The 263,066-nt window shown below is 31.5% G+C and overlaps 9 protein-coding genes and 1 long non-coding RNA gene across 18 annotated transcripts; 6 read left to right on the forward strand and 4 right to left on the reverse strand.

Moving 5' to 3' along the window:
* Nucleotides 1-6,554: 6,554 nt before the first annotated feature.
* LOC143079448 (ankyrin and armadillo repeat-containing protein-like) lies at nt 6,555-40,877 on the reverse strand. Of its 2 annotated transcripts, none has more exons than XM_076254789.1 (7): nt 40,747-40,877; nt 31,695-33,313; nt 21,645-21,889; nt 18,472-18,628; nt 12,951-13,098; nt 12,000-12,119; nt 6,555-8,782 (listed from the first exon to the last, which is right to left on the reverse strand). In XM_076254789.1, the coding sequence occupies exons 2-7, from the start codon at nt 33,274-33,276 to the stop codon at nt 8,509-8,511; spliced, it is 2,526 nt and encodes an 841-aa protein (XP_076110904.1). In that variant the 5' UTR covers nt 33,277-33,313; nt 40,747-40,877; the 3' UTR covers nt 6,555-8,508. The 2 variants fall into 2 exon arrangements, with proteins under 2 accessions (XP_076110904.1, XP_076110906.1); XM_076254791.1 differs by lacking the exon at nt 40,747-40,877 and adding an exon at nt 38,044-38,066.
* A 44-nt stretch (nt 40,878-40,921) lies between these two features.
* Nucleotides 40,922-45,786, forward strand: LOC143079449 (magnesium-dependent phosphatase 1-like). Its single transcript, XM_076254792.1, has 6 exons — nt 40,922-41,001; nt 41,835-41,895; nt 42,950-43,060; nt 43,766-43,873; nt 44,398-44,483; nt 45,413-45,786. The coding sequence occupies exons 1-6, from the start codon at nt 40,965-40,967 to the stop codon at nt 45,496-45,498; spliced, it is 489 nt and encodes a 162-aa protein (XP_076110907.1). The 5' UTR covers nt 40,922-40,964; the 3' UTR covers nt 45,499-45,786.
* Nucleotides 45,787-60,055: 14,269 nt separating this feature from the next.
* Nucleotides 60,056-65,805, forward strand: LOC143079450 (uncharacterized). Of its 2 annotated transcripts, none has more exons than XM_076254794.1 (4): nt 60,056-60,087; nt 62,346-62,738; nt 63,381-63,495; nt 64,413-65,805. In XM_076254794.1, exons 2-3 carry the CDS (start codon nt 62,462-62,464, stop codon nt 63,476-63,478), a joined length of 375 nt encoding a protein of 124 aa, XP_076110909.1. In that variant the 5' UTR covers nt 60,056-60,087; nt 62,346-62,461; the 3' UTR covers nt 63,479-63,495; nt 64,413-65,805. The 2 variants fall into 2 exon arrangements, with proteins under 2 accessions (XP_076110909.1, XP_076110908.1); XM_076254793.1 differs by having other exon boundaries at nt 60,063-60,164.
* A 2,122-nt stretch (nt 65,806-67,927) lies between these two features.
* Nucleotides 67,928-98,760, reverse strand: LOC143079457 (mdm2-binding protein-like). The gene is made up of 20 exons (XM_076254802.1): nt 98,670-98,760; nt 95,104-95,207; nt 92,671-92,765; nt 92,131-92,192; nt 90,883-90,931; nt 89,609-89,819; nt 87,556-87,645; nt 86,519-86,619; nt 86,032-86,092; nt 84,405-84,528; nt 83,451-83,735; nt 82,588-82,746; nt 81,597-81,728; nt 77,123-77,214; nt 76,584-76,675; nt 74,102-74,524; nt 73,115-73,337; nt 72,500-72,613; nt 69,748-69,813; nt 67,928-68,088 (listed from the first exon to the last, which is right to left on the reverse strand). Exons 1-20 carry the CDS (start codon nt 98,707-98,709, stop codon nt 68,038-68,040), a joined length of 2,574 nt encoding a protein of 857 aa, XP_076110917.1. The 5' UTR covers nt 98,710-98,760; the 3' UTR covers nt 67,928-68,037.
* A 1,461-nt stretch (nt 98,761-100,221) lies between these two features.
* LOC143079458 (D-aspartate oxidase-like) lies at nt 100,222-108,350 on the forward strand. Its single transcript, XM_076254803.1, has 10 exons — nt 100,222-101,032; nt 101,870-101,990; nt 102,912-102,982; nt 103,649-103,714; nt 103,925-103,979; nt 104,815-104,916; nt 105,929-105,990; nt 106,653-106,770; nt 107,359-107,457; nt 108,145-108,350. The coding sequence occupies exons 1-10, from the start codon at nt 100,827-100,829 to the stop codon at nt 108,268-108,270; spliced, it is 1,026 nt and encodes a 341-aa protein (XP_076110918.1). The 5' UTR covers nt 100,222-100,826; the 3' UTR covers nt 108,271-108,350.
* Nucleotides 108,351-112,527: 4,177 nt separating this feature from the next.
* On the forward strand, nt 112,528-115,023 carry LOC143078103 (uncharacterized). The gene is made up of 2 exons (XR_012979053.1): nt 112,528-112,733; nt 114,050-115,023. It is a non-coding gene; the product is annotated as an uncharacterized LOC143078103 (long non-coding RNA).
* Nucleotides 115,024-118,434: 3,411 nt separating this feature from the next.
* Nucleotides 118,435-146,468, forward strand: LOC143079459 (neurochondrin-like). Of its 2 annotated transcripts, XM_076254804.1 has the most exons (20): nt 118,435-118,502; nt 122,513-122,629; nt 128,092-128,199; nt 128,963-129,062; nt 129,716-129,801; nt 130,361-130,425; nt 130,948-131,078; nt 133,219-133,346; nt 136,199-136,264; nt 137,297-137,372; nt 137,757-137,926; nt 138,582-138,767; nt 139,144-139,265; nt 139,871-140,456; nt 140,838-140,961; nt 143,076-143,159; nt 143,573-143,734; nt 145,111-145,209; nt 145,730-145,847; nt 146,377-146,468. In XM_076254804.1, exons 3-20 carry the CDS (start codon nt 128,107-128,109, stop codon nt 146,417-146,419), a joined length of 2,439 nt encoding a protein of 812 aa, XP_076110919.1. In that variant the 5' UTR covers nt 118,435-118,502; nt 122,513-122,629; nt 128,092-128,106; the 3' UTR covers nt 146,420-146,468. The 2 variants fall into 2 exon arrangements, with proteins under 2 accessions (XP_076110919.1, XP_076110920.1); XM_076254805.1 differs by lacking the exon at nt 122,513-122,629 and having other exon boundaries at nt 118,445-118,502.
* Nucleotides 146,469-147,176: 708 nt separating this feature from the next.
* Nucleotides 147,177-177,134, reverse strand: LOC143079469 (uncharacterized). 2 transcript variants are annotated; one of them, XM_076254817.1, is made up of 15 exons: nt 177,010-177,134; nt 173,905-174,065; nt 173,183-173,404; nt 164,548-164,640; nt 161,449-161,580; nt 159,341-159,859; nt 157,818-158,765; nt 156,427-156,978; nt 155,488-155,710; nt 154,151-154,266; nt 153,177-153,456; nt 152,594-152,921; nt 149,300-149,384; nt 148,827-148,906; nt 147,177-147,606 (listed from the first exon to the last, which is right to left on the reverse strand). In XM_076254817.1, the coding sequence occupies exons 2-15, from the start codon at nt 174,050-174,052 to the stop codon at nt 147,331-147,333; spliced, it is 4,002 nt and encodes a 1,333-aa protein (XP_076110932.1). In that variant the 5' UTR covers nt 174,053-174,065; nt 177,010-177,134; the 3' UTR covers nt 147,177-147,330. The 2 variants fall into 2 exon arrangements, with proteins under 2 accessions (XP_076110932.1, XP_076110933.1); XM_076254818.1 differs by lacking the exon at nt 177,010-177,134 and adding an exon at nt 176,825-176,956.
* A 3,324-nt stretch (nt 177,135-180,458) lies between these two features.
* Nucleotides 180,459-185,706, forward strand: LOC143079470 (acyl-coenzyme A diphosphatase FITM2-like). The gene has a single exon (XM_076254819.1). It carries the CDS (start codon nt 180,466-180,468, stop codon nt 181,402-181,404), a length of 939 nt encoding a protein of 312 aa, XP_076110934.1. The 5' UTR covers nt 180,459-180,465; the 3' UTR covers nt 181,405-185,706.
* A 9,141-nt stretch (nt 185,707-194,847) lies between these two features.
* On the reverse strand, nt 194,848-240,434 carry LOC143079471 (b(0,+)-type amino acid transporter 1-like). Of its 5 annotated transcripts, XM_076254820.1 has the most exons (15): nt 240,314-240,434; nt 238,443-238,517; nt 220,131-220,190; nt 208,585-208,797; nt 208,060-208,161; nt 201,806-202,066; nt 201,061-201,186; nt 200,179-200,278; nt 199,687-199,731; nt 198,972-199,095; nt 198,139-198,242; nt 197,622-197,718; nt 196,716-196,865; nt 195,761-195,929; nt 194,848-195,215 (listed from the first exon to the last, which is right to left on the reverse strand). In XM_076254820.1, the coding sequence occupies exons 3-15, from the start codon at nt 220,162-220,164 to the stop codon at nt 195,142-195,144; spliced, it is 1,599 nt and encodes a 532-aa protein (XP_076110935.1). In that variant the 5' UTR covers nt 220,165-220,190; nt 238,443-238,517; nt 240,314-240,434; the 3' UTR covers nt 194,848-195,141. The 5 variants fall into 5 exon arrangements, with proteins under 5 accessions (XP_076110935.1, XP_076110939.1, XP_076110938.1 ...); XM_076254824.1 differs by lacking the exons at nt 220,131-220,190; nt 238,443-238,517; nt 240,314-240,434 and adding an exon at nt 218,506-218,597; XM_076254823.1 differs by lacking the exons at nt 220,131-220,190; nt 238,443-238,517; nt 240,314-240,434 and adding an exon at nt 217,422-217,627.
* Between the last annotated feature and the right edge of the window lie 22,632 nt (nt 240,435-263,066).

Consider the following 263,066-nt stretch of genomic DNA (forward strand, 5'->3'; position numbering starts at 1 on the left):
TGACTGATATATACGTTTAGCTTAATTAATAGTACATATTGACAATCCTTCATTAAAAAAAATAAGCACCTAAACACTGATATTGCTATATAATAAAACTCCTTTTTGGCTAGATATCAACCATCTATCTTTTGATTCTTAAACCTTCACCCAAGCCACACAAACACATACACATATAGTCGATGCCTAATGTAAAAGTTCTGTCTGTTCATACTATCGTAACACAATTCAAGAAATTCCTATGTCTTTATATCCTCTACTGTAAAATCCCTACCTGCTAAGGAATTTGAATAATTGTGGTCATTACACGCAGAATTACTCTAAATTACTGGAAGCTAGTTGATTGATTGATTTTCAAACATCCAGTGTCAAATATTTTTGCAAGTTCAGGACAAAAAAAATAAAATAAATACAACAGGAGCTAGGTCCTGTAACAGGTGTCATACAGGACGAAGGTCTGGAAATTTTGAAAATGCCATACATAAGAAAATGATGGATTATTGGATAGGAGCAGAAATTTTGCCTTTCAGTAGACCAACAACGAACTCCTTAAAGAGTGGCATTCTCTCTACAGCTAGGCATCGGATTTAATGTCCCCATTCTGACCAGACGTGACTGTGTATTTATACATCCTGCACAGCCAAACGGACGACCAACATTGACAAGGGTTTTATTGTAGGTCGGGTGAAGACAAAGTGGAAAGCTAGTTGAAAACTAACAACAACTAATTAAAAAATATCACGTGTCCAAGTTGAGGTTCATTTAAGTTTTTGATGACAGAAGTGAAATGATCTGAACCAAAGTTCTAGTTTATAGTTTCTGACTATATAAGGTAATAAAATCATATAAAACATTCAATTCTATCCAATATTCCATTCACTAAGGACGAGAGACTAGTGTACACATGACATTCGATAATTAAAGAGTTTTGACAACTTCACTGGCGTTCATCTACAGATAACGTTGTTTATTATTTTTTTAACCAAAAAATATTTGTGAAAAAAATATGTGTAGGCACGTGCCTAAAGTGCCTAACGGCAGCTACGCCACTGTTTATATATAAGAAATAAACAAAAAAAGACAAATATGTAACACATAAACAAACGACAACCACTGAATTACAGGCTCCTGACTTGGGACAGGCACATACATAAAGAATGAGGCAGAGTTAAACATGTAAGCGGGATCCCAACCCTCCCCTAACTTGGGACAGTGGTTTGTATATTAAGCGTTGTGTGCATCACCCTAACTATCGAGATTGGGTAAATGGAAGAATCCACAAGTAACTTTGTAAGAATCTGTTTCTCTAATGATTAAAACATTTTTTTCTTATTTGCTAAACTAAAATACCCTTCGAGTGCCTTAAACTTCCACAAAGTAGCATAGTTTGATTCATACAGTGTGCTGATAAAGGTTATGACCCTTAAATTCATCCAATCATCTTCTGAGACCACTGGCAACCTCACGTTGATTATTTCTTTTATACAATGGGTTCGGAAAGAGATAAGTTCCATAGAATTGGAGAAAAGTGAACAAAGAATTGCTTTTCAGATAAAATAAAGGAGTAGGTCCGGTAAAGGCCGATTTTGGCCTCAAATTTCAGGTTCATCTGATGAAATATTTTGAACACTTCTAAAACACTTAAGTGTCTACTTAAGTCGAATCAATAAGTATGTGTGAAAGATTTTAACTGATGTAGTCACTATATATATGGCTAAAACGCTCCAATATGTGTGAAAAATTTTAACTGATTTAGTCACTAAAAACGCTCCAACTCAAGCCTTTTAAATATGAAAAATCTATCACATATGCCATAATATGTCACTTTCAGATGGTTTTCAGGGCCGTAAATTGCCTGCCCTGTAAGGGGAGGCAGTTTATTATCGCCGAGCGGAGCGAGGCAAAAAAAATTTGGACCCATTCCATGCAGAAAAGGATATTTTTCGGGCCTTTTCCTTGTATGCAATGTACCTCCCAAGAATACACGACTTGTTAATTTTTTGTTACATTTCAATAAATATGCGCCTGGAATATATTACAAATTATAGTTATAAACCAGAGTTAGATTACGTGTACCGGTAGAGTAAGATTGTTTTCGCTTTATCCTGCTTTATGACTCTTTACAAGATATTTTTACTTAAGTTTAGGGAAAATTTTTCAAAGACTTAAAATGAGAACCCCCTGAAGTTGGTCATTTTTGTGGTTTATCCGGCTTATTTGGCTGTCCAAATCGAATTAATATTGACTTCGTTTCAAAGATACAATTTCAAACCTTAAAATGAAAATGCATACTCAATAATTCATAATTTTATCTATCAAGTTCAAATTATTAAAACGTAACAATGTTTGTATACACCAAATTTTTTCTGACTGGACGAATGTCATCTTCTTAGCACTTCTATGCATTCAATATTGCCAACATTGTCACTTCTATGTATGCAGATGTAATAGTATTTGGTGGGAAAATTTTATGTGTGCAAAGGAGTTAAGTTGGGTACCGACCGTTCAGATTCAAATATTGAACACACCTGCATGAAATTATGATTAACCACCTTGTTGTTTTAACTAACAACCAGTGCTATAAAAAATATGCATGATCTTATAAAAAAGAAGATGGGGTATGATTGCCAATGAGACAACTATCCACAAAGACCAAAACGACACAGACATTAACAACTATAGGTCACCGTACGGCTTTCAACAATGAGCAATGCCCACACCGCATAGTCAGATATAAAAGGCCCCGATAAGACAATGTAAAACAATTCAAACGAGAACACTAACCGGGCCTTATTTATGTAAAAACAAGAGTGCACACACTGAAATGTCTCGCCTTCTTTACTAATCATTGATATTATGTTGATACTCCTAAATATAAAGCTTTATTACGACTGTCACATAAACTTAACATGAACCATGAAAATGAGGTCAAGGTCAGTTGAACCATATGCCAGGCAGACATGTACAGCTAACAATGCTTCCATACAACAAACATGACAAATATAGTTGACCTATTGTTTATAGTTTAAGAAAATAGACCAAAACACAAAAACTTAACACTGAGCAATGAACCGTGAAAACCAGGTCAAGGTCAAATAAAACCTGCACAACTGACATATAGATCATAAAATATTTCCATACACCAAATATAGTTGACCTATGACATACAGTATTAGATAAAAAGACCAAAACTCAAAAACTTAACTTTGACCACTGAACCATGAAAATGAGGTCAAGGTCAGATGAAATCTGCCCGCTAGACATGTACACCTTACAATCATTCCATACAACAAATATAGTAAACCTATTGCATAAAGTATGAGAAAAACAGACCAGAACACAAAAAACTTAACTATAACCACTGAACCATGAAAATGAGGTCAAGGTCAGATGACACCTGCCAGTTGGACATGTACACCTTACAGTCCTTCCATACACCGAATATACTAGACCTATTGCTTATAGTATCTGAGATATGGACTTGACCACCAAAACTTAACCTTGTTCACTGATCCATGAAATGAGGTCGAGATCAAGTGAAAACTGTCTGACGGGCATGAGGACCTTGCAAGGTACGCACATACTAAATATAGTTATCCTATTACTTACAGTAAAAGAGAATTTAACATTACAAAAAATCTGAACTTTTTTCAAGTGGTCACTGAACCATGAAAATGAGGTCAAGGACAATGGACATGTGACTGACGGAAACTTCGTAACATGAGGCATTTATATACAAAATATGAAGCATCCAGGTCTTCCACCTTCTAAAATATATAGCTTTTAAGAAGTGAGCTAACACCGCCGCCGCCGCCGGATCACTATCCCTATGTCGAGCTTTCTGCAACAAAAGTTGCAGGCTCGACAAAAACTTTAACCACAGTGTGAATGTAATATTTCCTGGCAGAAAAACTAAGTCCATTTATGAGTAAAATACGGGAAAAATGGAATTTTATTTTTACAAAATTTACTTCTGGATACTATCTTTTGATCATCAACAAACTTCTGTCCAAGTTTGGTAGAAATTCAGGATAGTTTGAGAAAGTTATTAAAATTTCAAAAACTTTAACCACAGAGTGAATATTTGTGGACGCCGCCACCGCCGACGGAATGTAGGATCGCTTAGTCTCGCTTTTTCGACTTAAGTCGAAGGCTCGACAATAAGTGAATGAATTTTATATTTTATATTTATTACAAACACCAGTCCTATACCTTCAATTTTAGTCCTTATAAATTAGATATTGCATGCTTTAGATATATAAAGAATTGACATATTAATTGTTTCAACAGTTTTAAATCCTGATATTATTGTCGAGCCTTCGACTTTAGTCGAAAAAGCGAGACTAAGCAATCCTACATTCCATCGGCGGTGGCGGTGTCCACAAATATTCACTCTGTGGTTAAAGTTTTTGAAATTTTAATAACTTTCTCAAACTATCCTGAATTTCTACCAAACTTGGACAGAAGCTTGTTTATGATCATAAGAAAGTATCCAGAAGTAAATTTTGTAAAAATAAAATTCCATTTTTTCCGTATTTTACTTATAAATGGACTTAGTTTTTCTGCGAGGAAACATTACATTCACAGTCTTCATGACGAACTTTTAAATCTACAGGCCCGGAGCTCAATTTTTGAAATTTTTTAGTTAGTTTCTGTTGGCCTGTAGATATGATTTTTACAGGCCCGAGAGCAATTTTACTAGCCTGGGCTGCCTGGGCTGCCACTCAGCGTGAAGACTGCATTCACTCTGTGGTTAAAGTTTTTAAAATTTTAATAACTTTCATAAACTATCCTTGATTTGTACCAAACTTGGACAGAAGCTTGTTTATGATCATAAGATAGTATCAAGAAGAAAATTTTGTAAAAATAAATTTCCACTTTTCCGTATTTTACTTATAAATGGACTTAGTTTTTCTGCGAGGAAACATTACATTCACTCTGTGGTTAAAATTTTTAAAATTTTAATAACTTTCATAAACTATCCTTGATTTGTACCAAACTTGGACAGAAGCTTGTTTATGATCATAAGATAGTATCAAGAAGAAAATTTTGTAAAAATAAATTTCCACTTTTCCGTATTTTACTTATAAATGGACTTAGTTTTTCTGCAAGGAAACATTACATTCACTCTGTGGTTAAAGTTTTTAAAATTTTAATAACTTTCATAAACTATCCTCGATTTGTACCAAACTTGGACAGAAGCTTGTTTATGATCACAAGATAGTATCAAGAAGAAAATTTTGTTAAAAAAAAATTCACTTTTTCCGTATTTTACTTATAAATGGACTTAGTTTTTCTTCCAGTTAACATTACATACAGTCTGCAGTTAAAGTTTATAAAACATTTATTAGATTCATAAACTATCCTGGATTTTTTACCAAACTTGGAAGCTTCTTTCAATCAAAAGACAGTATCGAGAGGGAAATTTTTATTGATGTTTTTCCTCATTTTTGTTGAGTCTGCAATTAACAGCAAAAGTAGGCGAGACACTGGGTTCCGTGGAACCCTTACGAATTATTTTTATTGAAAATAGTTTATAAACATATTTATTTATATTTATTTTAGTTAAAATGGTACAGATTTGTTGGTAAAATGTTGTCTTTTTTTGAGAAGAAAGTTAAATGAACACTCAGACAACACAACCTATACACAGCCTGACAACTTATTGTATTATTCTTTCCACGGTGCAAGTGGACAAACACATTTTGGCAGAATAATTTTAACAAACATTTTCACAACAAAAAAATTTAATTTTAATTTCTTTTTATAGTTTACTTGCATACTTACAATGAACTTTCACTTTCACTTTCAGTTGCTATTTATAACGTTACTTACCATAGTACCATTGTGACGTTTAAATTTTTACATCCCGATTTTGTACTTCAGCAAGATTTTATGTATTGTTTTTATCCTGATGACAGTGCCCTAGGCACTGAAACATGTAGATCAATAAATTTCTGCAGCAGTCCCTAAAGTGTTGTTGTTATAAGACTCTATATTTATCTATAGTGGATTGGGAAACAAGTTTTGCACCTTATATTAATCACTTTCCACTTTGCGGGTGAGAATGCTGCCTTGTAGCGGCATTAGCCTGCCCTTTTTCGAAATCATCGACTATCATCGTTTCCTCAAGACCATACTCGCAAATGATGTCAGTCCCTGAAATTTTCATCCCGGAACGAGAATCGAACCAGAAACCTTTGTGATAGTCCAATGCACTAACCACTACACCACGGCTTTTGAAAATGCATATATAACCAAAATTTGACCAACATTTTTGTCATTTTTATAGCTGCTGTGACCTTGATCTTTGACCTCAAAACCAATAGGGTCTCTGTAATTATATGTTCTTGTCCTTTTCTTCTATTTCATAAGTTTGTGGTTTAATATATTTAATTTAATATTGTGGTTTAATATATTTAATCTAATGTGATTGAAGGTCGGGGGTTTAGTATTTTTAATTTAATGATGTGATTTAATGTTGTGGTTATAATGTGATGTTCCTGTACAATTTGTCTTGTCTTCTTTTAATTTTGGCCTCAAAACACATAAGATTATAACGATTCTTTATTACACATTTCATCAACAATAACAAATAATTAAAATGCTTTTTAAGTTTGAAGTCTTACAAAGACTTAGGTTAGTATCCATATTAAAACATAAATGATATACATATACATAGATAATTCATATCTGACATAGAAATGGTAAAAAAGAATACAATTCAAATGGCAAAGTAACAATCTTGTTTAGTCTTCAATTGTACACATTGTTCCAAAGAAAAGTGTATATAAAGCTTAGCCGAATGTACAAATTGGATTTATCAAACACATCATAGATATATAAATAAACCAATATTTAAACTTTTTATTTCAAAACAAAATGAAAGCATCATAGTAAATCTGATTTGCAGAAATAAAGTCTGTCTCAGTTAAGTTATAACAACACTTTTACTGCATAGAAAATGTGAAAGGTCATGGTGATGTTATTTTATAATCAGAAATTATTACATTAACCCTATAGATAAATTTTGATGCAACATGATTTGAGATTGAATTTATTGTTATAACTAAATTCGCCGTTTCAGAATTTAATGCATTTTGTAATATTTTCTAAAGCGTACACCAAAGGTTGTGATTGGTGAAGAATGCCATTGGGAAGTTAACACAAAAATGAGGTAAGTAAATAAATTTGGCAAAACTGCTTAATTTTGCTTTCAGCAAACCTTTATGAATGATAGAATAATTCATAGGAAAAAAACATACAAATTTGTATAAAAATAAGTACCATCATATGTTATTTCATGTATCTTAAAAAGTTCTACTTTTTTTTTGCTTGCTTTAAAGTCATTTTTATATCCAAAATAAAAATGATGAATACTAACTTTGTAGAGAAAGAAAGTAGCTTTAAAAACAATGAAATGATACAAAAAATGCAAATATTGCATAACATCAACAAATACAAAAATATATATAAGTCCCATTAAGGTAAAAAAAAAATGTATAACAAGAATATATAAAATAATTAGAGGCATTTAGAAGAATAAAATATATATGAGCTACAATAGTTAGAAAATATAAAAAAAAATAAATGAAAACAAGCACTCTTTAGTTCAAAAATAAAACATTTCAGAAAAAGTCTGGAGTCCTAAGGTTAGTAAACAAAATTACTTACTGTAGATCATTTATTTCCATGGCAAATAATTTTATTGAATTAAGGAATATGGAATTTTCAATTTCTACTTGATTTTCAATGTGTGGTGTTTAAAAATTCTGCATATATATGCAAATATAGGAAATAATTCAGAAATTATTGTGTGTGTTTATTATTGCAATCTTTTTAAGAATGAAAAGAAAAAGAAATATTTTACTATTTCAGGTAAATCATCATACAGATATATGCATCAGATATCAGCATTACAGTTATTATCACAATAATCACCAAATCACATTATTCACATCAATAAAAACCTTGCAATAATTTCTAAATTAACACTATTCAAAAATATTATAATGTCATGTATAAAATTCCTATCACATTTTTTCAATAAATACTCATTAACTAATTAAATCACTACAAAATTAAATATCACAAAGAGAAATTATTAGGTTATCTCCCATTTTCATTTTATTAATTAGAAATGCACTATTTTGTGTTTGTTTGCTACTTCTTTAGATTTCAAATATTATGTAAATATATATGTATCCTACAAACACACTGTCATGGCAAATTTTCAGGCAAATGAAACTTATAAAACCTATTTTTGGGTGTAAGGATCCCACAGATAAGAGAAGGGTTCTAAAAGGTCCTGATGGTAAATAGCAGGCCTCTGGCCTACAGACTGAATAACATTTCGTAAACACAGTATGGAATGAAAATTGATAAGTTTAAATTAAATAAATATCTATGTTTTTTGTTCAATAGAGCAAATGAGTCATCCTTTTTATTCAAAGGACAAGTCCTCGCTACCTTAATAAACAATTTTAAATATTTTGTGCATAGTGAATTTCATTCAGCAGCAATTTCTTGAAGTTGTGGTGATTGGCTTGAATCTAGGGAAATCTGGCTGGCATTGATTGGAGTTTCTGCTTGGATTGGAGTTCCATCAGTCCTACTACCTGTGTCATGTCGAGATATTGTCCTAGATGTTGACCCCTGATCCCCTATTCGACCTTCATCAGCATTTGTGTTGGAAGATGATGATGGTGTATTAGAAATTGTGTCTATAGATATACCAGGACCATCAGGTGGCATAAATCCAACAAGATTTGGTCTACCATCCCTGAAAAAATATTTATTTATTAATTATACAAAACATCTCCAAAGTTACTAAGTTTCAAGATAATGAGACATCTACCGTAAATTCGGAAATTATTGCGTGCATTTATTATTGTGATTTTGAAATTTTAGACTAAAATGCGATATTGAGAAAAATCCTGTTTAATTCATATAAAACAAGAGCTGTCAAAATGACAGTAAACCAGATTCTTTAACATTTATTTGTGTTCTGGCATTTATCAATATTACAAGGACCAAAACTCCTAATAGGTAAAATTTATGATTATCAATATCAAACTTGACTTCCATGTTGTCAACAATAACAACATATAAACTAGATAGAAAATGACCCTCTAGCAGGACAAACTGTGTGTCCTTAATGCATAAAGTAAGAAAAAATTACTAAGTCCACCTACCTAGGATTTTGAAAATATCTAAAACAAGAGTGCACACGCTAAAATGTCTCGCCTTCTATACTAATTATTGATATTATGTTGATAGTCCTAAGTATAAAGCTAAGCTTTATTACAACTGTCACATAAACTTAAAATTAACCAAGTTAACTAAACAAAGACCAATGAACCTTGAAAATGAGGTCAAGGTCAGATGAACCATGCCAGGCAGACATGTACAGCTAACAATGCTTCTATACAACATATATATAGTTGACCTATTACTTATAGTTTAAGAAAAATAGACCAAACCACAAAAACTTAACACTGTGCAATGAACCGTGAAAATGAGGTCACGGTCAAATAAAACCTGCACGACTGACATAAAGATCATAAAATATTTCCATACACCAAATATAGTTGACCTATGGCATATAGTATTAGAAAAAAAGACCAAAACTCAAAAACTTAACTTTGAGCACTGAACCATGAAAATGAGGTCAAGGTCACATGACATCTGCCAGCTAGACATGTACACCTGACAATCATTCCATACAACAAATATAGTAGACCTATTGCATATAGTATGAGAAAAACAGACCAAAACACAAAAATTTAACTATAACCACTGAACCATGAAAATGAGGTCAAGGTCAGATGACACCTGCCAGTTGGACATGTACACCTTACAGTCCTTCCATACACCGAATATACTAGCCCTATTGCTTATAGTATCTGAGATATGGACTTGACCACCAAAACTTAACCTTGTTCACTGATCCATGAAATGAGGTTGAGGTCAAGTGAAAACTGTCTGACAGACATGAGGACCTTGCAAGGTACGCACATATCAAATATAGTTATCCTATTACTTATAATAAGAGAGAATTCAACATTACAAAAAATCTGAACTTTTTTTTCAAGTGGTCACTGAACCATGAAAATGAGGTCAAGGACATTGGACATTTGACTGACAGAAACTTCGTAACATGAGGCATCTATATACAAAGTATGAAGCATCCAAGTCTTCCACCTTCTAAAATATAAAGCTTTTAAGAAGTTAGCTAACACCGCCGCCGCCGGATCACTATCCCTATGTCCAGCTTTCTGCAACAAAAGTTGCAGGCTCGACAAAAATGAATGAATTGTATGGTTTTCAAATGGAAAGGCAAAAATCAAGCTTGACCTGTTTGACCATCTAGTTATTATAAGTGACATCATTTTGAAATATTAGAGAGCACACACGTTTGTTCAGCAGGGGTAGGTAGGCAGAAATCATGAAGTCAAACAAGGAAGAGATACGTTTATGAGACTTAAACCTTATAAAATATGAAACCATAGTATCTTGTGGTCACTCCAATAACTTTCTAGGCTCCCACTTTCAAATCGTTGTTGTCTTGTAATATAGGCATGGTCAATGGAAGAATGCACGGACACAACATTTTTTAAACTTTCAAGAACCGTAACTCCTGAACGGTAAAAGTCAAAATCGTCATTATTGAACTTGACCTCCATTTTGTTGTCAGTAACAACATATTAAAATTTTAAAAGGTTTGGTTGACTGGTTCATGAGTAAATGCACGGACACAACATTTTTTAAACTTTCAAGAACCGTAACTCCTGAACAGTAAAAGTAAAAATCGTCATTATTGAACTTGACCTCCGTTATGTTGTCAGTAACAACATATTAAAATTTTAAAAGGTTTGGTTGAACGGTTCATGAGTAAATGCACGAACACAACATTTTTTAAACTTTCAAGAACCGTAACTCCTGAACGGTAAAAGTCAAAATCGTCATTATTGAACTTGACCTCCATTTTGTTGTCAGTAACAACATATTAAAATTTTAAAAGGTTTGGTTGAACGCTTCATGAGTAAATGCACAGACAACATTTGGTTGCCACACGGCGGGCCCGTCGTACATCCCCAAATCAATAACCGACATTTTTGACACAAAAATCCGGTTCAAAATTTAAAATACAAGTGTAAATTATTACGATTATAACCCTGTGGCAATTTTCGCAATAATGAAAACATCGCAATAATTTCTGAATTTACGGTATTAAGTAAATCATTGTGAATAACTTTGACCAAAAGCTTTCACTTGATAGTGGACAGATAAACAGACCTGTAAACATATGTCTCTGGACTATTCTAGCCTAGGCATTAACACATTAACTAATTGGTGATCTAGTACTGACAAAAGTTTTAATTGCAGTTCTGCCTGTACTTTTGGCTCACATTGAACAGCAAGATATAAAGGGCCCAAAAAAATTACTAGTGTAAAACCATTCAAAGGGGAAAACCAACAGTCTAATCTATATAAAAAAGTGAGAAATGAAAAACACTTATGAACCACATCAACAAACGACAACTACTTAACATCTGACTGTTTCTCTTTGTGTCTCATTTTTTACTGTGCTTTACCGATCTTTAATATGTTTTCCACCTTAGCTGTATTTGGCAAAACTTTTAGGAATTTTGGTGTTCAATGCTCTTCAACTGCATACTTTATTTGGCCTTTTTAACTTTTTGGATTCGAGGGTCACTGACTGATGAGTCTTTTGTAGACGAAACGCGGGTCAGGCCTATATATAAAATTTAGTCCTGGTATCTATGATGAGTTTATTTGTACTCAAATATGATAATCTAGAAAATCAAAGGATTTGGGGTATATATCCACAACACAAAATCAATACATGCACAACAAGCAAGGGAACAGTGTTTTTATTGCTGTTCTTCATCTGAAATCTCAAAGTTAAATATGTAGGATTATTCATTTTCGTTATTTTTTTTATTAATTTATTGATATTTTCATAATTTACTTACTGTACAGGAGGAAGTCCAACTTTCTTGTAATGTTGCCATCCCTTGAGGAAATCAGGACTGATTTTACAATTCTTGGTATAATGCAGTAAAACTCTCATCAAATAGGGATCAGCTCTACATCTATAGAAAAATAATTGATAACATATGTAAAAGAACAACTACATTTGTACAATACTATTTCAATACCATATAAACCTAAAATTGACTGGTATGAAAGCTAAACAACAAGTGATGTATATAGACAATAGTTGAAGATAAAACTATCATAGCAATATAACATTTTATAGAAAAAACAGAGCAGACAATTTTATGCAGTGGCTCTTTTCACAAAATTCTTAAGACTTACTTGCTTACTATCAAGCCTCCTTTTCTTTACAAAATAATAATCATATACATGTATTACAATTCAAATTATCAAAGAATAAAGCTTTGTTTACTTCTCAGTTATAGAAGTTTTTTCTTCAGATTTGTCATTTTGCACATGATATTATGTGAGATACAGTTTTTTGGTGGGGTTCCTGTTGTTTATTCTTTAGTTTTCTATGTTGTGTCATGTGTGCTGTTGTTTGTTTGTCTTTTTCATTTTTAGCCATGGCGTTGTCAGTTTGTTTTAGATTTATGAGTTTGACTGTCGCTTTGGTATCTTTCGTCCCTCTTTTGTGTGTTTATCCAAAGCTAAGGCAAGTATCCTTCTTGTTCTGAATTAGTTTTCTCTGTTGTTTGATTGGATGAGAAATATCCTAAAAGCCGAGGCAGCTACCCTACATGTTCGGATTTTTCTTTTCATGCATGATGTATGGAAAGATATTCCAAAGGTTTTGAAAGTTTCCCTGCTACATTTTGTATGAAAGATATCTCCAAACGCCTTGGCAGCTTTCTAACCTGTTCAGATCTTTCTTTCATGGGCATAATTGAATGAGAGATAACTCAAAATAATGTAAGCTATCCTACCTATTCAAAATTTGTCTTTCTCCAGAATGGTTGAAAGAAAGGTATCCCAAAGCTATTGAAGCACATCCTCTGATTTGTTCAGCAGGAGACAGAAGCTGTTGACAGAGGAGATTTACAGCATCTATAGAAACAATGGCAGCAGGTACTCCTGAAAATACAATTATACATGTAAATACAAGTGACACAAAAAATAAGCCTTATCCATAAAATTGAGAATGGAAATGGGGAATAATGAGTCAAAGAGACAACAACTCGACCAAAGAGCAAAAAAGCAGCCAAAGGCCACCATTAGGTCTTCAACAGTCTTACAGAGCATGAAAATTCCGAGTCAGCATTAGAGGCTAGTAAACAAAAATGTATACAAGTTCAGTGAAAATGGATGTCCCTCTATATAGGAATAAATATTTGTCAAGATTATCCATTTAAAATGAAGAACTGTATGATAAAAACAAAAAGATATTTTATGAGTAAAATAAATAAATGTATTTTTTTTTTATCATAATTGTAAATACACTATGGAAGAGCAATAATATGTCATATCACTGAAGAATATACCTCTCTAAATGATGGAAGTTAAAGACTTACCCACACAAATTTATAAATTTTACTGAAATGAAAAGCTTGTTCCAAATATTATTAATTTTTGTTGGGACTACTTAGATAGACTGAAATGGGGAAATCTCCATGAATTTTAAGAAAATGAATGTATTTTAAAATAAGCATTCCAAGCATAAAATGGGAACCAGAACACAGTACTATTGTACTGAATACAGAAAAATAGATAGTTATATCAGTGATATATACATTGCAATGGTTTTATTTTCAAAAATGGACAAAGAAATAAAAAATTAAACTGATGGTTGTCAAAATATGCCAATTTCACAATGTAGACAGGTCTTTCAAAAGATTTTATCAGTAATTCAATGGTTTCAATGAGTAAATATTTACTTGGACAGGATCTCACGAAATCCTTGATAACCAACTCTTATTGAAAAAATCAAGGATTTTAAAGTAAAAATGGATACAAATGCTTTCAAAGTTATCAATACAATTCAATTAAGTAGTTGTAATTAGATAGATCAATTGGGACTTCAATTACAGAATTTCTTCCATTTTGAGTTAAAAATACTAATCAAGGTTTGGAATTTTAATTAAAATGGTACATTATTTGAAATAGATATGACTGCTGATGTTCAAATGTACAATGCAACCAATTATGTGAACTACGAGTACTGAGACTGAAAAGACAACAGGACAAAGTATATCAACTATGATTGTTGTGTGGATACTTCTATGTATGTATATGAAGGTTAAAGCAAACACAAATACTAGAACTACATGAAGACTAATGGTAAATACACAAACAAAAACAAAATTTAATTTAACCAGAATATCAGCCTTTAAGGTGGTACCAGATGTCTAGACTAAAATTAATTTGGCTTGTTTAATTTTCATAAAATTTTGACAAAATATTTCCTTTGAACCTTTGAAAAAAAACCAACTTGAACCACACACTTTATATCAGAAAAATTTCATTGGATATATAGCACTTTGACATTGAACACTAATTCTGATCATTGAGAAGCTGAATATTTCCTAAACAATAAAATGTGGTTAAAACATTTAGCTTATTTTTACTGAGTTATCTCCCTGTAGTGTTATGTTACATACCATCTTAATTTGGTCTGACCTCATGAATTTGCGTATAAACCCCTCTCCCCCTGTTTACATTGATACATTTATAATAGAGAAAAAAGGATTAAGTCTGAGAATGAGCCTCCAAAAAGCTGTTCTTTTGAAAATTTCTAAATGTATAAAAAGTTTTCGGATTTATCAGCAGTTGATGCACTGCCTAACCGTTAATTCTGTGAGGTGAAATTTAATCATTAATTCTTGACTGGCTGGATATCTCATAAAAACTTAATACAAAGCACCCAAGTTGATTAAATTTATGAATGGGTATATAATTGAATGTATTGTTAAATTTTAATGTATTCAGACAACAAAATGTTACACGCAAATACCAAATGTATAGTTAGTAATTAAGGAATAACTAAATCAATGAAGCCTTTAAAGTATAGTTACAATTCTGTTTAAATATTTGAATAGGCATTTGAATCTATAGCTAATCTTTAACAGTTGTATCTAAAGCTTTATTCATAGTTATAAAGCTATACAAGATAAGCATTGCTAGTACGATAAATAAAGCGTAATTTTGTAAAAAAATGAATAAATATTTGTTTTATCATACTGATGAATTATTTTTCATTTGGATGTAACTATTTCATGCTTTTAAATAAAAATAATGAAATGTTCATTAGCAATATTTAAGTAACTACCTAGGGCTGAGCAAGAAAATGTGGCAATGGAAGTATGGCTAAATTGTTTTGCTGATTTTACGCCATAAATGTTTTTTTTGACCACCATGCTTTTATCAATAATTATTAGGACTTTTATAAATAATCCCAATCTCTTAAATAGTGGAATTTTGCTTTCAAGTCTATGATACCACAAATAAAATTCCCTGTACATTTAACAGGACTACCTTTTCTTGGAAAATTTTATTGGAGGTCAAAATTCAAAAACAATTCCTGCAATCTGATTAATGAAAAACACAAGCTAAAGACTGTATGGTGTCCCCTGGTTGTGATTTCTTTTGAATTTTTGTGTCTTACTGTTGTTGTCCCATTGACATATACCACAAATCTTCCTTATTCTCTTATTCTTATAGATATCAGTGGCAGATCCCGGAGGGGGGGGGGGGGGGGTCGGGGTTGGAAACCCCCTTCTTTTGGCAGATAAATGTATTTGAATGGCGACATATAGTTGGAAACCCCTCCCACCCTTTTCAAAATGGCTGGATCCGCCCCTGTATATGCTATGAATATTTTGAGTATAATTTCCAGGAATATTACTGATATCCCAAACAGAAATGTAAAAATTTCAGAAATGATGCATGAAATATAAATCAATAATATATCCTTGATAATTCTTAACACTAAGATTATAATAAAATATTCAAGTTGTTATAGTGATTACATGTAATTTTTATATTTCAAAACATACCCCTCTCATACTCTATAAAAAAAAGACTATCTCTATAAATCTTGTAGGTAAAAAATGTGAAAAATTAAAATTATAACTAAATGTGCCATATATTTCTTATTTTTAGGACTAAATCTTGCAACTTGTGAAAAAGGGAAGGGGTCAATATGGGAAAAGGGGTTAAACAATTATTTGTACATGATTAACAAATTTAAGGAACCTAATCTGCAGTGGAACTATCAAGATTACAGAGTTATCTTATAAAATGACACCCTTTTTTACAATAAAAGTCTAATAACTGGCATAACTCTAAAATGAAAATTAAAAAAAAACCAATTGTCAAAAAAAAAAAAAAAAATCAATGCTTCATCAATATCCACATTGTGTCAAATTTTGTACAGCTGGTTGAAGCAACTTTAACTTTTTTAAAAGATTAGTATATAGACAAATCACTGAACAATTTGTTTCTGTGTTCCATCTTAGAAATGTGCATATAAACTCATGAGTTTACAGCATATATGTTTTCAATGGTCATAGAAGTGTACAATGTTAGAATAAGAGCTTTTTTAAAAATGTATCATAAATGGCCTTAAATTTTCTGACAATTTTTTTAACCCAGGATATCCCACAAATTGATCTGCATTAGATTGAAATTGATTTTGGAACATTCAAATAAGAAATTAAAGACTAATTTTGGTCTCTTTTGTAGGGATCTTATACCGATCCAATTATCAAACAATTATTACCGATGTTATTTTAACTGATCAGGCGGAGCTTACCTTTTCATTTGCATAAGGACAGTCTATTTGAAAATGTGTGTGATAAGGATGATTTCCGTTCTAATTATTACTAATTTCTAATCACCTATCAGTGTCATCAAAGGAATTTACAAACAATGACTGGACACTTCATTGATGAGTTTATTCTTAAACACCTACCTATAGATGGACAGGGTTATTGTGAGCGAATCGGTTAAACTCCGCCCAGTCAAGTGAAATAAATTGAGTAATACAGACTTTGTAGAGATTTTTTCAACCCAAAATGTGTTAACAGATGTATGGATATATATTTGCATAATGTTGATTTCCAATCGACACAGCTAAATTCATCATCATAAGCTTATAGGATTTGATGTTACACAGGACTATTAAAGGGGAATATAATTTCCAACTAAAATATTTTTAACAATTATAATGTTACCAACAAAACAGATTATAACAATTTAAAAAGATAATCTGTCTGCAACTATATAATTCTTAACAAACTAAGGATAATCCATTATATAAAATTGTAGTACAGATTATAAATGCTTTGAAAAAATGCCAAAATTTTCACCTTAGACATAGTAAAGAAAATTTGATCATGAACTTTTCATAATACTACAAGTTTGTTGTACTACTAACAGTAAATATTGGTCCAAGGACACAGTTATCGTCCTTTGGTTTTCGTTGTCTACGAATATAGTCCCTATTGTAAACAGTGTATAACTTGCATGTTTTATTTGATACACTTTCCCAATTTATTTCTTGATATTAAATGCATGAAATATTAAGTAGGGGGATGTAATTACATGTTAAAAAAATTTGGGTGCTGAATCTTTGTTAAGTAGTGATTTAGTCCAGTGTAAAAAGGTCAAATTTTATCACGTCTGAAGCTGTTAAACTGAATTTTACACCCCTTAACACAGAATTGTCAATATTTTGAGTTAGAGCTGGTAGAAGTTTCTATAATTTTGATATTATATGTCTCACTGGTAGTACACTACACTGTAAAAATCTTTTAAAGAAAGAGCAGGTGTGATTTTTTTAATTTGAATCTATTGTCTAAAAGAAATGCACTACGAAATAACTGTATTCTCGGGCCTATTGACTGCAAAATACTACAGGGAATCAAGTTCACTGAAATTCATGCAATAGAATGCAATGCATGGAAAAAGTTTTAAGAACAACAAATACATTTTTCCAAAAATTTATTATTTTTAACAAATTGCAATGAAAATCATGGAATTTTAGATTCATTAAACATTTTTTGCTACTGTAGATTCTTTAATTTTCGGGGGTACCAATTTTCGTGGATTAATGAAATTTCATGGTTCTGCTGAAGTTTGCATACTAGCCTTCAGAAAATTTGATATTCATTGAACATTTAAATTCAAGGTTTACCTTTACCCATGAAATCAACAAAAATTAGTATCCAACGAATAATACTGAATCCACAGTACTTTCTTTCTTGCAAGTAAATATTAAGATACTAAACTGTTACTTTATATCTATTCTCATTTGCATGCACATCCATTTATTTAATGCACTTATATAACTATATATTTCATGCATTTATTTTACACAAATTCACATGTTCAACTTCAACCCTTTATATCTAAAATTCAACCCCCATCCTCCAAACAAATTCATGATTACCTCAAAATTTTGTTTTTAAAAATAAAATTACCAGTCAATTAAGTTTATAATCAAAATACCTGCTCTTGTGTGTGCTAATCTAGCAATGCAATCACATGCTAGTGATATTGTCTCATTTGACATGGAATCTTGAAGTATATCCACTATAAGTTTGATTCCTGCAGCAGAAGACAGGGCCTGTTCTTCATCCGGTATAATTCTTGCTAATACTACAACCTGAAAATATATTTGCTTAATAATTACTATGATGATGGCTGTCCAATGGTAAATTAAATGCATATTCAACAAGCAGAGTTCACCTCAACTGCCTACAGGAAGACACCTTACCTAGACACATTATTGAGACTCTGGGCCTACCAGTCTTTATTTTGGGGCCTTTTATAGCTGACTATGCGGTATGGGCTTTGCTCATTGTCGAAGGCCGTACAGTGACCTATAATTGTTAATTTCTGTGTCATTTTGGTCTCTTGTGGCAATCATACCACATCTTCATTTTTATATTTGCTCTTATTCCTAAATTTGTGCATAGCAAGAAGCAGCAAAAACTTATTTTCAAGTGTTAACCCAATGGAACCATCAACAGTGTGTCAGATCCTGGGGGATGAAGTAAAGAGGGCGTACAGCCATACACCCTGCACTTCCTTTGCATAATTGTACAAGAATTGATTTTAGACGTAATCAATATTTTTTATGCATGTAATTTTCTAGAGATCAATCAACTTTTCACAGACATGATAATCACATGTATCCATTCTTCCAAGAAGTATTACCCTAGTAAATATCAGAATCAATGAAAACTGTTTTTGTTCTCCTTCTGATATCAAATCAAATTTCCTTATCTTTTTAAGCGATTTTTTTTATTTCATCAATATGGTCTTTCAATAACTTGCTTTCAGTTTTATCAATCTGATGTATTTCATTAATATCTTTTTTTTTATTTGTTTACTGAATTTAATTTAAATTTTATCAAAGAAGACCTAATATAACTTTGAAAATAACAGATTTAAGCCTTGTGAAAACTATAATGAAGATCTTAATAATATTGGAAAAGGTATAATGTATTGCCAATCAATAGAAACAATAAAACATTTCCTGTACTGAATCAATTATTGACATTTTTGTCAATAAGTAATTAGGATATCAAAGAAATAAAACTGTCATTATTTCTAAATGATAAAATTGGTGTTGAGGCATTCAAATTAATCTTTTTTTCAACAGATTCTGTACAGCTACAAATCTGTGACTAACTTCCTAGTAACAGACTTCTTGTAAAGAAGATACAGGTCAATATTAAATGATGTATCTATAATCATGGAAGTATTATATTGACAGGAACTCCAACAAGCGGACTTCAAACGTTTATAGCGCGATGCCGCAAAATCGTTAAATATCTGTTAATTAACTTGACATGTCTTATGGATGCATGGGTTCCGATCAAATTTTTGGAACCTCATGAATGATCGTAATTACGGAACATACCGAAATAACCGGATGTGTACTTAATTGTCAAGGAAAGAATTTACCGACCATGTGAATGACAAATATGTCAGTTTTTATGATTTGCTGCTTAAAAACAAATAAAAAGAAAAGAAACGAAATCCCAAAAAACTGAAGAGTAAAAATACTCACAAGCCATAAACATTTCAGTTTAAGTTGCAATCAATTTTAAAATAGTAAGATTTTTATTCATGAAAGAGCCGTTGGCTAGACACGCGTAACTGTTATATACATGTTTGGCTTGAAAATCATAAAATCGCATGTACTTTAGTAAACGGAAAAGTTTTTATCAGTAATTATAATTAGGTTTTACTGCTAACTTTGACAAGTATTTTAATGAAGTGTTTAAAGAAAGAATTATCAACAAAAATTTAATCCAAAAGTTGGTCGGGGGGGGGGGTTAAAGAGATCCGATAAAAATATCAAATATTTTGATTTATTGTTTACTGAAAGTACAATGGTAAATATTTCATGCAATTTATCAAGAAACAGAAACATAAATTGCTTAGCAAAAGGTGTAAGATGTTTCAGAACTGTTAAGCTTTTAAACACATAAATAAATTCTAAATTGGTTTCCATGATAAAAAAAATAATAAACTGCTTGGGGCCCATCATGGTGATCGTTCTTTAAGGTGGTACCCAACACTTTCACTAAAATTAATTTGGCTCGTTTAATTTTCACAAAATTTTGACAAAGTATTTACTTTGACACTTTAACAAAAATATAAAAATTTTAAAAATTTTGAACCAACCGTTTTGCCAGAAAAATTACACTGGTTATATAGCAATTTGACAAACACTAATTTTGATCATTGAGAAGCTTAATATTTCCTTAACAACACAATGTAATTAAAACGTTTAGCTGATTTTACAGAGTTATCTGCCTGTGCTGTTAGGTACAACCTTAAATGCATCCAGAAATATTAAAAGCCATCCGTAAAAATAAATCTGTCAGACGTCAGATCGAGTAATCTCGGACTAGGTTATGTTTAAGGTTGTTTACAACTTTGGAATTATCATAAAAGGTGTAACAATTCATCTGCATGTCTCGTAACCTGATATTGCTATGTAGAGGTCATCACATGCGTGTAATTATTAACCTCTTTTAGTCTTTTGAACATATTTGATAAATAAGTTAAAAACATTTTCCGATAGAGAAAACCATAAATATTTGTGTAACACTCGATAAAAGTTTACAATCTTTAACTTAAAATTTGAGTTATCTGGCACCATCTGGCACACTACAAGCGCATCACATTATTTTCTGCAAACACTCTGCTTCAGAATCATGTAATTTTCATAATCGGATATTTCCCGATTTCCAAGTTCCAATGATTAAAACATACTCAACAAAACTAAAAATAAGCTTGCCCTCTTTCCAAATGCAGTTAATTTTCTTATGTCATTCTGTTAAATATGGACCGATTTTTTCGATCTTTTCAGCGTTGTTCTTCATTTGTTGAATGGAAACCGGTGTTGTTATTCATGTGGCGATTCACAAATAACCACAGGAGTTTCCATGTTTATTTACATTGGCAGGTAGAAAAGACAATCGATATCAAATCACGTGATAAGACCAGCTTCATTTAAGAGAACAGGCGAAGGCGGCATCACAGATACCCACTCTAAAATTACAAATAGCATTGAAATAATTTTTTCTTGGAACATGTGAAAATTTGATAAAGGGAAATAACTCAAAGTGATGTGATATCAAAGTGGTTGTAAAGACCTTTACCTGAAATGCTGCTAGACATCTGTACATCTCATCATTTGACTGTAAAAAAGGAGCAAAACAGTTAAATCTAACACCTCCCTGATCTGCAATCTCCTTCTGTTCAGCAATGTTATTGTAAGCAAACGTGGCAAGAGCAAGCCCTGCTAACAGTCGTACCATTGGATCAGAGGAGTACATCAACTTGAGGATTCTAACATAACTAAACTCTGGGTACTTCTTTATTTCATCTAGCACTGGCTGATTACCTAAATAATAAAAATTTTCCAATCATTTAAAAAAGTACTAATACATGTACTTTAAATTACTAGTAAACTGACTGTGGTGTGGGATATACCATTTTTTTTGTATTTCATAGGTAAAAGTAAATTTCAACCTCATATTTGTTTGAATTCCTAGGCCAATTAAGTCACACCATGCAAAAATTAAAAAAAAATGGTGTTTGCTGCTTCTCTGCTTAGGTTCAAGATAAAAGACTATCAGTCAATATCCGAATAATGGGTGTTGGTAGTGTTAATAAGGTTTTCTTGTGGACTGTGAACTTGTTAAATTTCAGATTTATGGGAATATATCTATAATCAATACTGTCTGACAACATATTTAATCAGCCTCTATAAATTCTTAATAAAGTATATATGATTTTTAAACTGCATAAAATTGCATGCAATAAAAATTCTTTCCCCACAGCATGAGACCAATGGTGCACATCAAAATACAAATTTATATACTATCAATATTGACTTTCTCAAGATCAATATACTTTTGGATGTTGCTCAACTTACTGACAATCACTTTACAAACCTGGTTAACATTGTAATTGAAAAAGATTTACAAAATTTATTAAGGAAAGTGTTCAAGTGTTCAAGTCCTTTTAACCTTCTCTCAGTAAATGACTGTATAAAGAAAGATTTATTAAAGTTGAGATAAAAGCCAAATTTTTATAAATTATGCCTATGCATAAAAATATTGAATTTCTCATGCAGCTTTTAAATTGAGCTGAGTATAAAATGAATTAAATAATTTCTAAATAATTAGGCCTGTAGTATTGCAAATTTATTTTATAAAGAAATGGAAATTCTTATTCATATTTCGCCTTCGGTCTCAAGTAATGAATTAGCTTAACTTCTCTATGAGGGGTGAAGCTTACATATAATATCTCTGTTTAAAGAAACAAACTATACCCATAGCTGGCCAGTGACCTTGACCCTAGTATATAAGCACCTGTTCCATAATAACTTGTCATTATTTTTCTAGAGGGGTGAAGTGAACACTTCACTTGAATTCTTTTTAGTTATTTTATTTTTATCTTAAATTTGGGAGAGAGTTACTAAAGTTACATTAACTTGTCTACGATGTACGACAAGTTCTAATGTTATTTTGTTATTTAGAAATAATACTTCCTCAATTGTCTACGATGTATGACAAGTGTCGATGGAAATGAATTTAAAAATTTCTTGTCTACGATGTATGACAAGTGTTCATGGAAATTAATTAAATATTTTATTGTCTACGATGTATGACAATTTTATATATTCATTAAGTTTTTGCCTTAGTACACTACGATGTACGGCACATTTGTTACTTAATTCATACTCCTGTTTGTTAAACAGGTAGATATTTAAAAGTATTTCTATTCACCTGAAGGTCGTGAGTACTCTTCACAATTTACACGTGTTTTACCTGCACAGGTACACATTTTTGTATTACAATGGCTGAATTTGTTTATGCAAATGTATTGTTTTTGCAAGATGTTTAGAATGATGTTTTAGAAATTAAAGATGATAAATTTAATAGGAAAACAAGAGGTATTTTGAATAAATCCTCTTCTTAAACAGTTATAAAACCTAGTAGTTTTATAAAAGATCATAATGGCATGGCAATTGGAAATAATTGACAAAGCAACAGAACCTGTAAAAAGTAAGTTTTTAAATCTAGTGCTACTTGTATAGCTTCAAAATCTACTTGATTTGTGAATGTTTCTCACGAAAGTGCTGTTGAGTTTTAAGATAGGCATGTATATTGATACATTGACTCATTATTATTAATGTAGTAAAGAACCTGTATGAATCATGAGGTTTGAGACAGTTTTACTGCCTTCAACTCAAGCAGAGTTTGTAGAGAAACCTGCTGCTATATTTGATTTTTGCCATTAGAGGCTTACTTTAATGAAGATTTAGTTCTATATTTTGATCTGAACTACTGAAATGATACTGTGTATGTACCTCCTTTTGGAGTTTGTGCCATGGCTGATGATAGTCCAGTCGGAGTTGAATTTGATTCATCTTTTGATCCTGCATTAAGGTTTTCAGAAGCCTTTAAGGCTTCTATTAGTGAGATTAATGGTCCATTATCTCATCCTGTTTGTTGAACAGTTTAATCATGATTTTGCTTTGAAAATCCCAAAATTGTAAATATTACTACCATGTCAGCAAATATAAAATCAGGAAAATATAAAGTTCATAGAGGTAATACTATCACACTGAGAACTGTGACAATCCTAGTGTGTCGAGGATAAATAAAAAATCGAAATGGCACTGCCTAGACAGGCCCACTCTGTGGTTTCAAAGATGCAGGAAACCCAGAGATACTTTATTAAGGGGTTGATCATCACCCCTATTGTTGAGTTGGCTATTTCTTGTTGTAAGAATGGGCCATTGGATCTTGATAGTACAAGGATTTTATTGTAAAATTCTATTTGTTTGTTTGACCATGGGTTTCTGGTTAGACCCATAGGAGATGCTCAGAAATATTTAGATGATAAAACTTATTTGTAATTCTGTTGTGATAGTTGCTTTATCACGTTTCTAGTTATGATTGCATGAAGCAAACTTAGTGTTTATACAAAGATTCTGAAGCAAATTCTAGATTCCTTGGAAGAGGTTCCAGGTCTAGCAATTAATTTACTCCCAGCTGTTATGGGAAAGGCAATATCAGTTTTTTAACTGCAGAGGCTCTGTTGGTCAACAGGGCGACTATACTAGTAGGCAATTCCCTTCATTGAGAGGGAGAGGGTTTCAAAAAGGGAACAGGGAATCTCGAAGAGGTCACATTTCTCAACCAGTTGCTATATATACAGTATAGATAACTTAAATATTATGATTTGGAAAATGTTACTAATGATCTATTGATATTAGATTTAATAAGAAATGGTTATAAAATTATTTTTAATGATGTACCACAAGGTTCATCATTTTTGAATTAAATACATTTCACCTTTCATAAGGATGAATTAATTTCAGAAGTCCAAAAATTGATAGCTAAGGGAGCTATTTAAGAGGTTGATCGATCAATGGAAAATCAGTTTATTTCCTATATTTTCTTAGTTCCTAAGAAAGATTGGTCTTCAAGGCCTGTATCTATTTGATAAATTCAAACATACTTAGCTTGTTGCTAATCAGCATTTGGAGCAGGACCATTTATCTTTTGTTTAGAATTAAATTTTTAGGATAAATATCTATATATATATAGAGAGAGAGCTAACATCTATAGATCACACAGATGCATATTTAAGTTTCATTTATGATTATATCACATTTTCCTGATTCATGTGGAAAAGACATTGATATGATATTTATGTTTTTGTTTTGGATTGGCTTCTGTATCAAGAGTTTTTACTAAGGTTTTAAAACCTGTCTATGTATTTATGAAATAATGTCACTTGAAGTATATACATGCTATAGTTTATACATTGATGATTCTTTTATTATGGATCAGAGTTTAGATGATTGTATTGTGAATACAGAAGAAGTGGTGCAAATGCTTGATAAGCTGTGCTTCGGAAGAAATTTTGAGAAGTTGGTACTCATTTCTTGGAAGCACATTGTTTTCCTTTGTCTCATTATTGATACTGAGCTATTTAAGTTTTTTCTGACAGATGAGAAATGGTAATATTATCTCCCTTGGGAAATTCTTCTTAAATAGAATTGTGTAACTGTATTATAGATGATTTACATCATATATTCGTTTTGTGACGAATGCTTTTAATGCAGTATCTGTGGGAATGTTACATTGCAGAAACATGGCGAGAAATAATGTTGAAACACTGTAGAGTTGTTACAGTATTTATTTTCATCAATACATGTAGGTGAATTTTTTTTTTAACATTTTAAAATCAGAAATTAAAAATTTGATTTATAGACCCATCCAAATAAGTTTTTGGATTGGACCAGATTCCTCATAAGAAGGATTTGGGATCCAAATTTGAAGAAAATGTTTCTGTTGGTAGATGGAGCTTCTTTAAGAGTATGCGCTCATTTCATATAGATTTCATAGTATTGTTGGCTATATTTTTCTTTTGGAGAAAAAAGTTTTAGTCACAGAGAGTTATACAATCAGAAAATACATTTTCAGTAGCTTTTATTATGCAATAGGAGGTAAAACCTCGTTGTCACTTAACATGCTTACTACAAATATTTCATTATTTGGGCTTGGTGTTCAAGAAAGAACATTTTTATCACAGCTCTTTATATTCCTGGTAAGAAAATTTTGATGCTTATCATATGGTTAAAAAATTTACAGATTCAAAAGGATGGCAATTGAAAGAAGATATATTTGTTTTGTTGTTATCACGTTTTCATTTTCAAATCTGTAGAGAATTACTTCGTTGTCTTTTGACCAACAAGCTCCTTTCAGAGATGTTTGTATTTTTCATGGTCAGAATTAAGACCTTATATTTTCCCATCTTTTTCATTGTTGGGGATAATTATAAAGAAAATTATTAGTGATAAAGTTCAGAAGGCTCTTTTGATTATCCTTTTTGGCCTGCTCAGAGTTGGTTTTCTTTGCTAAGACCAATTTTAATTTATTTGCCAGTTAAACTGCTAAGCATAAAAATTAGTAACAATGTTGCATACTGAAGATAATGTCTTTCTGTCAGGAAGAGACTTAATTCAACTGTATATTGTAAAAAATATAAGTGAAACAACACCTGAAGGGTTGATTGTGCAGTAGGGTAAAAACGTGTGTATTATACTCAGAAATCACTTTAATATAAACAGGAGATTTCAGAATCATTTGTAAAATATAATTTACACTTCATCTTGGAGACCATGCATCTATAATCAAGCATTATCAATATTTTTTGAGAAATTTCATTATTTGGTGTGTTCAAAGAGAACCAATTCCTTATCACCATCTAAAAAGGATGTTATTGATTATTGAATTTTTTGTAAAACACAAGCTTTTCATATTCAGCATGTTTAATGTGAATTTTCCTTGTTCTATGTTGAAACAGACTTTATCCTTTAAGAAATAGATGTTACTTAATTTGTTTGTTTACTACATGTATTTGTGGAAGGTTGCTTAAACCTGAATCTGCAATTGAAGAGTTAGATACTCTTTCACTTGGGAGATGAATTTAGTGCTATCTTTTTTAAGTTCTTAATATTCATTGGAGAATTTAACATTGAAGACTGTCTTTTATACTTGTGTCTTTATTTGCCTTGACTACAGCTGCCTTAAAGTACTATCTTTATCAGCTGTAGATTTACATTCTATGTTTCTTCATTCAGAGACATGGCACTTTATTTTTTCATATACATGAGTTTTTGAAAAATACTAGATCTGTTAGTTAGTTTACCTAACGAGGTGATCAAAGGTTTTGATAAACCAAAACTTTGTGTTGTTAAGACAATGATTTATCATGTTTTGTGTACAAAATAGGTGAGAGAATTCATCTAAGTCTTTTTGTAAAGTTTAGATAGTTAGAGAGAGTTCTAATTTTATCCGAGGTTTTAAGGTTAACTCATTTAGAGGAACCTCTTCATAGGTGCATTTAGCTTCAGAATGTTCTATTAAGGACATTATGGCAACAGTTTTGTCTGGACATATGATCAAACCTTTTACAAGTTCTATAACAGGAAAGTGAATAATATCAGTACTAAAACGCTTTTCTTCAGTTGTAGTTACTGTGATTGTGATTTTTATCCTTTATTAAATGTTGGCATTTATATAAAAATTGTTTTTAGTTTGTGTCTACACTTTAAACAAGCTAATTCATTACTTGAGACCGAAGGCGAAATATGAATAAGAATGTTCCTTCATCCAAGCATATCTTGGATGTGCAGGATGAAGGTCATTCTTAGAATATGAGCCTGAGGCTCGAAAGTAATTAATTCCCACCCTAGGGATTATCAGTCAGACCCACCCTTTTCCACTGGGTTTTATATTTGGTCGACACAAACTTGCTTTAAATTATGACAAGTTATTATGGAACAGGTGCTTATATACTAGGGTCAAGGTCACTGGCCAGCTATGGGTATAGTTTGTTTCTTTAAACAGAGATATTATATGTAAGCTTCACCCCTCATAGAGAAGTTAAGCTAATTCATTACTTTCGAGCCTCAGGCTCATATTCTAAGAATGACCTTCATCCTGCACATCCAAGATATGCTTGGATGAAGGAACATGTTTATTGAAATCTTATTATGTCAATGTGCATTTATGTGTAAACTTTGTTTGCTCCAAGTAAACCAAGCATAGAATACAACCTACCATAGCAAATTACTTTCCATACATTACATGTAAGATAACAAAGTGGTATCACAGCAAAAACTGAAAGGAGCTTATTCTGCCTTATTCTTTATTAAGGGAGCTATATACTATTAGAGTAAAAAGAGGCAGGATGAGCAATTAAGCAAAAAAAAAGGCAGGATGACAATTTATTTTTAAAAGAAAAGCAGGACCGAATGGAGTGAAAAATAAAAAGGCAAGACAGAGATTTCAGCTAAAAATAATGCAGGACAAAATTTTCCATCCAAGCCCCCCCCCCCCCAAAAAAAAAATCAATAGTAGCTCTCTAAGAGGTATCAATTTATTTTGGTCTGTCTGCTTCTGCTAAATCTTATAACATTATAGTCCTTACACTAACGATATTCAATAAAGCCCTGTTGTGATTCAAAAGTTAACCAGCTGGCCAAAGATTTCTTTGAGCAGGTAAACTTGGTCCAATTTATCAGTTATGTAATCAGGGTTCTAACTTAGGATTAACGAAGGCCAGTCTAGGGACTCGTCAATTTTGAAAATGGCGAGTCCACACAGGACTTGTGTATTCACCTTAGTGAGAACCCTGACAATTAAAGTTTTAAAAAAATTGTAAAAGATTGTAAACTTGTTCCAGTTGTAAATATCAATTTTTTTTATCAAATACTGATACTTGGTCAAAGAAAAGAAAAAACTGCACTGTAATTGGATAATTCATTTCCAAGTCAATCCAAGTTTCAAGAAAAATAGGATGAGATTTTATTCCATCCAAGTCTAAAAAATTTTGATTAAAGTTTCCTTTGAGGATTGTCACTATAAAAAAAAATCCTCTAAAAAAATTTGACCAAGGAATCTTCAACAAGAAAATTTGATAGTGACGATATGACCTCCCAACACATCCTAAGTCAATGATTGATAGTTAAATGTTTCCAAAGAATTACCTTGAAAAGTCACTATTAAAAAATAAAAAGCATCTCATGCACAAATAAAAATCAATAAATATATCTTTGGTAGCAAAACATGATACATGTATTATATCTGATACCAAAAGAGACAAAATCTTTAGAAGAGAGTTGAACCAAGCTTACATTTTTATTTCTTATCAAGTTGAAATTAATGCATTTTCACTGTAGTTTTGGGTGAACCATTATTGTTAGAAATACAATTTTTTTCAGATACATGTATACCATATGCATCTGACTATCATTTCCCTGTATAAGTCTAGAAATATAAAAATTTACATGCAGTACTACATGTACATAAGTGCTTTCAAAAGTATATAAGGTATAACAGGTTGTAGATTGTCACCTGGTGCAGTATATACTGCTTTAACTATTTCCCTCATCTAAATAAAGATGGCCAAATGAATTTGTTATGGAAATTGTACTGTGACAGTCATGTCAATGTATATTTGTTCCACCTTACCGAAGTTCCAATGGAAACTTTGTTATAAACATTGTGATAATATCTATTCCTGTTGGAACAAATATTCTATACCATTTATTCCGTTAGGAACATATGCTGTAATATTTCTTCCTGTGGAAATAATATTCCAGAATAATTTTTCCTTTTGGAACTTGTATTATGAAGGAACTTCTATTCCGTGACAGTCATACTATAACAACTACGGTTAATTTTTAGTATTACATGTAAGAATAGACTTTTTTTTCTGAAATTTAATCAGAGTTGGGGGTCAGATGCCTGATGGTCAATCTAGAAATGCTATTATGTCATCGGAACAATACTGTTGTGATAATTTCAAGCATTTAAAGACTATTAAATCATAAATGGTAGGACAATGAGACCATAAATGTACAATTAATCTGAGGAGTAATGTTGGTTAATTTCTTAATTTGTCCATTAAAGGCAAAATCTGACATGTCTTTATAAATTGTGCAAGAATAACAAAATAATCCAACATGGCCTTAAGATTTCAGGTTGTAACAAAATACTAATGGCACCATAGAAATTGAGAAAAAGAGTCAAAGGTAAAAAGTTAAAGGGATAAGATGTGCAAAACTTTTATGGAATCAATTTGTCGAAAATTATTCAATATAAAAGCTTCTGATTAATATTTTCTACCCCACTTGATTGAAATATTTATCTGGATTAATAAGTTTGAATCCAAGATAAAGTTTGCTTTGAATTTAGGTTGACAGGTTGGACTTTAAAGAGAAAATATGATTACGAACATTATAAAATGTGGACTACAGTTCTGACACATCAACCTTTTACAATTTGTCAAATAAATATAAACGACATTTAACTTATGCTTTAAAAAATCTTTATGTTCCTGTATTGAATGCAACATCCCATTTAGAGTTATTATTTTAAAATATATTTGATAACAGTGTTCAAATTTGGATTTCATTAGTTTTCTATTCTAACACATGATTTATTTAAAGCATCTTTAATCTGAATGTACCAAATTTAACTCAACAAATTACTTCATGCATTATTTTACAAAAGTTTAAAATAAACTAAGTTCAAATTCAATGCAAAAGACGTACATTCCTTCCACCTTGGTGACAAGTCGGTAAAAGTGAGCTTATTTTTTGTGTGAAATTATCCATCTCCTTACTAAAAACATGCAGATATTCTCCACCCATGTGCAAAAAAAATGCATCCGTCATCAACCATGCTTTTAAGTTTTTACCTTTACTGGAAAATAACATTGTAGATTTTAATATGTCTTTGGTGCCCCTACAGCTAAAATATATATTTTGAGGTATGAATTAATTAGAAAAAAGGTCACATTATTGAAAGCAAAATATTTGATCGAATTTGTGTGTAACCATTATCATCGATCACTATTTTTCTAAAAAAAATTACCATTTCCTCAATGGAATTTTTTTTTGCATACTTGATTTGCATAGGATTTTTTTAATAAAATGCTAAAAATATGCTTTAAAATATCAATGCATTGCGAAAATCAAGTATTTAATCAAAGGAATTTAAGTCAGACATTCTTATGAATATCTGTTTCATATGGATTTCAAAATTTATTAAGTCTGATGCAGACATTTTGTAGTCAAAGCGTTTCAACTGAGGTACTACACAGGCATCATTATGGAGTAAAGGGTTACATGAATACATTTTGTATTTGTCATATCACCCTACTCAAGTGATATGAGTTTTTCTCAGTCATGAGAAAGAGAGTGTTTGACATTAAGACCCTTCTTCATTGATGTTGCCTAAGATAACTGATTATCAATGGTCTTTCAAACTCGAGGATATTTCCTTGGCTACATTATATCTCAAAACTGTCGCCCTTTGGTGAGATTGTAGTGGAGCAACACCCTCTCATTGATGTAAAATCATTCATTTTCTATAAGTAGATGTATGTTGCTATAATTCATGGTCTCCAGGTAATTTTCAATTGTGCAATACAATCCTGAAGTATTAGGTAAAAGATTTCCACTGCAGGACTTGAGAAGGACTGTCAGACCCATAAATTTGAAAAAAGGCTTATAGCATTTTGCTTTTAACATAAAAATTGTGACTGAATGTTCCTTAAAGATTGTTCTTACTGACTTTTTCCGATTATCATTTATAAAAACAAAGTATACTCACCTAATGATACTGCTGCTAGCGTTAAAGCTGACTCAATCTGAATTTCTTCAGATCTTGAATGAATCATTAAAGCTACTAAAGATTTGATTCCGGTCAGCTGTAATATCATGTTTTGATTTTTCTTGTGTGTCACATATCCTACTCCTAAACACAAGTAACGTATGGTCCTAATAACACTCAACACTATGTACTCCTTGTCAGATCCTAAATGCTTCCGTAATGGAGTAATACCATTTGAAGCAGATATTTCAGATTGGAAATTTAATGGTCCCTGAGCTAATATTCCAAGACATTCTGAACCCATGTAATGTAAATTGTCTGACAGTGTATTGCAAAACTGCACTAATAAATTAACTCCGATCTTTTCAGCAATATACCGCTTTACGTCAAACTCTGTTCCTGCCAGTGCCCACAAAGCAAGAGCAGTTTTTTCCTGAACCTGCTCTGCTCTACTGTCTTTTAAAAGTTTTAACAAAAGTTCTGGTATTTTCTCAGAAACAATGATTTTTTGAGTATCTGGGTTGTTATTTGCCAATTTATGAATAGCTTCCACGGCAGTTGTTTGAACATCTTTATTTTTTAGTCGTGTAAGAGTAACAATATGAACTGTCACTCCAAGACTAACAAACGTGTTTTGATTGTTTTGGTCATCATTTGCAATTTTTCCAACTGCTCTTGCTAGAGCGTGTAATAATTCTCTTTCTCGATTTTCTTCCAAAAGAGTGACGATCTGCTGCATACAACCTTGGGCATTACCGATCTGTGATTGGTATTTGCTATCAGCTTCTGCTAAATTTCCAAGACAGTCTGTAACTGGAATCAACACTTCAGGGTTGTGAATTGTTTGTAAAACTTTCACAAGACTTGGTATTCCATTGTTCTGTGTAATGGGTTCTGCAAAAGCGGGAATAGGGGCTAATTCTCTGAGAATTTCTGCTGCAAGCTGTACAACAAAATGGTTGTTTGACTTAAGTAATTTAATAAATACTGGAATTCCACCAGAACTGGCTATCTGTTCTTTGACTTCATTCCTTTCTATAATATTCAGCAAAGTTCTAAAAGCTGGTATCTTTGCTTCATCACTAATGGAGCTTTTGGCAACCTTGACAATAGTAGTTACACCACCATGATTATAAAATGGCTCCCATTTTGGATTAATACCATCAGCTTTGCTACCAAGGGTCAAAATTTCTAGACATTTCCCAGCAGACTCTGCTTCTTCCTCACTTTCAGAGCTCAAAAATCTTATGATATTCTTCCAAACTGGTATCTGAGTATGGTCCAGTTTGATCAGGAATTCTAGCATTTCTATGTACTGTTTGAGTGCACATAGTTCAACGGCTCCATGATTATGTGCATTGATGGTATCAACCTTAGCTCCTGCTTTCATCAGATGTTCAACAGCTTCAATCTTGTTACCATCTATGGAACATAAAAATGGGGTCATGTGAAGTTCATCTCTTGTTTCTAACTCTATGAACTCTTGATCCTCACTCAGGAAGAAATCTATCGACTTTAGAAAACCTCTGTGGGCAGCATTATGGATTGCTGCCCAACCATTGGATTCAAACTCGTCAGCCATTTTCTCTTCTTTGCTTCGCCAACAATGTCCTATAATTCTGAAATGAGAGATTATCTATTTAGTTAAGGTCGGCCAGTGTACAAATGTGCAAGATTTTCTGTGATGGTATGTAACACAAGGAATATCTTTGTGACAAAGAAATCATGTATGATCTAGTCTGTTCTAATGCTATGTCTATTACATGTATTAGCTTGCTGTTCGGTGTGAACCAATGCTCTGTGGTTAAGGCAGTACCTTGACCAATAATGGTTTACTTTTATAAATTGTTATTTGGATTGGATGGAGAGTTGTCTCATTGGCACTCATACCACATCTTCCTATATCTATATACATGTATCTATAAATTCATAAATATAAGCATTGGAGAATATCTCACTCTGATGCAGTGGCGGATCCAGAAATTTTCATAAGTGGGGGCCTACTGACTGGCGAAGAGGGGCCCGCTCCAGTCATGCTTCAGTGATTCCCTTTATAATCAACCAAATTTTTCCCAGAAAAAGGGGGGCCTGAAAAACCCTCTAAATCTGCCTCTGTGATGGCTATAGAAAATTTAATTTCAATACAAAACAACCTTATTTTTTTTTCATTCAATGATAAGCTTAAGGGAATTTAACTTTGGTTATCAAAATGTGTAATCTACATTGTGGCTAAAACTAATCTAATATGATTGACTTTCTTCAATTATAATACATACAACTTTTAAAAAATTGCCATATGGTGGAATACATTTGAATTTATTGAATTTCATTTTAACCAGTCTTAATGTTTACAATATAAATAAAATTTAGTTGAACTCAATATTTAAATCTGTTAAATCATATAAAAAATTATTATTTTGAGACATGTACTTTTTTTTACAGAATGAGAATTAACTGTTTGAAATAGACTTGACTTAAAATTTCAAATACCTTAGATCTGATTTATTTATTGATCTTTTCCAATAATGTGAATCAGTGTAAAATAAAACAAGAAAAAGTTCAAAGCTAACAAAATTAAGAATGGAAACAGGGAATGTGTCAAAGAGACAACAACTCGACCAAAGAGCAGAAAACAGTGCAACAATTTTTTTAAAAGAATTTTTAATATTCTCAATCAAAGTAATAGATTCTGATATTTTATTACAGATACAACCATGTATACAGATGTCAACTCAATAAAATATAAGAGTTGGTAATAAATGGCTATAAGTCCCTTCACAATAGAAGTTAAAATATAAATCAAATTATTGATAAACCATGTTGCCATATTTTAATTATTCCAGGAATTTGGGGTTCAAAATGGACATATTTTATGCAGGGGTCTTGAGGGGAGTCATTGTTAACTGGCAAAAACAAAATTCATTTAAAGAATATTACATGTATAACTATTTCCACAAAATAAGGTAATTTTGGGTGATTTGCAATAATATCAAATTTTATCAAATCAAATTTATTTGTTTCATCCTGGATGAACCATATTTATCCAAAAATTATCTCCCCTTGCAAAATTACAGATTCTCTGTTTCATTGATATGTCATGATTAACTCGAATAATTCAAGCCCTTTCCGTGTCCGATTTTCTCCCACACGAGGGCTTGAACTCCTTATGATCATTCTTCCCCAACCTTGTATTTTATCAAAGTCTCGAGAAACAAAATTTACAAATAACAGAGTATTGCATGTTCATGCACAATGACTACATAGTAGATGTCAAGTTATACATGTATTAAAAAAGTTTGGCTGAATACAATTCAGTAGCTTCTTTGATTTAGATAGGATGTAATATTATGGAACAATGGTGGAACAAATTGACCTTACTGAGAATGGGACTGGATGTACATGTATGTGAATATAATATATTAATGCATGGTTTCCACCATGTTTGAAATTAAACATCTCTTGAATATACTATTAAAGGGAAACTTCGCAAAAAAATCAAAAATTGATATTATGTCCATTCTGTATAAAAATGCTCAAATTTATAGATATTAAAGTTTTATTCCGCTAAATAAGAGATCACCATCGATTTTAAATTTTGAGTATCAGTTCTCTGCTCTCCGCCATCTTGTCACCTTCTCCGATGAAAAATCCCGATATGTCTATAAACCACAAAGGAACAAAACTACAGTAAACGATGTAGTCGTAATTGCGTGTCGATATCTTGTCAATCGTACGGTTGTTTTATCTGACTGACTAACTTGATACGGAAAATGGTCTTATATTTTTAAATAACCATATAGTCTGTTATTTTTAAACTGATAATATTGTAATTAGTTAAAAAGTCAAAGTTCAAATCATAAATAAGTGTTCCGTGGAAATTGTTTTCGAAAATCTAATTCGTTCATAATTCTTTCAAGTAATAAACTTTATTTAAATAAATTCGGATCTTCCCTCATCTGATCACCAGCATGGCTAAAGGTATTACTCCCAAAGGTATTGGAAGGGGTGTAAGGTGACACGTCCAGGTATTCAATCGATTTCCTGTCCGGCTGGCTTGCAAGTTCATGCATCGTTTCACTTCTGTAGGTATTGATCAGTGTACACGACCGTTACTTATAACTTTCCATTTTGAACTATCAGGTGCATGTTTAATATACATTTTTGTCTTGCGTGTCCGAAAGTGATATTTATACTAGTCATTACTGAACTCATACGCTTGTTTATAAATAACATTTCTGGTGTAAAGAATATTATCTATAAAAAAAAAATAATACAAAAAAAAAAAAATTGAAGAAATACAAATCTATTTACATATTTTTCCAAGGGTTAATTTGGGAAAATGTAATATATACTCATTGTCAATAGTTTAGGACAGATTGGAACATACCAGAATTATTGATTTAAAAAAATGTGCGCACTTGTCGACGATTCGTGTATACATACGCCTGGGTAGAAAGTTACGGAACTATAGTCAGTAGCGCAATTTAAAATATGTATACATGTATACATTGAACATAAGAAAGAAACATACATTTTGTGTAAATTGTGGTAAAAGTTTTGTAAATTATTATAGACTAGTCCACGTATGCCAACAGTATGTAATCAACGAATTCGATAGACTATTGTATACCAAAAGAAGAAGAAGAAAAAAAAGAAACAATTTGATTTAAATACAGGTCAATTTATAACTTGCTTTGGTTCATCGAAGTTAAGAATATAGTAAACTCACAGATTTATATATCAATTAGATTGTTCTCGAATAAAGGACGAAATTTGTCATCATCACAATTGTTCCAACATTCATGTAAAATATATGCAACTGGACGTACACTAATAATCCCCAAGGGATGTGAATATTTTCTAGGAAAACTATTGAGTATCAATTTCGGGGTTTATTTTCTTTCTTGATATTCAATGACAGCAATTTAAAGAATAAACTGCTTGTCGGATATTTGTCCGCTTTAGGGGTATTCTTGCAAGTTGAACAGACTTATAATAACATTCAAAAATAGGGATTGATAACATTAAATTCGTTGTCTTTTAATTTTAAACATCGTTGGTCAAATAGTTATTTAAGTATATATATACGTTGGGAGACGACGATTAATATAGTAGTCTCAGATTTTAATAAGGACGTTCCCGATTATGAATAAATTTGGTTGACGTTTTTCACACTTGAAAAGAATATCTATTCGTAATTTTTCGATTCCATTCCAATACAAAAGTATTTTTTCTTTATTCGTACATATTATATTCCGCTTCGGTAGAGTTATCTTCAGATAGTTTCATATATTAATTAATACATGGCTTTCAAAAGTCTAAATGTAAGTGTTCTCGTACATTTTTTCGCCCAATAAAGACAAATAAAAATGATTTAGTAAAGCTATTTCTAATTTCTAAGTCCCCCTTTTTTATGAGACATAAATCAAGGACAAGACTTGTATATCATTTCATTCTGACATATGAATTAAGTTTCCCGTCTTTAACCGAAAATTGTGTATTTTTTAGTAAATTAACTTATTTGAATTCAAATAAATAATAGCACCAAATATAATCAAATAATTCCACGGCGACCAATTTTTATTTGTCACCAACTTGAATATGTATTTGTAATGTGTGTATTAAATGCTCCCACTGATCCGAATAGACAGTCACACCTGGCAAGGTGTGCCCTAGAGGCGTGGTTAAATACCGAAGTGCAAATAACAATTTACCTTTCAACAAGCCATCTACGAGTATTGCCACAGAACCGTGAATACACACATCGTATAAACCTAGTCATAGCAGAGATAGTAAAAGGTCAATAATCATGAGTACACCAACATATTGTCTTTACAGATTATTGTACTTTAATTTGTTCACCTTATCAGTCCGAAAATGCATTTATTAAAAATAAATTTATAACTTTTTGTGTTGTCTACAAACATAATTCGAATATATACGTTTAACATAGATAATTTATCTCACGAATGAGTACAATTGAACGTCTGTGCGTTTTATCTTCTTATTATCGGATGGTTATTAGATAAAGCATAAGTCATCGGCGCGCTTACGATTACGTTAAAATATGATTAAAAACCAAGACTTTTAATGATTGTATTTTAAATCCCGGCATGCAAAAATCAGGAGAAAACGTCACGACCTACAGGAAGTAGTTGATATTTTTTCATTAATTATTGAATTTCTCCTTTATTACTGCACATATAGCGATAAAACTTTGTGAATATATATATTATGTCATAATGAACATATTTAAACCATAAGTAAAAAATCGTGAATTTTCCCTTTAATGGGTTTTGTCAAAACATTAACCATGGACCTTTTAAAATAATATTCTCATAATGTTTACCTTAAACTCGAGTGAACATTTTAAAATCCTTACTTTTTTCTTCTTCTTAATCCCACAATAATGATGAACAATTTGGACCTTTATTAAATCATATTTGACAAAAGACTTTATATATCTTCAATTCACCTTGTTATAAATCTTTCAAAGGGATATATACATATTATTTAAGAAGAAATTTAAACAAAGCTTTAAATAAGTATAATTCTGAACATGTACATATTCATTAGAACAATAATCAGCTGCTTTTTAAATACCATACAGTTTTACAATTGATTTTAAACCCTGTGTGATATAATCTTTGAAATTCAAAAGAATTATACTCGAAATGTCCTTTGTTCTTTAAAGTAATACATACATGCAAAGGCAGACAAATCAATGAGTTCACATATGTGTTTGTTCCAAAGACCTTATTAATTATTGATAATTTTTCATCTATCTTTTAAATTAATGCATGAAGAAAAGCTTGTGAGCTTGGTTTTTTTTTCTGAATTAAAATATATCACATGGGTTTAAAATAAATACAACACACTCTCAAATTAAATGGAAATGCCATTTGGTTTCAGTATAGTATATAGGTAAAAAACGTACATGTACAATGTATATAAACTCATATCAATTTTAATTTTAAAAAAAGACTTAAGAGTTGATAAGTTTAATTACTTAAATGGCTAAGTTTTACTATAAAACAAGTGTACAATGAATGTACGTGAACTTTCTTGTAAAAGAAAATCCTTTATATTCATATCAAAATCTTCATTAATGTCCTGCTTTAGAATTATTGTCTTCCAGTACACTAATTCAACAATTTATTTTCCAATATGCAGTGACCTTAATTATGAGACATCTTTTTAGAACTTATGCCATCACATAGCGTGTGAAACTGTGATGAAAGAAGGTAAACAAACTTTAATGTGCACTGAAAAGAAAATAGCAATCCTCCATTCTGTAAGTTAAACAAAAATGAAAAACACCAAATCATTTAATTGTTATGGGAAAGTTTAATTAAATTAACACATGGAAAGTATAAAAAACAAGAATGTGTCCATAGTACACGGATGCCCCATCCTCACTATCATTTTCTATGTTCAGTAGACCGTTAAAATGGGGTAAAAACTCTAATTTAACATTAAAACAAGAATGTGTCCATAGTACACGGATGCCCCACTCGCATTATCATTTTCTATGTTCAGTAGACCGTGAAATTGGGGTCAAAACTCTAATTTGGCAATTAAATTAGAAATATCATATCATAGGGAACATGTGTACTAAGTTTAAAGTTGATTGGACTTCAACTTCATCAAAAACTACCTTGACCAAAAACTTTAACCTGAACGAACACAAGGAAGGACGGACAGACGGACGCACAGACCAGAAAACATAATGCCCCTCTACCATCGTAGGTGGGGCTTAATTAAAAAAGATCATATCATAGGGAACATGTGTACTAAGTTTTAAGTTGATTGAACTTCAACTTCATCAAAAACTACCTTGACCAAAAACTTTAACCTGAAGCGGGACAGACAGATGGACGAACGAACCCACAGACCAGAAAACATAATGCCCATAAATGGGGCATAAAAATATCACAGCTCTATTCATTCACTTATTTTCGTGCTCTGCATGTTTACAGTCTATGTTGATTGTTTATCAATGTCAATTCCAGTAAAACTTCAGTAACACACTTTAAAGTTAATTAGCTTATGATCAACAATCACTGAATGAACAATAATTTGTAGATAATATGATATAGATTCATAATAAATGTATGCAAAGTACATGCAGGACCAAGTTCAGCAAATGTATCTATGAATTGTTTCAATAATTTCTCGTTTCAGTCAACTTTGAGCTTCAGATTTAAAATAAGACTCAATCAGAACTGAATGTCATGAATGTGAATTTGTTATTTATCCTGAAACTTGAATGTTCCAATTTTGTGCGGAATTACTGTAATGTTAGAAATTATTGAGATATTTTTGTTATTGCGAAAATGTGACAGGGTTTTTAATCGCAATGACAAAATCGCAATAATTTCTTAATTTACAGTAACTGACCGTTACCAAAATAAATAATCAACACAAATTTATGTCTCATGGAGTATATAAAAACTGAGACTACTATAACGTTCTCAGATAAAAAAAAAATAGGTGAGATAGTAATTAATGAGCAATATTTAATATTTTTTATATTGTCAATGACAATTACTGAAGTAGTATAATTCCATTTAATTCAAAGAACGTTTAGCAAACTTACAAAATGTAACATTTAAAAGGTTCACCCCTAGACCACAGGCACTTGTTTCTGTCAATATGGGATTTACTATCCATACCCAGTACAAAAAAAAACGTCTGTCCTTTCCATATTTCCCATTCATCCTTTCAGAACCTATCTATTGTGAAAATCCTAAATTTGTTCTTTTCCTGAATATGCATGAAATATTTGCCACTGGACATTGAATTAAATTGGAAGATATCCATTATTGTTAATATTTTTATTGTGACAAGGCTGAAAAACGTTCTCTTTGTGCTTCACTAGGGTTCTGAAAGAAGAGAGTTAACGAAAATTTGTTTATAGAAGATGCTTGGTGCAATGACAATGTCCCAACACACAGATGCATCTTGAGTTCGTATCCTTGTTTTAATTATTTCTAACAATCTTATTTGTTTGCAGTTTATTTACATTAAGTCACACTCTGTTTCTCCTTACCGTTAATTGAAAGTAATGTATCCATTCCAAAGTGTGACAAACACCACAATTTAAATGATAATTCACTGTAGGTGTGTAGTATTCATTTTACTTGCATGCTTCGTGTGCTAGAAAATACTGCAATACGATTGGTTGCTAAGCGCGCACTTGTTAATCGGAACTACTAATTGTACAAGGGTGATAACTCAAAAATAATTTATTGCCCGAAAGGCCAAAAAATGGGACATTCGCCGAAGTTGATAGTTTTTGATTTAGGTAATACAGTTAATTTAGTTGATGAATTCTTATAAGTCATCTTCGAAAAAACAGCAACACTGATATTGTGTGATACCTTTCCCAGAGAGCTGTCGATAAAATTAAGTGGAAAGGAACATTTCTAAAAAGGTTACAAGTTAAATTGAGGTCAATTCGACATCTAGTCGGTTCGACACCTGATCAAATCGGCAACAAATATTTTATTATCTTTAAAATTTATTTATTTTTATTGGAAAAAGGGAGGGGATAGTTTGATTTATTGTTTGTATGCAAAGAACTATATAGTGAAAGATGTCTGTTTTAGCTCTTCTACTTTTTGTTTTTAATTTTAAATTTCACTTTTAAACTTGTATTATAATATAGAATACATAAAATAGTTCTTCTTATGGTTTTCAGTTATCCATCAGTTTTTCTGATGATAAATAACTGCTATACACAAGTGGAATAAATATTTTCGAAAAGGAATAGTATCAAAAATAGAAACCTAAATGAAAGTTTGGTTAAAACTATTAACATATAACTTCTACAGTTAATTGTTCCTTATTGGAGAGAACAGTAGGTGTCAAATGTTCTCTTAAGATATTGAGTGCAGAGGAAAGCAATACATTTGATTTAAGTAAATTCTAATGTGTAATTGTAACAGGAATAATTAATATGTGGGTGCATGGCTAAGGTTAATTTAACTTTCACTGATATTTCATTATGAACTATATATAACTACCCCCACCCTTAGCCATGCACAAATGGCTATAACCCTTTTAAGTTGGGTTTGTTTTCATCTTTCATTTCTTATCAATTTTCCCCTTTGTTATATTATCTGACTTGTTTTTCAGATTATACACTATGGCCTTTTTGGGTAGATACACATGTAGATCCTCCTTTTAAAATGAACAGGTAATTATTTATACACACTTTTCCTTTGAAATAATAAATTGAATTTACATATTGCTTTGTTGATATATTGATTATGTATACGGCAAATGTAGAAAAATGTTTATTATTGTATGCTTGTACAGTGCAATAAAAGCTTTTAAGGCGTTACATAACACTACAGGGGGATAACTCTGTAAAAATCAGTTGAATTTTTTAATCACTTTCTATTAAGCTTCTCAATAAAAAGAAGTTAGTGTTGCTATATATCCGAGGTAATTTTTCCAAAAAAGTTTGTGGTTCTACACTTTGGATTTTTTTTTTTAATTTTGCGAAAAGGTAAAAGAAAATATTTTGTCAAAATTAATGAAAATTTTGAAAATGAAACCAAATTAATTGAAGTTGAGGTGTTTGGTACCACCATAAAAATAAGATTATTTTGAATTTTACATACATCATATTTGTTTTAGATAATGAAAGGAGATGTTTCAAAGTGTAAGTTTTCACTTCAAGATTAATTTAAGTGTTTGCCCACTAAGTTAAATCAAATAAACACAAAAAAAACCAAAGAAACTGATACATGTAACATGTGTATATACTATTCTTTAACAATTTAGTAGTCTCAGTGGCTGAGTGGTGTGACAAAGTAGTCTAACTTCTGTATTGCTAGCCTGTGCAGCACTCAGACTTATGTGTTTTTTGCTGGTATTTTAATTGATTCAATATAATGTATAGATACCACAGGCACTTGTCTTAGAAAAAAAAGTCCTACATACATATACCATAACATAACACTTACACTTAATATACCTTGCTGTATTAAGGTATATAGGGGGGATTCTGAGACAAGTGCATGTGATAGATACCATTTGAGCGATAGAGGTCCTTCAGAGCCTGTATATTATTTTACATTTGATCTGGTGATCAATGCATTTGAATGGGGACATATAGTTGGAATCCCCCCTTTGTCCTGGATTTGGAACCCCCTCTTTTTAAAATGTCTGGATCCGCCCTGACCAGTAAGAGACAATAAAAAAAGCTTTTGAAATTTATAGAAATTATATATTTATTTTTTTAGTGATGGAAAAGTGTATGACAGATCTGGAACACATGTAAAATATTTTGAAGATGTACCAAAAATTCTTCAGGACTTGAATCAACAGGGATTTCAGCTAGGTATTGCATCAAGGTATTTTAGGTTAAAATAATATGGGGGACTTTCATTAGATAAAACTGGCATTTGATAGAGCTCTAATTAATAATTAAATTGAAAAATCCTCTAAATTTTTAAAATTCTATTTGATTTTGTATGGCCTACAACAAAAGTGACCTTGACCTAATGTCATGGAACAGTGATCTAGATTTAGGTTTTTGGGGTCAAGTTCGAATTCCTATCTCAGATTCTTTAAGCACACTGAGGTTTCAGCTAACTTTGAATTTATTTTCTCGTTTCAATGATCAATGTTAAGTTTTTTTGTTTAGTCTGTTTAAAGTTACTTTAAATAGAAATTGGCCGCTAGGCAGATCTGTGAATTGTATATTGAATATATATCATAAACACCCATGTCTATGTTCTTTCCTAATAGCAAGAATGTCAAATTTGGGCATTCATATTACTGCAATTAACCCTATATCACTTGAAAATAAACAGAGTTTCACCAGTGGCTTAACAAATAATTCACGGGGTTAAACATGTTTTTTGAGATCTCAACCCTCCCTCTATACCTCTAGCCAATGTAGAAAAGTAAACGCATAACAATACGCATTATACATGATTAAGAAAAATACACAATCTTTTACAGGCGAATGAAATTAAGTTTGTTTTTTTTAGACATCTGAAAAGTAAGAAAGTTGTTTTAATAAATAATGTAGGTACATCTTGTTTTACTTGCAGGACATCATCCATTGAAGAAGCAAAAGAATTAGTCAAGTTATTTAAATGGGAAAAATATTTCAATTTTAGTGAAATATACCCAGGATGTAAACTCAATCATTTTAAGAAGTAAGTTATTGTATCTATATTTTTTAATATAAAAAAAGAAGATGTGGTATGATTGCCAATGAGACAACTCTCCACAGGAGACCAAAATGACACAGAAATTAACATCTATATGTCATCTTATGGCCTTCAACAATGAGCAAAGCCCATACCACATAGTCAGCTATAAAAGGCCCTGAAATGAAAGCCGTACTTTGACCTATAATGGTTTACTTTTACAAATTATGACTTGGATGAAGAGTTGTCTCATTGGCACTCATACCAAATTTTCTTATATCTATTTAGCTGGTCCCTACACAATAATGTGAAATATATAACCATCATTAACCTTGATCGTATTTCTATTTCAGAGAAAAAAAACATAGTTCTTTATTTATTTGAGAACAGATAATATATAGAGTGAAGCTTAAAAGTTTTGGTCACTGAATATGTTTTGGAAAAAAACTAATTATACTTTATTTTACAAGGACAAAAAAAGTATTTAAGATGGTCACAGTTTTATTATATTAGGGATGTTTTTTCCCCAGATTTCATGAACAGAGTGGTTTACCATATACTGAAATGTTATTTTTTGATGATGAATACAGAAACATAAAAGATGTGGGATCACTAGGTAAATACCGATTCAAATATATATTATTTGTTTCATAAGGTTTTGAAACACTTTTGTGTCCTAGTCAAAAGGACTTGAAAGTGAGTGTTCATAAAAAATGCAAATGGTCCCGTTAAATTGTTTGAAAGATTTAATTGATTGTTGGTGTTTAATGCAACTGTTAGTACTATTGGTGATATCATGGAAGTCAATTTTAATAAAGTACCTAGAAAGAACAACTGACCTTTGGCATGAAAACTAACAATCCTGGTCAATTAAGATAAAAAGATATGAAGGCACCTGCAACGAGCAGATGTTCTAACTCACAACCTCGGTGATGACAGGCTAATGATTGTTGAGTGGGTTATATGAATCTTTTGTCCAAGAGAAAAAGAGGGACGAAAGATACCAAAGGGACAGTCAAACTCATAAATCTAAAACAAACTGACAACGCCATGGCTAAAAATGAAAAAGACAAACAAACAACAGCACACACGACACAACATAGAAAACTAAAGAATAAACAACACGAACCCCACCAATAAACTAGGGGTGATCTCAGGTGCTCCGGAAGGGTAAGCAGATCCTGCTCCACATGCGGCACCCGTCGCAAATTAGAGCTGAATGGAATACTTTCATGAGAGAAATTTTTCAGAATGAAAATTCTTTTAAGATTTAATATTTACATCACTTAAGTAGTACTCAGTTAATTTAATCCTTTTTTTTTTTAGAGAGAAAACCCACATTTAACCTGTAAATAGACCCACAAAAAAGCTCTAATGGTGTCATTTTTACTGAAACTGACAAACAAATTTGCTGAAATGTAATTTTCTGTGAAAAAAACATCATTTAGACCATGGATCAATGTACGCCATAGTAAATATATTTAAGATTTTTAAAAAAAAAGGGTTATTTTAAGTAGCATTTGACTTCGGAATTGTTGTTTCTAGGTGTTACTTGTATCCATGCTGATAATGGAGTATCAAGATCTGTTGTGGATGAAGGACTTGCTGCCTTTGCCATGAAGAAATGTTGACATAGGCTAAATGGATTTAGTAATGATTAAAGTCTGCTGAATTAAGCATGTCGCTGTTTGCATCATTTTATATTGAGATTATCAAAAACCAAAATAAATTCCAAGGAATAATGGATTAAGTGATACTCAGGAAAAATGTGACAAGTTATGTGTAATAAGATAGTGATTACATGAAAAATTTCAATATATATCAATTTATAAGAATTGTAGTTTAAGACTACGATTTTAAAAACAATTAATAAAACAATCTACCTTTATTTATCTTCGAGCAGTTATTCAATCCCAGTGTTTTTTACAGAGGATGACCTTGAGGTCACTCCGATGTATTGTTATCGCTTAAATTTCCGTCATTCATAAATTCTAGTCAAATTAGTGTTGGGTTTTCAACACCAGTGAAAAAAGTGCATTTTCATACCTGCGATTTCTGTTCTCCGGTTGTACGATGTTTCAACAAAATATGGAATCATTTCAGTTGTTGATTTAGTGGTGAAAATTTGACTGAATTATATCTTAATAAATACGATTTTATATGTTTAATTGGTGTTTCAGAAAGAGGTCAGGTGCTCTTGTTCATTCATAAAATTATCGTTCATTCATAAATTTATCGTAAAATAAAAATCACTACACAGGTTATACGTGTAGTGTAAATGACCACCTGTAATCTAAAAATAGCGGTCTCACTAATAACGACAAGAAGAACTTTTAGCGACAAGAAGCGTCAAGAACGGACAAGAAGAATAAATTAAGCGACAAGAAGACTATTTAGAGACATGAAAACTTCTCGTACCGCATGAGGATGACACATATCAAATGAACAATTATGTGTGGGACTTAGTTTTAAGAAATGATGTCAAAGTAACACTATGAAAATATTTTTAGTAAGCTGAAATATATATTTATTTTTTACATGTTTATGTCTTGTAAGTTATTTTATTTCTGTCCCATTTTTCAACATTAGCGTCTCGAAAGGTGAAATGTTTTAAATGAATGGTTAATTTAAATTAATTATGAAAATTGTTAAAATTAAATAAATAAAAGTAATTATTGCCCAGTTACAAACACTACCAGGGGATAATGCATAATTACCCCCAACTAAAGCCTGGTAAACTTGTTGTCTCCTTGTGAAATATAAAACATATTAAAAATGATTTCCTGCTTAAGTTGAACCGACCTTGATAAGTTTGACCCAAACTTATCAAGTCAACTTCCGGTAGCTGGTGAAACTAAGACAATACTTCCAAAAGACGCAAATGCGATAAATCGATTATCAGGTTATCGGCGTATTAATATTGTAAAATATCAGCTGCTCGACAAAAAGCTTAATATTATGTCTCGCAGCTGATATTTTACGATATCAACATGCAGACAACCTGATAATCGGTACTTACATGCAATCGTAATATTAATAATATATATATATAACAACAAACCAGTGTATTCTCTACGACTATTAGTATACAAGTATAATAGTCCAAGGTATACTGATTTCTTGCACTACAATATAATAGTTATTACGGTGAGGTTGAATTTCCTGTCATTTATTCATCATCCAAGCACGAACTTGTATCAGAAAAAAATATCTCTGTAAATTTACCCAAGTTTCAGGTATAGAGATGTGATCTGTTTCTGTGGCATGTGCTTTTGACCATCCACAAGAACCTGCGGTCATCCGATGTTCAGTACTTCAGTACTTTGATTTTTGCTGTAGATGTTTTGTTTTCTTGTTATTAAATAATTATAAATGATTATTTTAAATTTTATTTGTACATCCAAACTTTATCTAAATTAAAGTGTTCTTTCCAAAAAATTATAATTAAAAAGAATCCTATATGATTCGAAGTTAGCAAATTTTCCCAAAATATAATTGTACCTTTATATTCCATTTGAAGCAAAACAATTTTTTTTTGTCATGAATAATGTTGTGTCAAAAAGTTTTCAGTTTCATTCCCCATTTCCATTCTCAATTTCATTTGTATAAAATTAAAAACAGTTTCTAACCATGCAATTTATTCTTTTTTGTTTTCTTGTGATACATCATACAAACCAAGAGGGTAGTAAAGCCCTTTAATGTCAGGCATCAAACAGTCATTTTCGGCTACCATTAGCGTCAAATTGGTTAAAATTTTACCGTGATTAGTCAGAGGTCTCAAATAATTATTGTTACCGTCATTTTTGGAAAAAATTTTACATGATTCCTCAAAATTAGTTGATGTTTTTATCATCTAAAAGAATGTGGTCATTTTATCGTCACACTCTAAAAATTACCGTTAGCATCATTTGGCAAGAATTTTTACTGTTATTCGTCATGAAGGTATCCCCATTACGACCCTCAACCAAGACTAGTGAAATCGAACATGACTGGAACTTGAATCATATCTAGTATTTCCAGTTTTAAATTTATCTATGATAATGCTGTGTTATAACCTGCATGATATGTTACTGTAAAAATGATACAAAACTAACAATTTAACCTTGTTATGATTAAGGTGGTACATAACACTAATGGGAGATAACTCTGTAAAAAGTAGTTGAATTTTTTAATCACATTATATCTTGAAGGTATTATTAAGCTTCTCAATTATCAAATTTTTTATGTTAAACTTCTTCTATATATCCAATGAAATTTATTGAAAAAGTATGTGTTTTTTTTGAATTTTAATATTTTTTGTCACAGTTAATAATTTGTCAAATTTTTATGAAAATTAAACAAGCTAAATTAACTTTAGTCAAAATGTTTGGTACCGCCTTAAAAGCCTTCACAGTTTTTTTTTGTTTTTTGGAAAGAATAAACTTGTCATTTGTATGGATTAAAATTTTACCCTGAGTATTGTAAAAATTGCATAAGAAATGATCATCATTTCAAAGAAATAATATTGAGATAGAAATGGTGAATGTGTCATAGTGATAACAACCAAAACAAAGCACAAAACAGCCTAAGGTCATCAATGGGTCTTCAACCAAGCGAGAAAATTCCTCACCAGGAGGAGAGCTTCAGCTGGCTCCTAAATAAAATTTAGTGAAAATGGACATCACACTAAACTCCAAACATATAAATGAACTTCAATTAAAACATACGAGATTAACACAGGCAAGAGGCTTCTGACTTTTTTCTGCTTAGATGGGCATATGATTGGTTTGGTTGTTCTCTATATAAAAAAAAATTTGCTGATGCAAGTTCTAAGATATGTGCCATGTTGATTCAGGTCTCAAGGGATGTGCATTAATTTAGTGCTTATACCTATGTATTGTCAGAGGGAATATGTTTTTTACAAGATTTTTATTGATGTATATGAAAAATATGACTCAGAATGACAATTATATTTTTAAAATTTGTTTTATGTATTTTACATTGTTATGACTGTAAATAGTACATAATTTATTACCATTTTTATATTGAATTCAGAATAAATAAACTAACAAATTTAAGTATTCTTTTTTTCGTTTTATTTTACTAGTATTTGTTTACTAGAAACATGTATCTGTAAACATTATGTCTAAGCTCAACTTTTAGCTCTCCATACCCTAAGGTTAATGTATTTTCAATTTACCATCCATAAGAACATACTTGATGATGTTACTAATACAAGCATCTCTGGTTAATAATTACATTGCTTCTCTTGATTCTATAGAAAAGCAATCAAGTATTAATGATGGAAGGAGAGCAAAAAATTAACAAAGAGAAAAATAATAAAATACAGGACCCCACAGGTTATATATGATCCTAGTATTGCGAAAGTTAAGCCTGTATGAAAATCTAATTCGTTCTACATTTTAATTTGTGGTTTGAATGTATCCAACAAAAATTGGTTTTCCCACAAAAAATAATGTCATGATCCACAGAAGGAGGTGAAATAGTGAAAAGAAAATTAATTTTAGATGGAGTAAAACAAAACTGAAATAGATAAGCCCATTTATGTACAGTCTTGCCAATACGAACTCAAATCGTGAGAGTATCCTGCATACATCATTGCAATATGATCAAATCTAGTCAAGTTTTCAAAACCAGGAGATGTCCTGGGAAAATATTTTGAATACATTGTATTTGAATAAACTTATTTTTAATGGTTACCAATTTAATATTGTAAAATCTTTGTTTATTGTCTTCATTGTTAAAATAACATTGATTTATCTATCGTAAACAACTACATGTATGTTGCAATACAGTTATGAATACTTATGGCTTTTATCAGACTTTTTATGAAGTTTTTACTGTTTGTTGTTATATTGTGCTATTACACTGCTGTTAGGTGAGGGTTGAGCACTCACCAACATTTTTAAACCATCTGTATTCTTTCTGTGTCTGTTTTAGTCAAGAGAATGATATTCATTGGTAATTGTTGTTTGACATCTATCATATTGTTTTTGTTGTTTATTGTTTTAACATAAATCAGTTGTTGGTTTTATTGTTTGAATTGATTTAAGTTTTGTATGCCTTCTATAGCTCACTACAGTATGAGTTTTGCTCATTACTGAAGGTTGTACATTGATTTTTATTTGACATAAAAATTGGTTTAATCTATACATTGGTCGCTTGTTGCTGTTTTCTGCTCTTTGGTCGGGTTGTTGTCTCTTTGACACATTCCCCATTTCCATTCTCAATTTTATGTAGTTCTTATTATTGTCTGTCTTCAAGACCTATTTTATCAATATAAGCTTCATTCTTTTACAACCACATTTTCTTCCCATTTCAACCAAAGAAGTGATATATAGGGTGATTGATTGGTTGTTCTTTAAAGCCACTTTCAGCACTACAGTGCCATTTTGTCGCGGGGGGGACCAGGGTGCCTAGAGAGAGCAACATACCTTGAGAAGGTAAACTGATAATCCTAGTTACTTAAGGAAACTGGTGGGTATAAATTTTCAGAAAAAAATTAAACTTTTTTTTTTCAGTACAAATTTCATTTATTACCTTCAGTAATTATTACTTTATCATATGGTACAAAAATCATTCCAAAAAATCAATGGGTGTTGGCCCCAGGTGACTTTTAAAATGTAGATATCATTGAAAAAGCTCCAAATTATCTCCCTTTGGTGCAAAAATGCCATTTTTTGGCATTAAAATTGAAAAATCTTTTTTAACTTATGGGGACATATATTTTTTATTGTTGTTTTCGAATAAGCTGTACATAAACTAAATAATTGTAAAATTTAAGCGATTTTGAATTGAGTTATTTTTTATTTCGATATTTTGTCTATTTCTCCTATTAGTTCAACAGAAAAAAGGGACATTAACAAAAATGTATGCTTCTTTCGAAGGCAGATAGTGAGCATAAATGAACGGTGACACCATTTTCTTATTTCATTTTTCTATTAAGTATTAGATAAAGTTTATTTATAGAAAAATACATGAATAGCAAAATCCTATATTGAATAAAAAAAATTATTTAGACCTGTGAGTCCCCTTAAGATTTGAGTTGAGCACACCTACCACATGCAAGTTTCGAACTTACAGCCTCACTGTTGATAGGCTAATGATACATTACATGTGGTCTAGATAAGTTAGATAGTCATTACAAAAGCCTGTCAGACATCTGTCAATGTCCAGTAATAAATGGTTTGGTCCAGTAAAATGTCATCAATTGACCAGTGTTTAGATAAAACCTTTGTAGTACTCATAATGTTAATGACTGCTAAAACACAGACTGGACCAGTAATGCTTGAACAAATTATACTGGATCAAAAGACCACTGAGGTAAAAAAAACAAAAAAAAAAAAAACAACAACCTTAGGAACCTCTACCTTAAAATATTGTAAACTCTAAACGGTAATAAACATTTTATTGTTTCATTTATTCAAAAAGTACGTTTTCTACTGTCTGTGTCTAATCATTGCCAGAGTCTTATTTAGGGGATGGGTGCATGCTTGGCCTCCCCTTTTTTGTGAGAAAAAATTGGTTGATTACACAAGTAATCACTAAAGCCTGACTGGAGCAGGCCCCTCTTAGGCACTTATAAAAACTACCAGATGACTCCTTCTAGGAGTTATATCCCTGAATGAACGATTTTATACTCATTTTCGAGATTTTGACTTTTATTTTGAAAACTATCTTAGATGGGTAGAAACAGTAAACAGCAAAAATGAACAATAGAAAATCTATAAAAATGTCAATTGGTAAAATTTACAATTTTTTTCAAGAAAAATAAAAAATTGATCTTTAAAACATTGTTAGAGAAGAAAGCAATGTTTGTGTTCAGTGGCAAATATTTCATGCATATTTAGAACAGAAAGAGAACAAGTTGATAATTATTCAAATAGATAAGATCTGCAATAAATAAAGGGAATAATATTCCACCTTCAGCATGATCAAAGAGTTCCTAATGATCAGATAGTGTGGTATTCACCTTACACAAGTCATCAGATTAAATAACTCCATCCAGAAAGAATTGAAATTTATACATCTTGCAGAATCATATGGAATCCCTTGTATAGCATTGGGTTCACTGTAATTTCGTGTTTGGTTGTGATGCCAAAATGATATATATTCATGTTCAGTGCTTAAGAAATTCCAAATTCTATTTAATGATCTATAATCTGTAGTTTACAGATGTTAAAATCGGGAAATGACAAATCAAAGTAACCAAAAACAACATTTACGGGAAACACATGAACTCCATACGAAATAAGTGTAGAAATCAGTGCTGGAAGAAAATTAAGTATCATTATTAAAACTCTGCAAGTATTAAAATTCAGTACTAATCAAAGATAAAACTGCTCTGCTTAATACATTCAATGGCTGAGTTTTTTGTGCACATTTTATACTATGAATAATTTCAGGCATTTTGTATTTGTGCATAAAAAAAATAAGCAATATATAAAACGTCTAAATTGTTCAGTCATTTTACAAAATGCATTGATCATCTCAAAACAAGAGGTTCTTCTTCAAGAACCTATGACATTGAGCCTCACCTTAGCCAATCGTGAATGTGCATATTCACTAAATGACAGTGATAAAAATCATCAGCAAGTGGCAAAAACTCTCATAAGTAATCTACCGCCGATTTCGACAATGTAGACTTGTTTGTAGAACTCGTCTTGCTGATCATAATTGCAATTTACAATTTAGAGTTTTGAAGATAAAAGGCAAACTAGAGCCTGTGTCGCTCACCTTGGTCTATGTGCATATTAAACAATGGACAAAGATAAATTCATGACATAATTGAGTTTTGGTAATGGTGATGTGTTTGTAGATCTTACTTTACTGACCATTCTTGTTGCTACAATTATCTCTATCTATAATGAACTTGACCCAGTAATTACAGTGGAAAATATTTTCAAAAAATTTACAAAAATTTATGAAAAATGCTAAAAATTAACTATAAAGGGCAATAACTTCTTAAGGGGTCAATTGACTATTTTGGTCATGAAACTTATTTGTAGATCTTGTTTTGCTGAACATTATTGCTGTTTACAGTTTATCTCTATCTATAATAATATTCAAGACAATAACAAACTAGAGGCTCAAAAGAGCCTGTGTCGCTCACCATGGTCAACAAAGAACACAGATGGATTCATGACAAAATTGTGTTTTGGTAATGGTGATGTGTTTTTAGATTTTACTTTACTTAACATTCTTGCTGCTTACAATTACCTCTATCTATAATGAACTTGGCTCAGTAGTTTCAGTGGAAAATGTTTGTACAAATTTTATGAAAATTGTTAAAAATTAACTATGAAGGGCAATAACTCCTTAGGGGGTCAATTGACCAGTTTGGTCGTGTTGACTTATTTTTAGGTCTTACTTTGCTGAACATTATTGCTGTTTACAGTTTATCTCAATCTATTATAGTATTCAAGGTAATAACCAAAAACAGCAAAATTTCCTTAAAATTACCAATTCAGGGGCAGCAACCTAACAATAGATTGTCCGATTCATCTGAAAATTTCAGGGCTGGTAGATCTTCACCTGATAAACAATTTACCCCGATCAGATTTGCTCTAAATGCTTTGGTTTTTCAGTTATAAGCCAAAAACTCCATTTTACCCCTATGTTCTATTTTTAGCCAGTGTGCCCATCTTTGTTGGTTGGCCGAGTTACCGGACACATTTTTAAAACTAGATACCCAATGATTATTATGGACAAGTTTGGTTTAATTTGGCCCAATAGTTTCAGAGGAGAAGATTTTTCTAAAAGATTATTAAGATTTACGAAAAATGGTTAAAAATTGACTATAAAGGGCAATAACTCCTAAAGGGGTCAACTGACCATTTCAGTCATGTTGACTTATTTGTAGATCTTACTTTGCTGAACATTTTTGCTGTTTACATACAGTTTATCTTTATCTGTAATAATATTCATGATAATAACCAAAAACAGCAAAATTTCCTTAAAATTTCCTATTCAGGGGCAGCAACCCTACAACGGGTTGCCTAATTCATCTGAAAATTTCAGGACAGATAGATCTTGACCTGATAAACAATTTTACACCTGTCAGATTTGCTCTAAATGCTTTTGTTTTTGAGTTATAAACCAAAAACTGCATTTTACCCCTATGTTCTATTTTTAGCCATGGCGGCTATCTTGGTTGGTTGTCCGGGTCACCGGACACATTTTTCAAACAAGATACCCCAATGATGATTGTGGCCAACTTTGGTTAAATTTGGCCCAATAGTTTCAGAGGAGAAGATTTTTTTAAAAGTTAACAACGACGACGGTCGACGAACGACGGACGCAAAGCGATGGGAAAAGCTCACTTGGCCCTTCGGACCAGGTGAGCTAAAAACGGCAAAATTTCCTTAAAATTACCAATTCAGGGCAGTAACCTAACAGCGGGTTGTCCGACCCATGTGAAAATATCAGGGCAAATAGATCTTGACCTGATAGACAAGTTAACTCTGTCAGATTTGCTCTAAATGCTTTGGTTTTTGAGTTATAAGCCAAAAACTCCATTTTACCCCTATGTTCTATTTTTAGCTGTGGCGGCCATCTTGGTTAAATGGCCGGGTCATCGGACACATTTTTCAAACTAGATACCCCAATGATGATTGTGGACAAGTTTGGATTAATTTGGCCCAGTAGTTTCAGAGGAGAAGATTTTTGTAAATGATTACTAGTACTAAGATTTACGAAAAAATGGTTAAAATTTGACTATAAAGGGCAATAACTCCTAAAGGGTTCAACTGACCATTTCGTTCGAGTTGACGTATTTGTAAATCTAACTTTGCTGAACATTATTGCTGTTTACAGTTTATCTCTATCCATAATAATATTCAAGATAATAACCAAAAACAGCAAAATTTCCTTAAAAATACCAATTCAGGGGCAGCAACCCAACAACAGGTTGTCCCATTCATCTGAAAATTTCAGGACAGATAGATCTTGACCTGATAAACAATTTTACACCTGTCAGATTTGCTCTAAATGCTTTTGTTTTTTAGTTATAAGCCAAAAACTGCATTTTATCCCTATGTTCTATTTTTAGCCATGGCGGCCATCTTGGTTGGTTGGCCGGGTCACCGGACACATTTTTCAAACAAGATATCCCAATGATGATTGTGGCCAACTTTGGTTAAATTTGGCCCAGTAGTTTCAGAGGAGAAGATTTTTGTAAAAGTTAACAACGACGACGGACGACGGACGCAAAGTTATGGGAAAAGCTCACTTGGCCCTTCGGGCCAGGTGAGCTAAAAACGGCAAAATTTCCTTAAAATTACCAATTCAGGGCAGTAACCTAACAGCGGGTTGTCCGATCCATGTGAAAATATCAGAGCAGATGGATCTTGACCTGATAGACAATTTAACCCTGTCAGATTTGCTCTAAATGCTTTTGTTTTTGAGTTATAAGCCAAAAACTCCATTTTACCCCTATGTTCTATTTTTAGCTGTGGCGGCCATCTTGGTTAAATGGCCGGGTCATCGGACACATATTTCAAACTAGATACCCCAATGATGATTGTGGACAAGTTTGGATTAATTTGGCCCAGTAGTTACAGAGGAGAAGATTTTTGTAAATGATTACTAAGATTTACGAAAAAATGGTTAAAATTTGACTATAAAGGGCAATAACTCCTAAAGGGGTCAACTGACCATTTCGTTCGAGTTGACGTATTTGTAAATCTAACTTTGCAAATTTCCTTAAAAATACCAATTCAGGGGCAGCAACCCAACAACAGGTTGTCCCATTCATCTGAAAATTTCAGGACAGATAGATCTTGACCTGATAAACAATTTTACACCTGTCAGATTTGCTCTAAATGCTTTTGTTTTTGAGTTATAAGCCAAAAACTGCATTTTACCCCTATGTTCTATTTTTAGCCATGGCGGCCATCTTGGTTGGTTGGCTGGGTCACGTCACACATTTTTCAAACTAGATACCCCAATGATGATTGTGGCCAAGTTTGGTTTAATTTGGCCCAGTAGTTTCAGAGGAGAAGATTTTTGTAAAAGTTAACGACGACGGACGACGACGACGGACGACGGACGCCAAGTGATGGGAAAAGCTCACTTGGCCCTTTTGGCCAGGTGAGCTAAAAATGAAGAAACAAAAATTTGGGTATAAGTCCTATAAAAAGTCGTCACGTTAAAAGACAGTTATGATGTATATGAACATTTCGTAGAACTCACTTTATTTATACTTTTACTCGTCAGATTTTAAAATTGAAAATGGAAACGGCGAATGTGTTAAAGACAACAACCTGACCAAAGAGCATAAAAAAGTCCAAAGCCACCAAATGGGTCTTGAGCACAGAGAGAAATTCTGCACCAGGAGGAATGCTTCAGCTGGCCCCCCCAAAAAAAGGTGTACTAGTTCAGTAAAAATGGACACACTTATCTTCGAAACATATAAATGAATTGAAATTTAAAAACATGAAAGACTAACAAAGGCCAGAGTCTCTTGACTTGGGACAGGCGCAAAAATGACGCGAGGTTAAACATGTTTTGCGAGATCTCATCCCTACCCCTTTATCTCTAGCCAATCGAGAATAAACAAACAATGCAGCAATTCGTACAGTTTGGAGTCCAAGTCCAATATCAGCCTAGGTAATATTTTTCAGAATAATAGACAAAACTTGCATTTTATTATTGTTAGCCATGTCAGCCATCTTGGTTAGCAGGTGGGGGTCATCATACACATTTTTAAGTCCCCTGGCCTTTGAGATCAAGTAAACTTTCGTTCTCATTACTTGGCGTCCGTCGTCTGTTAACTCAGTTTACAAAGATCTTTACCTCTGAAACTACTTGGCCAATCATCATTCTATTTTAAGAAAACATTGAACATTGTGGTTTATATTGTTAAATTCTTTTAAACAAATTGTATATTCTGTGTTTGAGCTGTATACATATTTTTTTAATTATCTCTATGGTAAATGTTGAATAAACTAATCATTGTACTAATTTTGCCAATAATGGGTCTTCTTTTGGAAAACTAGAGGCTCTAAAGAGCCTGTGTCGCTCACCTTGGTTTATGTGCATATTAAACAAAGGACACAGATGGATTGATGACAAAATTGTGTTTTGGTGTTGGTGATGTGTTTGTAGATCTTACTTTACTGAACAATCTTGCTGCTTACAATTATCTCTATCCATAATGAAATTGGCTCAGAATGTAACATTGGAAAATATTTTGTAAAAATTTACAAAAAATTAGAAAATTTATGAAAATTTAAAAAAAAAAATGACTATAAAGGGCAATTACTCCTTAAGAGGTCAATTGACCACTTTGGTCATGTTGACTTATTTGTAGCTCTTACTTTGCTGTACATTGTTGCTGTTTACAGTTTATCTCTAACTATAATAATATTCAAGATCATAATATTTTTACAAAAACGGTAAAATTTCCTTAAAATTACCAATTTAGGGACAGCATCGGACCACATTTGGACAAATTTTAAAAAACGGGGCCCAAATTCCCAAAACTTTATTCAGTTAGATTTAGCATATTAGCTAACCCAAAGAATTCAAGAATAGAACCCAACTGAATTTTTTCAAGAAATAAGCAATTTATAAAAGTATTAGAAAAGTATTGTTTTTTGCCCCTTTTTTGCCCCTTAATTCCTACACAATTTAGGCCATAACCCCCAAAATCAATCATGACCTTCTTTTTTGGTATGGAACCTTGTGGTACAATTCAGAAAGATCCATACACTTTCACACAAGTTATCGTCTGGAAACTAAGTGTCTTCAGATGACGCTGACGACAACGACGTGATACCAATATACAAATTTATGCAAATTTTTTTTGCAGTTGTATAAGGCAGCAACCATTTGATTTTCTGGGGGGGCTATGGTTTTTTTTTCTGTACAAACTATTTTTTTCGCCTGCGGCGAAAAACAATCTATTTTTTTTGCGACAAATCGAAAACAATTTTTTTCTTTCAATTTTAGCATTACATATAGTGGCAGCTGAGGGTGAAACAAACAATTTTTTTTTCTCAGAATCAAAAACAAATTATTTTTTTCTCCAAAAACTGGAAACAAACTTTTTTTTCCAAAAAAAACCATAGCCCCCCCCCCCCCCCCCCCCCAGAAAATCAAATGGTTACTGCCTAAAAAGTCCATAAAAGCTTACAAAATGGAACAATATACTATGTCAATCAATGGAATGAATGGAAAACAACTATCACTTCCTGACTTGGTACAAGCAGTTTATCTGTTCTTAAATGAAAACTGATTGCAAAGGAGGCTTGATTGAACCTGGATTATGAAAATTGCATTTACTTTAGTTTTGACAAGTATTATTTTGCTAATATATTTGCCAATTCCTGTAACTGACCCTGTAATTAGAGATCCCTTTTTCAGTTGTCTCCCTTGTGAGGGGCAGCAACCCAATAACGTGTTCTCCGATTCATCTGAAAATTTGAGTCAAATCGATCTTGACCTGATAAACACTTTTACCACTATCAGATTTGCTCTAAATGCCATGGTTTCAGAGATATAAGCCAAAATGTACATTTTACCCCTACGTTCTATTTTAAGCCATGGCGGTCATCTTGGTAGGTTGGCCGGGTCACCGGACACATTTTTTAAACTAGATATCCCAATGATGATTGTGGCAAAGTTTGGTTTAATCAGACCCAGTAGTTTCAGAGAGGAAAATTTTGTAAAAGTTAATGACGACGGACGACAGACGAACGCCAAGTGAAGAGAAAAGCTCACTTGGCCAAGGTGAGCTAAAAAAGATATAGCTCATAGCTCCTTCATAAAGACAAATCTTAAATGTACTATAAACTGTGGTTAATTCCAACAAATGAAACTAATTATTTTCAATTTTCTTCTTTAAAACTGTTTTTATCTAAAACTTGGTGAATGTGTTTTTGTGTTTTTAGGAACATAAGAAAATGATACGTCAAAATATAAGAATTTTACCTCAGAGTGAAGGAAATGGCAGAGCGCATCTTCGATAGCCAAAGGTACATTCCACTTACCTCCTCTTATTGGATCTTACCCTTGGCTAACGAAGATGGGCAGAACGAAAACTGGATGGTTTCTCATATTTTTTTTCCTTGTATTTATTAATGGAATTCAGTCTGCCACACAATTTTTAAAGATTCTAATACTGATGCAATTCAGTGTGTCACACAAGATATTGAGAACGAACTTTTTAAATATTTTATAAACTGAATCTCGTTATTGTATGCTGAGATAATAAAATACTTGAATCTTAACTATGACTGGAATTTTCAGAAAATTGTATAAACAATGCAAGTTGGAAATTAATATGAATAAAACGAAAATTGTGATATTTTCAAGAGGTAGAAAATTGCTTTTATTTCTAAATTGTGATCTTTCATATAAACAAGGATTTGTATAATATAAGTTAGACTTACTATGCAAATCCTTGATATAATTACATTTAGAACTTTGAAGTAATTTTCAAAGTAATTTTACTCAGTACAGTTGATTAGGAAAATAAGTTTAAACTTGTTCATGTTAACATTTTGTTCTGTGGAGGATTGAAGACTTTATGGTGCTCTCTCGACATCGTTACAATAGTGCTGTAGTTAGGTTATCATGGGCATATGACTCCCACATCACTATTTATTTATCATTAGACATAATCTGGTCTAAATAAAAACAAGAAATGTGTTGTTTGCTTTACATTTTTTTTGTTTTTTTTACTAGCTGCTACGATTTGCAACTCTAAGTACACGTCGGATACAATAATCCAACTACCAAACTGTTGTAACGATATCGAGAGGGGACCATAAAGACTAAAGGCACCGTCTAATAAACAGGACTAAATACCATCATATTTTTATGTAGATTTTTAAAGATTAAATCTAAATTTCTTAAAAAGGATATTATTTGTTTCAGAAGGGAAGCAAACAAAAAAGTGTCTTTCAATTGAAAATGTCTTTCCTAATTAGAAGCCGTTTTTTTTTCTTTGAAATAACACACATTTCATAAATGCTAGGGCTATTATACTGAGTAAAGTACTGTAATAGTCCCAGATAAATGTTCCAAAGATTTTTGTAAATTTTTTATGCTTAATCTAATCGTGATTTCAGATTTTAGATTTTAGACTCCGTTTTCAAATTGGTCCAATGATATATGATACAGTATTATTTAAACACCTTTTTGGTTTATGGACCAACCGTCAGAAAAAAAACCGGAAATTGGATTTACCTGAAAAGACAGGTACGAAAACACAGGTGTGTGTTGTTTTTTTTTTAAGGTGGAAAGAATATGTTGGCATACATCTTTGTTTGAAAATGACAACATGTTCAAGGTATTGCTTCACATAATCTTTATCAGTTTAAATAATTTCTGAAATATTTAAAAATCCAGAAAAAAAGGATACAAACAATTAAAAGCTTGATGACATCAGAGTCACGTACTACTCCTTTATAATTGAAAGTGAATCAAAATCAAGTGGAAAATTGAAAAAAAACCAATGTAATTCATTACTTTCAATTACACCATTTCACATGTAATTGAAAATATGTTCAGTTACACATCACCTTTAATCAATTTTAAAATTGGTAATTACAAGTAAGTACAATTACATTTTGAATTACCCCAGATAGATAAAAGATACATATGTAGGTAATTACATTTTTGAGTACCATAGGTCTGTATAAGATGTCTACAGATAATTACTTATTTTATATATTTTACCCCAGGTTTGTACAGGTCTGTTTAAGATTTATTTTATTTTTTAAAAGATATCTTGTATATTTTATGAAATTTAAAAACGTTTCTTCTTTTTTCTATATGATTTCTCATAAAATTTATAAAAAGTTTATAAATTATAAAGTTGATGAGAATTTTTTTTAACACAAAAATAGATATATTGCACTTTTATTTCATATCTTAACAAAAATCAAATGTCTCATATAAGATACTTCATAAGCTATATAAGATAACTTATGAATAATAAGTAAGATACCCCATAAGATACCTTATGGTTTATGAATAATAAGGAAGATATCTCATAAGATATAGAAGATACCTGATAAATAAAAAGTAAGATACCTAATACATAACATTTAAGTAATATTTTAAAATATATCTGATATAATTAATTAGATATCTCTTTAAAGTTTAGAGAATATTGTGTTAATGGCAGATTGATTGATAAATTGTTGATGGCTTTATGCTGTTAATGGCAGATATGTGTTGTTCTGTTAATCTGACCACAACTTTTTTAAGACCGATTTATATCTTGACTAATATGTCTATTGTTAAAGACCTGCAGATGGTGTATGTTTGGTTGCTGTCTGATTGAACGAATGCCTCATTTTCTTTAATTCAATTGTAATTCTTCAAAAAGAAGATCACTAATGATATCAATCAGTTATTGCTTGGTGAACTTTTTGTCATGACCTTACAAGGCTTAGGAAACAACTTTCCCAATAGTAATTTGAAATAGGGACATTGTACATGTTTTACAGAAAGATCATATGTATGAATAAAAGGATACATGGGGTGTATTTCACTGAGACAACAACCCAATAACAAAACTAAATAGACATCATTAGGTCAACATACAGTTTGTGTCTTTAGAAGTCAGGCTGGTTCGTTCCTTGTTGTGTGTATGTTCACATTAAAGCAAAGGAGTAGGTCCAGTAAGACCCCTTTTCGGCCCCAAAAAATAGCAGTTTTACAAAACTGTTAAAATGTAAACTTTTAGTTATTTATTGGATAGTAGAATGGTTCTGCTACATAAATATGGACTGTTTTTGACAATACAATGCACATATATTGGGTACTAGCACCAATAAGTCATGCTAAATTACTGAAATCTTCACAATTCCAGCATTTTAGTTAAATTTTAGACGGTTTCCGTGTAAAACGAAAGTGGCCGCATTCGTGTTCATCCAAAATATTGAAATGGAAGTTGTATTTGATGATAATACATAACATATATAAAGATTGAGGATGAACACGGATGCGGCCACTTTCGTTTTTGACAAAAACCATCTGAAAAGTGACATTTTTTCGCATATTTGGTAGATTTTTCATATTTGAGCTTAAATCGGAGCGGTTTTAATGACTAAATAAGTTAAAATCTTTCATATAAATTAATTGAATCATATGAAATAGACACTTAAGTGTTTAAAAAGTGGTCAAAATCTTTCGTCAGATGAAACTGAAATTTGAGGCCAAAATCGGTCCTTACCGACCCTACTCCTTTGTTTTTTAAAAGATCAGATATTTATTTGGGGCCAAGAGTTTGTATTAAATGCAAAAATCCTTGATTATAAAAAATTAGAATGGAAGATAAAAAAAAAAACCTTTGAGAATACTAAAGGATATACACAGATTAGGAGATTAAACATTGAATATAACCTCCAAAGTTTCCTGTTGTAAATTGTATAATTTTAACATTAAGAATCTTTTTATCCTTAGACTTAATGAGTTTAATAATAGATATTGTATTAACATATTATAAATCTTTATTTTTCAGAACAAAAATTTTAAATGAAGATGATTACTTTTGTTAAATTCAAATGTTACCTGAATATCAAGCTTCTTGACTATTATGAGTTATAAAACGAAGATAAAACATTGCTTCATTGAGTTATGGTAAATGAAATTGGTGGCATTGATCCTGGCAACGTACCACAGCCCACAACTACCTCAACAACCCAACCACCTCCTGGACCAAACCAACCATTAGACAACGAAAACCGACGATCGACAACCGATACCATTGCTGCCTTAACTGTTGCCATATTATCTGTTATTGTAATTATAACCATTTTGTTGCTTGTTAGAGCTATCAGAAAGAGACGACAGGCTAGACAAGGGAGGGAACTCAATCCTGTTGCAACTATATCTACAGGAGTTATGGGCACAGGTATAGTATAAACAATGTAGCTATTTTAATGTTTGAACACCACCTTGGCTTGAAAATCTACTGTTTTAAAATAGAAGATTTGATGATTTAATTTAAAGAAGAATTTAAGAACAGTTTTGCTTATTTTCTATGCTTTCAATGCAAATGTTCAATCATCTATTTTGAATGAATTCAATCAGTAATATTTCAAAAAATACAAGAGATAAATGCATTTTTTTAATTTCAGATATGGTTCAAAAAGTCAAATTTGTAATCAAAATTTTACCAAAATCTGTGAATTGCCATTTATACTGTTCCTTGACCTACAGATACATTTTCACAATTAAATGACATTAGGGCTTGTACTTAAAAGACGAGAGTATGTAACATATCTAGGCATTTGCAAAACTTTCTAACAAAAGAAATTATCTTTATCCGTTGTTGCTTTTTCATAAAAAAAAAATGAAAATGAATGCATTAATTAATTCAGGTCACAAAATCTCAACATTCATTTGACAAAACAAAACACAGACTCAGACATAAAACCATACAATCCCTTGAAGTTAAATGGTTGCTCCCTTCAAATACACAGAATCAACGATTCAGGAAAGTATAAATCAGTAAAGAGTTATAGAAATTGATTCAATGAATTTTCATTGACAGGTGTAGCAGCTTACAGTAATGCAGCCATGGATTGGGAACCAGTGAACCATGACCATGAAATGACAGTAAGACCTTCATCGTCTCATCACAGAAGCTAGCATAATGTTTCTTAAAAGTAAGTTTATTCATAAATAATACTAGGCAAAAATGCAAAACTCCAAGGTAAATTAAAAATAAAATGCTCCGCAGGGCACAGCTTGATAGGACTGCAGAGGTCAAACCCAGAACAGTTGGGGCAAGTATGGACACAACATTCAAGCTTGATACAGCTCTGAATTTGAATTGTGATTAAATATTTGAAACCAGCATAGGTTTCTGACACAGAATGAATGTGGTCTAATGAACTTACAAAAATTAAATTTACCTTCCGGTATCATGGTCCAATATCCAAAATTTAAATACATGGATTGATTCAGAATATCAAAGAATCCCAAGAACTCAATTTTTTGATGTAATCAAACAAATTTAAATTTTGGATCCCAATTTGGACCAACTTGAAAACTGGGCCCATAATCAAAAATCTAAATACATGTTTAGATTCAGCATATCAAAGAACCCCAAGAATTTTTGTTTAAATCAAGTGAAGTTAAATTTTGGACCCTTTGTACCTTGATGTAGACCTATAACAGGACTCCAAAAACTTAATTCCCAGTTAGTATCAGCATATTAGGGAACCAAAAGAGTTCAAGAATAAAGCCCCATTGAAATTGGTCAAGAAATAAGCAATTTATACAAAGTATTGTTTTTGGCCCCTAATATGTAAATCAATGGAACGAATGGAAAACAACTGTCACTTCTCTGACTTGGTACAAGCAGTTTATCTGTTCTTAAATGAAAAATTTAAAGGAGGCTTGATTGAACCTGGATTATAAAAATTGCATTTGCTTTAGTTTTGACAAATATTATTTTGCTAATTACAAGACTAAAAACTCCTGTTAGATTGCATTACTAGAGAAATACTTGATACTGGACAATTGTTTTTTTTTAGTCTGTAAAATAATTTTCTTATGTAAATTTATTTTCTGTTTTTAGATTTCTTTGATGGTGCATATAAATAGCTTAGTTAGAATGCAACAGAACCAGGCTAGGATCAAATATCTACACATTTATTTAATTGCATTTAAATGCTGATCTCAACCATATATCAGTACCGGTATTACAGCACACAAATGAGTTGGTTGAATATCAGACTTGGTGGTGTTATTAGAACCTCTGTAAAACAGGGTGATTGGGGTTGATAGTTCATTGATCTGGGACCCATTCTTACAATGTATATAACCTATTTTAAAAATAAACAGGGATATTTCAATGATATGCATGCATGAAATGTCATTTACTGGCAATCATTGAAACATCACTTTTCTAGAAGTGAGTATTAGTAATTTATCTTGTTTATATTGTACATATCACAGAATTGTTTTCAGTAACAATTCTCTAATTCATCTTCAATTAATCTTTGCATCATGTATATTTAAGGATAATGTAGGACTATAACTCAGTCTATCTTATAAAACAAACCCAGTATTTTTCTTTCTGAATTAAAAGCAAGGTATGAATATTATATACCTGCTAACCTTTTCATATCTCCATGGGTGATTTTGAGCTCAGGAGGGCACATAGAAGGATTCTCTTCTTATTGTGTGGATTCATTATTATTTGTTGGATATCAATTTTCGTGGCTTCCATAGATAAAAGGAAAACCACAAATTTAAAAGATCAACCAAATGTAAATTTACTCTGATTATATGCAGACTTTTGTAACCGAAAAATTAAATATCAACGAAAGTTTTTCTCAATCCACGAAAATTGGTACCCAATATAAATGAATCCATAGTCAAGTCATTGTCAAGTATTTTTAATCTACAACTGTATTGTATGAACGAGTATGCATGTGCTTAAAAACTGTTTTAACTCATTTGAATGCCTGTTTTAAGGTGTTTAGTAAATATAATAACAAATTTCAAAATTCAGGTCAACACTCAACACCTCTCATGGGAGAAATCCCTAATAAATCCTAAAGTTTGGCAGGTCTGTAAACGATATCCATTTCTAGAAGACAGTAATTTCAAAAAGTTTTCCGGAGGAAAGTTTTGTGCAATAATATAATTTTGTATAAAAAAGCAATCTGAAAGAGAGAGAATCATTTGGTAAAAAAAATTATCTAATCAAATTGTAAAAAGTAAATAATTTATAGAGTTGTTTCCCTTTTACAGCTCTAAAATTTGAATTGCTCATAAAGGTCTATCAGTACTTAAAGTCTTTGTATTATATATTTTTGCATAATGACCTCAAGTTACTATATGTTCTATTTTAATAATTTGTTATTTTTGTTGTTACAATTTGTACTATAAGATGATGCTATATATAACCAACCATGTTAATATTCCATGTCAGTCAGATGCTTGTTAATAAATTTATATTATTATTGATGTTCTTATTTGTAACTGTTAGAATGTGTTTATTTTCATATTCAAATTCAGCCTGAACATACATGAAATAATTTCCAGTGGACATTAAGCAGCCAACAACAACAATTTATTTTCAATTTCCACCTTGTGGTTGTGATTCCAACCTTTTTAATTCATAGGGTTGTATAGTGCAGCCCATAGGGGTGTCTGTCCTCTTCATGTATCCAAAAACTCCATGTCTACCTCTTACTGTAACATTTAAATTTTAAATTTTCTATTTCTATAGTTTTTGCCTAAAACACAAGGGTAAAACAAATCGTAATTTAAGAGCAATAACATCTCTTTATTAATTTCATCTATACCTACCAATCTTCTGATCATGTCTTGCTGATTAAAGTTGCTTTCTATTAATTATAGTTTTCAAGATAAAAAATGCCAAAAATTGGTAAAAATCTAAATTAAAGGGCAATTAGGATTTGACATCCAGTTTTGATGCAAATGGTCGGAAAGAAGATCTCAACATTCTGAACATTAATGCCCTGTCAGAATTTCTTTATCTGATGCTGTTTTCAAGACAAGACAAAATCTTGCATTTTACAGTGTTCTTGTTTAAGCCATTTTAAGCATGTTGATTTGCAGTAGGGTTTATTGTACAGTTTTTGAAATAGACAGCCCAATTAAGATAGTGGCCAAATTTGTTTAAATAGACAGCCCAATTAAGATAGTGGCCAAATTTGTTTATTAAATAGACAGCCCAATTAAGAGAGTGGCCAAATTTGTTTAAATAGACAGCCCAATTAAGATAGTGGCCAACTTTGTTTAAATAGACAGCCCAATTAAGATAGTGGCCAAATTTGTTTAGACAGCCCAGTTAAGATAGTGGCCAAATTTGTTTAAGTAGACAGCCCAATTAAGATAGTGGCCAAATTTGTTTAAATAGACAGCCCAATTAAGATAGTGGCCAAATTTGTTTAAATAGACAGCCCAAATAAGATAGTGGACAAATTTGTTTAAGTAGACAGCCCAATTAAGATAGTGGCCAAATTTGTTTAAATTTGGCAAAGTAGTTTCAGACAGATTTTTTCTTTGATTAATGGAAGACAGACGAAAGAAGCTAGTTATAGCAATAGCTCACACTGGCATTTTGTGTGCAAGAGATTTTATAAGATAACCAGGAAACATTAAATATCATAAATTAAAGGACAAACAAAACCATGACTAAAAGAAAAGAGAAAAACAACATTATACAGAAAACGTAAATTAACCAAAACAAACCTCATTGTAAATTAGTTGGTTCTCCAACAAATTTCAAAAGTGGTTACTGCTCCACAAGTAACACCTGTCATGTTGAAAATTTTAACAGAGTGCACATGCTGCAATTCTTGCCTGTTTTACTTATCATTTAATTTATGTTGAAAGTCTGTAATATGAAGGTTTTACTAAACCTAACATTGTCAATGTTCTATGATAATGAGGTCATGGTAAGATGAACCAGGCCGGACAGACATGTACACCTTACAATCATGCAATACACCAAATATAGAAAACCTGTTGATTATAGTATCTGGAAAACCGACCAAAACTTAATATTGACCAATAGACCATGAAAATGAGGTCAAGGTCAGATGATACAGACACCGTCCTGTCTAGACTAAAATGTTGCTTATTGTATTTGAAAAAAACGAACAAAACACAGAAACTGGACATTTGCCAATTAACCATGAAAATGAGGTCAAGGCAAGATAAACCTTGATCACTGACCCATGCAAAGAGGTCAGGTCAGGTAAATCCTGTCTGACAGACATTCAGAGGTTTTAAAGAAACCATATTCAAAATGTAGTTCTCCTATTACTCATATTTGGAGAACTCATATTAACAGAGAAATTCCACAAGCTTTTCCCAATTCTCAAACATTGCAACTTTGCCTGTTGTAAAATTGTATAATTGTATATGATGGGGCACTAAACCCATACACACACAACTTTGAGATGAAGAACAGCAATAAAAACATTTCCTTTGTTTTCATTCATTGTGTGCAAGAAAATTGTGTGTCATGAATAAATAAGCCACATCCTTTCTTTTCCATCATGTGTTTTTAAATCTGAGTTTATTTGTGTTATAAGAATAAGAATATTTTTTTGACAATTTAACATTTATTTTTTATGTAATAAATTAGTATATATATATTTGTCACTTAACAAATATGAATAGTCTCTTTCTTTTATTTTGCAGCTCAAATTTTTGGTCTTCTACTTTTTTGCAGCACCAATACTTTGTCGTCTACTTTCTAAATTAATAACCTGTCAACAAACAAACAAAAATATGATGACATATTTGAAATAATCTGTCCAATAGAATTGGTTACTGAGAGATAAAATTGGAAAAGGAAATGAGGAATGTGTCAAAGCGACAACAACCCGACCATAGAGCAGACAACAGCCGAAGGCCACCAATGGGTCTTCAATGTAGAGAGAAACTCCCGCACCCGGAGGTGTCCTTCAGCTGGCCCCTTAAAAAATATGTATACTAGTTCAGTGATAATGGACGTCATACTAAACTCTGAATTATACACAAGAAACTAAAATTAAAAATCATACAAGATTAACAAAGCCCAGAGGCTCCTGACTTGGAACAGGCGCAAAATTGCGGCGGGGTTAAACATGTTTATGAGATCTCAACCCTCCCCCTATACCTCTAGCCAATGTAGAAAAGTAAACACATAACAATACGCACATTAAAATTCAGTTCAAGAGAAGTTCGAGTCTGATGTCAGAAGATGTAACAAAAGAAAATAAACAAAATGACAATAATACATAAATAACAACAGACTACTAGCAGTTAACTGACATGCCAGCTCCAGACCTCAATTAAACTGATTGAAAGATTATGTCTTCATCATATGAATATCAGGCACAATCCCTCCCATTAGGGGTTTAGTATCATACTTTCATAAAATATATGAGAAGAAAATAACCTGTGTCATGCCAACAACTGTTTTTTAAATAAATGTGTTTAGTTCCGATGCAAAGACCCTATAAGTGAATCAATATTAAAGCCAAAATATGCAATCTTTAATGACCTGACAACAGTATCGTAACTATATCCCTTCTTAATAAGTCTGTTTAAAGGTTTTGTAAGCTTTGAGGTAAAATACTGACATTTTTGTACTTTATAAAGAATATTACCATAAAAGATTGGATGTGAAATACCTGAATGTATAAGATGTCTGCATGTTGAGTTATATTTACGAATTATTTCCTTATACTGATGATAAAATTTAGTAAATGTTTTGACTAGTTTGTGATATCGAAAACCCTGGTGTAATGATTTTTCAGTAATACATAAATTTCTCTCGCTTAAATCTAATACGTTATTACATACACGAGCGAATCGTACAAGTTGAGATATATAAACACCATAAGATGGTGACAAGGGAACGTCACCATCTAAAAATGGATAATTAAAGATAGGAAATGAAAAATCATCTCTTTTATCATCAGAGACCATCTACTGACTGCAAAACAGCATCATAAAGATTTAGAAGCTTCCATTATTAAATTTGTCATAGTCTTTTTTAATCTTTTATGCTTTTAAAAAAGATGATTCTAAATGGAACAGCAATCTAGAAAACACATTAAGCAAAAACTGATAACTTATACCAGCGGTCAATATGAGGTATCCTATAACAAACCAAATTTACACCTTATTGTCCTTGTATCAAGTTCTAAACTGATTGCCCAATTAGATTGAATTATCATGAATTGCATTGTACTCAAACATCAGCCAAAACAATTTTGTGTTTTAAAATAATTATAAAAAATAGTTGACTGTGACTTGACTGCAAGTGTCCCCTAAGACATAATACAGTGGGTTTTTTTTTTTAATTTTCTTTAATATTAAAATTGTAATGAAATTTTTTCCATACACATTCATCCAATATTTTTATGTAAGACCCATACCTGTTGCACCTGACTTTCAGCAATGTTCTTCATTTCTTCTTTTAAATTCTGAGATGTTGGAAGATCCTGAAAATATTTTTACATGTATTAGGTTGAAAATTTCCTTTAACAATAATTAAAAGTATCGTGTAAAAAAAAATTCCAATTTTCTGCTAAACACAAGTTTGCAAGAATGGCTTTCAAAATCTAATGTTATGTAAAAATTTAAAGCCTATACACATTATTTATTTAAAATAGCTACTTATACAATATGAAATACCAGATCAGTGTTCCAATGTCCCCTGTGTTGCGTATATTTCATATTTCCAAGGGGCATAACTGTTTTAAAAAAGTTGATCATCCACCATAATACAATATGTCTGAAATATTGCTGATATTAGCCTATAGTATAAGTTTATAAAATTTGGACAAGAATTGTACCTGTGAGAGTGCTAACAAGGTCATTTTCAATAAAAAAAAAAATTAAAAAATTGATCAGCCACTATTATAGAACTTGTCCAAGATATTGCTGATATTAACCTATAGTATAAGTTTTATAAAAATCTAACAAGAATTGTACCTGTGAGAGGGCTTACAAAGATTGATAATGACAAGACTAGACTGACGGACACACAGGCAGACAAAAAGACGTCCAGTATTTCCATGTCCCCTGCAATGTATTACACAGGGAACAAAAATATTTACTACAGGTTTTAAAGGCATAATTTTGGTAATGATAAGAATCTAAAATTCATGCAAAATTAACTAACCTTATCTAATCAATAACATGAATTTAAAAGCAGTTGCAATTTTTTGATTTTGAATTAAATTCAAAGGCAAATGAAGACTGTTTATATTTCTATCATCAATTAAGTTCAAATTAATGACAGCTATTCATATAAGGTTGCAATGTTATACAGAAATAGCAGCATAATGATGTTGCATTAGGAATATGATGTCACGTACTGTAGAGCCAAAAATGAATGGATCTCCAGCATTTAAAAGACTAGAATTTCTGTTTTTAGCCAACAAATAAGCACATGAACTTTTTTTAAAAATTAATTTCACAAAATTTAAATTTACCGTCTTTTGGTATGTATAACGCGCACATTTGTACCCAAGGTCATGTTTGTTGTAAGAGGGGTGCATGTTATACATGACTACAAACATTTTCTTAGTCTTTTTATTCAGGTTCAAACTCCGACAAAGAAATTTCCAAGTGAAGTGAAGAGTACCGAATATTTTTGCTAAAACCTCAATTGTTTTTATGTTTTACATGTTACAATTATAATATGAATCATACTGTTCTTGATTTGTCATGTTTTATTCAAATAAAATATATTTTATATCTTTGTTGTTACGTTAATTGTGTAAATTTGTCCATCTGTTTAGCAATCCGGAAATTTGCCAAGTCTTAATAAAGACACAATAAAGCTTTTGCTGTTGATTAAACTAGCCTTTGTGTTCCTTGTTGTCATAACTTACTGTTTTTGTATGAAGAAAAGTATATGAAAATTGAATAAACCACGCTTGTTTTGAAAAGATAAACCACCATTTTTTTTAATGTAATGATCAGGTGATCGCATGTTGGTCAGTCATGTGACTTAATATTGTAAAGTGATGAATTACTCTATGAAAAATTTATTAGGAAAAATACGTTTGTACTTTGTAACTTTTCAACTTTTAAACAACTGTTTAAAACCTTTCAAGAAATTATGATTGAAAACATGATAATCCCATAATTGTAACCTGAACAAATCTAATTAGGAACAAGGTCAACCTGTCACTGATTTGTTTTGACATCAATTAGACCCGTTGATTGAGGTGTGATAATCAGGATTAACAGCTTGAATCATCAAACAAAAAATAAAAACAATGATATTTTAACAATTTATTACAGCACAAATGACATTAATTATACTTATTAGACTGATTCATAATTATTTTATTGTTTGAATCAGAACAATAATTTGGACATTTAATCATGTCCTTCATACTCAAACCATTTATTAAATTGGGATTAAAATAAAATTCTTATTCATTTGTTAGAATACTTTCAATTTCATATTAATTACGTATTACGTACGGAATTCTCCAACATTGGTGTCCATTTAAAAAACTTCCTGTTTACCGATAAACTTCCTGTTTCCTGATTTTGGAGCTGTAACTTTTCCGAAAATGTCTAGGAGTATTATATGACCTATAAACTTTTTTTCTCTCGTTTCTTGGACCACAAAGGGGGTGCGCACTATACACAACAAAAGACGGTATTAACTAAGAGAGACTGCAAAATGCCAGGTTAAATTATCTCTCCCCATTTGAAAGGTGTGTTATTAGTAAGGAAAGTTATTAAAATATGTAAATTTGTGTTTTAAAATCACTGTTAATTCATTTATGTTTTGTTGGGTACCAGTTTTAGTAAATTATTGGAAAATTGTTTTGCCAAGGTCACTTAATATCATGGTTTTACTAAAGTCTGCATGCTTGCAAACCTATACATAATTCATTCTTTGTAGAACTTTTGAATTGGTGCTTAACTTATACTCAATAAATCCCCCACCCCCCAAAAAATAAGTATCTAACGAATAAGAAATCCACTGTACTTTAGATATGACATATTTCATCAGGCTTGCAGCCATACCAGTAAATCAGAATTTGCCTTTTGGAACTCATATTCAGCTTTCCATGTTCAAGTGTCTATTTAATAACATATCTAAAGAAGCTTTTCAGATATTCAAAAGTGTCACCTAACAAACCAGTCTATTCCACATACCATGACAAAAAGTTTAGTAACTTTGAAAAGTTTTGTAGCACACGCCTGGTAAATGCTGCTATCTTTATCCACACCTTGTTGTTTCAAAACACCATGCACTATTTCTTCTAGCCTCTGAAAAATAAAAATAAAATCTTTTATACAGACCAACAATCAGTAAATTCATAGTATTTATATTTTTGTACTAGTTTCAATATCGTATTTGAATTTAAATTTTAGAACCTCAGGAAATAATGAAATTCATAGCACTTTGTTTTTGGATGACTGCTGTTTATTGTTGAAACATCTAAAATAGGAAAAAAGCACAAAAGTGTAAAAAAAACAAAAAAAAACCATCTTGATACAGTTGAAAATCAACTAAAGCCAATTTTAGGCAAATGTTGCTCTGAGAGGAATATAAGAATATCAATTATCACTGTTTAAAGATATGTCAGTCAAAATAATATGTCTCAGGTTTTCTAAAAGAATTTTAAGGGTCTGTTTAAAGCAAAAAGTTCTGGCCTTAACACAATAACCTGATAAAAATCAAACTATGGACATAAGCAAATCTACCTTCACTGAAACATACATAAGCAAACAAAAACAGCAAAAGATAATTATTATATAAATGTATACCCTTTTATGCCTTTCTGATCTTGATTCTTTTTGCCTTTGTGAACTAATAGAATCATCCAGACTGGCTGACATGTTTAATGAATCGTTAGCAGACGACAGTGACATCCTGCCACTGTTCTCTTTTCCTTTCTTTATGTGTGCATCGCCTACAGAATGTCGTCTCTTGGACCCAGCAGCTTCTGACAGCTTCAGTTTATCTATAGCTGTTGATGGCTTTGCAAAACTGAAATAATAAAGTGTTATACTTTGCTGTAGAGTGACCTATAGTTGTAACTTGTTAATTTCTGTGTCATTTGGTCTCTTGTGAAGAGTTGTCTCATTGGCAATTATACCACATCTTCTTTTTTTTTTATATTATATGATATTCTACATATAATAATCAGAAAACTGATAAGTTGATTAAGTGTTTAACTTTTAGGTACTTAAAAGTATCTAAACCCATCAGAAGCCATATGTATAGTGACCTATAAATTTCATTCACTGAATCATCAACAGAAACTGAAACACTAATGTGTACATAGTATAGGGATGATCCACTTGCACTATCATTTTCTGTGTTCAGTAGACTGTGAAATCAGGGTCAAAACTCTAATTTTGCTAAAAAATTAGAAAGACCATATCATAAGGAACATGTGTACTAAGATTCAAGTTGATTAGACTTCAACTTCAACAAAAACTTCCATGACTAAAAACTTTAATCTGAAGCAGAACAAAGGGACGAATGGATGCACAGACAGAAAAACATAATGCCCCTAGGTGGGGAATAAAAAAAAATGCAGGGCAATAATCAAAACTGCATTGGAAGTAAATTAGACCTGAAATTAATTGAGTGTACAAATTTGTGCTGAACCAATGATTATACAACATCATTTTTCATAATCTGAAAAACAAACAAAAGTACTACAAAAAAGTACAAATATTTATGAAAATAAACTCATGTAAAACAACATGAACTTTAACATAAAAGAAACAGAAGAAGCAACTTACCTTGTGCTGGGTAAACTTGTATTAAGATCACCTTTGACCTTTTTCCTAGGTGACCTTCTAGTTGGAGACAGCATATGCTTTGCCTTAGAAACTCCTCGTCTTGGAGACAAGAGAACAGACTTCTTTAATGGTTTCCTTGGTGACAGCAAGCCTCTTCCTGCAGATTTACGAGGGGAAAACAAAGCTCCCTTTGCACATTTTCTTGGAGGTGTAACTTTGCTCACAAAAGATTTTCTAGGAGATTTCCTTGGTAACAGGTCAGCAGACACTTGTTCTAATCCAATCAAACTATCATTACTTTTCTTCTTTGGTAATTTAAACACTGTTGTTGGACCTGATGTCAAGGTTTCAGCTTTTACATGTTTTTCTCTCAATTTGTAGTTCTGAGTTTCCAGTTTTTCTGTCTTCTTACCTATATTATAACTGAAGTAAAATGATACCTTAGCAAACAAATGACTACTGAAATGTTATGATTTGCAGAAGTATTTACCAGGCAGATGAAATTCAAGTAATCAGGAATATGCTCTGCAATATTACAGTTAAAAAGCTCTAAATTTTGTTTAAGCTGAAATGAGAAAATTGTTTATAAAATTTAGCAAGCACAATTGCAGAAAACTAGATGTGTCAAAACGACATGAATGGCTGCGTCTTAAAAAGTTGAAAAATCTGCAATATCAACAACACGTTTGGACACAAACATGATGGTAGTCTCACATCAAAAAATAGCTCAAAATCTGAAGGCGAATAGAAAAAAAGTCCATATAACTGTGATTTTCAAAGTCTTAAACCCTTAGATTCGGCAAAAATCAGCAGAGTGGAACTTAACTTAAACTTGATCTGTAACTCATCAGGGTTAACTGACATACCAAAAATCAGCCCAATATCTAAAAGCGTTTAGAAAAAATGTCTGTATATAACTTATTTTCAACAATTTATCAAAATCCAAAGCCGGTAATTCTCTATAAAAATTCGTAAGGGTTCCACGGAACCCAGTGTCTCGCCTACTTTTGCTGTTAATCGCAGACTCAACAAAAATGAGGAAAAACATCAATAAAAATTTCCCTCTCGATACTGTCTTTTGATTGAAAGAAGCTTCCAAGTTTGGTAAAAAAATCCAGGATAGTTTATGAATCTAATAAATGTTTTATAAACTTTAACTGCAGACTGTATGTAATGTTAACTGGAAGAAAAGCTAAGTCCATTTATAAGTAAAATACGGAAAAAGTGATTTTTTTTTTTACAAAATTGACTTCTGAATAATATCTTATGATCAGAAACAAGCTTTTGTCTAAGTTTGGTAGAAATCCAGGATAGTTTATGAATCTAATAAATGTTTTATAAACTTAAACCACAGAGTGAATGTTTTGTTTCTGGCAAAAAAACTAAGTCCATTTATAAGTAGAATACGGAAAAGTGGAAATTTATTTTTACAAAATTTTCTTCTTGATACTATCTTATGATCATAAACAAGCTTCTGTCCAAGTTTGGTACAAATCAAGGATAGTTTATGAAAGTTATTAAAATTTTAAAAACTTTAACCACAGAGTGAATGTAATTTTTCCTCGCAGAAAAACCTAGTCCATTTATAAGTAAAATATGGAAAAGTGGAAATTTATTTTTACAAAATTTACTTCTGGATACTTTCTTATGATCATAAACAAGCTTCTGTCCAAGTTTGGTACAAATCAAGGATAGTTTATGAAAGTTATTAAAATTTTAAAAACTTTAACCACAGAGTGAATGTAATGTTTCCTCGCAGAAAAACTAAGTCCATTTATAAGTAAAATACGGAAAAAATGGAATTTTATTTTTACAAAATTTACTTCTGGATACTTTCTTATGATCATAAACAAGCTTCTGTCCAAGTTTGGTAGAAATTCAGTATAGTTTAAGAAAGTTATTAAAATTTCAAAAACTTTAACCACAGAGTGAATATTTGTGGACGCCGCCGACGACGACGACGCCGACGACGACGGAATGTAGGATCGCTTAGTCTCGCTTTTTCGACTAAAGTCGAAGGCTCGACAAAAATTAGTGGAGCAGAACAAAACTTTAACTTGATCTGCAACTCATCCTGGTTAACTGACATACCAAAAATCAGCCCAATATCTCAAGGCATTTAGAAAAATGTCTGTATAATGGTTTGTTGCGGAATGAAGGAATGACCGAATGATGGAATGACAGACAAGGGTAAAACTATATGGCACTGACAACTTTGTTGCGGGGCCATAAAAATCAATCACTAGTCTATGAAATGGAACTGAAGGCAAAACTGTGCTAATAATTGCAGACATGATGTGAATTATAGTAAAATATAGAGTTTAATGGTTTTTTATTAGTCACATTAGAATTCAGATAAACATAGTTGTATTTGAATAGTTGCAGGCGTAAATTTTCATTTTGATGGTCACCAATTCTATTAATTATTAAAATACCAGAAAATCATCCAATACTTGTATCCCCTAAATGCAAACATACTCACTATATGTCAAAATGTGGCATGTAATGACAATCTGGCCAGGATGATTTCTGTATATCAGAGGAATTTTGCAGTCTAAATGATCGACTTGGATGCTAAAAGAGATTGTAATTATGATTACATAGGTTAAATATTTGCCGGCATGAATCAGAGCATTCTTTTTTAAATCGTACCACTTCTTCTTATATCTAAGTAATTAGAATAAATCTCTACTACGGTAAAAACTGCTGTTTTCTTTTGCAAAACTATAAGACAATTTATCTAACCTACATACAGAATAAATTAACTATGTTAAATAGGATTTTTTGTGTATGCATATCTTTTGAGATTATTAAACAAGTGACAATAATTCAAGAACAGCTGTTGCAGTTTTTAGGAAATGATGCAACCAGACTGTGCTTTCAAAAATTCAAATTGTGCGTGTTCTTTTTTTAGAATCTATCTAGTCTCAATTTTTGCAAAAAAATCTGTATTTAAGAATAACTTAGACATTAAATGACCGCAAAACATACACCATGATTATCATATTGATAAATATTTACCCTTTTTCTAACAGGAGATAACTTTGTTGCTGCTGGATTTCCATCTTGTTGAAAAAGTTTTAGAAACCCAGTAATATCTATGGTAGATGGCACTGTAAATTAAAATCAAATCAGAGTAAAATTTAGATTTATTTATTAGAATAAGGACCACAATCTCATATTTGCCCAGGTCAGCTTATTTCACTTAAATATTTCTCAAAGAAGCAAATTCAACTATAATACAGCTTAAGGATGTTTGCTCTTGTTTTTTGAAGTTTTGTCAGATATTCAAAATCCTCTGGTTTTATCCATCTAGTGCCCATTAAACCCTATTTTTCTTTTCATAATTTTATTACACATAGATTTATAAGTCATATTTGAAAATCTTATAAAATCCTTTATTTTTTTTTTGTATTTGAAAGTCAAATGATGACAATGTCCCACCAAATTTTTAATGGCTTATATCTCGAAAAACAAGCATACGGACCCCTAATTTTTTTCTGCTTTTCTAGTTTCTGTTTTATATACTTTTATTTTTATTTTTTTTCCCAACATAACAATATCTTTATTGCATATTTGCTGTAACAATTTACTAAGTTTACAGCTTTAACTTAGTATCCCTCATGTTAGCTTACCTAACAGTTAAGGGAAGCACTATTTGGCAAGGTATTATTTATTCATAATATTAGTATTCATAACATAGAATATTTCACAAAATATATTTGATAAATTATTGTGATTATACACATACATTACATTTTGCTTCTTTTTCTCTTTTTCATAGTATTTTTTTTTCACGGAATCAACTCCGTTATTGGTATGATCCTTGTTTCCATTAGTATTGGGCACAGTGTTGTTTTTCGCATGTGCGTTATCGGGTATAGTTTTGATGTGTGTCGTCTAAATTATATAAATATTATCCACTGGATTTAACGATTATATATGGTGAGTTCACTATTCAAGTTTTCTTTAATTATTTACTGATCTTTTTTTGTCGAAGTGTATGTGTGTAATTCACAAATAGGTAATTTAAGTGTAACAAGTTGGAACACTCGACATCCGAAATGATACATGTTATTTTTCCACATTAATTAATAAACGTACGGATACATTTATACTATAACAATTCTTTTTTATCTTTTGTAAATACACATTTTAAAATATAAAAAATGCAGTATAATTTACATGTGGTGACTCATGCATGGCTGAACATGCTTACAAACATTGAACATGCATGGTTGAACTTGATTATAAATATTACCATATTTGTCTTGTGTACAATAATCAATTTTGTACACAATATTTTGTGCTTCGTAAAAAGATTAGTCCTGATTCAATTGAATCTTTGCAATGAATCTATTTGTTTTTAGAATTTTCTGATTAGTTTTTTTGTTATTAAAGTTGTTTATTTCAATAATTTCTGAAATTTCTTTCTGGAAAATTTTTAAAATGTTTATTTTTTTTGCCTTCTTTTCTGAGACAAAATGTGATTTGTATATTGAGAAGGATATAATAGTTAATATGTAATTAATATCAAAGTATGCTAAATCTTCAATTTTGTACCCTGTTACTAAATTTTCTAGGTTTATAATATCTTTTTCAATACCTAGGGATTTCATTAATGTCATTATTATTTTTAGAAAGTCATTATTATATGAGCAATTGACAAAAAAATGTTCATAGTCTTCCTTTTTTTTACAATGCTTACATAAGTTGTCTTCAGTAATTTTCCACTTGTTTAAAAGTTCATTACTTGGCAGTATGTAGTGAATAAGTTTCCATCTAAATATTTTCAATCTATTATCAGTTAGATATCGAAAAATGAAAACAAAAGTATTTTTCAATTTAGAATTTAAGTGCTTCTCAAATATTTTTTCCCACATAAGAAAACCATTTGGTTTATCACAACTATTTTTCAGTGTGAATATTTTATAGAGTTCTTTTGTACTCATCAAGGGAGTAATTGTCCTGTGCATAATTTTTAAGTCGTTTATAAATTTAACTTTAGTTTTGAATGAATCTTCAGTGCAAAGAATTGTTTTCCAATCAGTTGATATTGCTTTTTTTAACATAATATATTTGCCTTATCCAATTTTGTTTATATTTTAGTTTAGTTAAAATGATAGTTTCAGAGATATTGCCCTGTTCATCAATTACATCATTTATATTGATAATGTCACTTTTTATCCAATCTTCAAAGTTTAAACATTTTCCATTAAACCGGATATTATCATTTCCCCACAAAACTTGTTTTCTAATTTCAAGAAAATTTTTAGGATATTTTGTATTACCTCCCTTTACACTTATCCAATCTTTAATTAGTTGTTTATAGAAGTCCGGTAAATATTGTAACTTATTTTTATCAATATCGTTTATATTCTTTAAATTCATTTTAAATACAAGAAGATTTTTTCCTAATTTGTTGAAGTAGAATTTGGGAATAATTGTCCAGTTGTCATTTTTATTTTCATTTAATTTAAGAATCCAGTTGATATGTAGTGATTTTATATAAGCATCAATGTCTGTCATTTTAAGTCCACCTTCCAGAAAATCATTTGAAAGTGTTGATCTTTTTATTCTATCTCTTTTGCCTTTCCAAATAAAATTGTATATTAAAGTTTTAAAGTCTTGCAACATTTCCTTAGGAATAATAGTGTTTGATGCAACATATGTTAGGTTTGGTAAAACTTAAGATTTGATGACAACTATTTTTCCTATGATAGTAAGATTTCTTTTACTCCAATCAGATATTATTTTTTTACTTTTTAACAGTTGTTTTTCAAAGTTAAGTTTTTGACATTCTTGTTTATTATAACCAAAGTAAATTCCGAGGCTTTTGATTGGTGTAGTACACCAATTTATATTTTCAATTTTTTCCCGACTGTGTTTTAATCGACCAAGCCATATTCCTTCAGTTTTTGTTCTATTCAATTTCAAACCTGAGAGAGTACCAAATGTTTCTATTAAATTAATTGCTAGAGATACATCTTTTTTTGATTGAAGAAATAGAGTAGTGTCGTCAGCTAATTGGCAGATTTTCAGGGTGTTACTCTTACCGTCTAATTTTATTTCTAGTCCTTTTAAGTTTTTATTTTCCCTTATCTTTATCGCCATAACTTCTACAGCTAGAACAAATAGTAACGATGATAACGGACATCCTTGTCGGATCCCGCGAGATGCCCTAAAACGGGAGGAAACCCATCCATTATTAATAATGCATCCTTTAATATCAGAGTACATTGTCTGAACCCACCTTATAAAATTATCTTTAAATCCAAATTTTTTTAAAGTCTCAAACATGAAGTCCCATTCTAATGAGTCAAATGCTTTTGTAAAATCAAGAAATAAAATTGCCCCATCAATTTTGAAAGTTTCAGAATAGTCTATGACATCTTGTATTTGTCTTATGTTGAAACCAATATACCTATTTTTGACATATCCTTTTTGATCAGTATGTATAATCTTTGGTAGCAGGGGTTTTAATCTTTGTGCTAAGGCATAAGCAAGTAATTTAGCATCATAGTTTAAAAGAGTAATAGGTCTGTAATTGTCTAGAGAAAAGGGATCATTCTTTTTATAAATTAGAGATATTAAGCCAACTTTCTGAGTGTTAGATAGTTCTCTTTTTTCATAGCAGTAATTGAAAGTGGAGACTATAAAAGATTTAAGTTCATCCCAGAATGTTCTATAAAATTCCACATTTAGTCCGTCAAGCCCAGGTGCTTTATTAAGTTTCATTTTAAAAATCGCATCAGTACATTCATCAACAGTTATTTCCCCTTCGCAAGAATTACTTTCACAATCAGTTAATTTCTTATATTCCTTGAGAGAATCTAAATACTTTTTAGTTGCTTCTATTTCAGGGTTTTTTGTAGAATATAAATTTTTATAATAATTTGCTTTTAATTTTAATATTTTGTCTTGATCTCTTGTAATTTGACCTTTATCATCATATAATTGGGTTATTGTTTTTCTACTCAGTCTTGATTTTTCCATCCCTAGAAAATATGCAGAATTTTTCTCTCCTTCTTCAACCCATTTTACCCTTGCTCTTATTTGATTCCCTTTTATTTTTTCGTTTTATATACTATCAATTGATAACAGTCTTTTAAAAAGCTTGTTGTTTTGAAACAGAGTAGCGAACATCCTTAAGAACGAAGTTTATATTGTAGCCTTTCAAAAAGGTTTTTTTTTCTATTAAATTTTCAAGAGTACTGTTTATTCCCCCTGCTTGATGTCAATATCACAAGTAAATGAAGTTAAAATAAAAAGATGAATTTTTCAACATCTTTTTTTATAAAGAAGAGTTAAATTACATGTAATAAGGAATGACAGTCTTGTAGTTGAAGAGTTACCACTGTCAATTGGTAATTTGATGGACGCAAATGCAGTTTACCTGGCATTGCAAAGTGGCAATATTAAAACAGATTTTTGTAACCGTCAAATCAATTAGTAAAGGATTTTCTCTATTCTACTCTATCTTGTCTGTACTTACTATCCTCAGACTGAACAGGAGACGACAGGGCCATACTGTCTGTTGACTGTAGTCTGTTAAAGGATTTCCTCTGAGACTCCTGATATACCAATAAACATCTCTCTGACCAAGATGATGGAGATTTCTCTAGCTCTGAAGTAATCCATGTGCAGAATTGAAAAAAAGTGTTGTGTAACTTTTTTATTAGAATTTGAACTCACTTAATTCTTATGCTAAAATTTTTTATTTTTTTGTATGAATGGACAAAAACTTGATAGACATATCCCTTTATTTCTGAAAAATGGAAGTTATAATTGAATATTGTCATAAACTACTGCACCATTAGATTGATTACGTTGATTCTGGCCAATGGGCCAGGTGAGCTTTTCTCATCACTTGGCTTCAGTCATCCTTGAAATTAACTTTTACAAAAATCTTCTACTCTGATACTACTTGGCCAAATTTAACCAAACTTGACCAAAATCATCATTTGGGTATCTATTTAAAAATATAGTCCAATGATCAAAAGTGCCAACCAACATGGCCGACATGGCTAAAAATAGAATAAAGGGAGAAAAATGCAGCTTTTGGCACATATCTCTGAAACTAAAGCATTTAGAGCAAATCTGACAAGACATAATATTAATTAGGTTAACATCTGTCCACCCTGGAATTTTTAGACAAATATAACAACCCTTTGTTGGGTTGTTGCCCCTGAATTGGTATTTTCAAGAGAATTTTGCAGTTTTTAAAACACATTTTTTTCTTACGGTGTTTTTATGGTTTCGAAAAACATCTCCTTTAATTCTTACAATAATATTCAAGGTGATCTTCAAATGCCTAGTTTCATACCAATCCAGTTACGAAATCAAAATGATAACTTTCAGTTGTAGTAAGGAATATCAATTTTTTGTTATGCCATATATATTTTAAATACTAGATAACACTAAAATGCTTTGTGTTCTTTTATTTACAAATCATTATAGCTCTTGTAAGTTTTTGCTTAAATTACCTGAAAAAGCCTGAAGATCTGGGAGAGGTTGTCTTTGAATGCCAGTGACAGGTAAATTTTCTTTTACTTGGTTTAGGAATGTCTTTTGCACTTCATAAAGGAAAGCATGAAGATCATCTAATTTTACAACAGTAGGACTGTCTTTCCTCTCTTTATCACCTTAAAACAAGAAACAGTACAGTAAAGCACATACAAAGTGAACAGACTGACACTGACTGTCAGTATGTCCTTCTTAAAATACTGTGTCCCAACAATGAATAAAATGTTGACACAGAGATATGTCTTGCAGAAAATTTAGAGAGACAATCTGATGGACTGCAGCATTGCTAAATATTTGAAAGGTCTTGGACCTTGAACTAGGGGACATAGCTTGAAATAGTAAAACTGATATGTACTGATAGTATGGCACCTCTATAGAAACTATCTGTGATCTATCACAAGAAATTCCTATCAAACTAACTTAAAAAGAAAACTTAACAATTGTTGCCTTTGTAGAAGGCCAGGCGAAAAAATGATGATATAAAAATTAGCGATCAAGATGCTGCAATACATCATATTACATATTAAGTTAGAAGCAAGAAGTCCTACAAAGTAAATATTCTAAACATAACACCAAAGTAGGCAAAGTAAAAAATAAGTTTTGTCTTGATGCATTCATGCCCACTTACTAGATTTTGTATTTGATGTAAATTTAAAGATAAGTAAAACTAAACTTACTGTGTCCTGTTTTCCATAGTAAAATGAGAGCATATAAAACGTACAATTCTGAACTGAAATTACATCCTAAGGCAAAAGTAATAGTTCAGACAACTTATTTTTTTCAGAAAAAATCCAGAATGGAAGAAAATATGAAAAAAACTTACTGAGCCATTCCTTTAGCAGTTGTACTTGTATATCCTTTAACGAAACCATCATCTGATTCCAGTTTTCTTCAGAAAAAAATGGTAACTCTGATATAAAATCTAAATTGTCATCTACTCCATGCTCATCAGGTAGCAGCACTGAGTTATGGTAAATAAAATCAAACACTTGTCCATTCAGCTGATATGGTGATCTAAGTTGACACATGATAATGTCTTGACTGTCCTCTTTACAATACGCTATAAAATGTATGTATTCATGTCCAGGAAGTAGTTCCTCTTCTGGTTCTGTGATGGAAAATTAAGTTTATTATAAAACACATGCGGGGCATAATACGCACTTTTTTCAGACCCATAACACCCATAAAAATTATTTTTTTCCATTTTACTTCAAATTGCAAGTAATATGATACCACCTTTATTTATAATCAATTTCAGGGCCTGTCATCCCCCACTTGATAACTTTTGGAACAGTCCCAACATAAAGTAATTTTATGAAACATTTATTCTAAATGAGCTGAAAAGAAATTTTCAAATGAGCAGAAATGTTTTTTTAATGACTTTTTCAACATTAAAGCATAAAGGAACACACATTAACAAGATTGTTTTCTAGGGCTTTCAAGAGTAAATCTGACAGTTTGAATTAACTGTTATTGTTAAATTTATCCGCAATGTAAAGTTATATCCAAATCCAAGTACAGAAAGTAAACACAGAAAACTTTATAAGATTATTTATACATTGATTAGGCTCATTTTTTCACAAATTGCGAGGAGTATTTTGAGTGATTCTTATAAAATCACCTGTAACAATATAATGAAGGAATTTTTTGTGAGATTCAAAATATATATTGTATATATGATATCAGTAAAACGATCTAAAATATTTTGTCAATCATAATGTAATTTTTTATATTTTTCTTATACTTTACAAAGTTTCCATCAGCTTGGTATCTTTACCTTGTATAAATGTTATATCTGCAATTATACTCTCTTTCCATAATGTTGTATTCAGGTATTTCTCACCACATAATGTCTCTAATACATCACCATGGTAACATAAAAGTCTCATCAAAATTCCACTCTACAATTAAATAACATTTTTGCTACTTCAAGTTTTTATCCAAAATTACACAAATTGTACTATTTATGATGCTGTGTTTCTGTATAGTTCAAAATTCCACACGACAGTTTAAATTAAGTTTTATGCAACATTACATTGTACTTTTATTATGCTGTGTCTTTACTTTTCTTAAATGATTAGGGGACATAACTCTACTGTCTGATTATTCCAACCTTAATAAAGAACAGGATATGCCATTAAAATGGGTACTGTGGATTCATTTATTTTCATGGGTATCAAATTTTGTGGATTGCTAAAAATTTACGTATTAATGGAATTTAATTTCGTGGTTTTGCCACTCCTGTATACAAAGCCTATTGAAAATATGTTATTCGTCGAACATTGGAATTCATGGTTCACCTGTACCAATGAAACCCAAGAAAATTGTTATCCAACAAATAATAATGAATACACAGTATTTAAAATAAAAAAAGAATGGGGTCAAGGACATAAAATGCCCCCACTTAAACTTTGCAGTTTTTAAAGTTAAAAAGGGGCATAACTTTAGAACTGTTTACTGACAACCAAAATAAGAACTCTGTTTGTGTGTTGTGGTTCTTAGCATTGTGTATGACTTTCATAAAATTTGCATGCAGCAAACTTTAGTTAAGAGTGAGGAAACAAATATTGGAGGGATGGAAAGACGATCGATGCCCAAGACAAACACTTAATCCCTCAGTTGCCTATGGTAAGACATAAACAAAATTAAATTACTTTTTTAGGAATTTTGCATACATCATATTGACCTTAAACCATAAATAACCAATGATCTTCATCCCCTCCTAACCTCCCACTTTCTGATGACATAGTCCTTAAATGTGTATTTGAAGAAAGAACATGAATGTTCCAATATGAACAACATTGACTTGTGTTTTATTTTCTCATCCTCTGGCTGTTAGCTATGATATGTCTCACTGATGATCTTGCACCATCATTTCATTTTCTAAGTATGTCGGACATCTATTTACATTGCTACACACCTAATTGCAGCATTTCACATTCCAATGTATTATTTTGTATACTGTTCTTACTGTTTTGAGCATCTAATATTGCCATTTTAGTATGACCAACCAAAAGTCTAGATTATTGCTTTTCTAGGGAAAGCGTAATACAGATATATATGTTTCAGATACCAGAATATGAGTAATTATATTTAAGGAATGACTGTAATATTTTTTCTGTCTACCGGTATGAAGAAATAACATAAAAAAATGTGGTGCACACTGAATAACCCGTGTATGTTATTTTAAATAGACAGAAAAAATATTACAGTTATTTCTTATAATTTAATTCTAAATTCTATTTAAAACGGAGTAAATCATGAAAAAATGTTGATGACGTCACGATCACATGACAAAACTATATCTATGAGCTGAAAACAAAACAATGTCAGCCAATCAGAAGACGTATTACATCCAAAATTAAATTATATGTATATATATATATTATAGTATTAATACAAACCTGGGAAGTTCTGATGTGTTCCATGAATACCATGGCATGCGGATGTTGGTATCTCTGTGTTCTGGAGTGTTAAGGAAAATAGCCAAAATTAATCTTTACTGCTCTGACAATTGAAAATATACCCCAACACAGTTTTATAGTAAAAACTGTGATAACTAAACCCTTCAGGGACTGTTTTTTTCCAGATAAGATTGATTTTAACAAATCTTGAAATACTAAAAAAGACTGGAAATTTACCAATTTGTAATTGCTGTCTCTTTTTTTTTTTTTTTTTTTTTTATTTAATCATGAATTTTATCAATATTTACAGCTAAAACTTTGTTTGTATGAGCGTATCAAAAAGAAATTTAATATGACAAACTTTTTTCTTCAATTATCATGAGAAATTCTTAAATTCAAAGTTGGTTCTGACTATCTTTATAAAGGTGACGACACAAAACTTGCTGCAAATTTATCAACATCTAAATATAAATTGTATAAAGGATACAGACAAAATACATTGGATGTTAACATATAAGGTGGAATAGTCTCAATATCAACCTCATCTAAAACTTCCAACATTCTACCTAAAACAACGTCTTTATTTTCCTGCAGAGAAATTAGTCTTTTAATTAAATTCATAACTTATAAAAGACACAAATTTAAATAGCCTACAAATATCCATCAAACTGTTCATGCATGGTTATGTTCAATTTTCAAGCAGTTGTATGTTACTTTTCTACAGTTTGTTAATAATCTGCATGGAATTGTTTATTTTGTTTTCAATAAGCATATTTACACTTTTAGGTATTTAGTTGAATTTGCTTAAAAAAACCAAAGATCTGTTTCTAAATAACCCTATATTGCTATGCAACAATTCCTCTTTTATTATAACAAATTGTTTTAAATTGTGATACCAAATTATGTGGAAACTTTTTTAAAAAGTTTTTAAGTAATGGCAGACAAATTTGCCTATAAGTGGTAATTTGGCCCAAAGTTGGTCATCAGGTGCAAAAAGCGTCAATTTTGACGATTTTTCATCCTTTCTCTAGACCCAGAAGACCGAGGGATGCTGGTAAAGGTATCCAGCTGTAGCTTATCTTGGTTCAGCAGTCTACAGAAGGTCATTTGGACCAAAAATACGAAATTTCACGATTTTTGACTTCAAATAGACCCAAAACCAGAAGTAGACGTTTCATAAACGTGGACTTCTAAAAAAAAGTATGGAATGCCATTGGAGCCAAACAACAGTGGTCTTGGTACGCCCGTCATATGACGCATGGTAAGGGTCAATATTTATTCAATATACAAAGAGAAAAGGTGAGTTTTATGTTGTACGTTATCTAACTCAGTTTTAATGGAAAAAGTTGTTAAAGTCAGTATCTTTTTAAAGAAATATTATTTTTTCTATATTTAAGCTGACTGGTTTGAGATTTGAAAAAAGCTTCAAACTCCAACCAACAGACAAACTGCTTAAAATAGGAAGGTCTCGATATTCATCAAACAATGTAACACCAAATAGTCCTAAAACATAAGCTATCTCACTTGTGATCTTGGATGTGTAATTACTGATCTTTCTTTGTTTATGCTGCTTTGTCTTAATTCTAAACCAGGCAAAATAAATCCTTTATTCACCTGAAATAAATTTTCCATCAATAAATAAATAAAACTATCAGATTATGAAAGCAAAAAAAATCTTATACCTGTAGGTCAACTAAAGAACTTTTTCATTGTAGGGGTTCAAATTAACATTTGGTACTGGAAGGTCCAGGACCTTTGACACTCCAAACTGAAATGTCCACAACCTAAATTCCAGGTCCTACTTTTATTCAAAATATTTCAAAACTCCGTAAGATACAAAATTAATGTGCTTTTGGTGTTAGGTTAGCTTGTTTTGTTGTCATTGTCACTGTTGTATAACATGTTCAATAATAAATGTAATTGCCTTGTATATTATGAATTCAAATAATTTTTTTTTTTGGGGTATTGGGGAGGGTGTCACTGTGGGTGGGTGTGTTTTCTCAATGATTGGTAATACATTACTAATTATACCATTATCTCAATGCTCACACTTCTTCAGCTAGATTATAAAAGCTCACTAGAGCTTGTGTTACTTTGTTTACATTGTATCATATCTAGTTGCACTATTTGTGAAAATAAAGTAAGAAACTTTAAGCTATTTCCTGGTCCTACAAAATTGTGAGGAAATCACCCCTTAGAATTGTAGTAAGATGTTAACACTTTAAAAACATCTACATGTAATATCAACATTTATTAATGATAAAGGAAATTTCTGTCACATTGTTTTGAATTTTGGCATGAAAATTTGTGAACTAAAAGTAATTTTGAGTTTCTGTATACAAAATTTTCTGTTTTTTCTTTCTTTTCCATATCTGTTTTTCAATTCTAGTGTTTGTATATCATTATCATAGTTGCATTTTGTCACCTGCCTGGAATTATTATTTTTTATTGTATTTGATCAGCAAACCCAGAATTACCTTTATCCGACACCCGGAATCTGATCCGGTTTATGGCATCCACTGTTTTTCAGTGTTGTGTTTGTCAGTCTGATACAAATTTACTCAGATTTACACATAACTTGTCGGCGATTTTCTGTATAAAGCTAGCGGTTGAATAAAATGAACATCGCTGTCATGAATAATAAAGATGAAAATAAATTTTCAGATCCTTACTTGGGAATTTTGATAAAAAGGTTGGCAAAGTTAATTTTTATTTTCTTTCAAATATAAGGTCTGTCGGGCGTAGCTAGTAACCAAAACTAAAGTTTGATTGCAATAGTTAAAGGTCGCAGACATCGGACAACCGATAATTTGAACCCCTGCATTGTTTTGTCTATCCAGAGAATATATGGTTGCTGATCTCAACCTCACATTACTTACTTAAATCTTTCCTATTTAATTATCATAACTGACTGGCTTTGGATAGAAAGACCAGTGCATTTTTAATCTGAAATTGGTGACCAATTCTCAAAATCATCAGTTTATATTGTGGAAACCAACTTATTCAGATTTGTTTTTGATAAAAAAACAAGAATGTGTCCAAAGTACACGGATGCCCCACTTGCACTATCCTTTTCCATGTTCCATGGACTGTAAAAATTGGGTAATAATCTAATTTGGCATTAAAATTAGAAAGATTATACTATAGGGAACAACTGTACTAAGTTTCAAGTTGATTGGACTTCAATTTCATCGAAAACTACCGTGACCAAAAAGTTTAACCTGAAACTCCCACTTTCATTTTCTATGTTAAGTGGACCGTGAAATTGGGGTCAAAAGTCTAATTTGGCTTTAAAATTAGAAAGATCATATCATAAGCAACAAGTGTACTACTAAGTTTCAAGTTGATTGGACTTCAGCTTCATCAAAAACTACCTTGACCAAAAACTTTAACCTGAACGGACGAACGGACGCACAGACGGACGGAGGCACAGACCAGAAAACATAATGCCCCTCTACTATCGTAGGTGGGGCATAAAAATATGACAGTATTTGATTTGTTCCCAGTTAATGATACATTTTATTTGTCAATTTTATCTTAACAATTGGTTCATTTTAAAATAAATGTGAATACCTACTGTTTTATCAACAACTGATATTTTCCCTCTCCATATGACCTTGTCAGGAAAGTCAAGGTCATCCATCCTACATGTTTGTATACCAGGAATAATATCAGTAAATTCATTGTCAGTGGAGGTGTTGTCACCCTGGTAAATGGATGTTACAACAGTATTGTGCCAATCTTTGAATCTTCTTACTGCACCATACAAAGGAAGAAAGCCTTCACAACTGTAAAACACAATGATTTACTTTTACAAATTGTGACTTGGACTGAGAGTACCAGTAGTCTCATTGGCACTCATACCACATCATCTTATATCTATGTAATAACTCACTTGTTCAGGAGGAGGTAAAAAATTCCAACTTTCTTGCGTGACTTGCATATAGTATTAAAAAAAAAAGATCAAAACTCAAATACTTATCTCTGACCACTGAACCATGAAAATGAGGTCAGGGACAGATGACATCTGCCAGTTGTTGCTTATAGTATCCGAGATGTGGACTTGACCTCGAAAACTTAACCTTGTTCACTGATCCATGGAATGAGGTAGAGGTTAAGGTCAAGTAAAAACTGTGTGATGAGCATAAGGACCTTGCAAGGTATGCACATACCAAATATAGTAATCCTATTACAATATGTACTTATAAGAAGGGACAATTTAACATTATAAAAAATCTGAACTTTTTTTCAAGTAGTCACTGAACCATGAAAATGAGGTCAAGGACATTGGACAAATATAATCACTGTAAAAGATCAAGTAAAATAAAACCTTGCAAGATCTCAGGATAAAAACCAATTTCTATTAGCCTTTTAAGCTAGTAGTTTAGTGCATTTTCAACCTCTACTTCAAGAAAAATGTTTAAAGCATCTAGTGTTCAGGAAGCTTTGTAATTGTTGGACTCATCTTTGAATGAATGATTAACAATTTTTGTTCCATCCAGACACAGCTGGAGTTGCTGGTTTTATTTCTTGTACTGATTTTGTGTAATAAATGGATACCCCTGAGCCCATATCCTTTCTTTTCTATTACAGGGTCTCTAAATATCATTTAATGAGGGGGTAGGAGGGATCCTTATCCTGATATCCCTGGCTTAAACACACGAAATCCCCAGGTCCCAAATTTAAATAAATTTAAATCCCGACATCCCGAAATTCATGAAAAAAATTCCTGGATCCCAAAAGGGTCAATTCCGAAATCCGAACTTAAAAACACCAGATCCCCGAGTCCTGATACAGGTCCTAGCCCCTCTTTAATTATGCCAATAATAGTTTGTATGATAAGTATTTTACCTGCTGTCAAATTCTTCAGGTATGTCAACAAATATATCAATGATACAACCTAAAATGGAAAAGGTATAAAAACAAACATATAGAAAGTACAAGTAAAATTCAAAAAATCTAAATATTCCTTCGCAAAAAGTACTTATAAGAAAATACTTTTTGAATTAATAAAGTGTTGACCAAAACTTTGGTTTAGCATGCAAGTCTTTGACTACATCAATCATCTATTAACCACATTATGGGTAAATAAGAAAGATTTTAATACAAAAATACAACTGCAAGTAATATTATTCAACATTATCAATAACAAAGGAGTAAGTTCGGTAAGGGTCATATTTGGCCCCAATTATAAAGTTCAATACTACAAGATAAAAAATGTTTTTAGTTGACCAAAATACATGTGAGAAAGTGTTATAGAACAATTTCTGTCATAGTTTTATTCTAATGCCTTGAATTTTACATCCGAGTTAGGTCAAAATAAGGGATTTTGGTGAAATATGACAAAATTGGCAGGATTTCAGCCAAATTTATGATCAGGAAACATAAAGCGCAGCCGTCGACAACCTTAATATTCAAGCTAGACATGTAAAATGTCTTTACAAACATTCTTGTCAAAGATCTTTTTTGTCGACGTATGCGCTCTATGTTTCCTGTCCAAATATTCAATGGAAATTTACCCATTTTCCTTGTTTTTTCGTGGAAAATCAAAATGAGTACTATTTGTGACGTCATGAATAATACACAGGAACGTAATTTTGCAACAAAAAGACTTATTTTCTATGTTGTCACTATATAAGCTATTATTCATTGTGATATTGGTCAATAAATTCAAATTTGAAATTTAGCCTAAAAAAGGGGGCCAATTTAGGCCCTTATCGACCTACTCCTTTAGAAGCAGCCAATGCTCCATGATGAAGACCATACTTTGGCCTATACCGGTAATTGTTTACTTTTTATACATTGTGATTTGGATGGAAGTTTTTCATTGGCACTAATACCACATCTTCTTATTTCTAATTACACTTACAGTACACTTATCTTATAACTATAAACTCAATTCTAAATGATATAAAAAGCTATTTTTACATTTAAGAATTTCATATCTGTGGAATATTCAAGACATAAGTTAACACTACAATTCAGACCCAATGCACTTGACAATAAAAAGTAAGTTTTTCAGAAATTTAATTAAACAAATTAAAAATTGTTGCGACTTTGACATGTATGAAGTATGAGAAGTACTGATAATAACATTACCTGCAAATGGCATTAAATCAGCGAGTTCATGTAACAAATCACATGCTGTTCTTTGTGGTCTGCTGAAATATAAGAATATTGAAGATTTACTTATCGTAGGTAGCAATTTTCATGGATTTAGGAAAAACTTGCATGATAGTGGATATTTAATTTCATGAATTTGCTGAAGTCTGTGTACTATCTTATAGAAAATATGTCATTCAATGAACATTTAATTCAGAGGTTCTTACTCACCTGGACACAGTTATAAACAATTACTGTGGATTCATTTATTTTCGTGGGCACCGATTGTCATGGATGAGGGAAAACTTTATACAAGCCTTTAGAAAATGTGTCATTCTTTGAACATTTAATTTCGTGGTTTACCTATTCCCAGGAAATCCTAGAAAATTGGTATCCAACGAATTATAATGATTCCACAGTAGACAGAAACTGTTTGTCTGGATCATACAAGTGATTTAATTTTTTTAAATTTTAACAGTAGAATTTTTGTTACTGTTTCTAGTAAACATAAATTTTAATGCAAATTTCATCACAAACCTTTCAACATCATCCTCAGATTCAGTGCTTTTTGGAGGTTCATCATCATGTTCATCATTCCATTCCACTTTCTCTCTGTTTTCCTTGACATATAGCTTCATACAAACAAACAAAGTATAAATAGAACTGTTTGGGTTTTTTTTAGATTATTCTTGCCTGTAGAAATAAAGCAGTTTGGGTTGTCTTCCACCATCTTTGATTGTAAAAATGCAGACCATAACTGGTCTAGATCATTAAATAAACTGCAAATTTTATGAGAAGAATTTAATTCGTTTGATAGGCTTTTATCTTAATGAAGAAATATATGTGACCAGCCACGACATATCCAGGCTTATGGAGGTAGAACGTCATTGTGAGAAAAACGCCGTTAACTATATGTGACTAGCCATTTCCAGGCTTAGGAGGGTACATTGTCTAAAATTTGCTTTTTTATATATTTATCTAGAATATTCCGAAACAAAACTCTCCGTCATGTTATTACGGTATGACATATTTGTTGTAATAGCAATGAAACAAGTCATTTCGAATACCGGTATGAAAATGAGACTGTTCTATGACGACTTTTATTTATTAAAGGCACTTTATTTATAAAACACAAAATTATTGTATTTATTGGCTCATAGTGATGTTCAATAGCGTATTTGATTAAAATTTTAAAGACTTAAATTTACTGCAATGCAAACAATTCTTAGATCTATTTTAGAACATGTAATTTAAACTTGTTGAAATGAAGTTAGTTTAAAATTTGTCAAAGTGAGCCTTAAGAATTCCTTTTTTTTATTTAGATTTATTATGCATGTCTCTAAACATAGTATGAGGCGTGTAACAGTTTATAAGTAGGTGTTCTCTTATATGCATTTGATATGGTGCATTTATTATGGATATATTTAATTTATGAAAGAAAAACTTTAGAGCAGAGCATTATTTGTTTGTTTGTAGCTCTATTTTAGAACATGTAATTTAAACTTGTTGAAATGAAGTTAGTTTAAAATTCGTCAAGGTAAGCTTGAAGAATTCCTTTTTTTTACTTTAGATTTATTATGCATGTCTCTATACAAAGTATGCGACGCGTGATAGCTTATAAGTAGGTGTTCTCTTATATGCATTTGATGCCGATTTGATATGGTTCATTTATTATGAATATATTTCAGACTTCATTTATGAAAGGAAATCTATAGAGCAGAAATTTGATTTTTTTTTTGTATCAACTTAAAATGTAGATTCACATATTTTTCACTTCAAACGATAAAGTAAAACTTCTTCAAAACCTATATATGATGTAAAGTTCGGCGTCCGCAAAAAAAGAAGCCAAGGAAAGTGTTTATCTCTTCTTCACAAATACGTATTTCATTGAATCTCGATATTTATCATGTTTATAATTTTTCTAACAATGACGTTCTACCTCCATAAGCCTGCAAATGTCATGGCGGGTCACATATGTGTTTTCTTTTATTTTTGCAACTATTTTTTTTTTAAATGAAAGTTGTTTTTTTGTTGGTTCAATTTATTTCAATTTTGCAGAACTAGGTGAAAATAACCCAGTTAATGAAATTTTTATAAAGGAATGTTATGAGTTTACCCATTTTGTTGTGAAGCAAGAACATGAAAAAAACAAGTCATGTGGCCCAAATTTTTATTTGTTTTCTGAAAGCATGTTCTAAGAGCTATGTTTTCATACTTCATGTCATATTTCATTTTAAAATTTTCTTTTTATCACAAACAAATTGGCACAACTGACTGCCTAAGAGGGGGCCTGCTCCAGTCATGCTTCAGTGATTCACCTTTAATATAATCAACCAAAAAGGCCCCCTGGAAACCCTCTAAATCGCCTCTGTTGTATTTGATATACATCTACAGAGAGGGGCGAACGGGCCTTTTTTGGGGATGCCAGAATTAAGCCCTTTATTTATTTTTTTCGGGAATCAGGATTGGGTCTTTGTTTTCAGGATATTTGGGATTTACCCTTATTGGGTCTTAGCCTAGGAATTTATAAATAATTTTTCAGGATCAGGGAAAGAATTCTTCATTTTTTGTGGAATTTCAGGATGACTTCCCCTTCTACTGCCCCTCTACAAACTACTGTAATTTCAGAAATTATTGCGTGCATTACCAATTGTTTTCAGTAAAAAAGTTGCTTTTTGTTAGTTATTTTTGTTTAAGTATCAGACTGATGTGAAAAGCCCTTTTCAAACAATATTTAGTTTGGTCTTCTTTATATGTGCATGCTTTTTGTTACACCAATGTATATGGTTTAGGGGAGTGTTGAGCATTGATAAACATGTTTTAACCTGCTACATTCAGTCATGGTTGGGTCAAACTTTTGACATGGTGGATTGAAATGTGAATCCTATGCTGATGTAAAATAATTTCACTTAGGAAAAAATGTACTGTTCCCCACAAAGGCACAAGCATTGTAATAAACACTGCACTTACTTGCTGATTTGAATTTTCTACTTCAATGCAACAAATCTTACATCTATCTTTAAATATATCTTTTATCTTTGTTTTCACTTGAGGATATAATAATCTACATTCTTCTGCAATGAAAACAAATTGAATGATGATCTATCGCCAAAAACATAAAACTGTATTATGTTGATGTTCTTCAGTTACCAGCACTACATATGATATACCATATAGGGGGTTATTTTCACAGGGTGTAAATTTTCGCTTTTTTTTTTCGGGGAAAAAATCGCCATAATAATTTCAACCTATTTAAAAGGGCACATGCAAAGGTATTGATAAAAGTTTGAATCCACCAAAATGATAACAGATTTTTTTTTTCGTATACCTTATTCAAAGAAAATTTTATATTCGCTAAAATAACCCACTATACAGTCTGTGTCCGTTTGCCCTAAGTCCGTTCACCCTGATTTTTATTTTATTATGTTGCATTGTGTGTATATAATATATTTGAATATATGTTAAAGTGTCTATAATTTTGCTGAATATTGCTTATGGTGTATTATGTTGTCTTGCTGCTACCAGGAAATAAGTTTCTGCGAATTTCATGACTACCAGGTATTTAATATAAAACAGCTGAAGATTAAGTTTTCTATGTATTTATCTTAATTGATACATTATAACAATATAAAACCATTCATTAACAGTAACATGTATAAGGCCAAAATTAAAAATATATTTGTTTCCCCTCCCCCACCCGGGTCAAAAATAAGCCCCTGAGTCAAAAAATTATTTTCCACAAAAAAAATCGAAATTATTTTTTTCCTGAAAATAATTTGTTTCCATTTTTGGAAAGTGCTTGAAAGCAGAAGGATTGATAATCTAAATAAATACACTCAAATTGAGCACAAACAACTGATAAGTGGCCTGGACTGGACAAGTCAAACCATTCATGTAACCATGCTATGACAATCACATCCAGTTAAAAAAAAAAAAAAAAGAAAAAAAGAACCTGCCTTCCTGGTCTGTTTACAAAGGGTAGACCCGGGGGATGGGAAACAGACATCCTTTAAATGTGGCCTAACAAAATCAATCTCGAACTGCACATCACACACATTTATTTCCTAAAACGAATATTTAAAAGCACTAAAGTGAATTACTATTAATATGTTTAAAGGTCACTTGTATGTGATTTACATGTATTATTATTGCTGCCTTTAATTTTCCGCTTACAAAACATCTGGTTCATCAGTTTTATCTGGTACACCTGTGTTTTCCTATATAAAAATAGGGCGAACGGACTATCAGGGCAAATAGACCTATTTTTTTTTATAGGGCGAACATGTGATGTTTCAGGTATTATCTCAGAATTGAAATACAGTGTTCCAGCTAGGATTTCAAAAGGGCAGGGTGCCAATCCTGATGAGGGCATTTGGTGAGTGATATGATAATATGAAAAGGGCATGTTTTAATAAAGATATTTATCAAACATTGTGTTTATTGTTGAATCACTGGTTATACAAGAACAACATCATTAGCCCATATAGAACTCTATCTTTCTACTATTTAGGCTGAAAAACTTGTCAATCAGCTTTATCACACAAGTTTTTAGATCATTGCTTGGCACAGTTGAGCTTTATATGCAGTATGTTTTGAAAGGTGACCTGCTTCATTCTGTTTCTATGGTCTGACACACTTTACCAGTTTCGCCTTTCTACCTCTGCTGTGCTTAATGGCAATACAGCACAAAACAGCTGTGCTTAGTAAATGCACAATGTTAGGATATAGCAACAGTGAAAATTTGTATTAAAAATAAAGAATACAGAAAAAAATGACCAAGGCACCCTACCAATTCTGCTACTAAGACCCTCTTTAACTTTTCCCATAACTCAAAATACCTAAACATATATATTCTTAAGCAAGAAGTATATATGTAGGACTCTAAAGTGCGATGGTACTCTAAAGTGCGATGGTCACACTAAAGTGCGATGGTCTACGCCAAAGTACGATGGTGTCTCACGCTAAAGTGCGATGGTTGTTTGTTCGTTAAAGTGCGATGGACCAAAAGGGTCTTTCACTAATGGGAACATTGTAATTAGATTGCATTGTAAATTACAAAATAAGATTATTGTCGGAATATGTAACATTTCTTTTTTAAGCTTTAATCTAAACAAGAGGGAGAGAGAGGTGATGTTCGCTGCCTTTTCTTTTTTTTCATAGTGACCACACAAACATGTTATATTTTCCTTCAGTATACAAACGATTGTTTTAGCCGACTAAATCAAATTATAGTTTATGCATGAAAACAAGTACTTTTTTTTTACCGACGTTACTTTCCAATAAAATCGACAATATTTTCAAGGGAACTGCAAAGTAAACTGCAACCTAAACAATGATTCAAATGTATCTTTTCGCTTCCACCAAAACCAGGATACATGATATCCATGCGAATACCGACAAAGCACGGTCAGGTTTAAACCAATTCAGTCATTGACATTTGATTTTAAAGGTGTTAATAAAATATTTGTAATTTATCTTCCGGCGTGTTCAACTTTAAGTTTGTATAAACGACTGTTAACGTCATTATCCAACTATGTTTCATACGTAGATACTTTCGCGGACCATCACACTTTAGCATATGGAAGCATCGGACTTTAGCGTAGACCATCACACTTTAGCGTGACCATCGTACTTCAGCGTCCCCATTGCACTTTAGAGTCCTACATATATATGTAGACATATTTTAGAATATGAAGTGGGTTACTCAATGCTAGGAAAATATCAAATTGAGTTATCTTTCTTTATTTGGGTGTGCTCCTTCTTTGGAGAATTATAAACAGTACGTAGAAGATGTAAATTTTCGTATCAAAAATTAGGGCAGTCAATGACAAATACGTATGAATTATGGTTTTCAACTTTCTGTCATTACGTTTTCTCCATGATATGAAACTACAGTTAACATTGCAAATTGTGCCCAAGTTGTCGTAATGCACATTTCTTCAAAGATAATTGCTGACTCACCGATTCTATTTGAATGAATTAATGTTGATGATCATTAATGACCTATACGATAAACAGATTACCTATAACAACAGATTAGGACACCAGTTGAAATTAACCGTTGATTAGCTTGGGGTCGTAAACAAAGTCATAAACTTTCACCAGGTAAATTTAGTAATTAGAGGATCATATTAATATGAACAAAATAATATACGATCGATTTCAAATAAGGCAGGGCGCCCTGGAAACTATAAAAAGGGCACAGGGCGGCACTCGGGAAAGGGCGGGCGCCGCCTCTGAAAACGGCCTAGCTGGAACATATCATCATCAAGCTGAAATTAACCTTAAAAACAAAGTTAGCTGGTAATATAAATCACTTTAACGGCTGCACAGTGTTGTCTAGAGTTCTGTATTATCTGACAGAGTAAAGTGATTTCAATATTTGTTTATTTTGTTGTGTGGTCCATCTCAGCCTCTGTCGGTTTTGGGGCCTACTTTCAGCTTCTGATTACAATGCAACTACATCATTTCCTAGTCCCTTATGACGTATATCATGTGTTTGTTGTGTGTAAAATATTCCAAGCCAGTATACTAACCAGAAGAAATCAAGAAAAGGCAATAATAATTATAAGGCATCTTCACATTTATGAATTTGGCGGGTTAGACAGGGGAGATAACTGTACGTTGAACCGATAACGGAAAAGATCAGAATATATTCCGTCACGATAAAGGGATACAGAAATTTATAATTTTATTATGTATTAGGATGTACACCTCTGAGGAACCACAAATTTCTAGAATTAAACTTTTTTCTAACCCTGATTTTTGGGTTGATATGACTGTAAACAAAAATTGGTGAAGAAAAAATCATATGGTGGTGTGCTTCTTTTTTTGCTACGGCCCTTTGAAAGGGTATCGGGATCGTTCGCCCTGATTACATGTTACTTTGAAAGTACCTAATTTTGATGATTTTCCCATTTTCATTAACTTTTACCCATTTTGGGGCTATTATCGTGAAAAAAATCAGTTCTACAATTATACTCTTTTTCATACTCTCAATAAAGATGAAGTCAGTGGACCAATCTGTATAAATTCCACTAAAAAACTATGGGTATAGGTGTTAATATAAGAAAGTTTTATCATATTTTGATGCTTTTTCGTGTCAAATTTACCATGTTGTCAATTTTGGAAATTTGTGATTTTTCTCTGTTTAAAGAATAAAATGCATATTATTTCAACTTCCTTGTTATAAATGATTGACAAAATACATGTCTAGGAAATTTGAAAAGAAAAAGTTATATAGGATGTTTATGTTTCTGATAAAATCATTTTTGTTCCCCTCACTCATTTCTCTCAAAATTTCAGCTAAAAAAACTGACTTGGTTAGTAATAAAATTTGAAAATTTAATTTCTCAAAAACTACTTATTGGAATTACACAATTCTTTCACAGATATTATTATGATAATTATCAAATTCATTGCTATTTTCCACTTGTATCACATATTTTGGAAATAATTCCAGAACGAGATTTCAGTGAGAATGCATGAGACTGAAACATAGGAAGAATACACCCTTAAATCACAGTACGTTGTACAGTATATAAGTTCATTCTCTTTGATTTATCTTTCCATGTCTAAAAAATCTAAGGGTTTTAAGAGATCTTTTCATTTGCAAATGAAAATCAGAGACATATATGATATATACAGAGACATATTGTATTATAACATATTATGTCTCTGATATAAAAAAAAAAAACAAAAAAAAAAACGGTTTGCCCAGGACATTTCTGTATAGGGGCCAGACACTATAAAAAATCAATTGTTCTTTGGGCTATCATACTTATATAATAGTCCAAGATGGTTGAAATTCTAATATCATCTAATCTGTTTTTCTATCAAAGAGAGAAGTCCCATTTGTGGACAGTGACCTACTATGAAGTACTTAAGTTACTTCATCACTGACTAGCCTTTCAGAACTGAGAATGTGAGTTCTAATTCCGCTCAGGTGTGGATACAGGGGGTGGGGCTCCGGGGGTTGGAACCCCTCCTTTTTTGAACGATCAATGCAATTGAATGGGGACATGTAGTTGGCTGGATCCGTCCCTGTCGCCCTTGGCAGGTGTTTTCTTCTTCTATTTTAATTGATTAATATAGTCGGAGAGAAAGACACACCGAAGAGAGAAGAAAAAGACACACTAAAGAGAAAGAAAACTTGAAGACACACCGAAGAGAGAAAGAAAAAGACACACCAAAGAGAAAAAAAAAGACACACCGAAGAGAGAAAGAAAATGACACACCGATGAGAGGAAGAAAAATACACACAGAAGAGAGAAGAATAAGACACGCCGAAGAGAGAAAGAAAAAGACACATCGGCAAAGAGTGAAAGAAAAAGACACACCGAGGTGAACAAGAAAAAGACACGTCGAAGAGAGAGTCAGAATGACTGTAAAACAGCATAACGAACCTAGGATAAGATGATATACTTTGACTGTATTTTTTGAAACAGTTCGACATTACGATAATTGTATTGGAAATGAAAACCCATGACCCTGTTTCTGGACAATGCCCAGTCCAATCATGACAGCTGACCATAAGAGATTATTTAAATAGGATATATACGTTTTTTCACTTTCCATGTTTACACTGCTAAAAATATACGATACGGTGAACGTACTTTTGTATGCGATCGCCTTGTGAGTGAGATAAATCGGCTCTGTGTAAAAGATTAATGTTCTATCATTGAAAGGAAGACATGGATAACAATCAGAGAAAATCGATCGCTGTTTTAGGAGCCGGTGTCGTAGGTTTGTCTACGGCGATCAATATACAGAAACTCTACCCCCGGGCAGAGGTGACCATTATTGCTGACAAATTTAATTATGAAACGACAAGTGATGGGGCTGCAGGAATATTCAGACCAACCAGTATCAAAACTAACGGGGATTTGGCAATAATTAGGTAGGTTTATTAATTATTTTGACTTTGGCAGAGAATTTTCAAGGACAACATGACATTGCACTCGTTCTTGTCTAATTATATAACTAAAACAATATTATATATTTATAACCTGCACACGATTAATGCGTGGTCTAGGTGCAAGGTTGATTTCAGATGCTAATCTTCATAATTTTTTTCATTTTGAGTAAGACTACAATAATTGACAGAGCTGATGTGACACTATATAAAAAGGATAAGAAAAAAAAATGTTAGCATCATTCGAACCATCTTCCAATCGACCCCCCCCCCCCCACACACACACCCTTTTTTTTTTAAAGACCACAACCATAAATCCCAAATACAGACGAAAACTGAACTTATAGGGGTTTAGTAATCAGAACATCAATAATATAAATTTATATTTATTTTCAAGTCAGATTAACTTCTTTTTGCGATAAGCCTTCTTAATTTATGTTGTGCACTTAAATAACATATTAGAGTACACTGAATGTAGATGTGCAAACACAACGTAAATAGATTTTTTACAAATGTTAAACACATTTGAATAGCAGTCTGCTTACTACCCATTCAATGAAAAAGTCCGCCGTCAATCTCAGATGCGGATCCAGGATTTTCAACAAGGGGGAGGGGGATCATTGGCAAACTAGACAACATTTGGAGGGGGACATGTTTCTAGTCAATGCATTAACCAAATATGTAGTTTCATAATTGGAGACACGTCCCCTGCCCCCTTAATCCGCATCTGGAACTGAAATTCGTCCTGTGTTTTAACTGTGAAGTACACAATTCTGTAAACGTTTTCAAATATAATTGAGTTTCTGTCACTCTTTTAAAAAGGAAGTGGTGTAAAGATTCTTTCAAATGGTACCATAGTATCTGGAAATCCGAGGAAGCCCCTAAGGCAGGAGTACATCGTGTTGGAGGATATTTGTATGGAAGAGAAGAATGCGAGGCTCATGTGAGTAAAATTGCATCGCTTTTTATCAAATATTTACGGACGCAAAACAAATATCTTCCAATGGCAATATTAGAAATTGCTGACATAGGAGATGCTGCACTTTTACATTAAAATATGATTCAAAAACATAGGGATATATGCCATATAAATAAAAGGAGATGTGGCACTAACTCACGGTATACCGTACACCAATCGCATGTATTTCATTATTGCGTAACTAAACAGAGGGGTGTAAATGTTTGGTGTTTTTGTCCTTCTCTCACTCCTTAGAATGAAATTCAAAACAGTGTGGCTGTGGGTATTGATTGACACATTAAATTCATCCATTGACTGGGACAATTTAGGTGAACGTTTGTCTGTAACGACCATTGGTCACTGTGTACTTTTTAAAGACACTTAAACTATGGGGTCACCAAAGGTTCTCAACACCTTAATAAAGTAATTCGAAAAAAATAATCAGAAATAACACGATGTTTTGATTTATATAAATTATATAAATCAAAACATAAAGGTTATTCCTGATTAATTTTTCGAATTATTTTATAATTAAAGGCGTTAAGAAACCTTGGTGACCCCACAGTTTAAATGTCTATCATAGGTACTTCGTGGACAGTGGTCGTTACAGACAAACGTTCACGTAAATTGTCCCAGTCATTAGATGCATTTAATGTGTCAATCAATGGCCACAGCCACACTGTTTTGAATTTCATTCTATTTTATCTCTCTAAGTTATGATTGATATATTTCGTTGCAAATGGTTCATGAAAACAAATCACTATTTTGAGCGAAAACCAAAGACTACTATGGGATTACATATATATAGACACAAACAGGAAGGACAGAATAAAAATCACGGATATGTATATATATTGAATGTAACAATTATTATTAATTTTAAATCAGTTTTTAATACTTTAACAGACTCCCCTGTATTGTTATGAGACAAGGAAGTTGTCAAAAGATGAATTAAGCGGTCTTACAGGCGACCCAAGGTTTGTATTTGTGGATATTAATAATTAATTCTGGTTAAGAGACAAACGGAGACCAAATCGCCTGTAATTGTTGAGCACGATATATAACCAGAGGCTATATATTTTGTTGGCTGATTTCGATTAATAATTGCTGCAGGCTAACAGTGGCTGATCTAGTTGGGGGTCGGAGTTAGAACCCCATTCTTTTACGAACGAGGCATTTGAATTTGGACAATTTGTATACTTGGAACCCCCTTTAAACAAGGCTGGATCCGCCCTATCCGCCAATAGGCAAGTTGAAGTTGGCAACATCTAGACTACCAATTGTCAATTGGTAGTCTAGATGTTGCCAACTTGAATACTATAGTACAATATATATGTTAAAAAATAAGATTTAATGTTTTCAGTAGAAAGATATAAGAAGATGTGGAATTAGTACCAATGAGACAACTCTCCATCCAAGTCACAATTTGTAACAGTAAACCATTATAGGTCAAAGTACGGCCTTCAACACGGAGCCTTGACTCCGTGAATCTTATACTCTTGTCGCCCTGATTGTGTAAAGCCTTCAATAAACATTCTTTCAAGTTGCTTATTAAATTCATAGCTTATGTTATGGTTGTCTTACTATAAAAAAGTGATGATACTGAATTAAATTATAGTCAAGTTCCTGGTTTATTTTTTCAGATATGGATATTTTAGTGACACCTTGATGATTGAATGTCGACGGTATTTGCCATGGTTACTTCAATGGTATGTTTTCTTTCCTTTGCATTTTACATGCATTGAATAATTACTAAATTCGTTTTTTTAATTTCAGTTTATAATTTGAAATGAAATTCTTTACTTTAATCTCACTCTTTCTACTTTACACTTCTGATGTTATGTTATATTTAAAAAAATAAAAGTTCTAACCCAGTTTTCATGATATTGAGTATGTGCTAAATAAACATTGCATTTCAGGTTTCATAAAAATGGCGGAAAAACAAGAGTCGAGAAAATAGAGTCCCTTTCACAAGTAAGCTTCCCGTTTCATACTGTATGTCATGAATATTCATTAAAACGACAGATCAGAGCTCTGTAGAAGTATATATATTTGAAGACATTCAATATTTGTAGACATATGTAGCATAATAATATCAGAGTGTTGATTGATTATTGGTTGCTGTTGAAGTCCAGTGGCAAATGTTTCATGCATATGATTTGTAGTTAGCATCTGCTGACAACGCAATTGGTATTTTTCAAGACGGTCTAAACTAACAGTATCATTTGTATGCAATAAAGACAAGAGTGCGTAAAATTCTCCGTTTACGAAGTATCGAATTAAACGTCTCCATTACGACCAGATGTGCCTGGATGGGGCCAAGGATTTTAAACTTTCTGGTCAATCAGTTTACATTTTGTTATTCCTACAGCATCACACTGTGTCATGGTTATATATAGTAAATCTCAGATTCATGCATATCAATCCGGGTTCTGTATCGTTCAAAACAATTCTAAAATTTTCTTACAAGTGGTTTGCTCCTACTTCTCCCAGCCTCGTAGCAAACCCGTTAGTAGAATACATATCGGCTAATTTATACAACAAAATCCTGATATGAAAAAAATACTTAAGTCATGAATAATTGAACATAATTCAGTACAATTTTCAATATATTTTGGTCCATATGTATTCGTTGAAAAGAGTACAAATTACTTTTTTAGTAATCGTTTGGACATTTATGTAAACAAAGTAATTGTTTGAACATTTATGTTAACAAAGTAATTGTTTGAACATTTATGTTAACAAAGTAATTGTTTGGACATTTATGTTACTTAACAAAGTAATTGTTTGAACACCAACGTGATTTCAGATTGTAAACCAGTACGATATTTACGTCAACTGTCTTGGACTGGGAGCCAGAGAATTGTTTGAAGACAAAGAAATGTTTCCTGTCAGAGGACATCTCATAAGAGTAAATAATTATGATTTTCTTTAAGACATTGTTTCGATGCATATGAAGCTAAATATTAATGACTTTATAAAGTTATTCTAAGTTGATAACGAATACCATTCTACGTTATGATCCAGTGTTTTTATATACGGTCATATACGTGTCCGATCATCAGTTCAATCCCATCTTTTCAACAAAATTTGCAATTATCACAGGTTTTTTATATGTATATCCTGAAATGTTCATGTATCACCTTTCTACATGCAAGTTTTCAACCAATGTTTAAATTCAACTTTAATTAGAAAGAACTGCCATTCGGAAGCCAAGTACTACCGGTACTTAAAATAACCCCAGGTTTTCTGGAAATCTTAAATGAGTATATTCTTGAGCTTTTTCATCCTCAAGTTTTACTGAAAAAAGTAAAATCACAAAAAATACTGAACTCCGAGGAAAATTCAAAACGGACAGTCCCTAATCAAATGGCAAAATCAAATGATAAAACACATTAAACGAATGGACAACAACTGTCATATTCCTGACTTGGTACAGGCATTTTCAAATGTAGATTTTATAGCGCCAAACCTCTCACTTGTATGACACTTGCACCAAACCCACAGACAAGTAAATTTTGACTCGAAATGGTCTAAATATATTTTCTCTTTCACCAAAATTTCTTTTCTGTAAATTTGTTGATTAGTTTATGTAAACAATGATATCAAACGCGCATATTGTTTGTTCTAACTGGAGGGAGTGAATTGGTGGTCTGCAAATATCAATAGTTTGCAAACTGGTTGGAAGTACGACGTCACTGTTATTTCTACATAAAACATCAACAACTCCCTAAAACGTCAGTGAAGAATAACATCTATCCAGTAACATCAAACAAAAGAACCACATCTTCTCAATTTAATATTTCAGAGAACGAGTAAAGTATTGATGCGAGTTCTTAATTAAACAAATAAAGTGTTTGTTGTTTGTTGAGAAAGCTGATGTATTTTTGTAACGTATCAATCTTAATATTATGTTATACCAGGTACAGGCACCATGGGTGAAGAATGCCTATTTTGCGGACACTTCAACATACATATATCCTGGGTAAGAAAGAAAATACATACTTAAAAAAAGATTATTAAATTACGAGAATAGCGAGCGAGGTTTTTTTTTTTTTTTTTGTGGGGGGGGGGGGGGGGATAAAACGCTCTTCGCACACGTTGAAGTACCCGTACAATAATGAGTCATTTCTGCCGGCGATTTGTCTGTTGCTTACTGTATCCATTGCACCATTGTTTTTTTCTCGTATAAACAGAGACAATTATTTTACCTATTACAGACAGTCCTCCCATTGTTCAGTTCTTATGATTGTTATTTTGCAAACATGTTATCTTCCTGAATATGTACATGTATCGGTTGCATCTAGATTAATCACAACCAATTAATCGCAGTTATTTTGTAGTGATATCAATACAAGAAGAAATTAAATGTAAAACAGTAAAAGAAAAAAATTACCGAACTACAAGGAACATTCAAAACGGACAGTCCGTTATCAAATGACAAAATAAAAAGCTCAAACACTTCAAACGAATGAATATCTGTCACATTCCTGACTGGTAGAGGCATTTTCATATTCATAAAAAGGTGGATTAAACCTGGTTTTATAGCCAGCTTAACCTCTTACTTGTATGACAGTCGCATTAATTTCCATTATACTTATACATGTATAACGATTAAAACATCTTATATCCTTATTTTTCATGCAGACAAGACGATGTTGTGTTAGGAGGGACAAGACATGTCGGAGAGGAGTCTTTAGATTATAGTGAAGATACATTTAACGACGTCTTACACAGATGTTGTCAAATATTACCAGGTCTTAAGGTAAGTTCTGATCTTCGCGTTTCTTGGTGTTCTGCGATTTGGAACCCCTTTTCAAAATAGCTGGATCTGGTTTTGTTTTTCTCATTTATACATTTTATTCTTCATTATAGGCAGCCGCACTCAGTTAATGGATACAATTATATCTATATTGTTTGATAGTCGGTCAATTCATGTCTTTGTGTATTCTGTCTTTCTATACCTACCCTCAATGTTCATTCCTATCCGAACATTTTTGATTCGTTGGATCATCGTTTAGGTCGGAACATTATTTGACGTCCATGTCAGTTTGTGGACGGGAAAAAAGTCAAGACTAGTCAGAAAACTGAATTCAATGAATATTTCACAGAATCATCATTACATGTTGCCAATACACATCTCTTTCATTATTTTTTTTCTTATTTTTTTTTACCAGAGAATGATTTTAGAAAATCTTTTGCTGCTCTGGCGTAAGAAATTGAATGGGTGTTTTGAGTGATTGTAAACATTTGTTGTCTCTGTCTATTTGTACGGAGTGCGTTTTAATTTTAAAATATATATATATTTTTACTGACTGCGGTATAAATTTATAGTGTCAAACTTTTTTTACAGAGTGCTCCAATTGTAAGAAAATGGGTAGGAATAAGACCACACCGGACATCAATTCGAACAGAAATAGAACTTAAAAAGGTTGGAGGTCATATCATGAAGGTATGTTATAAAAAAGACAGAAAAATGTAATCGGATGTGTATTCAAAGTTTATAGTTCATAGGTTTGTTATGATTGTAGTTTACCAACATTTGGAATAGAATCGAAACGGGAAATCCTGCAATCCTACGATACAACTGACTCCTTGCAAGACATCATACCGGATAACTCTGGGTCGATATAATAGTTTTATCTTGACTTATTTTCGCGAGAGATTTATTTTCTCGACTTTCGCGAGTAGAAAAATCTTGGATCTTTCCTTATTAAACTACCTACATCAAGTATATTAGAAAATCGCTAAATTAGATAGCTGCAAAGTGGCCTAGAAATGATACAATGCGAAAATAAAGTATCTGCGAAAAAAGTAGCTTTACAGTAAAGCGCTGGTTCAAAACCTTATTACGTGCGCTTTTTTCGTCGTGGTCAGTCCACTTTGTTGTCATGGTAAATTATCCAATTCAATGACGGAGGTATTAAATTAAGTAAAGATATGACAAAATAGATAAAACTTAATTCTCCAACAGACGGATTTTCTTATTTGTTACAGTTAGTTACACTAATTACAGTTTATGTCAACAAAGATTTCTTCAAACTCACAGATTATTCTAACGAATATGTTTCTTGCACTTCTATTTCATCAACATCAACAGATATGCCTCTAAACTTATTTGATTTTTTTCTTGATACAGGTAGTTCACAATGTCGGACACGGAGGAGATGGTGTCGCCCTGAGCTGGGGGAGTGCGATATCTGCTGCCAAACTAGTTTCACAGATCATTTACTCAGATGTCACAATCGCAAGATCAAAATTATAAACCAAAGCAAATCAAATCTATGTTTTATACAAATAATCTGTTGGTAACTGTATTTTTGTTTCAATAAATAGTCCTGTAAAGTTATGTTTTCCAATGTAAGATAATGTATTATATTGTTATATACTATTATATAGACTCACATACGACATACTAACAAATACACCACAATAGAAAAAATACCTGATTAAATATGTCTATATACATGTACTACGTAGAATAACGAACGACAAAAAAGCTTACTAGTATACCGGCATGCTATGTTCAGTGGCGGATCCAGCAATTTTAAAAGGGGGTTCCCAACCCAGAGTAAAGGGGGTGTTCCAACTATATGCTCCCATTCAAATGCATTGATCGGCCAAAAAAAAGGGGGTGGGGTTCCAACCCCCGGACCCCCTCTCCAGTATCCGCCACTGATGTTCTACTTTCGATGCTGAGCATTTAATAGATGACCTATAAGTAGCAAAAACAACAGTTCTGTTCAAAATAAAACTGGAACCGTTGAAGAAGATTGTTCGATATTTCAACAGGTCTACCAGTTCTGTTCAAAATAAAACTGGAACCGTTGAAGAAGATTGTTCGATATTTCAACAGGTCTATAGATCAGTGACTCCCCTACTGATAAAGTACCCAGTAGATTTAGCGATGTGATATGTAGGATTGTAAATGCATTGTCTCCCTTCGACCAGAAGTTTTCATACTGATTTTGAAAAATAAATAAATTTGGGATAAAAGACAATTTCCCAATATAAGCATCATAATAAATACATTTTCATAAGTTCCGGTTAAAAAAAATAAGAAAAAGAATACATGTTTCGGCAACCATTGTAAAATTTAACATACACTAACACAAATGAGACTATTAAGGAATGAGTACATAACCTGAGTAAAACATAAAGTATGAGATCATCCTACGATTCTTGATTAGGTTCATATTGCTCATTATTTAGCTTTCTTTTTATTATTCTGCAGACTTTTTTTAAATTGCATCACACAGTGGCAAATATTAGAACACATGAGGACGAGAACATGATAATGGGATATAATATTGAACCCTGCTTTGTAATAAACTTAGACGTTGGGCCAGATTTTTAACTTGAAGGGATGGTTCACGGGAAGAAGTTAAGACATCGCCCATACAGCGGCTTGTGGTATTAAAAAATAATGCTAGCTTCTTTTTATTCTTCTTTCGAAGCTTGTATGAAGTCTGTCACATAATGAATGGCACACGTCTGTATTTTGAGGAGAATATATTTATTTTTTTAAAAGACCGTCTATTAAATAATTAAGCATGGAAGTGCGTTATTAAAGGTAATGAAATCACTGATTTTGTTTAGAAGTTATACTAATCACAGAGTGCACTCAGTGGGAACGGAATGGTACGGTTTTATAATGTTTTTGTCATTCGGGATACTGTCAAGCGGGGCTTCGACATTCGAAAAAATAACAAATTGCTTGATGGAAAGTTTGATGAACTCAAATGTTACTATAAACCGTTTCTGCTTCAAGTTTTGGTAATCAAAACATTGATTCTATATGTAAATATGAACAAATCAAATAAATTTGAAAAAAACTGCCATACAACAGCAATAAAAAATGTCAAATAAACATAGAAAAACCAATCATTTTCAAATGTACCTTTTGTTATGTAGTTTAACCTGTCTGATAAAGTGCTTCATAAAATATAACGTAAGAAACTGTATAAAATATAGTATCCATGGATCCATAATTTTTTATAAGCGTATTAGGTGCATAGTAATAATAAAATTGACATTGAACCTTTTTTTTAAAGTCAAAATTGTGACATTTCAATTTTTAAAATTTTGACTTGAACTCTTCATATATGTAGAGACTTTAATAGAGTCAATATTTCGAGATCATTTTTTTTTATTCATGAAATAATGATTTGAGAAAATTATGCAATATATTGTTGTAAAACATCAATGGTGTCATCAATATATAAGTACTTATAACCAAGGGCCGTGTCAATGAAAGTATCCTAGGATATGTCCTAAGACAGGTCTTAGGACATTATTTAGGATGGTCTTAGGATGTAAAACAAAGCTGTCTTAGGACAGTCCTAACTATGATGGTCCTAGGACCATCCTAACACATATACATTTAATTGAAAAACTATACAGAGATTTCTATGACATAGATTTTATTGTATTTTAATATTTATATATGTAAAGAGAGGGAGGGTGACTTGTATACGGAAAACAATTAACGCAAAATAAAAGTTAAAGATTTAACGTTATACTAATAAATACGTTAATTAAAAATACGATGGAAGATATTAAAGATTTTAATACGAAAACAAAAGTAAATATTCACAAAACTTTGTTAAACGCGATATTCGTGCTGCAATTTTAGTTGTTTTATAAATTTAATTTTTATAATAGTTTGATAGTTTAATATTCTATTAGTATTTTTAGTATTGAGTTTATGCCATATTTGCTGTTTTTATTACGTTTTAGGACATTGTAACCTTTAGGATTATCCTAAGACACCTATTTGTATGTCCTAACTTTAGGACCAAATTTAGGACATATCTTATTTTAGGAGACTTTCGTTAACCTGACTTAGGACTAAGACGTGTCCTAAGACCATCCTAAGACATGTCCTAGTCCTAGGACAGCTTCGTTGACACGGCCCCTGATATATATATCATTCAAAAATATGTTACCTTAGATAGTTTTGATCGAGGACAGTCATGCACGTGATGAATGCTAAATTATGAAATTATGACTTGAGGAAAATTATGCAATGAATACAACTATGTATTTACACTATATTTGGCACTTATTACAAAATGTAAAAAAGACTATAAAAAAAAAATATGACAACATCAACAATATACATACATAGGATAAAATCTTAAACAGAATGTTAAAAAAAATCAGTAAAACTACAGTACTATGTCCTTTTTAAAGAGAAAATATATTAAGCTCAATAAATCAATATATATTAACTTTGAACTATATAATATCAAACTTTGAAATGATATAAACAGAGACATGTAATATATGTCTCTGATATAAAGTATAAAATAAGGTACCTGAATTCTGTTTCTTACAAAAAGGTGTCTAGATAAAAGAAATAAATATAGACATGGTAGAGTTAACTGCTGTGGATGGTAGCGAAGACAAATTAGGTTGTTTTCCAAAGCTGGCAAAGTTGTTTACTCAATTGTGCTCATAGTAGTTCTTGTATGTTGTTCTGTGAGAGAAAAAAAATGAAATAAATACAGCAATATATCATACTAGGATAAATGATTCTAAGTGTTTAATGATATTCATAAAATCAATCAAAGTATACACATGGTCATATAAAATAACCTCAGAAGAGATATGACTTATTATATGAAAACAAATACCCCAATTTAGTTAATTTAAACAGAAATGATCTTTTTACATGGATCATGAGTAATGATGATGGCAGTTTTTTTTTTTAATCTATTTTATGTGCATATAAAAAAGAAGATGTGGTATGATTGCCAATGAGACAACTATCCGCAAAAGACCAAAATGACACAGACATTAACAACTATAGGTCACCATACGGCCTTCAACAATCAGCAAAGCCCATACCGCATAGTCAGCTATAAAAGGCCCCGATAAGATAATGTAAAACAATTCAAACGAGAAAACTAACGGCCTTATCTATGTAAAAAAAAAATGAACGAAAAACAAATATGTAACACATAAACAAACGACAACCAACCACTGAATTTACAGGCTCCTGACTTGGGACAGGCACATACATAAATAATTTTGCGGGGTTAAACATGTTAGCGGGATCCCAACCCTCCCCTAACCTGGGACAGTGGTATAACAGTACAACATAAGAACGAACTAAAAAAAATCAGTTGAAAAAGGCTTAACTCATCAGATAGACAAAAATACAAGTGGATAAAGGCTTGCAACTCAGAAAATCAAAAAATCACTCTGTTTTTATGTCATGTTGTTATTAATGTTATGCTCTTAATGGGCCCTTTAATTTGGAAAAATAAAATATTGTAGATTGTATTGTATTGTATAAAAAAGTCTGTTTAATGAAAAATTCTTGATATGAAAACGACAAAACATGAAAATGTAACAATATATAATATACTAAACTTGAATAAATTGGACCCTATGTAAAACGAGATCCATAGAGACTAATTAAAAACAGAAAATATGAATGTTTCTCTCTTAAATATCACACTAGAAGTATAACATGAATAGTTGTCCATAAACCCGTCAAGTGCAAGATCCAACAGCTATTTTCATAAACACCATCTATCATATTTATATACCCGACCATATAGCTAACTTATGTCAAAACTGAGTGTGTGACCTGTCACTGAACATTGATTGATGCAAAAACACGACACATACGTGGGCAAGGTTTCAATTAAAAGGAGAGTCTGCGAAAAGTTGTTTTTAGATTTCGAACGAATATTTGTGGAATAAAGACGCGAAATGGTAAGTCTTATTTGGCCATTCATTTGTATTGGATTACGTATACTATAAATATAGAAAATAATAGACATAAATAATTGTTTAAAGCTGGGAACTTTTAAAACTAAATCAGATTTTTAGCATGATTGAAACATCAAAGAAATTTCCAACAGAATCGATAAGATTGATAACATAAACTTGTAAGATTGCACTGTAGTTGTAGGTTGAAAAAAAAAGAATAAGCAAGCATTTACAAACTTTTTAATATATCATATTGTTAAAATAAGTCTTCCTACCAGTGGTGTCCGAATATGTTTAACATGGAAAATATTTGTTAAAGAAAATAAAAAGGGGGAGGTTGTTTTCAATGAAACATAATCTTTCTTTTTTTCATTTTTGTTTGTGGCTAAGTTGGTTTATTTATTTTGCTACTATATCATCTATATTAATAAGTATAGATTATAACATGCCCTTTTCCATATTGGCCCTGGTATCATCCCGAGACTCCAATATCGGCCTCGAGGCTTTATATCGCATGTATTATCAGCCCTAGGTTCAATATCAGCCCAAGAGCCGCATGGCTCGAGGGCTGATATTGACCGAGGGCTGATAATACATGCGATATGAAAAATGACATGTTATGATCTTTTTATCATATGCTTTAACAATGGAGAAAATAACAGATTCATATATTGATCCTTTTACCTTGTTCCCAAATAGAAGTTCAAAGAATTAAAAGTTCACGGACGTCGGACCCCAAATTTAGTACATTCGATATGAAATCTTTTTAGCATATATATGCCTCCATAGAGAAAAACATTTTAATAAGGAAGAATCGACAATAAAAAAAATAATCCAACAATATATATATATAATGATCACTATTTGGAAAAGTCAACCTTTTTTTAAAGTAACTTTCTAAATTATGTTTGAAACTTTTAAAAAAGGCATTTATTTAATAATTTGTTTTGTTACTTTTTTATGTTTTTTTTTTTATTTTTTTTTTTTTTATTTTACACAAAATACTTTCCAGTATCCATGTATCCAAATAATTGGTTTGTATACAATAATACTTTGTAATGTTTTTCACTGAAAACGTAGCATTGAAATGTATTTTCCGGAATTTGCCGAGTATCACCGGAAAGCCATGCGATAACGTTACGGAAAGGCATGTGATAACAATCGAAGCATGTGATAAACTTTTCAGGCATATCAGCCCGCTAAGCACCAATTCGAAAAATATGAAGTTTACGTAAATTTTAATGCTTTTATCATACAGTAAAATTTATATGTTATTTAGTCTAAGTATATGATAAGAATGAATACATTATTTATTATAGGAAAAGAACAGTGAAGGTATTAGAAGATACTCATATTCTCCCCAAAGATGATGCCTATATAGAGACTCACACAATGCTCATCTTTAACAAGTATAGCATTCGCTCCTTCAATGTGGTAGCGGCACCAACCATTCGAGCTCTTCCTTTTGTATGCGTACCGGAAGAATAGATCTATGTTTGGTTTTTCTACAAAAAAAAGTTGAAACGGCAAAATAGTTTTCACACCGATCCAGAAATGAAGAGAAATTGGCGATGCACGCGCGGTCGTCTACATCTTCGCTAGCCAAGCTCCCCTCGATGGATCATCTATTGGGAAATCGTGACTGACAATAGATCAAGTTTTTGTGAACAAATTTATTTTGGTTTTGAAGAGGCTGTGCAGTTCTGGAAACTATAAAGTCAGCATGAACTCGGCTCGAAACAGGAGTAATGTGGGTTTCTTAACCTCGTATACAAATACAAATATTGTCTATTTATTCGCCAATGGGACAAGATAAAAATGTGGCGTCAAAAAAAGTCAGTTATGTTAGGGTTGTTGTCATGGATTTAAAAGATACTTTTTATTATATGTGGAACTAGCACACCAAGCCGGAATCAAACAAGTGGCCCAAATTGAACCTTCTTCTACATACAACATACAAGAAACCTTGTGGATCTGCCACACCAAAGGAAGCAACACAATCTTCCACACCATGGGGACCAGTACGATCTGACCGCATGAAGGGGATCGGTACAATAAATAAATGCCACCACCACCTCCGTATACGGCTCACAAAAAAAGGAAATCTGAAGAAATGTATCACGTAGACTTGTAAAGGGTTGTTGAATGACATCAGCAAATAAAAGTATGTACTCTCCGTAAGACTGAAGATGTTTCAGGCATTCCATAAAAGTTTTTATGAAAATCATAAAACTTTACTTGAAATAGAATGGCATACTATATGATAAAATAAAACATTATTTATATATCAAAATTTGTTATTAATATTAATAATTAATGTAAAGTTTGTTAAATCATATTTTGAAATGTCCATAGGCATATTTAACTCTTAAAATAATCCAAAATATTTTCTCATCAAAATTAGATAATATAAAAAAGAAGATGTGGTATGATTGCTTTTTGAAAATATGGTTGACATTTTTTATGCTTTTTGAAATAAACATTGTTGATAATCGGCATGTTTCAATTGTTTTTGACGGCACATTTTTTTTCCCTTTTGCAGTTTAATTTTTCTGTTCCATGTGGTCATCATCATATGTCAATTGTACAGTTTTGGTCGTATTCCAATAAACTCTTTAATTTGAATGCCTGAAAAAAAACCGAAATTCATCAATTATTTGGTTAAAAATAAAAAAAGATTTCTGAAGAAAAAAAAAAATCAAAAACATTATATGTTTTTCTCTGAAATTTGTTTTCAGTTTAACATTTGTTATTTTAATGTTCATTTTATTGATTTATAATAAAAAAAAAAAAAAAAAAAAAATTACCATTTAGTTCATCTTTGAATTTCCAAGCATTTTCTTGTATTTGTTTGAGAATAGGTATTGAGTTTGAGGATATCCTAAAAAGTCGAAATGGTATTTGATGATTTCCATATCCTTGTATATATATCTTATAACATCTGCCTTGAGTAAACATTTCTTATATAACATTGGGATACTGTTAGCAATATTGATAATGTCTAACTTTACTATACTGTTTTGTTGTTCTGCTTTAATGTATTTGTAATTGTAACTCTATATTGTCATATTATGAAAATGCACTTTGCCCCTTGAGGGTACCTCTTTTGGAAATAAAAGATATTCTATTCTATTCTTTTCTATTCATTATCAAAAATACGGAGATATGGTATGATTGCCAATGAGACAACTATATATCAACTAAAGTTCAAATGAATTGGATGTAAGCAATTAAAGGCAACCAACCGTAAGGCCTTCAATAATAAGAAAACCAATACCTCAAGTTCGGCTATGAAAGGCCTCAACATGAAAATACGAAATAATTCAGTTGAGAAAACTAAAGGCCTAATTTATAACAAAACTTAAAGAGTTTACGAAAAACAAATATGACAAACATGAACGGTTCAACCAACGACAACCACTGAACTACAGACTCCTGACTTTGGACAGGCATATACAGAATGAGGTGGGGTGAAACATATTTGTGAGCGTTTTACCCTTCTCTTTTAACCTGGGACAGTGGCGTAACAGTACAACATGAGAAAAACTATAATAAAATGCTTCGCTGGCGCAGCCTGATACGACTACAGAGGTCCGGCGAAACCTGAACTAGGACACAATATATTCAACCTTGATACTGTCTGAATTTGGATTGTGATCAAATTTTTGACATAATATAGGTTTCTGAAACAAAATAACTGTGGTAAGAGATCATAAAAATCTATTAGGCAATACTGTGCAATTGAAGATTCCTTCTTGAAACTTTTCCAAAAAAAAATTAAGAAAAAAAATATTAAACCCTAAAACCAAATAGGGAAAAAAACCCGCCCAAACATTTTGACCCCTCCTCTATATTGAAGCAATTACCCCTTAACTCAGTTCCAGCTTTCTATTTGTAGTATGGAACCTTAAAGATCCTTGAAGTGCAATTTTAGAGAGCTCTATACACTTAAACACAAGTTATTGTCTGGACACTATAAAAATGCTTGTTTTTGGCCCCAAATTCCTGAACTGTTTACCATAACTCCCAAAATTTATTCCAACCTTATAGTAAAATCTCAGTGATCCATTCACTTAGACTAAAGTTATTGTCCGGAACCAAACGTGTCTTCGGACGATGACTACGATGACTACGATGACGCAGACGACGACGATTTCATAACACATATACGAACCCAAAAAACATTTTGCGGTCGTATAAAAATCAGTTAAAAAAATGATTTTACTCTTTAGACGGATACAAATAAAAATATATCTAACAAAAATACATTACTGTAGAGGTGGCTGAGTACTTGTACATCCCAAAAACACAATGACACTAAGTACTGATCTGAGAGTGAGTCGTAGTTACTCGGACAGCTAGTTCGAAGCCAATAACAACAAACGGAAAAATCATCTATCTCGGACTTAAATGTCGATCAGAACACATACAAATATACCAATGGATTAGTGTAATGCGTAATTTAGAAACACTTGACCGTGTGCAATGCCAAACTATACGTATCGACAGATTGAAGTATCGTGAAGGTGCATATGTAAAATATTTAGTATGGTTTTTTTTTTGATAAAAACGATATTCAAAGATTTAATTGCAGTGTTGTATATGTAACCATTTAGAATAAGTTTATCTAATGAATTAAAACGTTTATGCGGATCTTATCTAAATTTCTGGGCTTAGTTTACGACATCACCGTAAAATTTAGGATATGCTATTCTGTTTGAAATAAGTTTTTTACAGGTTCAGCCAAACTTGAAGACCAAATATTTGTATCTATGAAAAATTTAGTAAAGGTTTAAAGTAATTTGTGGTAACGAAATATTGGACTTAATAATTTACTTGTAATACATAGATTACGCTCATTAAAATCCAAAACGTCACTACAGACACGAGCATAGCGAACAAGTTGGGGTATATGAACACAGTAAGATTGGCCAAAGAAACATCGCCGTCCAAAAATGGAAAATTAACAACAGTTAAAGCCGAAAAATTACCCATTTTGTCGTGAATTTTGTAGTATAGTATCTGGTGTAATACAGACATGTCTTAATCCAGGAAAGGACAGTTATTGCTGTTGATATTATATTTGTCATAAACTAGGTTCCTTATGGTAAATTTCAGCCGTATAGTGTGAGAATTCTTGATTATTCTTGATTATTTAACGAAAAAATATCATCAAGATAACGGTAAGAATTGATGAATTTTTCAATTAAATGGAATATTTACTGAGCTTATCCATAAACTGTGATTCATAACATTAAAGGAACACTGGAGTCTGTTATTAAAGGGGAACACTTAGTGCCCATAGGAATACCTACAATCTTTGACAGTTCACTAAGTTTATCTTTTATATTAAGGAAACTCAATGATCGTTTGAGGTTAGTAGTGTTGTCATCACAGACACTTAACATATTTTAAATGTAAGAGTTAACGTTTTTATAAGCAAGTTTTTCTGCAGATTGTCGACTGAACGTCTTTTTTTATCTTCTTAACCTTTTTCAGTCCATTTCCCACTCTTTTTTTGCTTTATGATAATAATGATTTTTTGGTTTGGTAACTAGTTACATAAAAATAACTAGTATATAATAAATTCTGGGACAGAGAACAATAAGTATTCAGCCCTCTAAGACTAAACAAAATGTTCGGATATATATCTGGATCGTACCGTCCTCGTTTCAAAATTTGTCATACCGCATGCAACTTCCGTTTAAATTCGAACAGAAGACGACTTTTAAAAACTATATTTTTTCATCAGTTTATTACATTTCTCTGCAGGTAAAATACATTATCAGATTGATACCTTTTTTCGTGAATTTTGACAGTCTATAGCATGTGTAAAATCTTTTATTTATCGTGACCCTCCATAAAATAAATCAACCTTGTGTCCCAGAAATTGGGCAGAATTTCGGGAAGGTCTATTAACAGGACAGATAAAACCAGGACAGTTATTTTCGATACGTTTTTATCTGTAACTTTTGTTTTACTCAACATATTGTTAAAATTTAAATTGCATAATAAAGAACATGATATTTACTTATATTATTTGCAAAAAATATAAAAATAAATAATAACTTAGTTAAAAAAAATCTGCCAGGACAGTTTAATTTTATGAAAAAAATGGCTGAAATTGCCGAGAAAAGTTTACTTATAATTGAAATATTTTTCCCAAAACAACTGTCTGGCATAATATTTTTGTACGATTATAAAGATTATGAAATAATCATTCTAAAAATCTATAATTTAATATTTTTTTCAGCTTTTAAAGGTAAAAAAATCTGCCAGGACAGTAGCCTTTCACGTTGGAAATTTTGTTGAAATTATTTCAAAATACAAATACAAAGTTAAATATCTTCTTCAAAATAAATGTCTGGTAAACAAATGTTAGTTCATTGGAAAGTTTAGAATATAAGCTTTATGAAAATATAAAATTATATGAACTTTTATGTCATTAACACCAAAAAAATCTGCCAGGACAGTAGCCTACTCTGCTAAATTTTAAGAAACAAATGGCTGAAATTGTCGAGAAGAGTTTACCTATAATTGTTATATTTTCTTCAGTACAACTGTCTGGCATAATATTTTTGTATGATTATAAAGATTACAGAATAATCTTTCTAAAAACCTATGATTTAATATTTTTTTCGTCTTTTAAAGGTAAAAAAATATGCCAGGACAGAAGCCTTTTACGTTAGAAATTTGGTTGAAATTTGTTCAAAATCAAAGTATAAAGTTTAATATCTTCTTTAAAATAAAAGTCCGGTAAACAAATTTTAGTTCATTTAAAAGTTTGAAATATAAGCTTTATGAAAATATAAAATAATATGGACATTTATTTCCTTAAAGCCAAAAAAAATTGCCAGGACAGTAGCCTACTCCGTTAAATTTCTGAATCAATTGCAGAAATTAACAACGCAATTATTTTTTTATAAATATAATATTGGAATAGGTTTTTTTGCGATTGTCTAAAGTACAATTTTGATACTACCATTAAGTAAAAGCTAGACCCAATCATAAAATTAAGAAAAAAAAGTGAATAAAAAAAATTACCAGGACAGTTACTTATTATGTCTCAACTTATGGACAAATTTGTTTCAAATCAAAATCGAAAGTTGGATAGATTATTACTTTTTGTTATTATAATTCGTTGTTAAGTTTTAGCATTAAATTTTGGGAAAAGATAAAAATATTAATTCGATAATAGATGAATTTCATAAAAAGTGTCCCATGAGTCGTCGTATAGCTAAATATTTAGTTGGCACGTGCTAAACTTAACGATCTGTCATCGAATCTGTGTATTTGTATATTCTGTCATGTCAACCGTAAAGCGAGTGTGTGGTAATGAAGATATTTAGCTTTAATTTTAGGAAAAGCTTTTAAAGATAAAATTTAATGCAATAGATTGTGGGATATTCGCAATTGCAAATGCTCTATAATTTTGTTTTTACAAGTTTTTCAGGTTGGGTACATGTAGAACAACTAGAACTAGTATAGCTTATCTCGTGATTTTTTTTTTGAAAAAGGTTAACTAGTGTTGTGGAATGTACTGAATTGTGACTGTGCATGGCAAATTTGATTCATTAGAAAACATGTAAAGGTGTAAATTGCAAAAAGAAGTTAAAAAATGCAACATTTGGAAACTCTCCAGTTTTATGTAAGAGGATAAAAAAGTGACACTTTCCTGTGCGCTAAACACATTACTTATTTGTGAATAAACACCTTTTGAGTATTTGACACTGGTCAATCAGTGACTTTGAAGTTTTTATTACTGTCAAAACATAAATCCGATATATATCTTCTGTCTTTGATACAATGAATAGAAATCGAATTAAATCAACTAATAGTGTTTTAATAACCACACCAATATAATTATGTTATAAGATAAGATAAGAAAACTTTATTTTGATTCGGCATGAGTACAAATAAGCAACACAAGCTCTAAGGAGCTTTTGACCGAATATAAAAACATATAAATGTATATGTTTTCTAGAAATATTCACTTTAATGACTCTATCACGGATAAATTTCAAACTGAACACTTTGAATAGAATAAAAAAAATCTTTGAGAATTCTTCACTTCTTCCTATGTAATAGTACTGTCCTGGCAAATTTGTTTTTATTTTATAGTTTTATTTTTAATGATTTAGTCCTAATTATCATTTCAAAAAAGAGCCAGATAAGTTAATAAATATACCATTTTATTTATGATTAAAAATAATGTTTATTTCTGCCATTGATAAAACATGTAGCATATTAAGCTAATGTCCAGCTAGTCTCGATTATCCAGACGCTCCATATGCATATGTAGAGTCGTTATTGTTGGCTGTAAGAACGATAACTCTGGTGCATCGAGACTAATGTCCAGCTGATAATTCAAACGGAGTAGGCTACTGTCCTGGCAGATTTTTTGTCGTTAATGAATTAAATGCCCATATCATTTTATATTTTCTCAAAGCTTATGTTCTAAACTTTTTAATGAACTAACATTTGTTTACCAGAATTTTTTTTTGAAGAAGATATTAAACTTTATATTTTGATTTTGAACAAATTCAACAAAATTTCAAACATAAAATTCTTCTGTCCTGGCAGATTTTTTTACCTTTAAAAGACGAAAAAAATATTAATTCATAGGTTTTTAGAAAGATTATTCCATAATCTTTCTAATCATACAAAAATATTATGCCAGACAGTTGTACTGTCGAAAATATAATAATTATAGGTAAACTCTTCTCGACAATTTCAGCCATTTGTTTCTTAAAATTTAGCGGAGTAGGCTACTGTCCTGGCAGATTTTTTTGGTGTTAATGACATAAAAGTTCATATAATTTTATATTTTCATAAAGCTTATATTCTAAACTTTCCAATGAACTAACATTTGTTTACCAGACATTTATTTTGAAGAAGTTATTCAACTTTGTATTTGTATTTGGAATAATTTCAACAAAATTTCTAACGTGAAAGGCTACTGTCCTGGCAGATTTTTTTACCTTTAAAAGCTGAAAAAAATATTAAATTATAGATTTTTAGAATGATTATTTCATAATCTTTATAATCGTACAAAAATATTATGCCAGACAGTTGTTTTGGGAAAAATATTTCAATTATAAGTAAACTTTTCTTGGCAATTTCAGCCATTTTTTTCATAAAATTAAACTGTCCTGGCAGATTTTTTTTAACTTAGTTATTATTTATTTTTATATTTTTTGCAAATAATATAAGTAAATACCATGTTCTTTATTATGCAATTTAAATTTTAACAATATGTTGAGTAAAACAAAAGTTACAGATAAAAACGTATCGAAAATAACTGTCCTGGTTTTATCTGTCCTGTTAATAGACCTTCCCCAGAATTTCTGGGCTCTTCATTGTTTCAGAATGAAGAGCCCATTATTTTTTTAATGCATGTCCTAGAAAACGCATTATTGCTTTATCTCTTAAGAGCTCGGGCCCCTTAAATACCTAGAGAATATAATTTAGTCTTGAATATATTTTTATTTCTACCCACTTTCACTTTGGTAATGATTTCTACTTTCACTCTCAACAGTAACAGTAAAATTTTTCACAATTTATAAAAAAAGAAGATGTGGTATGATTGCCAATGAGACAACTGCTCACAAGAGACCAAAATGACACAGAAATTAACAACTATAGGTCACCATACGGCCTTCAACAATGAACAAAGCCCATACCGCATAGTCAGCTATAAAAGGCCCTGAAATGACAATGTAAAACAATTCATACTAGAAAACTTATGGCCTTATTTATGTAATGTTCACAATGTTCTTTAGTGGCCTCTGTGTCTGATTGGGCGAAGAAGTACAACTGCTGCATCACTAGCAAGTAAACACTGGAGTTGTGAGGTTTAGCCCTGTATGTTTCATGGGTGTTAGATATTAACCATAATTGTAAGTTTTCCTGCATTATCCTGCAAAGGACAGTTTTTTTTTTTGGTCACTTCAACTTTCTCCACAAATTAAAACTGGTGTTTATTAACAAATAGTTGTAAAATACTTCAGATGAGATTTTTTTATTCTATTCTCTCTATTCTACCATTTAGTGACGATAACCGCCTTCAACAAATTGAAGATTATGTCACTTGAGGAAACCTACAACAAGACAAGTCACATAGATTGAAAAATGTACAATTTTTAGGAAAAAAAAGGAAAAGTTAAAAAGAAATTAAATGTTTTGTATAATTGATAAAGGAAGATTTTATAATTGAGTTAATATGGATGCTTTGAAATTGAAGATTTGAAAGATTCTACTGAAGTGCAATTTACAATGTTATCCGGTAGTTTGTTCCAGTCGGTAATAGTTCTTGGAAAATAGGATTCTTTTCAGTCCCGAATATTTTCAGTTTCTTGATGGAGCACCCTCTGCACAATTTCTGTTTAAGTAAAAGTAAATAAAAGTAGAGTTAAACCTCAGTCCGGGGTGAAAAATGTTGTCACATTGAAAAATGTCTGTTTATTCTATAAAAAGAAATCTAATCAAGATGATACAACTGCCTCTTCTGGTCTAGAAGCACTAGACATTTCTTTAGATAATCAACAAGGGTATGAAGAGACAATTGTTTTAAGTCAAGACAACTATCTTTATGCTTCAAAGTTGACAGACATTCAGACAACATTGCCTCAGGCACATTTAAGTTCAATGGCACACCAAATAGCAAGGCCAACATTAAATATATCTGTGTTTCCCCTCCCCCGACTGAGGTTGTCAGGATATGGGTAGGTAGGTAGGCAAATTATTTTATTTTATTTTATTTCTTGGCATAATTTTCCTATATTGAATTTGTACAAAATTCAACATGTCAGTCAGGGGTACTACTTGTACAAGTTATTTTTAATTACTTGAAGAAGTAATATTAATATACTTACATTGTATATATTAAGTAAATTTGTAGGATACTTATACAAGTGAATTTTATTTACTTGTATAGGTAAACAAAAATATTGGCTGAGTTATGTCCCTTAGACATTCTGTGATTCAGATTTTTTTACTTGTAGAAGTAAAAATCATCCCATCTTCTTTTATTGAATTCTTATGATTTCTTTGCTCTAATAGAATTTTAAATTACCTGCCCCTTGCAGATGTCTTTACTAATCAATTAAAAGTAATTTCATGAACAATGAAAATCCCATTTGTCTGTTATCTTCAGAACACTGCTAATTTACAATCCCCAAGGAGCAATTTTTGAAGGCCTTGCGCAAATACTTAAGACCTTTGCGCAATCAGTTTCTTTGTTGAATTAATGAGATAAAAAAAATTGAGCAAACCGGGGAAAAATCATTAAAGACATGATTTTACATCTCAAAACTTGAGGACTTTTGTGGGATTTTAAGAAAAATTAACTTATACAAGTAAATTTTAAAGAAAATTAAGGGGAGATTATTCAAACATTATTTATTTACTTATATGTGTATATTTTTTTACTTCTTCAAGTAAATAAAAATAACTTGTACAAGTAGTACCCCTGACTGCATGTAAGGCTTAAGTCAAGAAAAGTGGGGTATTCCCTGTATTCAGTGTACACCCCAGTTTTCTGGTGTTAAAATCAGTATACAATGACCTCCTATTTTCCTATTCATTTGAAATCTACAAAAGTGCACATTCTACATGTGATAACAAGGTTTAATGATAGCAATTGTGTTATTAGTTAAATAAATAAATAAATAAATATATATTTTATTTGAGTGTCACACATCGATTGATACAGTACATATATACAAGTAAATTAAGTAACATCTTTAAAAATTCAATCAATGCCCAGCCAAACATTTGACTTATGAGACACTTTAAAAGCATACATGTACATATTTACAATAAACTGCATGTTAAATTTGTATAAAATATTTCTAGAGTTAAAAATCTAATAAATTACTTTTTCAAAATCGCTTTCAAAAAAAAAAAACTATTTGTAAAAATATAAAATGATAGTACTAATTATATGAAAAACACTATAGGAGTTCTTATTAAAAAATTATCAATTGTCTTCTAAAATAGAAATAAATATAATAAAAATATTAATCTCAATAAATAAAAATACCTTATTTTAAAGATTTGAGAAAAACAAATATGCTTAATGTTTAAAACTTAGACAAAAACTAGGCTATCAAAATAAAAATGTACTTCTTCAATCAAATGTAAATAATTTCCTTCTCATAAAACATTTCTGCAAAATTTTACATAGACATTTCTGAATTTGCTCGGATCTCATTATAAATATAAACTTATCGTCCATATGCATTGTTTCAAAATTCTCAATTAAATAATTACATTCACAAAATAAATCATATCGTATATCTGCATATAAAGGGCACACCATCAGAAAATGTTTCTCAGTCTCTACATGTCCGAGATCGCAATATATACAAAGTCTATCTTCAATTGGAACTTGCGGCCTGGAGTAGCGACCCGTCTCCAAGGCCAGAGGTAACGAGCCGGCTCGAAACATAGCCATATATCTCTTTTGACTAAGTGGAATGTTCATTTTTACATATGACTCAACGTTTACTGTTTGTTTGTATAGTCTGTATGTACGGAGTTTGTTTCCGTTTAATGTACCACGGTCGTTGAAAATGTCTTCACACCATTGATGATTGTCCAATTGTTCTAGCTTTTCATTAATTATCTTCATAACGTATTTTGTGGATAAAGATGTGTCCCTTATAAGACCACATACATCAAGTTTAGTCACAAGTTTGTTGACCTCGAATGTCCAACCTTTTCGTCGTCGTGCCGCCCAACGCCAAACTTTACTTGGGAGTCGATTGTTTTCAAGTCTGTGAAGTTTGCACAATAGCCGAAGACACGATTTCTGCAGTTTAATTTTACATGATGTCCAACCCATGTCACCTCTTGTAGATAGATTTGAAGTGTGTTTTCCAACATTCAGAAAGAATTTACATGCTCGAGTTTGAACGGATGAGATGCAACTATAGTCCTTATATCCCCAAACACCACTTCCGTATAGAAGAACTGGTTCTACCATTGTGTTGTATAATTTAGTAAATACAGAATGGGTCATACCTCCAGCTCTTATTACTTTTCCACATAATGCACCAAGAGCACGACTGGCGGCTTTAGATAGTTCTTTTGCATTTTTCTGGAATGTTAAGTGTTCATCAAACCATACACCAAGGTATTTGTATGAGTCGGTAAAAAGTAAAGTATGTCCACCACATGTAAACGTACTTTGCGAAATGTCTATTGAAGGTGGTCGGAAGTGAACTATCTTCGTCTTACTATCGTTTATCGACAATTTCCAGGCTTCACACCATTCCGTTACAATATCAAGCATTTTCTGTAAACAGGGTTCATTCGGCGCAAGTAATACGATGTCATCTGCGTACAGTAGTATACTCATCTGGCAGTCGTCTATTGGTACTCCACAATTTAAGGCGTTAATACGTTCCGCAAGGTCGTTAATGTATATCGAAAATAAAGATGGTGATAAAATACATCCCTGTTTTACGCCACTCGTGACATCAAACCATGGAGTCAGATCGTCATTCACACGGACGGTACATTCGACGTTATCATAGAGGGATTGTACAGCACTAAGAAACTTGCCTTGTATTCCAATTTTTCGCAACTTATACCATAATAATGTTCGATTGACTGTGTCGAATGCTTTTTTCATATCAATGAAGCATGCAAAAGTTGATTTCCGTGCAATTTTCCTGTCGTTCAAAGTCTGGTAGAGTGAATGAATGTGTTCTTCGCAACTTCGACCTTTCCGAAAACCGTTTTGCTCTTCACTTAAGTAGTTGTTGTCTTCTAACCATTTTGTGAGCCGTGCATTAAGAATGATGCAATAAATTTTACACGGAACCGATATCAACGTTATTCCTCTATAGTTCAATGGATTCCTGTCATCATTTGAATTTGGTTTTAATATAGGGTTAATGATGCTTCTATTCCACTCCGACGGTACTATTCCTAGATCGAAACATCCACTGATAATAGTATACAGCAATTCTGCTGCTGAATTGTTTTTAAGAACCTCGGCCGGAATATCGTCTATTCCCGTGGCTTTTCTATTTTTTTGCACTTATGATCGCAAATGTTACTTCCTCTCGAGTTATCGATTCGTTTAATGCAGAAATATCACGTTGTTCATGTACATTTTCCTGTTCATCGGGAATTGCGAAGTTAGAATCCTCGGTAAATAAGTTTTTGAAATCATCTCTCCAGCGGTTTAATACATTATTTTTATTTGTATCAATAGTTCCATCTTCGTTTACAACCGCTGATGGTATACACTTAGTTCTTTCGTTTTGAATGCCAATTTTACCGATAGAACGTTAAAACTCAAGCTTAATTCAAGTCTAATTTGATGCATAGCTCACAACAAAACAATTCCTTTGTTCACCAATGCATACCTTGATCATCAATTATGAGATGACAAAAAGATATGTTAATCAATTGGTAATTAAAATTCAATGAATACAAATTGTCAATAGAAGTGAACATAATTCAGTTATGTTCAGTTCCACCTGGATCATGCAGCTTGGTCAATTGATTCCTAAACAAAAGATTTGTATGTTTTTTTCGAGTTCTAGAAAAAACAAGGCTTCACTTATTCATGTTTTGTTGTTCCTAGAATACTTTAGTATTTACAAATTCAACTGATGCAGTTATAACGTTAAAACGTGCCCTTTTGTAAATTTCATGCCATAAATTGAAAAGTAAAAACACATTTAAACTGGTTTTTTTTTACACCAGAAATCAGGGAGGTGCCCTGAAAGCAGGGAATACACGTATTCCATATTTCCTGTCACTTGTCCCCAACATGTTCGAAAAACAAAGTAGATTGATTACAAAGCACGATTCAGACCATTTTTACTCAAAGATTTTATCCTTTCAACAGGAACAGAGGTTAAAGACAAAGTCTATCAAGGTGCACTCAGTGGGTTGAAAGATGCTTCAGATTTTTTATTTTCAAAGATCAACCTTGCACACAACACAAATCATGTGGCAATGCATTATGTTTGTTTTCCTTGATTCCGAATCATATAGATTCTTCAATGCAAAAATGCCCTGAATTAAAATGCTTGTTGACTACAGCATCGGAAAGGTATTACAAAAAACCAACGGTCGATGACTGCAGCATCGGAAAGATATCACCAAAAACCAACATAGAATTTTTTTTTTTGACAAGAATGGCCACAATAAATTTTTTCAAGTCACAGTGATTTTACGGGGTCGGTCAGGGGAGGGGAAAGAAACAATATTTTATTTTTGGCCCTATATGGGATTCCTCTGTAGTTGGCATTCTTGTGGCCCCTACCAAGTCTGAAAAAACAGTATTGTATGGAGGTGGATACAAATTATAAACTACTTATCACATCTTTTTTTACAGGATACTATTCATAGCATGGCAACATCTGAAGATAAAAACATAAGAAAAACATTTACTGTACTTGAAAATTCTAAGACAGATAATGAAAAATTTGCAGCCTTGCTTCTGGTAAGTTTTTTCATACATGTTATATACTATTATCTCACAATGCTTTATGTATTAAATTTATTAGCTACTCAGGTGCATTTGTACATGTATTGCCATTACTTTATATTAATCTTTTATCATTCATCTTTGAGCATTCAAAATGTATACTGTTAACCAACTTATTTCGTGACTTTTGCTAGTAGAAAAATAACATAAATACAAATCATTGCAAATATTTGAAACCTCGATCTTTCCTTATTGGATTACATCAAATGAATTAGAAAATCGCAAAACTAAATAGCTGAGAAGTTGTCATGAATTAAATCAAGTATCCGTGTAAATACGTTGGTTTACAGTATTCTTGTGTAAATTGTGCAGTATGTCTAGGATCTCTACAGAGGTTTGTCATTATAAGAATTCTTCTACCAGTAATTAAACTAAGACCTTTAAAGCTGATCAGTTGTCTTAGTTATTAGTTGATATCAGTTCTACTTTTAGACACTGTGCCTGCACTGCATGGATGTTTGTAGCTGGAGTTTCTAAATAAAATTCTTCTTATCAGAAATGACCAGGTTAATCTGACAGTTACGTGCAAGAGAGTAGCAGTTACTCTTCAATTGTCAAAAGTTTAACACGAACATACAAGTCCCCATCCTACCCAAATAAAACTTAATGACAGAATTTGTATTGAAAGCAGCGCCAATCACTAAACAATTTGTATTGAAAGCTTCGCCAATCACTAAACAAACTAATTATTTTCATATCATTCTTTTGATATTTGTAGTTTGCAAAGACAACCAATGCCAAAGAGTTGTCATTGGAAGACAGAAAAAGAGCACTTGATGCCATTGGAGTAACGTTCTTCAATAGATTATTGAAATCAAGTAAGATTGTAATTTTAAGATCAGCCTCACCAAGGATTTGTATAGTAAGACTATACAAATCCTTGGCCTCACAGACTGAGCTGACATAATTTTTTTTACCAATAAATGCTAATTTAATATCCAAATCTGAAAGGTACATTTTCATTTTGTTAAATGTATCGTTTAATCAAATGAGCATAAATTTGTCATTTCAGTGAACAACAGAAAAATCATATAAACAAAGGCAACAGTAGTATACCGCTGTTCGAAACTCATAAATCGATTGAAAAAAATACAAATCCAGTTACAAACTAAAATATTCACAAGAAATTTATTGTTTCATTTTTAATAAATGTATAAATAATGGCTGATTACAGCTAATTTCCTAACGCTTGTAGAGTAAAACTTTGGTATGCTTGCTTGCGCTGTTAATATAAATGCTAAATCAAGCTTTGTAATCAAGTTTGACATCTTCAAACAATATATATAGGCATTTTTAATCAGTAGATTTTATACTTAAATTTGATTGGACATTATCCTAATAAAATTGTACAATATACAAACTAAGCAAGCAAGGGATCTAAAGTCTTGCTCTGCATGCATAAGGAAACTAACTGTAATAGAAAAATTGATTGTTTATTGAATTTTCTGGTAAATGATTATTCTATTTGCAGAAAACATTCCAGAAGATTGTGAAGTAGATGTTTACAGAAGTTTAGCATTGAAAATTCTATCAGGATTATGTGGGGATAATCAGCTGGTTTGTATTACTAACACATTTACTAAGCTGGGAACATTTTAAATACAAATTTTCTTATCCCTAATGCTATACAAATTACGTAGTTATTAGTTTTTATTGGGGGGAATCTGTAGTACCCTTAGAACCGCCAACCTTGGTCAAGAAAATTGACAAGCCTCACAACCAGAAACTGTGATTTTTACCGTTCTTTTTAACTTTAAGTCTCTCCTTTGAAAAGCATTTTGGAAAATGTTATCTGTGATTTACTGTAAAAAAATGTTGTGAAGGCCTTTTTTGTTGTTGAATAAACATGTGAAAATGTAGTAGTAAAACAAAGATTAAATTCTTATTTCAAACATTTGAAAAAACCCAACTTTAAACTTGTTCTAAGATACTCAAAATCAAGCCAAATTTTTTAAAGATAATCCAATTATTTTTTTAATGTCATTGCTTTAACAGGTACTATTTTCTTTCTCTGTATGGGAAACATAAAAAAAGTAATCTATGGGAAAAAAATATGTATTAAAACAAAATACGTTATTTTTTTTCCTTTCAATTATCATATTTGATTTTGTTTCAGGTATTAGAATTTGAAGTTTATAAAAATCTTAGAAGTATAAATGACATCATAACAGACAGTGATAGGTAATATATAACTTTCAACATATACTGTAAATCAACTTATTTTCACATACACTTTATTTCCCGTTTAGCTCTTCTTACATGTACCCATTTCACAGTGATTTTATTTGCTATTTTCAAAAGATCAGTTTAGAATAATAAGGAAAATTCAAGTTTAACAAATTTCGCAGTATTTTTCTACTCACAAAAATCTTGAAAATTAGTTGGTTTATATTCATTTCTTCAGAAAAACATATTTTTTAAATGATTTATTTTCAGTTTACTTGATGGGACAATTTAACACCTCTTCCCAAAAATGGTTTGATAAGCAATAAACTATTATATGTTTTCAAGTGTTAAAAACCCTGCCTACAAAGAAACCAACAACTGACATGATTGGTGAAAAAAGACAACAATTACAAGTTGCATTTTATGAACTTTAAGGAAACATGGTGAATAAATGTTTTTTTTTTGCATAATTTGAAGTTTTATTTTAAAAATCTTGTATTTACAAAAAGAATTATAATCTTTCGTTGCTTTTTCCAGTCAGGAAGATATGATAATAGATTGTTATGATTTGCTGTCAGCTTTTGCACAAACAGAAGAAGGTTCTATAAAACTGGTGGATTATGGGACAGTTACTGCCTTGTCAGAAGTTATCACAAAACATCTACCTGGTAGGTCTTTATCAGATCATTCTAGAATAGAATCATTATTTAAACACATGAATCAATAATGCAATGAATAATTTGTAGTGAAAATTTTTGCTTGAATAACTTCAAATATTGATAGAGAGACTGATTAAAACATCTGAATTCCATATATTCTTGTATTTTAATACTGTAAACTGAGAAATTGTTGAATGTGATTGTCAAACAATGGACATTTATTATTGTGATTTAAAAAAAATACTGCTAACAAATTTCAAATGGGATTTTTATTTTTAAATTTTTGCAATACCTATCCCATAGCAATTTTTAGAATAATATAAACATTTACTACAAAAAAAATAATTGATGTAAACAGTTTCTTGATTGATTGATTGTTGGTTGCTTTATGTCTAGCAGAAAATAACAGTATCTTGAAAGTTTGATGAACAAGTAAAACATTTTACAAACTTACATCTTGAAAGTTGGGTGTACAAGTAAAACATTTTACAAAACTTACATCTTGAAAGTTGGGTGTACAAGTAAAACATTTTACAAAACTTACATCTTGAAAGTTGGGTGTACAAGTAAAACATTTTACAAAACTTACATCTTGAAAGTTGGTTGTACAAGTAAAACATTTAAAAAACTTACATCTTGAAAATTGGGTGTACAAATAAAACATTTTACTAAAATCACATCTTGAAAGTTTTGTGTGCAAGAAAACCATTTTACAAAACTTACATCTTGAAGTTGGGCGAAAAGTAAAACATTTTACAAACTTACATCTTGAAAACTTTGTGTTCAAGTAAAACATTTTACAAAACTTACATCTTGAAAGTTGGGTGTACAAGTAAAACATTTCACAAACTTACATCTTGAAAATTGGGTGTACAAATAAATCATTTTATAAAACTTACATCTTGAAAATTGGGTGTACAAGTAAAACATTTTAAAAACTTACATCTTGAAAATTGGTTATACAAGTAAAACATTTTACAAAACTTACATCTTGAAAGTTGGGTGTACAAGTAGAACATTTTACAAACTTACATCTTGAAAGTTGGGTGTACAAGTAGAACATTTTACAAACTTACATCTTGAAAATTGGGTGTACAAGTGAAACATTTTACAAAACTTGCATCTTGAAAGTTGGGTGTACAAATAAAACATTTTACTAAAATCACATCTTGAAAGTTTTGTGTGCAAGTAAACCATTTTACAAACTTACATCTTGAAAACTTTGTGTTCAAGTAAAACATTTTACAAAACTTACATCTTGAAAGTTGGGTGTACAAGTAGAACATTTTACAAAACTTACATCTTTATTGTTGGGTGTACAAGTAGAACATTTTACAAACTTACATCTTGAAAGTTGGGTGTACAAGTAAGACATTTTACAAAACTTACATCTTGAAGGTTGGGTGTATAGGTAAGTGTATAGGTAAAACATTTTACAAAACTGACATCTTGAAAGTGGGTGTACAAGTAAAACATTTTACAAAACTTGCATCTTGAAAGCTGGTGTACAAGTTAAACATTTTACAAAACTTACATCTTGAGAATTTGATGTACACGTTTACATCTTGTAAGTTTTGTGTGAAAGTAAAACATTTTAAAAACTTGCATCTTGAAATTTGGGTGAACAAGTGAAACATTTTACAAAATTACATCTTGAGAATTTGATGTACACGTATACATCTTGTAAGTTTTGTGTGAAAGTAAAACATTTTAAAAACTTGCATCTTGAAATTTGGGTGAACAAGTGAAACATTTTACAAACTTACATCTTGAAAGTTAGGTGTACAAGTAAAACCTCTTACAAACTTGCATTTTGAAAGCTTATGTTCAAGTAAAACATTTTACAAAACTTCCAAATTACAATTATCAAAACAATGACCAGAACTTGATTAAAGGGTAGAAGAGGGGCTGAGTGCTCTCTGAATTATGTGTGGAATCTATTCTGACACAACTTTTTTATGTGCACGGTGTTGTATAGGCACTTGTCTTCTTGAAGACCATTAGCTTGCCCTCCAAGTGTTTCTAGTTTTTCTGTGTCAATTGGTTGTTGTCTTTTTGATTGAATACCCTGCATTTCCTTTTATTCATGAACAAATTAACTCTATAAAAGCTTCAGCATGTCTTGCATTTAAAATTTTATTTAATACAGGGTGTGAAAAAGGACAAATTATCTTACAATCAGTTCTACAACTGTGTGGAGATTATGCTTGGAAGAAAGATACTCCCTCAATGCAGGTTGTATTAGAACATTTCTGTAAACAACTGGAAACTTTTCAGGTATGTATTAACTAGATAGATAACAACATGATATATGTGTATTGATTTTTTGCAACCTATCAGATTGCTACAGGATATGTTGAAAGTGAGAGCTAACATATTACTTCCTAAAAAAAATCTTTATGACCCACCTAGGGGCATTATGCTTTTCAGTCTGTGTGTTCGTCCTTTGGTCCATCTGTCCCGCTTCAGGTTAAAGTTTTTGGTGATAGTAGTATTTGATGAAGTTGTAGTTTGAAATTTAGAACACATGCATGAACACTCTGATATGATCTTTCTATTTTAAATGTCAAATTAGAGTTTTGACCCCAGTTTTAATTTTGAACATATAAAATGATAGTGTGAGTTGGGCATTCATGTACTATGCATGGTTCTCGTTAATACGCGTGAGTCCCTGGGACATGTCCTGGTTGTTTACCCTGAATTCCAAACACATTGTTTTGCCCAGAAGATTTGTTACTAGATATTGTTTTGACAAGAAACTAAACTGAAAGTCGATGTTGAAAAATCTATGTGATGCATGCATAGATCAATATTTTTGACAGCTGATTGATTCATTTTCATTGTCTGCATGGTTGAACAAGGTTACATCCAATGAATGATCATGACCCAGAAAAGTAAAAAAAAGAAATTTTGAATACAAATGCTTGACTGTACCTTATTAAAATGGAATGCATATAAATCCAAACTAAATTATTTAAAGCAGTATAATCCAGAAATTAAATGAATTTTTTAACCACATGTTTTCTTTTGTTGACAAACATGTCACATGTTCACTTTTGGCCGTAAAAACACTTGTGGGAATTAACTAAATAACAGACAACCCTGTCTGGATATTTATAGACATTCAAAATAAACAGCTGATATAGGATTGCCAGGAAAATTGTTAAACTTGGTATATTTAATTCAATCTACACAAATTTATTTGGAAAAATGGTGTAAAGGAGAAGGGTAAATTTAATAAGTTTTTTTTTTGTCATTTAAATTTTGATAACTGAAAATCACCAAAATTCTTTTACTAATTTTATTATTAGATAGTCCATTCATAATTTTCAAAAAGAAAAAATAACCTACTTATCGCCTTAATCTTTTTTATGGCACTCTGGCTTTATGGTAAACCTATTTTTTTTTTTTAAATGTAGCCCCACACCAAGAATTTATGGACCCAGAAAGAAGTCTGTTAAATTTATATATTTAGAAATGAACAATAACTAGATATAATAAAAACTACCGATCTAACACCCATCGTTTAAGTTTATTTTGTCATATTTCATTATATTACGACATAAAAAATTACATGCTGCATTGCATCCTGGACTCATCAAAATCTATTGGGACTCACCATTTTTAAAAGTGATGAGTCCCAGGAAATTCCTAGTGAGAACCCTGACTATGGACACATTCTTGTTAATGGCTGTTACAAAATTTATCAGGTGGCACTCAAATTAATAAAACGTCCATAGTTGCATTTTCTTAAGAATTATTTTAAGAACTATAAGTAAAAAAGTGGGAAAAATATGGGTGGTTGGGGTCTATAAAGTGCATACATGCCCCTCAGGGCCTGCTTTTAATTCTAGGACAGCCCTTAGGCAATTTGCAGATTCTTTAAAGCCTTTGTAACATTTACTATTCTGCGCAAATCAAGACTGTTGCACCCAATGCAATGTAACATTATTAGCAAGCTAAAAGTAAATCCATTTAGCTTCAAATGAATGTAGGTGTTTGTGAATATTACAACATTGTCCATTCATGACTGGTTAGCTTGAGAAAAAATGTATATAAAAATAGAAAAATCCTATAGTTGATGATTTCAATACTGCAAACCATCAATGTTATATAAAATTATAAAATTTGTGTAACCAATGCTGATTTTCTGATATACTTTACAATAATTTTTATATGATTTGCATATCTATAAATACTTGAATTGGATTGGTCAATTAGAATTTTTCTCTAAGTTTACACTTCGATAAACCATGTTTCAGAAACTACTTTTGTAATCTATTCATGCGCGATACACAAGCTTGCAGTGATCCCGGGATTTTCAGAAAATTGAGATTAAAAAACAATTGCATAACAGTTGTGACTATTCTAGTGCATATATAACACACAAAAAAAGAAATACATTTATTGCACTAAAGCTTCGAAAATGTACAAAAATTGAATTTAATAAAACTCCGCGAAATTTCATGAAGGATTTGCCGAATTTACGTCATGGCAAAACACGACGTCATACGAATGGAAATTTTCAAGGGAAAGATTATTTCGTTACGTGTACGCATCAAATTCGGAAAAAATTTAATTACAATGAAGTTTTTGAGGAAGGTGCTATTTCATTTATCGGACATTTATGGTTTTTAGAAAGTCAAGATGGCGACGTACTTCTTTGTTACGACTTGCCATTGTGCTTTTGATGGTAAATATGTATAGTAGCCATCAACCACAAAAAAATGTTTGGCTGAAGAATTATAAGGATTAAACACATTTTTTCTAGAGGTTATTGATGTGTAAACCGGGGCTCTTACTCACAAACCTAACATAAAAAACCTTCGGACTTTTATTCAGTTTGTGAGTTAATCGCCCCGGTTTACACATCAATAACCTCCAGAAAAAATGTGTTTAATCCTATAATGCATGATGAACATTTATAAGCATATTAAATGCCTTAGATTTTTTTATCTAATTTGAATTAAATCAAAAGACGTTTAGACTACAAATGCATTTGGTTATTTTTGATAACATTGAAAGAAGACCAGATTCTTGATCAGACCTGAAAAATCTGTTTTAAAAAATATGTTAAGCACTATAACACAGTATATATAGATGTTTTTCAAATAACCTTTATATTTTAGGATGAAAGAAAGTTTGATCTATGTGCTGTTGTGTCTGGCATAGTGTCATCTTTACCTAAAGATGTGGTTAGTACTCATTTGTTTATCATAAACCTATAGCATCTGCCACTTTGAGTCTATCAATTAAGTTCTAAAGAAATTGAAAATTTATTGCTTACATATTATGAAAAGAAAATGCTACACTCTGTATTCAGAGACGTTTGTTCAATTTGTAAATTATCAAGTAAATTAGTATTAAAGTTTAAACTTGAAAAAAATGTGAAATAGATTTTGGAAGATATTTCATTTCTGTGATTTCACTCAATGTAGCTGTGTAAAATATTGTTATTTAAAGTTTCTAAAAGCAATATTTTAAAATAAATGTTGATTACCAGTATATAGATTGCCTTATAATAAGAATTCACATATATATAGATTGCCTTATAATAAGAATTCACATATATATAGAATGTAGAAACATTGGGTAAAGAGTTGAAGTATAGGTTCTTTCTTATTCATAGAAGATAGCACTCTCACTACTCAGTACATAGGATTTAAGGTTTTTAATGAATTTGCTGATTATTTTAAAGATTTTAACATAATAAGATTCTGCACTTTGATCTGGCATTTGAACAACTTATCATTTATCAAATGTTCAGGTTTTGTTCTACAGAAATTTGATTTTCAAAAAATTCTAATCGTCTGACCTTAACATCAACAGTATTGATATCATTTGAACTCCATTCTATACTAATGTTGAAAAAAAAACCTCATGGATTTCACATATTAACCATATTTATACAATTCTATCAGCCATAGTTTATGCAAAAATTTCTTCTTATTTATGCTGTGAAAAAAACTGATGAGTTTTGGCTCATATTATTATAGATTTTGTCGATCCTCATATTTGGTGTTGTATAAAAAAAATATTCAAAAGAATACAATATAGTTTTTAATATTATTTAATCAATATAAATTCCATTTAAATCCTTTGATGTAAATGTTGTCAAATGTGTGGTATAAAACAATGACAGTTATGTGTAAGCATACCATATATATAAAAAAATATTCAAAGACAATATATTATATTATTAAATGCTTGAATTTATTTATTTACAGGCTAAGAAGTCCCTACAGAGAACATGGTTTAAATCTTTGGTGCATGCAATTGCAGATATGTTTACTAGTAAATTAGGTGAGTTTATGTCATTGTTTTTGTTTTCAATTTGGAAAGATAACAAACAATATGAAAACTGCATTTTATAACAGTTCTTTGGTTAATGCATTTTATATGTGCCATATAAAATGCAAAGCTATTTTTAAAAGCAAAACTGAAAAGAAAAAAATATTTTAAAAGATTTTAGGTGAGTTAAAATTTTAGTCTATTACAGCTGAGCACTCAGTAAAATGTTATTGCCCAATCCAAGGCTGTCATTAATTTCAGACTCATTAGTTTAGAAAGTCATTATTTCAAGAAAAATATATTCAAATATTTCATCATATAATATTATGAAGAGAAGTTCTTTTTAAAAGGTGCAGAGCAGAGGTGATAATAATCGCTTTGCTTTTTTCACCATAGGTCAGCCACAGAGAGACCCTGCCCTCAGACTGGCATCAAGTGTCCTTGACAAGCTAGGTGTAGATTGTATATTACCACCTAACAGCGATGATTGTAAGCTTTTACTGGTCATAATCCATCTCAGCTGTATAGAAGTTAGAATCTCATTAGAGAATCTTAATCCAGATCAGGTACAGTAAATCTCAAGTATCCTTTGATATCACTTATCTGCAACACTTCAACTATTCTTATCATAAAACAGTAACTTTAAGATTGGGGCGTCAGACATTTTTCGTTTTGCTTCAAAAGTGAAAGAGAACTTCTGTGATGTCCAGTTATGTTGGCTAGATCGCATTAAGGTGCATTATAGTCGAGAGCTAAAAATTATTATGCAACTTAGATGTGTGTTAGTTCAAATATTTTTGAATATCTTACTTTGGAATGGGTATTGTCAAACTAGTGACAAACTGAGTGATGAAGTTAAAACTACAAAAAATATATAAATTATTTCTTTTATTAATGGATAGTGTATAGCATGTTGATTCAGTGACATTTAAAATATATCATTGGGGCATTAAGTGCTACCCTTTATGTTTTCCGTTATTCTTTTTTTCCATTCTTTCCGTCTGTACACCGTGTTTTCAAACTTTATTCGAGGGCATTAATGTCCACATACACCTTATTATTCGCATAATATACTGGCTGAATTTGTGTACAGTTGTGTCCTTTGCCACTCAGAAAAAATATGATTTAGTGATATCTGTAATTTGATGCTTGGCTTAACTTGTTCTAGTTTTATTTGTTCAGAAATGTCATAATGACTAAAATGTTTATGTATCTTTACAGATTAGATCGAAAGCAGATACGTTGGTGTCCTGTTATAACCTGTTAGAATTAATAATTTGTCACATGACCTCTGCTCCATCACTAAAACTAGATGAAAACCAGGTTTTACAGCTTCACTCAGCCATGGAAGGAGCATTTAATTCAGTTATATTCTATCTAAGGGAGCAGTCAGAACTAGAAATACAGGTAAAGAACAAATCATATTGTATTTAGAATATATGTCAATTTTATCAGCGACCTTACAACATGAATAACCTCTATAGGACAATAGACAGGTATGTCTAAACATGGTATATATTCAATGTACTGATGCTGCATCAAGTTTTGAATTATCAAAAAGGTACAAGTGTGAAATTTGATTTAATTCTAAAAATGAAAAAGAAACACTATGCTTTTTGATATGTGAAATATAATTGAATGCTTTATGTAGTGGTTGATACCCTTGATTAAAATTGACACTTTTATTGCTGCTGTTGTGATGTCTTTGTGTTAAGATCTAGATATTAACTTGTGCCCATTTTTCAACACTGCTAGACAAATGTATAATTCTGTTTGTTTACAGAGAGTTGATCCCAGTCAAATAGTACTAGCTTCAGTTAGAGTATTAGGATCTTGGGTAGCAGAGGAGACTTCAGCTCTGAAAGCCAGAGTACAAGAAATTCTACCTTTTATTCTTAAATTATGGTAAGATGTTATTAATCCTGGATGCCCCATGCTTTTTTTGCCGGTGTCAAATATTTTAGTATATTCTTGAAAAGAACTGGTAATCAGTATAAAAGAAAACGATGGTCAGATCAGAAAAGTGAATAAAGGGGAGATAATTTTGACTGCAACTGGAAATAAATTTAGTTTTAAATACATAGTAGGTCACCCGCAAATTGTTTTGAAGATTCATTGCTCTGGTTACTACATTTGTAGTATTTAAATGTGAATAAAACATGGAATCCTACAAACACATGTCTTTGATTTAATATCACTAATAAGTCTGAACATGTATTCTGCCAAGCCAATCTGACTTCAAAAGTACATTTCACTTTTCCTTGATAGTTGACATTTTTAGTCAGAATTAACAAATCAGTACTGCACATGACATTTGAAGAGGTAAAATCATTTCATTTTACCTTTTTCTGAAGTAAAGCCATTAAAAATAGATATTTTCATGATTAATTTCAAAAGGCTCTGTGGATTAAAACATTGATAAAAAAAATAACAATCTGAAATTACTTATAAAAAGGTTGAGCCACTTTACCAAGATATATGCTAACATTTTCTATTTATTGTTTTTCTAGTACGTGTCAACTGAAATGCACAAAGACTAAAAGACCTTCTCTAAAGAAAAAATCTGTAAAATTCAAAAGTGACACAGAAGATCGTTCTGAATCAACTCTATCATCAGAACTGGAATCTTGTACTATTACTCAGGAAGAAACAGAAAATAATACCATTCCAGAAAATGTTGACCTCAGCAAGGATAGTAGTGAAAGCCATAGTGATATTACCTCTGAAGACGTCAAAGACTCATGTTCTTGTGATGCATCGGAATCTGACAATTCTAATCATAATCACTTAGTTAATCAAGATTCCACAAACAGTGACTCAACACGTACAAATAGTGAGGAATCGGAAAAGTTAGAAATAAACAAAAGTGATCAATCCGTGTGTTCTAACAATACCAGTAGTGGTACGTCAGTATCAGGAGACATTAATATCCGCAATGTAGATTTGATTGGATTTTTACTACCAGGATTTTGTCACATGACGGCAGAGGATTTGTCCAGAAAGATTTTATTAGACAATGATTTACAATCTGTTTTATCGCTTTACTTTAAAAATTGTGTTGATGGTTTAGAAGAAAAATTTGAAGAGGATATTTTGGTAAGTTTATAGTTTTGAAAGAATTTTTTTCAATGTGCATGAATTTAGATTTTTTTTAACATTGTTGAATGTATATATTTAAAAGTGAAACAATTCATTTGGAAAAAAAATGTATTTTAATTTATTGATTTTTGGTTGGTTAGTGTCTATTGGCAAGTACTTTTAAAATGCATCTTCAGAAGAAATATTTATGTAGTAATATATCATCAAGATAATTTATCAGCATTACAGTGCGAAAAAACATTCAAGAAACTTAACTATAAAGATTAAATTTAATAGAATACCTTGAAAATTGATATATCTACAGTCCAGCTAAACCACTTATGAATTAAAAAAATCATTACCATACCATTTTTTGTACTTGACTGAATCTTTTTACAGAGAAGTATGGAAACTCTATGCGGAGTTTTTCTAAACTTGGTTGTATTGGAACCAGAATTGATAGCAGAGAATGAAGAATTACATAAAGTTACACAAAGTATTTTCAAATGTGCAAAACTTATCTGTAAGTACTAACTAATGTTTTACATCAATTATGGATTCATTTATTTTTATGGATACTATTTTTTGTTGATTTAGTGATTTTTACAAAGTAACCATTGAAGATTATAAAAGGTAACATTTAAATTTGTTGTTAACCTTAATCCAAAAATTCCACTAAAATTGGAATCCAACTAAAATAAGGCACAAGATTTAAAAAAAAAAAAATCTGCAAAAATCAACAGAGCGGAACCGAACATCAACTCAATCTGTAACTCATCATAGTAGATTCACATACTAAAAATCAGCTCAATATGTGAAGGTGTTTAGAAACCAATGCCTGTATAGCAGTGTGTTAAAGAATGCTGGATAAGGGTAACACCACATTGACCCTAATTATATGGGGACGAAGTCCCCAATTACGTTAGAAAAAAGAATAAAAAATCGGGAAAATTTCCCGAATTTTTCATTCTACTAATGAACTCAAAATCCTTAACTTTTTTTTTTCAGATCTACTTCCGTTTCGGGTCTTCTTCCGTTTCCGGTCTTGTTTGCATGAGACTTTGAATAAAATGTATATATATCAACATATCAACAAATATAGGAAGGAATTCAACACCCAATCATTTTTAATAATTGTTTGATATGGAAAAAACATTACCTGGATAACAGCGTTTCTTTGTTTACATTGAATATGATGTCATAACTTAAATAACGTCACAACTAAATCCCTAACAACTGAACCAATATCGTAAACGTTACGGTATTTCCATTTCTTTTATCAACATGTTTGAATTAAAAAAATAAAAAAAATACAGACTTCGTCCCAATTCACAGGTTATGCCTGCTTCATATTAGTCTGCGGGGTCATAAAAAGATCAGACATAGTACAGAGATATATATAAAAACATTTGATACTGGTGTACTCAAGATCATACAGCAAATGTATTTATGTGTGAACTTGTATTTTTTATGTTTGTGTAATTGGATAAATAGAGATTAATACATGGCCTTTTCCATATCAGCCTGGGTATCATCCCACGACGGAGTCGAGGTGCTGATATGGGTTGAGGGATGATACCCAGGCTGATATGGAAAAGGCCATGTATTAATCGCTTTATGATATACTTCCGACAATAGTTTTATGTAAGGCAAATAAACAAAAGCAATAACTAAAACAGTCAAAAAATTTATAAAGAAGTTAAATTATGAATCAAATATACTATAATTGTCCAACAACAGCATCACTACCTCCATATATATTATGGTAACATTTCCTTTAGAGGCATTTTGAAACATTGAAAATTTGGAAGAGTTTTATGATCACTATTACAGTAGACTCCGGCCAATCGGATACCCAAAATGTCAGCTAAAAATATCCGATTACCCAATATATTCAATTAGACGATGAATGTATATTCATTGAATATTCTGAAATAATAAGTAGATCTAATCCAGAGATGTTACTTACCCTGTCAATTGCTTAATTTGTGAAAAATGTACTCCCATGTTTGTTGTACTATAAAATGATTCATAATTGTCAATGGCATTTGTTAGCAAGTACTAAACTATCCCCACAAAAGTTCCTGTAAATTTTGACGTCTACATAAAAAAATATCTGACGTCACAATGGAAAAGTAGACAACCGACACCGGAAACACCGGAAGTAACTTGCACGAGAGGCACTATTATGGGTTTTGTGTATGAAATGCACCTGATATGGTTTATCAGCCCGGGTGGGAAATTATGGCTTGTGTACTTCCGATCATTACACATATGCAAAAGCTATCATATTAATGCTAAGTTAAATATCGTATTACATGAGATTTGGTGGTGGAATCTGTTTCTCTAATGATTTTTAAACAATATGCAGACAAATTCAATACTTCCTTTCAAATGATCTGCTAAAAGATGTGTTCTTTCTATGTGACGTCATCAGGCATTGTCACCTTTTTTCGTGCCGTCACAATAGGTAATTCAGAGGAAAGCAAACGATCCACACGTTGATTAAATAGAAATAGTCAACATGTCAGGAAAGGGATAAATCATGTAAGAATTAGAGAAAAAAGCTTATACACACATTACAGTCTATTGTCATGATTGTTATATATATATATATTGTGATTTATTTATGAGCAGGTAATAAAGAAGATACCTTGACATTGTGGGCCAATATCATAACACTTGGTGTATTCTTCCTTAGACAGCAAGCACATGTGAAGTGTGAGTATTTTATGAAATGTTAGTTGTGAAAACTTTATCTATTTAGAAGTAAGAAGTGATATGACAATAACTCCCCATCAAACCAGAACAAGTAGGTCACCATACTCAGTATTTTTCTTGCTTTTGAACAGTTTTCATTGTAACAACAGTTTTAATTTCCGGACCATCGTTAAATAGAAATCAAGCAGAAAACCTGGTCTTCAAAGAGCAGATACCCTTCATACAGAAGTCCGTTTAATAAGTTTTGTTCATAAAAAGAATCTCAATACGGTAATACTATTATGTACTGGTATATTGGCATCTTAATGTACTTTATTGGCAATGAATGCATCACGGACATGCTCTTTAAAGTAGGTTTGACCCTTTATTTATTTATTGATTAATACAATTTAAAACTGCTTTTTCCTTTGTAGATGATAAAGATGATCTGACAAAATTTTTTTCCATGGTTGTAAGCTTTATCAAAGCACCATATACAAGTTTAACAGTAGATAGTGCAGAAGTTTTGTCTGTCGCCGAGTTGTATATACCTGTGTGGGATAGTATATACCAACTCTGGTATCTATGTATTCAAGGTAAGTTGTATATACCTGTGTGGGATAGTATATACCAACTCTGGTATCTATGTATTCAAGGTAAGTTGTATATACCTGTGTGGGATAGTATATACCAACTCTGGTATCTGTATTCAAGGTAAGTTGTATATACCTGTGTGGGATAGTATATACCAACTCTGGTATCTATGTATTCAAGGTAAGTTGTATATACCTGTGTGGGATAGTATATACCAACTCTGGTATCTATGTATTCAAGGTAAGTTGTATATACCTGTGTGGGATAGTATATACCAACTCTGGTATCAATGTATTCAAGGTAAGTTGTATATACCTGTGCTGGATAGTATATACCAACTCTGGTATCTATATTATATTTCAATATAATTATAAACTAGCCTTTTGTGAGTTTAATACTATTTAAATTAAATACTGAGAGTTGATATCAAGCGATATTCCATTCTCACAAGTGTTAAACCTATTTCTCATATGGTTAACACTCTCATTTGGTTAAATTAAAAATTCTGAGAATCTTTGATTGTCTTTTTGTACATTCTAGTATAACGCCATATGTCCTTCCCTGTGTCAAACTTTTAACATCTGACATTTTTTAAAGACTTCCTATGCTTCAGAATGTAATAAAATTTGACAAAAAGTAGATTGTCATGTGAAAAGTATGAGTGTTTTGTATAATATTGAAAATATATATCAAATATGTCTGTTGCCACAGATAAAATGTACATCATCGTAACCTTTGAAAGTCATCAATAACCCAGGCCTCTACAATAACTTTTTTTTCAACTTGTCCAGTAGGACAAGCATATACCAAAACTTACTCCTTCGATGCCAAACTGTCTATTAAACTTGGAGTTGAAACATTTCCGTTCTGGTTTCTGAAAATATTATGCCTTTTATCTGTTAAAAAGTACCTGACAAAAGAACCAGTTTTAAATTATCGATTGCAAGGAAAAATGTCAAATCAATACTTGTCTTTCGTTTATAATTACTTTGTTTATCAAAATTGGATTAAATTTATTTTCTTCAGAATAATTTTACTTGTCCCATCGGACAAGCTTTATATAGCTTTTACTTGTCCTACCCTTTTTCCTCTGGTACTGGACCATCAGACAAGCGTTATTGTCGAGCCCTGTAACCTAACCAATAGCCGCTAGAAATGCCATATATATATATATATCGTCTTATGATACTGGATAAGCCAATTAAATTAATTCAGATTTTCGTATCACACTATCTTAGTACAATCCTTCATATAAGTTTATTCTGTTTAATATGAAGTTTCTTCAAAATGTTGAAAGTCTTTATTTTAATTGAGGTAATAAAGTGTGTGCTCTTTCAACAGCAATCTTTATTCATTTGTTCATCATTTTCTGTTTCAGCCACAACATCATGTCTGCCTATGTATCCTACCTTAGTGTATGCCATGATGTCTACAGGATTCTTGCCACATATCATCAGACTATTAAATAAAGTACATGGTAAGGGCAGATAATTCAAGACAATCTTTATATTTTGAGTAACAAATGCATCTAGTTTCCACTCATGCTTATGTTGAACTTATACATTTGAATTGTTTCAGACATTATGATATATTTACTTGTTTGTTGAACACTTTCCTCCATTTTTCTAGAAATGACTGTTTTATTTTAGAATTTTAAACAATACCAATAATTTATTTAATAAGAATTACAATCAAAAATAATTTGTTACTTAGGGGATAGAATTGTAATAGAAAGGAATTGAGTTTTCCAGATAGAAATTATAAATTTATTGCATTTAAACTCACTTATTTTAGAATTAACAAACTTAAGGTATGGCAATATAAGGGGAGATAACTCACATGTAAATTAATTATTTATAACAAAATTTGTATAGAAACATAGTGATATAAAAACAATTCAGGGGTTGTATGACTTAGTTTTGGTATGCATTGTTCAATATCTGTTAAAATTGTCATCATGCTAATCCTCATTTATTCTACATATATTTTATTTTCAGGCAGAAATGTTGATGAAGACACACTCCTTTGTCTTATTGGTGTTATTACATCATTAGTTACCTCAGAGGTCAAGGCTGTCGATGTTCTCAGGAGTTGTGGAGGATTTGAATTTGCTAGGTATGCTTCAGTATTTCTGGCTGCTTTGACTGATATCCTTCTACTTAGTTTGAAGATTTTCGCTGATCTTGTTCTTGACCTTTTGTCAGATGTTACAAATCCTCTTGTTTTATCAATGTAATGCAGTTTAAAACTTGCCGCTAACCTCACTTATACCCAATTGGAAGGGCGTTTATACTCCCCATGTCCCTTTTTGTTCAAATGCTATAATTGTAATTATCACTCCTAAATACAAAGCTGTGTAATATGGCATGAAAAATTCAAAGCTCCATGCTTATTTTGAAAATTTAAAGTATAGGAAGCTTTATCTGTGTTAGATTTTGAAATGCTTGTCTATACTTATGACTTTACATGTCTTTTATTATTGTTGTTCTTGAGGATTTTTATAGCTTCCCAATCCACTTATATATTGAAATCAAAAACTTGTTTATATACCCATTTCATGAATTGGAAAAAAAAAGCATAACCATTGTAACAAAACTTGTTTCTATTTCTCAATACATTAATATTTTTTCATTTCTATTTGTAGGTTGTACAATTGTTCTGAATTGGAGAAGCTCATTGAAAAGTGAAAGAAGAGACTAAATTTAGTGCTGTGATATTATTAAATTTAGTAAAATGTGCTGGATTTATCTTTGAAGCATTTCTTTGTGTGTAAGGGCTTTCCAGATTGATCTTTGAATCAAATGTAATCTATGTTAGGGCTATCAAGATTTACCTTTGAAGCATATACCTTGTGGTTGATCTTTGAAGTATATGTCATGTGACATGTCAGATTTATCTTTCAATTATCAGAACACCCATCTCACTTTGATTCTTTGTATATAACAAAATAAGAAGATGTTTTTCTACCAGAGACCAAATGATGTAGAAGTAAACTATAGATATCTGTATGACCTTCAAAACTCATCCTGCATCTGTATGACCTTCATCAAAACTCATCCTGCATAGTAACACATAAAAGTTGTGTTCTGGTGAATTTCTTAGTCCATTGTGGTGTGTTAAAAATTTAGCTTAAAATAAATTCTACTTGAGGTTCTAATGTTATTATGTAATTCAAAAATTAAGATTTTCTTGAATTTAGTTCAGTTGCATACAATCTGGTAGGAGCCTCAGAGGCCTAGTAGTTGTCGTTGAAGAGATATATGAGATATATTAAGTCTCTAACAAAAAAAATTGCATTGACAGTATCCTTTCTTAATAAATTGCAAGAATAAATCACACAATAATTTCTGAATTAACAATGTTATTGGGTTCCTGTATCATTAACATAGACCTTACATCATTTGTATCAACATATACAAAAATAGCAGAAAAAAGAAGTATCTGTAAGTTTACAATTCCAAATCTGTATTAAGATTTATATTTATTTTCGTACTTAAAATAATTCAACAGAATAAATACTATACAAAGCTGAAAAGTTCAGAAAGAACCTGAGTACTCAGCAACATTATTTTTTATACAAATTCACAAAATAAGTTCATCAGAGAGCATTGACATCCACGTCCAAAGGTGAAGGTTCAATTTCTATTTCCTGTAATGGATGACTCTGTACCGTTTGTACTTCTACCATGTTTGTGTCATCTATGACACCGTCCTGAGGAGTGACATACTGAATAACGTACTGTTGGTTACCATCTGTGTTGCCATTGGATACCACAACTTCCTGTCCATCCTGGACTATAATGGAGCCAGGGTTAACAGACAGAATCTGACCATCATCTGACTGTACAGTAAACTGCTGGGGAGCTATAGCACCCTAAAAATAAGAAGTCACATTCATTTTCAAATAGAATATTTGGCAAATAAGTAAAGAACTATTTAAGTTAACAGCTGAAATGTTGAGTTCTGAAATGTCTAAATTTTCATAATGTACTGGTTATTACTATCTTTCTATGCATGCGCATAATTACCTAAAAAAACAGACTTAGTGATTTGGAGCAAGAGCGTATATTAAATGACCTAGATGGTTCTCCATTTCTTTAAGAGCGTACAATATCAAATATCAGTTTCATAATGGTGACATATAAAAGAAAATCTCCACTGTATGACAGAAATAGAGCAAGAACCATTACTGATGAATGGTGAAAGTGAAAATTGTCAATATCAAATTTGACCTCCATTTTGTTATCAGTATCAACATATTAAAATTTGAAAAGCTTAGATTGAATGGTTCATTAGTAAATGCAACAACGTGAATGGAAACGCCATTTTACAATCTTTCAGGAACCATAACGCCTTAACGGTAAAAGTCAAAATCGTCATTATTGAACTTGACCTCTATTTTGTCATCAGTAACAACATATAAAAATTTCAAAAGCTTTGGTTGAATGGTTCATGAGAAAATGCACGGACACAACTGGAAACACCATTTTTCAATCTTTCAAGAACCATAACTCCTGAACGGTAAAAGTCAAAATCGTCATTATTTAACTTGAACTCTATTTTGTCATCAGTAACAACATATCAAAATTTGGGAAGCTTTGGTAGAACAGTTCATGTGTAAATGCACGGACACAACTGGAAACTCCATTTTTCAATCTTTCAAGAACCATAACTCCTGAACGGTAAAAGTCAAAATCGCCATTATTGAACTTGACCTTCATTTAGTTGTAAGTAACAACATATTAAAATTTGAAAAGCTTTGGTTGAACGGTTCATGAGTTAATGCACGGACAACATTTGATTGCCGCCCGCCCGACTGCCCGCCGTACATCCCCAAATCAATAATCGACATTTTTGTCACAAAAATCCGGTTAAAAATGAATTCTACTGAATATACAGCCAATATTGAATCAGCAAAATTAAAGTGACTGGTTTTTTAAATTTCTAAAACCTGGATGTGTTTTGCAAAATTTGGACAAGGAAATATAATACATGTGAATACAATTGCAGCAGCCTGAATTGTGTTGAAACATCTATCTACTCCAATCAAACTAGACCAGTAATGTTGATATTATTCTGATTTTAATAACTTACTTGGTTTTGCATACTGATAATTTGTTGTAGGATATTTACTGCTGATGCTGTTTTCTCGTCTAACATATCTATTGGGGTATCTAAAAAATAAAACAAATACTAATTAGAAATATGCAAAAGAAGGTTGTTTTGGCCCATGATGGTATTCATACTTCCGGAATTAACCCCCCCCCCCCCCCCCCCCTTTTGAATTCCACAGTATATAAACATAAAGTGTAAGAATATATAAGTATTTGGTAATCAGGAAGTTGTGAATATCCATCAAACTGTTTAGCATTCTCATGTCAAGCTCAACAATCATATTTCAGAGAGTTATGATAAGTTGTTTCTAAGAATTCTTACATGGCAATTAAGTGCAAGATGAATATTCAGTAACCATGCAGTTAATGTGTAATCAGTATAAAAGTGCATCAAACAGTCATGTTTAATCCAATAGATGGATAAACTCTGAAGCTAAATACAGGGTAACTTACCAGTAGTCACTGTCTGTATAGGTTGTGTTATATCATTTGAAATAGCTTCCTCAACTTCAACATTAGAACCTTCACACTGTATCACCTGTAGAAAGAATACATGTATACAATTTATTTAAAAACCTGAAAAGAGGCAGATGTCAGAACACTAGACCTCATCTTAAAAAGTGGAAATTCTAGTAGTCAACACCGATTGATCAATTCAAACACAGTTTTAGAACTATTTCTGAACCTTAAAAAAACCTTTTGACTACTTTCAGACTTTGCCACTGATGCTGATTTAAAATACATTGTATAAGGCTTCTGCTATTGTATGCAACAACGTTTGAACCATTTTTGTTGTGTTTTTTTAAACATTAATGAAGGAGATGTTAACTAATATATATAGTTATATGTAGGACTCGGAGGTGTGATGGGGACGCTGAAGTGCGATGGTCACGCTGAAATGTGATGGTCCACGCCGAAGTACGATGGTCCGTACGCTGAGGTGCGATGGTTTTGCATGACGTTTGAATATTGTGACGTTTTCAAATACAGCATGGATTCAAAGGCAGGATGATAGGGTTGTAGATGAAGGTTGCATGCTAACTGAGGAAAGGGAGGGAAAAATAAAGTACGAACATTTCAAGTCCCGGAAAGTTTTTTGCATTACATGTGGAGGCAATTCATGGGGAGCAAAGGGCATGAAAGGTAAACTTGCTGAGTAAATGGGCAAACCAGTGTTCGGAATTATGCCGCAAACATTTTGCACTATAAATAAAGTATGTTTATCTTTGTATAATAATTTTGATTTATCTTTAAGTAAGCGTCACATGATTTCATAACGATGGACAACTTAATAAAAAAAAATGATAGTATAGCAATGTTTTGTTAAATCAAGTTGATATAATGTTGTTTTATTTCCGAGATAAATCCTGATTTATAATAACACCGTCACTCTAGTTTTATATTATGTTGCTACTATGATAATTGTCTACAACATGGTAGGCCAAAATTAACATGACTGGTCCTCACGTGTACTTACCAATTTACCATTCTCAACCAAGTTAGTGAACACCATATTTTCTGAACCCATACTAATGCGTGCTAATTGGAAAATTGGCATATTTGAAATTAGATTAAAAAACATCAGAAATATTGATTTCACCTGAATAGAAGTTAAAAGATTTACCAAATACGAGGCTAGCAAACTACTGTTGTCAAATCTAAAATATATATTTTGAAGCCAAGATTTTCACAGTACCTTATAGTGTTATTTCTTAATATCGTTATTTTAATTGAAAGCGTCGAAAAACTAAAAAAATTGTTAGCGTATTGCGTGAAAAAAAATTCTGGCAAATACCATACCCCCCTCTTTTAGAAGTTAAATGATTGCTCCTTTAATGATGCTGTTTCATTTAAACATCTCATGTCTATTTTGCTTGTATAGTCAATGTCACAGACAGACCATCGCACGTCAGCGTAACCACCATCGCACTTCAGCGTAGCTATTAACAAATCTAACGTCACAATACCACCATCGCATTTCAGCGTGTTCACCATCGCACTTAAGCGTGGCCATCGGGGTTTGGAGTACCATCGCGGTTCCGAGTCCTACATATATATATATATATATATGTAACACTCCCAAACGTGTCCTTCCCCCCAAACGTGTCCGATTCTCCCAAACTTGTCTTTTCTCCCTAAACGTGTCCGAAATGTACAATTTTTCCCAAACGTGTCCGATTTCATAACCCCCAAACGTGTCCGATAATTGTTATTCGCCAAATCGTGTCCAATATTTAACGCCAAAACGTTACACGTCTTTTAGCGCTTTTACATGTAACTCTTAAATAAAATCGCTGATAACGTTTACGGCAATTCTATGATGGGAGACACACATGATGAAGATGTCATTTATCAGATTAAGTTAGTTCGATGTAGGTTTTTAATGATTATAATAATTGCAAAATTCATCTGTTATTATTAAGTAACTTTGACTGCAGTTGTTTATTGTCCAGTTGCAAGTATTTCATATTCGTTTAGAGCAAACATATGTACATAGTTCTGGAGTTGAATTAATCGTTAACTTTGATAATTATTTTGTACTTATAAACTCCGATGATGCCTTTTATATTTATCCGAATATTGCATGGCGGGGTTTTAACAGTACTTTTTTTACTATGGTCAATAGTTTGTGTGTATTTCAAAAGCCCATCAAATTATAAACTTGTTATCCTGGTTTTTAATAAATTTTGGGTTTCCACCATCACTAAAGACTAACGTGCTTATGTATATTTTTAATGAAATGGTAAAATTAGTATACGTTAATGAAATAGAAATAACCAAATAACGCTTGATATGGACACGTTTTGGGGATTGGACACATTTGGGGGTTAGTTGAGAAATGGACACGTTTGGGCGTTTATACAAATGACACGCTTTGGCGCAGTTTTCAACTAGACATATTTGGGGGAATCGGACACGTTTGGGGGGAAGGACACGTTTCTGAGTGTTACATATATATGATCATTAAGTGTTTGTACAGCTTTTCTGTAATGATTATCAAACATTAAAAAAGGGGGAGATATCATACAGAGAAAACACAAGAGTGCACACACTGAAATGTCTCGCCTTCTTTACTAATCATTGATATTATGTTGATAGTCCTAAATATAAAGCTTTATTACAACTGTCACATAAACTTAACATAAACCAAGAAAACTAAACATTGACCAATGAACCATGAAATAACTGACAGCTTGAAGACCTTGAACTAATATTGGAAATTGATAACGTAACAATGGAAGCTCGCGCAAGTCACTATTGCGCCTTGTGTACTATTTATTTAATCATTGTCGCTGGAATTAAGGAACTTGTACCAATCCTGTATAGTTTGAAAAAGATTTCTTAAGATGTGGTACACATGATTTATTGCTTTTTGTTATAATATGAAAACAAATGAAGATCTTGACCTTTTACATTTTACAGTTTCCTAAATATTTCAGAGGCAGATACCTTTCAAAAAAGGGTGGAGCTTCAGCCATGGAATAACATGAAAATGAATATGTTGTATCATAGCTAAGCTCTGCCTTCTTTCCTTTAGATTCTAGTTGTCATTAAAACTCATCATTTAAGCTTGGATACCTCAAGAAAAATAAGAAAACACGAAAATAAATTGCAGTGAAGTTGGCTTAGAAAGGCATAATGAAAAATGAAGATTTTGTTTGTTTATGTTATATTACTGTTTGATAACATAAAATTTGCTCTTTAAAAAAAATGCAATATTCTTATCTGAACTTAAAATTCTCTTACCTGAACTTCTGAAGAATTTTGATCTATTCCCTGAATCTGTTGGAACTGGAGATGATGACGAATCTTCAAATGTCTCTTAAGGTCTGACAAATTACCAAAAAGATAATCGCAGCTGAGACACCTGTATAACTGTGAGTCACTCTTTGCAGGTGATTCTGATTCCTTGAACACAAACTGTTCCCCTTTGTGAGATCTGGTATAATGTATTTTCATGTAACCTATAGTGTTGGCAGAATAGTCACAATGTTGACATCCATACCGTTTTATAACATCATGAGTCTCCATATGTCTTTTTAAGTGACTTCTTTGTGTGGCTTCATAATTGCACCTAAAATCAAAATTTACATTTCGTGTTTTACGGTGGTGCACAACACTACAGGGAGATAACTCTATAAAAATCAGCGGAAACTAAAATCAAGTTTTATTGCTAAAGAAGCCTTATATATCCAATGAAATTTTTCCTTTTTAAAAGTGTGTGGTTCAAATTTTTTGAACTTTTTATATTTTTGTCAAAGGATCAAAGTTAATATTTTTCAAAATGTTATGAAAATTAAACAAGTCAAATTAATTTTCCAGCACTTACTTCATGCATTTAAACATTTTTCCATCTGTATGAGATCTGACATGCCATCGTAGAGCTGTCTTGGACTTGTATGGTTTACCACACTCATTACACGTGTAAGGTTTTTCATCAGTGTGACGTAACATGTGTGCCTGTAGGTTGTTCTTACTACGACAGGAATGGGGACAGAGTGGACACTTGTAAGGTTTAATACCCTCATGGATCCAGATGTGTTTCTGTAACTCAGAGTTCGCTCGGAAGAAAACTTTTTCACAGTATGGACATTTATAGGATCTTCTTCCTGAAATTAAAAAAATATATTTGGATGTAATTTTTTGTGCTTAAAATCATGAAAAAAATGCTCACAAAAACTACCTTAAAACTTAATAAAAAAATATTTGACTTGAAAGATATCACTATAATTTTAATTATTTTCAACTTGTCAAAATAACAGCAATTAGATGTTTAAAACAGTTCTATTATAATTTACATGGTAAAAAAATAGGTGCTTTAGACATTGGATGAAAACCCAACACAAAAATTTTTCCCCAAGTCAAGTGTATTTTGACATTTTAACTTATTTAAATGATACCATTCAAACTTTAGATTGTATCATAAAATATAAACATCACTAGGTTGAACATAGGTTTTTCTCAATCTCATATCATGAAAGTAACCTTTCTTTTTATGCCTCACCTAGAGGCATTGTTTTTTCTGTCTGTGTGTCTGTTCGTTCATCTGCTTGTCCGTCTGTGCTGCTTCAGGTTGCAGTTGTTGGTCAAGGTAGTTTTTGAAGAAATTTTGAAGTCAAATCAACTTGAACTTTTTACACATGTTCCCTATGGCATGATCTTTCCAATTTTAATGCAAAATGAGAGTTTTTACCCCAATTTCACGGTCCACTGAACATAGAAAATGATAATATGAGAACATGGAGAAGGACTTTCGTGTACTATGGACACATTCTTGTTTTCCCTAATATGTATTGTACTTACCTAATTTTCCCTGAACCTTGTGCATCTTGACCTTGTTGAGACTGGTAATTTTACAATTATCTTCCTCAGTCATGTCAGGATGTTTTTCTGCTACATGTAACTTAAATTTTCTCATGCTAAAAAAAGATGATCATTTTCACATAAAACCAAAATTTTCTAAAGGAATTAATGACTACCTCTTTGGAAACATTTCAAATACTCACAAAGATATTTCTTTGATCTTTTATTTATATGTTTGCATAATTATTTGGTCTTAAAGATTGCATTTCTATAAATATTAACAATGCAATTTCCCATAGGAACTCCTTTTACGACTAAAACTGTACCACTTTTACTATGAAGTTTTGAAAAAAATCTTATCCTAGAATTAAAAGTTCATATGCACCACAATTTTTTTCAAAGGTCAAAATATAGGGCTGTGCAGCATATTTTCAACATTTATATGCCCTGAACTTCTCAGAGTTTAGACTAACACTAATTTCTTAACTACCCCTACCTCGAATGAAAGGTTATCACAGATTTCAATGTAAACAATATGCACATGTTTATTTACTGATAAAATTCTCAAGTTATGTCTCTGTGAGATGGAACACAGAGAGCATAACTGGGAACCAGTATGTAAACAAAATGAATTTTCTATGAATATGAAGATCTCCCCAAAAGAGGCGTGTTTTGAGAAACAGCTGTATTTACAAAGTGCAACCTAAAAGATGATTTTCAACTATTTAATGTATTGTTCTTGCCTAACACTACATTTCAAAAGATTTACATTCATGTTCATATACCATGACCTGATTAGTTAATAAATTTTATTTGTTTATTTGGGGAAAAAATTCTGTATTTGAAAGAGGTCTGATGAACTATTTCTTTTAAAGAGCTTTTATGCATGGTGTATCAAATTTTGCAGATTTTTTATTAAACCAAACAATGAATACCAAATGATATCCATATTTTCAAATGAGTTAATGTGTGCATAAAAGGATACAATATGCTCAATAACCAAAGAACAAAATTAACAACCCCTCTGCAAACTATGAACATTACAATAAAATAACCACCATCTCAAAAATACTTCTTAGAAGCAAAAGGGGAAATAAACCATCTCGTTGAACAATTTTAAAACTGATGAACTGTGGGTTCATTTAATTTTCGTGAATACCAAAATTCTTGGATTTTGGAACACTTGTATTTTCCTGGATATCTGATTTTGTGGTTTGCCAAAGTGTGCATACAACATTTACAATTAGTTTCACAATGTTATTTCGTTGTTCACCTGTACCCACGGAATCAACGAAAATGGGTATCCAACAAATAATAATGATTCCACAGTAACTTACTTGTCGAGTTTCTGTTGACAGAGAGGACATTCTAAGCCCATAGCCTCCCCTAGACCTTTATGTTGTATGCTATGGTTCCAGAGCTGTGACCTACTAACCGCCACATATTCACAGTCTTTACAGGGATAAACAATAGCTCTGTGTTCTTGTTCCTTGTGGCTGTTTAATTCTTCCTTTGTAGCTGCCTTAAATCCACAGGTTATACAAGCAAATGGTTTCTCTCCTAAAAGAAAGTTTCATGTATGATGTTGGTGTGTATGTGTGCCATTTTGAAATTATATAATTAATTTACCGTAGAAAATTTTGTTAAACTTTAACACAAAAATCAGCATTAATGTGAAGTAAATACTACACAATTCTTTGTTTGATCCAAGTTTATATAAAGAGGAGTCAAATGCACTTAATATTGTAAATGATTCACGTCTTTCTTTCTACAGCTTACCATCACAAAAACTTACTACATATACAGTGGGCATATATAGTAGACCAGGGTTGCATTCAATATCGCAGTGTCTACATAGGGCTAAGTTAATTTATGACTATTGAAAGTGTAGCTAGCCTAGCTGCTACATAGATATTGATAACAGCTAGGCTAGCTACTCGTTCAGAAGACAATATCTAAGTAGCACTATGTAGCTGCTACATAGATATTGATAGCAGCTAGGCTAGCTACTCGTTCAGAAGACAATAATCTATGTAGCACTATGTAGCTGCTACATAGATATTGATAGCAGCTAGGCTAGCTTCTTGTTCAGAAGACAATAATCTACGTAGCACTTTGTAGCTGCTACAATATTGAACGAAACCTTGGTGCAAAACATTTAACTTTTTTTTCAATACAGAAATTAAATAAATGTATGTAAGTTTTGTCTAAAATGTAGTTTTCCATGTAAGACAAAAGGAAAGGTGTGGCAATCATTATAGAAAGTTTTAACAAACCTGTATGTGTTCTCATGTGGTTATCAAAATCATTTTTATTATAGAACAGCTTTCCACAGAATTCACATTCTTCATGTCCAAATGTCTCTCTCATTTTGTGAAAGATCTGCATGTTCATTGAACTGTATCCTAAACGATCTATTAGTTTCTCGAGCTTTTCTGTTTTACTCAGGTTTTTATTGACCTCATCTTCGTCTTCACATTCAAATTCATCAGGGTCAATACTGATATTATCAACCTCGCCATCGTCATTGTTCCCCTGGTCAGTATCTATGTTATCAACCTCAGCATCCATACTGTTACCTTGGTCAGGGTCAATAGTATTGATTTTGTCACCTTCTGTTTTATCGCCTTCACCAGAAACATCTAGGACAAGATCTAAATTTAACTCTTTACTAGGATTACTGGTACTTCCATCTAGATCTTTATCAGAACTGATATCCAGTCCAAGGTGATTGCTTTCTATCAATCCTTCAGACAGAACATTGGTTTCAGGTGCAGTACATGTCTTAGTTGTTATATCATTATTTATCGCAATATTATCATCCTTTACTGAAACAATAAATAAAGAAACATATCATAATTTCAAACTGCAGTGATTTTTTAAAATCTTCAGATAACATGGATAACAAAACTATAGATATTTGTTATAACATTTTTTTTTACCAAGACATCTCATTATACATGTTATACAATATTTATATAGATTTAAAGGTAGCCATTGAAAGTAACTTTACAATTGACATTATCATGATTATATTTATTCTTCATACCCGCATGTACCCGCCTTGAAAAACAAATAAGCACTGTTAAAGTCAATGTTCTGTTTGAATTGTGACTGTTAAAGTTGAGTTCTCGAGTCCATATAACACTCCCCACCCCCTTTGAAATTCCTGGCTACGGGCCTGGTCTCTGATGATGGATGGATAATGTGAAGTGGCAAATTTAATGCAAATTATAGGACAAGAACAGGTCAATGTGATATGATACATTGTATATGATATACTAGACTGATAGGCTGTAGCAATTTTTTTATCATGCAAGTTCACATGCTTCACACATTATTCTGACACTATGCTGACTAGTCTTTAAACAAAAAGATAAGCTAAATTCTTAATTAGTTTTTATTCATGTTGTGCATATTGTATGATTTTGTGTAACATATTCCTAATTCAGTCCCATTTTACATGTACTACATAGCAACATATTGTGTGTAATTCAGAAAATTAATGCAAATCTTTAAAAATTGATTGAAATGAAACACATAAGTTAATCTTATCTCTGAAATATGCAGGATAAGAATAAAACACATCTTTTTTTTTTATTGTTAATGACATACAGAATGCATTAGTTTTTGAAATTTAGGTAAATTATAAATAAAGAACTCTTACCTGTACCATTAGGTGTAAATTCATTTTCAATAGATCCAACAGATGAGTCATACTTAACAACTTGATTATTGGTCTCTATCTGCACTTTAGTCAGAGGTTCTTGTAAACTAGAAGTCTTGTCTAGCACTATTTTCATACCCTCGTCAGTTGTTTCAGTTTGTAACTTGGTATCTGTAACAGTAACCTCCCCTGAAGCATTAACCTGTAAATTTGCTATAACTTCTGCAGCTTGTTCTTCTTCCAACCTTTTACTGGATTCTGGAGATAGATATTCTGTATTTTTTGCCACCTCTACTATTGACAACTCTGGTGGAAGATTTACAAATTCCTTTTCGTCAGGTCCATACGAGTCATCAGGTTCCGGCAAATACATGCTGTTTTCAATACTCTTTTCGAACAACTCCTCCCACTTCAGACCCTCAACTTCCTCTTTTACATGAACACTGGACAAGTGGTCACTAAGTCGGACAGAACTAAGAAATACTTCACTGCATTCACTACATTTGTACAGAATTCTATGTTTCAGGAAATGTTTCTCAAGATAAATTCTACGACTAGCAGTGTAATCACAAAGAAGGCAACTTTGTATGTTTGGCAGATCTTTTATGTCGTGTATAAATAAATGTCTATCTCTGTCGATCTTTTTCTTAAATTTCCGATTACAAACATGGCACTGGTGAATAATGGTCGTTCCAGTGTTTTTCCTGCCTGATAAGAAACTATCTAAATAAGCCTTCCCTCTTGCTGTACCTATATGGTACTTTCGGACATGGTTGATTAGAGATTTGACAGTGTTGTAATCTCTCTTACATATATCACACTTAGCTTTCTGGCCGGAATGTGTTGCTTCATGCTCTAATAAATGAGTCTTGTTGACGGACTTGAAATCACAATTTCTACATTTATAAAACTGTCCTGTGTGTTTTCTCATGTGAGTGTAGAGATTACCTACAATAAAGAATCAAGATATATATATGCCTAGTTATTCTTATATCAATAAAAAAATATATCTTATCACAGGATAAAACTAGTAAAGTATACTATAATTTCAATAAATATGTGTCCATAGAACACTATGGCCCCTCATACATTTATGTACTACCAGATTTCCATGTTCATGAAACTAATGGTCAAACCCTAGTTTGGCATATATTTTAAAAGTTTACATCATATTAATGCATGCATTCTGTGTATAAAGTTTTTGTGTTTACAATTTCATGAGCAACAAATTTTTACCTATTAGTATTAAACATTTATCCCTTAATGAACAGTTGGAACCCACTAGTAACATTATGGCTCCCTACTATTGTATACGAAGCATAAAAATTCGAATACATTTTTTCTGTGTAGAAATTAAACAGAAACCAATACCAGCATAGTAATATTTGTGCAAATACATGTAACCTTTTCATAATGGGGTTAAAGATGTCCTTAAATTTTGTAAAAAAGCGTCTTACTACATTTAAGCAATATAAACAAAAAAATTTGAATGCAATTTTTTTTTATGATACACATTTAATTACCTTTAGAATTTGTAGAATAATTACACTTGGTACATACAAATGGTTTGAGTTCAGTATGAATGAGACAGTGTAATCTCATGTGAGATAATGTCTTGAAGATCTTATTACACACAGTACATGTATACAATGACAACATTGTAGAATTGATCCGCGATAGAATCGGTACTTTCTCGTTTAGTTCTTGTTCTATCCTGGTCTCTACAAATAGATGGTCGACACAGCTTAGATCCACATTTAGATTGGCTTCAAACTGTCGTTTATCATCGTCATTTTTAAAGACAGGTATGTCTTCAATAACAGAAGTTGGTTTGTCTGCATATACATTTTCTACATCTGGATCTGTTTTAACTTGAACTACATTTGTAGTTCTGTTCAATTTTCGCTTTTTTCTTGGTTTTTGCCGGTCAACCATAACGTCAAAATCTTCGTCTTCTGTACTGTCACTACTGATATCTATAGACATTTCTGTAGCTTTTACATCCTCGTCTCTATCATCATCATTGTCTGATTCATCAGGTCCTGAAGAAAAAAAAAATTACTTCTTAAATAGAATGAAATTCAAAACAGTGTGGCTGTGGCCATTGATTGACACATTAAATTCATCCATTGACTGGGACAATTTAGGTGAACATTTGTATGTAACGACCACTGCTCACTATGTACTTTTTAAAGACACTTAAACTATGGGGTCACCAAAGGTTCTCAACACCCTAATAAAGTAATTCGAAAAATTAATCAGAAATAACACGATGTTTTGATTTATATCAATTATATAAATTAAAACATAAAGGTTATTCCTGATTAATTTTTTCAAATTATTTTATAATTAAAAGCGTTAAGAAACCTTAGCTGACCCCACAGTTTAAATGTCTATCATAGGTACGTCGTGAACAGTGGTCGTTACAGACAAACGTTCATGTAGAGCTTGTCGCACTTACGGCGAGCGGTCTGGGGGCCGCTTAAGGCCCCCAGAAGCTCTGGGATAAATGGTGCCAAATCCTGCATTCTAGACCTCTCCTGGCAGATGATTTCAAGTTTCTATACACCCTTTTTTAAACAAAAACTTTAACTTTTACAAAAAAAAAAATTTCAGATGTTAAAAATTTACGTTTTCTATTTCCCTCTTCATATTTTTTTTGTTGCTCAACCCTGTTGACGTTGGATTCTTTAAGTTTTTTTTAAAGGGGGGACATAATTTACTAAAAAGTTTTCCATTTGTTTCTTTCTACTTTCATTTTTAAATCAACTCGAAAGTCGTTTGCAAAACGCGTTCTGATTGGATCATTGTATCGACTTCCTTTCACGATTAGTAGCGGAAATCCCCGAGCAGGTGCGACTGAACATTCTAAAACGACGGCGCTCATTGGCTTACGCATAGGAATTGACCAATAGAATTATTCGGGACAAACTACGATGTTTACGATTTTCCTGGCATGCGCATATGAAATAAATAAAGATGGCGAAAATAGTAATACAATAATACACAGTTGTACATCGTACAAAATTACGTCTGACATAGTTATACAAATATTTTATTGGCACAAATTCATTAACAATAAATGGTTAAGACCTATTGCATATATTATTATATTAATTGACATGATAGAATGAAATACAAACACAAAATTTCAACTTGCCCGGCGGACAACTATGTGATGAGATTCACTTGCCCGCTGCAGATTTTACTTGCCTCGGGCAAGCGGGATAGCGCTTATTTCGAACCCTGGGCTTTGGTATCTAAGAAACTTTCAGTTTGAGTAACATGTATTTGTAAATGTAATAATTTCACTTGAAAACAAATATTTTAATACTAACCTTTTCATCGTACTAATCTTATTTTAAAAACAACAAGGAAATACACTATAGACTTATTATTATTCATTGAATAGCAATTTTCATGCATATTGACTTTATTGTGGTCAGAGGGGAACCACAAATTTAAATGTTCAACAATTTATAAATTTGTTTTAAGGAAAGTATGCAGACTTTTGCAAAACCATGAAATCAGATATCCATGAAACTTAGTACCAATGAAAATAAATGAAGCCGTGTTTATACTGCTGGTCCAACATGATCAAACCAAAATGAAAGTTAAAAGTACAACTGACCTGAATCACCAATAGCTTGTTTCTTTGTAATGTCTACATAATCAGATGATCCCATGCATTTGTGTGTGTTAAAAAATCTCTCTTTAGTGAACTTTCTCTTACAACGTCTACAAGTTAATCTACCATCAGCACCTGAAATATACCGATAATCTATGTGAACATTCTACTCTAAACAGTTTTGGCTTCAATTGGCTGTGAACATAAGCATTTGTTGTAGAAACTTAAATGTGTAAATCAAATTCACAGTAGTTCTGGTTTTGTTTTCTGGAAATTTACTGATTAAGGAGGCTCGCGGGTACAAAAAATTCAGCAACAAATTAAATGTTTTTTCATTTCAAATTTTATTTATTACACTATTAGTTATTATATATAATTACTTTATAATATGGTACAAAAATGACCCAGACAAATCAATTTGGTTTGGCCACAAATGACTTTTAAAATGTTTATATCATTGAAAAAGCTCCAAATTATCTTCCTTTGGTGAAAAAAATGTCATTTTTCTACGTTTAAATTGAAATATCTTTTTTAACTCATCGGTGACCTATATTTTTTGTTATTGTTTTCAAACAAGCTGCACATAAAGTAAATAATTGTAAAATTTGAAGCGATTTCTGTAATTTTGTTCTTTTTTTATTTCGATTTTACCAATATTTCTCCTATAAGTTTAACAGAAAACCAGGTGTTCCGCAAGACACAGCTATATACGACCCCAGTGGTCGAACCCTGAACAGTTGGGACAAATTTGGTCACAATATTCAAGCTTGATACTGTCTGAATTTGGATTGTGATCAATTTTTGACATAATATAGGTTTTTGTCACAAAATAATGTGGTCAAAGAACTAACAAATCTTTTGCTAAATACTGTGCAATTGAAGATTTCTTCTTGAAACTTGTCAGAATTTGAAATTCAAAAAATTTTGAAAAAAAAGGAATCCCTTAAAAAAATGGTAAACAAAAAATCCCCCCCCAAAATTTTTGAAACCCCCCTTGGATCAATAACCCTTAAACTCAATCCCATGCTTTACTTTGTAGTATTGAACCTTGTAGTACAATTTTAGTGAGATCCATACACTTAAACACAACTTCTTGTCATTATTGTTTGGAAACTAGAAACATGCTTCTTTTTGGCCTCTAATTCCTACATTTTTGGGGCAATTAACCCAAAACTTAATCCCAGCCTCCCCTTTGTTATATGGTACCTTGTGGTACAATTTCAGAGAGATCCATACAACTACACACAAGTTATTGTCTAGAAACTAGAAAAATGCTTGTTTGGCCCCATAACCCCTAAAATGAATCCAAACCTTCTACTTGTGGTTTTAAACATTGCTGTTTAATGCTGTATAATTTCAGAGCAATTGAAATACTTGGCAACAAGTTATTATTCTGAAACTAGAAAAATGATTGTTTTAGGCCCCTTTTTGGCTCCTAATTCCTAAATGAATGGGACCATCATCCCCAAAATCGATTCCAACTTTCCTTTTGTGGTATTGAACCTTCTGAAAAAATTTCATAAAGATCTATTCACTTAAACTAAATGTATTATCCGGAAACCAATGTGTCTTCGGACGACGACAACGACATCATACCATTATACGATCCCAAAAAAATTTTTCAGATTGTGAGCTTAAATGAACGGTGACCCCTTATTTCTATTTTATAATTCTATTACGTATAAGATAAAGTTTAATCATAGAAAAAAATAGCAAAATCCTATATAATAAAAAAAAGTTGATTTTGACCCGCTAGCCCCCTTAACTATGAGTGACTAATTTCGATTGGTCAGTCAAACAGAATAGTCAAAACAGAAAAAACTGCATGTTTTTTTGTTGTTTTTGTTAACTCATGTTAACTACTGTTATGTATTTGCATCCATCTTTTAAATTTTTAAAATTTTTTTTTATACGCCCTTTAAAATTTTAACTGGAGTATTATAGTATACAAATGTCTGGCGTTTGTCTTTCTATTGTAAACATGTCGCACTGTAACTCAAGAACAACTTAAAATAGTTGTTTCTTGTGATGGTCAAACTATCTGTATACTTTTTGGTGAAAATAAGTTTAAATCTTTTTGAGTGACAGGACTTTGTTACTGAAACAGGGGTGTGTTTTTTTCACTTGTCGTGCCATATCTCAATAAAATGCTTCACTGAGCACAGTCTGTTACGACCGAAGAGGTTGAACCCTAAACAGTTGGGCAAATTTGGACACAATATTCAAGCTTGATACTGTCTGAATTTAGATTGTGATCAAATTTTTGACATAATATAGGTTTCTGACACAAAACAAATGTCAAGATCTTACAAATTTATTGTGCAATACTGTGCAATTAAAGATTTCTTCTTGCAACTTCAGAAATTTAAAAAAAATTGTTTATGGCCCTTTTATGGCCCCTAATTCCTGCATGAATGGGACAATAACCCCCAAACTCAATCCCAGCCTTCCTTATGTGATATGGAATTTTGTTGTACAATGTCAGAGAGATCCATACACTTACACACAATATATTGTCCAGAAACTACAAAAAAGCTTAAAATTTATTTTAGAGTAATTGAGTTTTTTGAAGAAAAAAAAATGTTTTTTTTTCATATGTCGCACCTTATCTCAGAACCATTCATGATTATTGCTTTAAACTTCACACACAAGACGAAGGGCGTATCATGCACTCATGGCACGCAGTTTATTATAATTTTTATGATGATAATACATTGGTGTTTAGTGTGTCCAGAGGCAAGATTAACTTGCATATCAGTAAGAGAACATGTCAATGTGATAGGAATAAGAATTCTTCTTCTCACTAGTGTACATGTAACAAACACCCTCATACAGAATTTTAAAATGCTTGTTCACAAGATTTGTCCATCTACACAAACTCTGAGCAGACCAGTTTTTGATCAGCAAATTACATACAAAGTTGAAGTCTGATTTGACCTAGCCTAGATTTGAAGTCTTTGGTTGGACCTAACCAGGTTTATAAATTTGAAGAATTCTTACATCTATGACAATGTAAAGATTTAATACATCTGTATTATCCAATTTATGCTTAAATCAATTTTTAGCTGATATAAACCATTTATATTAGTAATACAAGCGAACCTCTTTCTGGAGAAGTTGATTTTTCTTTTTCTACAGGTAGGTCTGTTGTAGGTTTTGATGTCTCTGATTTCTTTGGTCTTCCTCGCTTCTTTCCTTTGTAAAAAAAATTATTCATTGATTGATTGATAAATAACAACACATATAGTCCACCTTGCATGTCTTTGTAATACATAGTTTATCTATAAACAAGAATGTGTCCAAAGTACACGGATGCCCCACTCGCACTATCATTTTCCATGTTCAATGGACCATGAAATTGGATAAAAAATATAATTAGGCATTAAAATTAGAAAGATAATATCATAGGGAACATGTGTACTAAGTTTCAAGTTGATTGGACTTCAACTTCATCAATCAAAGCCTTAAAGGCTGTAAAAGCAATTGCTGTCATGTTAATGTTTGGGGACTTTTATTTTTCATCCACATATATATAATAATTAAACCTGACATGAGTGTTGTCTAGTTAGAAGTAAGAAGGTTTTAACTTTATATAAATAAAAGACTTTAGCAGAAAGTCATTTTTAATATGTTTTATATTTCACAAGGAGACAAAACTTTTACCAGGCTAAAGTTGGGGTCAAATATACATCACTGGTGGTAAGCGGATGGTCGTAACTAAAAGTTACGACCATCTGAATATGGGAGACAACTCTAGGGATAAGTTTTTCTTCTCCGATTTTCGTGCAGTAAAAGGTTCATTTGAGTCAAACCGCTTGTGTCATATACCCATATCGTGAATGCGTTGTTTTTGAAACCAAATTTGACGCATAAAATCATTCCAATTTTCGTAAAATAGTCATTCAAAAATTCGAGCATGATGGTCGTAACTTTAACTTGTGATGGTCATAATGTCAACTATAGTATTTTGGATGATGGTCGTAACCGACAAAAGATGGTCGTAACTTTGAAAGATGACCGTAACTCCAGTATTTAGACGAACTTTTATCAAATTATTTTAAAAGTACTGTGCACATGCATAACCATGTTAATAAACTCAGTTGTTATATAAAGTTTACTACAAAAAATATTATTTCAGTTGTTACTCTGATAATGGTATGCAGAAATTAAGTTAAAGAATTATCAAACATACATTTTTGATATGTTCCAAACGACCATCATTTAGGAGAAACATTGAAAACTAATCAACTCGCATTAAGCCAAATAGTATGTTAGGGTTGAGTATTAATATATTTTTTACTGTACGTTAAGGCATAAACTTGTTGAATATTTGCTTTCAGATTTTTTAAAATTTTTTACGACTTTTTATTACCTGCAATCATGTCGGCAGATGAAATTATTGAACGTACAATTTTGAACAATCTTCTTTAATTTTTAATCAGCTATTGCAGTTTTTATAAACCATATTGGCTTTCAAATATTCGGCTTTTGGTGAATCATGATTATTGAAAATCCACAAATGCCTGGTGTTTTTAACGTGTTGTCTTTATTTTTTATCGATTGCATGACGATCTTGCGGTATACATGTATCATTGATATTTGTTCTAAGTATTGGTTCGGCCCGGAATAAAAACTTAATCCATGGTGTCGCAATGAACATTGTGTTAACCTAGGAAGTATGAATAAGGTTGGTATATATTTTACAATGCTACACGCGTTGAATTTAAGAGTAAGATCAAATATTAGTAGTTTATAGACAGGCTTGTAGCCAGGATAATATTACAAGGTAGAACTAAATGTACTGCGGCAACTATCACATACATATGCAGGTTGAAAATAATGTTTATGTTATATGTTTATATTGTATGAATGTACTCAGATTTAAAAGACCAGCACGCTAAGTTGAAGCATAAAGTTCTATCTTTTAAATATTATCCTGGCTACAAGCTATGTATGAATAATGTTTGCTGAAATTCAAAAAAAATACATTATCATCAGCATATAGTAAACAATGTAAATTGCTAGCCCCTTTGATATTCTTTAGAAAGAAGATTAAGGATTCGTACTGTGAAGGATTTTTTCTACTCGTGTAGTAATTTTGACTCTAAATATGGCTCCTCTAGTAGTGGAAAGATGATCCCAAATTGTCAAGCCTGTGCTAGTATCTGATCATAGACTTTGCAATGTCAAAATACAGAGTGAATCTACCGAGTTAAGAAAGATTGGCAAAATGTGTTGCTCTTTTGGGTACACCAAGTAAATGTTTACAAAATTTCATGCGTAGTCTTTCTGAAAGAATCTTAGGATAAGCCTGATCTACATTTGTAGTCATAGATTTTTTTTTGTGTTTTGAAATGGTTGAAATATCCCCAAATTTTAGTACTATATAAGAGAATAGGTTTTATTGTATGCTCAATAACATGAAGGCTGTTTTTTAAACTTGGATTCAGTGACAGAATGTCCTTGCGTAGCTTATAGTAGGCTTTTAACGCCTTATTATAAAATTCTCTCTAAGCGAAGGAAAAAAATCCAGATGCACTAAAAGTTATTCCTTAATATTTACAATGTTGAGCACAATCAATAAGTCTGTTATTAAAATAAAAATCATGTTTGATATGTCTGCCTGTCTTGTTAGATACAAGCACCTTGGTTTTATTGGGATTCATTTTCAAACACCGATCTTATCCATCAATTTTACTTTGAAGTCATTTTGCTGAAGTTGAAAAAATGGCAATATCATCAGCATATATATAGTAAAGAATAAACTGGTTGTAAATAAACAACAGCTTGATTAGGAGAACTTTTAATACAATAAGGAAGTTCATTTATACAAATTTTAAACAAATTTGGAGTCAAATTGTCTCCTTGTTTTACTCCAACTTTAGTTCTAAAGAGATCTCTTACCATACTCTTTACCTATATTCAATAGCTTAAGTTTTATCCCTGGGAGAATGACAGTATCAAAAGCCTTCTGGAAATCAACAAAGCAGGCAAACACTCTACCTTCTTTTGTATTACAATACTTATTAATAATAGTTTTTAGAATGAACATATGGTCAGATGGTCGTGTTTTTTTTTTGGTAAACCCAATTTGGCTATCACCAATGATATGATATTTATCTAAGAATTTACAAAGATGTGTAGCTTATTAAAAAAGCTTCCCCAATGAATCAGTAATTGTAATTCCTCGATGGTTATTAAGATCGGATGCATCATTCCCTTTGTGAACCTGGAATAAATAAACAGCTGCGCCATGAGCGCATGATACGCCCGACGTCTTGTGTGGAAGTTTAATGCAATAATCATAAATAGTTTCTGAGAAAGTTTAAAGCAATAACCATATATTGTTTTTGAGACACGGTGGGACATGTGAAACCCTCAACCCTTTTTTTTTTTTTACAAAAAACTAAATATCACTACAATAAAATTTTGAATCAAAACCAAAAAGTATACAGATCTTTAGATTAATATAACAAAGAAGTGTGTAAAGTTTTAAGCAATAATCATAAATTATTTTTGAGATACGGCGCGACATGTAAAAAACCCTCCCCCGTTTAACAAAATACTCAATAACTCCAAAATGAAGTTTTGAATTATCAAAAAAAAGTATACAGATCTTTAGATTAATATAACAAAGAAGTGTGTAAAGTTTTAAGCAATAATCATAAATTGTTTTTGAGATACGGTACAACATGTAAAAAAAACCCTCCCCCTTTTTTACAAGATACTCAATAACTCAAAAATGAAATTTTGAATAATCACCAAAAAGTATACAGATCTTTAGATTAATATAACAAAGACATGTGTAAAGTTTTAAGCAATAATCATAAATCGTTTATGAGATATGGTGCGACATGTAAAAAAAAACCTCCCCCTTTTTTACAAAATACTCAATAACTCAAAAATAAAATTTTGAATCATCACCAAAAAGTATACAGATATTAAGATTAATATAACTAAGAAGTGTTTAAAGTTTTAAGCAATAATCAAGAATCGTTTTTGAGATACGGTGCGACATGTGAAAAAAACACACCCCTGTTTTAGTTACAAAGTGCCGAAACTTAAAAAGTTTAAATCTTATTTTCACCAAAAAGTATACAGATCATTTGACCATCATAAGAAACAACTATCTTAAGTTTCATGAAATTTGGATAAGTCGTTCTCAAGTTACGGTGCGACATGTTTACGCCGGACAGACAGACGGACAGACGGACGGACGGACACAGGACATTTGTATACCATAATACGTCCCGTCAAAATTTCGACGGGCGTATAAAAACCTGTGGTTCAGGGTTCATGGTATTTTCCATAAGAAACACAAAGATGTATAGCGGATAGCATGGTACCAATAGGCGTATTCAAAACTTTCTAAAACCACGGGTAATAATTATACCTGAACTTCGAAATTGCACCTTATAATCAGCTTGACTATATACCAAATGACAATACGACTTCTCAAAATCCAGGCTAAGAATAAGATGTATGTTCTTTAATTCGATTACGGACCTGCGAATTCGCGGATATGGTCTTGTCTCGATAACGACCCACATACCATTATTTTGATTCCTTACTTATGCTATCTCGACTTAAAGTATCAATTTTAAATTGTAGATTTTTCTTTTGAATTCTACCTAGTAAGTGCAAACTAGTTTTAAAAAAGTTTATCTTTTCAATACATGCAAAATATAAAGAAAATACATCAGGATACTGTTATTTCATGTGATGTCAAATTTGTTAAAAGCGCCTTTTCTTAATTCGTAACTAAGAATGATCATAACCAGAGCTGTGTTTTAAAATGAATTCTCCACTTTTGAGAAATTTATATTGTTATTAAACTTAACCGCTTATAATTAGTTGCTTCTTGGTCGATTTTATACATTATATTTTAAGTAACAGTGACTGGTCATTTCATTTTGTATTTGTTTTTTTTTTTTTCGATTCATTCCAATTTTCTTTCCTTTCGCACTTTACAGGTATCCCTCTCTTCATCCCTTTTAGTTTTTATATCATTTAGTGAAATCAACTTCACAAATATATCATATAATATATTCATATAACAAAAGACACATTTAAAACTCTTGACTTGTCTTATTCGGTCCTATTTAATAAAGAGTTACGACCATCACAATTTTAAGTTACGACCATCCTGAACATTTTTGTTTTTTTAGTTACGACCATCATGCTCGAATTATTGAATGATCATTTTACGAAAATTGGAATGTTTTTATGTATCAAATTTTGTTTCAATATCAACGCACTGACGATTAGTATGTATGAGACAAGCGGTTTGACTGAAACATTTTTTTTACTGCACGAAAATCGGAAAAAAAAATTTATTACTAGAGTTGTCTCCCATCTTCGGATGGTCGTAACTTTAAGTTACGACCATCTGCTTACCACCAGTGATACATGTGCTGAAACATATAACTCAAAAAGAAATCATCATGGATTATCCCCTGGTAGTGTTTGTAACTGGGCAATAATTTCCTTTATTGATTTAATTTTAACAATTTTCATTATTAATTTATATTTAACCATTAACACAAATGATTAAGTTAAAACATTTCAACTTTCCAGACGCAAATGTTAAAAAACGGGAAAGAAATAAAATATCTAACAAGACATAAACATGTAAAGAATAAATATATATTTCAGCTTAATAAAAATATTTTCATAATGGTACTTTGTCATCATTTTTAAAACTAAGTTCCAAACATTATTGCTCAGTTGATATACATGTATGTCCTTCTGATGCGGTACGAGCACAGGCACTTGTTTCTATCCAAAATAGTTTTATATGGATAGCCGACCTTCCTATGGATAGAAACAAGTGCATGTGGGTACGAGATAACTATAATTCTCATGCAATCCCGAAAAGGGGTGGGGGTCATCACAGACAAACATGACATTAAATCGTTATCACTGATGTATTGTTTAGGGCCAGTTGAAGGACGCCTCCGGGTGCAGGAATTTTTCGCTGCATTGAAGACCTGTTGGTGACCTTCTGCTGTTGTATGTTTTTCTATGGTCGGGTTGTTGTCTCTTTGACACATTCCCCATTTCCATTCTCAATTTTATTATACGAACAAGAACAAACAGCTCTACGTTGCTTTGACATTATCAATTTTCAGGAAACATTGCGAAAAATGATCTTCAATATTTCGAAAACATGTGAAATAAAATTGCTAACACGGTGGATCGTCGAGTGTCAACAAACGTAGTAGACTTGTTCACTGAAAAGACGAGGATAATGGTTTCATCTGACATTTGTTATGCATTCCCAGTTTTGATCATGATATTTAAAAAGACGTACTTTTTTTCAATCTATGTAACTAGAAAATTCCAAATTGAAATATCTCTTCATCTGGACCGACTTGGCATCTACTACGTTTGGACGGGTCCATTTCATTAGTAAGGTGATCGATAAATATTACGGAGTTTGACAGAAAAGGAAAACGAACTTATTGTTATGTGTTTTCAACAAGGGTTTCGTTCCGCTAAATTATTTGCGCAAACAAAGTTTGTCTATTTTTAGATTACAGGTAATCATTTGACACTACGCATTAACCTGTGTAGTGATTTTGATTTTACGATAAATGTATGAATGAACGATAATTTTATGAACTAGATATCATTGAGATGGGAGCCATCTCTGTGGGCCCCGCTGTGAATAATGTGCATTAAAAAATTGTATCTTTACCATAGGACATGGGTTTGTCAACTAAAATCAAAGTTTTTGACCTTGACCTTTGACCTAGGAAGTTGTAAATAAATTATGACACACCCTTTGGTGTTGGTTTATAAACATGTCAAGTATAAACTTTGAAATGATAACGGTTCTCAAGATATAGAGCGGACACGATCTTTACCATAGGACACGGGGTTGTCAACTGAAACCAAAGTTTTTGACCTTGACCTTTGACCTAGGAAGTTGCACATAAATTATGACACACCCTTTGGTGTTGGTTTATATACATTTCAGGTATAAACTTTAAAATGATAATGGTTCTCAAGATATAGAGCGGACACAATCTTTATCATAGGACATGGGGTTGTCAACTGAAACCAAAGTTTTTGACCTTGAACTTTGCCCTAGGCAGTCGTTCATAAATTATGACACACCCTCTAGTGTTGGTTCATATACATGTCAAGTATAAACTTTGAAATCATAACGGTTCTCAAGATATAGAGCGGACACGATCTTCACCACAGGACACAGGGTTGTCAACTGAAACCAAAGTTTTTTGACCTTGACCTTTGACCTAGGAAGTTGTACATACATCATGACACGCCCTCTGGTGGTGGTTAATAAACATGTAAAGTATAAAGTATGTAATCATAATGGTTCTCTAGATATGGAGCAGACACAAAGTTATTACAAAGTGTTACGGACGGACGGACGGACAGACTGATCACTATAGGGCGACCCGCCTTTGGCGGGGCCCTAATGAACAAGAGCACCTGACCTCTTAAAGAAACACAAATTAAACATATAAAACCGTATTTAATAGGAGATAATTCAGTTAAATTTTCAATACTAAATCAACAACTGAAATGAATCCATATTTTGTTGAAACATCGTACGAACGGCGGAAAACGGAATCGCAGTTATAAAAATGTACTTTTTTTCACTCGGACTTCTATGTTATTTGATAGTCAAACGGTTGACCCTTTAAATACAAAAATACATCTACAAGAACATATTCTGAAACTTCTTAAATCCACTAACGTTTTTTTAAAGTTTCAAGCTATGTATTGCATTAGAAAACATACATAGGTGTTAAAGAATGACAGACCAGGAGCCTGTTTAACAAAATACTATGGCTTGATATGGGCGGAGTCTCTGATCTGGGTCACAAAGATGGCCATACGCGATAGCATAAAAGCAATTGCTTTAAAAACTACCTTGACCAAAAACTTTAACCTGAAACATGCACTTTCATTTTCTATGTTCAGTGGACCGTGAAATTGGGGTCAAAAGTTTAATTTGGCTTTATACATGTAATTAGAAAGATCATATCATAAGGAACATGTGTACTAAGTTTCAAGTTGATTGGACTTCAACTTCATCAAAAACTACCTTGACCAAAAACTTTAACCTGAAGCAGGACAGACCGATGAACAGACCGAGGAACAAACGGACCGACAAAGAACGAACGCACAGACCAGAAAACATAATGCCCCTCTACTATCGTAGGTGGGGCATAAAAATCAAGCTGAAAGAGTGATATTATACCTTGTTTTTCATTTTTCATGAAAAAAACATTTTCTAGAAATGTTTTTGTACTTACTGTGACAATACTAAGTGAAATATCATAATATTGATAATATCTTTATATGGGCAAATCAAATGTCTCTAACATTTCAAATTCTGATCATAAGAAACTACAAAATCAATAGTGAAATTCTAAAATCATATTAATAGGATAAATCTATCTAAATATTTTAAATATTTGGAGAATGTGTCCATGGAACACAGATAACGCCCCTGCTTGCTTATAACATTATAAAGGCACATAACTCAAGAACAGTAAAAGTGACGCTACCAAAATTCAAACTTGATCTATGTTTTGTGGTAATAAGCAATGTGTATAAATTTCATAACATTTGGTTTCAAGAGGCAGACTGAATTCAGAGAACGGAAACAAATTTTGGGACGTACAAACATATGGATGGACAACGGTAAAACTTATGCACCCCTCTGCTATGACAGGGGCACAAAAATTTGTACATATACCTGTGTATGGCTTTGCTTGAGCAGGTGGTAATTCTAATACAGAATTATTAGAATTGGAATCGAATGTTGAGAAAGTAGCATTCTGTAGATCTGTCAGTGTAAAGGTACCATCCATTAACCTTTGTGTTATTTCATCTTGATCTGTTCCCGGCTGTATGATTATTACTGTCTGTTCTCCGGTTGATTCATTCACAAGGGTGGCTGCATTTTCTACTTCAGTTACTAGAAAAGAAAGGAAAGTGTATACAAATTGAATTTTTAAGTACATCAAGTTCAAACTAATAAAAACATATATACAAACAATGTCTTATGCATGGTAATGCATGGGGTAACCTTCGTCAGTCAAAATTTAGAATGTGTATAAGAAATGTAAATTTTAGTTACATAACTAAATATTTAGGTGAAAATTGTTTTTTACAAACTTGAGATATGAACAGTACTAGTATTGTTATATTATGTAGTCCATTTAGGCCAATTAAAATTAATTGATTGATTTTTGCCGTTGACCTCTGATAATTTCGTTTCATTTAAAACTTCCTGTTTCAAATTTTGGTTTTCGTATTTCTTTGAGTAAATTGAAATGATTAAGTTGACATATTATGCTGCTCTATGATGCCAACATCATTTACCGAGAATAGAGATTATGAGAAAGGCATGAAATATTCAGCTTACGAGAACGCAAATCGCAGTATGTCACAATTCTCTGTGATTTGATATCTTACTAGTAGGAAACTCCTGTGGTAAATTTGCCTCAATCACATCTGTAAGCTGGCCTTGATTCCCTTGGCAGTCTTTCTTGTGGAGTATAAAAGAATCAATTTCATTAAAGGTCACCTGACAGGTTCCACAAATAAAGGTATCCATTGGCATAGTTTTATGCTATCTGAAAACAGAAAACAATCTATAATAAAAGAAAATATTTGCAAAGCAGCATGAAGACGTTAACTGTAATGGTATTATGGAGTTACTTGAAGAGCTTTTTCTGATGTTTCGAAATTGCAGTTTCTTGTATGTTCATATTAAATATGTTTTGTCAATGTTTGTTACTTGTATATGATAAATGCAATATATTATTTTCTTGAAAGGGATAACTTTAGATCAAACCAGGACAGTTATTTTCGTTACTTTTTCATCTGTAACTTCTCAACACAATATTAAAATTTAAACTGTATAATAAAGAACAGAATATTTACTTTTTTTGTAGGGTTGACAAGATAAAAGTTCATAAAATTTTATATTTTTATAAAGCTTATATTTCAAAATTTCTTATGAACAAAATTTTGCTTGCAGTCTGCACCAAAAACTTTTCAACAACCAGTCCAAATACATGTACCAATATTCTGACAATTTTCTTATTGGTCCAAACAAAGTTTTGCAAAAACTTACTAGTCCAAATGAAATTTGACTTGTCTGGGGCATTGGACTTGTGGCTAACCGTGCAGACTGCTTGCATACTTGCATTTTGAAGAAGATATTCAACGACTACTGTCCTGTCAGCATTTTGTTTTGCTAACAAAATAAAAGTTTCTATTTTTTTGTATTTTCATAAAGCTTATAATATATTTAATATATTTAAAACTTTCCAATCAGAACAAAATTGCTTACCAGATATTTATTTTGAAGAAGATATTCAACTTTAGATGATATAAAATTGAATAAATTTGACTCAACATGTTAATTTCTTTCCAAAAATAATGGTTACAATAATTATTTGAGACCTCTGACAAATCATGATAAAGAGATATTTTGATGAATCGTGGTAAAATACCAATTGGGTCAATATCCCTAATGCACCTCCAATTGAGCAACACAAAGGTTGTGTGTAAATAAAAAATCTCTGTGTAGTGATATTGGACAATGTATATTTTAAACAAGTGACTGAGCTTAACCATTTGTGTTGATTTGGAAAGTAAAGGACCATAGAATAAATGTGTAAAAACTATGGAGTTATCAATGTATTAAAAGTATTAAATTTCAAAGAAAAGGGATTTTTTACCATGAAGAGCCGCTTCAAGAAACAATTTACGGAGTATGCTAATTTACGGAAAAACGAATCACACTTCGTACCCAGGGCTTCCCAAAAATATTTAAGCCAGCCGAACATTTTATATCTGATCCCGATTTTAATCCCCAAGACTAAGTCACAAAAGGCAATTATGGTAACCAGATGGCCATCCCAATGATTGACATAAGATTAAAAAAAACGATACTTTGATATGAATGAATCTAATGTTCTGACGCAAACTGTTAAATTGGCAGTGCATCATTCTAAGTGTGCACATCAGCATGGTCATATTTGCCATAGACTCTTTATTTGTGCAAAATGACTTGTCAAAAATTTACTTTCGTTTTTAAAATCACATTTTCCTAAAACTGGATGTTGACTTGACAATGGTAAAACATGGACCATGGACGATTTTTCATTTAAAACATTTTTAAATTTTTCATCAAATCATGTTTATACATGTAAATGTATTTCTTTTAATTTTAATCTTTAGGACTAAATCAATTAGATACAAACCGCTCAAATGTAAGAAAATAATTGTGAATAGACCGATCAATTTATACGATGTCCGGTAGGACCGGTACTGAAAATAGTTTACCTGTCACCTGAACAGGTAGATTTCTGCTGTCCAACAACTAATTAGCCTTGATTAAAATTAGAAAGTATTGAAGTAGGGGTTGTTTTGATAGTAATTTATCATCATGTCACTTTTATGACCGGAAATGTGTGGATGTTAAAGGCAAAAGGTTGGGTCAAAAAGATCGTGAATTATGTTAAAATGACCAAAAAAGCCTTGAAAACAAAAAAGTAGATGACCATTTCATGCTTTGCCCAACTGGACTTTTACCGGACATTATACAATTGGAAGACCTGTTCGTACCCCAAAATTTAACCACATACATGTATGTGAAAATGTCTCAGCACCGAAGCCAGCCATCATACATAGTGTATTTGATAACTTAAAAATGATTTACAGCAAGCAGGTAATTAGTTCATAGCTATATATAGAGATTGTTTTAAAAATACAACAAGAGTGTACATCTAACATGGCAATCATGTCACATGGAATATATGCCTTTTCCTTGGTCGCCATGTTAGATACACTATAAAAACCTTTATAATATACTATTATTTAATAATCAATGTTTATAAGTCACTAATATGTGCTAATTTTAAAATTTCATGTGTTATTCGGATAAAGGGCATACACCTTATCACTATTTGTCCGCCATTACTGGATATCACACATAATGTCATGTTCCCGTAAAATTTTGACCTTCATAAAACAAAATATCTGACACCACAATGGAAAAGTGATTGTGTCTGACGTCAAAAGTTCAAGCGCCCGGGTCAGCCGGAATTAGCGATAAGGTGTATAAATACATTGTACCCTCATTTAACATTTTTAATAAAATTTAAGTAGTTTGCATAGTATTTGATAATGCATATGCCATAGAAAATCGCAGAGTACAAAAGAACTACAGTTCAGATATCAATTATCCCGGGAAAAAATCAATTTTATAAACGCCAAAACAGGTAAATAAAGGGGGAATTTAACCTCCCTACTCAGTACTGAGGAGATAACTGGTTATTGTCGATACTGGCTTTAGGGATGAGTAAGATACAATTACTCATACTCTTCCTCAAACAAATCAGCGACGAAAAGTCATTCAATTTTAGATTTAGAATACAACACATAATGATTCGTCTGCTTGTTTACATCCACAGGATCCGAAAACATGCTTTCGTAGTTTTTGACAAGCGGTTAACTGAGCTAGCTATTTTGTTGGCGAATCCATTATAATTATTCAAAGTGTATAACCTGTTTTTATTGTTGTATAAATATTGATTTTCACATATTCAGTTGTCTTGTCTTATCTGTGGCCTAAACATAAAAATTTTCCTGCTAAGTGACAAGGTTAGCGGCTGGCAAATGGCGGCTACATAACATGTTTGATTAAAAGATAGATTTTAAAATATGGAATAGATTGTTTCTATAATGTTTAAGTTTTCCCACTCAAAGTTTACTCTAATAAACAGGCCACTAAATGGTCACCGAAAATTACACATTTCAGATAATTACAGTCATTACAAATATTGAGATGAGAAAATCGTTCTGAGATTAAAATTGATTTTATATGTATACATTGAATATGGATTGTACACGACAAAGAAACTTCCATCATTCGGTCGTAATTAACATCAAATAAAACATCGTTACTACAATCTAAGGTGGTGTATGGTGTATGGGTGTCTTTCGCCATTTTAGATTGTAAATAACACAGAACCCAAGTCTACATTTTGAATCAAATTAGCAAAGTTTGGACGAAGAATGTAGAAAACTAATCCGAATTTTAATTTTAAAGAATACTTTATAAGATTTTAACTAAATATCAATATTTTTACAATAGCAGATTATTTTGCTTTAATTATAATGTTTTTAAATTATCATTGTAAGGTAGATAACTCCAAAATTGTGCATTTCTGAAGTCATCTTCATGAAATTTTGCTATTTCATATTTTAGCCGGAAAAAATGTACGAATACCCTATCTTTTCTATTCTCAAAGCATTGACTAAACGGTATCTTCATGTATTTTATTTCAAAATTCTATCATTTAGTTTAGCTTCTAATCTCATAATGATGTATTTCCCGGTATAATCCATAACAAATTTGTCATTTTGTCACAACCTTCAGAATATGAACGGTGACCTATCATTTTTATCATATTTTTGAAAATATCACAATATGCACTACATTTTGGCTGGGACTATTGTACTCGTATAATAGTCCCGGCAGATTTTGGCAAAGTATGAACAAATTCTATCATTTTTAATTTATACCCAAAAGATCAGTTTTCTATTTATAAAAGGTATATAAATGAAAGTATATACAAGAAAATCTTAATATAAAATAAAACGAGTTATATTACATGACCAAAGACGTACATGGCCAAAACGACCAAGACCAAACCGGCTCCTTGGTCGTGTTATGGTCGTCAAGTTCGGCCATGTACCACTTCGGTCATGTTAATAAACAATTTTTATTTTATATTGAATTAGGGACGACATCAAAAGTTCAATGTAGGATAAAAAACTTAATTCATATAGTTTTTTTCACTGACATGCCCCCCCCCCCAACCCCCTCTTAACTTAATTTGGGAAAAATTGATTTACCAATAGGGATATATGTAAAAATCGATTTTAGATATACAAAACTTGCAGAAATTTACCCCCCCCCCCCACAAACTATTTGATTTAAGTTTTTTATCCTACATCGATCTTTTGATGTCGTCCCTTACAGAAACGTATTTTGTCCAAGTTTCCGATCTTTTGAAGCATACTTATTAGTCAAACACAGATACTGTCCTGTTTTTACACTAAATGGTCCTAAATCGAGCTGCTTTTTCATTTTCTATTTGTACCCATTTCTCCCTTTGCAACCACATTTGAAAAATCAATATATACTACAAACGACACTTGTAAAAGATTAAATATGTTTGTTCTATGTTCCTTTGGAATATAAATTAAAAAAAATGAATAACTCATAATTTCTTATGCTTGATCTGTCTAGAGCTCAACAAAACCTTTTTCCAAACAAGTATAGCGCAATTTGTGTAAGCAATCAAAGTAGGGTTTCAGATTTACTGTGAAACAATCAACTTTAGCGGAGGTCGAATCAGATGTGGATATTTAAAAATCCAAAGATTTGTAAGAGTGGAAATGTGATTTTTTTTTTACTCGGATATTGTCAAAGGGAAAAGCCTGCAGAAAAGTTGTAGTAATGAAGCAGAATAAACAATAGTAATAACATACTATATTTACAGAAGATTGAGACGCAATCCTATTGCAATAATATAAATTGGATAACTTTTCCATCCAATACATAAGAACATCAGTTTCAGTTTTCACCATAATGAAATAGATTCAGAATAGTATTAAGCCTTTTATGGTATTGAGTATTCAATATCAGGACTGTTGAACATGTCCTATTTGTTGTAGTCACATTATTTCCGTCAACCTTTCACGAATTAATTTCTGATTAACATCCGATTTCCCCACGGTGATTAATAGGGTTCGTGCTATTCTTTGACCAATTGAAAGTGTTGTCATAATGTGCAATTCCTCGACTTGTGCATTTGGTAATATTTTACTTTGAAACAGGACTTAATCTTTTCTTTATGGTGTTTGTTTACAGACCCTTCATTACATTAACCGTGAGGTATAAAATGCAATGGTGTTATCTTAAGTCGCCAATTTCAATGATAAGTCAACATAAGCTCAGCCTTTAATTGTCAGTCAGATATCACATGGCAAACCATGAGTCGGAACTTATCATCTATAGCATATAATATGCATGTCTTCTTTTTTTTTTAATTTATTATGTATGTCGGTTCAAAAACTCGCACAATTACTTTTAAGTCATTGACCTTAAAAGTAATTGTGCGAGTTTTTGAACCGACATACATAATAAATTAAAAAAAAAGAAGACATGCATATTATATGCTATAGATGATAGTTCAGGCAACGATATTATAACAACTGTTCAGCCATTACATTTAATATACAAGTACGTATTTCCGCCCAATGCGACGTCACTGAGAATACGACGTCGACAATAGACTTGTACAATAGTTGGAACGTTATGTTCCCGCAATAATCTCAACATATGCAGTGCGTGAAGCCACAAAGGGACAACACAAGGCATTCAACATTTTACACATACTGTTAATTTCAGAAATTATTGTGAGTTTTTTTTATTTTTTTTAATGTGAATAATGCGATTTGGGTTAGTATTGCAATAATAATTAATTACTCGCAATTGGATAACTGAAAAACAGTGTTTTTCAAAATCGCAATAATGAAACTCGCATCATCGCATTTCAAGTTGTCACCATTCTTGAAAAATCGCAACATTAAGTGCACGCAATGGCTGAATTTACCGTACACAATTGTCACATCAAAAGAACTAGCCTAGCGTAAAAAGCATAACTTAGTTAAGCCAATGATTTGCATAGTAACAAATCCTTGGTTAAGCAGAGACATATAGATACATGTCTCTGGGTTAATTAAGCAGGCACATTGTGTTGCAACTAAAACTATTATCACTAAGTCTTATATAAGCAAACTCAAAGAAACCGGCACAATAGAAAAAGAAAAAGGCTTTTTGTGCATATTCTTCTTTATCTACATACTTTTATTAAGGGTCTATATGCTCTATATGTCATTCATTTAATTCATTTAATACAATCTTTCTTTTCTTCAGTACGCCAGTAATTAATGTCACATGACACCGTGTTCAAAATGGCCAATAACAAGAAACCGCTAGCGAAGAAATCTGAGAAAGAGCCTTCGAAGAAATCGCTGCCTCCACCAACAAATATCAGTTCATTTATAGTAATTCTGATCCTTACACTGTGTAAAAAAGTTTTGCTGATAGATACAGCTGTAAAAATTGGAACGTATTTGTTAATAGTTCTGGTAGGATCGGTTATTGCTGACTTTTCAGTTTTACCAAAGTTCTATTTAGCAGAGAAACACAACATATTGAACAGATTTTTCGTCAGAATGGGATGGGGCTGGACATTTATCTTACTATCAATGTACATATTTATGACCAGCTATGTTTACACACTAGGATACTTGAAGAATGTACTGAAACATTTGTGTCGCTTGGCTGTTGCAACATTTTGGTGGTATTTTATCACATCAGTATTCCGCAGAGTTGAGGAAATTGTAGGTGTATGTTCAGAACCAACCAAAGGTAGCAAGATGTCTTGTGTTAAATCTGGAAAGTTATGGTTAGGATTTGATATATCAGGGCACACTTTCCTATTAATTCATTGTTTGCTTACAATATCGGAGGAAGTGCGATGCTTTAAAGATTGGAAGAAATTAGGACAGATTTTAACAGAAGATAATATAGTTGATAAACGAAACTTGAAGAAATCAGATGTAGAGAATTCATATGAAGCATACAATTTACTATCACCATATGTCAAGGCAATATTTACATCCTTGGCCATTTGCACTGTGATTTTTGAATTCATGTTATTGATAACAACTGTTTATAGATTTCATACACTTTCACAGAAAGTAACAGCAGCTTTTATAGCAGTTGGATGTTGGTTTATCAGCTACAGAATCTTAGTACCCAGCAGCTTTGATGTGATAAAGAAATCCGGTGACAGTGTGCTTAAATTTACAAAACTTGATTAATAAACAAAAGAGCCATATACATGTATTAGAATGTAGGAAAAAAAGTAAAGGAAAAAAAGTCACGTAAAAAAGTCACTGTTAAATAACCCGCTACGCGCGTTTATATTCAGTGTGTACCACATTTTTTATGCTATTTCTTCATAGACAGAAAAAATATTACAGTCATTCCTTAAATACATGTATATTATAAATATATTTTTGAAAAAAAAAGTTCCTTATATATATATATTGTATGGATATGAACATATTCTTATTCAGTTTATGCTCTTTAGCTTTGGAAATTTAGATATATATAAATCACTAAGCATTTAAATGAAACCTGTACATGCTGGTGTATTTCAGAAAAAATTACATGTTTTGTTGTAATTATTTTTGTATTTTATCTTTAAGAAGGAGATGCGAGTTGTATTTAACAGCAACAATTCCCTTTAATTTCAGTCAAAGTTAGAAATTCAGTATATGGCTTGACCACATGTAATTTTGATTTTTGAAGATAAAAATCATTCAATTTAGTGTTAAACAAACAACTCATTGCCATTAATAATAGTTTAGTATTTACAACCGTTATTGATAGGGACTGTTGATATTAATTAGTGGCTTCTTGTGGCACATTACACTTTTTGTAGACCTTTCGCTTCCTCTTTTGGTAGGAAGCCATGGCAATGAAATACAACTTGGGCTCATTAATAAATAAAAGGAAACAATAAGCTTTCCCTGTTTGTTAAATAGGCATTTGAATTTACCACTAAGATAATTGATCCTATTCAAGTATATATTCAGATTTTTTTCTATGCATACAGAAACTCCAGTTGAATTTTACCCAAATATAAATTATATTGTGACTTTTTTTCCTAGGTATTTTGTGACTTTTTTTCCTCTGACTTTTTTCCGTTTACCATATATTATGCTTTATTTTATAAGTATACTTTGTGAGTAATTCTAAATGAAAAGATCAGTACAATTTATAGTCCTTTGGTAATACAATGTATAGCATGAACATGATGAAAGAAAATTATTTATTATTATCATTTCAAATGCATGATACATGTGTACATGTATGTTCACTTCTGTTTCCATTTATAAACATGTTTAACCATGTTAACCATTATATTATTATATATAACTTGACTTTAACAGTAGAAATCAGAATTTTATTGTATATACATGTAAAATGTACGTTGTACATGTATCAGTATATCATGTATAGTATGACCATTTATAAACAGACCATGTTGAATTCAACTTAATACATTTACAAAAATGTATAACTTAAAATATTAATTTCTCTGATCAGTATTATAATCTACTTATATATATTGAACAATTCTTTATTAATGCCATTTAAAAGGGTAGTCACCTGTGAACATGGTGAAAAGAAGGAATTTAAAACACCCCTGTAAAGAGGAATTGGAAGGTACAGGTGGGGTTGGACTACATGTACAGTACCCTTTAAAAGGACCAACTCTCCCACACCCTACACCAAGAAAAATGTGGGAGTCACTCCGAAAAACTCCGATATTCCTCCCAAAATGTTGGGAGGAATTTGGGAGTAATCTCTCCCAAAATCAGGTAAATGTTTATTGTGATAGCGAGCTCACTCTCTACACCGAGGAATTAAATGCCCTTATCCTTCTTTGATCTCTACCGGCACACAACTGATAGGGTAATTGGATTACCTGACAGGTAAAGGTTGATGTAATAAAGAATTATATTCCGGTCTACTGTATCAGTTTAAGTGTCAAACAGGTGTATAATTTTAAATATCTTTTAATACTAATTAAGTTTAAGTTTAATTTGTGGTAATAATAAGTCAAAATATTTTCGTATTTCTTGTTTGCTTATCTAAAAATATCTTTTATGTACTTGCTTTAAAAAAAAAATATAGTGGAATATGTGAAAAACCCAGTATTCTACTTCAAATTTTAATTCTTTATTTAAAAATTATGTGTCGTATATGCAAGTAAAAAGGAAAATTTATTCACCATTCATTAGGCATAATAATGGCCCCGTAATAATTAGGCAAGTCTACGTAATAATTATGTAAGTCTACGGCGTTTTCTTTTTGAGATTTTCTAATTGCTGGAATGAATAAAAGATTTAAAAGCAAAACATTGTTTTTAATTCTGTCAATTGCATTTAGGTTTTATAAAAAATAAAAACTACTTAATTTTTACCTCGATGTCTTCACCAGTAAATTTATATTTTATTTACGAAATGGACATACTTGTGTAAAAATAACCGGAAACTTGCGCTAAATTAATGAGAGCAGTTTAAAGAAAATCATAAAAATTATGTGTCTCAAAGTTTTGTATATGCAAGTAAAAAGGAAAATATTATTCACCATTCGTTATGCTTAATAATTATGGCACATTATGGGCAATAAACCAATTAACAGCCACGCGGTGTTGGGAGAGAATCTTTGGAGGAATTTGGGAGTGAAATCCGCTGCACTCTGTGTGATTCTGAGAAACACGGAAATCTGAAAAAAACGATATCGAATCGATCCGTTTGAATGGTACTGTATGTATGAAGAGGTTATTATAATCCTGCTATTAAGAGCTACAATAAATGTAGCTTGGACATGAGCACTGTACATGTACATCAAAGTTTATAACTGCAACACAATCATGATAACGCATGATCAACTATTTTATAATTCATTATCTATAACATTACAGCCAAAAGATTTATCTGAAGTAAGTTTGATCTGGAAATTACTAAATATGCTAAATAATGTGTGTTCAATATACATGTACAAATGAAAATTTGGCAAATCCTAAATATCATTATGATTATCATCGTGATCATAAGTTAAGATACTATTTTAGTTAATGATCTAAAGAAAATTGAATAATTGAGCATAATATGGTACAGTTTGTTATTTGTTTTGTTTGTTACTGTTTTTTTAGTACGAAATTAAAGCAATTAGACATGATAGAAGTCTACTGTTCAGTCTGTAGTAAATCCAATGATTTAGTTGTTTTTGTTTTTACCTTACAACCTAGATGTATACAGTTTGTAGCTAGTGCCAAAACCTTTTATATTGTTATTATATTTTATTTGAAGATTTATTTTCTGTTTGAGATGTTTTTATTTTTATAACAGGCATGTTTGATGTATGTTTGATTTTCTACTTATTTTTTTCTAGTTTTATTTATAAATGATTTTGAGAGACAGTGTTCTTTGTTTTTTATATGTTTTCATTATTTATGTGTCATATTCAAATTTTTCAATTTAAAAAAAAAACTTTTTTTTAAAAATCCTGGGGCATAATGCCATATTTAGTTATTCATCCATTAGTTTAAATGGTTATTTGCCATACTATTGCTTTTTTCATTTTAGGACATTGCTGATGCAGCCTATGTTAAATCCAGGGGAAAACCCCAGTTGTTATATATTAGTACACTTATAGCAGACATGTCTTTCAGTCTACTGATACACAATTTAGTTTCAAATATGAAATTTATATTCATGTTATTGTTCACTACCATCATTTCTATGTGTACAAATGTACTTACAGTACAATAAACAGCTTAAGGATAATCTTGATATTGATAGGACTCGGCTAGTGTTACTGGGACGCATTCTTTGAAATGCATAGGTTTATGATAAAGACAAGAAATCATTTGTCAAGGACTCGTGTACAATATGTAAGCACCTTAATGATATATATATACCTAAAAGACCTATATCATCCTGAACATGCATGAAATATTTGCCACTGGACGTTAAGCAACCAACAATGCAATCTATCAATAAAAGTAATAACTAAAATATTACAATAAATCGAATGTGTATAAAGGGATTGCCTTGATTAATATTCATCAGGGCCTGGAGTGCTCAAGAAGTCTAAAAGTAAAGGTTATACATGTACATCTTCTAAAAGATGTGTCAGTAGTAAAGGACATTCACAGCCACAGCTTTAATTATTCTTTTTTTTAACTTTTGATTCAGGCAAGTCAGTTTTCAAGTTGGACAAGTTGATTTTTCTTGCAACTTGCCTTACAAATATAAAAAAAACAATAATGTAGAGGCCTGATATGGTACAGTGAAAATATCTGTTTTTTTCTAACTTTAACAGAGAAATGTTTTTATCTGAACATTATGAAGTTGTTTCCCTTATCGAAGTGTTATTTAGTATTGTCTTACATATCTGCCATATCAGCAAACCATATTGTGTATAAAAGAGTTAATAAAAGAGATGAGCTGATTGTAAACTCTTCTGTGTCCATTTTATTGCCCGAATTACACAGATGAAAAAAGAAAGAAAAGGGTTAAGTACTGAAAAACCTGTTTAACACTTTCATTCATATTTGAAGGGTAGAATATGAATGTTCTTTGTATAAGGAATAGTTGCAGGAAGTGAGAGATTTTGTCTCCTCACACTTCTAATGTGGCCTCTAGTCAATAATTTTCTTGCTGGCCATGAAAAATTAGCATTCATTTTCACACTTCACAGATTTAAACTCCACTGTAAATATGAAAAAAAAGATTTGGGAAATCAGATGTATTATTAGACAAATGTTAGACATCCAGAGTTATTTGAAAATAAGAAAATAAGAAGATGTACCCATTTTTTTGCTTTTTGCCTTTTATCCTGAAAACTATTATTGATAAATAGAAAAATTAAAAGGTGAAAAATTATCAGCAGGATAAGATTAACAAATATGTGAACATGATTAAAATTGTCACTTAATTCTAAATAGAGTTATTCCTCTTTAATGATGATTTTTACCAAAAGTGGCTATTATTGAAGATGCACGTGAGCAACACAAGCTCTTTAGAACCTTTAGTTTATCATAGCTAAACTTCCCTAGCAAGAGGGACATATCTTAACTTGTATTTTCACAATACAGCACTTTTACGCATCAAAACATTGTCAGTTTTGTGTAAAAGAAATGAATGCACACACTTTTTGGTTGATACCTATACCTTGTGTTTACTATTTTTTCTGAGTATTTATTATTTTGTGTTGTAACTCTGGTTTTATTATGTATAATTATATTTATACCATATCTTCTTTACAGGATTGTTTTCAATAAAAATGGGCATTAAAATAAATATTGTTATTATTTACCATAAAATTCAAATACAATGTATTATCTTAAAGGAAAATATTGTACAGTTGATTTTTATGCTTATATATACATATGTGGCTTCAGTGTACTCTGGTGGCTGTGGTGTCATAAGAAGTGAATGCAGATAAGTACATAGAAAAATGATACTAAAGGATAACCAAACTCTCTATGTCGAAAAACAAACTGACAAGGTCTTGGCTTCAAAAGACAAACAACAGAATACAAAACACAACAAGACAAACAACAGTTTACAAAACACAAGACTAACAACAGTATACAAAACACAAGACTAACAACAGTATACAAAACACAAGACTAACAACAGTTGACAAAACACAACAAGACAAACAACAGTTTACAAAACACAAGACTAACAACAGTATACAAAACACGAGACTAACAACAGTATACAGAACACAAGACTAACAACAGTTTACAAAACACAACAAGACAAACAACAGTTTACAAAACACAACAAGACTAACAACAGTTTACAAAACACAACATAGAAAAATAAAGCGTGAACAAGATGAAACCAACCAATATTTTTTTTGTAGACAAAAACTATCTCAATTGCAATCTTTAAGTAAAATGTACATGCCATTTTTTGCCAATTCTTTGAATGAATGTTGGATTCTTGGAGCATCTCTGCATTGCAAACTTTTAACTTCTTTATATCCCATAGGGTAAATGTTTTTGGCCCGTCAGTCCTGTTCTTGTCTTCACAACTTCTCAGAAATCACAACAGAATTTCATGAGACTATGTAGATAACTAGAATATATCAAGTAGATTTTTATGAGTTATATCCCTTTGAACTTGGAATTTAAGCCCAAGTATACTCAGGATACTGCAACAGTTTACCATCGCAACTGATCTTAAACCTTTGAACAGAATTTCACGGAACTTTTTAGATAGAAAAAACATAATATGCAAATGTGTAAATCAATACACAGGAAATTATGATTAAGCTTATTTATTGGGATTGGGAGTCATGCCCCTTTGAATTTGGAAATTTGGCTTAAATACAGTTTTGCAATGGATTGTCATCACATCTATTGTTACAGCAAAATGACTTAAGAGTGTAGATCAAGGTAATAACTTTGGTTACTTTGCTTGCTAGCTGAACCGTGAAATCATAATTAGGTTAGGTATACTACCCTTCTTTAAGAGTAAACTAGTCCAACAGATAACCAATCTATCTCCAGGACCAGACTATTCCAAAGGACGGTAATATGCCTAACATAATAATGATTTTACGGTTCAACTAGCAAGCAAGCTGGCCATAAATATTACCTTTACTTACACACTGAAGTCCTTTTTCTAGTAAAACACACAACAGAATGCCATGAAATTTTGTTGTTAAGCATAATATGTGGATCTGCATATCTACAAGAACTTTTTATTAGTTGACTTTTGTAGGAGATATGAGTCTTTGAACTAAGGAAAATATGAGATTTTGTTTGTCCAGTGACAATAATGGGGCATAGCCACTGCATTAGTTATGAAAGCCTGCTGACAAATGTTCTTTTATTTGAAGTGTTTGCAAAGATTTTGGTCGCCTCCTTACATTTTTCATGACTTATCTCTAAATTGGAGATTGTGGTAAGCCATATTTATAGTACATATAACTAATCGCCGTATTTGAATACGAACGACACATGGATTAAACGAGTGCGCAGCACGAGTTTAATCCATAGCGGCGTTCGGTCACAAGTTGTCTTATTTTTGATATTCAAATACGGTGATTAGTTATTCTTTTTATTACATTGGCAAATGGCTTTTTTTTTATGAAATTAATGTGGAAAATGTAAGGAACTATATCTTTTTCCTATGCATTGACAATTTGTTTTGATCCGACGTTATCGACGTCTTGACAACGCCTATTGTTGTATGATGTCAGAGAGTGAAATAACCACGTTTATTTCACATGTGAAATTATCGGTTTTTATCTAACTGGGAAATCAATGTAATTCATTGCAACCAATGTAATAATTGTCTTTATCTAATCCTGGAACTACAGAACAAGGCTCCTTCTTGGGAGATAATTAGAACCACTTGATTCTGTCTTTACTGACCACTAATAAAAACTTCCATTATGATATATCAAAGAAGGCGGACAGTAGCGCTAAACACCGACAGTTATTCCAACAACCACTGGGTTCCCTAAAATCTTGACATCATTGACAGTCATTTCAAGGAAATTGTTATTACATCAGTTTCAAATGGTTCCTTAGACATTAAAGATATGATAATTTGGTTTGTCTTTCATATTTTTTTCATCAATTGTAACAAATCAGGGGGGGGGGTAGGATGAAATTTGAAAAAAATAGGCAGGACAGGAGTTTTGAGTAAAAAAAAAAAGGCAGGATGAGACACTTGCAAAAAAAAAAAGTCAGGACGACAATTTAGGTAAAAAAAAATCGGGATAAACTAAAAAAAAATAAGCAGGACCGAACAGAGTGAAAAATAAAAATGCAGGACAGAGATTACAGCTAAAAAAAAATGCAGGACAACATTTTTCATCCTAGCCCCCTCCCCATAAAAATCAAATGGTAGCTCCCTTAGTACAGGCATTTCTTCACAAAGAGGTTGGTTGCATTGATTCCATGACATGACTCTCTGATGGAAGATTCCCATGTCTTTATTGTAGTATAGTACTAGTATCATAAAAATCAACAACGTCCTGTTTTCTGCTATATTTATTAACTTCTTTATTTTATAAACTCGTGGAATTTACTCCAGAAATAAAGAAGAAAAATATATAAATTAACATGATCAACCTATTACACACATTTGAAATTAAAGTACATCTTTGTCAAATGTTTAAATTACAACATAAGTCAAGCTTTTTCTCTCCCCCAGATTTCAAATATAACTGAATTGTTGAAGATACAATCCATGGTTACAAGTATTAATGGATATGCAATGAGGGTTGAAACAATTTTCTGAGTTTTGGAAGCTGGAACTGCAATGTATTGTTAAATTTAGAGTCATACCAAATTAATGTGCTTTTCTTTAAATCTTTCCTGTTAAAAATGGAGACATTCATTCATAAGACCTTTTTGACAAATCAATTCCTTTTTATTTTGAAAATCAGATGAGAAAAGTCAATACTTAAGAGTCTTTAATCCAGAAAGCCAGTCACAAGAACAGTAAATTCATTTGGCGATGTCAATGGAAGTGTTTAATGACTGGCTTTTCAGCCCTCGCACGGTTGTTATTTAGTGTGGCCTAATGCAACAACTTGAATGACCCATGTTGTAAATAAAAACTGAAGACAAAACTATACTTCTGATTTACAAAAAATTAATAATCCTATAAGCACCTTTGAAATGGTACATTCATACAAAACCTTTCTGACATCACAAACAATCAAAGCATTCATACCCTGTAAACATAAAATGCATATTTATCTGTTCAGTTTAATAACATGTATAACACGCTGAATAACATCTAAAAGATATTGCTTCACAACTAGACTAGGTGATACAAATTACAAAACAAAAGCAAATTAAACTACAAATGTTCTAAGGCAATAGAGATATAAATTTTGAAGAAATATGCATTTCTGCAAATCATAGAGGTGGATTTTTACAAAACGGCATACTATACACCGAATGACCAGTCCCAAACTTGTATAATTCTGAAGGATTTGAATTTGGTTGTTAAATGTAGAAGCTATTGTGAAAAAGAGATTAGTTCCATTATCCCAAAGAGTTAAATCAATGTAAAGATATTGGTAAGGATGAATTCACCAATAACTGTGGATTCACTATTATTCGTTGGATACCAATTTTCGTGGGAACAGGTGAACCACGAATTAAAATGTTCAAATAGTAACATTTTTCTGTAGTCTTTGTATGAAGAGATTCGTAAAACCACGAAACCAAATATCAACAAAAAAGCAAGATTTCTTCAATCCACGAAAAAATAAATGAATCCACAGTAAATTCAGTAGGGTAACTAACAATCAATCAAGCAATCCGATCAAATTGAGTGTAACATTTCTGTGGCATGATTACAGAATTATCTACTAAAGGAGGACATTTTGTTCATAGGCTCTTTTCTAGTCTTTTTGTATAGTAAATAAAATGTAAGAGAATGAAAAAAAGGTTCAATAAAAAAAATAACATATAAGGTTCCTTTCTTTGTGTTATATGAAAGAAACAGCACTTTCTAAACTCAATAAATATATCAGTATATACAAATATATACAAAAACAAAAACTATACAGAATGGAACTCATACAAAATCTATGATGAATATTACCTACAAAGTTATGAATATATTTACAATGAAGGCTACAACAGTAAAACTGAAAAATTAAAAATATTTACATAACAGTATCATATAAATAACGATTCAGTTATACAACCAATAAAATCCAGAGATTCTTTCGTGAATACTTTGTAAATGAGCATTTACTATATTTAACAAGATCTTGGACATTGTAAACCAATAGTGGGCATTCAATCACAGATAATTAAAGAACACCGGTTCTACACTTTGGCCTCACTGACCATCTGCATTATAGTATACACCTCAGATGTCATCACAAAATTATATCACATCAAGATACAAAATATGTATCCACATCAATTCGCCACTCATTGTTCTTTTCAAAATACTGTAAATTCAGAAATTATTGCGAGGTTTTTATTATTGCGAAAAATGCGACAAGTGTTGTACACGCAATAATTTAAACTCTCATTTTGAAATATTTTATATAAATTAAACAGGATTTTTCTCAAAATCATAAAAATTAAAATTGCATGTAAGTCTAAAATGACAAAATCGCAATAATAAATGCACAAAATCATTTCTGAATTTACAGTAATTGACACAATTTTGCTTTAAAATAATCCAGTGGTAAACTAACAGGGAACTTAACAAGGATCTTTAAAACCATAAACAAAATTTTCCAAGATTCTTGCACAGCCTTTAAAAATGAGAAGGCAGTTTTACTACTTTCTCTTTTTCCTGTATACTAGAAATGCGCTGGTGGAATAAACATGATTTTTTAATGGCACAAATGTAAAAAAATGATATTGGAACAAATTGGTAAATATTGGAATGGGTGGGAAGTTAATCTAGGATCTAGGAATTTTTTGGGGAGGGGGCTTAACCTTAGAATTTCAATCAGCCAAACTGAATGGACAGATGTAAATATATATACATTTGTATCACAATTTTAAATTATTTTTGTTCTTTGGTTCAACTTTCTAAATGCTCATATCTGTTTGGTCTGTTTCGTAAAAGTAAAAAATATATTTCCATTTACCAAGAAGATAACATTCTGGAAAATGGTACACAATATACAACATTCATGAATTTCATGTATATGTACCCTGAAATCAAATACTGTCATGGTATTTGATAATGCTTTCAAATAAATAAATAATTATTAAATTAAGTGTACAGTCAAAAAGACTTTGCACCTATATGATGGTGCAATCAACAAATGTGAAGTACAGTATATATCTAAATACACTGAACATCAGTTTGAACTATGCAGACAAGTCTGATAAAATATTATCAAATATACGATGTCTATATCTTATAAACAACACTCATTAGAACATACTCTAGCTGAGCATACCTTTTTGAGCAAGACAAAAAGCTACAATACCAAATGATACAATGATTCAACCTCAAAGTAATCGAGTAAAAGTGTAAACTTTTTCTCAATGTACTGTGGGAAATATGATGTGCAGGTTTACTAGTAAATTATATATGTAAATCGTAACAATGAAAAACCGAGAGGTGTAACAAAACCCTAAACATATTTTTGGTACATATTGCAATAAAATAACCAATAAATTAAACTGAACATTGTATGGTGAATTGTTACAAAACTATGAAAAAAAAATCAATAATTGGGTTCCATTGAAGGGGATTAAATGAATTCTTATACATCTTTAAGGCATGAATCAATTAGAGACATAATGAATTGTCTTAACTAAAAAGTTTTACTGTACAGTAAATTCAGACATTTTTGATGCACTCATTACTGCAATTGTTGGAACAATGATAAATCATTTTGTTTCAGGTAGTTTTGCATACAAATAATATTATCAAAATTAAAAAAATGTGAGTTAAAATTTTTGTGAAACATGTCTGTTGCAAATTTTGCAATAATAAAAACATTCAAAAAAATTCTGAATGGACCGTATATAAAAATAAATATTTAAGAATGAAAATGAGTTTAAAATAGAAAAATATTACCATATTAGGTAATTTCTTTCAGAATAATTTCTTAAGCTGAAGGTTTTATCAATGCCAATGGGTTTCTTCTATAAAAGGCAGAATGTGTAAGACAAATAGGAATGTAAGCTTTTTTAAAATTTCATTCTTACATACATAAACTTGATATCTTAGTTATTGCCTATGAAGAAACATATGGAATTTTTTCTTCATTTAATTCAAACAATGAGAAATCACATATTGACTGTATATCTGATAAATTTTGAGAGAAGATGAGAATGGAATATGTTTTACATATTTAGCTCAAACATATGTAAAGAATCTGTATGTCAAATACAAATTATTTATAACAAAACACACATATGTGAAAAAATATCACATTTCGAAACAGATTAAGATTACAATAGTAGACATAAATACATTTAGAGATCATTAAGATATGAATTGATGATTCAAATATATATATAATGCATTTTATTTACAAATTACAAGTCCAGTATGAAAGACTTTAGTTATAACTTATTATTTACATGTAACAGGTATAAAATCTAACTTAGACTAAGGTGAGAAACACCTTGAAAATTCCACTTTTCAAAATGGATGTATCAGGGCAAAATGACATTAATATTAGGGCTGTTTCAAAATTAATCTGGTGAGGGAGGGGAGGCACTCAATTTAATTAATAATTGGTGGTTGCAGTTTTCATAGAATTTTGTAAGAATTTTAAATAAGAAAAATGAAACTTTTATTTTATGGGTGATTAATGTTTAAAAATAAAAAGAATGTGTCTAAGGCATGAATGTCTCCACTCAAGCTTTGTAACTTTCCAAGTTAAAAAGGGGCATAACTCAAGAATGGTAAAATGAATTACAACCCAAATTCGAAATCTGTCTACATACCGTATAGTGGGTTATTTTTGCGGGGTGCAAATTTTAGCGAAAATAGAACAAAATGGCCAAAATAAATTCCACCAATTTAAAACAGCACATGCAAAGGTATTGATAAAGGTTTAAATTCCCAAAAATAATAACAGCAAAAATATTTTGTATACCTTATTCAATGAAAATCATGAAATTTTACATCCGCGAAAATAACCCACTATTCAGTATTGTGTTCTTAACACTGCCTTTGAGTTTAATAAAATTTTCTAGAGGCAAACTTAAGTCAGAATGTTGAAACAAAAATGGGATAGACTGATAGAAGGTCAAGGGTGTTATTTAATGCCTCTGTTGCCTAAGGGGGGGGGCTAAAAAAGTGCCTCCCATGCGTTTACCGTAATTCTTGAACAGCCGTAGTTAGTTGGTGGTCCTTCCATAAAAAATTAATATTCAGAAAAATCCCTGTATAATGCTTGTACACATAAAACACTATATGGAATAGTTGCAAATTTGATTCCAAAATATGCTATTCAAAATCCCTTTACTAAAAATAAGTTTTATTCATCACAGAAAACTTCTGCAGAATGGCAATTTTGCATTTATTCTAATAGAATAATCACTGAACACATCTTCCGTTCATATTGGAATGATAAATTATATATCAAATTAGTATTACTGTATCTGATATCAATGAACAAACTGAACTAAGAGAATGGCATGAGTTTCATGAATATTTACTCCCAATTAGAATATAAAATCTTAATTTCAAAATCAAAACATATAAACCAGACTTAATAAAATATTTTGACCAAAGTAATAAATACAATATGAAAATAATTCTAATATTTTCCACAGAGAAATTTTTTTGCATATTATAGTCATGATACTACATGTAACACATAACCATTCTCCTGGTCAATGATTTAAATACAAAAATACTGTTTAAAGACAATAAACGATTTGGAATTTATTTCACAATTAAGGATAGATGATCAATGATGGCTTGAGCTATAAACAATGAATATAAACTTACTACTTAATTGAAGTCTAATATTTACACCTTACACTTTATTTCTAAGGCAATGTTTTTTTTAAAGATTCTTTCATATTGGGAAGGCTAAGCACACATTTTTTTTAAATTTTTCATATACATGTTTTCACATATATATTTTTTCTATTATTTTTTTATATTGTTTTTTTTTATTATTATTTTTTTTAATTTTTTTTACATTTTTTTAGTTTCATTTTAAATACTTTTTTTTTTTTTTATAAACTTTTTAACAACAACAAACGGAATTTAAAATTCAAGCAACAACAAGGCAAGCTGAGAGAATCAAAATATTAATTAACTTTAACTTAAATATTGGATAAAAATATCACAATAATAACAAATATAATAAAAACATTTAGTTAGTACTATATATTCTAATATACTATAAAGGCAAATGCCTGCACTCTCTGTGGAGAGATCCCCTTTAAATGCAATGGACATGCTGCCTGGTACTCTATCACAGTTTGTAAGAAAAAATAAACATTTTATTAAAGCTTATTAATATAAATGTACTGTGTATCACGATCATTCTACAATGTCTTTATCGTATCGACTTGGCGCTACACAAAATACCATCTGGACAAGGTAGGTCACATGTTCTGAAAAAAAGAGAGGAATTATTAGGAACACAATTTTCAATCCAGGAGCTGATCCAGCAATTTAAACAAAGGGGGGTTCCAACCATATGTCCCTATTGAAATGCATTAATCGTTAAAATAAAGGAGGGTTCCAACTCATAGAACCCCTCCCCCCTCTGGATCTGCCACTGCAATCAATGCATGGATAACCCAGCAGAGGTGCTGTTATATCTATGTAATAAGTTTGACTTAATCCATGAATAGAATAGCACAGCAAATGTGAAGATGTTACATGTATTAAAATTTGATTCTGACAAAAGGAACACTGTGCTGAATTTTTTTACAAGTTTGCTCATGACATAATAGAGCCCTATCCTATTCTTAAAAAAATGTTAGATAAATTATTGTGATTTCAGGAAATACTGCACACAATGTCAAATCAAGCTATCCAAATACATGTAATATGCAATTTTCAATTTTTGGTAACCTTACCCTTTAAATTTACACAATAAGATAAACATTGCAAAAATTGATAAATTGTTGATAAAATGGTATATCATACTTACTCATAAATGATAATTCTTTTTTGTATACAACAAATGGCACATAAAATATTAGTCCACTGAACATAAATATAGATGCATAAAGAAATTCTATCCTAGGGTTCTGTAGAATCGGTGCTATCACCAGGTAAAAGGAACATAGTAATACTATAATTGGTATGATAATGGGTACCTGCAAAAGAAAGATTGATTGATTAGTGCCTGCTTAACATCCAGGAGCAAATATTACAAATATACTATGGACATAACATAATGAAGTATTCAAAATTATCAGTCAAAATGTGTTCTACAAGGATTATCAGTCCTCCACCTTTCATCTGATAAATTAAAAGTTCTAAAATACATTCTTCATAGTTTGATATTTACACCTATGCATAAGAACCATTTTGGTTTAAAATGTACTACTTTCTAGTATATTCTTTGAGTAACAGTGCCCTATTTGGTGGTGTACCATTTTCAAAGTCTATCTGAATTATTTTATGAAGAATTCTACTCAAGCTGGTGCTAGATACAGTCTAAGACTAGTAGTGAGGTGAGTTTTATTTTGTTCCTTGTTTGAAGGCATCACTGTAACTTTGATATGAAAAACAGCAATAATAGTCCTATTCCTTTGCTATGAGTGTGTTTTTAGCTGTACATGTATTGATTTTGTGTCAGTCATGGATACCCCATTTCCTTGATTTCGACTTTGTCCAGCTAAAGTGGTACTACACCACAAAGCTGAGTCAGACTACCTAACAGTTAGGGCATAAATACAAACAGGTCTGAATTTGGTTGTAATAAAATATTTGACACATAATAGGTTTCTGACACAGAATAAATGTAGTCAAAGAACACATTTGGCTGGGGCAAACTAAAGTTTTGGGATCCACAGACTTACAGACGGACAAGGGTAACGCTGCAGCTTTGATATATAAACAATATATAAAACTAAATAGATATATCGCTGTAGGCTTACTTTATATGGTCTGTAAGCATCCTTCTGTGTGTATCGCATGACTATAAGTGCTGCCATTGTAAGACCATAAAACATCCAGGCAGCAAAACTGAAGAAGTCAATCAAGGCAAATATGTCCCCCATCAATACTAATACACATGCTAATATTGTCTGAAATTGTTAAGTAAAACCAATAAATAATAATATATCTACAATAAAAGATTGAGCGAAATGATCTACCCATCTTCATGTCAAATTTTATGAAACAGTTTTCTAAACCTTAAATGTCTTCAAAAGTTACAACATACATAATTATCAATTTAATTTCAAAGTATTCAAATTTTGTCAGAAATCTGATGTGTTGGGTCTATTTCAGTGATTTTTTACAAGTCTGTTACATTGTTTTGAATTTGTACTGTTTTTTCTGTTAGAATAGAATGCAACCAATTTGTATAATTGAACTTTTTCCACCAACTATATTGTTCACTTTTTTTAAATCATTCATTCAGTAATATTTCAGAAAATAAAAGATAAAAAAGATAAATGCATAATTTACGATTGTCAGTACAAATTTAACAAGCCAAAGTTGTATGCAAAATTTTACAAAATTTGTGACATAGCTTATTTATTGTACCTTAACCTTATTTTTCCATTTGTAATGGGCCATATATCTAGAAAGGTAAATTTACAGCCCCCAAATTGAACTTGATCGTTTTTTTTTGTGGTAAAAAGCATTGTGTACACATAACTTTAAAAAATACAGTTGAGGCAAACTATAGTTAGAGAACAGAAACCAATTTCTGGATGTACAGATGGACAAAGGTATATCTTAAGGCACCCTTTGCTACTGCAAGAACCTAAAAAGTTGATTATTGACAGCAAACAAAACCAAACAAAGTTTTCTGATCATACAGACTTAATACTTACTGATACAACTAGGGATGGAAGAGGAGTGAACTGTCGTGTGTGTACGAATGATAAAACTTCTGGTAGATGACCTTCTCTAGCGGCCACAAACATAACTCTGTAATTAAAAGGACACAATCATAAATTCAAAATTTACTTTAATTACATATTGTATATATTCAAATATATTAAAAAATAACATCAATTAAAGTTTTTTTGTATCCCCTCCCTATCTTATTAAATAACGGAAGAACAAACGATACAATGAATGAACACAATGCAACGCACAGACAGAAAAACATAATGCCCCTTGGTAGGGCAAATAAAAGGACTTATGAATTTACTTTAAACTTTAAGGGGAGCTAATACCGTTTCAGGGGAGATAACTATTAACACTATAATGATTGCAACATCATTATGATAAAAAGGATATTGTTAAATTTTAAAAAATGCCAATATTTTTTTACAATAAATAAACTATATTTTTTATTTTAAATCCCAAACTTAATAAAAGATTGCACAGAAAATTTGAAGTTACCTTCCTCCTGTAAAACACGACCCATTGGCAGCACCAAATGTAGAAAATACAACAGATAATGGAATAATAAATGCCATGACACCAAGAACTCTCTGTCCCCATGTCTGAAAGTCAAAAACATAAAGAAAATACAAAAATCCATTATGTGACATGTTTTAGGAAAGTTTCTGTACAAAGAAAAATATATCAAAGAAAATAAGGAGATGTGGGGCATATTTTCTCTTCTTTTTTGGCTGACGATGACATCAATATATAAAAAACCAAGTTACATTTAATTTGTTTAATAGAATCAATTTACTTCTACATATCTAATAGTTTGATTTTTGGTGTTTTAACGCCACTTTTAAGCACTGCATTTAGACTATTTCTTAGCAGCCAGTTTTTATTGGTTGAGGAAGCCGGAGTGCCAGGAGAAATCCACTGACCTTTCGAAAACTTACAATCCTAGTCTATTAAGATTGGAGTTGAGTGCACCCTCAAGAACTCACAACCACAGTGTTGACTGGCTAGTGATTACAGTAGTAACTACTTAGACCAATCAGCCACCGAGGCCCCTATATATATCTAATATAAATAAACAAAATAAAAGAAAATGCTTTAAACTTCAAATCTCTAATTGACTTCAAAAGAAGAAATGCCAAATTGATTTTTGTGAAGACAATAGTTCCAGTGTCGCAGATTCACAAATGAGGATAAGATCTATTGCTAATTATTGTTGCTCTTCACCCTGGATATATGTGCAAAATAGTTTGAATTTGGCTTTATATTATTGTTAATTGTTAAAGAAAATACATGTAGCTAGAGTGAAAACTTATAAATAATTATCTGCTTACCGTAGCTACTGCACTTGCAGACAATAGTTCTGCGGGTGATAATACTGTTAGATATGATACATTGGTAAGTATATAACATACAGTGACTAGAGGTATACCAATCATTATGGCACGAGGTAGATTTCTAGAAAAAAATATATAAATACAGTATATCATAATTCATAGTAATTCATAGTGTAAGTATGGATTCATTTATTTTGGTAGGTACAAATTTTCGAGTAATGAGAAAACTTGTATTTTTGTGTATATTTGATTTCATAGTTTTTTGAGTCTGCTATTTAATCATTCAGCAAATTTGTAATTCGTTGAACATTTAAATTGGTGGTTTCCCTGTACCCACGAAATCCAGGAAAATTAATACCCAATAAATATAAATGAATCTGCAGTATATAACATTAGAGTAAATTGTGGAGTATTTGACTGTGAACCAAACAGGCACGCAATTAGAAAGTAAACTTTTTATAAAAGTAAGCTGTTTAGACATTCAAGAAGATACAATCCATTGTGAATTTTAAAAGTAAACTAGCTTACTAAACTGATGTTTTTCTTACTAAAACTTTTTACAGGTACAAAGTAATGAGTGGCAAAAAAACTTTAAATTTTCATCAATTTTTCATTGCTGGTAATTTATTTATTGTTAACAGGATCTTTCAAATTTTTTTAAATTCAAATCTAATTCCATTGAACTTTTAAAAAGTTCTATTAAATAACTTACTTGTAAGGATCCTTTAATTCTTCTGTGACATAATTCAAATTATTCCTAAAATAGACAATTAAACACTTAAGCATATTCAAATAACATATAATTTAATCAATTTTTATTTTCTTTTTTAAAATCATATATTATTTAATCTATTAAAGTATTCAACTTAATATGTAGAATTTGGAAAATTGTAAAAAATTTTGGTACAAATAGAAATTAGATCTTCTGAACATCTGCCTTTGTAATATTTTCTTTTATTGCTTTAAAGATATTAGACAAACTACCTCTTATTTTTTTAGCCATGTTGGCCATGCTTGTTGCTGTAGCTGATTAAGTTTAAAAGTGACTGGATATTGGTTTCAGAGTGAATAAAATCCAATTTAGCAACTATTCATTTTAGTTTTCTCAGTGTGTTTTGTGTTTTATTTGGTCCATATTAGTTATGAACTTATTAAGGATTCATTGCAATTTTCAGATTTTCAATGATTAAAAATAAAAACATACCACCCATCATATGCCCAGAGTCCATCATAAAATGCTAGAGCTATAATAGATGGTGAAGTTTGAGATCCTTCAAAACCTGACTCCAAATATTCTGTTTCACCTAAAAATTAAACAGCATATTAGATCCAGATGAATATCACATTTCAATACATTACCACAATAATCTTACAATTTCTAGTTCTGTTTCCTTTTTATTCAAAGAGAACAGCAGTTTTTTGTGTTTAAATATTCAGTATTTATAGATTATAACATGAAAATTTCCATTTTGGCCCTGGTATCATCCCGAGGCTATAGCCAAGAGCCGATATGGACCAAGGGATAATACCAGGGGCAATATGGAAAAGACATGTTATAATCTATTTATCACATATTTACGTTCTGCAGAAAATAGAAAAATGTTCAATTATAACTATCTGATTGACCACAAAAGAATCTTAAGAAGATCTATCACATTTTCTCTAAATTTTTTCATATTGCATACAAATATATTGTAACATTTGCCCTTATTTCTGAATATGATAATACACAAAAGCAATTATTTGGCATAAATGAGGCTAAACCGATAATGGTTAATTGCGCTTTGTTTCTAGTAGATATTGCAGCAAAAGTTTCATAATTTGCAATACAAACACTGTCATTGTTCGCCACTGTCTTTTAGAACCCAATGACGTCACATCATTTTGAATCAGGGCACAATAACCATTAACCTCTTTTTTGCCCCAGGCAGCAAAATGAGTAGGACAATTTTGAAGTGATCACATATGCAGAACCCAACTTTTTCGTAACAAATATGTGATAATACATTTTATAAAAGTATGAATATTTTTTCTGCCGTTCTTTGTAAGCAGCATATTGAAAGTTAACAATGACAGTTATTCTTACCTCTGGCAATCATAACAGCACCTCCAGCTACTATAATCACTATAGCTATCAATTTGGTAATGGTGAAAAAATTCTGTACTTTGGTTGCTAGTTTTACACTATAACAGTTGATAAAGGATATAGTTACTGAAAATAGATCAAAGAAACTGCAATTATTGTTAATTATTTAACACAACAGTATTAATCTCACCTATAAATTTGAATTCTCTATTTAAGTCAGCAAATGTGTTTTACAAGCATGACTCTCTTATCAGATACAGTATTTACTGAGTTAAGTGCACTGTTTAAAAGTCACAGAAAAGTGTCAGAGGTCTTTAGTGAGTTTTGTTTTTCATTTGGTTGCAGGACCTTTGACATATTTCCCAAATCTCCTTTCATTAAAGTTTATAGCTTTTAACTTCTGACATATCATGAAATTGACAAAACAGTTATTTTTTATTATTAAAAGTTTATATACAGTTACAACACATTTCTGTAAAATTTTAAAATAAGTACCGGTAATCTTTTTAACTTGAAAAAATCCAATGCTTTTTAAGTGTTGAAAAAAAATGTACTGAAAAAACCTTCACTTTTTCTTTAAAGAATGAGTGTAGGTTTGTTAGATTTTTTAAACTCTGGAGTCTCCCATAAGTTGTCAGGCTTGTCCATACCTTATATTATTAATCTCAATAACGCTACGTTCTGTGGCAAACAGCTTTCAGTGAGGCTGAAATTCAGCTCAACTCTACCCAATCTTTGAACTTACACAAGCATACAATAGCTACTAATTTAACTGCAATGTCTGATGGTCCACAGGGAAAGAATGGCTCTACAGCATACAGTCCAAAACTCATTGCAACCACCCCAAATAAAGCTGGTTTCAATATCAAGACTGAGGTCCAGGCAAATAAAAAGGCTGGCACTGGTCCAAGGTTCTTGTGTAATGGCCCAAATGCATCTTTTAGGTACGCATATTCAGCACCAGATTTAGTGATCATTGTACCAAGTTCAGCATATGACAGAGCACCTAAAATAGAAAATTTTTTTTTTGATAATTTTGATTTAAACATATCCATAGTCAGTTATTTATAGAATTTGGTTTGCAGCATTCACCAATTTTGAATTTGAAGTGATTTTTTTCGTTTACATCTTTTTCATAAGAATTTATGAGATTTTGCAATAAAGTTTATCAAAACCACCAGCTTTATAAAATGTGACATTAATTCAGAGCTTCTTTGAAATAGTGCATTTTAATATTTAACTTGAAGCAATTTTGTTAGGTGCAGGCTTGACCAGAAATAAGTGCTTGTGATAATCAAATGTTCCAAAGTGAATGTAAGTATATAGCTTCAAAAATTAAAAGTGAAAGTAGACATCCAGCTATTAGTGTCATACCAACATTTTAGATGTTTTGGCCAGGGATTATTGTTAAGACAGTTTATAAATATGATTATTTATGTTACATAGTGCAATGAACAGATCAGAAAAAGTGGGCTGCTCCATTATTTTCCATGTGCGGAGGGCAATATGGCACTAAAAAGTGAAATGACGAAATTGAACCAAAGGTGCAGTGACATGTATGTCTCTCCCAAAATAGGAAGGCAGTAGACGGCTACCTCCAGGAGGACAATATGTCACTACATTTAAAACAGATATCAGCCAGTAAGTCACACATGGTGTGTATTTGTATACACATTTATTTTAATGAATTTTACTTAAAACATAAGTTTTTGGAATGTTTCTTGTACTTTATCAATTTTCTACAACTCATTTTTTTCAAAATTATTCAAATCTTTAATTTTAACCGCATTTTGATGAACAGTTTTTTGAAAGGAAATTTTCTTTAATAGAAACTGCAATGTAAACTAAATGTAAATGTTTATGATAAAACATTACTTGAATATCATGTTTACTAGTGTAAAAAAGTTTAAAAAAAAAAAAGCAAAACTAGTATGAATTTTGTTATTATAAAGAGAATAAATTTTTAATTGAAAATAAAATGAAGTATCAAAGTTTGTGTACAAGTAAAACAATTTTTCTATCAATGTAAAATCTTTAAGAAATATAGAAAACAAATTGTAAAAGTGTGAACTGGCTGTTTGACATCCCATCAATGTCTCTCCACAAAAATGGAGGGCAGGGTGGAATGATCAACAATCTGCGATAATTTTCATAGTTTTAAGGTCCCTATCATTATATGCCATGTATGTCTCTCCGTATTAGGTAGTTTGGATTAGCCCTAACCTGGAATAAGAATTAATTTATCATTAAACGATGATTGTCTATAGTATAAGATCTGCTTCCGCTGCCTTGACTCTTCTCCAACATATGGACTGTTCCTCAAAGATCGCTAAGGAGGGCAAACTGGCATGTTTAAAATGTATCAAATCAATATAAAGATGGGACCATTGGGCTCTGTTTTAGGTGGCATTTTTGTCTCTCCAATAATTCCAGGAGGGCTAAATGCCGACCCATATCCTAACAGCCAAATTTTGGGCTGGGGATCAAGACCGTAATGCCAGAATTGTCTCTCCAAGATCTGTTTGGAGGGCGAACTGGCAACATCAACCTAACAACACAGCAGCGCCACGTGTCTCTCCAAGTGATATCAGGAGGGCAAGATGGCACTCTGTTTCTTCGCCTACCTAATCGTTTGAAGGACAAAAATTGTCATTTATTGAAATTACAATACCTTTTCAATAATCTGCCAAATTCGTTAAGTTTCCTTTAAATTTTCACATCCTTACTTTAAAATTTATGCTTTTTACCAAACTTTCTGTAACTGTAAAAAGTGGGAAATAAAAAAGGCAAAACAAATTATAAGTACATGTAATGTCCTCTTTATCCCGGTAATATATAAAAAAAAATAACAAAATCTGTCCTTCATTTCTGAACAATAATAGCAAGATCAGTTATATAGCAACATTGTTGACAAAGGCAAAGATAAATAATAAAACATGTAAATAAGTGTGTAGTTTAAAATAACAAAAAATCTTCTTAAAGTAATCTAAGCATTTGTGCTCAGGATAACTGCAAAATGTTTTCAGTCAAGGTTAAAACAACATTTAAGGAAATAGGATTTTAACATAAAACTGAACATTTTCCTTATAACTTGAGATCAATTTCACACACAACACAAAAAAAGTTAAATTTAGAATTTTTCACTTCCCTTTTCCATCCTTTTAAAATTTTTCTATCATTCTTGTGTTTTAGTTAAAAACCCATTTCGACTAGGATTTTAATAATTATTTTTTTCTCAAATCATAGCCAACGAAACTATTCTATGTCTGAAAATTTTCTTTCTGGTTATACTGCCAAAATATTTTTATATTTATTTATGAATTTAAATTAATAAAGATTAAAATTCTTTCTGCACATTAGAAAATCATTTTCAATTTCAATCAAATGTACATTAACAGTTTGATACATTTGACTTGGGGAGCAACCATTTAACTTCAAAGGGGGGATACAGTTTTTTGTCTGAGTCAGCAAATTATTTTTTTCAAAATTTAACAACTAAAAGGTATGGGCAATTTTTTTTTGTATTATTTTTTCAACATCAAATTGGAGATCAGAATATTTTTGGGGAAAAAACAATAACTCCCCCTTAAAGTTAAATGGCTGTTCCCTAACAAAGAGAAACAAGTTAGTTTCAAATAGTGAATCTGCATACTTAACTTACTGTATTATATTAATGGGGTATAAAAACTGATGATCAATCTGCTAAAACTTGTACGTCTAAGTACTAAATCCTATATGTGCAAGTTCACCCTCTAAATAAAACACTGGGTAAGGAAAAACAATCTGTTGTTCGGCACCCAGAAAGACAAATCTGCATGCAAAGTTACTAATCTTGCTATTGTTGTTCGTAATATGTAAGAAAGGGGAGACAACTCTATTACAGGATAAATTCCACAAAGAAAGACCAAGGGGAAGTAATTTTGAGTAAAACTGTCACCAAGACCAAAATGGTGACTTATTTTCTTAAGAGATTTAGATGGCTATGCCATGTTTGTCTCTCCAATGAGATGGTTTTGGAACAGTCCCCTTTTCCTGAAAGAAAGGGAACTGCTGAGATAATTATTGACCTAACTGATTCAGGTTTAAAGTGCCCCCACAAGTTCATGCAAGCTGTTACAATTTTTAGATATTATACAGCAGGATTCTCAATATTATATGTAAGTTCTACTACGAATGAGTACAAACTGTATCCTACAGTAAGCCACCATGTGCATACATTTTTTTCTATTCTACCACCCCTGAATCAGTTTCTTCACAAATAATAAAATAAACTTGAGACAGCTCTTGGAGTTGTCTTCTGCAACTGGCTCCAGCTGTCCTACTTACATCTGGGAAAATCAGGTGATTTCCTGGAGACAGCCAATCATCAGCCACCTGTGTGCAAGAAAATATAATCAACAACAAATTTTAGGCGGGGAGACTAAAGTTGTCTCCCCTTAACAAACAATCAATAAAACAACAAAATATTTCAATAAAGAAGTAAAAGGATTTTTGTATTTATTTTCTAGAACCAAATTCCCTGAATACAATGATAGAAATAAATGTTAATAGATGTATTGCTTTCAGAAAATCCCAAACATTCCCACTCATAAAGATGGACGTCCTAATGTTGGACAGATGAAAAATCAATAATACCCATATCATATAAAAAATTGAAAAATATTATCAATTTCAAACTAATCATAAATAAATTACCTGACTCTAAAAAATATTTAAAAAAAAAATTTGCAACGTACATTGTATTTAAAAAATATAGACATTCATTTGAAATAGTAACATGCTCACTATATAAATAAATGTTTAACCTCATTACATCAAAAACAACAATAAAATTTTTAAAAGTATATATGCAATGGAATTAACATACAAAAGAAAACAATAAATAAAACCAACTGAATGATCTGACCCTTTCAATCTCTTTTTTTCCCTCTCGGGACACTTCAAACTTATTCCAATATATTTTACTAATTCCAAATAAATTAAAAGGGAATGTGTCCATGGGACACAAATGATACCTCCACTTTCATATAACATTTTAAAGGTACATAACTCAATAACAGTTTATGTGATGCTACCCAAAAAAAGGTTTGTTACTGGCCAAAGTTGAGTTGAGCTTCAATTTTTTATGAACAAGGAAGCAACCCTGATTTAGTTCTGAACAAAATAATCCACTTGCAAGAAATGAGGAAGAAGGGAGACAACCAGACAGCTCTGAACAGAATTATTTTGAATTCAATGTTTTAGGCAAACACATACCTATTTAAAATGAGATACCAATAGACAGTCCCACATAAAACACAATCTAAGCCCTACTGAACTGAAGTCCTAAAGGTAAAGCTAAAGTCAAACAAGCATTTTTAGAAAGCCAATACTTAATTTTGAAACACCTGAATGGTTCAAATTGTAACTTTAGAATAAAAGTATCAATAAGTTTGTTATATTTCTAACATATATTTATATTGCCGTATAAAGTTGTGAAGGGGATACAGCCTGCCGAAAGTTTTCTTACTATTCGAAAATTACGACTTAAAATAATGTTAAGATAAATTTTGTGTTTCTGATGCATTTTTCTTGATTTACATTCATCAAGAACCCTTCAACCTCAACATTTGATAGTTAGGGACGGATTCATTAATTTGGTGATAGTCCTGTACAGAAATTACATTCAGAATACAGAATTTAACATTGAAATCCCCCTTTTATCACTATTAAATTGTCTGTTTGACGATTAAAGGGAAATGCTCTTAAACATTTTAATAATAAGTGGATTAAAATTAAATGGATAATATAGCTATATGCTGATCCACATACATTCCACGATATATGAACTTAATATTTTACATACATAAATACCAAGTATGTATTAAATTCATAATCGATCTAAACCATATACAACAGCTGCAAAAACATTAAAAATACATGTACTTATTTGAGAAACCTTTTTCAAATAGATGTATAGAATAAGCATGAAGAACTCATAATCAATGAAAAATGTAATAAAAAACCATTTCTTTATAAAAAAATATTTTTTAACATATTTGATGAAGGTTACTTTAAGTATCATTCAAATTTTTATTAAAAAAATGTTGCTTTTTTTAAAAATTCCATTCCAATTCATTCTATTCTTTTTTTTTAATTTTTTTCTTTTCTTTTTTTTTCTTATCACTTGCCAAATAAACAAAGTATACTATCTATCTTTATATTTCAATTTGGATATAAACAAAATGGTTTTGTCTCTAATTTGTCTTTATGGAAATGAAAATGGTAATACATGTAATGATAGATGATTCTTTTAAGTTATGTGCAAACAATTTTATTTTGTAATTGAATGATTCAAACAAAGCATTGGTGTAGTTAAACATTTCAAACTCACACATTATTAATTCTTATAACAGTATAACAATATCAGAATAAACAAATGCATTTAAACTCTTAACAAAATAAAGTCTGAGTCATCATAGCTCTTTATCAGAGTCACTAGATATCTTACATTACCATGACCAAAGCATGTATCAAAAAGCTCTTGGACCACCATGCAATCTCAAGACTTCCTATTGTGTCTTGAAAACTACATTTGAACATTTTAAAACATAATTTTTGCGGTGAAAATTTCAATTTTATGTGAGGCTTTTAGCGAAGCATTACACTACAAGTCTTTGTAATCATAAGCATTCATGCCTGTTTATTTGTGTTTCTTTTTGTGCTTTTTCTTGATTATTACGATAGAACATTGTGTTATTAAGCATGTATACTGATTTACTTGTTTTCATCATACACAAAACTCCTGTTATAGAACAGCAGCCCCAAAAACCTAGGACTTCCTTAGAAGCTCTTAACTAATCTCACCATAATTCTTCAAAAGTACCTTTAATCTGTGTAATAGTTATATTGTGTTCAGTTTGCATTTTTTTCTACAAAGCAGTAATCAATAAGCATAAAAGAATTCTTTTTTGTTTGGTAAGAGAGGAAAAAACCAAAGCCAACAAATTATATACCTACCCATAAGAGCTAGGACACCACATCCTAGCCACACCACAAAACTCAAACCCACCGATCCTGTGCTCATTAATACACCTTTGGGTGAAATAAATATTCCTGAACCTGCAAACAGAAATTAACACAATTAACTTTATTCCAGGTTAGACTGAAACATCCTTTTTTCAGGACAATTTAAAAAAAATTAGTTTTCATCATACGTTTCTTATCATTTTTTCCTAGAATTCAAGATTAATCCAGATTCAAATAATTCTTTGTTTATACCAGAAATAAGTGTAAAAGCTTAAGTCAGAAAAGCTTTTTCGAAAGCCAATACTTTTTTATTATTAATATTGAATGATTTTGACAGGGTTATTTACAATGAACATTATGAGTTGGGATGCCAAAAATAGTTCGGTATAGGTGTTAACAGGGTTCTATTTAGACAGCATAAGTTTCAAAGTGCAAAATATAACAGGAGAAATCAGTTTGGTTAAATACCCATACAATTTTGGACAGTTTTCACTGTTTTATCATACATGTAGTTACCTATCATTGTTCCTACGATTAATGCCACTCCAGACATAAGTCCCATTCTCTTCTTCAGCGCCACACATTTGTCTTTGTCTTGGTCGATTAGAACACTGTTATTATTTATTGCATCTTTCACATCCCCAACAATACCATTTGATAATCCATTAAAACTTTCAAATAATTTTTTGGTATCATCTTTGCTATAGTCTGCCATGTCTTGATTATTTGCTGAAAAATTAAATTAACTTGTCAGAGATTAAAGCTTTCAACACTCAGTTCTCCAAAGAAATAACTGGTAATATAAAATCCTCTGATGTAATTATATTTGGTAACAGCTGTAAAACTAATACCATTGTAACAAGTTTCCATTTTTTTCAACATTCTTATGCAAAATAAATATTGACTTTTCAGCAAATTATGCTCATTTCACAAGATGATTATCAATTGATATGTTAACATCTGAAAACCAATTTGACCCCCTGTTTGCACTTTTAAATAACCCTGTTTCAAAAACTAAAGCATGCTGGGTGTCCTTTTTAAAACTTAAGCTTGACCATGATTGGTCAACAATGTCAAATAATGGTGACTGTGTACAGCTATTCTTATTCTGGTGTACAGGTGTACTATGATCTACAGTCTAGATATACAAAAGAAAAAATCTCCCACAGAGAATATTAAAAAAAGTAATCAAAAAGAGTACATCAATAAGGTTCCTGACTTTTATGGCTTTTGATGGTAGCACCATTTAACCAAAAACTATTAAAAAGAGCATACCATTAAGTTTTTTTTTTACATTGATGGCTTTTGATGGTAGCACCATTACCTCAAAGATCTTCAAAATGAGCATTCCAATAAGAATGTATAATCTTAAGATGTCATGCAAAACAAAACATCAATGATGTACTTCAGATAAAAATTCAGGCAGTTTTAAAATTAAGGAAGCAGTTTTATCCACATGCCAACAATAACATTACTGAACTAATCTATGCAATAAGAAGCAATATTCCAATCTAACAGTGCCATTAAGACATTCCTGTGAAATCTCTTTTACCCAATCAACATAATAACAAACAGAATTCTTCCAACAGATCAATCTCTGTAAGACGATATAATCATCAAAATTACTGGCTTCAAGGAAATATCGATAAACATTGCTCACTTTCTATAAAGACTGCTATTTTTAACTCTATACAGTTAATTCAAAAATTTAAGCAAGGTTTTTATTCATGTGAATAATGTGAATATGTGATTATCGCAATAATAAAGATTCACATTCTAATAGCTTTTCCTGAAATCACAATTCTTGTAATTTAATTTTTGTTATGCTGCAAAAATAAATGCATCCGGTAATTTCTGTATATGTGTACCTGATTATTATGGATACAACTCTAATGTTCCAAGATATTATGCAGACAAATACCGGATACTCTTATAATGTTTTAGGATAAATTATACTTTATAACACATTGGATTCTATGGTCTATTAATTTAAGAAAAATAATGTAGTATGGTGGGTGTCATGATACCTGTAATAGTACAAAAAAAAAAAAAAAAAAAAAAACAGTTCCATTAAAATTGTGCAAGGCTTGCTAAATTCAGGTTTGAAAGATAAGTTTGTAGTATTGTAACATTTAATATTAAATTAAAAGTTCAAAACAGCAAGATAGGTTCTAACCATTTCAATGAGGTAGAATTTCACATTCCCACTGAAATGAGACAACATGAATGAGTATGATATGAGAAAACCAGCATTTCAAAGACTGCATGTCATTTCATATATCTTAACATTTTTTGTTATCTCTTCATTTTTCTTCCTCCTAAACAATTCATCAGTAGTGGATAAGGGGAAACATAAATTCATAGTTTTATGTTACTCTTATGTGAAAATTTCTTTATTCTAGAAAGATTCTCAGGTATACATGTATTTATATTCTGGATGATATAAGTTGGTCAATTTGATTTTGTCAGCTAAATTTAATAAGTGTGCTGTCAATTCAAACATCTTATCTTATAACTTTTCACATGAAATGTTTATTTATGTTTCTGAGTTTGTTTTTAGAAATGACTGTAATATTTCATATATAAACTCTTGGTTGAAAAATGCACAAGTGCATACCACTTCAAAACATAAATTTGTTGCTTTTACTTGTACACATGGTTTATTGGTTAAACATATGTGATGATGAAATCACAGATTAGACAATATTGAAATTCACGATTTTGTGAAATTGAATAAAGCAAAATCCTTAGTGTGTTTTTGCATCACTGATGAGTCTTTTGTAGACAAAACATGTGTCTGGTTTACTAATTTATGAGCATGGTATCATAAATGAGATTCTAGGATGTATAAATTGCAATTTAATTTGAAAACAGGGAATGAAGTAAGTCATTTTATATGCAGATGCCCTTCAAAAAAGTGGCATAAATCATTGATTGATTGATTTTAATTGTTTAACTCTACTTTCAAAACTATTGGCTATTTCCTGGTGGAAGGTTTTTATTGGTGTAGGAAGCCTACAGTGCCCAGAGAGAACCACCAAATCCAGAAAAATGGCAATCCTGGAGTCGAACTTCACCTTGCACATGCCAGGTTGGAACTTCCATCTCAGTGTTGATAGGCTAGTGAAAAAGTAGACAAAATACTTTGACCACTTGACCACTGACATGACTGAAGCTCTGAATTACTCACTAGGCAAGAATATGTCAATTTTATATTTCTAGCCTTTCTTCACATTTGATCATGTTTAAATTTCTAGCCTTTCTTCACATTTTATCATGTTTATATTTCTAGCCTTTCTTCACATTTTATCATGTTTATATTTCTAGCCTTTCTTCACATTTTTTTTGGAGGGGTAAACAAGTTACTAATCTTTAAATATAAAGCTATTTGAATCCATTCAACTTGAAACAAGGATCAAATATTTTGCTGTAAAAAATCTTCCTTATAAATCAAAGTCCTAAAACATACCTTTTATCCGAATATTAAAGATCTAATAAATATGAGATGTAACTTTGGTTTGGTTTTGTTGTTTAGTTACTGTCTTAATGTCACAAACCACATTTGCTTTTAGAAGTACAAAAAAGTGATGAAATTCCTCTTACAAATATAAAACAAATGATGCAATATATTTTAAAAAGACCAACCCAATAGATTTTGTATATACATGTATTATTAATTTCCTAATATTTTAATCTGCTTAATTAAATGTCTAAACCTTAGGCTTAGCTTGGTGGGAAATATTAAAGTCATTTTAAAAATACGTCTAAGAAATATTGTTTTGTAAAAATGAATATTTGAAGAACTAATTGCAAGCCTTCTAAAATCAACTTGTTTCAAAACTTACCAATTTCAGAATAAAATATATTTTCACTTTCCTTAGTTCAATATTAGAGTTCTAAGTGATTGTGTTAATCCAAGAGCCACATGTTAAATAAACAGCTATCGAATCCAAAATATATAAAACATTAAATCACAAATATTCCGATCGATTAATCTTCTTTTTATTCCAAATGATTAATCAAAGCTTAAACTATCACAATAAGACTTATCTTAAGATCAATAACATTATGATTAAATGTTGAACACAACAATAAATATTACGAGATTATGTCACTTTCATGTTCTATGCTTTTCCCATGCATCACAAATCACAACCTTCCTATCCAAACACGTACATGAGATAGATTGGAATCGTTCCAGATTCTGTTAATATATATCTCTGCTGTAACAGGAAGCTAAAACTATGCGCCTGTTTCCTCTTCTATTACTAATTAGCAGTTATCGTGGGGGAATAAGAATCTGAATTTACCTTTATAACATCAATACAGCCATTCCATAAAGCATTTAGAATATCATATACATAAAAAATCAATTTTCAGCTATAATTTAAAGAGCTATAAAAGTAATCATTCATAATGACAATAGAACGTTTTCAAATTCCAATACACATGATTTAAGTTCGGCTAAGAAAGTAAATACATTTAATTTACTCGGCATACAAATTAAACAAATAATTTAAATTATTTCCCCATGAGATCCATAAAGATCTGTGTATGTTAATAAGATTTTCACCATACATAAAAGGTCAACTATACTTTATTTAAATATTTGGGCACTTGCGAAATGTTTAAATCCACATTTCCTTTTTATTGCTTTGATTTGATTTTCATTATTCCTTGATTGATGTATGGGTTATATCCACTAACAAATATTTCATGCATATTCAGGATTAGACTATCCTTTTTGGCGACAGATTTTTGTCCTTGAAATATGCTAACGTTAGTAACCATAAAGCAATATAGCCTAATAAAAGGTCTTATTATAATAGACAAAGCATTTTTTAATGAAGGTGATTGAACTTTTTAATAAACTGCCATTTCAGTTATATTTGCAGTTAATTGTAAGTGTTTTCTATATAATCAACTTTGAATTTTCTATGAAAACCTTTAAATTGCTGTAAAATATTTGAAAATTATTATTTGATTCTTGTTTCCATGGTTACCTAGCTATGACTGGAAGAAAACACATCTGACAGGATTTTCTATGTAAACCCTAACATAATGAGCCATGTAATAAGGGTTTTGCTCATAGTTGAAGGCTGTACAGTGACCTTTAGTTTCTAACTTCTACTTTATTTGATTTTTGGAGGTGAGTCATCTCAGTGCCAATCAAACCACATCTTTTTGCTTTTATATTGAAAATAAATGCGCAGGCATTTTAAATCAATTAATAAAATGTTTCCATGGTAACAACTCAACTAACATCTGGACAGGTACTAAAAATAAATTTCTTTAATTTCAGCAACACTGCAATGGAATTGTTGAAAATTTGTATGTTTGAAGCTTACTAGGATTGTACAATCGATACAAGACTTGTATTCTAATTTTTCATGTTTTCTTGACAACCCCAGACACAAGTTATATATTCATTTCAATGAATCTTAATTTTGGCTATCATTGTTTCAGTAACTCTTCCTTTTAAACAATATGCCTGTCCTTTATCCATAAGCACAGGGTTGTATTGTTCATGTTTAACTTAACACATACTATATTATCTACTCCTTCACTTTTATACAGCATATTCATAAATGCAGGGCAAAAATTCTCTAAATATCAATATCAAAATACTCCCAGGAACTCAGAAATATCACTTAAGGAATGGTTCTCAAGTGATTTATTAGTTTTAGATTGGAACAAATTAAATAAGAAAGCTCCCTAAAGAATGTTTAAGTCTGATGACATTAGAATTGAATATGGATTACATTCTTAGTCTCAATCTATGCAATTCAAGGAACAAAACCATAACATTAAAATGTACCACACAAACACATTTTACTACTGAAATTTTTTACTTGAACTGTTTACAAAACTGCTGTAAAATTTGAACCAATCAGTATGTTTACAACAACATCTGAATAATTCATTAAAGAATATAAATTTCTCTGCATCTTACTTTCACAATTGTAGTAACTCTTTTCCATATAGTTTACCGATTATTATTTTAATATAACTATACAAACATGCATTTACCGTTTTTGAGCTTCATCATTTATCCCAAGTTGTTCTCACACATACATCCAAGTCCTGAACACAATATGTATACTGAGACAAGAGAGTTAAGTTTTGTGACTAGGTATTAAATAAAATCGGATCAGCTTTATAATCCTCAAACATAATTTCTTAACAATACACGATTTAAATTGTCCTCGGGTGATAAGGTCAATGGTGCTTGACCTCTATTTCTTTTTCTTATTGACTTAAAAAAATGAAGATACTGAAGAAGCAATTAAAAACAATAAGTCGAAGCAAAGGAGATACCATCAAATACCATCACCAATAGGAAAATGATCAAAAGCCTAAAAGAGGGGGGATAGGACCATGATTTGGTGTTTTTCAGCTCGGGATTTTGGGATTGACTCTTTCTGTATCTGGGAATTCTTTTTTCGAATTTCAGGATGTCAGGATTTAAATTTATTTAAATTTGGGACCTCTAGATTTCATGTTTTTAAGCCATGGATTTCGGGATCAGGACACCTCCTACCTCCTCCTGAAAGAAAAGACGAACGTTAAAAGTCTACAAAACATTATACAGAAAAGCAAATTGAGAAACACCTACTTCACCAAACTCATTGCTAGGTTTCAGGTAATCCACCAAACTAAGGACATGATTCACAGTAATCCAAGGAAGGGTAAGCAGTACAAAGTTAAACATGATGGCTACCACAGGTATTGCTTGGAATACCTGAAATCAATTAACTTAACTAAACGCTAAGAGAAAGAGTAGTGGCTATTGTAGTCATTTCTGTAATCAATATTTTTTTCCAAGGGACGGTGATTGACCCTACGCCTAACCCCCTGAACCTGGAGGACCAGCAGCTTTCCTGTAGGGGTTTCCATCCCTTAGACGATTGCTGTTGCTATGGAGTTTCATCTACCCGGATTTTCTGTCTGGATTTACTTCCATAGCCTTAGTTTAAAAATCCAATCACAAGGCAGTGATACTATTTGACCCAAAGCTGGGGCAAGGATGATGAGTGCTAGTGCGTGTCCACATGCTGGTGGGCCTACACGCTGCACATCTCTGGGCCCTTGCTGCTCCAAGATCCTCTACAGATGATGCCTAGGATAATAAAACCTAGTTAACTTTAGCATAAAGAATGATACTGTTGTGAAGAAACTGTGTGCACTCACTGCTCTAAGTAGTGTCAACTTACAGAACTATCAAAACAACTGAATTTGACAGGTTACATTGGGGCACAGGACGTTTGCGCTTTTTTACCTGTAAAACAATAGGACATTTGCGCTTCAAATACTATGGACATTTGCGCTTTTAATTTTGATTCACCTGTATTAAATTGACCGGACATTTGCGCTTTTTACCTATAGTTGACTACCTGTAGTATTAATGAGAAGTTATCATTATATTAATCTTATATTTGTCATTAGTTAGTTCACATTGACACAGTCTTGAACATAGAGTTTAAAGTTATAGAGACTAGTAAAGGAAAAAAGATGTATATGTCTTTTTATATCGTTTCGGCCAAACCCTAAAAATTGAAGACCTTTCATGGAGATGTACTGTTAAAAATTGTAATGCAAGAATTAAAACGGACAATGGGACTTCTAACATTTTGAGTCAGAAAAATGATCATAATCATGAACAATGCGCTGACAGAAACTTGATCATTTATTTCTCGGTCAAACCTGCCGGTCCCAAGCCCGTATAAAAAAGGAGGGAAGTCATAGATATAAAAAAAAAAAAAAAAAGCGCAATTGTCCAATTTTAAAAAGCGCAAATGTCCTATGTTTTGAAGCGCAAGTGTCCACACAAAAAAAAGCGCAAATGTCCTATGAAAAAGCGCAAACGTCCCGTGCCGTTCCATTGCTAGTGTTTTGAATTTTGATAAAACAACATACCACTGTCCAGTAATTAATTCAAACTGTTCCATAGAACTTAAATTTAACCATTAAAAATAGCAAAATTGAATAAATATTTACCATTAGAAAGTCAATATTTTATGTATGGTATGTAGTATATCAAATTATGAGTATAAGGATTAACTAATGAAAACTTATGTTATTGAATTTTAAATGTTATAAATATGTCAATTATAATCTGGGATTGTAAAACTACAATAACATTGTTAAAACTTTCCTTTATATGGATCTTTCCATAGGAACTAATTTTTGGAAAACAACAACATTTACACATCTCTATAAGAACTCAAATTTTGTGTACAAAAAAAAAACCACGCAAATCATATGGAAACAATGAAGGCATGAGCATCATGTATATTTTCTTTCACTTAAGCTTTTTATTAAGAAGATTTGACCATAGTTATCCATTATGCATTTTCATTTATATGAACAAAATATTTAACCAATGCACATTATCATGTGCCTGTCCCTATTCAGGAATTTTGTTTGTAGTTGCTGTATGTCATATATTTTGATGGTTTATGTTTAATCTTGTCACAACTGTTACAGATTCTGGGCAATTTAGAGCTTGACCTTTATCATGAAGACACCTGTCTATCGCTGAAGACTATATTGCCGCCTAATTTTTCTGGTTATTTTTGTTGTTGGTTTACTGTCTCATAGATCTTTTTTATTCATGAATAGAGAAGAGTTTTCAGAGACCAGAACTTTTTTCCTCAGTTGAAAGTGTTATGTTGTAGAGATAAATATATTTGCCTTAATATTTAAACCAATAATGAAGATAAGAAATATACGTTTTTTGTCATACCTCATGTTTTAATAATTAAATTAATGCTTTGTATATCATTTAAGCACCATTGCATATTTTTAGATTACAAGACATAATTATAAACAGCCTTATCATATAAAATAGGGTAGATTCTGGAGGAGTTCCAAGTAAAAGTCAGCAGTTCAATACAAAACATGGCATATGGCAGAAATATATTGAAAAAGAAAGAAATCAAGAATGTTACTGTACTTTGTAAATAAAGAAATGAAAATCAATTTCAGATTAATATATAGCCCAATCCAAAAACTCCATTCCCAACTCATAAATTCAACTTGAATTTTTTAATTGAAAGCAACTCCTCCATGAATGATACATAATATTTACATTGCTTCCAAAATAAAAACCTGGATATTTACAATAGACAAATATTTCATAACATACAGATCAGTTTTTAATATACTAACAGCAAATCAAAAAATGAAAACTGTTGCAATGGTATTAGTTGCTTAACTCAGCAAAAAGATACAGGTTTTATTTCCTTAGCATGCTTCTTGATCAAATAATCCGGCTTCAGCAAAGAAAAGCTTACCTCTACAGTACTTGTAAATGTATTGTACCATGAAACTATAATGTAAAGCTATCCTACCTTTAACAGAAATCTTCTCATTAACAATATCCCTCTATGACCTTTTATATTACAGTTGTAGCATATAGTAATACAAACAACGGATTACATGAGATATGGTGATATACTTTCTTGACTCTTTAATCGTAGGTGATTTCAACAGTAATTTGTGGAAATTCACTTAAAAAACTGATGACATAGGACCTTTGACCTTGTACAATAACACCAGGGATGGGGTAAAATTCACGTAACCACACACTTATACTAACAGGACATTTGTCAATAAAAATATAGGATTGTTCTTCAATGATTTAATGGTCCCAGTGCATAGTGAAATTCATTTACATGTAAACCTCAAAATAGAAGTTGATCATGCAGCACTTTAAACAGTGATAAATTATCCATTAATTCCCTGTTTACAATTCTCACTTCAAAATGTCACAATCTTAAAAGTACATATCTTCTCTCCTGCTTAAAATAAAACAATGCATAAAGGCATTGTATTAATGTAATTATGTATTTCCTGTTGGCAACTAGACTAGGTCTAGCAACAGCTTGAAATATCTAGACACAGAATCAATTTTATCTTTTATAGAATGAATCAATTTGAGACAAGCTATTTGACCACCCAGTTTAAAATAAATATCAAACCAAGGAATTTACACTTTGTACTTTATAATATAAAGTTAACAAAGAACAAATAACAGGATTTTCAGTTTTTTTCTCAATTGAGTAAAATTTATAAAAAAAAGTTCATAAGCGTTAATCGGAAAACATAAAATTATCATAATACAAATTATTCAGATTAAGTGATATGCTATAATTACCAGCTTGAATTTTGCTGAGAAAAACAAAATTCTAGGAAATCACTTAATTATTGACATAAATCTGAATTTTAAGAGAATTTCTAAAATATGAAACGTTTCATCCTAAATCAATGCAGACCAAATTAATTTTTTGAAAGCGATTATATAGATAAATTTAGTATTATTGATATAAATCTGAATTTTAAGGGTATTTCTAAAATATGAAATGTTTTTTCCTAAATCAAAGCAGACCAAATTGATTTTTTCAAAGGATATAAAATAGTTTAATTTTGTATTACCTGTCTAGTGTCTTTCTAATAGGCACTTGTAAACTTTTGATATTTCCTATTTACTTTAACTTTCTTATACTTTTTATCTCCTTTACAGGTAAGTAATACATGGTTTGATATATATATATATATAAATCTTGCTAAGCTTTGATAAATGTTCAGCATGTTACATTTGACGTGATTGTCATTTGTACCTGAATGACATACCTACGTGCATTTCTTCATGCAAGGACAGTCTGAGGTTGAGCATGGGCAGAAGGTAATTGACCCTATAATCTAATTACTGACTGCAGCCATTAATTCCTAATTTACTTCAATCATGTTTTTCTCTTTTGAGATTATTGCTTTATTCAAAGTTTTATTTAAATAGAGATAATGACTATTTGTTAACTGATGTAGAAATGTTTCAAGTGCCTGAATAAGTTTACACCAAGTAATCTGGATAAATTCCTGGCTAAAACTAATAAAGAAACATAATCCAATCAATTTATTCCTCCTCAATCAACTCTTGATGCATGATCTTACGTAATCATGATGGCTGCTTTAAAAAAAAATATTGGCATATAAAATTTCAAATCCATCTCATCAAACTGTCTAGCAACTGATCATGACCTACAGCAAGTTATAAACATATCTTTTTCAATTATTAAAACTTTTTGTACTAGTAAAATTATTTCTATAGTTGGAAGATTCTTTTGAATATGGCCTGGAGTGAAATAAATCAGGAGAAAATGGACTTGGAGGGAAATAATTTAGTGGAAAATTACTCTTGGTGGTAAATACCAGTAATACAGTGGAAAATGGCCTTTGTGGGAAAAATCAAAGAAAAATGGCCATGATAGGAAATGATTCAGCAAAAGTTACCCCTAGTGGAAAATAATTCAGTAGAAAATGGCCTGGAAGGAAGTAATTCAGGAAAAGTGGTCCTTGTGGGAAATAATTCCGGGGAAAGTGGCCCTTGGTGGAAAATAATTCCTTTTTAACTTAAAAACTAGTGAATGCATATGAAAATGAACAAAATAACAGAAAATTGACAACACCCAAGGTCATGGTGTCTTTCAGAGCAGAAGGCTTAGAATCTATGTACAATGCTATAATATAATATATGTAGTAATATATAAAATATAAATAGACAAATAAGGCCACAAGGATCAAAACAAGGAAGTCAGCTTATATTTTTACAATAATGGTATAGGATGTAAGTAAGTGTTCTGATAAAACTATTATAAAATTATCAAGTAATTTCATAGAACTTGGTCATTAAGTAGAGAATGACATGTGGTTATTTGAAATGCTTGTATTGATCACGTATCATACTGAATTATTACGAATTATATCACAAATGGTGTACATGTATTTCAGATGTTATATATTAGTGTACATGTATTTCAGCTAGTTTTATACCACAAAAGGCATTTTTGACATAATACTTTTAATCTGGAAAATTTCTAAATAACAGGTTGTAAGTTATGCGTACTCCGCCCCGACAAGAGAATATAGAACAGAACTACATATCAAACTTGTGGAATGTGCCATCTATAATGAACAAAAAAACATACTTTTCTTTCCCTCATTTCTCAATTATATCGAGAGAATTTTCTGCAAAGAAAAGTAATAATCCAAGGTGTACTAACCTTTCATGTAGCCTATACCAAGTGGATCTTTCATGATGTTCAAACTCTGTAATATTCACTCTACAATAAGAAAGTATATTATGATTATAACCCTCTCTCACCGCAACATAATACATGTATAATAACTCTATGACAGCTATTGTCAAATGACGTCAATGATACAGTGCTTACATCAATGAAAATAACATTTGTTTTTTGTTATATAACTTCCTACCTTTTTGTTAGTTTTTACATTTTCTTCAAACTTTAAATGCAGCATTAAACCATATTAATTGAAAGTCTGACGTTTTATAGGATGCGTATTCCAAACCAATTAGTTTGAACCAAAATAATGCAAAAATGTAAAAAGGTCAAATTCTGAAAAGTCATCATCAGCTGAATTTGATAACATAGAGCTTTAAAATTATAAGGAGATGTGGTATGATTGCCAATGAGACAACTATCCATCAGAGTTCAAATGATGTGGATATAAGAAATTAATAGCAACTATGTGTACGGCCTTCAACAATGAAAAAAAAACTCATTCTATGTAGTTGGCAATAAAAGTGATAACATGGACTGATTAAAACAAATTGAGCTGGCTTTACTTCCAAGAATAGTGTGTCCTATAAATCATAACTTTTCAGCTACCGTAACTTCAGAAATTATTGCGTGCATTTATTATTTCGATTTTGTCATTTTAGACTTGAATACTATTTAGATTTTTGCCACATTGAGAAAAATCATGTTTTATTCATATAAAAAAAAATCAAAATGCGAGTTAAAATTATTGCAATTATAATCCTGTCACTTTTTTCAGAATAATAAAAACAATGCAATAATTTCTGAATTTATAGTACTTAATGCTCATTACAATTCATCAACAATACTTATCTTATTTATTTGAGGACTAAACAGTAATAAACTTTCACTCCCAAAATTTCTAGGAAAACAAAGACACTGAGCTACCTTGTGTTTGCTGGTTTATATATAAGTGATATCCTTTACTAGCTTAAAAAGCAGGTTTAGGCCATTCAACCATGTAAAAAAGGGGGGATTTTCAATTCAGTTTGCAGTTATAATCAAAAGAAAACTAAACAATATTTCTCTTCTAAAAACAATGTGGAATGAAAGAAAGAATAAAGGTTGTGTTTATCTGAAATGGATAAAATTCAAGTTCAAGGTCAAAATTTAGTCCTTCTGTGTTGACCTTTCTCAATTAATATATACTTCATACACACAATTCATAATTACTTCTATGTCAAATAAAATAAATGAACACAGCTGGTTTTCATTTATTTTTGGTAACTAATACTACCAGCAGCCAATAGTATCTGTTACGTGTTGCTATTGATGTACAAAGTCTATGTATGGTAACAAGAATACTAGAGAAATTCTAATATAGCCATTTATATGAACTGTACATGTCAATAAACAATGGAAATATATGTAAATGTCAGCTATAACACGTTTATTACTATAACATTTTAGACACAAAAACATTTGTCACCTCATTTCCCCCTGTCCAAACTACATTTGTACATAGGACCAAGGAGGTTATATATATATTCATATAACCTCCTCGATAGGACTTCCTTGTCAATAAACCTGTAGAGTCCCAAAGGTACTGTAGAGTAGGTGCCATTTCTGGGTTTCTGCTCATTTTCGCTATGTTACTACTAGTAATCTGAACAATTCCACTTAAAACTTATTGAAATTTATGCTGTCTTTAATTCCTGGAAATTCATGTTTTTATTGATACAAAGGACTTTCCATTTCTTTCAAATGCCAAAATTAATTAACCTTTTAAGAGTTTTATCATATATATGTATAATTCAATATGATAATAAAAATCAGGATGTCTGCTGGTCCATATGGATTAGCCAGCAGGTTTCCAATAGATTGTAAAAAGCTCTCACACATTAGGACTTATAACTGTCAAGCCACTGACCAAATATGAAGTCTTTTGGTTCAGTATTACTGGATAAATGTGTGATAAAAATGTTAAGCTAATTCAACATACTGAAAAATTTATAGTATTGGCAAACATTACGTAGCTGTCTGACAGATCCAATTACGCTCAGTAATACTCACACATTATAACTCATCAATGCAAGTTACTGAACAAATATTTTAAAAGTACTATTGTAAAGAAGTTACTTACAAAAGTAAGACAAAAATATTGTTGGGACGAAGGTTGGAATGGACATAAATGCAAACACAATATAGCCCCACTCTTAAAATGATAAATGTTATCACTTGGTATAGACACAATTCACCTCCATTTTATATACTGTATTATTTTTCTTTTCAAATTAGCTTATTTTTCCCTTTTCATGCCAAATAGGAACAAGTCTACTTATCAAACTGGGTTCAATGGCTGACTGTGCAAGGAAGAAAATGTGATCACAAGCCAAATTAATTGATCCACACCAAACTTTGCAATCAAATACATAGTAAGACATGAATTGACAAAATTTTGTCAAGATTTATTGAGTTAAATGAATGAGACATTGGAAAATGTTCCCATATGTATTTTTTTTTATCCAAGTTCATGATTTTCTACAGGGTACCCAGTATCAGTTTTATTTAAAAATAATAAGTATATCACAATATGACACAATTGAAGTGAATACTGAAAAATTTAATCCAATGTAAATTGTACGATTATTCAAACTGCCACTTAATCAACTCCGTATTTTGCTATGGTAAAACTCGTAAAATCAATTTTCTATATTGGACAAATACACACTGATGAATAGACGGAAAGGACAAACACAGTATGGAAACTCAGAATTAATGTAAAGACATACTGAATCCTTTTTTTTACCAATTAATCTTTCTTTAATTGGTAACTGAAGTAAACTGTGTATAGACCTTATATTGCTTAATGATAAGGCACTATTATAAATGTATTTGCTTTAGAAATTTTAGACATTTGGTTTTGTTTACCAGTCCAATTGATTTAAGGAGGTCACCCGGTTGAGATTCTACTAAGCAAAACAGTTTGAAGTTAGTATTGAATTTTATTTTTTTATTTTGAAAGTTAGCAGGAGAATAAAATTATGAATCTTTGTCTGTATAAGAAAAGTGACATTTGAATGGAGGTTCAGAAGGCATAGGTATTATAACAGCAGGACAAGAGTTAATGATCGGTCAAGAAAAAGTTTGTCACTTAGAGGTGGCCTTTATAACAGGGTTGACTGTATTTTTATATTTTCCCACTCAAACATCAACTATTCAATTAAAATTTAATATTTGGTTAAAAAAGGTTTACTTGCACTGGTTTCAGAGGAGAACATTTTTTGTAAAAGTTTACAACAACAAACTCCAGTGGATTTGCTAAAAGTACACATTATGCAAATTAATGCATTTTATAGAATAACAGATTATCTGAGTCAAGGGAACTACAATGTAACAGTACAAGATAAGAAAAAAAACATCCATCTGATTCTATTCATCTTTTATTAGACTAATATGTTACGTCATTTGTACAAGGTGTCATAAATGTAGACTTAATCTAGATTATATGAAGCGATAAATTTGCTATAGTACACATGATTTTGTAAGGTGTCATAACTGTATACTTGCTTAGGATAATAATTATGAAGCAGGGACGGATCAAGCCTTTTTTAAAGAGGGAGGGGAACTTCCAACCATGTGTCCCCATTAAAAATGATGGATTGTCACAAAAAAAGGGGAGTTCCAACCCCCAGATCCCCCATCCCCTTTTCCCCTGCGTTCTGTGAAGCAATAAACTGGATTTATTACACATTATTTTGCAAGGTGTCAAAACTGTAGACTTGCATAGGTAAATATGAAGCAATACACTGAAGCTTTAGTACACATAATATATATAGCAATAAACTGACTTTTAAGTACACATGATTTTTTTAAGATGTCAAAACTGTAACTTCCTATGGATTATATGAAGCAATAAACTTGCTTTTGAACACCTAGTTTTGCATGGTTTCAATTCACTGTAGACTTTCTTTGGATTGTATGATGCAATGAACATGATTTTGTCAACTGCAAAAAATTCCTTTTAAACATTTAAACTGAATCAGCTCCAAAGTCAAAACTATGTCAATGTCATTATAACAATACAGGACAGCTCATGACAAAGTGCCAAGAAGGCTGATTTACTAATAAAGAGAGAAACAGAGCATTATTTTATGGCCTAATTATTGGTTTATATGGTGTCTAGTTTAAGTACCCCTTAGTGTGAATAAAATGACAAAAGCTGATTAAATATGACATTAAAATTAGTTTTGAATGTTCAAAAATTCCAATCTAATGCATAATAACTTCAATTTTTATGTGTATAAAATGATGAAACATTCCAGTTAAAAGCCCATGTGCAATTTAACTTTTTCAATGAGTTACAATTATATATTTTTTAGAAATTAGATCACAAAAGTGAAATCTAGTTGGTCTATTGTTAAATGCTAACTATTTACAAAGACCGTTCTTGATTAAATTCAGAGTGTAATTTTTTTTAACTTTGTCTATGCTTTAGGAACTCCTTGGCTCACTGAAGGGTTATAACTATCCCCTTATGAAGAGGAATTGCAGGATTGTAACCCTTGTTTAAAAAATGTTTACTTCACCCATTTGAACTTATAAATCACTGAACTAATAATACTAATGCTGGCTAATCTTGAAAATCTCTTTACAAGTAAAACTTTCATTTTCATATTGTCAATCAACTAAATTGCTCCATACTTTCCATTAGACATGATATTAAAGACAATAAATCATTGCTATATAAAGAAGTAATTGAGCCAATTTACTTGCGTCATCCAATAAAGTGGATTGTTGTTTTTACCATATTTGTTTTCTAAGAATTCTACTTTCCAATATTGATTCATTTTTATTTTTAGTTTGAGTGTTTTATTTTATATCAAATGATATCAGATTTCATCTCAATGGGATGATTTTGCTATGAACTAAAATTTACAATACATCTTTAAAATATATCTAAGCATTAAGCCTTTCAAACATGTCCTTTTCTAACACCACTCACTTTGTCCATAAATTTTTGAGAGAAAAAACTTAGGAATTCAAAGAAAACTAACTGAAATCGATTAAATAACTGATAAAGAAGCATATTACTTTCTAGGTGATCCTGTTCCTCAAAAGTTTTTTTGTGTCAAACTCATCAGCAAATAAATGTTTGATAACTTAATCAAAAATTGTATCTTATGACTAACATGTATTTTTTTTAACTTAATCAATAACTTTATCAAGTACATGTATTTAAAAGTCACCTTGGAAAGAAACATTAAAATAGTCAGCCCTATTGCACTCATTCAATGAGTGTATATGAAATTTCAATACATTTTATAGTATCACAGATTAACATTTTTTTAATGTCCAAACAAACTCTCCCCTTTAACCCTATTGGGCTATCATCACGTAGGCAAAGAATGGTCCTATAGAAGCATGTCCTACCTGCTGTCATCTAAAAAGTAATAAAAGTATATAATCCACACTTTTGTTTGTGGTTTGATGATTAGCTTAACATACTGTTGATCAGCTTTCCTGCACGTAGGCAGATCTCAGGGGTAAACTTTGTTACCAGATCTTAGGTATTGATTTTTCAGACAAGCTTCAACATCTAAACTAAAACACATCTTTAAAAGAGATAAATAGATGCCATGTGTTAATTAGGTTTTTACCCTACCCAGCAACCCAACTTAGATTTCAAGTGACAGGAAAACATGTCCACTCCTCCTCAAGTTTGTTCAATTTTCAGAACATACATAATCAATTAATGTATTGTCAACTTGTTTTATTAGCCCATTTCAAAATTGGATGCAATTCAATCAACATTCAATAAGCTATTTATCTGTATTTTGTTTGATGCTCACATCCATCTACCCTAGATCAAACATTATTTTGGGCTATTCTTAAGGAAGAAAAAGGCCAGAATTCTGAAGATCCATCCTAATTTGGTCTTAAAACATTGTTCTTATTTTTTTAACCAATACATTTAAAGTGCTTGTATCATTGATATCATTTTATGTAGATATCACTTGTATTAAATCCTCTATTATATATGCTCCACAAGATATACCATATCACCTTATGAAGGGGGGGGGGGCAATACCTTTTGATGATAAAATGTTTTGGCCTTTTTCAAAGTGTTGTTAACTGTTATCTGAGATAAATTTAAACTGTTAACTGTTTTCAACCCACTGTGTTAACTGTTATCAGCATTTTTGCATTTGTTGTTAACTGTTTATGCCAAAATCAAGATGTTGTTTACCTGTTAACAGACCCCTTATTGCCCCCCCTCTTATATAAAAACTCTGTAATGGTTTCAAGTTTCAATCTAAAATTACTAGCCAAAGGTTGTGGGTTTGAACCATGCTCAAAGCAAGGTGTGTTTGACTCTGATCATTATTGACTAGGATTACCATTTTCTAGTCGAAGGTCATGGTTCTGCTCAAGGTACTTTAGCTTCACCAAAACAAAATGGCTGCCATGATGTAACTTAGTGTGTAGAAAGTGGTTGTTAACACCAGCAATCAATCAATCATGCAATTCTTTGTATGGTTGTACATATACTTATAGCTTTACTGATTACTATGTGGTATGGGTTTTGCTCATTGTTGAAGGCCATAGGTTAACCTTAGTATAGTAAACTTCTGTGTCATTTGGTCTCTGGTGGGGCTCAGTGTCCATTTTTTGTACAATATTTTGATATATTTGCTGTTGCCAGTGGTGGATTAAGGGGGCATAGAGGTTGAAGCTACCCTTGAGATTGGAATATATATTTTTTTAGCAGAAAATTGCCCCAAAAAGTTTGATCTAATTTTCTTAAAATACACCCACTCTATCAAATTCCTTGATCTGACCCTTGTTGTGTAAATTCAGTGTTCATATAATTTATACAAGCATATGTTACATCAATCAATAAAATATTTGGATCTGTTTACATACTTTTATTATTAGTCATAACTGTTTATAAAACTTTGTAGAGAACATACTATAGTGTAAATCAAGAGATATATACCAGTATCTAAACCAACCCAGTGGTCTCATAGTAGTGTGTTCCCCTCAGCGTTTCTTGTTTGACCTTGCAAGGTTGACTTAAAAATACTTGAGGCTTTTCCACTAAACATGCCTATTTCATAGGAGTAAGAGCAAAGACTGGTTTGCTCTGAGTCAGAATAATGTGTTACTTATAGTGAAATGTCAGATTGTTACCTTGTTATGTTACCACCATGACCATGTGAACAAGTATATTAACTTAGTATAATAATTGTCAGTTTATTGTCTTAATTTTGTATGCCATAAACATTTAATGTAAATGTGTCTGTACAAATAAATATTCATTATTGTCTTTTGTCTATAATACTACCTTGTGAACAAGTATGTTATCATGTTACTAACTTATAAACAAGAGTGTTAACTGTTAACATGTAACTAAACTTATAAACAAGAGTGTTAACTGTTAACATGTTACTACCTTGTGAACAAGTATGTTATCATGTTATTAACTTATAAACAAGAGTGTTAACTGTTAACATGTTACTAACTTATAAACAAGTATGTTAACATGTTACTACCTTGTGAACTAGTATATAACAAATTTGGCTCAACTTATCTGTCTAGTACAATACAAAGTTCATAATTGAATCTAGTTTTGATATGCATTTAATATTTGCGTAAATAGACATTAAATATAGTAATCCCCAATCAATCTATTTTAATTTTTTGAAACTTGAAATGGAAATTTTATCAACACCATTTCATTTTCATTTTTATCAGACTATACAATATACAATATCTTTACATGTTCTTTCACATGCTTATAACCACAGTCACACTACATTACTGAAATTATGATAAAATTATAGGAAGATTAATTAATTTATACTTAGACCAGTCTTTACATACATGGACTAAATGCCTTTTCTGGTAAAGCTGTGAGGTTGATTTTTATTAAGGGTCTTATTAAATTAATTACAAGTTCTTTCAAATGATCTGATTAATAATAAACCCATTGCATGTATTATGAAATGTAACATGATTGCCAAAGAGAAAGCTATCCCCCAGTGTACAAATGATATAGATCAATATGTCCATCCTACATCATAAACCTCAAAAGCAATTTTTTTTGAATAAAACTTTATGCTTTTTTTCACTACTGTTCGTGATTTTAAATCTCTACTGAATTCATGCCTTTCTTGACAAGAACCTGGGGCATTTGATACTTACTTTAATGATGAAGATTAAAATCCATATTATTCTTAATTTATTTTTGGTAAACTAGGGTTTATGGGTAGCTGGCAAAAATTAACATTTTCCCATATTTCATTCATTGACGTAAACGAGGATATAAGGATGTGTATTAATTATGTAAGAGCTAGAAAAGGGGTGTGGCCCCTTGAACATATTTTACCTGCCTCCTTACTGCTTACAAGCACTAATTAACTAACGAATAATACACCTACCTTGTTTTCCCAATTTTTTCAAATTAATGAAAGACATTAGAGTACAAATGAATTATATTAACACGTTGTAAATTCTATATTCAACTGTAACCTTTAAGGATTGCATCAGATCTTTAACACCTGTCAGATTTGAAGAATGTCAAATTCAAAACATATGTTCCCATTATCATGATAATAGACTTAGAAATTTAATAAAATTTTATGAAAAAAACTTACCATAACATGCAACTGTTCATTTGTCCTCTACAGATATGGAAACCTTGATGAACAATACTCCTAACACTCTTACACAGACGAGATAGACAGCACATAGAAAATATCTTTGTAATTGACAGGAATGGTTAACAGACGAATCAATATGCATTGCTATCAAACACTACCTTTAATTGATCAAAAAACCATACATTCATGCTAGATACCATTGTAGCTGCCATTTAAATCTTTTAAAAAGGAAGCTATTATATTTCATAATTTTTTAAAGAAAATTTTGTTCCATTGAAAAATTTTAAACACATTTTTATATCAAATCTAAGTGTTGTATATTTTTTAAATTATACCTACATCTGCCTTTTAAACAGCAATGTATTTCTTCCTTATAGTTTCTATATCTCACACTATGTTATGGTTTTGAATTGAAAAGGCATGCAAAGTATTTCAAAACATGACATGCTGTCATATCAAGGTATATTGTAATAATAAAACATCCATGATATGATTGGTTCTAAAACATACATAAGGTTTTAAAGAATCAATGCTTGATGTACCCTATATAGGGGGGGGGGGGGGAGTCTCATTGGGGGTTTCTGATCCTGGTTCTCGCTTTCTGTTTTGTCAGATTCCTGTATCTCGCTTACACTATGTAAGTAAGCAATACTCAATTTTTTGTTATTTCCCATGTCCTACTAGACTTCATTTCCCATTTTCACGGCACAATAATTTGACTTTCAAGTGTCTGGCTTACAAAAAATCGGTTATCCCTCGTCAGATTTAGACCCCAATGAGACCCACTATAGGTATGTATAATATATATTTCACCTACCAACCTACTCTATATTTTTGTTCGCATGGAAGCAGGGACCAATATATGTATATTGTTTTGGCCTAATGGTCTAAGTCCAATAACTCCCACAAATTGTCAAATCAATATAGAGGTATAGTATACTATAATGTGTCATCATGCTGCAATCTGCCATAACTCTTGCATAAATGGTCAAAACAGAATTATGGTATTGTATGATCAACTACTGTAAATTCAGAAATTATTGCGTGCATTGATTATTACGATTTTGTCATTTTAGACTTAAATACGATTTTAATTTTTGCGATATTGAGAAAAATCCTGTTGAATTCAAATAAAAAAAAAAAAAAAAAAATGCGAGTTTAAATTATTGCCATTATAACCCTGTTATAACAAGTAGGCTAAGTGTGATGAGTAGAGGGACTAGGAGGAATAGACCTACGAAAAACTTTTGAGTTAATTTATCTACATCATTTACATCTTCATGTATGATTAATTTTACAGATTTCTTTATAACTATTAGCATGTCTTTTTCTTTAGACTACAGAGTTCTCAAAAAGTGGTGGCCCTAGGAATTTGACTACCAAAATGTGTTAAGGACTGGCACAATTTCAGTATTTTGCATTAGAATAATAGTGAATACCAGCATAATTCCCTTAAGGACCACCAGGGGAAAAAAGATTTTGAGAACTCTAAGACTAGCAGGAGGAACAACAATATCATTGCAATAAATTAATAACTTTCTTGCTGCCAAGGCTGTCATAACAAGAACTATTTTCTGTAAAGCCTATACAAATGTATTGTCATTTGAACTAATAAAATGAAGCTCTAACAAAAGTGTGGCTACATTCACATATATTTACCTTAAGAAATAGGATTGGTAATGTTCAGTATCTTCAACTTTCCAATGGCAAATGAAATTTGTTTAGGTATTTATTTATTAGGCTTTTTATTGTTAATTTTTTCTGGACCTTATCCAGCCTTTAGTTAATTTATGAACCATTTTTTGCTCCCCTACAGAGATACGCATGAAAGAAGCTTAAAATGCTCGGGTACAAAGTGCACATATTGCCAGACAGATGGATCTAAAGCCTTTCAATTCAGTAGAAATTCATTTACTAAGTTATGACGTAAAGATTAAGAAAATTTACAAACACTGACATACCTCTATCAAAGGCTTGATTAAGGTATCCATGGGATAATGATATATGGGTTAAATCAGATTATCAAAGACAATGTCAATATTTGGCTTATATTCTTACAGGTAGTTTGAGTGTAATGTCCTTCTATGTCCTTGAATATCATAATATTATTTATCAGACATCTAATATTTCATAGACTTCTAATTGTATTCTTTAGAAATATACAGGTATTGTGTCAAAGTTCCAAAGGTATATAGAATAATGGCATTTTAGTTTTTGATACTGACTTGATCGGCAAAATATTTCAAGCAAGGCAACTAGGTTGAACTGATAACGGCTGCATTGGTCAGCTGATGAATTCAGTTTCACAAAAATATATTTAGATATTCTTATTATTGGCAGTTTATGGTCTAGAATGTGAAATAACATGAAAAAGTTAGTCAAACTATTTAACATGTACAAAACTTTCAGATAGTTGTTCAATGGTAAGAAATGAAGTCACATGCTTTTCATTTCTTAATCCATGTGGAAGACTCACTACTGATAATACCTCTTTTAAGTATTTTCAATAATTTCAACAAAAGAATAAAAAAAAATTTTAAAGTTTTGTATGAGGATACATAAAGCAGAAATACAATAGTTAATAAAAAAAAATAGAATAAAATATTGCCTAGGAAATTGTTTTTGTCAATTTAACCTCATAGTCAAAATCTCGGTTCTGTTTTTCTAATTTACCATGCTGCTATAGTAATAGATTGTAAGGCTCCTCTTTCAATCCATTTATCACAACTAGTCTTATAATTAGCAATCATTTCAGGAAAATCTATTTGTACCAATTTTTACTACAAAATCAATTTTCTATCAAAATTAGAATTAAAATTTTGCTCCCTGACATTTGGAAAAAGGCAGACAGTTGCTGCAAATTGCATTTGTAAAATCAATTGCGTCATTCTAGGTAAATTTAAAGTGGTTCTCTCCTTGTGAATAAAGAGGACTGATTGACTTTCATATACAACAGGAGATTTATACTCTCCACTTACGCTATAGGTTATACCATCCTAAAAATATGGTAAATTACATTGAAAATCATAATAAAACTTCATGGAAAGTCCATTTGTGAATCCAGGGGGCCTGGGGGTTGCCCCTCATTTTGTTGAGATAATTTGGTTGATTATATAGGGAATCACTAAAGCATGACTGGAGCAGGCTTGCCCATATAAAAAGTTCTGTATCTGCCACTGAAATTACTTTGAATAAAACTAACATCAAAGGCTTAAAAACTTACAAAAATCATGTTGGGGGAAAGCAATCCAACAAAAAAAGACTTAAAGTAAAAAAAACCTTTTGAACTTAACTTTACAAAGTCCATAAGAAATGTGAAAATGAGTGTTGAAAATTCAATAATGAAGATTCAGTCTAAGCGCACCACAAGATAAAGATGAAAAATCATAAACTACCTACACATGTCCATACTAGGAAAAAATTTAAAAGTTAATCACAGAATACGACAGAAAGGAGGCATAATTATACAGAGACCACTTTGAATATTCAGAAACACACCAACATATTGATGCAAACATACAGCAAAGGAATAAAACAATTTATGATAAACCATTAAAACACCTACACTTCCAACTATTGATGGCATAGAGTCAACAAAAACAATAATACATTAACTTTCTCAAAAAGATTAGAGATTAACGATATTGTTATCAATATTACCAAATCAAATTTAATTTGTACTGATTCACAAAGAATCAATGGCCTAGAAGTGACAAAAACAACCATACATCTACCTACTCAAAAAGATTAGAGATTAATAACAGATTTATAACATTGTTATTATCAATATTACTAAATCAATTCTGATTTGTGCGATTCACAGTGGCATCCTAGGTGTGAACTATGACAACCCGCATCTCTTCATCTATTTACATGGATCTATTGAAATGACCAAGAACAAATTTTATGTCTTCCCAGAGCGTGAAACAAATAATACACCCACAACAAACCACTTGTATGATTCTATAACAACCCCACTATAGGTATTGCTGCAATAAACAAAAAGATTGACATATTTCAGTGCTAAACTCAACATTATCAGGGTAAAAACAATGCAGAGAATCCTGCTTAATTATGAAACATACACCAAATATTCTTGACCCATACCTTAGATAGTATACTGGAGACAGACCAAACCAAGAAAACTAAACATTGACCAATGAACCCTGAAATGAGGTCAAGGTGAAAGATACCCTTCCAGACAGACATGTTTACTTTACAATCATTCCATAAATCAAATATAGTTACATATTGTTTATAGAACATGTATAAGAAAAACAGACTATTATGCTAAAAACCTTAATATTGACCAATAAACTGTGAAAATGAGGTCAAGGTCAGATGAAACCTGACACACACTTTAAAATAAATCAAGACACAAAATATAGATGACCTCCTAATAACAGTATCTTAGAAAGGGAGCTAATCATGTATCTTTAACCTTGATCACTGTATGAAATGAGGTCAAGGTCAGGTGAACCCTGTCTGAGGGCATGTAGATCTTGCAAGGAACCCCATATACCAAACAAAGTTATCGTATTACTCAAAGTTAGTTAGAAATGATATCTATATCACATGACAAAAACTTAACTTTTTTAAATGCAGTTGCTGCACCAATGAAAATGAGGTAAATAACAACAGAAATATTTCAGACAGAAGCTGTACATGTGTAATACTGTAAACCAACTAATTTTCGCAGATACTTTATTTCACGTTTTACCCGTTTTAGACCACTTCGCGGCTTTTTAATTTCACAGTTTTCTGATTAACTTGATGTACATAGTTTAATAAGGAAAGATTCAAGTTTAACATATTCGCGACGATTTATATTCGCGTTATTTTTCTACTCGCGAAACTAACTTGCTCGTAAAAATAAGTTGGTTTACAGTATAAGGTATAAGTCTTCAGGTCTTCTACCCTCTGAAATATAAAGCTGAATAAGTGAATACAAATAGCTTGCCAAAGAAAAGGGGTTTAGTAATTCCTTAGGTAACTATGCCACTACATACCTTTCTATGTCTGAATCATAGCAACCACCCCTTTTAGAATTCACCTTTGGCGATTGTCAGCAGGTCAGCTGGTCTGAGGTCAATGACTTAACTGAACACCTGTACATGTAAGTGCACAATCATAAGCACAAGGGGTTTAATAACCTCAAGAAAGTAATTATTAATAGATACTTTTGTCTAAGCAAATGAAATGTTTTACATGTAATGACTATTTTTCAGTAAGGATACAAGTTAAACCCTGAAATTTATCATTCTGTTTTGCAAAATGAAGTGCTATAGTTTTTTAAATAACCAGATTGACAGTCCCTTTGAAAACCAATCAAATCCTAATATGCATATTTTGTATTCCAATCTCATTGATTCAATAACCAAGAAGAAAGATAAGCAACTAAATTATCTGATTAAATTAGCAGCTTTGAATGCAAATCACTTTCGGTCATATTAAGTATGAATGAACAATTATTTCTCCCCTAACAACTACCAAGCACATTTTTTTTCAATGAAACAGCAACCAAACATAAAAAAGCCAATAAAGTTTGTTAAATGATTGATGCCAAAAGAAAAGCCTTCATGTTAACAAAAACTGACATCTGATACATTTATATTTGGATGTTATTGATGTGATTTGATTGACCTACACTAAGGCTACAGGTGGTACCATAAAATATGACTTACGCAATCATCATCTTACATGTTACTTTTTACAGATTTATGTATCTTATACAAATGTGCATAAATCTTTTTACAGATTTATGTATCTGATACAAATGAGTATAAATCTAAGACAACCATAGAATTTATGTCAAGGACTAAGTTATAAATACTTCAAACAACTTCTCTGCAGCTATAATTCTACTCAGCACAATGCCCAGAAAAATAGTGATTTTGACCGACATTTTTTGTTATTGAGAAACAGAGTTTTGTAAGGTTATCTGGGATCTAGAAATAAACCTTGAGTCTAATTTATTGCCTTAAATGCACTGGAAAGAGGATAAAAAATATAAATATTGAAAATATATATTGACTGGGTTTATTGAATGATGAATAAGAGCTCAACATATGTGTTATAAAACACCTGTCATATCTATACTATTAAACAAGAAGACCTCATTTTGTGTGTCGCTTCTCTTCTTTCCACAATAAAGTAATCAACACGCCTCTGTGTCCTAGAGGTACAGTGCATATTTGCATTTGTCATCCATTTATATGATTATTCAGATTGAGTTATTTTGGGAGAAAAACGAGAAAAAAGGCATCTGGAAATGGTCCCGTCATTGGACGAAATTTTAAGTCAGACTAGACATCCGGTTTGCGTTATTCTGTACTTTGTACATACCAAAGACTATGAATAACGTGTATTTGCATTTTTTTTTTCAAGTTAACTATCCACGGCGGTCACTGAGTTTATTAAATAGAGAGGTTCTATATAATATGTCAATGACCGCCGTGGATCGATTAGTAAATTGAGAGTTAATAGTTGAAAGCAAATACACTTTATTTATAGTAATGTATGTTCATAATATACAGAGTAACGATTGCATTATTGAAATCAATAAAAGAGTAATTATAGGAGTTTCTGAGGGAAAAAATAAGAAGCCGGGCTAGAAAAACAATTGTCATGTCCCAAAGTACATGAATTATTTGATACCTTTTCTGAAATTCTTCAGTCATAAAATCTCTTACAAAATTCATCGGGTCACTAAGTATATTAAAAAGAGAGGGTCTATATATCAATGACCGCCGTTGATTAATTAGTTAACTGAGAATTGATAGTTAAAAGCAAACACACTTTATTTATAGTAATGTATGTACATAACATACTAATTTAAACGTACATGTATGTTCATATTGAAATAAATAGAAAATGGAAATTTTGGGAATAAAGGAGAAGGGGTTGAAAAACAATTGTCCTGTTCCCAAGTACCTTTAACTTTTTATCAGCTTTCCTGAAATATTCTCCAGTCATTATTTTTTTTTACAAAAATTCATCCTACAACACTTTACATACTTTCAATCACCCTTGGATGCCTGTGATTTCGCGGGTGATCGCGGGTGTGTTCTAGCATTTATCATCCTTGCTTAAAGTATGTCAGTTTGGGTTATATTGGGAGGAAAACGAAAATAAATGCGTCCATATATTGTTTCCGTCATCGGACTGACTTTAAATTTTTGAGAAATATAAAAGACTTCCGCTGCCCTTTAGGCCTGTTTTGATATTAAACATAATTTGAATTAGAACTTGAGACAGAACAATTATTTTTTGCATTTTTTCTGTATACTATGATCATACATATACTTTAGATAAAGCGGTCAATGAAATATTTCTGTATACTACATACACAGAGGCGGATTTAGGGGGGGGGGGGGTTAAGGGGCAGGAGTCCCCCCCCCCCTTTTTGAGAAAAAAATTGGCTGCTTATATAGGGAATCACTGAAGCGTGACTAAAGCGGACCCCCTCTTAGGCAGTCAGTGGGACCCCCCTTATAAAAAAATCTGGATCCGCCACTGATACATATATACTATGAATAAATTGTATAAATTTGCTATTCATTACTACTGTATTATTGGATCAAAGGGAAACTTATCCATTTTGCTTGGTTCAAATTACTTTTATCAGCATGGCCTATATATACAAGTACTGGCTGGAAATAAAATGCTTGTTATTTATTGTCGCATTGCCAGAAAAAATCTATTTATTCCTTGCACTCTATCAATGACTACTCCTTGTGTGTTAATTATGCCTACAATACTGTTGTAAATATACAAGCGTTCCTACATGTAGCAAGTATCTGTCTATTGTTGGTATACCATATACATGTGTTACATAACATTCGTTCATTATCAATTACATTATTGTCTGAAACATTTATTACAATATTAATTATTTCTTGAGGTTTAACCCAATATTTTCCTTGTCAGATCAATCCAATTTCCAAAGGTATAAAAAAAAACACCATTCTTTTCCTGAATATCTAATTATTCTGAATAAAAATATTTTAAATAAAACATGAAATTGATATTTAGGACACAATTCAACCTCTTAATATAAAGTTTTAATAAGTCAAATCCTCATGTGTTTGATGATCGTAGTTTCATGTATGTTAAACCTAAATTTAAATATAAATTTTCAACACATAATTTTTTGTCTGATGGAATCATTAAGTATATTAGCTCCAGCTAAATTCACTACAGCTGTAACATCATCTGGTATTCCATTTTTATTTATATCTTTCTAAAAAAAAACAATATTTAATATTCAGACACCAGGTACTGTGGGTTCATTTATTTTCATTGGTATCAATTGAAGAAGTTATTTCTAGAGTACTTTAGATTTGTGGTGTTAGCATTAGCTCCTTCCAAAGCAACTTAAAAGTTGTATTTCAAGTAGTGTTTAACCCTTTCGCCGATGAGTCCCGGTTTACCGGGATTCACGCTTCAGACAGCTGACGATGAGTCCCGTTTTACCAGGATCGGAATACCTCTTTTATATTTCCCGCTCAAACCAGTGCAAACATGAGTTATCTTTCTTTGATGAATACCTGGATGAAAGTGTAAACATGGTGCTTCCGTTTGTTGAAAACCGTGTCAAAATCAGAGGAAATTTACTGAATTTACGAGAATTTGAAATGAGGGAACATTTTTTTTGAAAGAAAATGGAAGAATTGAAGCCAAACTTGTATACTTTTTTGACATAAAATGTTGTTTTATGTGCAAAACATTTGGAATGGACATCGTTCAGTGTGAGAAATTTGTACAGCCTCGTAAAAATTTTCAAAATTTTGCCGTTTTGGGTTTAAAAAATTACAATTTGGGGTCAAAGAGCAGAATTTTGAGAATTTCACCTAGATAATGCTGAAAATTTGAAAATTTCTATATTTTACGAAGAAAAAATTATCAAAACATGAACAAAACTGTGTTTAGTGTTAGTGAATGATATAAATACACAAATAACTACAAACAAGTTTTTATTGCCATTTATTATGAAGATCTCCCACTTAAGTAATAGTAGCCAGGGAAGCCATCGTCTCAGAGTAGCTTCAGTCTGGGCAGCAATCGGTGAAAGGGTTAAATTGTGTTTTTTTTTATTCTGTCATATTTTATTATATTATGACACAAAACATTACATGCATCCTGGACTCATCAAAATCTTTTGGGACTCACGTGCACCATTTCTAAAAGTGATGAGTTCCAGGACTCACCATGAAAAATTCCTAGTGAGAACCCTGTGGATAATGGACATTGTATACCTAGTTCGAGTTATTCAAAAACAGTAACTGGGATTTTTCACAAGTTTTATGTAACAAATGACACTTCAGATATTTTTTACTGTTAAAGAATATTGAAAACTTTCAATGCTAATAATGGGAGATAACTGTATTGTAATTTAAGCTCTGATGGCATCAATTAGTGATTTAATGTTAGCAAATGAAGTTTACTGACGATGCAATTTTTTAAAACTAGAAAACTACAAAATGTTCATGACCATGATGACATAGTTTGGTTAAATTTGGACCAGTAGTTTTAGAGAAACTTTTTGTAAAAGGTAACAGACACCAAGTGATGAGAAAAGCTTCCTGTCAGGTGAGCTTAAAATGAAACATAAAATGTACAATGTCTAAAAAAAACTAAATTTTACCGTAAAACTTGTCTTTGCTAGTTATTTTACAACAAATCTCTGACAGGTTGTATGATGAATAAGCCTAAATTCAGCCTGTAATGATAATAAGGAAAACTCATATATATTTTTTTCATTGACAGATTTCTTTACATGCAAAAGGATGTTTGATATAAGAAATTTATTTTCAACATTGAGAAACAATGTTTATTGTGAACAGATACTGAGCACCTCACATACATGACATACATGTATATATGCAAAGTCTTTTCTCATTCTTTTGAAGTTCAAAAGTCCTAAGCAGCAATTTTCCATTTTCACTTTATATTTAATAGGTTAACAACTGAAATGAAGTTTGTTATTCTGTCATAACTGGGAACAGGATATCTGACATCAATAAATGTGCCTGGTCATACCAATGACATAAGGACATGGAATTCTTTACAAAATTGATAAAATAAAGTCACTTTTTTTTCATTTAGTTTTCAAATAAATAAAGAATCATTACATGCTTGCATCACACATGTGTTTCTGTCAACACATTACACAATGTTTAACTGTATACTGCCATCTAGGATTGTAAAATAGGAGTTCACAATAGGTTTAATTCTTTACTTAAATCTGCAAATTTTGAGACAGATTGGCAATTATTGGGGTTAAATTAAACTATTATTTAGAATAAAGAAAAATAAGTGATTTATTGCATTATCCATACTGATTCATCAAATACCATTTATATTTTTAAGGATTTAACTCAAATTGCAATCTTGCCATGCAAGGGGAGATAACTCCAGTAGAATCTTTTTTTTTTTTTTATTAATAAAGGATTGAAAAGAGAAAATTAACCCAAACTTGTAGCGAGGAAACAAGCTTGTTGACACCATTTTTACTTATATTTTTCATAAAGGATATTTAATAACTTATACTCACATATTTCATTTTTAAAATTCTATCTCATAGTTTTTTTTTATTTACAAAGAGGTGTTTTTTTCTGAATAATCTTTGAAATTTTATCTTAGTACACAATAGTAATACATGTAACAATTTTTTTAACTTTGAATTAGATAGGTAATAAGACATTTTTGGGTTCAAATACACCATTGAAGTCCAAAAGCAGAAAAATATGAATATGAAAGTTTTATTTTGATTCGATTCACATATATTATAACAAAACAAACATAAGCTCTTGAGAGCTTTTTACTCAATATAAAATAACATAAACACAACTAGTCCAAATAAAAAGCAATAAGGTCTTTCCTCTCGTAGATTTTAATTTTTTTTATTTTTTAATTATGACATCTTGAAAGGCTATTATATTTTTTTTTCTTTGACGCTTTACATCGATGTAAGGCGTCAAAGAAAAATAAACAGCTGTGCCATAAGTGCATGATACGCCCTTTGTCTTCTGTGAGAAGTTTTATGCAATAATCATATTAAATAATTTCTGAGAAACGGTGCAACATGTGAAAAAAAAACTCAATAACTCCAAAATTAGATTTTGAATCATCACCAAAAAGTATACAGATCTTTAGATAAATATAACTAAGAAGTGTGTAAAGTTTTAAGCAATAATCATAAATCGTTTATGAGATATTGCGCGACATGTGAAAACCCACCCCCCTTTTTTATCAAAAAATTAATAATCTTCCCATGGATAGAAAACAAGTGCCTGTGGAATTAGGGCTTAAAACAGCCTTCCTAGACGTCATAATTATTTGGACTATATCAAACTATGAGATATTTGAGATATTTTATGCTGTTCTGAAACAAATTTTTTTAAAAAATCTTAAAATATATTTACAAAAAAAAAAGTTTGACGGATACTGTGATAGTCAAGATGTTTTTCTCACCCTTTTTAAAATTTCCAAAATATGGTCAACATGGTCACTTACCGCAGGGTTTTTGTACTATGATTTTATGGGCTTTTCTGATAGCATGCAGTTTTCCCAGCAACAGAAATTTGGAATGATGAAATGTTTCCGCCGGTCACTATATAAGGATGTAAGGGGCACCGATAGAACTATGTGGATAAAAATTACAGCAATCACTGCAATGTGAATGAGTAAGTCGAAAAAGGTTACTTTTATGTTAAACAACTACAAGAAACAATGTACTTAAAGTTCAACAATCTTCAGTTTTTAGTTATAAATATCTACTTTTTAACGATGTAAGCGATAGTTTGTATGGGTCTCACTAATTAGAAACAAGAAGCGTCAAGAAGCGACAAGAAGCGACAAGAAACGTCAAGAAGAATAATTTTAGCGACAAGAAAACATTTTTTTTTTTTTTTTATCAAATATAAAAAAACATGCATTTAGTCTTTTTTTTTATATGCGGGCAGAAATAAATTTTTTTTTTTTTATTATTGTATTGCATGATAGATGAAGAAATTAAAATATTTGTAAGAGCAAAGGAAATGCACAGGCTATAAAATGAAAATATAAACAAAGATTTTTCACTTTCCTTTGAAGGATTTATTGATTTATTGAAACAAAAACATGAAATATTATTTCCTTTCTTTCTAATTTTATTGTTCAATTCATTTTTCCTGATAGAACCAACGTTAGCTGTGGCTTCACCCTAAGGTAATACACAATGTAGAACATCAAATGAGATAACGAGGCGCGTGTCCCTTGTTTTATTGCTACAGGAACATCCAATTAACACCTTCAACTTTGTACACGCGTCAGACTATGCAATACGCTAGTTCATAGCCTGGGATCCGGCCCAATCTAGCTGCGCGTCGTAAGGGCCAGGTGGGGAACAAATACCATGTGATCGATTCAGTGCCAGTTGACTCTGAATCTAAAGTGAGGCTGAATAAATATTTGCATAAATTTTGATGTTTGATGTAAACCAGCACAATTGGAATCCAATTGACACCTTGGACATGTGAAATCTTAAACTTTTAACTTTCTCACCAGGCGATTGCTGATAAGAATTGACCCTTTTTGCTTACTAATTATCATCATACTACTAATTAGATATGATAACACTATACATCAATTCATAAAGAAAAATAATTACAGTCTAATTTTTACTAATTGATGTTAAACAAGAATTGATTGGATACAGATGTAAAACAAACATTGAGGACAAAATTAGTATTAACCAATCATTGACAGGCAGTACATTGATACACGCCTGGCTATACTGACAAGATTAGCCAGGACCCCAGGCTAGCTAGTTCAGGGAAGCAATGCGCATGTGCAAGATCGATCGTGATTTTGCGTTATCGACTAATTAGATACGAGATTTGATAAACTGGGGGCATTATCAGTTTATTGATTTACCAGATCGGCATCGTTATTACTGTAGTCATATGCATAATTTATTTTCACATGCTATGGCAAACGAAAATATATACAACATATGACAAATAAAAGGCAGCAGAGAACAGAAGTTACAGAGTATACAATAATATTATGACATTATATGTGACCTAATTTTCCAAACGGCTGCATTTGAATAAATGCATAGTTTTACTGTCAGAGATTTAGAATAAATTATCTAACTTGTGCCGATTTGGCCAAGAATAGTAGAATAAATATAAAATTCTATGCGCACAGATCTATACGTTGGGCATGATAAAACAAAATGATATTCGTCTTCTAAAACATTCATATTGCAACATATACAAATTCTATTTTCTCTTTGAGTATTCAGATAACTACCAACTTCAACATTTAATCTAAGTGTGCCGCTACGCAATTTTGTTAATATAGATACATTACAATGAAAATCTAAGTATCTTTCAAAACCAAATACCACTTTATATCGTTTATAAATACAAAGTTTGTTACATTCTTCTAAAGCTGAAGATTCCACTGACATATTAAAACAGACTATTTTGACCGTTATGTTAATTAATCTTAATTACAAAAGGAACGGTTAGATATATGTCACCTGACTTTGAATGTTACCTTCACGCAAAAATGGACAGATTCATGCTGTGATGTTCACTTAGCAGATCGTCTGTATATTCAAGAAGGTACAGGTGCTATTTCATTACCATATCTGAGGAACTGATCTTAGGTCATAAAAATAATAAAAGTCAATCAACACCTAGGCCATATGGTATCATAAAGTTTTACCTTAAACTATTAATCTCACCAGGCGACAGTTAGAGACAATTTATATACCCTTAGTAATCGTAATCATGTTCTGACAGTTAGGTACCATTAAAATATATGTTCAAAATGCTAGCCCTGATTGCATGCGTGTATTTACATAAATGTTTTGTGCTTAATTCAAATGCATCGGATATTGACAATTTTTGAAAGGAGGGGAGATGGGTCGCGTTCAGCATTTTATTTTGATATAATTATTGTGAAGCATACATAATATTGTATACAGAACATCTAGTTAATTCCAATATATTCACGTTAGTAGGTAGAAAAATAATACTAAATGCGATTTTTTTTTGTTATACAATTACTATAGAAAAAAGAACCCCCCCCCCCCCCCCCCTAGACAAAAAGAAAACAATTATTGTCGTCTTGTCGAAAGCAAGGAGGTCTTTAAGATTTATGAGTGAAATAGCTGCCTACTTGGATCTTTTGACATACATCCTTCTTTTTGACAAGTTTCGCGAAAGCGATACTTAGCGATGCTAGGTTCCGTCGTCAGCATTCACGCTGACTAATTCAGCATTTAGGTTCAGTCTGTGGTTAAAGTTTTGTTTTACATCAAAATCGTTGTCAAACATAATGGAATTTCGGGAAATTGGGAGCTTCTTTCTTTCCAAAGTACAGTATCCAGGGCAAAATTTTGCAAATATTTATTTTCATTTTTCCGTAGTTTACTACTAGATGGACTTCGTTTTTCCTGAACAGTTAATTTCATGTTTTGTCTGAAGTAAAGGTTTTCGTGCAGTCGTCAATAACCGTTTTGTGTAATCGTCCAGTTGCAAGTTAAATGCATATCCATGCAGGTCAAGATCATGATAATGATATATGAATGTTGAAACTATTTTGTTCTACATTGCGCTGGACTTTCACTCGTGTGTTCAAAATGCAACAGTCAGAGTAAAGACATTTATCAATATCTTGTAAGTGGGTGCGAATTTTGCTAAGATTTTAATTCCATATGACGATCTGTAGCTGTTTGATTTTATGGGAACTTTATATTTTTATTATGGTTTGAACAAGGAACGTATAAACTGTACCAAGGTTTAACGGTCAGATTATTTATACAATATTGAAAACATAACATTTATGAAGCCACATGATGTTTATTTTTTATTGAATACATCGCATAATATCATTCATTACGACTATGTGTTATGACCAGCAACAACTTTTTAAAAAGCTCCGTCTTACATGACAATCATATGGTTTAGATTGTTTATCTATATTCTCCCGAAAAAAGGCTAAAGAGAATAAATTATGTAGTGTCACCATTGTATGCTATACTGTTTTCGCAATTAATGCCATTACGCCAGCATGTTTCTGGAAATTATTCTCAATCAACAAAAAATTATATTTCTGCACATAAACTTCTTCAAAGTTCTTAACAGCTTCCAGGGACTTGAAGGACCTCGTTCCTTCTTTATCAAACATTTCGTTTTTGGCTTTTTGCAAGCAGTAATTTCAATTTTCTTTTCCAATTTTCTCCCGTAATTTTTAAACACTATGTCCCGAAATTTTTCAAAATATTACTTATTTTACTTTATTACACATAAACATAAACAAACAAAAAACAGATGACACTCAACGACTTCACAGGTAAACGGGAAAGCGGCAGGCGTCCTAATAAACGCCTATTAAACACCGAATATTGATGTGTACCATATATGACTTTGCCCCCAGTTCAACCAAATCTCGTATATTCTCGCATGAGTTTTAATTAAACGCTTGACCCACTCAGAATTCTAGGTCGCGAACAAGCTTTCCCTGAACTACTGTATTACACGCGCCAGAATATACAATCATTGTAAATAGTGAACACCTGTTGAAAACTCAAGATTGTCATTAATTTCCTTTAATCTTCAATCAATATGCATAAACATCATAAATATCGTTAAATGAGGCAATCATGTCACTAAATAATATGATGAAAATATTCACATTTTAATTATGTTTTCCTCTTGTTTGATTTCAGTTCTTTGTATTTCACAATTTGTGTCTGTATTTTCAGGACAATGATGTACAAATAATTCATTTTGCAAGCTTAATATATATTGTACAAATCAGTAGAGTTTAAAAAAAAAAACAAATTATAAGATAAATATATTATTGTTCTAAACACAAGGAAAAGTAATCTCATAATACAACAGGGTAAACGTAATACTCAGTCTGGCTGTTATACTTGACATTCATAATAAATGATAAAATATCATGTAAATAAATGTTTCAATTTTTTTTCTATCAAATGAATGTTAACTTTCTTGTTGCTAAAATTGTTTTCTTTTGTATAGTCTTTTAATATTTATTTGGAATAAGTAACTTTGATTAAAAAAATATGTTTTCTTGTCGCTTAATAGTTTCTTGTCGCTTCTTGTCGCTTCTTGCCGCTTTTTGTCGCTAAAATTCTTCTTGTCGCTTAATAGTTTCTTGTCGCTTTTTGTCGCTTCTTGCCGCTTTTTGTCGCTAAAATTCTTCTTGTCGCTAATTAGTGAGACCGGTTTGTATGTATGTTGATCCCTCCCTTATTGGATCACACATAGATAGGGTACCCACCATAGAGAGGCGCGAGGATACAGTGGGTACATTCGGGATTAATGGATGTGTCAATAACGTATTTACAAGGAAAATCCATATCTCACTCAAAAGTATTTCAAGGACACCACGCACTATATCAGAAAGTCATTTTTTTATATTTGTCGGCATTCAAATAGGAACGAACCGTGCGCCTCTCCTAGCCGACATTCTATTATTTTAGTTTCCTTCAGACACTTGCAAAAAAAAACAAAAAAAAAACCAAAGAATATCAAAGAAGTCAGATCATTTAATTTCAAATTCAGATATATTGAATATGTGCTTTCCATTAACAATCCTTAATTTTTTTCTTTTATTGGGTGCCATTAATATCATTCAGAACTAGAAATCAAGGAAACAGCAGAAACGGCTTCTAGCGCCCAATTTCTACTTATGCCTGGCGCTGATTTTTATTTGAGGCAACTTTGTGCCATAATGTATGACGGTAAATGAGACGATGTAAATTTTAAAATTTAACAATCCCCCTATCCTAGTAACTGGCCGATATACCAATTTTACCTAAATATGAAACTCATATATTTCCTAACTCGGTATTCAAGAGCTTACAACTGCTACTCGGACTTCTTCACCAATGTCTGAGCAGAAAGTTGATGAACCAGCGTTATCATCAGTAGTGTCATTGAAAGTCTCCATCGTCCTTTTAAAAAAAATCATCGGAAGATACCAAGATATTGTTAATAAATGTTCCGTCAGCCATAAAAGCAACAGGCACGAAAGATGTAAAACAAATCAAACTAGAATACTAACGGTCTTAGTTTTGATTTTAAAAACAGTATTACCGCTTCTATTATAACAATTTTGAGAAAATTTTCAATGAGGTTTTGATTTAAGTTTTTATCCTCATCATCACCGGAACATATGTATTTTAAAACATTTCCTGTCACTGTTATTAAAATGTTGATACCAGTTTTTAAAACCAGCTTACCTTTTCCCTTTTTAGTGATTTTCACAATGCCGTGTTTTCTAGTTTCTCAGCAGATGTCATCTTTTCATAATGTCATATATATCCTCTTAAAAATTTACAGTTTTTGATGTTTGATTTGGAGGATTCATATTTTAACAGACTATCGGTATTCCAATAGGTACTAATTGTGCACCCCTACCAATCGATTTGTATTTGTACTCGTATGAAGCAGATTTCATTCAAACCCTTTCAACTTTCAACTTCCCAATTATCAATTTCCCATTTCTTAGCAGTCACATCTCCTCTGCCCCCACCCGCGTGGTGTTTACATATCTCAATTAATACGTTATTCTTCTGCATGTTCACCCTATACGGACTTCATATACAGGAGTGTGCTCCTAAAGCAGAAGTTGCTCAAACAAAGTTATGAGGAGAACAGACTAAAAATGACACTCCGTAAATTTTACGGACACCATCACGAATTGGTTGATCCATACGATGTATCTTTGTCCAAACTAACTATGGACATTTTTACCACGTGTTAGATTGTGGTTTGTCATTACGTCGTCAAGACGTGGCGAGGTACTTTTCCATCCCAAATTAATTTGTTGGGTTTTAATGTTGTGTTTGTTGTTGTCATCGGATTTTGTCAAATGTCTTAACGTTTGTAGTTGTAAATCGTATTTTTTTTCTGTTGTATTCTTGTGTTGTGTTGGGGATAACTACTCATCCAGTTCATTTGGTAGATTTAATTTTGGATCAACGAAATTTACACTATATATTTGGTTTGCAGTTTGATCAGAAGAAACACCCACAAAGCTAGATAATACAATTAATTATCTAATTACTACTACAATTAAATATTAATTAGTATTATAATTTTCAGTGTTTTTAATATAAGTTAGATAAGTCATACAGATCTAATCTTGAATTTCATCCAAATTCTTTCTTAATTTTCGGAACAAGTTTTAGAAATTTAAATGTTACGTCACTTTTGGCGTTGCATTGACTATGACTAACAGGGGTATGATTTTGTAATGTATTCGTTTTTATTTTATAGCTAGTCATCACTTCCGTTTAATCATTTATATCTATTATATAGTCATTATATAAAATTTACTGTTTGCAAAACTATGTATTATTCTTGATAATAATTATGTTTTTGTCCCAGGCGGATAACCTTGGCCTCACAACTTTCTGGAACTTTTGGTCCTCGGCGTGCTTCAACTTTGTAGTTGTTATGGCTTTCAAACTTTTTACATCTGAGCATAGTTTTGTGTGGACGTAGCGCGCGTCTGGCGTATAAAAATATTTTTTTAACCTGTTACCTTTTGATGGCTATATTATTCGTTTGTTTCTCTGTCCTATATTTTCTCCCATTTATCTGTTTATTTATTGTAACCCTGTCGTGTAATGTTGTCATTTTAATGTTATAATAAACACTGCCATTAAGGCGGAAGGTTTGGCATGCCACAAAACCAGGTTCAACCCACAATTTATTCAAATTTATTATTGAGAAACAATCTCTTTGAAAATCTGCAACCTTTTGGAAGAACATCAAGATAGAGTTCATAATTAAAGACAGCAATAGTATACCGCTGTTTAATAGTAATAAATCGGTTTAAAAAAAACTCGGGTCACAAACTAAAACCGAGGGTAACACAACAACTACAAGAGGAAAACAACGGAATAACAGAAACGTCAATTTGAAAGGAAAAAAAAAAACAAACAAACAACCGCCAACATGCATAGAAACGGACCATCTGATAACAGCTATTCCTGACTAGGTTCAGAACATTTCGATCCTTTAACTTTACTTTCCGATATGTAGATGATGTTCTCTCACGCAATAATTCAAAATTTGGTGACTATTTGAATGCATCTATCCCATCGAACTAGAGATAAAGGATACTACAGATACAGTTAAGTCTGCTTCATATCTTGACTTACATCTAGAAATTGACAATGAGGGTCGGTTGAAAAGAAAACTTTATGACAAAATAGATGATTTCAGCGTCCCAATTGGGAACTTTCCATTTCTATGTAGCAATATTCAAGAAACGCCTGCATACGGAGTATATATCTCCAAATTGATACGATATTCTCGGGCTTGTATTTCCTATCATGATTTCCTTGATAGAGGGTTGCTGTTCACAAGGAAGCTATAAAACCAAGAAATCCAAATGGTGAAGTTAAAATCATCCCTTCGTGAATTTTACGGACGCCATCATGAGCCATCATGAGCTGGTTGACCGTTATGGAATAACCGTTTCACAGATGATATCAGATATGTTCCTTGTGTCGTTAATACACTCCACTTGCACATACCGAATTAGACTATTTACCGGGTTTGTAATAACATGAGCAGCATGACGGGTGCTACATGTGGAGCAGGATCTGCTTACCCTTCCGGAGCACCTTAGTTCACCTCCAGTTTTGGTTGGGTTTGTGTTGCTTAGTCTTTAGTTTTCTATGTTGTATCTTGTGTAGTATTATTTGTCTGTTTGTCTTTTTATTTTTAAGCCTTGGCGTTGTCAGTTATTTCGATCTGTGAGTTTGACTGTCCCTCTGCTATCTTTTGGCCCTCTTTTACACCACTAGGTCGATGCCACTGCTGGTGGACGTTTCTTCCTCGACGGTATGATCAGCCCAGTAGACTAGTCAGCACTTCGGTCTTGACAGGAATATCAATTATATGGTCATTTTTTATAAATTTACTGTTTGCAAAAGTATGAATTATTCGAAATAGTAAGGATTGTTTTATCCCAGGCATAGATTCCTTAGCTGTATTTTGCACAACCTTTTGGAATTTTTGGTCCTCAATGCTCCTCAATTTTGTACTTGTTTGGCTTTCAAATTATTTTAATCTGAGCGTCACTGAAGAGTCTTATCTAGACGAAACGCGCGCCTGACGTATCAAATTTAAAGCCTGGTGCCTTTGATAACTAATACATAAATAAATAATATGATAGTACATTACAACATGTTAACCAAAGAATCACAACGGAGACCCCAATGAATTTATGACAGTATGACAGTAATTTAAAACTTTTTTTTTATTGTAGACATGTACTAAAATATCAATTTGGGATTGAGTTTATAATGGTGTTATAATTTGTATTTTCTTACCACGTCGTTTAACTTTTAAATTATAAACAAAAAGGACTCTGCATATAGATTTTAGAATATTTGACTAAAATTCATATAAATAAAATTTGTCTGGAATATTATATGTAACGGTACTGAGAGATATTTACTCCATTTACACACGCTACTGGTTTGTAATTGTATGTATGTAGAATAAAAATAACATAATGTTTGATTGTGAAAATTAATGATAAATAATAACTGTATTTGAGGTAGCAACCGAATGAAACAATCAAATACGAAGACAACACATGTTTACACTAACTATCAAATGTTAAAAGAAATTATGACCTAACAGTTAGAATAAAAATAATGTTTTATCATTGATTATAACGTAAAAAAAATGTATATATAAACTGGTAGTTCAGTGTTAAAAAAGTTAAATAACAAGCATATTAAACTCCAAGGAAAATTCAATAGGAAAGTTCTTTATCAGATTGCAAAATCAAAAGCTCAATCATATCAAACAAATGAAAAACAACTGTCATATTCCTAACTAGGTACAGGTATTTCTGTATGTGGAAAATAGTGGCTAAAACCTGGTTTATGAGCTAGCAAACCTCTCATGAGTATGATATTCGCATACAACAGAAATAGTATACGTTTAGGATTTTTTTTACATCCAATCTTTATTGTAATATTCTATTTATGCGACTGTCATACTACTGAGTGGTTTAGCTAGCTATAAAACCAGGCATAATCCACCATTTCTGTTTAAGAAAATGCCTTTATCAAGTCAGGAATCAGACAGTAATTATTCATTCTTAGAATGTGTTTAAGCTTTTGATATTGATTTTAGACTTTCCGTTATAGATTTTTCTAGAAGATCAGTATTTTTGTGATTTCATTTTTACTTTCAGCATGCATAATCATGTCGTCATTCACCTCAAAAGCTAACAACATCTCAAAGCAGACTTATTCAGAAAGGATATACTGATGTCTGGTCATTAAAGACAGCATTTTTGGGAATAAATATTGATTCACTCATAGGGCCTTTGCGTCGAAAATTAAACTTATTCACTAGTTGTTGGTATGATACAGATGCTTTTCTTCTCGTATTTTTTATAAATGTATGACACTAAACCCCGTGTGGGAAGGATATGCCTAATTTTCATATGATGAAGAAAAGATATTTCAATCAGTTTAACTGAGGTCTGGAGCTGGCATGTCAGTACTTGCTGGTAGTCAGATGTTAATGTATGTGTTATTGTCATTTTGCCTAGTTTCTTCTGCTTTCATAATGGGTTCATAATGTTCAAATGTTGTAGTCGATTTATGATTTTCGAACAGCGGTTTACCACTGTTGCCTTTATTTACATATTCTAACATTGAACTCAGACTTCATTAAAATTTACTTTACAGTGCGTTTTCATATGTGTTTGTTTATTTCACATTGACTATAAAGACAGGAGATGGTTAAGATCTCACAAAACATGTTTAACCCCGCCGCGTTTTTACATCTATGACATCTATTCCAAAAATTGTATACAGTTATTTTGAATAAACAGATAGGATTGTTTATACCCATACATATAAACCTTCGCTATAGTGTATGACATCTACAGTTAGTGCAGAAGCCTTCGATAAAAAAAATGCAAACACATAAGTTGAAAAAAAACCAGCAATTCCATGCGGTAGAATATTACAATATTGACATTTTTACACACGTTTATAAACAATCAACAATCAACATACTATTAGTTACATAGTGTGCTAGTGACCTAATACGTCACACTATGTAACGAATTTATCTTACCGACTATCTTAACGTGTAAAATATAGACTTGTGGTCTATCAAAATGAGCAAGCCATTGTTCAATACTGTTAGCATTAAGAAACTACTTCCATTGATCCTACAAGAACAATATAGCCAACGATAACAACTTGTTAGGTTTAAATGTGTTTAATGAATTTATTTCAATCTTAATCATAAATTTCTTCGTTTGTTAAAACCTTTAAAATTTTTCCTCAGTTCCATTTTGTTTTTATAAAGGGACGTAACACCACTACTAACCGTGTATGAAATAAGGCCCGCCTCCCTACTATCTAATATGGAATATAAAGGGACGTAACTCCACTACTTGCGGTGTATGAAATAAGACCAGCCTCCCTACTATCCTCATATCAAATATTCACGGTCTTCACGCGGACGCTTTTAGCCAATCGCATTCCTAGAAATGTATAGGAGTTAAGATAATGAGAAATAATAGCTGTAAGAAGGAGCCAACAGTCAATCATCAAGGAAAGGCAAGTTTATATAATGGGAAATGCTAAGTTTGTTTTAAAATTTGAAATTCAGAATGAAATGGCAAATGATAACATTAAGATCTATACTCACCCTAAATGACCTATGCCGCTTACCTGTACCTTCAACAATGTCCACTTTTTTTTCTGTAAAAATCATCACTAAAGAGGAATAACTCTATCAAAATTAACTGACGTACATGTATGTAGATCTTACACAGCTAATAATTTTTCCTTTTATAAAGTGTTTATATGTCTATTATAGTTTTAAATATAATATGCCAAAAATGTAAAACAATGTTAAAAATAATCGTTAAATGACTAAAATAATGAGTTGATTGAATATTTCAGTCATTATGGCTTATTTGTTTTTCTAATCATGCTGACCATTTTTGCTGTTTAAAGCTTCTATCTATCTATTATAGTCTTCGTGATAATAGGCAAATGGGGAATATGGTCATTAAACGCAATAAGTACTCGACTAACGATTTTCGTTTTTGTAGATGTTGTCTTACTAAATAATCCTCAGTTTTGGAAGGGCAATAACTCTAATGTGTTAATGGTAAACAGTCTAAAGACAATGACTCCTATAAGAAGTCGTCTCACAGTTTTGACATAGATAAACAAGAAGTATAGCTCTACATTCTGAACATTTTTGCGTCTGTCACGGTTTTCTCTTTTTATAGCTATTTTGTAATTGCATTTTACACTACAAGTGTTCTTTTTCTAGCCATTTTTTAAATTACATATCCCACTGGTTTGGCTAAATTCGGCCAATTCTTTCATAGGAGAAGAGTTTTGTAAAAGGTTCACAGATGATGAAGGACGCCAAGTTATTAGAAAATCTCATATGACCATATGGGCTAGGTGAGCGTAAAAGGAGACTCTTTCATTATAGGTTATATTCAAATATTCAGGTTAATAAATTTAAATGAAAATTTACCACAATTCAAGTTCGTTTACAGACATACAGAGAATATTCGTCTAAATATTTGCAACTATTGTTCCCTTACATCTAAGGAACAAATCTACAAATATGAAGGGCACATTATATTATTGTTTTATTCATATTTTTAAAAGTTTATAAGTTAAATAAAGAAACGTAAAAACAGACATGATTACTATGATTTATATTGAAAGAATTTTTTGTCTAATAGATAAAACTTTTTTATAAGATTTTGGAGAAAATATAGTACAGAGTAGAGAAATCACAACTGCCAATTGAAGCCAAACTGAATCGAAAGAAACATTAAGAAATCGTTGTATTAAACATAAGCTATTTCACAATATCGACAATTAGTTCATTAAATGTTTATTATGAACTAGTCAAATTTTGTTTTGTAGTACTAGTATATTGGAATCCAATATAAATTTAAACTTGCATGTTGTGTAATTCATAAAGCCAATACAATACGTATGGCATTCAGAAGCAGCTTTCCGTTAAGTCATTTTTGAATCAGGTCCATTGAAAGTTCAATCTATGAGAGCAGTAGTTATTAAGTACAGGAACATGTTATCTCATCGTGGTACTTTCATGAAACAAAAACAGCATTGTAGACTGCTTGGTAAGCTAGTTGAATATGTTCAAACACAAAACGATTCCAACATTTAAGTCTTGAAATTGTTTTCGCAGAAATATTTTGAATAAAGTCACCTTTGAAATGAACAATACAATAATCAACCAGGGCGATGCATGTGTTGAAGACATATACAACGGTTGTTTATCAGTTTTCTCTTTTCTCTACCACACTTTACAAAAATATTTACATTTAATTCTAGAAGGCGGTCAATATTTCTGTCTTTGAAAAAAGATATCGTTTTAGAGAGACGAAAGATAACAAAGGGAAATCTAAACGCATAAGTCGAAAATAAACTAACAACACCATGGCAAAAAAGATACCAAAAGACAAACAACAGTACACAAAACACAACATATTAAACGAAAGACTAGTAAAAATCCACGAACCCCACAAACAAAACCTGGGGTAATCTCAAGAAAAGGGATGATTTCAACGTCACTGATTGAAACTATTGGCTTCATACTTCTTTCTATATGAACAGAAATCCTCTATTAGGTAAATCGTAATAGCAAATACAAGCCCTAAATTATAGTAACAACTAAGAGATAAATATTTCATATGTAGGCGCATCTCGAATTTCTGCAACAGAGAAATGAAAACTTTACAATTGGGAAGCTGAAATCCTCTCTTTTGTTGTAAAGTTTGTTTTTAACCAACTCTCATTGCCAATTTCTAGATTTAAGTCAAGTTATGAGGCAGACTAAACTGTTTCAGTTGTATATTTTGTCTCAAGTTTGGTGGATAAGATGCGCACAACATGCTAAGTAGTCACCTAACTTTGAATATTTAGTGACAGGACACCATCTGCACAGCGGAAAGTGAAGATAACGGCCAACTTCTTTTCTTTTCTACTTTTAATATGCTCCTGTTAAAGTAAGCCTCATGTGAATAAAGAAAAGTCTGCAAGACGAAGAGCACAGTTGGTTTCAATAGGAATGCCGATAGTTTGTTGAAACACGTCCTTTAAAAGTAACAATATACTGAAGATCAGCATCTTGATAGTGAGAAATCACATGAACCGACAACACCGTGGTCAAAAACAAAAAAGACAAATAGACAAACAAAAGTACACTAAACACATCATACATAACTATAGACTGCGAAACGCGAAAAACTATTAAAAGTAATTAGGGGTGATCTCAGGAAAAGTAAGCAGATCCTGTTCCACGCGCTTCTGGTGTAAGTATGAATATGGTGATAAGTCTAATTCGATAAGTCACACTCAAGAAACATGAGTCTGGGTTGTAATTATCTGTGAAAGAAATATCCAGAACGGTCAAACAACCGGCCATGATGGCGTCTGTAAAATTAATGAAGGGATGATTTCAACTTAACCTATTTTTTTTATACATTTTTATCTTAGAAATAAGATAACTGAACTTTATATATATATATATATATATATATATATATATATATATATATATAAACAGAATGACTTCATATCAGCCCAACAGTTGAGAGTTCGAACGTGTAAGCATTTTTCGAATCTGTCAAACACTTCCTTCCTGTTTGCCAATACTTTGAATATTTCAATATGTTAAAAAAAAATTGAGTTTTTGAAACTAATACACTACATGTCCTGCCTTTATATGTGTTCAATAGCTCAAATTTTATGAGTTCTAACATTTGTGCATTTCCCCCCTCCCCCGCCCGTCGGTTACTCTATTTTTGTGTTCATATTCTTGAATTACGAGTAGCGGAATGCTTATCTTGACAACGCGTACATTTTCGTTGATGATCATTCTGCAGCAACCTATCAAAGCTCTTAATTTTTCTAATAATCAAATGTCCGAATCACTTGTTTTTGTGTAGTCGATTTCAAATGTTAACTATTCATTTCTTTGTAGCAACATTTCATTAATGTCTGCATATTGAGTATATATCTCCCAGTTGGTACGATATTAAAGAGTTTTCGAAGTTTATGACCTTACAGTTAGAATAAAAATAAAGTTCTATCATTATTTATAACGTTGCAAAATGTACATATAAACTGATAGTTCAGTGTTAAAAAGTTAAATAACAAACATATAGAACTCCAAGGAAAATTCAATAGGAAGTTGTTTTTTTTTGTTTTTTTTTTTTATCAAATTGCAAAATCAAAAGCTCAATCATATCACACGAATGGAAAACACCTGTCATATTACTGACTGGGTACAGGAATTTTTGTATTTGGAAAATGGTGGCGAAAACGTGGTTTAATAGCTAACAAACCTCTCATGAGTATTGCATTCGCATACAACAGAAAATGTCTACGTTTAGGATTTGTTTTACATTCAATCTTTATGGTAATATTCTATTTATGCGACTGTCAAACTAGTGAGTGGTTTAGCTAGCTATGAAACCCGGCCTAATCCAACATTTCTGCTTAAGAAAATGCCTGTATCAAGTCGTTGTTACCATTCGTTTCATGTGTTTGAGCTTTTGATATTGATATTGATTTTGACTTTCCGTTAACTTATGAATTTTTCTAGGAGATCAGTATTTTTGTGATTTTACTTTTTCTTTAAGCATGCATTATCATGTCGTCATTCACCTCAAAGCTAACAACACCTCCAAGCAGACTTATTCAGAAAGGATATAGTTACGATACTGATGTCTGGTCATTAAAGACAGCATTTTGGGGAATAAATATTGATTCACTCTTAGGGTCTTGGCATTGAAAATTAAACTTATTCACTAGTTGTTGGTATGATACGGATCCTTTTCTTCTCGTATTTTTTATAAAGGTACGACACTAAACCCCGTGTGTGAAGGATATGCCAAATTTTCATATGATTATATATCTGTTTAACTGAGGTCTGGAGCTTGCGTATCAGTACTTTCTGGTAGTCAGATGTTAATGTATGTATCATTGTCATTTTGCCAAGTTTCCTCTTTTTTCATAATGTGTTGATAATGTTTAATTGTACTAGTCGATTTGTGACTTTCGAACAGCGATTCACTACTGTTTCCTTTATTTACTTATTATAACATTGAACTCAGACTTCATTAAAATGAACTTTACTGTGCATTTTGATATGTGTTTGTTTATTTTACATTGGCTGTAGATATAGGAGATGGTTGGGATCTCACAAAAATATTATTTAACCCCGCCGCATTTTTACATATATTCCTAATATAGTACAGTTATTTCGAATAAATAGATAGGAGTGTTTACACCCATACATATAAACCTTTGCTATAATGTATGGCATCTACAGTTAGTACATAAGCCTTCGATAAAAAAAGATAACAGATGGCAAACACATCAGTTGAAAAAAAACCAGCAATTCCATGGCAAAAAAAAAACGAAATAAAAAACTACAACTTGACAAGCAACAGAGTATACAAACAAACTACATTGTACTTTAAAGAATAAAAACCGAGCAACACGAACCTCACAAAAACAGAGTGATTTTAGAGGCTTGAGAAAGGTAAGCAGATTCTGCTCCATATGTGTAATCCTTTGTGTTGCTAATGGCATGAACAAATTCCATGATGCCGTCTCATTCACTGGTTTCTCTGTTGGAAAATGTGCATCACAAACTCCAAACTTTTTGTAATAAAATTAACGGTACCAATTTTCTTGCACCAGATGCAACCTACACATAACCCATACTGAAAAGATGACAACTGCTGAGAAACAAAACACTCATGGATGTCATGCCTTTAAAATCTAGCAGAAAAGGACAGACACATTAAATGAACACAAACAGAACAGAAGTAGCAAATATTTCAAAGAAAATTGTAGCTAATATACATAGCACTACATTTTTGTGATCATCAGAGGAAATTTGATAAAACATTTAGCCAGAAAAACATGGCATTGCGGAGAGGACTATAATTAGAAAAGGCCAGCTGGCTTTAGTAAATGGTGTAAACTTGCAGATAACCCATATTTTAAAAGACATATGTACAAGTGATGATGAGGATGAGAACCTTTATTAAAACCTCATCAAACATTTCTCACAATGTTTAATTTAAAAGTGGTAATGATGTTTTTAATCTTAAAGATAAGACCTTTAGTTTTCTCGTTTTATTTGATTTACATCCATAATATCTTGGGCTTTTCAATATCGCTGACTATACGCTATTGGTTTTCTCATTGTTGAAGGTTATATTGTGGTATATAATTACTATTATCCCTGTCATTTGAAATCTGATGTCCAGTTGTCTTATTAGCAATCACGACAAATTTGCTTATTTCTATATAGGAGTTACATGACCAACATAATACAAAGTCTATGTCTATTTTATTACCTTAGCCGTATTTGGCACAATTTTTTGGAATTTTGGGTCTTCAATGCTCTTCAACTTTGTATTTGTTTGGCTTTTTAACTATTTTGATCTGAGCGTCACTGATGAGTCTTATGTAGACGAAACGCGCGTCGGCGTATAAAATTATAATCCTGGTACTTTGATAACTATTAACAAGTTTGTACACTTTGATCATTATTATAAAATGTGTTCATAATGTGCTAATGTTCTATTCAAAGAGGAGTAACTGCCAGTTTCAAAAATAATACATGGGCAGCATATAGTTACATACCGTTTTAACTTTTGCAAACACATTAATCTTAATTATCACAGTGCCCCTCTTCTTGCCGACTTGTTTCTTTACTATTATGAGGCTGACTTCATACAGGAACTTCTTAGGAAGAAAGATAAGAAGTTAGCAATAGATTTAACTCTTCTTTCCGCTACATAGATGATGTTCTGCCACTAAATAATTAAAACTAGATTTGGTGATTATGTCGAATGCATCTATCCTATTGAACTAGAGATAAAGGATACAAATAAACTCATCATAGATACCAGAACTAAATTTTATATATACGCCAGACGCGCGTTTCGTCTACACAAGACTCATCAGTGACGCTCGAATCCAAAAAAGTTAAAAAAAAAAAAAAAAAAAAAAAAAAAAAGCCAAATAAAGTACGAAGTTGAAGAACATTCATTGAGATCCAAAATTCCTAAAAGTGTTGCCAAATACAGCTAAGGTAATCTATGCCTGAGGTAGAAAAGCCTTAGTATTTCAAAAAATTCAAAATTTTGTAAACAATTAATTTATAAATATAACAATATCAATGATAATTCACAGATACAGTTAAGTCGGCCTCATATCTTGACTTACATCTAGAAATTGACAATGAGGGTCGACTGAAAACAAAACTTTACGACAAAAGAGATGATTTCAACTTTCCAATTGTGAACTTTCCATTTCTAAGTAGCAACATTCCAGCAGCACCTGCATACGGTGAATATATCTCCTAATTGAAACGATATACCCGTGCTTGCATTTCCTATCACGATGTTCTTGATAGAGGGTTGTTGCTCACAAGGAAGCTATTAAGTCAAGAGTTCCAAATGGTGAAGTTGAAATCATCTCTTCGTAAATTTTACGGACGCCATGCATCACGAGTTGGTTGGCCGTTATGGAATAACCGTTTCCCAAATGATATCGGATATGTTCCTTACGTCGTAACTACAATCAACTTCCCTTTCATGAATGTGACCTACCTAATTAGACTATTTACCGGATTTGTTAGCTCATAAACAACACATCGGGTGCCACATGTGGAGCAGGATCTGCTTACATTTCTGGAGCACTTGAGATCACCCATAGTTTCTAGTGGGGTTCGTATTGTTTGTTCTTTTGTTTTTCTATGTTGTGTCATGTGTACTATTGTTTGTCTGTTTGTCCTTTTCATTTTAGCCATGGCGTTGTCAGTTTATTTTCCATTTATGAGTTTGACTGTCCCTTGGTATCTTTCGTTCCTCTTCGATATTTGTTTTTAATTCGATTTTTCACAACATAATCACAGCATATTGAATTAATATCACACCATTATCTTACCATCTTCCTGCATAGTAGCAAAACTTGACATTTGAAATAAAAGATGTTGTTCATCAGTTAATAGACTGAAGGTAAATATCCAAAATAATAGAAAAAGTAGGAAAAAAAAACCCACTTTTCATTGATATAGAAAAGAAGAATCTAAAGTTTAGCTTCATTTAGCTATGATAGAAAGGCCTGAATATCACTATGTAAAATGAAATATCAACAAAACGTCTTTCTATTCAAGAATATTATAAACAATTGAATATCTGAAAGAAATGTAAATTAAACAGTATGATTAATGATACATATGCTTAAATTAAATTATGCATGGAAAAAAAGTCAAGTAAAAACCCAATGATGAGTGCTTATTGTGAAATGAACATAGCCAGAAAAAAATGAAGTCTGATACTAGTACCTAAAAAATAACCGTCTAGAAAAGGCAATTATCTCTTGGAAAATAGTAAAAAAACAAAAATACATTGATAACAAAAACAATAATAAGTAGCATGCCACCAAAGAATAATTGCAGGAACTGACAGCAAGTATATAGTACATAATCTACTAATGAAGAAGTCCTTCACTGTAATCGATGGCTGAATGTTTTTGGTGTATTGAATAACTTTACATAAAAATGGATGTGCAGTATACAATAATTCTTAATTGAATCCAACATGTGGAATCACAAGTCCAACATAAATCATTTTCTTATACATAATTTGGTAAAACATGCTACCAATTTAAAATATATATATTTCTTTTAGCGATATAATATTACATTTATTGACATTTTTACACACGCAACATACGTAGAAGTGTAAGCAAAAAAGATTTGACATTTTATTGTCAGTCATAAAAAATATTCTAAGAGGGTATCAGCACTAAAGGAACCAACAGCCAATCATCAAGGAAAGGCAAGTTTAGAATGGGAACTGTTAAGTTTGTTTTAAATATTAAAATGCAGAATGCAATGGCAAATGATAACATTAAGATCTACACTCAACCTAAATGGTCTATGCCGCTCGCCTTCAACAAAGGTCTCTTTTTGTAAAAATCATTACTAAAGAGGAATAACTCTATCAGAATTAACAGACGAGTTCAGTCATGTGGACATGTTTGTAGATCTTATTAATTTTCATTAAGAAAGTTTTTATTTGTCTATCATAGTTTTAAATATGATATGCCGAAAACGTAAAACAATAATAAAAATAATCGTTAAAAGGCAATAACTACAATCATGATCATGAGTTGACTGAAGCTATAAGTCGTTATGGGGGGGGGGGGGGGGGGGGTGCCACATGTGGAGCAGAATCTGCTTACCCTTCAGGAGCATCTGAGATCACCCCCAGATTTTGGTATTTTGTGTACTATTATTTGTCTCTGTTTGTCTTTTCTTTTTTAGCCATGGCGTTGTCAATTTATTTTCGATCTATGAGTTTGTTATATTATAGTTCGTTTCTGTGTGTGTTACATTTTGAAGTTGTGGTTCTGTTGTGTCGTAGTTGTCCTCTTATATTTGATACGTTTCTCTCAGTTTTTGTTTGTAATCCGGATTTGTTTTTTTCTCAATCGATTTAGGAATTTCGAACAGCGGTATACTACTGTTGCCTTTATTTGACTGTCCGTCTGGTATATTTCGCCCCTCTGTTAGCCATGCCGTTCATCTTGGTTGGAAGGCGAGTTCATCAGAAGTATTTTAAAACTAGATTCCACTAGGGATTGTGGGACAAGTTTGTTTAAAAATATATTAAGATATGCAGGTTAATAAACTTCAAATGAACATTTACAAAAATCAAAATCGTTTACAGAAAAATCAATGATCGTCTAAACATTTGCAAATATTGTTTCTATGAACCTGGGGAACAAGCTACTATATGGAGGGAACATTTAGTCCCCATTAAGATACCTATCACGTCATGATATGATTTCCCCTCAAAACCCCATTAATATGATGAGGTAATAACTAATTGCTTTACTTATTTATACTAGCCTGAGCATCACGTAAGAAACATTAAGTGTTAACATGTGTATCGGATACTGTAAAATAGGAGCCTTTAATGTTATTGCATGTTAAATGATTGTTGTATTAATTAAAAAAAAATTCAATTTAAATGATGAAATGTAAAACAGATATGATTACTAGAATTTCTATTGAAAGAAATTTATCTAATAGATCAGATAAAGATGTGGTAATATAGTATAGAGTTGAGAAATCACAACTTCCAATGAAAGTCAAATCGAAAGAACATTCAGAAATATTTTGATACTGCTGTCAACATAAGTTTCTTCCCAATATTGACAACAAGTTCATTAATTGTTGATGGTGCACTTCTCAGAAAAAAAATATACTTGTAGCACTGGTGTATTGGAATCCGATATAAAATGAAATTTGTATGTTATCTTGTGTAATTCATACAGCTAACACGTTACGTGTGGTGTTCATTAGCAGCTCCCGTTAAGTCATTGTTGAAACAGGTTCGTTGACAGTTCAATCTTAGGTAGCAGTAGTTATTTAGTACAAGAACATGCAATCTCAGTACGTTACTTTCATTAAACAAAGCAGCATAGTTGATAACTTAGTAAGCTAGTTCAATTACATAATGATTCCAAAGAGTATTTGATTTACCTTAGTATTGGAATTGTTTTAGTAGAATGATTTTGAATAAAATCTTTTTCGAAATGTAAAAATATACAATAATCAACCTGGTCGATGCATGTTTTTAAAGAATCACACAACGATTGTCTATCAGCTTTCTCTTTTCTCCTCCAAGGTAATTCAACTCTTTACATTCAATTTTAGTCAATATTTCCGTAATTTAAAAAAGATTATCGTATAAAAGACGGTCAGATACCAAAGGGGCATCTGAACGCCTAAGTCGAAAATAAACTAACAACACCATGGCAAAAAAAGAGACCAATAGACAAACAACAGTACACAAAACACAACATAGAAAACTAAACACTGCGAAACATCCACGAACCACCTGGGGTCATATCAGGAAAAGAGTTGATTTCAACGTCACCGCTTGAAACTCTTGGTTGCATACTTTCGATATGAGCATAAACCCTCTATCCGGTAAATCTCGATAGGAAATACAAGCCCTAGATTGTCCTAACATGCAACTAGGAGATTAATACTCCATATGAAATGAAACGTTTTCATTTGGTAAGCTGAAAACCTCTCATTTGTCATAAAGTTTGATTTAAGTCAATGTATGAGGCAGACAAAACTGTGTCTGTTGTATCTTTTATCTCAAGTTTGATGGTATAGATACGTTCAAAATAGTCATCAAACTTTAAATTATTTAGTGACAAGACAAAATCTGTACAGCGGGGAGATAATGATACCTTCTTTTCTTTCTTCTTTTTGAACATGTTCATGTATGAAGTCAGCCTCGTGTGAGTAAATAAACAAGTCTGCAAGAAGAAGAGCACATTTGGTTCCCATAGGAATGCCGATTGTTTGTTGAAAACAAACACGTCATCAAAACGAAACAATTTGTTGAAGATCAGAAGATCTTGATAAAGCGAAATCACATGCACTGACAACTTCATTGTTAAAAATGAAAAAAAGACAAACAATAGTACACTAAATACATCATAGAAAACTATAGACTGCGAAACGCGAACCCCGCAAAAAACAAGGGGTGATCTCAGGAAGAGTAAACAGATCCTGATCTACGTGTTTCTGATGTAAGTACGAATCTGGTTATAAGTCTAATTTGATAAGTCAAACTCGGGGAAAAGGAGTCAGGATTGTAATCATCTGTGAAAGAAATATCCATAACGATCAAACAACCCATGATGGCGTCTGGAAAATTAGCGAAGGGATGATTTCAACTTAACCTATTTTTTCCTACATATTCATCTTAGAAATAACTGAACTCTATATATAAACAGAATTAATTCATACTTGGTCATCAGCCCAACAGTTGAGAGTTGAATCGTGTGAGCATTTATCGAATCTGTCAAACACTTCCTTCCTGTTTGCCGATAGTTGTTTGAATATGTCAGTATGTTGAATACACTTACAGTTTTTGAAACTAATAAACTATTTGTCCTGTCTTTATATTTGTTCAGAAGCTCATAACGTGTGTGCATTATTTTATCCGTCGGTTACTTTATTCTTGTTGTCTGATTCTTGTATTACGAGTAGCGGAATGCCTATCATGACAACGCGTACATTTTCGTTGAAAACTGCTGCAGCAACTTTTAAAGCTCATGATTTTT

This window comes from Mytilus galloprovincialis, chromosome 6, assembly GCF_965363235.1.
Source record: "Mytilus galloprovincialis chromosome 6, xbMytGall1.hap1.1, whole genome shotgun sequence".
Taxonomy (NCBI): domain Eukaryota; kingdom Metazoa; phylum Mollusca; class Bivalvia; order Mytilida; family Mytilidae; genus Mytilus; species Mytilus galloprovincialis.

What these genes read in the sequence shown, in the direction of transcription:
- LOC143079448 (XM_076254789.1), bottom strand. Translation starts at nt 33,276, where the DNA reads ATGGCTGACGAGTTTGAATCCAATGGTTGGGCAGCAATCCATAATGCT. An exon ending in GCTAGCAGCAGTATCATTAG is followed by an intron (nt 21,890 to 31,694) that starts GTGAGTATACTT and finishes TTTATTATTTAG; the next exon opens with GTAATCAGCCAGTGCTAGAT. An exon ending in GATGTCTAGCAGCATTTCAG is followed by an intron (nt 18,629 to 21,644) that starts GTAAAGGTCTTT and finishes ATATATTTTCAG; the next exon opens with GTTGTAGTATTAGCAAGAAT.
- LOC143079469 (XM_076254817.1), bottom strand. Translation starts at nt 174,052, where the DNA reads ATGCCAATGGATACCTTTATTTGTGGAACCTGTCAGGTGACCTTTAAT. An exon ending in AAAATTCTTCAGAAGTTCAG is followed by an intron (nt 149,385 to 152,593) that starts GTAAGAGAATTT and finishes TTCTTTCTACAG; the next exon opens with GTGATACAGTGTGAAGGTTC. An exon ending in TTATCAGTATGCAAAACCAA is followed by an intron (nt 147,607 to 148,826) that starts GTAAGTTATTAA and finishes TCTTATTTTTAG; the next exon opens with GGTGCTATAGCTCCCCAGCA.
- LOC143079449 (XM_076254792.1), top strand. Translation starts at nt 40,965, where the DNA reads ATGGGACATTCGCCGAAGTTGATAGTTTTTGATTTAG. An exon ending in CAGCTAGGTATTGCATCAAG is followed by an intron (nt 43,061 to 43,765) that starts GTATTTTAGGTT and finishes TTTTACTTGCAG; the next exon opens with GACATCATCCATTGAAGAAG. An exon ending in AAAAGATGTGGGATCACTAG is followed by an intron (nt 44,484 to 45,412) that starts GTAAATACCGAT and finishes TGTTGTTTCTAG; the next exon opens with GTGTTACTTGTATCCATGCT.
- LOC143079471 (XM_076254820.1), bottom strand. Translation starts at nt 220,164, where the DNA reads ATGAAAGATCCACTTGGTATAGGCTACATGAAAG. An exon ending in CTCTGGGCATATGATGGGTG is followed by an intron (nt 199,732 to 200,178) that starts GTATGTTTTTAT and finishes TGTCTATTTTAG; the next exon opens with GAATAATTTGAATTATGTCA. An exon ending in ATGCTTACAGACCATATAAA is followed by an intron (nt 195,930 to 196,715) that starts GTAAGCCTACAG and finishes TTTCTTTTGCAG; the next exon opens with GTACCCATTATCATACCAAT.
- LOC143079458 (XM_076254803.1), top strand. Translation starts at nt 100,827, where the DNA reads ATGGATAACAATCAGAGAAAATCGATCGCTGTTTTAGGAGCCGGTGTC. An exon ending in GAGAAGAATGCGAGGCTCAT is followed by an intron (nt 101,991 to 102,911) that starts GTGAGTAAAATT and finishes ATACTTTAACAG; the next exon opens with ACTCCCCTGTATTGTTATGA. An exon ending in TTGCCATGGTTACTTCAATG is followed by an intron (nt 103,715 to 103,924) that starts GTATGTTTTCTT and finishes ATTGCATTTCAG; the next exon opens with GTTTCATAAAAATGGCGGAA.
- LOC143079457 (XM_076254802.1), bottom strand. Translation starts at nt 98,709, where the DNA reads ATGCCTTATAATTATTATTGCCTTTTCTTGATTTCTTCTG. An exon ending in CCTTTTCTTGATTTCTTCTG is followed by an intron (nt 95,208 to 98,669) that starts GTTAGTATACTG and finishes TTTTCATTGCAG; the next exon opens with AAGAATGTAGATTATTATAT. An exon ending in AGATCTTCAGGCTTTTTCAG is followed by an intron (nt 81,729 to 82,587) that starts GTAATTTAAGCA and finishes GGATTACTTCAG; the next exon opens with AGCTAGAGAAATCTCCATCA.
- LOC143079459 (XM_076254804.1), top strand. Translation starts at nt 128,107, where the DNA reads ATGGCAACATCTGAAGATAAAAACATAAGAAAAACATTTACTGTACTT. An exon ending in TATGTTTACTAGTAAATTAG is followed by an intron (nt 137,373 to 137,756) that starts GTGAGTTTATGT and finishes TTTTCACCATAG; the next exon opens with GTCAGCCACAGAGAGACCCT. An exon ending in AGAATCTTAATCCAGATCAG is followed by an intron (nt 137,927 to 138,581) that starts GTACAGTAAATC and finishes GTATCTTTACAG; the next exon opens with ATTAGATCGAAAGCAGATAC.
- LOC143079450 (XM_076254794.1), top strand. Translation starts at nt 62,462, where the DNA reads ATGGTAAATGAAATTGGTGGCATTGATCCTGGCAACGTACCACAGCCC. An exon ending in TACAGGAGTTATGGGCACAG is followed by an intron (nt 62,739 to 63,380) that starts GTATAGTATAAA and finishes TTTCATTGACAG; the next exon opens with GTGTAGCAGCTTACAGTAAT.
- LOC143079470 (XM_076254819.1), top strand. Translation starts at nt 180,466, where the DNA reads ATGTCACATGACACCGTGTTCAAAATGGCCAATAACAAGAAACCGCTA.